This window comes from Harmonia axyridis, chromosome 4 (assembly GCF_914767665.1).
Source record: "Harmonia axyridis chromosome 4, icHarAxyr1.1, whole genome shotgun sequence".
Classification (NCBI taxonomy): domain Eukaryota; kingdom Metazoa; phylum Arthropoda; class Insecta; order Coleoptera; family Coccinellidae; genus Harmonia; species Harmonia axyridis.
In genome coordinates this window covers 41,784,758-42,043,172 of record NC_059504.1, presented here as the reverse complement: position 1 = coordinate 42,043,172, position 258,415 = coordinate 41,784,758, and the positions used below count along the sequence as shown (strand labels likewise).

Genomic DNA, 258,415 nt, shown 5'->3' with positions numbered 1-258,415 from the left:
ATATATTTCAACCGGAGGTCAAGAGAAATACTTTCTTCCTTCACTTTTTTTTCCAATTAAATTTTTTTTTCTCATTTAGTATAGCGGGCATTCTAGAGTTGACCGAACTTTGATGGAATTTTATGTTCGGAAAAGATTCACCACATCAATAGAAAACTATATTTCGAAAATCATTTCTTCCGATTCAATTCTTTTTGTGAGATAAAACTAAAAATTTCATTATTTTATGGATTTTCAACAGCCTGTATCTTTTCTACCGAGCCGAATCGGAAAAAATGGCACTTCAAGGAAAAATGTATTTTCTTTGACCTAAGAAATTTTCATTTGAAATATATGGGCAAGTCAAAGACTCACTCTGTATATTCATCCATGATCTCAACTCTGTCGGTTTTGTGGTCACGCAAATATTGGTTAATTTTTTTTTTCGATATTCATCTGGGATTTTCTTTGTTTTTGGTGAAGCGGTCAACATGAATTTTTTCTTCAAGCTTTTATTTGACATCGAACGAATATTTATATACCGATTGAATCTGTAGTTTTGAAATTACCATGAAAATAAAATTTTAAAGTCTGTCTGTTCGAGAGTTATTATGTTTACGGCCAATCCAGATCGGACGGATATATTTGAATTTGACCACGGATTCATAATCATCAAATCTAACCTTATGGTTTGAAACTGTGAAACTATCATTACAGATATCGTGACTAGATGAGTAGAAAAGTAGCAGGAATTGATTAATTGGCTATATTATTCATCCCCAATTATTTAATCACCTTCGATGTAGCTTGTGAAAATAATAACTTATACCAATAAAAAAAAATTATATTTTGTCTTGTCGACTGAAAACGGTAGTCTCGAGGTGGTGATTTGAGTTTAGAAGAAAAAAAATGACTCAGCTAGAGCCTCAGAGTAATAAACATAGACAGAGGGAGCACATGTCATTTTCAGTAAGCAAATTTTGTCCCCAACATGAACTATCAAATTTGACATGAAGCGCTCGTAAATGAAGACATATCAGTGATACGATGTTTCACTCAATTCGCGAGTTTCTCCACAAAGAACGCACTTTTTATTTCCCATAGTGAATCAACGTTTAATATCAATTCAAAATATATTGAGATAAATACCTAAATATATCAGAAATTCAAAAAACAAACGCCAAACGACGTGAAACAACCGATGACACTAGGAGAGCAAAATTTGCCAAACCTTGTATTTCAGCAGGTAAAAAAATAATAAATATTCTGCTTGTTATAAATTCCTCAATTGGGAAATATATCGACTTCCAAATGTTCAAATTTGCATATTTAATCGGGAATCACTCGAATAAATATATTTCATGCGTTATAATATGCATTCATAATGATATAGTAAAATTGTGTATTTGAGAATATATTACAATCCGACAACGTAATCTAACCATGTTGGGGACATGTAAAAATTGTGTATACTTTCTCTAGCTATGTTTATTACTCTATGGCTAGAGTCATTCAGTGAAACACAGTGAGATTTGTTGAGTTTTTCTCAGAAATATTGATGCAACATCCATTAGTTTTCGGCTAATGAAATTAAAGACTTTGGATTCAAGAGGATTTGAAATAATCAATTCCCACTACTTTCTCTCGACAGAAAACAGATTGCATTATCCCCACTCCTTGCTAATCCACAAACTTCAACCCCCAATTTAATCAGTACGAACGTAAGAACCATTGAAAAATAGTAAGCTCAGACCAATGACTACAAAATCGATTTTTCTACTACGATATAGAATGGACCCTCCTCCTCATTTTATATACTAGTATACGCACACATACAGAAGAAGTCTGAAAATAATGAAACTCAGGTCACGTGTCGGTCTTCAGAATAAGGGTGAATATGACGAGGTTCATTATCGACTGCAATGCTTTAGGGGTTGGTGTTGTGAGCGATATTAGTTCTTGGTAGCGTATCAAACTTGGTACACGTACATAGTTTGGGTGTGGAAATGACACATGTCACTTATGTGTATGGGGTGAGTTGTGAATTGTTCAGTAGTTTGGATCAGTCGTGCTTTCTTCTTTGGGACGATTAATTGTAGTTACTCTGTCAATTGCACTCCTTCGAATTTACGATGTGCAATATTTGACATACGAAAGTTTTTGTTCGATGAATCACAACCAGGCTACAATAATTTCGATTGAATATTGCAGATGTTTATGAAATAATTCAATAGTGAGTTGAATTGGTATTCAATAGAGGGGTAAGCATTTTTCAGTATTTTTTTCTCTAATGTTATTGAATCAAAATTTTTCCGGTTTATATTCCTCATAAGAAATGTTTGCAAAAATAATAATTTTCTACATATAAAAATCTTCGATGGGGAAAAAAAGTTCATTTTAAGATTTTTAAATATAAATTTTTTCATGAAATTATTTAATTCAACTTCTTCTAGTTACGATCTAAGTTCAACTTAATACCTTCCCATTTGTATTTTTTTCTTCGAATTACCAAAGGTTGAATTGCTTCAGGTCAAGCAAATTTCAATGTCAACACAAGTTTTCTCGAATTTACTGTGAGGATTCTATAGAATGTGAACCAATAAAAAAATCAGTACGTCAACTTATCGAAGCATTTTACTATTGGCCTACAAATTTCTTGCTTTATTATACTAACTCATAATCCATTTTATCAATTCCCAATGATTCAAATTCAAAAAAATTCTGGAAGATTATAGTGAGAGAATATATAGCCTTCAAATTTTTATATGATATTTGAGTTTCAACAGCGCAGATGAAAAGTTTTTCAATAAATAAAATCGATTCTTTATGGCATACGGATTGTTATTTTGATTTCCAGAGATATTTAATTGGTCGAATCAAAACTTAGAACCGATTTAGTTGTCACGATATGAATTTTCGGGTTGCAAGGTCCGTTGTTATAGTAACAAAGTCTACACAGAACAAAACTGGCTATTCCAACTCGAACAATCTACAAGCCTCAGGGAGGTCTCATAGAGGCCAAAATATCTCTTGTCAGTGACAGAATTTTTTATGTTTAGGTATCGGTCTTAAAAAAATTAAAAAAGAGGAAAAAACAAATCCTTTACATCAATGCTTCTATATTTGAAAAAATGCATTCCATCAAATGCTGATTTACCCTCTTCTCAAAATATCTAAATAATATATAGATTAATTGTTTTATCGACAATATGATATTTTCATGGGCCAATCACATTTATCATATTAATCATATAATTTGGGCTCTTGAGAAATTACTGCATTTGGTTTCTCCTTTTTTTTTGTTGGTTTGTAAAAAAAATGGAAACGATCAACAGAAATATTATACTAATAAAAAAAAACAGGTTCAATCTATAAAAACTGTTGAAAATCGTGAAATATCGAACACTAAACTTGCATCTGAGCTGATCTGCAGCTTTTTTGTAACCGTCAATAATATATTATACCGACCATTAAACCTGAAAAATTTAAGGTTGAGGGTATAAATATGGTAATTGTGCGAACTATAAATTATCTATGATTCTTCAATGCAACTCTAGTAGTCTCTTATCGGAAATCGATACAAAACGTAAAAATATAAAACTGTCCGCTGTGTAAACACAACATTCTATTCTAATCCAATTGAATGGATTTGGTATGCTACAGGGGGGATATATAAATCGATTTTACGAAAGCGAAATAATGATTCGGTTTTATGCCATGCCATCAACCTTTAAACGAGTGAATTTAATGCGATGGTACACTCAGATCCACGTAGATAGATACACACCGTATTTAGACACATGTCGTAATCCATCAAAAAGCCTTGGTTTCAGGGATTGATATCAATAATTTAGTGACTTTCGTTCAGATTTGATTGAAAGACATGACAGTTTCATTGAGAAATTTTTGGTTTATTTGTTTTTGGGCGTTTTGTTCAGATCGCACTATAATTCCATCACTATCTATGTAATTTTCAATTTTTAGCCAGTTATAGTCTCAAACTATAAGATTCCACTCACTGAATATGAATTCTTGGTTGAATTGAAGAATGACATCTATTATTGTCCTTATGAATTCAAACCTTCATATTCGATCGAAATGAGATATTACATTTAGATGTGAAATAATTTAACAAGCTCCAAGCAAAATTTTATGCCACCAGATGCAGAAGAAATTAGAGAGTACTAGTTTATTCATTCGCGAAGGTCATCCATGGATAATGCAATAGATTAGTTATGTGCTCTTCAAGGGTGCAATTTGCGCATGAGTATACGAGCTCTAAGAAGTGCCTTACTTCATGTCAGTGTTTTCCTCATTTCTTTTATCAGAGATCGAGTAGATGGCTGGTTCATCTGGCATTGGATTTTCAAGGTCACGTCATCTCCAGGGTGAGTTCAATCTTACAGCCTTCTCATTAACATTTTATTTCTATCGGTAATTTTAATATACTGCGTTTCTTAATTTATTTCAATTATCTTTGAATACCGACAGCAATGGTTCTTCAAATCATTTCTTTGGCAAAAGAAGAAATTTGATCCCAGTGGAAAGCATGCTGAGTGAGATATCGTTCAGTTCAGTTATGAAGGTCGTGGGTTCAAAGTGCTACTCAGGGGAACCAATTTGAATATGGATGCTATGGAATCAACGACAGAACTAGCATAAATGAAAGAACGTTGATCTCTTTTAGTTTATACTAAGTAGCTAAATACAGTTATGACTTTCCTCATTTGCCTTTCTGCGATTGATCTTTGCTGAATTTTCTGATCCAGTTATAGCTGTTCAAAATCTTGATTCAACCATGCTTACCTTTGCCTTGAAATTTTTCTGACCTAATTTCAGTCTGTGCTGTTGGTGATGTGACGATTTTCCTTTCCCCTGTACTCAATTGAATTGCTTGCTCATTCAGGTTACTTCGACCTTGACATAGTCATTGCTCAGCCTCTCTACCTCATAAAATGTCTATAAAGCAAATGCTGGTGGTTTCCTGTAATTGATGTTTGAAATCATCTCTTTTTGGTGTTGATCGACTATCGTTTTGCATTGAATATTATTCGATGAATTACCTTCTTCCTATCTATCCTTCTTCTTCCTATCTATCCTATTCTTCATTTTTCAATAGGACCAGGTCCTGTCAATCCTCTACATTTGACCCTCGTCTGAGATCTTCCTGAGATACTGAACTCCAGCTTTCGTACCACCTTTTTGGTGGCCATCTCTCAGATAGCTACTGACTTTAGATGCTTTTATCGCTTGTGTTCGTGCCTCTTCTGTTAGGTTTCTTTCACTCGATATATTCACTCCCAGGTAATTAAATCTTGATACCTGCTGTATTATTCCGCTATCGACTGCCCATTTGCAATCTTATAGGATTTTTAGAGATAACAATTGATTGAGTCTTGTTGATTGATAAATTATAAAATTTATAATTTATCATAAAGGTTCATTATTTTAGCAATCTTACGCCTCAAATACAGAGCTCTTCAAACTTGAGTTATCCACAAAGGTTCAATAGAACAAACTTTTGAACAAAACTAGCCAATAAGATGTACATTAACAATACTCCAGAGTTTTTTTTTGATACTATTAAAGCTGATTACCTATATGTAAATTTGCTACATTGATTTGTCGATCATTTGCAGCTTGTTGAAAACTTAGTATCAAGAGAACTTAAGAAGAGCCTTTTATTATTGATGGAAATACTCAATAGGATTTTTTCAATCTGTATATCTGACTTCTCATAGTTTTGCTCAAACTGTCGTTTTTTTCGATGAATTAATACGACCATAATTAAGCAGAATTAATAATGTTAACAAATTTTTCTTTACTGATACTCACTTATTTAGGATGCATCAATCAACATTGCGATGACTAGTGGTAAGATCTGCCAGTGATAATATGGGATGATTGCTGAAGAATCTTCAGTTAACAGTGGACAGGGATTTGTCTTTCTCCTAGTGTTCACTGTAGGCCTGTATGTTTAGTGTTATCCATAAGGCACGCGGTGAATGCCAAGAGCAGACTTACTTCATCTTTATTTCAATGGTTACTCTTTTTGGTGTTATTTAAAGTATATATTAATCATAAATGAATTTTAATTATTATTTTTTAGTAATAGTCCGTTTTGGAATTCAATTTCTAACATTTATGAGATCTGTTCTAAAACAGAAACAAAGCAATAATATTAAAAAGGAAATATTTTAATTTTTTTGAGAATAAGAAAGGAGTATTCAAGTTTTATTTGAGACAATATTGAATATTTTTAAAAATGAGAAATGAAATGCACTCAATGTGGAATACAAGGAAATATTAAAAATCGATCAACGAAAAAGATAGACAAGTAGAAACGAATATAACCTAAGCTGAAAAAATCTGTTAGAAATACTAAGTACTCATAGTGTGTTATAAAATTGCCTGAAATTAATCAATGAAACATAAACATCTCGCATCCAAATTTATTCAACACATTCAAAGTATAAGCCCACTATTACACTTACGACAATCCAAACTAATATTTTCAGTAAAATTCTCTTCTCTGGAAACGAGAGCATTGAAGTAGTAGGTTCGTGATGGAAACTACATATCATATAATTTTCGAGTATCTAGATTCTTATGTTTAAAATTAAATGTGTTTATTGTTTGATTCCATTCTTGGCACAAAATTCAATGAATACAAACATCATGACGAAATGATAATATAGGGCTCTGTACAGGGAACGAGCGCCAAAAAATGGAGAATTGCATAAGTGAAAAACTAATGCAATACTTCTTCGAGAACAGATATTTTTATTTCAATAACACTAATAATAATTATGGAATATTACTATGAAAATCTTTTTTATAGTATTAACCATTCAAAAATTAACTTTTGTGTGAAATTCACAACATCTTGACATAATATATGCTACAAAATCTTCAACAAATCTTCTTCTCTGGTGTGATCATCTTTCTACCCTTGCTTCATTTCCACTTAGCCTTTCGTGAGAACAATATGTAGAGTATGGATTGTGATTCTTAAAAAAATGCTGATATATTGAAAACTACTCAAGAAATTTTTGCAGAAGATTTTATTTCAGAAATTATCATTATGAGGAAAAAATACTAGAGAATGACGAATTGACAGAAACTATTATTTTTATCGATGAATCCTCATTTTCCAGATATTGCCAGATATTGATCTCGACAAAATAAACTTTGACCGTACCGATAAGAGCTTAATATCATGAAGAATTTACAAAATCAAGTAAGAACATCGCTAAATGAACTAATAAGAATATCACTATTGTTCCTTACAAATTACTCAGAAGTCAGATAATCTAGAGCGAATCACCTCTACGAGTGCTCCCCTTTCCTCAAAGATATGTTGGAAATTGTTGAAATGACCTCATCTATCTTTATTCAACTAATGGGATTTCCTCTCTGTTCCTGAGATTGGATTTCCACCTTATCAAGACGTATCCTTGCCAATACTGTATATTACAGACATTAACTTCCCTATCCACTAAAATACCTACGATGACTCTGCTACTCTGCTACTCTTTCTTGTTTCACAACAATATTAGGATTATTAAGATTTCTGGAAATTTCTGGATGATATCAATTGGAGTTTTTAATGTTAAAGTAGAAGTCCGATCAGTGAATGTATTGATAAAATAATTAAAATGGATGAAAATGAGAAAAGAAAAATATTCAATATTTTAAATCAGTCAGTAGGTATGGAATCCATAATATATTTAAAAACCCTATTTAATCTTCCTAAGAAGTTAGTTATATCTAGCATAACTGATAAAATTCTTCAACATATACACGACTATACTATATATAATCTAAAATATTACTTCCAGTCGATAAAATAAATTTCCGAGTTGGTAAATGGAAAAGTACATAGTCAAGTCGTTTTGGGTACCATAAAGTGTTAATGTATGCATACCTTCTGTTATAGTAAACTCACATAAAGACTTTTGAAATAATTTTTGTCGTTGACATTTCTGTACTCAATACTGCTCACCTTCAATTCAAGCATCGTTTCTTCTTGATTTTTAGTTTCGAGTGTGCCGAAGGAATAGAACATGTGATCACTTTTGGTGGAAAAAAATTGGTCTACGACTTTAATATTTCGTGGAATACATTTTGGACCATCTAGAAAAACTTTGGTTTCGCGTCGGTCTGCCATTCTCCACACCAATTTAACATCCTTAAGAGTGCACACTATTCAGCTCACTAGGTTGTAGGTTCTTCAGTGCAGATTTACTTTGATTCTGTGCAGAATTCGATTCTTGTAAGAAAACTTCGTATTGCAATCTAGAATAAGATCACTAATTTTTTTTTCACAAAAGAAATTATAATTTTTGTTCATATCACCCCAAAAATTTGAATCGTATCTCAATTATTTCAATGATGAATTTCAAATCTCTTTCATTATTATGGAATTACCAAAGTTTCTAAAACGCTCTTCCGATGAAATTGTCATTTATCGGTTTCTCATTTGATAATATTTTCATTAATTGATATTCTGAATTTTCAAATTCAAATACACGAGAATACATAATTTTTTTACAACTCTAATGAGATTGTATGTAATTTTCATCAGAATATAAAAATTCCAGAAATTTTGAAGTAGTTGAGATAGGATTGAAAAACCTTACAAATTAAAAATAAATAAAGAAACCATTATTTTCTGCGAGAAAAATTAGTCGGTTTATTCTAAACTGCCTAACCTAGATTTCTTCCAAAAATTGAAGGAATCGATGAAGCCACTTCTGCAAAAAATCAAAATGAATCTGTACTGAAGTAGTGTAGTGTAGAACTCAGAATAAAAAAAATATTTTCTTTCCTCTGAGGTGTAGACCCTCAACTCAATATAATTCTCATCCAATTCAGATAAAACTAGGTATGAGTGTTCAGTTTCGGCCGTAATGGCCCATCAAAATTCAACTTTTCCAGATGAGAGAGTGCTGTGGGCACACACTTGAAATTACCGGTATTTCTATATCTCGCTAGACCAATAGAAGCCTGGTCGATGTTGATAAAAATTAATGTGGATAATTAGATCGGGTGTAAAGCAATGCGCTTACATATCCTCAATTAGAGGGCCGAAAGAAACTCAATGAAATAGGCAAAAACAACAAAGTCTGTCTAGTCTCGATTCCTGGTCACTTGAAAATGACGAAGAGGCCAACGCACTTGCCGGAAAAGGTGCACAAACTCCTTTCATTAATCCAGAAACCTTTTTGTGGTAAAGTTAAATGTATCTCCAACAAAGAATTTCAGAGTTAGAGAAACACTCTGACGGAATCTTCCTGGGTTGGATCATTCCATTTAGTTTCTTTAGAACTTCGATACTGCAATATTTAAGAAGTATATGGATCTTAGCAACAATATGCTACACATCCTCATTGGATGCCTTAAAGGGCTTTGTCGCCTCAGGAAGAATTTCATGTGAATGAGTCTAAGACGACGAGTGACGGAATGCCTCGCCATCACTAGTCAACGCAAGAATGCATTGGACAAGAGACTTGTAGAAGTAAGGAAGTTATCTCCTTGAAAACATCACAGATACTGGAGTTCATCAGAATTCTGGAACTGGAAGGCGAGTTGTAGACTACGAAGTTCGCAGTGTCATGGAACTCCCTTAAATTCAAACCTAGATCAGTAGTTCTATGAAAATTTCAGCTCTTATAAATACTGAAACTATTTCTTCTTTTATTGGTCCGATAATGATAAAATTTGGTTTTAATATTTGGTTTGAGTTATAAATTATTACATAAATGCGCTTACGTGAAATAACAGACATCTCATCATTTCAATGAAAGTTGGATTTCGAATGTTAGATGTTCCATAAAATTTTCAGCTCTTTTGAATAAACGAAGTGCCCTGTAAATGCCTGAATAAGAATTACAAGATCCAAAAATAACGTAGATACTTTTGTGAGAGTGAAAGAAGAGCAAGGATGCATATAAAGCCACAATTATAGGAAGAGTTTTCTTATACGGGTTTATGCTACTCTCGTATGAAAAGGGTGTTTTTTTCAGAGTTATAGAACTTTAAATTGCAACAACGATGGATTATTCGATTGACATGAATTTTATTTATCCGCAAGATAATCTTGTGGCATTACATTTTAAATATGATTTTTGACATATGACCGCCACGGCTGGCTCGGATGTAGTCCAATCTGGACGTCCAATTTTCGATGACTTTTTCCAACATTTGTGGCCGTATATCGGCAATAACACGGCGAATGTTGTCTTCCAAATGGGCAAAGGGTTTTTGGCTTATCCGCATAGGCCAATGACTTTACATAGCCCCACAGAAAGTAGTCTAGCGGTGTTAAATCACAAGATGTTAGAGGCCAGTTCACAGGTCCAAAACGTGAATTTAGGCGGTCACCAAACATGTCTTTCAATAAATCGATTGTGGCACGAGCTGTGTGACATGTTGCGCCGTCTTGTTGGAACCACAGCTCCTGGACATCATGGTTGTTCAATTCAGGAATGAAAAGTTAATAATCATGGCTCTATACCACCATTGACTGTAACGTTCTGGCCATCATCGTGTTTGAAGAAGTACGGACCAATGATTCCACCAGCCCATAAAGCGCACCAAACAGTCAGTTTTTCTAGATGTAACGGTGTTTCGACATACACTTGAGGATTAGCTTCACTCCTAATGCGGCAGTTTTGTTTGTTGACGTAGCCATTCAACCAAAAGTGCGCTTCATTGCTAAACAAAATAAAATGGACGTAGTGCGCGATACGTATTCCGCACAGAGCCATTATTTTCGAAATAAAATTGCACTATTTGCAAGCGTTGTTCAAACGTGACTCTATTCATGATGAATTGCCAAACCAAACTGAGAATAAATGACTTGACAGCTGTTTAATCGGTCTCCATCTTGAACAGTAATGCCAACTTAAAGTTATATACCTCGAAAAACAACACCCGTTACAAAGCAAGAAATAACGAACAGGGAATTTACTTCGAATTTTCAATCTCGAATAAAAACCGTAAAAATTACATAATGCTCGGCAAAAAAAAAGGTAATTTTTGTAAACGAATAACGGCTGACGAATTCCTTACGTAGGTACCGTCTATTTTTGGAAAGAATTAATACGTTATGGCAAATGTTTTCCCCCAAGTTCACTAACCGTCTTTCCCAAATGCAGGTTTTTTTGGCTCATGTCATTGCAGAGTGACGTAAAACACATCTGTGTTTTTTTTCATTGGGAAATTTAATAATCGATATAAACCACGCAATCTTCACAGAATAACTTCAGATATATTGTTGTGTCATCATATGAAGGGTTATCCAATTAGATATTTCATTTTGATATTAAAAGAATCGGGTAGGTATATTTTAAGATAAATCATTATTGAGGGGAAGGCAGGCCATTAATCGCCATGGTAACGGTTGCAGCACCATATCCTTTTCATGACGCATATTTGCGGCTGTATGTCCTCGATTACTTCACGAATTCCATCTTTAAGGTCTTGAATCGATTGTGGAGCATTGGTATAGACCTTTTCTTTCACGTTGCCCCACCAAAAAAGTATAAAGGTGTTTTCTTTCCATATTAGAGATATAACGGCAAGTGCTATGGTTTTTATCCTGATAGAGGATACAGTTACGACTCTCTCTTGGATGAGATTTCATTTTCCATAGAAAGGTCCGGGAAATTAATGATTTAATCTTCCTTTATAAGCAAATTCATGGATGGAAGGATTCAACAATTCTTCTTTCGTCGATATATTCGAATGTTCCTTGTATTGCATCCAGATCACATTTGACTGTTCATAAATGTACCTAATACTCATCATCATTTTATTGTCCACTTACATTAATATGCAGGAGTTATAACAGTCTACAGAGTGTGGATATATTTTTCTTGTCATTGTACTAATTTAGGCACTCGTTGTTTAGTACACTTATTTATATTTTTTTATTAGGCTTATCATGATTCATTTCATTTCATTATGTACAACTGTTATTAAGCTTCATGGTTTGTTGGGGGTATTATTTTTATAATAAAATAAATAATCTCTTCAAGAAATAACACTTGAAATTTTCATTGCAAAATTATTTCGTTGCTCCTGTGGCAAGTAGCGCCGGTTATGAAAAATAAACGTCGTCCACATCGATATCTTCTTATTCTGTTTTTAAAAAATTTTTCTTAGCCCAAGATCAATGAAGAACTGACAAACCTGGGTGTTCGTCAATTCTACAGTGGCAATATTTTCAGTTGTTCTTGAGCGACACGTACGGTTTCGATTCTCCACATCACTAACTTGACTCAACAATTCAAATTCTTCCACTCATTTCACTATTGCAGGCCAAGAAGGTTCTTCACGACCACCTAAAAGTGCTTCAGTTTTGCGAACTATGACTGCATAATCTTCACCATTTTTGTATCGAATTTAAACAATTTCAATGCGTTATTGAAACGTGTATCTTACCTTTTCAGTAATGGCGTTATCTTCACTTGTCAAATGTCAAAATATGACAGCTTCAAAAGTGACAGCTGCCCAAATAGCTGGTTAATAAAAATGAAAGATCTTATTGAAAAACCCTGAAGGAATAAAGTTATTGAGCTCTCGCCTTTCATGCGCCAATTGCACCCTTGGAGACTACAGAACCGCATATAGGTATATCGAAGAGTAATTGGCGCATGAATTAATGATCACTCAAAAACTCATGATTTTCCTATTTTTTTGGTTTTTGTCATCGTATTATTACACTTGAAGTCGGTTTTTATAACAAAGAAGTGTTAGGAATAGAGATGAGTGATACCGTGATTCCTAGATCACGTTGTGAAACGTGAACGTTGCTTTATGATATCAGTGAAATTAAAGCGTGACGTGATCACTGTTTAGGTTACTTGTTATTAATATTTTTATGTATCACCCAATCCTTAGCTCGTTTATCTTTGCAACTCGAATTGGTCACTATTATCATTCAAAGCAAACCAAAATTAATGAAAAATTATTATGAAAATATTTATTTGTCTCACATTTTCAACTCTTTTCCTTGTTTCAGCTTTGGTTAGGAACGTAACAGAAGGATATCGATTTTTCAAATGTTTCCTCAAATTTGAAGTGGTGGTTTTGAAAGATAATTTCAACTTGCATAAATTACAAGTAGCATAATTTACATCAACTTCTGTGAAGAAAGCCCAAAGATTGCTGGTCTTTCGCCTATTATTATTATGTCTTTGACGTGTTTTCGTTTAGTTTTTATAATACAGTACTATTTATTGCTTCGATCGGCAACTTCAATATGGAAAGAATTTCTTTGCGGTTGTTTATCGAAGATAAGCATAAAATTAGAATTTTATTGCCACCACCAATTATGCAGTAATTCAGTAGTTATTATTTGTTTGTAGCAAGTATTTATTTTTTAACTCCTTAAGTCCTACCAAAATAATTCCTAAAGCAGGCGAAGTTGCCTACGGATGCTGGGATTGTCATAAAAATATGCAATTATGTTAGTCGAAAAAAGTTCTGAAGCAATAAAAACATCAGGCTGCCTTCATAATTTACGATTGCAACGGACGATGGTATGCCCTGAAAAGATCTGTGAAATGTTCAAACTGTGATCCCGTCACGCGTTGTATTCGTTTTACGGAACCGTGACTACCTGTGATATTCTGATATCAGTGATTAAATCACAGTTCGTGAAATATCGCTCATCTCTAGTTAGGAATTCATTCTTGTTAAAAGGTTTAAAATGCCATTCTCAAATAAATGAAAAAAAAAGGTTGAACTTCCAACTAGAACAGTCTCCTTATCATTTATCTTAAAACTACACCAACCCAGAATACCCTGAGTTTTAGACCTTACCCAATATTTTTGAACGTAGTTGGTCATAGTGCAACCTTCATTAAAAACAAGTACTATAAATCCAGTCTGAAATAATACAGCAAGCATCAAATATTCCGACAATCCCTTAAAGGGAAAAATGAATTTAATAAGCGTCCTCCTAGACCAAATCAAATTGCAAAAGTCCCGTTCCATTCATCGAGCTCTGTCTCTGTAGTAGTATCCCCCGTGAATTTAGCATTACGTTAGGCCCGAGGGGTTGCGTCAACGTTGGGGTTGCTACGAGGGGTGCATGTTTTATCCTACTGCCTGTCACCCTCAGCCAGAATCGTTCAGACCGGGGGTGTTTGATTACGTTTCTAATGCGGTACAGTAGTTGCGAATGTGCACCAAAAAAAAAAATAGATTCCACGGACTGCAGTCGGTCAGATGGTTGTTGTACTCGAATTTTAGGGGATCAGTTCGGGTTGTCTAGACGTCAAAGGGAAAATGTGGATGTTTTCGATAGAGGGAGGTCCGGTCAAAACCGAGTTTGTGGACAGGGTTGAGGTTCCTACTTTGTTTTAAAGTTCTTTGGGTTCCTGAGGGAGCAGAGAACACTTATTGCGAAAGTTTTCTTACGTGCGTTTGTATTCGTGGAAGGAGAGCTAGCGGTTTATTTCCTACAGTATTAGAATTAGTTCTTCACAATTTCTATTCGAATTTGATCACATGTTAGTACTCCATCACTTGATATGTAATAATAATACAGGAACACCTGGTTTCGTAATCATTTTGACTGAATTTGATTTCATCGGTTGTTATGGAATGAATATTACGAAATCATTTAGATAACATGGAGAATAAAATCAATCAGTGTGTGATACGAATTAATTTTCATATTGCATTTCTCATTTCATTTTTGAATTATATGATTCAATATTTAGCGTTGAGACAAACAAAAATGGATAGATCGAAGGAATCAGATATGGAATTTCAAAATATTCCTCCTGAAATTATTGAATCTGCTGATAAAATAACCGAAAGTTCACTACCTCACCAATTGAAGGATATACCGGGTGTTTCCGAATTGGAGGTACAAACGAAAATGACAGATTCCTCTTAAACTTAAATTTGGTATAGATATTCTAGTTTAAAGCGTTCTTCATGCAATTTTCTAATTTTGCAAATCTACAGGGTGATTTTTTTTCTGGAAGGGTGCCCGCTTCTTACCTCTAGAACTTATTCCTAGTGGACCATTGTTAAAAAAAACTTTGGTCCAGTACACTACACTTTTTGGTTTCTTGTGATTTTGTAGTATTTGCTACTTGGGATTCACGCCTTGGCATGATTTTCAAGCTACTTGGCTTGAGCTTGACTTGATTTTAAGTCGAGCTCAAGTCAATCTCAAGTATTTATTTATTAAGTACTTGAATCATATCAAGCTACTTGATTTGTAGCAGTTTTATTTTGTAGTGTCACATCAATGAAATAATGATGAAATGAGAAGGAACCTTGCAGAAAACCTTTTATTTATTAAACTTATTGTATAAAAGAACCGAAAATATCAACTTTTTCAAAATAGAAATATAAATTAAATCAATATAATCATAACAAAATAATAAAAAATAAAGTTCCTTAGTATTGAGAAACCTTCAGGCTTTGTTTGATTTCATAATTTTCTACCAAGATCTTAGACACATGAGGCATCTTATACAGGGTGTTTCCTAAACATGCGGCAAAAATTCAGGGGGTTGTTCCTTGGACTATTCTAAGAATATTTTGTCCTTTGATGATTTTTGAAAAACCTAGTTGTTTCGAAGATATAGGGGAAACAAAATTTCAGATAATAACATTTTATTATGAAAAATTACATGAAAATTCAACTCAACCTACAAAAACTGTTAAAAATGACCACCTCTAGCCAGCATACAAGCATCCAATAAAAAAAAAAAAAGTTAATTGCTAATACATCACAAAACGAATTTAAATGAAAACCGTGTTTAATCTGTATTCCTTTACCATCTGCACTTATCAATTTTTAGTCAAAAAACTGGCCGTTTTTAGTAATTGGAATGTTGTTAAACAAATTTAAAAATAAATTGTACCTACTTAGTAAACACAGTGCGGTACGCATTTTCATTTAAACTATTATTAATTTTAAAAATATGAAAAATGTTGTTCGCCCTGTATCTTCGAAACAAAGAGGTTTTTCAAAAATCATCCAAGGACAAAACATGCTTAAAATAGTCCAAGGAACAACCCCCTGAATTTTTGCCGCATGTTTAGGAAACACCCTGTATATTTGTCGCCTAACCTATTACGGTTTTCTCTAAGAGCAGCTCTGGAAAATTGTCTTTCAATAGGAGCTGAAGATGCTGGCGTTAATGAGAAAAATGGCCGAGTTTGAAAAGTTATTTCTCTAATACTGTGGTTATTCCATTCATTCTTCCACATCGTGTAGAACAAAATCGTGCGAGAATATATCAGAAACGCACAGTTTTCATGGTTATATTTTATTATTCTATGTTGGCACTCCGAACTTTCCGCTACGGCTTTATCTGTCAATTCATCAATTTGCCTTAAAGAAATCAGTTCTGCCAACCAACATTTTTCAATGCAAAAATCATTAAATTATATTTATGGAAATATTTCATTAATTTCAATAAAAATGCAATGAATTAGAGAAAATAATGTATAATACTCGTACAGAAGGCTCATTCTACAACTCGTTCATTCCAAAACTCGCCACTTCGTGGCTCGTTTTTGAATTTTGAACTCGTGGAAGAATATCAATGCCTTCTGCACTTGTATTATAAATAACTATTCTGAAACTACAAAAATCTACCAATAGATTTCAAAGAAAACCACTGATTAAGTCACACTGGCGAATGCTTCAGTCTTTCGGCGCTCGAGGAATCCCCTTAAGTCCTATAACATGAGTCCCCAAACACTTTGTTTCTGAGATACAGGTGTTAAATTTTAAGTTTTTTTTTTCATAGAACTCTCCCTTCGCAAGATAATTAATTTGAATTGGCCATAGATATTCCAATTTGAAGTTTTCATCATGTAATATGCTGAATATGAATGCAAATTCACAGGGTGCGTGATTCTTTTCCTCAGAACTATTTTTTTGTGAACCTCTGGTAATTTAAAAAAATGTAAAACGAAACTCTGGTCCAGTACTACCTACACTTTTTGGTTTGTTATAGTGTTATCGTATCTGCTATCGATTTCGAGAAAAAAAATATCAAACAGATCGTAATCCTCAGGAAAATCCAAACTATTATAAAGATCCAGCTAGTAAGCTGCAATGAATGAATCAATTATAAGTTTGGTACTTATTCGCCCACACTGTAGCGAAGATTAAAAAAGATTTGATAAACTGATATAAGCATCACTAAAAAGTAAAATAGACTAGAAAAACCCTGTACCTCGAAAACAAAGCGTTTGGGGGTTCATATTCATAGGACGTTTTATTCTTAAAATTATCTAAGGAATCTCTCATTTTCCTTCGTTACTTTAATTTAGGAACATCCAGTATAAAATAAGAATAACCTAATTGGTAATAAAAAAAATTATTTCGAGTAATTTGGTTCAAACTTAAATTTAAACGTTAAAAACTTTTTTTTTGTCACATTAAAGATGTGAGTAAACGTTGTCTTTAAAAATTCTACGCCCTTGCTACCTACCTATATTACGTTTTAACGTTTACAACTGTATACAAACTCTTCTGGCAGATTCTTGCAACCACTAGAATAGGCATACTATTTACATATACATACCTCATAGACTATTCCCTTGAAATTTGAGCTTTCTGCTGGATGGGTTATACCTTCAAGGTGTTTCAAAAGAGAGGTACAAACGACAATTAAAGATTATTTAGATAATTTTGAGGTCAAAAATCGTATTAACATGAACACGCAAATGTATTGTTTTCGAGATACAGGGTGTTTCTAGTAGTCATTCTTTTTTGTGATTATACGAGTTTATCTATCTACGAGTTTTTGAATCTTTGATTTATTATTCATTTGCTATATATGTTAGATCGGTGAAATAAGCACCAAAATTTTAATTCATTTATTCTTCGCACCTTATAGTAACTGGATTCTTTTCTTCGTATTATTATTTGGATTGCGAGAGAATTGTTTGAAATGTTTTCTCGAAATCGGTAGTGGGTACAACGAAACTATAAAAACCAAAAAGTTTTGCACAGGATCAAAGTTTCTTTTTAATTTTTCATACTACCCGTTATCCACCAGAAAACTGTCATGGGGTAAAAAAGCGCATACTGTTCCAGAAAAAATATGTATACTTACAATTGAAATTGGAATATCACGTGAACTATGAAGTGAACTGAAATAAAAGTAAACCAAATGCTGAATTTCAGTTGAATATCTAATGAAGTGCAGATGCTATGAGAAAAAACTCGAAAAAAAAAACAAACTTTAACACCCTGTATCTCGAGAGCAGAGTGTTTGGGAGCCCATGTTTATAGAACTTTCTGAATTTTTTCTTCATGTTTGGGATAATTTGTGTTGAAAGTGGAATCGATAATGAATAGTGCAATATTTGAAATGTTTTATTAATTTCAGCCATACACTAATTATCCTAATTCGACTTTGATCACAACTAACATATTTAATGTTGCTTTCTTGAAATCTTGGATTGATCTTGTTCTTGTAGCCCTACGGAAACAATAAAAAATCAAATGGTCTCGAATTATAAAAACTTTCTGTGAGCTATTTCATAACGTTTCGAATGCAGAACAGTAGTTGGGACGTTGCTTCATAGAATAGATTCACAGACTACAGTGAATCAGAGGGTTGTTATTCAAAATTCGGGGGATCAATTAATAGGGTTGTCCAGACATCAAAGGGAAAGTGAAAGTTCTCAATAGAGGGAAGTCTGGTCAAAACCGAGTTAATGGACAGGGTAGAGGTTTTGTTCTTATGTTCTTAGACTCCCCGAAGGGCTTCGCCAGAAGCCCCCAATTAACATAATATACAGGGTGTCCCGTAAAGACCACGTCAAACCGAGGGAGAATGTAGATCAAAGGATAACCCACAAGCTATGACAAAATTTCCATTATAAAAGTCTTACCGTTTTCGAGATATTTCTTTTTGTTGGAAAATAATGAATTTTTGCTCCTTTCAATAGTTTTGTCCTTACGGTTGGTACAATTTTACACCTTTTCGGTTAATTTTTTCAGTAAAATATTGCTGAAGAATGATTTCAACCTTTACATTAAAAACATCCTCCGAACATTTTAGAGCGGGGCTATGAGAAATGTTTTTATTGGAAATTTTGGTAGTGGATTATTTTTTCATGAAGTTTAGCCCATCGTAGTGGAACCAAAATGTACCGAGCTACTGCTGCACATTACACCAATAAATTGTCTATTTTATAGAAATTTCAAAAAGATATCACACAAGTCATTTGTTATTCAAAGAAAAAAGATATGGCTGTTTTTATCCAAATGGATACGACAAAATCAAGTTTGTCAATTCTGTTAAGAAATCTTCGATGTTGCATTACTTAGTGAATAATGGCAATTGTTTACGTGCGAAAATATTACTTGCATAATTATTCACCTCAACAAAATTCATATTTGCCGGCAAATTTTGCAAAAACATCATGCAGATCCAAATTTTTTTAATAAGCCCATTTGGAGCGAGTTTTTGAGAGCTCGTTGACTGGACAGATTGCTCTTCGATTCAGTGACAATGTATGTAACTATAGATATAGACTTTGAATTTTAAGGTTAGGTTCATACGCAAAATCTGATTAGGGGTACTGTAAATATGGCCCTTCAAAATTCTGTTCTCCTGGCAATTTCAAACAAATTCCTATCGAAATGAAATATAGTATTTTTATGGAAAATAACTATATTTATGTTGATCTCGTTATCAGAATTACTAATCAGAGTGTAGATTGAATTAGTCCAGGAAAGTTACTGTTAAAAAGGGGTCCAAGGTCCAACCGCTAAATATTTGTATCTCAAGAGCTGATAATCATTTCAACCCCTTTTGGGGGTCTTGAATAAGGGATTTCTGAGTTTGCGATGCTCTCTAGGTAGTCCTTCAAATGTGAGAGCCGAAAAACCGCAAAATTTTCGCACTTTTTTAAGTATTTTACTCATAACTCGAAGAGTACGCATCCTATTTAAAATTTTGTCATTTTTATCTTCAAAAAACATTAAATTGAGCATCTTATGGTGTCAAAAATAGATGATTTGCTTAAAAGTTGACAATTTTAAAATTCCAAAGCCTGTTGGTCGAAAAGGACTGAACCGATTGAAAAATACCATGAATACAAACGTGTATGAAATTTAATTGTGAATCATATGCTTCTTGGAATTAGAAATTGGTTTACTCCAGTGCTGAGATATGAATTTTAAATCGAAAGAGTTCCTAATGCCTTATACGTGCTAAGGCAATCCAAAGCAGGATACTTCATTTCCACTCAAAATGCTGCCTTTTCAAGTAGTGAAGTCTAAGGTAACAATAAATGAAAGTGTTCCTATTAGTTCAGATACCATGTTCCGCAGAATTCCTTCTGATATGAAATTACTACAGGCGCTCGAATCCTATTTCTCATTGGAATTAGCCCCCTATCCAGTTGCACTCTTCGATAAGGATGGAATGGTGCGGAAGACAAAAAATCAAATCTTTACAAACTTTTTCTTCCAACCAAAGTGGTATTCTCAAAAGATTCCATGTTGTCTGGAACACCGGGGAAAAGTTTTCGACCGTCATAAGGTACTTCAACTACATCCATAGTAGGGAAAGGTGTACAAGTTGATCCCTTCTGGTAAGATGATCCCTTTCGATTACGACCTCATGAGCAATGTCATCTAGTTGAATTCTATGCCATTGCGTAGCCCTTAACACCCCCCTGCCTAGGTCAATTTGTTACCTCGGTGCGAGCGAACAATCGACGTCCACAGTAAAAAATAAAAACTGTCACCGCTTGATCTAAAGTAAGGTTAATTCTAATATAATGATTCTTTTATTGTGAATGGTGGATAACAATGATTTATATGTTCCCTAATATGCTTAGTTTTGATTATTTATCGACTTGAAGAAAATGACGTTCATGTTAGTTATAATAGCGAATATTGAACGAAAAAGTGGAACTTGGGGCAAGATGATCCCCTAACTTGTGTACAAGATGATCCCTAGGTATCATCTTATACCTAAATTTTTTACATACTATTTAAACTACTAAGGGTTCTAATGATCGTCAAAAAAGTATATCTATATATATTTCTACAATTCTCCATATAAATATTGCCTACAGGATGAATTCCACAAAAATACAGGAAAATAAAATAAACAATTACGAAAAGATAAAAAAACAAGAAATCTACAAATAAAAACAACACAAAAGGAAGAGCAGTAGCCAAAAGGTCATTTGTGGAATCTGGGTCGTCTGATGAAAATGACAAAGAATGTTTATTCTGCATAGAAAAATGTTTATTCTGCATAGAATAATGCCAGCCTGTACTGGCATTGATAGTTATGATTCAAGTGAATTCATTCATTTACGACATTTGCATAACAACTCCTTTCAAAAAACAATGATATTATAGAAAAGTGAAAAAAAGTCTAATCAATTCTAGGAAAATATTTTGTTGATCATTAATAGTTTTTATTTTGTTTTTATGTTATTATTGAAACCCCAACTCAGAATAGTTTCAGTTTCTTTGTGATATTATATTGTATATGTTGATTTTTAGTTGTTTATTCAGTTGATAATCTATACTATGTTTTAGGATCATTTTACAACATCTACAGGTATTTGTTTCACTGACTTCATCATTGAAATTATTGAAGATAATTAAGAAAGGGGTAAAATGATACCTGATGGGATCATCTTACCGATACAACAACCTTTTGTAAGGTTTTGGGAAATCGAAAATATTTCGAAAAATCTTTTGTGCCTGAATGTTTTGAGTAGGGCAATAGAAAGATGAATACTTCTAAGAGCACGTTTACAGTTTTGCGCTACTCAGAGAAACTAAAGAATTACGTCAATTCTTGTTTAAGGGGACCATTTTGGTCACCTTTCCCTAATTTTGGATAATTGTTGTTTTGTCTTTGACGCGAACTCTGAGACTTCCAAAAAAAGCACCAAGTCAGCTGAATAAGTCTGTAAAGTTCAAACGCTGCTATCTACTTCTGCGATATTTAATAAATAGGTGATCGAAAGTTGATAATTTCGATATAATAGGTTTAATAAATAAAAGTGTTTTTTGCAAGATTCATCATTTTTTTATTGATGTGACAATACACAATAAAACTGCTTGACTTGAAATCAAGTCAAACTCAAGCCAAGTAGCTTGAAAATCAAGCCTAGCCTTGAATTCCTATCATTGACCCCCAATCAAATGGCCGCTCACCAACATTCCTTGCAGGTGCAGATGAGGAGGGACCGGGAGATGAATGCAGAGCAATAGGGATGGAAATCCTTCCCAGATGGTTTGGGGCCTGTCCGAAACACTCGGCCTCCTGCAGAAAAGTAAGAAGGCACTAAGACCTCCTTCGGTTTAGAATTCATATCTCAGCACTGGAGTAGGCGAATTTCGAATTTCAAGAAGTGAATTTCAAATATCAAGAAGCATCTGATTCATAATTGAATTTCATACGTATTTGTTTTAATGGACTTTTTTAATCGGAGCATTCATTCTCGACCAACAGGCGTTGGAAGTTGGGGGTTGTCATTGTCAACTTTTAAGAGGGATTACCACCACGTGGTTTTTCGCGTTTCAGTCAACTTTGGTACCCATTCATTTCTCTTCTGGCGCTCCTACGTTGACTAAACTTTGTACCGTGTACGAAGTTGTACATTCACTTCATCTTTTTTCTTTTTTCGAAGCAAATAAGTAGAGGGCAGCACAGTACGACGATTTTCACAAAATTATAATTTTATCTTTTTTGTAATGATTTTTGGTAGGTTGTTTTCCACGAATATTCTTGAAATATATTAGTGCTTTGTACAAAGTACATAGCATCAATTTTTTTTGCGGAAAATGAAAAGTAACCAAATTTGTTTCCTTTTTAATATTAGCAAATTAAAAATATTCACTTTCTTCCGTGTAGATTATAGTTGGAAATTATGTGAAAACCCCATAAAAATCGGAGATTTGTAAGATAGAAGAAATATCTCCTATTTCGTTTTGAACTGAGCAACCACATGGTGGTGTTCCCTCTTAAGCTGAGTTTGTGATAATCATCTATATATCTATCTATGAGTGTCAATTTTGGCTGGACGGCTCAACCGATTCCAATGTTTCGAAAGCCATTGGACGTAAAATTTAATGTTATTTGAAAAAGAAAGTAACACAATTTTATGTAGAATGCGTAATTTTCGAGTTATAAGTAAAATACTGAAAAAAGTGCCAAAATTTTGCGGTCGCAAACTCAGATACCTGTTATTCAGGACCCCCAAAAGGAGTTAAAATGATTTCCAGCTCATGAGCAATTTTAAGGGGCTAGAGCACTAATTTTTCTGGGCTTAATTGACAATTTATATCGAATAAATTCGGGAAACTTCTCTTTTTCCAATTGATGAATTTTTTTGGAAGTTATAACTTGTTTACTACTGTATATTTAGGTTTTGGAGGTTTTTAGGTAGAAGTACCTACTTTGAATGCTGTTTCAGCTTTGTTTGGCGTACTTTCTGATTATTTTTGAGATGGTGTGCTGTCGTATTCTTCGTTTTTGAAATTGGTTGAGGCTTTTGACTTTTTGCAGAACCGTATCTAGGTATTATTAGGTGGCGATATATTAGGCAGCACCTCCTATTTTCGAAGATTTTTTTTCATCCATCATATTTTCTAATAGTATTTGTTTATTCATAATTTAAGTAATATATTTTCGGTTTACTTATCTTGTGATTATTTCAAGCTTAGTACGCAAATTGTAAGGAATGCTAGCAATATTTTAAATGCTAGAATTAGAGATTTATGAATATGAAGGCGTTCTGTGTTGTGAATAAGTGTTCAACATTATATTATATTAATCTCCAATTTTTTTTGACCGTGTTATGTCTATGGGCAATAAGACATGTTGCTTTTAAATTTGTTGTATTGTGTCTGCAATTTATTCATTCTTAATGTATTTTGATTATACGTTAAATTGCTGTTTAGCTGTTTTTTTTATTATTTCATTTTACATTTCCTATAAGGTACTTATGTAATATTATTTATTTATTTATTTATTAGAAAGAAGAACACAAACAGGTATTCCAACCCAATACAGTATTCACAATTCAAAAAAACAAAAAACTTTATCATCATACAATCTCAGCATTATATAAACCTAACCCATTGTACATATACTTATTTTAATACTTAACCTAGAAACGCGAAAAGAAAACAAAACAGTTCCCCTGCACTCCAGAGAGAAAAAAAAATGCAGAGAAACACAATATAATAATAAACTAATAGGTACACATCATGAACTTATTCTTCAAACAATTTTTCAGTTGAACAAGAGAAATATTGAAAATATCGACATCAAGAGACAATGAATTGAAAGTTGACATAAATCTACATAGTGGCGAATTCTGTGTAACATTTAATCTACGAAAAGGTATAGCAAACAATTCTTTAGATCTTAACTTCTTCTCAGGAACCCGAAATGTTACCTGCTGAAGGAGGCTCGGGACAGAGAGGACACCATTCGATATTTTGTACAACAAACATAAATCATTTAATTTCCTACGATCCTCCAAGCTGATCAAATTAAACCTCTGTTGAGCTTCTGCATAATCATGGTTATCAATTTGAAAGTAATTACGGAAAGCAAGGTGTTTCAAAAATTTATGCTGCACGCTTTCTAATCTCTTTATATAATATTTGTAATGAGGGTTCCAGATTGGAGATGCGAAATTGAGCTTACTCACCACAAAGGCATGATATAAGGTTAAAACTGATCTATTTCTCCTAAATGATCTACCGTGTCGAAGGACAAATCCCAGCATTTTATTCGATGACGAGATGATGTTTTCTATGTGCTCAATAAAATTTAATTTGCTATCCAGCGTTACCCCCAAATCTCGGATACTACTAACTTGCTGCAGCTGATTTTGATCGATAGAATAAAAGAAATTTATGATGTTTCTATTCCGTGTGAAAGTTATTTTGAAACATTTATCTAAATTTAAAAAGAGAAAATTTTTCTTACAAAATTCACACAGTCTATCCAGATCCTCCTGAAACCGAATACAGTCCTCAACACTATTAATTCTCAGAAATATTTTCAAATCATCTGCATATACTAAAAATTGAGTGTAACGAAAACAGGATGACATATTGTTTAGATATATAATATTTTATTTATATTTTAGATGAAGAGGATTGTAGCATGAATAAAATTATAATTATTTGTTCATATATTTGATCCGCACTGGAAGGAAATTCATTATAGATAAAACAACATTTCCTCTATTATGTATTTCAACGTTTGCATCAATTGTGGTTATGGCTCACTGAATTTCAACCTAGTCAGATCAATTGTTACGAAATAGTGGAATTTTTTTTCTCGAATTTTTATGATTCTAGTGAAGCCTCCAACATAAATTTTCTACTAATCTTGAAATCGTTTTTGTATCTACAGACACATGCGACATTTCAAATCAGTAGAATATTTTTCTGATCGAGCAATCAACAAGAAATTATGTTCGATGCTCAAATCTGAAGATTCAATTTATGTTAAAATAAAAAATTAAATTTTAATGGTATGGTATGTTGTCTTAGTGGGTTTTTGCACATTAATAAGAACTTAACCATTGCATCCGAGATCCTATCTTATTATGAAAATTTCAAGTGCGTAAGTTGCAAACGAGTGCGAAGCACGAGTTATCTGAGTACATGAATATATTAATAATGCTTCAGCACATATATACAGTACAACGTTTTATCCTCGACTGCCTATAATGAACAAAAACAACACAAAGTTGTAATCAATTTTCGTGAAACTAAACTAGTTGATATCAATTGCTTTGAGATCATAGAAAAATGTTTATACATTGACAACCACTTGACGTGTAGGTATAAAATTGTTTTGTTAACAATGCTTTTCAAGTAGAATTTTTAGCAGGTATTCGATGTGGTTGCTGTTTGGTCGAAATAAGTGATTCGAAAAAGCTATATAGAATGAAAAGTGTCTGTTATTCGTTAGGTAAGTATGAATACTTTTAGTGTCTGAATTCCTGAATTCTTTTCCTAAAAAAATTCGTTACTTATTGAAATTTGAATTGTGTAATGAGTTTCATTATGTAACGCAATTGGACTAAATTCAATGGTCAAATGGCATCAGAATGAAGACTTGGATGAAGTATGTTTTTAAGCGTTAATTTGATTTTGAAAAATGCACCACAGCTTGTTTTACTAGATGTAACATCAGAAATATAATTTTCTCAATCCAGTGATAAGATATAAAATCATTTTAAATTTTCATTTAAATTCGGATTAGTAGAGGAACAAAAACATCAAGTGAAACGTTTGAATGAAATATTTACCTTTTATGAGATAAGATTGAGAGATATTATAGCATAGTGAATTCTTGAGATGACATAAATATCCGTGATAACATTTCTATTGCAAAGTATGAGTGCAAAAGTAAGCATTTGAATTAAAAACTGAATCATCCGCATAGTAAACACTCTATTTGAATTACTTCACTATTCTCAAGCAAGTTGTTCACTTTCGATTAAAGACTGTTACTTACATTAGTCATTTCATAAACCAAATAACACATGGAAAGAATAATAGTTAAAAGGCATGGAGTAACAACATTTCATTTGATACCCAACCTTAACAAGAAGAACTGATGCTTTCGGATGTATAGAATTGATGAGGCTCTAAACCAACTTAGGTTTCTCTGTCCATGATGGAAATAAAAGTATAAAAGATGCATTTACATCCGAGTCTTCTCCAATAAATTAGCATTTCAATTCTTAGCTTATCCTGAGGTATACGGAGAGAAGGTACTTCACAGTAGATCCAGGAAAACGAAAGAGGGGATCTGGTAATCGATTTCTATTTCGTAGCAACCCGTAGCAACCGTTTCAAAGAGAAATTGCTTTTGAGCATTCAAAAGCTATGTTTTGGATTTTTATTACTTATTCAGTGCGAGAAAGCGTATTGAAGTTTTCTTGTTGAGGTGGAAATTTCGCTGTTTTCCCCTCTCGAAAGTTCATATTCGATGCTGGCCTCCTAGACGGTAGTAAATTAAATAAAATGTATGGAGTTGAAAGAGGAATGCCTGTATACAGGAATTGAATAACTCAATTGTGAATATACCTACAATTCGCACAAAGCTACCGGTAGGACATCAACATTCATTAATGTTTCGATGAAAAACCTTTGGATCTTCCAGGAAAAACTTGAACTCCTAATAATTACCTAGGAAACGTTTTGGAATGCTTGGGAACAAAGGATTCTGCAGTTTTACGGAATCTTCTATATTACCTACGGCATATACAAAAGATGCTAAATAAATGCTGCTCAATGTTTCAGATATAATTTTTTTTCGTACTTCAAAAAGTCACAGAAAATATGAAAAAATTGGAAAGCAGTGAAATCAGGAGCCTTCAAGTGCGCCAACTGCGTTCTTAGAGACCACATAACTGCATAATAATAATAATAAATACTCTTTATTTCAGAATCGTCTCAAGTTCACAACATGAAATGAAATGAAATAGTGTAAAAAAAGTAGTATATTTTCGAGTTGTCTTCTAAATAATCTTATAAACAATAGGTTTCCATGTCCCTCAACTTCGAGAATATTCTCTTCATAAATATTTTGTAGTTTGTGATGTTCTTTGTTTCATTTGGTAAATGATAATAGTAGACATCTGTATTCTGCTTGTTGTTGCGTTGTTGTTAGTCTATATTTGGGATAGTTATAATTCTGTGTTCTTGTTTCATCTTTCTTCAAGATTCTTGTATTGTTCAAATAATTCATTATTCCTATGTTTAAATAGAATGCATTTTTGTATGTATAAGCCGTATAATGTTAATATCCTTTTCTGTCGGAAAATCCCCTGCATGGTTGGTTGTACATCAAGGTGCATATTATCCTCACAGCTTTTTTTTGGAGCCTGAAAAGAGATTGTATGTTTCTAGATCGGTAAAATATCAGTTCATATCTCAATTTTGACTATCATTTATCTATCTTCAGCATTCAGATATTTAGCTGTTACTCTGAATGCATACAATGATGATGTCATTTTGTCTTTTGAGTTTGCTATATGCGTTTTCCATTTCATATCACCATCAATGTGTATATATCTAGAAATTTTGTATGTTCTGATATCTTGAATTATTGTTTTTTTAAGTTGATTTTTCCAGGATTTTCTATATTGGAATGTATTGGATGGAATAATATCATCGTGGTTTTCGTTTTGTTGAGTATTAAGTTGTTATTCTCTAATCATTATTTTCTCAGTTAGACTTTTGAGATCAGGCCATAATGGTTGTACTGCTAGGAGAAGAAGAAGAAAGAAGAAAAAAGTTTATTTTTTACCTAATAAACTAATTACATCGCTGAGGTATATAATAAGCTTTGTATCATCTACGTAGTGAACATTTGTTATTTCTTTCCGGTTCTCGATTAGAGAAATATGACCAAAGTCCGTTAATATAAATTAGAAACATTACTGTCCCTGCTACGCTGCCTTGTGGTATCCCCATCTTGATTTGCTGTTCTTCAGATTTAATATCTGATCCATTTATCCGAATTTTTACCTGTTGCGTACGTCCATAGAAATAGGATTTAATCCATCTTAATGAGTTTCCCTGTATTCCATAGTGTTCTAGTTTTCAGTACAGGATTTCTGGGTCAAGACAATCATATGCTTTGGACAGGTCCAGAAATATTTCCAGTGCCAGTTCACAATCTTCGAAGGTTTCCATAATTCTTTTTATAAATTGAAATATTGCTTGTTTGATTGTCCCAGTCTTTACTTGTCGGAAATTCATATTGATGATTAAAAAGTAAAATAACTTATTTCCGCTTTATATATTTATTTTCAAAACAATTGTTTCGTCATGATAACATGACTTCGTCAGGTGAGCATGGTCACCTGACGACTGTGCGTTTCTGATATATTCTCGCACGATTTTGTTCAACAAGATGTGGAAGAATGAACGGAATAACCACAGAATTAGAGAAATAAATATATAACAACTTTTTAATCATTGAAATATTGCTGTTTGAGTTGATTTTCCTTTCAAGCATCCATGTTGGTTTGGACTAAGTAGTCTTTTTGATATGAAGAATTCCATTATTTGCTGACAGAATACATGTTCGAACAATTTTGCAAATGATGAGATTATGCTAATGGGCCTATAGTTTTCAAAATCTTCAGTTTTGTATTTCGGTCGTATTTCTGCTGTTTTAAGCTCTGATTGGAAAGATCCTTCTGTGAGTGAGTTATTAATAATATGTTATTACCTAAATTATTTCCTCTTTAGTATGTTTAATTGTTTTATTTGATATTTCATCTATTCCACTTGAGGTTTTATTTTTCAACCTTTTGATAAATAAAAGTTTATATGAATGAACAAGCACTCAAAAACTCTTTACTTGACGACAGTACCTTCCTTTTTTTCCCTATATTCTGTCTGAATTTTCTATAGTTCTGGTAAGACGATCAATATAAAATTTTGAAATACACACGCAAAATTTCCACTCACTTGGATGTGTCTTCACAGAAATATTAGGTTTTGTTTCGATATTCCGCGAAATTTGAACAGATCGATCAGATCTGTTATCATGGATTTATCAGGTGTTTTCTACAGTTTTACCGAAGCTATCAACTCGATATTTTGCTATATAACTCAGAATTTCAACTCGATCGTATCTATTGTCGCGGAAAAACTGGGTCTTTCTTTTCGATTATTCTTCTTGATTTTTCCTATTGTTCTCATATTTTATATGTACTCCACAATCTCATCTCCTTGGTTTTGTGGTCACGAAAATGAAGATGTGAAATATCAAGTTAGTACACATGGAATATTACATTTGCTGTTGCATTTGTGGCTCAGAGCAAAGATTCGAAGTTTTTCTTTGAAACCAAGCAGTGATTGTCAACTCATTCAAAAAATATCCATTGTGGTCACCTATAATGAGGGTAGACACTCGAAGAGATGTCTGTGGTCGGGACACCATATCATCTTATACAAATTTTTTCGATCATATTATAACTTGGTTTGATCGCCACATTCTTGCGTATTTATGTCAACAATCCCGCGATGAAAGAGCTATGGGAGGACTAAATTAGACGAAGGAACTCTGTCTATGGTATCCCTGCAGGATGGTACCAATATGATGCACATCCTGAGTTCTCAAAAGCTTCTTGAGGCTCTTTTCTTTCAGAGAGCTTTCTTTATGCAATACTCAATATTTTCAAAATTTTGTTTTGTTTTAAATTTCAGTATATTTTTCTGTTCCTGTTCTGAATTCAAAGAGTTAAAAATTTCTTGCATTGCTTTTTCAAGCGTCTCGTTCTCTTCGCACAAAGCTTAGAACTGTTTTTCTATCATTCCAACTTATTTCAAATCATTATTATAATAATAATAATAATAATAACGAGAACTATTCCAATTATCATCTCAACAACAGGAATAGTACCCAAAAATCTCAAGAGAAATATCAAGCAACTAGGACTTAGTGAGTATATATGTAATATAATGCAAAAAGCTGTTCTTTTAGGTACTGCAAGGACGGTGAGAAAATTCCTAGGAAGCGAAGGACAGGTCCAGGGATCGCGTGTAAGAGGACCAGAAGTTCGACGAGATCCAGGGGGACCACAAGGACCGGACACGACCGAGCTCTGCCCTTCTGATATTTTAAATATCTGGGATTGAGTGAATGTTCCTCTTAGCGAGGAGTGAGAAGCCGACGGCGAGGAGAAATCCTACGCGTATAGGCAAAAGTCGGGATAATAATAATTTTTATTCACATACAATGAAGATACATATTACCACTAAAATACAGATTGTGAATAAAATAATTCCACAGAAGCAGTTAGTGCTACTTGTGTGTGGATATAAAACATATAACGTTAATTGATAAAAGTTATATAGATGATCAATACGAAATACAACTATTAGTGAAATATTAAGTAATGTATCGTTGTGGTGAAAAAATTGTTATGTTATTGTTATGTTCTGCGGTGATCTCCACAAAACTCAAGGAATGAAACAATACCTTTAAACGTCATTTGGTTCAAACAGAACAACGCCAGTATCAATTTCTTGCCTTGCGTCTTTTGAAATATCTTCCTTTAAATCTGTGTCTGAAGATGCACTTTCTTCATCAAAGTCAACAACTCTTTCTTTTACTGCTAATACTTGCTCTGATAGTTCGGCATTTACTTTTTGGCACGCTTTTGACAGGATTTCTTCTTTCTTTTCCATGTTGTCAATATTTTTGAGGCTCTTGTGAGAACAAACCTGCATTTAGGATGGTATGTATAGTTTCTCTTTTCATTTGGGATACAATTATTCTTAGTAATGACCCAATATTTTTGTGATCACGAAACCGATGAAGTCGAGATCTCATTCATATGAAATAACAATTTTAAACTACGTGCAAATTTCCAAACTGATCACATTATCAGAACCATATGGGAGTGAAGAACACCTCATGAGAATGGGTCTAACAGAAAACGACGAGTGCAGACTCTGTGGGGACGAGGAAGAAACTCCGGATCACCTGGTGACGGAATGCCTCGCCACCGCTAGCCAACGCAAAACCTGCCTTGGACATGAAACTTATAGAAGTGAGGAACTAGCCTCCTTGAAGCCATCCCATGTGAAATTGGAGTTCATCCAAACTCTGGAACTGGAAGGCGAGCTGTAGATCGCGTTATAGAGAGAATAGCTCTGATGGGAGGCACAATAGACCATTAGGACACAGTGAAACGAAACCTCCTTAATTAAGTCTAAATCTAAGTGAAGAAGAAATAATTGGAGAAAATCATTTAATATTTCCGTGATCAGAGATCCATTTTTTCATTATTGTGCAATCAAAAACGACCCGAAAACACTGCAGAAATAAATAGTAATCAAAACACTGCAGAAATAAATAGCAATCAAAACACTGCAGAAATAAATAGCAATCAAAACAGTGGGTCAAAGTACATAAGTTTAATATAGAAATTGTTCGGTTTGAATACAAGGTTATTAAGGAAAATTCAAACTCGAATATGAATCTGTGAAGATTCGTGAAAAATTGTTCTTACAAAACGTATTGTACTTACTCAACCTTCGTATACTTGGAAACGTTGGTACACAGCAGAAAATATTGAAAAACTCAAGATCTCACTGAAACAACAAGATTGGACTTCACTGCACATTAAGAATGAAAATGTCAACAACATATTCAACAAATTTCATAGTTGGTATATCCAACATATGAATACAGCCTGCCCTCTCAGGAAGCTACCAAAAAAAAATCAACAATCAACATAAAGAATAACTCATCAGTGGTAGAAATGAAGAAGAATTTGGATTTATTGTTAGTTATGAGTCATCAACATCCTACCTACAGAAATGAATACAAAGAAACTAAAAGAAAGTATGACAAAGAACTCATTTCTCAGAAAGCCGACCTATATGAGAAAAAAATAGCAACATCTGATAACATAGTGAAAACAATGTGGTCTATGGTAAAGTCAATCAAAGACACTAATTCGAAGAGAGAGTTTCCTGTGGATGTCAATCCTAAATGCACATCAAATGATTACAACAATATTTTGATAAATGTTGCTCCAAATTTGACTGAACATCTAATGTTGAATGATTGTGATTCGGAGGAAGTAGAAGAGCTGGATAAGTCCATGTATCTGAGAAGCATAACAATTGATGAGCTAAGAAACATTGTTAAAATAATAAAAAATAATAATATGCTCTTTCGAAATGCTAAGAGAAATAAGGTATTTCAAGACATCACGACAAGTTCAAATTCAGTAGTCCAATTAATTAATAACATAATTAATAAATCAGAGCACTGAAGCTTCTTACGCAAATCCAGTGCTTTCAGTGAAGAAAGCAATATACTAAAAGGAATATACATTTACCTAATTTTCCAAAGGAAATGTATTCATCTTGTGTATACTTCATCCTATCTGCCGTTCTTCTTTCCATACCGAACCCCCAAATAATCATATCTCAAACATCCCCACTTGAATATTTAAACTCCGTCTCTGAAATTACTCGACATCTAAGAGACAAGGAAGGCATCCAAGCGGAAGCAATGCCGGCTTGTTAAGGTCTCCGTTAACCCTTAACGAGCCTTTATTGAAGGAGAGGAAAATTTACGGGCTCGGTACTGAAAATTTATCACCTCTCAGAAGTGAGGGCGGTAACTGTTTTTTGATATGTTTACAACGCAAATATTTACAGCCGGTTACGGTGGACTTCGATTTTCAGACAGTGATCGATGAGAAATTAAACCTTTCCAATTCCGGAGGTGCCTACAGATTGAGCGAAAATTGATTTCAACGATAAACTTTTTCACGACCCTGCTTCATCGGCAACTTTATGAAACTAGTTTGAAAAGTAAATATTTGTGATTTATTTTTCATTGGAGCATTGAAAATGAAGTGAGATTATTTGAATTACCCTTGACGTTGAGTTGAACTAATATGTACCTAATTTTATAAGTTAATTCGTTTCACTTTCAGATTGTGCTCATAATAAGGGTGTCAAGAGCGTATCGGTGCGATTTAGGATCTTTTATTCATATAAAGATCAAAATCAAGAGGCTAAGAGCGTTCACGATTATTGGAGAAAAGTATACAAATCTTTATAAGGGGTGTTTTTTTTTAGAGCAATAGAACTTTAAATTGCAATAAAACAACGATGGATTATTCGATTGACATGAATTTTATTTATCCGCAAGATAATCTTGTGGCATTACATTTTAAACATGATTTCTGCTCGGCTGGTTCGGATGTAGTTCAATCTGGACGTCCAATTTTCGATTACTTTTTCCAACATTTGTGGCCGTTGTCTTCCAAATGGTCAAGGGTTTGTGGCTTATCCGCATAGACCAATGACTTTACATAGCCCCACAGAAAGTAGTCTAGCGGTGTTGAATCACAAGATCCTGGAGGCCAATTCACAGGTCCAAAACGTGAAATCAGGTGGTCACCAAACGTGTCTTTCAATAAATCGATTGTGGCACGAGCTGTGTGACATGTTGCGCCGTCTTGTTGGAACCACAGCTCCTGGACATTATGGTTGTTCAGTTCAGGAATGAAAAAGTTAGTAATCATGGCTCTATACCGATCACCATTGACTGTAACGTTCTGGCCATCATCGTTTTTGAAGAAGTACGGACCAATGATTCCACCAGCTTTATTTCATTGTGAAAATAGATTATTCAGTTTTTACTTTGAATTACACACTTTTTTCAAAAGTGTAACAAACGAAAGAATTCATGTTTTATATAACGTTTTCGAATTATGGTCCTGTTTTCATTTCTTTCTTGAACATATTTGATGTTATCAGGTGAGATTTTGAATTTTATAGTATCCTGTTCAACTTTTCTTCATTCTAAAACACTTACTGGGTGTTGTAATACACTTTGAATTTTTTCGAAACTAGAAATTAAATTTAAAATAAAATGACAGATTAAATCGAATTTTAGGAGGTAGGTACCTACTCTTCATTAGTGAATCAAACCTTATCGAAGAACTAGCGCCCAAAAATGGCATGAAAACGAATTTGAACAAGCGTTCAAAAGCTTCTCAATTGAGGCTTACTTTTTCATGATCAGATCCAGTTCGCATAAAATGAAGTCATCAATTTTTACAATAGGCATGTTTGGATCTGAAATGGCCGCCGACGCTAATGATGTCCAATGGGAGGGGGAAATCTTCTATCTTACAATCACTATTGTCAATCTGAGTTATTTCTCCGAAAATGTTCAACAGACATAATACAACCTCTATCCTGAAAATTCCTCACAAAGATACGAGGAATCGAGGAAATGAGAAATGAAAAATGCATGGAATGCTAGCTCCAAGAGGAGATAGAAGGTTTCTGGGAAACAACACTGTAGCCTATTCTGGCGAACTAATCGAATAAATAGAGACGGTAGGTACACTTGAATACGTTTCAATTATTGAAATAAATCCATAAAAAAAAATTTGTTTTATTAAACTACCACCAATTCGTGGCATTCATTGAAATTGAATTTGGTAGCAAATAATTTCATTCCCGTAAAATGTATTTGAAACAACAATAGTTTCTTTAACTATATGATGACTCATCAGGTTTACATGGTTTAGGACCAGTCTGATCTGAGGTAATATTTTTTTTCGTTCGGGATAACATTTCGATGCTTCTACTCCACTTAACGAATTGCCTCACTAAACTCACATCATGAAAATGTGAAAATAATTTCTCTCTACTTCGGTGGCAAATCCGTTCATTTTGCCATACTTTGTTGGACAAAAGCGAACGGGAATAGGTATCTCAGTTCCACACAGATTTCATGGTCATAATTCATTATTATAAGTTGGTACTCAAAACTCTGTTGCCACGGATTTATCTATTATCTGTCAAATGTGTGATACAGAAGACAGTTTTATCAATTAACATTTTTAAATGTAAAAATATCCACTTAAACTATATTCATGGAAATATTCGATTAATTTCAATATTTAGTCAGTGAATTCTAATTAAAAATTATTTAAAATACAAGTAAAGAACGCAATGATATTCTTCCACGAGTTCAAAACACAAATAATGTACGAGTCTTTGAATGAGCTTTTTGTACGAGTATTATATTACTGATTATTTAAAAACAAGGCTTCAATTACCATAGTTAGAATGATCTGATTTAGTTAAAATTTACGCCGTTGTGTTCCATAACTTTTGCCAATTTGAAGATGATATCATTATGCCTCTCCCATAGAAGCTCTCGTCCCTATTGGCAAAATATTGAGATGGTCGATTTTTACAATCCTTCGTTGAAGCGAATTTTTTTACAATCAAAATTGTTCGCCATGGACAAGAAGAGATGGTAATCACTTGATGCCGGGTCCGGACTATAAGGTAGATGAGTAAGGTCCTCCCAACCAAGCTCCCGTAGCTTCTGGCTAGTTACTATCGATGTGTGTTGTCCTGATAGAACATAATAAAATAACTCTCCTATTGGCGAAAGCTGGCTGCTTCCTTCAGATGGTCCAATTGTTAACAGTTCAGTTCCGAGTTGAAAGCTGTGACGTAGGGAGCATCTCATAGTAGCTTGGCCTTCGCCGTCTCACCGCGTTCCACCACGATCGTTTTCGCTTGACGTTGTCGTAAGTGATCCACCTTTCATCACCAGTCACCAACCGCTCTAAAATCAATCGATTTGGTTGCTATTCGCAGATGAAAATTCGGTTCATGAGGTTTTTTTGCGTCAACCCTTGTGTTACCCATACATCGAGCTTCTTCTTGAGACCAGCAAATGGTTTCAAACGGTTTTTCGTGCAATCTGTAGGTCTTGGGAAATCGAAACAGTGCTTATATGACAGTCGGATTCGACAATATCCATGGTTTTATCAACATTTTCGAAAATTGGTCTTCCAGTGCGTGGTGCATCTTCTACATCGAAATTACCGAAACGGAATTGAAGAAACTAAAATTTCGCGTGATTGGCTGTTACAGTATCAGAACCATCAACACTGATTACATTTTCAGCCACCTGGGGTACATTTTCACCTCTATCGAATAAAAACTGTAAAATCTATTTATTTTCTCTTTGCTAGCGTCCATCTTTGACGCACGCTCACTATCCTGAGTCAACGGATCACAAAATTATCACGAAAATTTTTGTAGTACGAAGTTCATCTTTCTAATGTAATTTAGTGGAATCCGATCGGACTTATTGGGATACAGATAACTAAAGGCATCTATTGGAATAATAATGGATTTCTTTTTACTTCCTTATATGTTTCGGTTAATAATTATTCACGTTTAATTTATTATAACATTCATATATTTTTGTGTTTCGTCAGTTTAACACCCCTGTTAGCCAGTGCGTCATTATTTATGAATGAAATAGTAATTTTAATTCTGATTTATCCATGATGAATTTTAATACGTCAGAGTAAAAAAAAATTAAAATGATTGTCGATTATCGTAGACCATAGTGGAATTCTTGCCAGTAGGTTATGAGGCGTTTTGAGCAGCAAATATAACGAATACATTTGAATAGCCCGCTATCTAGGCGACAGATTCTTTTGAATCTGTCATCTTCGTGAAATTGTCAAAATTCACTACAAATGGTGAAAATTTTGCAGTCACAGTTCGAAAAACTGAAGCATTTGCGTTCCTCCTTTGGCAGTCTCTTCGAGGTTAACCCGTCAAGTTCAGTCTTCACACCCCTTTGTGGTCGCGTTGGAGACCTGCAGAACATCTCTTTTCAGAGACGAACAGCAAGGCTCTGGAACACATTGCCTAGGGAGGTGTTCCCCGAGGCATATAACCTTCATAAATTCAAAAAGAACACCAATTCCTACCTTCTTTCCCTTGGTTCTTAACATGTTCCTTGAACATTACAGGATATCTCCTTTCGTGGGAACCTGAACATAAAAAAAATATATATACTCGTTTTTATTGGTATCAAATTTTTTTTTACTCTCAAATATGTAAATAACAACATACATATTAAAATTGAAGCCTTATGCGAAACTGTTAAAAAATTTTATGGCATTTTGAAAAAAATTATGAGTTACGATGAGTCAATAGAGAGAGAGGAAGGTGTAAATTTCGAAAAAAAATATTTTTGACTGCAATTTAAATTTAAGCGAAAATCATATTTCTACCCAGAAAACAGTCCTGTTGAATTGATTTTTTTGTGACAGGAATTTATGGGTGGCTGTAAAGCTAATTTTGCCATCCAGTAAATTTGATCCATTAATCAGGAAAAATGAAGTTGAATAACAAACACCAATATTGAAACTAGAAAATTTTCTACAGTTTTAAAATGAATTACAATAAATTCAACTGTGTAAATGTGTCAGTCAAATCCCCTTTTCTGTTCAAACTCAGTTCATAACCACGTATGTTTCTAGCCACAACCGCTTGATTAGTTGATCCAAGATGTAGAACCTGCCATTAATCTTGCTTATATTGGTGTGATAAATATTGGATTTTTTAAGCTGCCTCTTCTTGGAGAATTACGTTACCCTCTACTAATACCAAAATTTATGCTCAACAATGAAAATTCGGTTGTAAATTCCCGCATTATACAAGTCTTCGAAGTTTTATTATTTCTAAGATCGAGTGGAGATTGCAAAACTCTCTTTCATAACCAATTATATAATTGCATCTCAGGTTGTTCGATACTCAGTCTACCTGAAGAGTTTCTGAATCGAAAGCTCATCAACCAGCTTCTACATCATCTTCGTTCGCATCAGGTCTTACATATCCCGTCTTCCGATTGCATTTCCTGCAGATTCTGTTGGTTGTAGTAATTAATTTCTGAACGACACATCTTTGAAAGCGAGTCAGAGAACAGACAAAGAAAAAGAATACAGTTTTTCATTTTCTACAGTTTCACAGAATAATCGGGCAACAGCCGCGTGGGCGTGGCCTAGGCCCAGGCGTAGGCGGCACTCTGTCTCGCAGCAGCTGGTTGCCATGGATACGTGAGGGGCCACCCGTGCAGATATTGATCTGTAGCAGAATCTTCTTTCTGTGCGAAATCAGCTCTTGCCGAAAAATTACATCAGCTACAATTTCGGCTTTTGCTTCCTCTAAACATATAATTTTGAAAGGTGGATATTATTCTTCCACTCGTTATGCCTTCCCTTTGAAGTTACCGCTCGTTTTTGCGCTCTCCCGGGTTCTTAATTATGAAACTCCACCGCCTCGATTTTTCTCCAATTCATCGTGGAGAAAATGGTCAAGCGGGGGAATACATCGATCATCATTTTTCATTACATTCATTTCCGTTGTCTGAGAACAGGCATAAAGAAAATGGTATTATGCTTTTCGAGCGGAGGATTGAACACAACCGGCGCTAGAGACACTAGGTGCTCATGTATAAATATACTAAGAATAAGGTGCGAATAATATATTTTCTCTATTTCAGTATAGTAATAAACTATTATTATCATTATTTATTGTATGGCGATGAACATAAATTAATGATTATACCTATCGATCATATAAAATAGTAATGAGTTCATTACAGTTCTAAAAACGTTGCTGTAATTACAGCATCATTTTCAGTTATATTTTACGTATTGTGGTTTTCAATACTGACTTCAAATCCTATCAAATTTCAACAAAGGTCAATAATTGTCAATTTAATACAATTTGGATATAGGTAGTTAAATGATTCCCAACATTATTCGCAATTCCTCTTGATTCTGATGGTTATAATCGATTTCGTCAGGAATAATTAACGAATTTAATGCATAAATATAAATTCTTTCAAAATTCGAAACGTACGATTCATACTTATTCAAATTCCGTAATCTGTCAATTTTCGTTACAGTCACACCAACTGCCAAGATACAATACAAAAGTCACTAGGATATACCATCTGAATTTTTCATTGAATTTCAACAATATTTCACAAAACTTGACCGAAATAGAGAAAATATCGTCTATACTCGTTGCAGAAGGCAATTCCAACATTTCGCATTCGTGTTGTAGGTAATAAGAGCCTATTCTGCAACTTGTTTTAGAATTTACTATCATGTAAGACCGCGCGATGAAGTGCACTTTATTCGTCCCCTAAAGTACATTTTACCGCCCAGATTTGAGGCGAGAATTTTATCGTTTTAACGCCCGTTAAAATAGTGCACTACATTTCTTGATAATTATACATTTCGTCCTTATTTTGATGGAACGAATAGTGAAATAGTAAATTTCAGTTTCGCAATAGGTAGGTAGTTTTTATTTTAAATTTAAAATAAGGGAAGCACTGACCTGAAACTTGGAGTTTTTAAGCGCTCGTCACATATGAGCTGGTTGCACTCTTTGATATACCCGCAGAGTAATAGATAGAGGGAGCATATGTCATTTTCAGTAAGCGAATTCAGTCGCAAACGTGAACTATCAAGTTTGACATGAAGCGCGGAAATGAAAACATAACAGTGATACGTTATTTCACACAATTCGCGAGTTTCTCCACAAAGAACGCACTTCTTATGTCCCATAGTGAATCAACGTTTCATATTAACTCAAAATATATTCAAATAAATACCTAAATATATCAAAAATTCAGAAAACAAACTACAAGCGCGCCAAACGACGTGAAACAACGAATGACACTAGGAGAGCCAAAGTTGCCAAACCTTGGATTTCAGCAGGTAGATACAGAAAACAATAAAAATTCTGCTCATTATAAATTCGACAATTAGAAAATATAGCGGATTCCAAATCTTCAAATTTGCAAATCTAATCGGGAATCACTCAAATGAAGATATTTCATTCAATATAATATACATTCATAACGATATAGTAGAATTGTGGATTTAAAAATATATCACAATCCGACAACGTAATCTGGGGACATGTCCTGCAGCTCTTTGTTAAAACAATTCCGCACAGGCGAAATGTTTTCCACCTAACGGCAGCCCTGTGAACATAAGATCTCCCTTGGTTTGGGTTGGTTTTATGGATACTAAGAAAGAATCAAGCATATTTTGAATGCCATCAACCGCAAATTTACACTTGACCAATATATAGTAAAATTTAAGTATATCAGCCCGTCCAGCTGTGAATACAATAACTCCAGAACGGAAAATCCTGTAGAAACTCAAAATTGAAGAATTGGATCATGAATATCCGGTTAGGTTCATCAATGGGCAAGATCCGACTAGCGTTACAATTATATGACGGTTGATTTCAATAACTTCAACCAAAGCGCTTCATTTTGATAATTCAAGGACATTTAACTGAGCTTGACTTTTATTTTTGGCGAACACACAAGAATGTTACTACGGAAATGATCCCAATATGGTAGGAGGTGGTTTGAACCCCCAACCCCCCTCCTGGCTACGCCCGTGGATTCGAAGCTTGATGCAAAATTTTTTATTGATCGCATAACCAAAACCAAAGAATATTCAAGCGAAATTTCTTGAAAAAATTACCTAATATTTCCGAACAAGAGATCCGACAAGATTAAAATTCACTTCGTATACATTGCTGAATTTCAGGAGAATCATATCAATAGAACTCCTCAGCCATGTAAAGTAACCGTCAATCTCATATACATAGGTGCCTATATACATATATGTGGTCTTCAAGGCTGAGGAATCTGAGAGAATAGTTTGAATGCAGTCCAAACCAATTGTCTCGAGAGTTAGGATAGCAATGCCGACCACCGCTGAGATGTCAGTTGACCAAGAAGGGAGCAATTCTCGAATTAATGAACGAGAGCTTAAAAGGTGCCGACTCTGAATCAAAGATTTTTTTTCAATATAAATTTTTCATTACGATTCCATGAATTTGCCAGTCCACGCATATTCAGCGCCTTTAAATAGGTATTTTACTGATCTCTGTTGTAATACGTCCAAGAAACATATACGGTTTGACAAAAGTTGAATTAGTAACTTTTATGGATGGTTGCTAAGAACAAAATAGCGCACCAAATATTTATGACTTGTGTTACCTAATTCAGAAATCTAACATCGATAAAACGTTCACTAAGATGCTAAGAAGAAAAGAAATTCTCCCTAATCTCAGCTCTCAAAAAGAATACCATTGAATGATAAACAGTTGGTTCTGAAACCATGACGGGGACTGATACCAAATTCTCTCTATATATCTATCAGAAATATGATATAGCCTAACTATCGTTTCTAAGATGGTATTGGAGTGCCGAAGGAAAAGAATAAAAAGGTTTGTTAAGTCTAGATTTCCGGTCACTCTGGAATAAAAGCGAATGAATAGGCCAACACACTTGCCAAAAAAGGAGCAAAAACCCCTTTCATTGCCGTAGTACCTTTCTGTGGTATAGGTAAACAAAATTTCAAGAGAAAGAAAAAACAGCAAAAACTCAAAAAAAAAAGAAAAAGAAATATTTTTTCTTGGTTGGATCATTCCAAATATACTGCAAAGATCTTAAAAGTATCTAGATCTTATAAATAATGTGCTTCACCTCCTCACTGGATTCCTCACAGGATTTTTCCCGCCACAGGAAGCACCTCATGAGAACCAGTTTAGCAGAAAAAGAATATGCAGATTCTGCGGGGAAGAGGAAGACTCTGGACATTGCTAGCCAACATCAAAAATGCTTTGGTCAAGAGACTTGTAGAAGTGAGGAAGTAACATCCTTGAACCCATCTCAGATACTGGAGTTCATTAGAATTCTGGAGTGGAGAGCGAGCTGCAGCCTACGACGACTAATTACTAGAACAGCTCTGATGGGAAGCACAATATGTAGATCATAAGGTCACGGTGCCTTAAATCTAGAATTTAGAATACATTTCTTTCACAAGTATCACAATCACAATTATAAAGATACTTGTGCCTAAGAAATATGAATATTTATATAGGTCAGTTGAAATTAAAATTCAAACATTGATTACTTTCTGATTTCTCTTAAGAAATCAATGTTTAAATTTTTAATCAATGTTTAGGCAAATGGTGCAACTGGCCATAGGAGTTTCAGGTGAAGGAAAATATTTTCTAAATTGTTTCAAAATCGGTATAGACCATTTAGAAATTATTTTTTCATATCATAATTTAGACCATTGTACGAATTTCCGTTTTGAAGTCAGTGTTTCGATAAAACTAAATATAGACACTTCTAATTTCCACAGATAAAATCTGTGGATTCATATTGTGTTTTGTGTTTATATTTATTTTTATCAAATAAATATGAATATATATTATATAAGGACTGAATATAAGTCAGTCTTCCTTTCAGCTGAGCTACCTATATAAATAAATTATTATATTTTTGAGGCAACAAAGGAATATAATACCAATGATTAAAAAATTGACATTAATAAATGTGATCTTCCTGATAGTGCCAATCCGTTATCGGATATTGGAGACCATTCTGGCTATTGTGACCTTATTCACTGCTAAATGTGATATATGAAGAAAATCAGAATTACTATATTCATCATTTATATTTCTATCTCAGATGAACATACTTTGGTTGGTCAATATATAAATTCAACAATGAAAATGAGTATTAATTCACCTTTTTCATATGAAAGAATTCATAAAGAAGCCAAATCAATAATTTTTTTTTGCTTAATGTTCATGCTATCCAAATTCGTTTTTTTCTACTCCTTATCATACAGGATGTTGAAATGTAAGCATTAAAATGTACCTACAACCTAGTCCGCCCCTAAAAGAGCTAATTCGAATTTAAGGGCAGTATTTCAAGAGGTCCTTATTACTGTTCATCATATCAAATATTCTTTAAATTTTATTAAGTAGTTTGAAATTTATTCCAGTAAAATGGATTTCCAGTGACGTCATTTAGGAGGACGTATCTCCGTAGGGGGGGCCGCTAGGAAAAAAAATGATGGGAACTTATCATCTTATTTTTTTATGTTTCATCCGAATCCGAGAGATTTCCAACATTTTCCTGGACACCCTGTATAATTTCATTTCCAAAATGCTTATCAAGGTGAAACACGTAGTACTAAAGCTTGCTCGAACATACAACACATTTTACCGATATAACATGAGATGTTGACCCTCAGTATAGGAATTTCGAAATTTGAACCAAACATCATAATTAGGTATATTTTCCATAATCTCCACCAAGTCTGTAAATTTTCTGACTCTAGTGAATTTCCAAATATATTTAGGATAAATTCGGTTTTTTGTGCTTTCAATACCTACTTGTGGAGTATTTTTGAATGCACTTTTTTTCTCCTTTTTCTTTGAGAGGAAAAAATCATGAGATTCTTTCATATGCTTAATGATATCTCTTCTGGTTTTTTCCATAAATTCTCTAACTGTATGACGAACTTCATTATGAAATATGGTACTCAGTTAAGTCAATTATTGTAGATCTACGATTCTCATATTCAGTCATCATGAATTCCTAGATTTTTCCATTCATTTCAAATTATAACAGCCTCCGCAATTAGGTCTAGTTGGATAGGTTTGCTGCTCATCCACCATACGAATTATCCTCTAAGGAATTCGTGAATGATATGAAAAGTAGTTTCCTTCTCTGAAATGCATAATCTGCCAACGAGTTCTTCCCTACAGATGCAGTTGTGTCCTCAGGGTGCAGTAAAGGTGAAGAGCTTTTTCACGTCTTCTCCAATCTCTGTGTTGTGTTAACAATACGGTAATAAAACAATATCATTCCTAGTTATTACAAGAGCAGATTTCTCGCAAACATCAGTTTCCGAGACTCACTGAGCTCAAATTAAATCAAATTCAGATTCAGTGGAGCATCATCATAAATACTGCATAACTGAACAAAATTGCTGTGGTTTTGAATCTTGTCTGAATATTTGTTCGATCTAAAAGCTTTGATATCAATCTAGATTCTAGAGGGACGTTTGTATAATCAATTTATATAAATAATAATGACATCTTAACTATCCAAAAATCCAAACTGAAAACAACATCATTCAACCATCGCCCTCAATAAAATACCTAGGAATACAAGTGGACAACTATGACAAATATTAAATTAAACTCTAATATCGCTAAAAAAAGAACAATAACAAAAGCTCAATTTACAAAACCATCCGTAGACCAATCCAAGAATACAGACTGCTGCGTTTTAACTTAAGACTTATGTTGAAAGGGCCAACATAAAAATCTAATTAATATTTGTAAAATCGCGAAATATTAAACATATAATGGGCATAAGATAGAGATAACACAAGCTGATATTATTTGAGCTTTTATAGAGTAGATAACTATTCAGAGAGCGAATTAACTATCTCGAAATCCAGTTACTAAAACGTTTAAAACAAGGTTTATTCCTAGGTAGGCTCAATCACAAACTAATTTGTCAGCTTTTACAGAGTAGCGAATTAGAAAGAACTATTTTCTAATCCAAATTCCAGAAAGTTAAAAAAACGTTGTAGATAAAATAGGATCGAACATTGATCAGATTATATACGACTTGAAATTTTTTTAAGCTCAACCTGTGTATTATGAAAATAACATTTTTTACTCTACATTTTCTCATACGAAAAAAATGATCAGAAGTATCACCTCATGAAACGAATACATCACGGTCGTTGAAATATTCCTATGACTTTTTTATGGAACGATTCGCTTCGGTGTCGGTGAGCACTTCTCTGTTAGAGCCATATTTCTTACTTGCGAGCAGTTTTCTAGCCTTGCGAACAGGTAATGCCTCCTAAGGGCCAAATCTGGAGAAAACCGTGAGAGTGTAAGCAATTCTAAACATTCAGAACCGCCATCTGTTTCTTCAATTTGTAAAAGTACATCGCCTTGTAACTTGTAAGCTTTTTTGTTCTTTATTATTTCTATTTCTTTTTTCGAATACATTGATTGAGCCACAAATCATCTGATTCAAAGAAACGGTGCCACTAATTCACTGTTGTAAATTAATAAACAGATTGCGGAAATACACAATAATAAAGCCTACACAGACATAACATAAGCTTCTTTGTTAATTTCTAAAATCCTAATAAACATAAGAAAATATGAAATTATGAGTGCACTGACGTTAAGTTCATTCATCCACTACTTGCTCTCTTGGACGCCACAGAACTATATACAGGATGTCTACTTTTAAAAAGGCGAAACTTCAAGGCGGGATCATACAAGTTATTTGCTATAAAAAATGTCATTTAACACATGATCGAAATGTTGATGGTTATTCTTTAATTTAACGTTTATTGATTTTCTATAAAATCAATTATATTTCCGTTATCCTTGTAGCCACATCGAATTTGACCACATATCTGAAAACGACAAATTTGCTACAACATAAGGAGTTCTGTCTGCCAAATAATCTTAATGCAGGCGTGGTAAGGAGATGAATTTCACGATTCGGAAGTGAACAATAACAGTCATATTTTCCCATTGCTTTTATTGACGAAAGCAGTTAATTATGGATATGTTTTCTTCTCAGCAAAAAATACCTACCTCATTTGGTGTGCTTTCGAACGACATATCAACTTGTGTGCTAACTGCTTGTCCTCTGCCATAATATCATGAATAACAAGATAACAACGAAAATTGAAATATTCCAAACCTAAATTTTCTCTACCTTGAAGCTCTCTATGATTGGATATTAGAGTAATTCTCTTAGAAATCATGAATTTATCTGTTGAATCAAAATAATTCAAACGAATAAACTAAATTTCAGTAACACATTTCAAGAAGAAATGTAAAGAAAACAAACTACTACCTACTATTTATCGCAATTGTTCGAAATACATTCTACATATCGTTTCCTACAATCCTGCGAAGTTAAAAAATATTTCTGACGAATTTTTGCAAAACATTTTTTCAATTAGATCCTCTTGTGACTGAAAGCGAATTTTATGGACTTTTTCTTTCAAGGTGTTCCAGAAATAGAAATCCAAAGACGTAAAGTCGGGGCTCCTTGGTGGCCATCTCATCTGACCGTACCCAAAATATTAATTCAATAATTCCCGTATATTCCAGCTATTATGAGCTGGACAGCCATTCATTTGGAACCAGATATTTTGTCTATTAGCCAGGGGCATTTCATCCAATATCTCTGTTGAGCTGCTTTGTATTAATGTAATGAAATCTTCAGCGGAGACGATTGGAAAGGCTTCCCGATCAAAAACGAAAACGATGTGGAAAACATATTGGACATTTCGAACAATTGTTGTAAGTTATAAGTAGTATGTTTTATCCACATTTTTCTATAAAATCTGTATTATTATTATTTAGTATAATCGTTTGAATTATTTTTATTCAACAGATAAATTCATTATTTCCAAAATAATTACTTTGATAATGAGCTTCAAGGCAGTGTAAATTTAGGTTTGGAATATTTGAACTTCTCGTTGTTACCTTGTTAGCCTTGATATTATGGCAGAAGACAAGCAACTAGGACAAAAGTTGATATGTCCTTCGAAGTGTTCATTTTGTTTTTATAGTCAGATAAACTTTATTATTATTATTATAAAGCATACTAAATAATGTATTTTTTCTGAAAAGAAAACATGTCCATAATAAATAAGTTTTCATCGATAAAACCATTGTAAAAAACTGACATTGTTCACTTCAGAATCATGATATTTATCTCTCCGCAATAAGAATTTCTTTGCACCCAGAATTTCTTATTTTGTAGCAAATTTAATACCGGTTTCATATAATATGTGTTCACATTCGATGTGGCTACAAGGATAAAGGAAATAGGTATAATTGATTTTATGAAAAAACTTGAAACATTTCGTGAAATCTATACCTACATATTAAATTGAAGAACAACCATCTACATTTCGACCATGTGTTGTGAGATATTTTTGTTGCAAATAACCTTTATGATCTCCCCTTGAAGTTGAGCCCTTTTAAAAGTACACCCTGTATAGGTGAAAAGCCCGCTATCAGGGCAGCTGTCACTTCTTAAACTTTCATCTATTGACATTTGATAAATATAAACTATCTCATTACTAAAAATGGAACGATACACACTTCAACGACGCATTTGAATCGTTAAAATTCAGTTAGAGTTTGCAAAACTAAAAAAAAAGTACTTTTGGGTCGTTGTCTTTCGACGGCAAGAGTGAAACGGGACAAAATTTGAGCTGTTGAGACAAGTTAGTGATATGCAGAATCGGAACTATCAAGAACAACTGAATAGGTTGTTGCTGTTACTGTCATAAGAGTAGTTATTAGGTTGGCCACATTGGGCATGACAAATTAATGTATGTTTATGTTCTATGGTTAACATGTAAATAGACACAGACACAAGACAGTTAAACAGTTTTAAAATATACAACCTGTAAAGTAGAACGTGTTCTTTTATTAAAGTTTTATTAGAACGCTCCAACTAATTAAAATAGATAGATAGATAGATAGATAATTTATTGATGCTCTTTTACAAAAATTCATTGTATTGCACACGTCACAGGATTCGATAAAAAGTACAACTTCGAAATGATATAAATCATTTCTCATCATTGTCAGAATATAAAAATAATAGAGATAACTTAATATAGTTATACAATTCTTAAATGATACAAAGTATCATTGTCAAAATATAAAGGCATTACTTAATAAAGTAATAACTTCGAAATTGTATAGAGCATTTCTCATCAATGTCAGAATATAAAAATAGTTGGAATAACTCAATAAAGTTATACAATTCTTAAATGATACAGAGTATCATTGTCAAAATATAAAATATAAATGCATTACTCAATAAAGTAATACGACTATGAATGATATAGAATACCATTCCTCATTACAAACATTACAACACAAAGAATAAATTAATTTAAAAGAGATTAAAATTGGAATAACTCAATAAAGTTATACAATTCTTAAATGATACATAGTATCATTGTCAAAATATAAAAGCATTACTCAATAAAGTAATACGACTATGAATGATATAAAATACCATTCCTCCTTACAAACATTACAACACAAAGAATAAATTAATTTAAAAGAGATTAAAATTCAAACTACTGGACAGGAACTCTTGGACACTCCAGAACGCATGCTGCCGCAAAAATTCACCAACAGTTTGCTTATACTTTTGGAGACTGAGCCTTTTCACCTCTTCAGGTATCTTATTAAAAAGTTTATGTGAAATGAAATTAGGTCCATTCTTGGATTTTTCTAATCGCATATACTTAGATTTAATGTTGTTTCTATATCGTGTGTAATAATCATGGGTATCACCAAACTTCGGAAGGTCCCTGTTATTATTATATGCATAAACAAGACATTCATAAATATAGATAGAGGGAAATGTCAGGATTTTAAGTTTTTTGAAGGCGTCTACGCAATCATCCCTGTAGTTTAATCCAGCAACTATTCTAACTGCTCTTCTTTGTAATCTGAAAATACCCTCCCTACTAGAACAGTTACCCCAGATCAGTACACAGTATCTCAGATGTGACTCGACCAGACTATGATAAGCAACCTTGATAACATCCTTTGACACAATGTTGGCCAAGTTACGAAGCAGGAAGGTATTTTTTATTATTTTGGATGCTATTTCATTGGCATGGGAGATCCAGGTGAGACTTGGATCTAGGTAAACTCCCAGAAACCTGACCGATTCACTGGTAGTATGATTTGAAATCCCTCTCAAATTGAACAACATAGTTTCTGTCTTTTCTGCATTGCAAACTAGCATATTTGATACGAACCATTCCTTGGCTCTCAGCTCTGCCACTCTCGCAAGCTGTTCAACCCCATGCAGTTCTCGATGCCCCACTGTAATTCCAGAGTCATCAGCCCACAGTAGGTGTTCATACATAGCCATGAAGTAGGAGAAATCATTCATAAAAATTATGAATAATAGGGGTCCTAATATGGAACCTTGTGGTACCCCAAGACTTAACAGACCCTCTGCAGACCATGTACCATTGCAAAAGACCTTCTGCTTCCTGTCTGTGAAATATGATATAATTAGTCTAAGACTAATCTCATCGAACCCATACTTTGCCAGCTTGTCTAGAAGAGCCTGCGGGGAAACACAGTCGAAAGCTCGACTCAGATCTAAAAATATTGATAGTGAAAGCAAGCCCTTCTCAAAACAGTCAAGCGTATATTCAACAAAACGTAATATAGCATCACATGTTCTCGATTTCTTTCTAAATCCGAATTGATTTTTGTATAAGAGATTTTCACTCTCAAAATGGTTCATTACCTGATTATGGATTATTTTCTCGAAGACTTTTGAGAAAATTGGGAGTAGCGAAATCGGTCGATAGTTTTTTTTGTCATTCTTATCACCTTTTTTGTGTATAGGGATTACTTTTGCCACCTTCAAACAATCTGGAAAAACTCCCTCCTCAATGCAACGGTTCACCATTCTAGTGAGTGGCCTCACTAAATGATTTATATTCCTTTTCAGGAGTGATATTGATAAACCGTAGTAGTGCCTCGATTTACTACCCTTTAGGGAACATATTGCATCTCTTACATTATTGAAAGACACTTCCTGAAATCGAAAACCATTTTTATATTGATAGTTTGTATCTGTAAAATTCTTAGGTTCAGTAATTCCCGTTTTTGGCAAATTATCTACAAGTTCATGGGGTAAGGAAATAAAATAAGAATTAAAATCCTGGGAGCTTATAGGGATAGATGGAATTGCCTCAGGATGTCTCTTCCTGTTTATTATTTTACACATGTTTTTGCCAGGATTATTTGATTTCAATATGAAATTATCATTTGCTGACATTCGAGCTATGCGCAAAGCTTTTCTGTACTCACTACGTACTTTATTCCGCACCATCTTTATGTCATCAGTTCTAAAGTGATTATACATGTCATTGTAAAGTCTCACTTTCTCCCTCATCGCTACCATGTTACCAGAGAACCATTTTACCCCGGAGTCGCTTGTTCTGGTTTTAATATCAACCTCTGGAAAAGATTCGAGGAAAATTTCTATGAACCGATTGTGAAAAGCGTCAAAACAATCATTGGGTGACAATGAATCATCATATATAAAAGACCAATCTTGTTCGCTCAATATATTGTGCATCATACAAAAGCCTACCTGAGTTAAGGGTCTGTATCTGTTTTTGGTAATATAGTTAGTCAGTGCTAAGGGTCTTGGGATATTAATGCACTGTGCCTTGTGATCAGAAAACTCTACTGTCAAAATTTTGGGAAAAAAACTGACCGATCCCGAATACCTTACAAAAATGTTATCAATGCAGTTATTGTTCCTCGTTGGCTCATATATTGTTTGCTTCAAACCGTACGATTGAAAGACCTCCAACAGTACTTCTGCGTTCCTGTCCAGTACATTATTGCTATTTATATTAAAACACACATTAAAATCACCTGCAATAGCAAGATCATCATTAATATTTACAAAAAATAGATAGATAGAGTCTTAGGACCTATTATTACAGTTATTCATTCGAAAATGAGGCTGGTGTTACATAGAATGGATTTCACAACTAAGCTGTGATTAATGATTTTTTTATGGCCGCAACTGGAAGATATTGATTCCACATCAATATCTCACGTTTATTTATTAGCAATAGCAATAGCAATTTTGCAAGAAAACATGAAAAATTTTCTGGCTGTGTTATTTCTCGGAGAGATTATCACAATTAACCACCGAGATTTTGTGATTTGACCCCAGCAATCTTGTTTCTTTGGAACCACGTAAAAAATCTATGCTGATGCTCCAAAATCGATTCAAGAGCTTAAAGATGAAATTCGTAAAATTATCGAGTAAGGGAAATGAAAAGGATATGGTACTGCAAACGGTTGCAGCCTTTTGGCTGATATCACTCACGTGAATAATAGAATGGACTGGAATATAGATCCATAATGAAGTTCGTTTTCGAGGACACACATAGCAGGACAACTAAGTGAACTGCTTGCGTCGGTTAAGAACATTTTAGAATATTGCTGCTGTAATCAGGAGTGTTGACGAAAACTCAAGTTGTGCGAATTGTTCACGAAAAAATTTCATGAAAAGATAAGATGCTGCAACCATATCTATTTGGTTGATATTTGGGCATCAATAATGGCTATCCTCTACTTTTTGAAATGAACATCCATCGATTTCTCTCAAAATATCCTCTTTTTTAATATCAAGATGTAACTCTTATTGTAAAACCTTTATGATGAGTAGAACTTCCGGGTTCAAACCCTGTAATTCAATATTTATTCTTAGATTTTTTAACGAGTGCAAATATCCCACGATAAAAGAGGAAATAACGAAGCGTTGCATTAAATTTGCAGTGTTTTCTTGTTCATTTTTTCCAGGAGGAAGATTTAAGTAAATCGCCTCGAATGTGGTAGTTAATAACCCCGTTACCTCCTCATAAAAGATTCCACGGTAGAATTAAACTCGAAAAGAACGATGGCTAAGGAGAAAGAGGCAGGATCCCCGCAGCTACGATCAAATGGAACTAATTAAGATATAGGAAATTTTCTCCGAATTCCATTTTCCTCTGACGTAACGGTAATTATAAAAGATTCACGGTGTACCGAAGAACGTATTCATGTGGAAATAAGCAATTGTGCCGAAATGACAAAAGGTGAAATTACATCGAATTGTATCATCAATCTCTCTCCCGCGAAGTTTGTTGCAAGTTCGGAATTTCAGCTGTGCTAAATTAGGACCAGCCCATCCCTTGCATGCGGGCTAAAACTCTGGAAAAGGCAAAGTTCCCCGGGAAATGATGCCGGGCCAGCCGCTCCAGCAGGAGCCTGCAAAGCCCGAGAGCGCTCCGGTATCGATCTTTAATAGTTGCCATGGCGACAGTCTCTCACACTCCCGGATTTCGACGAGAACACGGTCCAAGTTCCCACTGAAGGGAACAAGGGGGCAATAATTCGACTGGTGGATTGCCATGAGATCTTGCACCGTTTGATTTCCGCCGTTTTGGCCATTGAGGAAGCCTGAAGCGCGATTCAAATTTTATTGTTCGACTGGCTAGGTAGACTGGGCAGTGCAATGACTATAGAGATATTTTTAGAGACGGTTTACACTCTCTTTGATGTTTTATGATGAACAATCAAACAAAATTTCAAACGGAAGTTTATTAGTATATTTATTCTTTTGAGGCAGAACAATACAATAAATTGTCAACTTCAAACAATGAAGCATGTATCGATAAGTCTCAGTATTAGTAGAGGAAATGTGAACGGGCCATCATACATTTTAATGTATAGTCCATTCAGGAATTATTGACATCGAAGTAGGCCTTGAACGTACAGTCGCGGCTTTATTTCTGGTTACAAAAATATCACTAAAAATTGCTATGGTTCATCATAGAAATAACCAGTTTAAATTATTTTCATCATTTTTATATCCGAAAGATCCTGAATTTTCGAAATTACGATTATTACGAAGAAACGCATACAGTCATGATTTCATAAATTGAAATTCAGATTATATAACGTAAAAATATAGTGAAATGCTCATCTCATTTCAAGGAAATCCAATGAAGAGATATCTATTCATTGAAGAGTCGCAAATGAAAGATCCCATTGAAGATCATTAAAATATGCATATTCCTTTTCACCAAAGGCTCGTCAAAAATTGTTGCATTACTGATACACTCGATACCAACCTGCTTGCAAAATTCTTATCAAATAACTCTTATGGATAATTTTAACTGTGGTGTCTAAACTGGTGAAGAAAACAGAAAAAACAGGTTGATAAATTTAAATAATGTAGCTTAGTGAATGGAAGAGCCATATCATAATAAGACAGAAATAAAATTCAAAGAATCCATTTAGTATATGAAAAATTTTGACATCACAGTTGTACTGTAACTTTCAAAATTGGAACAAATTTATCAGCCGATGTGTAAATTACATTCTAAAGTCACTATTTATTGAAACTGTTCATGACATGAATAATTGATTGAACTTGTATGAAAAGATATAGATACTATTGTATACTCTAGTTTTCTATTTTTTATTGAAATGCTTTTATACTATTTACTATTAAATTGCATAAAGTATTTTGCCCATAACAGCTTTGATTCACTCACTAAAAGCATTTTTGCATTAAATTATTTTTAATTTGTGAATTTTAAAATTTATTGCATTCTGTTATTATCTTTAAGTGGTTAAGAGGTGGAGAAATTTTTAAATTTACTCCTCTGAATATATTTTTCGATTGAATACAAAGGACAGATATAGCAATAACTACTTAATTTCAAAATTGAATATAAATAAACTATAGATGCAATGCCAAGACTTTGTTTGTTTTACAGATCTTTATCATATAACTTGATATAATATAAGTAAGGTATTAATTCAGCAACCCAATAACAATGCTTCTCAATCAATTCAACAGCTTCATAATGAAATCTGTGATGTTATCGAGGACATACAGCCGCAAATGTGCGAATTGGTCACGAAAAAATTTCATGAAAAGGATAAAGTGCTGCAATCGTAGCCGTGGCGGCCATTTGGTTGAAATTTGACCAATATTGACAGCTATTCCGTACCTTTACAATGAGATAAAAACATCCATTGATTACTTTCAAAATATACTCGTTGTTTTTTGTATCCAAATGAAAGCTCTTATTGAAAATCCCTTTATATCGTCACCAAAAAGGACATACTGCCCATAAATTTGGCTGTTTTGATAAAAATGATGTTTCGATCAAATTTTCAGATTTCTCAAAGAAAAAGGCCACATGTTCTTGCCATGGGCTCCTTACTCCACGAAAATTCCTTCCTTCTTGTATAGTTCTTGGTATTTTGGTAGTTTTTGGTATTTTTGACCCTTCTTGCGAATTACCAAATGATATTCTATGCTTCAGAGTCTTATCAGATCAAGAAAATTTAGCTATATTTTCCATCGTTGAACTCAATATAAATGCAAAATTTCAGAAATGTGACGAATAAATACATTTATCAGTATATCTCCAGAAACTTCGAATGTATTTTGCCTATCAACGAATTCTAAGCCTACCCTGACTATTTCGAGTTTCTAGCGAGAAATATTATGATATATAAAGTAGTTGAGATTTCTATTGCATAAGTTGAGATATGTCATAAGTTGAAGAAATATCGGATTTTTTTGAATTCTTTAGTTCATAGGTTTAAATTCAAGCTTTCAACAATAGCTCAGACTCACCTAATGATTCATATTACTTAAGGCTTTTTTATAATACAGGGACGAATAAAACACATGGCGAACAACTTTGCGTGCAGTTTGGATTCCGTTCACCCTCTCTTAAAGAGATAGATCAAACTTTGAGTTTGATACAGATTAAGAACCCTTTGTCCCCCCAGGCAGTAGCGACCCTAAATTCCGTTTTCCCCCGCAATCCTGTTCTATCTACGATAGTTCACAGCCTCCAGACAAAGCAAGGGGTTGTTTTAGCCATTCGAGGCACGGTCAGACATCTATTACTATTTTAGGGTTCTCAAATATTGTTCAGAGTACACAACTTACGGTAGAGTAAATATTTTTATGCGAAAATGTGATCCAGTTTAGGTGTATTGACTGAAATCATCACTATCGCAAAACAATTCCACTTTCCACGTCTCTTGGATTTTTTGGGTGCTTGCTCTCCAAGTCAATCAATTTATCCTTTCGTTATGAACTGCAATTCTCTTATTTTAAGCTGCGAAAGTTCTCAAAATCGATTGGACTAGATGATTACGAATCCAAGTAGTATTTCTCAAAATACTAAATATTTCCGTTATTACAAAAATGATCGGCTTGTAAAGTATTTCCAATACCTAGGAGGTTTCATTTTGATATTGAAAAAAAAGAATATGTATATTCCCTTGAGAAAGAGCAAAACAAATTATTAATTCCAAACAATCAAGCATATGTGTCGATGAATCACAGTATTAGCAGAGGAAATTTAACGGAGCATCATACATTTCAACGTATGATACAAGAGAACAGATAAAAACCTCAGCAAAAACTCTGTCTCCCCGTATCGGTGTAGTGACTGGTTTGTGTAAACGTTTACAGAATAAGCTGACGTAATTTATATTGAAGGACTTCCTCTTCAACCAAAACAAAATTTTCTTCATCCTCTCTTTTCGGTTGACGACTCTATAATTTCCAATTGGATCCTAAAACAAACAAAAAGAAGCAGAAAGGAGTACTAAATATTAGTTTTCATTATATCGATTTGAAGTTAACGACCCATTTTGAAAAAGAATGGATAGCTTGGAAACCACCATGAAATTTATAAGTCGGGCAATTATTCACCAAGTGGTCAATGGTTTCTTCTACACCACACTCACATAGAATGCCATTTGAAGAGGGTACTATTACAACGACCATGACCAGTCCTAAGTCGATTTGAAATACACCAAATTTTCCTGAAGGATCAATCAGAAGACTTTTGTTGAAGACGTTACAAGAAGTCCATCCCGAACGCCAAATTTCCTTGTCGCTTTCATTGGATTGAAGGAAGGTATTAGTCCATAAAGGTTTGCGTGATTTCAATCTAGCAGTTCTAGAATCTGGGAAATTGGATACAATTGGAAGAGGAAGATATGCTATCAAAGATGAAAATAATCACAAGATCTCGATGTCCAACTGTGATAACCTCTTCGAGAAATAACACAACCAGAAAACTTTTCTTGCGAAAGTGACACAAATCAATGAAAACAATGGCAAAATGCATGAATTGGGCTTCGAATTGCTTCTGCATCCACCATATTCGCCAGATCTGGCCCCCAGCGACTCTTCCAGTTCTCAGAGCTCAAAAGAATGCTCGCTGGAAAGAAATTCATCGCCAATAAAGAAGTAATCGCCGAAATTGAGGCCTATTTTGAAGCGAAAGACAAATCGTACTACAAAAATGGTATTGAAAAGTAGGAAGATCGCTTTAGTCGCTGTTCGCCCTCGAAGGCAACTATGTTGAATATTAAAAACGAATTTTACCTTAAAAATGTGTTTCACCATTGTAGACCGGCGACTTTTCAATTGGCCTGTTATTGCCAGAAATATGCGATTTGATTATGAAAAATTAAAAGAAGGATATGGTGCTGCAACCCTATAGCCTTAGCAGTCATTTGACTCATATCGTTCTTCATCGTTAATAGCATGCCTTTCTCTTCACAATGAGAAAATTGATTTCTCTCAAAATATACTCGTTTTTTCCATTATCAGAATCAAACGTATTATTGGAAAACCTTTTATTATTAAGGCACCCACAAATTAACCATTGACATTTATACTGCCTTAAAAATATCTGTTAGATATTTCGAAGCATAATTTGATTAGGATCGATTCAGTGATTCTGATATTATCGGGAAACAAAAATTCAAATAGTTATAATTATAGAATCGGATTTTGTCCACACGTACCCTGACAACTTCTAGGCCTACTGCTCAAGAATTATCGTGTTCACGACCAGAAGAACTACAATGAGTAGAATTTCCTAATAAGAGACCACTCCTGGCTCAAAATTCGAAAATTTACAGACATCATGATGGCCCTCTGTACAGGGAACGAGCAATCAAAAACTGAAGCCCTACTTACACGCGTGCATTAAACTGCACCTTAACGCCCGGTCGAATGTAAACTTTCTAATGGCCTTCGATGTACTGTTGGATATTGTACGAGATTTCAATAGCAAGATTCAAAGGACCAGAGCTATAGCGGCATGATTGCACCCTATATCGAGGATCAATCATTGTTGATTTGTAATTATTCTGACGTGAAATATCATTTGGGGTATATTGTACCGGCGCATAATTAGTGGAATTATTTTCTACTGACTGTGTTTGCGAGGGTGGAATAATGGGAAGCCCCTAGCAACATCATAATTAGTAATTACCGATCTCTTTCACGTAGCAACCCGAATACGCTAGTCGTTAAACCAAAAAGATTCGATTTCATGGCATGGAGATGTAAAATATTAAAATCACCCCCAATATAAAGAGATATTATCGAGAGTTTTCATTTTGAAGTACGAAAAGAAGATTGGAAGAGGTATCACAACATTTATGTTCTATTATTTTGTTCATATGTCAAGACCATCAGGTAACTGACTGATTGACTGAGAATTCTACACCTTTTCCAAAGTAGTACAGTGAACCAAAATTCCATTTCAGAAGAGGCTACATGTATTTCAGAATAGGAAAGTAAAATTCAAAAAAGAAAAATTGGATTTCAGTTGATTCGATTCCAGAAAACGAAATTGAAATTCAGAGAAGGAAGTTGGAGTTCAGAAAAACAAAGTTGTAAGTCAGAATAGTGAATTGAAATTCAGAAACAGCAAATTATATTTCAGAAAGAGAAAATTGTTTGTCAGAAGTTATCAATTTAGTTTCAGAACAGTACCGAATGTACCAGGAGAATATGCAACACAGGTATTACATAGATATGACTACCGGGGCATTGTGTTATTGAAGGAAACGAAAAAGCCGATGAACCAGCGGAAAGAGAATCAAGGTTAACACTTGTTGGTCCTGAGCCTTTTTGTGGGCTTTGCATAAGACCAATACAGAGTCCAACAAAGGGAATGAGACATTAGAATAACCCTTTGGAGGAATACTCCTGGTCATGCTAAGGCAAAACAATTCATGGTACTTTCACCGACGTATACCAGGAATCTCTTGAATCTAGTATCTACCAAGGGCTAATCTTCGGGTAATGGTGGAACTGGTGACAACACACTGTCGGTACAAATACTTTTTGTACCGCATGGGTAAGACAGAAGATGAGATTTGCTGGCTTTGTGGAAAGAAGGTATCAACAGCAGAACTAATAGTGTGCAAATGTCCTAGGCTGACTGGCCTAAGAAGACAGTCCTGGATACTCACGAAGTAACAGGCAAGGCTCCTAAGGATGTCATCGGCTTCGTTAACAGTATCGTCGGCTTCCTTGGGTTTGTATGAATAGCTAGGGTTATGAACAAAAATTTTATTTAGTCGCAGTTCCCGGAAGGCTTATAGAGCTTCCACGAGCCCCATTTCAGTAATAATTATAGTAATAGTTAATAATTCAATAATTCTGAAATACATGTGACCATTTCTGGATTACAATTCCCTTTTTCTTAATTCCAAATTATCAAATCCCAATTCCAATATATATTTTCTGATATCAATTTTTCCTTCTCTGAATTACATAATTATTGCTATTCTCAAATACAGATTACCGTTTCTGAATATAAAGTTCTTTTTCTGAAATACATATTATCGTTTCTGAATAACAACTTCCTATTCTGAATTAAAAATTTCATCTTCTGAAATTAAATTTGCTTTTCTGAATCACATTTTACTCTTTCAGCATTACAATTGGAAAAGACGTAGTAGCTACAAAGTCAGTTATATCCGCCCATAAGGATGATGGTTTTGGAAATCTGCACTTTCAAACTAAAAAAAAAATTGAATGTTGATTTAATTACACTCTTCAAAATGATTTTTCAATTTAACAAAAATTGTTAACCTAATGTACATAAATTGTGTATTGGAATGGGTACAGCACGAATATTGCGTTAAAATATACACATTTTTGTGTATCCTTGATTGCGTTATAGGTTTTTAGGTTTTAACAATTATTGACTTTGAAAAGTAAACAATTTTGTGCAATTTTTATGTAAAATTGTAGAGGAAACTTTGTTTTTGAGTTAACATGAGCCATTTAATCTAATACTATTTCATACTTATTTCCGTCATCATAAATACTTTTTGAAACTTTTCCAAGTATTGAAAATTCCAAAACATAATTTCTGAATTGGCTAGGCTTTCTCAGCCAATTTTAAAGGTGCGCCCTCTCTCGGAGGATCGCGTGTGTCATCCCGAGTTCATTGATGAAATCATTATTTGCGCACTCGATGATCTCTACTTACTAACGCATTAACCAACCATCTTCATAGCGGTGCGTAGTGATTTTACCCTGGAACGGTTATCTTTATTCCAAGCGATTTTCCGAGAGATTCGCAGCTTACGGCGCCCCCTCTTGGACTAGTAAAGAGTTACTACACTCAAGGGCGGTTCTAGCCTTAAATTTTGGGGGGTCTCCAAAATATTTATATTTATACATTTATATAAGGTGTACAACTAGTGGAGATGGGAACTCGTTCAGATATAACTTCTTCAAAATAATTTGTTCATATTAATGCCGTTTCTAGTTTGTGTACCAATTGCGTATTTTTTGTACACTTCGACGGAAAAGATGTGAATTTTGTAATTCACAAGTATATTGTTATTAATTCCATTTCGTACCTTGTTTGCTTTGAAAGTGGTAGATGGCTCCATTTTGGGGGGGGGTGCAAGACCCCCGGACCTCCCCCCTCTTGGGACCGTGCTTGACTACTTTGCTTGAAAGAAAAAGGACAATTGACCATATTCACCGTCGCCATATTGTTATGCGACAATACCAACTACCCAGTGTTCCCAACGAAGAAATATTGAGTTTACTAGAAAAATTCCACAATATAAAGTTTCTAAGTGAAGTTTATGTGTACCTTTTCTGGCTGCTACGTCAGATAGGCTTGTTTGGGACAATATTTTGCAAAAATTTCACCTTTTGGAAATAAAAACATTAGTGAAAGGTGGTTTTCTGAACAAATTAATTGTGGCCGAGTGTATAAATGAAGGCTTCGCTTCATTTTTGGAAATAGTCAGTGGAAGAATAGTCTCTATGGCTGATAGTATTTTTGATATTAGCGGTATTTTTCTAGTAAACTCAAAATTTCTCCGTTGGGAACACTGGGTAGTTGGTATTGTCGCAAAACAATATGGCGACGGTGAATATGGTCAATTGGATTTCAATAAATATCTTCTTTCAAATTGAACGATTCTTTCACTTCTTGGTGATATAATTATTTGGAGAAAAATTGATGTTAAGATGAAGTATTTATTACGTTGGAATATTCCATACATATTTTGTGAAAAACTGAACAAATTTTTGGCACTCTTGGGAAAATAGTTGACAGAACCATTGCAAGAATACTAAACAATGATACAGAAGCACTGAATCTGATACCATCAAGTAGGTCGGATTCAGGATTAGTGCCATTAGATGTTGAGAAAGACGGGAGACAAGACCTTGCCTACAAAATGAAAATGGCAAGCTATATTAAAAAAACATGTAACAAATAGACATATCTACTTTAAAATAGATGACAAAGTATCTAGTATCAATAGATAAGTAGAAGCAGGGTTGCCTCAAGGCTTAGTATTAGGACCTCTACTGACTACATATATACATAGGACATCCCAAAAAACTCAAGAAATCTGTTAACTCTGATACATAACATACAGATGATATAGGAATAGCAGTCAGGCATCGACGAATAAGTATTCTTGTAATATATAGAAGACTGTAATGATTCATTGAATGAAACATTCGAATGAACGCCAAAAAAAAATACTAATCTCCTACAGAAAAGGAGAGAAATCAAATTAGATTTTAAGATAGATGGAGAATAGATAAAATTAAAAATTGAGTCAGGAAGTAGGTTAAGTACTCTATAGATAATAGTTTCATGGAAAACCATTTAAAATGCAACGTGGATAAAATTAACTCCGTAGTGATCATACTTCGCACGTCGTTTTTCATTTCCTTTGGAAAAAAATCATAATAAGTCCCCTAAATGCAATAAGGTATATGGAAGAAATTGAAAAAAACAATGAGAAGTCGAATAGACTCACCAAATCTCAAGCATTCCTGTGAATGAAAACTAGACAATTAACCAGTTAAATAAATGATACTCTCTTGATCGTCATATAGTACGTACTTATGGTACGTTTCAAGAAACTTGATGGTTTTTTATGGAGAATCCACTTCTTATTTATTCACTTGTTCTCCGATATGGTTTCCAATTGAACCATATATTAAAAGTATTCTTGTTATGACTATAAATTGAATTATTTCATTTTGAGTTATCAATAACTAATGAAATGAAAATAAATGCTTTAATAAAAATTTATTTGGAAATTGTAAAAGTGTTCTATTTATATATAAAAAATTAAATATCTGTAAAGATCAAACTGAATTAAAACCACATCTACTGAGACAAAGCACAAAGCATGGCAACACCTCTCATGATCCAATGTTTCGGCTCTTTATCGGTAGCAAGAGTCATGGCAATCACAAAATTTGTTGAATGACCAGTGGTAGATAAGACACCACGTCTTTCAGCAGTCTTGTATACGGGACAAATAAATGAGGGTGGAGGGGCAATATCCTCTCGTTTCATAGGTTTCAACCAAATCTGAAAAGAAATGAAAATCAATAAAATTAGAGAAAGAGTTGGATTGAAAAAATGCAGAACCACTGATTTTTGCCAGTTATAACTGATTGAATGATAAATAACAAAACATGTTGGGATCAGATCATTTTATTGTATATACAGGGTGATTCTAAAGTACTTTGACAAACTTCAGGATGTGATTCCTCACAAAATTCTAATATGATTTGTCCAAATGAAAATATGTCCGAAAACGTTTTCAAGTGTTTAAGTTTTATTTTTATTTAATGACCTCTTCAGACGAGAAAACAGTAATCGAATACGTCAAATTCCTTTCTTAAGCATTCTTGTGAAAAATGCAGAATAATGGCATTGTGTGTTTTGTGTATACAAAACGCATCGATTAATTATCAGACTTAAAATTAAGTCCAAATATCTAGAAAGCGATTGCTTATAGCGACTTGTGACAAAGGTTGCTTTTTTACGTAGATATGATAGAAAAACCGATTATGTTACGGAAAAATGTGCTTGAAGTATGCGCGTAATAGTAATTTACGCAACAAGTCCGGAAAGTAGGGTTTTTTTTGGACGAATAGACAAAATTCTGGAAGTCTGTGAGTCCAAAAAAAACATTTTCGGGCGTGTTGCGTACAATATTTTTTCGGCAACCGTGTAGAATAACACTATAGCTGCTGCTAGCCATATTTTATTGCGATTGCGATAAAAAAAACATGCAAATTGTTGACAACTAATTTCATATGAACTGTCAGCCGTTTTCTCGGTTGCTATGGTAATGATCAACTGCATTCATTAAAAATATACCTACCAAGATTTTCATATTCACAATGGTACAAACGACGTGATTCTTTTCCGGCCTAGTCCGGGAAGTACGTACTTTCCGGACTAGGCCGGGAAATGCTACTTTCTCAGAGAAAAAGCGTTCAGGAAGTGAGCACTTCCCGGACGGTTGCCAAAAAAAGTTATGAATCTCCATAAAAGGAAAAGAACTGTAGGTGACACCCACTACGAATGAGAGCAATAATAATACAGGTTCGAATTCAAAAAATCTTTCAGAACCAATTTTCCTTTGAGTAAGGCAAGTACATATTTCGAAAGTTTAAAAAAAAACCAAACAAAATAAAACTTTAACATTTCGAACGATAACGAAAACGAAGCGTTTCCGGATTATATTCATTTGAACAACTCATATTAGAAAATCGTGAGGAATCACCTCATGAAGATTGTCAATGATTTTTTGAATCACCGGTATTTTGATGAATATATGTATATATCGTTGAGGGAAATAATAGACCATTGTGTAAAATTTGAGGTATTATTCTACTTACAAATGGAACTGCACTATACAGAACTTTAGGAAGAGATTCGTCCAAAAGCATAATTTTTTTGTTCCATCTAGCACCATCCAGAAATAAACCATAAACGTAAACCCCGTCTTCTGGTGGTGAATCGAATTCTTTTTCTTTCATCACCTACAAAATGATCGATGAATATTATAGTAAAGACAACTTCATATTTTGGTATATGACCTCATAATCGAAACCTAGCAAATCTATAGGAATGGTGTATTTCCTGGCATAGTTTTGTTGAGCTCCCGTCAAGAATGCTTGAGTGAAATAGAATCCAGAAATCCAGAACGTTGGTGGAGCTCCTTCGTCGTACCATTTCTATAAAAAAAAATAACAAGGCGGTATAATTATTTATTAAATAATGGTAGACATATGATCATAGAGTGTCCCAAAAGAAATCTCAAAGGGAAGCGTATTTACATCTCTGCGGACAGCCAGACCACACTGAGATTCCTGGAATAATAAAGCCAAGGGTCTTTGCTGACATGGCAATGCCGTAATTTCATAAAGCAACTGGCCAGAGCCAATAATAGTATATTATTCAACGAGCAGTAATGTAGGTCATAACTCACGCAGATGAAGTTTGCAGCACGAGCCGCAGGCGAGTGCTGTAATTCATCAAGTGAGTTATGACCATTACCGCTAGTTGAATACTATACTTTATCTACGGCATATCAATAAATACTAAGAAGAAATACAGACTTAGAATATAGACAAAAGGAACGGGAAATAAACATATGTGCTCGATCCCGAGTACAAGAGAGATGGAAACTTAATGTCACCAATCACAATCGAACTAGCTTCGGCTAGCTCGAATCCAGTAAAGAGTACAGTCATAGAACTTTATTGAAAAATCTCTATGGTTGCCTATAATAATTCATTAAAATATACCAAAAAACATTCCCTGTAAACAATGACTTGATGATCTTACTGCTACACCAATCTAGAAAATTTTTTCAAACTTATTTATATTTTTTGCGGGCAAGTAATTCTGTATGGTAACATTAGCTGTTTGTCTTTTGGAAATGTATACCTATAAAATATTTCATCTTCACTATCTGAATTAATCGTTTTCAGCAAAACATTCACAATAATTAGATATCAACTCAATTTGAAAACATCAAAATTATTGAAGTAACATTCCCTCGGACATTCCTCCCCGCAATAACAATAATAGAATGTTCTCTTTCGGCCAATCAAATAGAAGCAGAGAAATATAGAAGCACATATCCATATTTTCCGATATATTATAGTGAGTTATAGTAGTGAGTTATTATAACTCACCATGTTTGTTAATAGATACTCCTAATTGCTCAAAAGCTGTTGAATAATGAATATACAGTGTGGAACAGCCAAATGGAATAAATTCGATAACGGATAAATGAGGGCGTGTTGGGAAAAACGCTTGGACACGTCGATTTGTATTTTCAACTGCTCATCTTTTTCAAAAAAAAAATTATATAGGGTGCGTCATGTGACAGTGGCCAATACCAACTTTCTTATTTTAAACGCAAGCCCCTGTATATTATTAATTTTTTGGATTCTTCAGAAAATTCTAGACATAATTCATGTACAATGTCCTATACCTATCTTCAACTGTTTCGGAAATATTAAGTATTTTCAGATTCTGTGTCCGTGTCTTATCTCCATAACCAATCATTTGTAGAATGGTTATTTTGTGCATTTCTGTTGAATGAACCATTTTTCTGATATTATTACGTACAGTTAACGAAATTCAAATGACAATAGCACTGACACTAATCATTACTGTCATGCAGGTAGACAACAAGTTGCTAAGGCTACAAGTTTTATACGAACATAAAGAAAACTGTTTTTGTATTTTTTTCATTTCATATCAGTAAAAAGAAACGCAGGAATGGTTTTTGTTTACTTTCTCATTATCAAGAGCTAAATGGGAAATAAGTATTGAATGTAATGTAGCGAATTTGTGAAATAAGATAATTTTCTATTGTTAATGTTAATTTTTGTAATAAATCTGAAAACACTTAATATTTCCGAAACAGTTGAAGATAGGTATAGGACATTGTACATGAATTATGTCTAGAATTTTCTGAAGAATCCAAAAAATTAATAATATATAGGGGCTTGCGTTTAAAATAAGAAAGTTGGTATTGGCCACTGTCACATGACGCACCCTATATAATTTTTTTTTTTTTGAAAAAGATGCGCAGTTGAAAATACAAATCGACGTGTCCAAGCGTTTTTCCCAACACGCCCTCATTTATCCGTTATCGAATTTATTCCATTTGGCTGTTCCACACTGTATAATTCAATAGGAGTAGAAAAAGTAACTTTACTATGGGTATCGGGGCATTGTGGTATTGAAGGGAACGAAAAAGGCTATGAACTTGCAAAAAGGGCATCAAGGATGGTCCTGAGCCTGTGGTTTGGAAAAGACCAATATAAGGCAGCGGTCCAACAATGGGGTGAGACAATGGAATAACCCTCTAGACTCTAGAGGAACACTTCTGGTTTTGCTAAGGCAAAGAAATTTATGTTGCTATCATGGACCTACACCAAGAAGCTCTTGAAGCTACCACGAGCTGAGCGTCGGGTAATGGTGGGACTACTGGCTGGACACTGTCGATCCAAATACCTTTGTTTGAAAATTGAAGGAAGATTTGAAAAAACGTTCATTGTCTCGATCAAATCATGTCTATAATCAATTTCACTTGATCTAAACAAAGTCATATCAATGAGGTGATCGGTCGATGGAGGCATATCAGAATCTTGAAATGAATTTTGCTCATTTTTCTTTGATTCCAAGAAGATTGGACACCACAAATGTGGCCAGTCGCATCTTGACTAGTGGCACATAGCTCACCAGTTTTTTTGGACTTCTCAATTGACAGTCAGCCCGGGCGCATATTGCGACGCAGCCTCGATTCCAGACATTGCTAAATACTGCTTTTGGGTAATAAATACCTCGCATTTGCGTGCGCATATTGGGATATCGGTGGAATCGGTTATCTACCTGTAAAAACGCCAATCTTGCCAAGAAATCGACAACATAACTTCCAAGTGGCTTCAGCGATGGATAAGATTTACCAGCCCACATGCCAGGTATTCTGCCTGTCAGAACACTTTTGACGACTTCTTCTAAAGGTCCAGACATGACAATTAATCCTGAAAACATATAGTTAAGTTTTACAGCAATCTCCTCTTTCAGCTGTATGTTGTACCTTTGATCGCTTTCTTTACACTGATTAGACTTCCTCGAATAACAGCTAATAAATTGTTGAATCTGTTCATTTCTTGTATTAGCACCGTATTCATACTTTGATTGTACAAAGTCGGATACTTCGCCATTGTTGCATCTCTGTCGAAAAGAGGTGGTAATTTTGCCAATATGTCAGATGCAACGTCCAAAACTATCTCGTCTGGTGTTTTTTCAGCTCCACCAGAAGAAAGAGCATCCTACAAGAATATCAGAGAATTACAATATGCTTTACAGAAAATGTTAAAAAAGCTATCAACTAACCCTTGCTTTTTTTAATTCCTTAACGTTAGCATGAGGAAGTGAAGGAATTATTTAAATTATTAGGTAATATCTGAGACCAAAGTTATGATTATTCATGTACAAACCTGAATATAGTGGTTTCCCAATAAGATATATTTGTCGTCTAAATCAAATACTTAATATAAACAAAGGACAGCAAAGAGAAAAATTTTATGATCCTTTCAAAACCCAACTAGTTGCCTTCACATAAACATATATTTATATTCTCATAAGATGACAGAAAAAAATAGATCCGATGAATTCCAACTAAGTTTATATGTTTTGCATAAAAAGAAAACAGAAAAAAAAAATATAATTCTACATAAGTGAAAAAAAAAAACTAGACAAAATAAGCTGAATACAAATAAACAACGAGAAGAAGGAAGCTGCAGGCACATCACTCTACACCTGTGATAGGTAAGTTAAATGAAAAAATAATAAAAACACTATACCACATATAGAGCAACATATTCCAAACTTTCAATTTGGTTTTAGAAATGTTAGATCCAACCACTCACAATCCTCATATCAAATGTAAAAAATGCAACGCTCAAATCATATAAAACTTCTGTTATAAGCTTAGATATTGAAAAGGCCTTTGATAGCATAAGTAATAAAATATTGTTGCATAAATTGTACAAGCTAGAAGTCCCCGACAGACTGATCCCGTTGTGTAAACAATTCTTAGAAAACAGATAATTAGATGTAAAAGTCGACACAAGCTCTTCTGACTAGTTTTGTCCTGAAGAAGGAACTCCACAAGGATCCCCATTGTCAACTCTACTCTTCAATATATTCACATCTTACAGTTCGCAAATGACACAATACTGATATCGCATGCAAAAACACTGACTGAGTGCTTGAAGAAACTACTGGAAAACATTTGGAATTGGTTTAAAAAATAGAGAATGAAAATAAATGTTGAAAAGTCACAATTTATTCTATTGGATCAAAGGATTGCAATAATATCACCTCTAGCTACTTTATAACTCGATGATAAAACTATCCATCCAGCTCCTTCAAAGAAAATACTTGGAAGTACACACAAAGAACATGAAAAAAAGGTTATTTCTAGGGCAAAACATTTCAGCAAATAAGGCTACCGGACGCAAGGTACCAACACTAACACCTCAGCAAAATTTTACACGACAATATGCCGCCCACTTCTAGAGTATGCACACCCAATATACAACAACTATAAAAGGCCAGCATTGAGAAATATAAAAATAATAGTAAAAACAACAGCACGTAGAACCATTACAAGAATGAGGCAATCGAATAATATACTCCACAATCCACCAAACATCTTACTCTATTCAAGCAGCAAGATTGAACCAATAAGATCCACACTAAATAAACTAGTAACCAGATTTGTTGAGGATGTATTAGTGCTCTACCAAGATGATATCATAACAACCACAGCTCCTCAAGAAAACCACCAATGCAGACCTCATTTAATATATTTAGAATGCAACATGAAAATTATTTTTGTTTTTTTTTTATTATTACCAGAAATGTGAAGAAAATATATGTGAAACCTGAAGGACCCAAGATTGATAGCCAATTGCTTCGAAATAAATGACAGTTATCGATCTAAGAAAAATAAGACACTACATAGGCATATATGTTATTTTGCGTTTACATAAAGTTGATATATATTTTACGCAGCTAAACGTTCCAAAAAAAGTGTGTCACCTTGGAATGTGCTCAAATTTTTCGACCTTTTTTAATTGCCTGAAGTATTGTGCGTAAGGTCCAAAAATTTTCGTTGCTCAAAATAATCTAGTAGGCAGCTTCTTCAGCCCCTCGGTTAGAAACTCATTGACTGATACCGTCCCATTATTTTCTTCGTCTTGACTTTCATTTTCGGATGAATCAGATTGTTCGTACCGGGCTGATTCTAAACTTGTGCAACAATATAGTCGTCACTGAATAGTTGATAACCTGGATCATTTTTGTTACACTGAGTCCACCTTTCAACTTCAGTTTTATCAATTTCTTTGAACACATCGGCACTGCGTACTAATTCAGTTAATTCAGTTATGGTGGCTTCTTCCCCCTCAGATTTCACGATGGTTTCATCTTCCTTTAGCGTCATTATTTTGTGAAAAGCTCTTTTGATATTTGCTTCTTTCACTCCATCCCATGCATTCGCCACTGTAAAAATTGTGTCTTCGATCGTAAACGATTTCCAAAACTTCATTGAATCAACTTCATCCAACAAGTTTATTGAACTTCTTTTCATTGGATCAATAACATCTTGATCTATTGGTTGGGTAATGGAAGTGGCATTGGGTGGAAAAAAGATCTTAGGACTGCCTCATTGGAATATTTGGAACGAGAACGATCATTATCTAGAAGAAGAAGCGCCTTTTGTGACAACTTTTCCTGCTTCAAATAAGACTTTACCTCAAGAATGAACTTTTCACGTTCCAAAAGGTTAAATTGAACAGAGTTAACTAACTACCAAATTGTCGAAAAAGTTTTTGTTGTACGAAATCTCAACTTTCTAATACCGTCTAGTGGAACCCGATCTATTGGAAAAATAAATTTCTTTTCATTACACCTAAAATATTTACCTTCCCATGAAAGTGAGTGAAGTGCATAGGACAACCACAACAACAAAGATTGCAAATTAGTACGAGAAAATGCCCTCTGTGGTGAGAAAGGGCACCCAGCCAGCTACAAAAAATGTAGCTAATGGAAAACCGTCATCAATAAGAAGAAAAAGACACCAAACCAGTACATAATATTGGAACAAAATAAGTCCAGAAAAAAAGAGATAAGACTCCTGTTGCAAGAGTCAATTTCAAGACCTCATCTAATATAAGAATCTGCAACGTGGTGCTATACATTCAAAACCATACCAAGACGGTACAATTGACAGAAACTGAACTGTTTATATCTTATATAAACTGTTAAGAGCTGCAATGAATATATGCATGCTAGGGTGCGTGAGGAACCAACAAACCCACAGGGACTCAGAATGGGAGACTGTCAAAGATTTTCTGGAAAAAAAGGCCAAGAAGATTTTTGAAAAAGCAAGTCAACATCAAATTGACTAACTTAATAAACTAGTTCTCTACAACTCCGTTGAAGATATGATTAGGACGACAACCTACCACAAAAGAATCAGATATCAGCTGCGAAAGAACAGCAATTGTGTAAAACGACAGATATAAGACAGAAAGTGTGAGAAATTTACCAACAAATTCACTAGGTTAATAGACAAATAGATGCCCGGAACCTTAAAGTCAGCAGATTAGGTGAGGTGATTCGTGTTTTTCAAAGAAAAAAATCTCACACTGTTCGACCCTTCCTAAGGGAAGTGCATCCATAAATATGCCCCTGCTTTACCAAGAAGAAGAAATTCATCATTATTTCTGTTACCGTAGTATGGGGTTTTTGGGTGTATAAGGAATGAACCACAGAATGGCCTTTCTAATGGTTCCATCCGTGCTTCCTGGTTACGCCAAATATATTTGCTATTCTCAATGGATACATATTTTGGTGCCTCTTGTTAAAGAATATATCTTGCAATATTTCAATCAATTTGAAGCGCAATAGGTTCAAATTGGTTGACACATCTGACAACAAGAAGCCTTCGACGCATACGAACATAGCATCCTCTTGGGAAATTCTATTTTGTTTTTATTCAAATAGAACAAGTAACACTTACCTTCAGTTTTTGCAAGTCCTTCAATGTAGAGCATAAAATAGGGAATCACAAATTAAGTCGAAAAAACTTTGAGTATTATCGAATCAATAGGAAATACTTACCGTTCTATCCTGAATTCAGCAGATAAAGAGTAAACAGAAATTCAAAATTCATCACAATTAGTTTCCCTTGGTTTCTTACCTGAGTGAGTAGGATGCTGTAAAAGAGGAGATTGGTCTCCTGTTGATCCTTCATTATATCAGCATTCTCATTCATTCCGAAAACTTCAGGATGCGTAATCAATGGCAGGGACTTAGTGTAAGATATGAATTCATCATATTCAGTTTTTTCTGGTACATAGTAGGAGCCTGAAATTTCATCGTAATTGATTCTGCTGAAAGGGAATGTGTGTTTTATCCTTCTTACCTGTAGGATCAAAACTATAAGTATCGGTCTCAACTAGTTCTTGACAGTAGAATTTTCTCAAGATAGTATTTAGAGTTCGACGATCCCAATCATCAGTTACCCTGCCACCATAATTACATTCTCCTGTTAAATATAGTAGGGCATCGTATTGAACATCCTGAAAGACAATTGAAATAAAAATTGCAACCTCCTCTATGAGAATTTCAGCTTTTTATCGAATCGATACCCATTAATAATCGAAATTCATCTTATTACGCGATTGTTGTAATGCTATCTAGCTTTTTATTTGATTGGGCAAATTTCAACTTTTAGTGTACTTATTTGAGTATTTTGACCTTGTTGTCTATCGTGACAACGTAATCCAGATCGGTAGCAGATGGTCACCGTCAACCAGAGTCAAGTAGTGCCTTGAGAAGGTACACCACCACATGATATTCGCGTCTGTCAATCTGTCAATATTTGCCCGGAGGAGGAGAGACAAAAGCAATGTGCGATTTTCCAGAACGATTGAATGATCAGTAAAAACTCGTCGAAAGGAAGTCTTCTTACAAATTTCCACAAAATTCTTTGCCTCTTTTGTAATGGTTTTTGTAGATTTTTTTTCCGAATATTTTCAATATCAAGGGCGGTCCTAGCCTTAAATTTTGGGGGGGTCACCCTCATGGGCTTCGAGTTTTTTTTATGGGACCAATTAAGTAAATCGGTATCAAGTCCTTACCTCTCAAAAATATTTATATTTATACATTTACATAAGGTGTACAACTTTGCTTCCTCCGTTTTGCTATAGATGGCTTTAGTGGTAAGTGGTAGTCGGAATAAATAAATTGTACATGTCATACAATAAGCTCCGGTATTTGTAAACATAACGCCATCGAAATATTAGTCGATTTGTGTATGCATCATAAAGCTGTTCTCGATTAATAATGTCAGCTTTCGAGCCAAATTCTCGTCATTTGCAGGGGGTTTTAATTTTCTGCTTTGATATGAAGAAATCTGCGGCTGAGGTTCATCGAATGCTCTCAAATACCTATGGTGAGGCCGCTATTACTGAAAGAACGTGCAGAGAGTGATTTCAACGCTTCAAGAACGGTGCTTTTGAGAGAGAAGGTTCTCAAAAATGCAGAATTGGAGGCATTACTTGATCAAGACTCGTGTCAAACGCAACAAGAATTGGCAGGATCATTGGGAGTAACGCAACAAGCCATTTCAGATGTTTAACGGCATTTGTTTGCTGCTTGTAAGGCAAAGACGGAAGGGAGTTAGTGATCGCATTGTGACTGGTGTTCCCTCTTAAGGCACAAATTTTCTCAGATGACGCAAAGCAGGCCAACGTTAGGCAGAATACTCTGGAGCACTTGTGTCCCTATAAGCAAACATACTAGCACAACTTAGCACACCCTATACCATAAATGAAAACTTTCAAGAGTTTTCGAGGAAAAACTTCAACTAAAGAAAAAACAGCAATTTCTTACTGAGTGGAAGTAGTCGGTGACTTCTGGAAAACATGGAAAGAAATAAAAATTCGGTGTTTCGATAACTAGAGTTGAACTAAATGTTTTATAATATTTAAATAACATTTTCATTTTATATAACATGGCTTCGAACCTACAGCGAACTCTCAATGTGCTGTGCAAGATTTAAAAATCATTAAAACTGTCCGGCTATTGAGGTATTTTTTTTCAGGCTCCAAGTAACATATATAAAATTTAGAATTCATATTACGAAAGTATAATTGTAATTATAGAAGGTTAGGGAAGCCTAGCAAGGGGTAGCAACTCTCATAAGTGTCCATTAATGGATGACGAGTTATCCTAAGTTATTCTAAAGAAAATTAAAAAAATTAAAGCTTTATACTTCAACGAATTCAAGATTCTATTTTATACACCTCTACCACCTTTAAAATGACGAACGTCTGGCCTTCTTGTGCTTTTGGGCTATTAGCATAATCATCATCTGCACACTTACATCATAGTCGTTCAGGAACATCTGCAGTTGTACGACACTGATCCTCAAATCGGTTTCGTTGAATTCATACGGGATATTCCATCCCAGGGGTCCAAACTTCCTCCTCTCCTGTATCGAGGCGTGGAAGAAGCATAGGGCGAAAAGCAATTTTTTGAAAGTCAGGCCTTGTTTGCAGTTGTCGAACCAATCGGGATCACTAATCGGGTCACCGGCGTAGGATCTTAAAATATTCGCCTTCAAACCTTTTGGTGGTTCGTTTGTCATCTTCACGCCATTCTGCAAAACTAGCACCGGAAAATGGTCTGCAGGATATGAAGTCAGCCATAGTCGAAAATCAGGATGGGTAGTGTCCGGTGTTAAATTCTCACAAACCTGTTGAATATATCGTAAAAATGATAAGAGGTATAACTCTTACTTCATCACTATCACTAGTATCAATGGAAACTAACAACTTCACACCACAAAAACAAATCTGATGAATTCAGCGTTAAAAGTTATTTCGAAAAGTGTCATAAAATATGCAGCTCCGTATTGAAAAAAATGAGGTTGAGGGTGGTCCAGAGAGTACGAAACGTTGGATACGAAATCTGATTACGTCAAATCGAGGATAATTTAATGTCGAATAAAAAATTCCTGTCACATTTTTTGATAATATTTCAAATAAAGTGGGAAAAAAAGAAAAATTAAAATGACAAAATTAACTTTTCTTATGATATCTCAATAACTGGCCCTGATAATCTCGATTTGTTTGGACTGCTTGACAATGCTGCTATGCATGCAACTTTTTCTCTATTTGACCGACCTTCTAACTCTTATGGTTTTAAAGTTACCAATACAATCCCATCAGAAAAGTGGCCACTCTGTATACTTGTGAAATTGTAAAAAAAAATTCTAGACAAAATGGAATTCTCTGTCTTTTAACAGATTTATCTACTCACCCTTTCCAGAGATGGCATGAAACTTTTTGCCAGATGACAGTTTTGTAGAACCACCCAAGTGCCGTTCCGCACACCCTCGTCAATCAGCCTAATTGCAATGGGCCCTTGTCCTTGACCCAAAGATAAGGCGAACAGTCTTGCAGCGCCGAAACCTTGATCGTCGGCAAATTTCAGCAACACAGCAGTCGGATCTGCTCCGGGCGTCAGGATGAATATGAGGGGTATGCAACAATGCGAATCGGCGAACGAGGAGGTTAGGTCGAACGGGGGAGGTTCGATGTATCGTTTTCCAAGATTTGCTGCAAATGAAAATGATACATTTATAAATTTATTTAATTTGCAGCGAAAAATATTTGATAAAATGTAAAGGTTAAATATGTGCCTAAATACAATGACAACTTTGCTTCTGCCGTTTTTCTCCAAAATTCGAAGCTTTATTGTAAAAACTGGTTATATATTCATGACTCAAAGTATTGTCCATCGCTGGCAACTACTTTCTCCCATCTTTGGGCAGCTTACGAATCCCTTGTTGAAAAAAACTGGTCATCTTTTGAAGAGTTCCACGAATCGATCCAATTTTTCATTTATTCATAACACCGGAAGTGCTGGTCAGTATAGCCGTGTGCCATTGATCGAAGGTAGGACTTTCCATTTCAATGTTTTCAAGTATGTCTTGACCACTTGCGGAACATGGGGTCGAGCTGTAAAATCCCTTTATCATGTCTCTCGTTTCAGTCGATTTTAACAACTCAATATACACAACGCCGATACTGAGCATGACCTTGGAACCGTGAATATTTGGTTTGGCTGTCGACGTGGAAGCATGGCCGGGATATCCTCGTGGTTTTATGCACTTGGGATTATCGTAATGAACCCATTTTTCGTCTCGAGTCACAATGCGATATGGAAATCCCTTCCGTCTTTGCCTTGCAAGCAGCTGTTCACAAGCAAACAAACGCCGTTCAACATCTTTCGGCTTCAAATCGTACGGCACCCAATTTCCTTGTTTCTGAATCATTCTCATGACTTTCAGGCATTTTGAAATAGCTTGTTGAGTCACTTCTAATGATGCTGCCAATTTTTGTTGTGTTTGACACGAGTCTTGATCAAGTAATGCCTCCAATTCTGCATCTTCGTTAACCTTCTCTCTTTCACCGCCATACTGGTCTTCGACGTCAAAATCACCGTTCTTGAAGCGTTGAAACCACTCTCGGCACGGTCTTCCACTAATATCGGCCTCACCATAGGTATTTGAAAGCATTCGATGAGCCTCAGCCGCAGATTTCTTCAAATTAAAGCAGAAAATTCAAATCTCAAGTGAATGACAAAAATTTGGCTCGTAAGCTGACATGTTTAATCGAAAATGACTTTATGATGCAGACACAAATTGACTTATATCTCGATGGCGTTATGTTTACAAATATCTAAGCTTATTTTATAACGTCTACGATCTATTTATTTCGACTACCACTTACCGCTACAGTCATCTATTGCAAAATGGCGGAAGCAAAGTTGTACTCCATAATTTTGATATTTATATTGAGTTGCCTTCATCGAGTAGAATCATTCAGTCTTTAAAATTTATAATTTGAAGATCATTCATTGATTAAAGTCAACATCAACCAATTAAAATTCAACTCTCTGAAATTATTATTGATATATTGAATGGTATATCTATTTCACAGAAGAGTAAAAGAGAAGACCTATGACTATCTGTTGAGATTGTTATCTCTGTAAATCAGTACAACAGAAAAAAATGTTTCTGTTAGCCTACAGTTCCTAGAACGCAAATCTAAATTTACAAGTTTAAAGTTTCTTGAACTATAAGACTCGAATGAGGAAAAATTGTATAACAAAAATACAAAAATTCCGAAACGTATAGTTGTCTTTATGTTGATTTAGTTATTCATTTCATTAACCGTTCACCCAATTTTTGGATAATTAATCTTTTTTTTTGGGTCTGATTTTGTCAATTACAAATTGTTTTTTATACAAACAAGTATATATCAAATTGTGGACATTTTGACACAATGATGTCTTGATTCTGATATTTTTAATGGTGGTCAAAAATCCAAAACTATCTCCATTGTAGTTTTTCATTCATTATTAATTGTGAATTTAAATAATAATGATGTGTATTCAACAACAAAAAAATAATAATATTATTCAATCCAGTGAAAGAGTCCATCTTCCACAAAGTGGAATCGATCATGAAAAAATTGATAATAACAACAAGATCCGAGTATGGTATGGTATGGAATTTTGACTGACAGCTTGTTTATCAATATTTTTTTTATAATGTTATTATCTACAATTCCTATAAATATTCTGCAAGATAGTGCACCCAATGCTCATTATTGTTGTCCCAGTGTATTTCTGGCAGAGGTACTTGCAATCTAAAGATGTATGTAAATTAACCTAGTAAAAAACTATCGGAAATGTGTTAAAGCGATACATTCTTATAATCAGGCTGCCGTCGGAGCACTGAGCTCACATACGAGTTTCAAGGATTATGAGATGGTATAAGTGTACCGATTTTCGATGGATTCGAAATCTCGATGCAATGTCAATAATTCTTGAAAAAAAACATCAACTTACCAGCAACGAACGATTGGACTGCAGGAGTTATCTTATCATATCTGATGCATCTTAATATAAGTAGCTTCTGAAATTGTGACAGTCTGGTGTCGAATGGAGCAGGTAAGGGATATTCTTGGGGTTCAGGTGAATCGAATATCTTCTTCCACGCATCCATATTATCGACGAAGTGTTGCCTCAAACCCCTGGTGATCAAATAATTTTACAAATTAATGTGCTAGCTCACAATAAAGTGATAATAGAGCTTATTAGATGTCAATTTGAGTAAGCCCAGAAGGCACCAAATCAGTCAGTCTCAAATGAAGATTTCCAGTTGTTTCTCCATCCCCAAAGCCAAAATGTTATGAAGTCAGCAACCCTTAATGATTAATTTCTGAGCAGAAATAAATGAACTTAATGGGCGGTTTTCCCTTTTGAAACTGTTATTTTTTTGAACATTTGACTTTTTTCTTTGGGACCACGTGAAAGATGAGATCTATGCCAACGCTGCACATTCAAGACCTTGAAGATGGAATTCTTGAAGTTATCGAGGACATACAGCAACAAATTCGCGAATTGGTCATAAAATTGGTATGGTGCTGTAACCGTAACCGTGGCGGCCATTTGGCTGATATTGTTATCTATCGTTAATGGCATACCTTCCTGTTCACAAAATATGAAATTAACCCCCATTGATTTCCCTATAATATTCTCGTTTTTTTACAATATCAAAATGAAGCCTCTTATTAGAGAACACTTTACTTAAGTTTCTTCACCGATCCCTACGATATGCTTAGATAGACGAAATCCAAAATCATGACTTGTAAATTCTATTGAATATTTTGGAGTTATCTAAGCTTGATTTTAACTGACGATGGATAAATTCGGTTTCACTACCAAGCAATATTCCATCGATACATGTTCTTACTTATATGCAGTGTAGTCAGCAAGCCTACACAGCTCATCCCAGGACTTATCAACCAGCCATTCCGATGTATTAGCGTGTGGATTCTCCAAACCAACTCCACCAGTCAACAAGAACATCCATTCGGCCATGTCCATCTCATCCTTACTCTTCAATATGTTCACCACCAGCAGAAGCGAGAATAGCAATTTATCTTTTTCGAACAAACTTCTGCAAATATTGACGTAAAGAGAATAGGTGAAAAATGTTTCCAGATCTTTCAACCGCTCCTTAACATCTTCCACTTTGTCGGTATTGTCTATGGCTGCAGAGAACAGATTCATGAACCAAACCAGGGAGTATTGGTACATGGGATCTATATTAGCCAGGTCAACTGGAAATTAAGATGATAAGGATCAATATAGTTTTTACAATGTGGAGCTGGATCAGAGGATCAATTGAAAATATATCTGCTATATATGCTATAACTGCATATACAGGGTCTTTCACGAGGAACCTCACCCATATTTATACGGGAAACTACTGAACGTATTTTCATGAAATTCAGCACTTATAAGTATTTCACGATGCTGATGAAATCTAAAATATTTTCAAGGCATGCGCACCTCCGGGTTTTCCGGAAATGACGTCAACTTCCGTTTTTCAAATTAGAACACCATTTTTTTATTGCAGAAATAGATTCCTTAGAAAATTTCAAGTTATTTTGATGTAACATTTTTCAGTTTTGGTTGGAAAATTCTCTCTGAGCGGGAAAATTCGAAAAAAAAATCGAAAATAGAGCTCCGCTGAAACAAGAAGAACTTCGAGGTTTTTGGATGGAAAATTTTCATTTGTGGGATTTTCCAAGATGTAAGATTGATGGATCCACTTTAAAAATCGAAATCGCGATTCATGATACAGGGGGTGAAAAAATCGCTTTCAAAGTTAGGGATGACAAAATCGTGAAAAATCAATTTTTTCAAATTAGAACCCCATTTTTTTATGGCAGATATTGAATCTACGTTAAAAAATAATGTGAGTGTATGCATCACACCCTCGCCCTAAAGTGGATATTTTCTGAGTTATTCACAAAAAACTGTTTTTCGTCTTGAATTTTCAGCTATTTCTTTTCCCTTCACGCCAAAAAGATGAAATTTTCAGGAACTGTTACTTAAACCATGTTTTAGATTTTACTACCCTAATATGCAAGAGAAAAAAGTTACAGGTTGTTCCTAAATAGATGGCGAATTTTTATTCGAATTTGTATCGGAAACCTCTTTATTTCAACTAATCGGCCGTCGGTTTTCTCTCCAGTGATAAATAAATAATTCCTTATGAAACATATGCAAAAACTTACCATCTTTTACATTCTTTTTTTTTCAATGATAGATATCATTAATTTCATCTGCCAAATTCCTCTTTATTCAGTAGCATTTTGTGTTTACTATTAATTTGGTGATAATTCATATTAAGTTATAAAATCGATCACTATGCCTAATTTTACCAATGAAGATCATTTAAATCTCATTCTACTTCATGGAGAATGTAATAAAGTTACATGTTGACTGTTCATTGAGAGGTTTCCTGACCGACCCAGACCAACGAGAGATACCATTAACAGAACCATGACAAACTTGAGAAATGTCGGATCTTTCGTTATTTAGGAACAACCTGTAACTTTTTTCTCTTGCATATTAGGGTAGTAAAATCTAAAACATGGTTCAAGTGACAGTTCCTGAAAATTTCATCTTTTTGGCGTGAAGGGAAAAGAAATAGCTGAAAATTCAAGACGAAAAACAGTTTTTTGTGAATAATTCAGAAAATATCCATTTTAGGGCAAGGGTGTGATGCATACACTCACATTATTTTTTAACGTAGATTCAATATTTGCCATAAAAAAATGGGGTTCTAATTTGAAAAAATTGATTTTTCACGATTTTGTCATCCCTAACTTTGGAAGCGATTTTTTTACCCCCTGTATCATGAATCGCGATTTTGATTTTTAAAGTGGATACATCAATCTTACATCTTGAAAAATCCCAAAAATGAAAATTTTCCATCCAAAAACCTCGAAGTTCTTCTTGTTTCAGCGGAGCTCTATTTTCGATTTTTTTTTCGAATTTTCCCGCTCAGAGAGAATTTTTCAACCAAAACTGAAAAATGTTACATCAAAATAACTTGAAATTTTCTAAGGAATCTATTTCTGCAATAAAAAAAATGGTGTTCTAATTCGAAAAACGGAAGTTGACGTCATTTCCGGAAAAACCGGAGGTGCGCATGCCTTGAAAATATTTTAGATTTCATCAGCATCGTGAAATACTTATAAGTGCTGAATTTCATGAAAATACGTTCAGTAGTTTCCCGTATAAATATGGGTGAGGTTCCTCGTGAAAGACCCTGTATAGCATGGAAGGTGGTTTCTACATAGGAAAATTATATGGAGAGCTTTTCGGGAAATATTGGATGCAAGAACAATATACAGGTTCTCTCTTGTTAATTCGTGGTTTAGAATACAATTTTATCTAACTTATAATCTGGCCATTTCATGTTTTAGATTGAAGTTGAATATCGTCTAATATCATTCAGCAACTCAATTAACTACAAAGTTTCATACCATTGAGTTTCGTATTTTGATGAACAAAAAAGTTAGAAATCTGTGGGTACGTTGTGATGGGACCTAAATACTACATATATACAGGGTGGATTTTTGGAAATTATCCTTGGCATAGATATAAGAAAAATCAAATGACAAGTATAGATGTATAGAAAGAAAGCAATAATGGCAACTTTAGGCACCCAACCCGACCAAACCTGTATGCTCTAGACACCCCAAAACAAGAAATTTTAATGGCAACCCCCTACTTCTAATATATCATTCAAAAGCCTGCAGTGATAAAAGACAAAACTGAGGGAAATGTTGTAAATTTTGGTTATTCGATTGGTTAATTTATCCCTCGATTTATCCAGTGCTTGCTGAGATCCCTGGAATCGTGTTGTCAGGGGTCTTTGCTGACTTGGGAGTGCCGTAATACCATAAAGCAACTGGCCAGAGGAAATAAGGTGACTCTAGTATGGGTTCCAGGGCACTGTGGGGTTAAAGGAAATGAAAGAGCGGATGAACTTGCAAAAAGTGCATCAAGGTTAAGACCTGCTGGACCAGAACCTTTCTGTGGGATAGGAAAAGACCAATATAAAGCTGCGGTCCAGCTATGGGAGTTGAACAGTAGGACAATCCACTGGACTAACACTCCTAGACTTGTTCAGGCAAAGCAATTCGTGAAGATTTCACCTACCTACGCCAAAAAGCTCCTGAAGCTGTCGCGAGCCGAGCTTCGGGTGATGGTGGGACTGCTGACGGGCACTGTCGGTACAAACATCATTTTTACCGTATGAAAAAGTCAGCAGACGAGATTTGCAGGCTCTGTGGATCGGAAGCAGAAACAGCCTAACACTTGATATGCAAGTGTCCGGAGCTGGCTGGCCTAAGAACCATTCACATGGGTAAGCCGATCCTGGATACCAGAGAGATAACAACGGCCAAGGCCCCTAAGGATGTTGTCAATTTTATTAACATCGTTGACCTCCCTGGGTTTCTATGAATGAGTAGGGTAGTGAACAAAAGATCTGCATGGTCGCAGTTTCCGGAAGGCTTACCGAACCAAAACGACCCCAGTTCAAATAATAATAATAATATCCAGTGCTTCAGTCATTGAAAGATTCGATTTGAAGTGCAAGCTTTGGACGCTTGTATCTGGTGGAAGATTTGCCATAGTCGAGGGATTCGGCAGATACCTGCTGCGAAATTACTGACATTTGAACATGTGAGAAAAGTGGTTATTAACAGACTGAATTATTGTCTAGATCAAAATTGTAAGTACTCATTTTGAGCAATTTTTAGAGAAGTTACTATTGTTATACATTCACATGAAATAAATAATTTATTGAAATAAGCTTGAATACTTCCATTTTTTCTAGCTTTGACAATTTTAATTGTGATGTAGGGGGTTGCCATTATAATTTTTTGTTTTGGAGTAGCTAGAGAGCGGATGAGTGCCTAAAGGAACCAATTCCCCCATGTTAATAGAAAGTTTTTAAAACCCACCCTGTTTATTTTCAATATTTGTTAACTTTAACATAAAGATATATGACACTAGGCAATTCACAGGAATGAATAGAAAAGGTAATGAAAACAGTGAAGTTTTCGATTCATGAAAATATTTACCTATGGTGAAGAAGAGTATGGCAGAATGAACAGCAATTGGCGTATACTCCATACGAGCAGTGTCTATTTGTTTTTCTGTTATCTCAGCGACTGCTTGTTTAGCAGTTATTTCATTCGACAGCACTTTTGAGGAACTCAGAATTTGGATCGCTGTTTCATCTTCTAGTATATTACCCTCTGACGAACTTAGAACTTGCAAAATTTTATCTTCAATTTCTTTCAGCTGTCTGAAATACAAGATGAATATATTATTAGTTTCATTCTGCAACGAAATACAATTTCTTCGAGTGAAACTTTATTATAAGTATTGGAATTCAAATTTCAATTGCAAACTAATTTTTGTTGTTGTACGGTATAGTAGCATTGAAAGATTGCATTGATTAAAAAAAGTTGAATTATGAAGTAGAATCCTAATTGCATATAAATCGAAAACTAACCGTTTATTTTCTGCTCCTTGAATAATCAGAGTATTCTTTTCTGCTTCTAGATCTGGCCTTTCTTTGGCTACAGTTATGCCCAACAGTTGATCTTCCAAGCCTACTTTGGTGATCATGAAATTAACCAATGTCACCTTGACAGCCACCTCTGGCATATAATGAGGATTCCTCAGTTTCGTAGTTATATATAGCCTGAAAGATATGAAAAATGAAATTTTCCATTTCGTCCAAAACTTCAGCTCATCACCTAAAATCTGCACTATATTCAACAACTGAATCTCCCAATTTCAAACACCAAGCTCCGCCTTGTTTGAAAATCTGTTGCGATAATACCGGCTCCAAAATAGGGTCCAATTCTTCGCCAATATTTTCTAATAGAACCTTGAATTTGGAAAATGTCAGTTATTGAGCATTCATAATAATAAAGTTATATTTGTGGAAAATCCTATTTATTAATCCCAGAAAATAATCACAATGAGGGAAATGATGAGTACTATTATCAACTCAAACTTCTGTTACAAAATGGTGGGTACTCACCGGCTGTCCAAACTGAATAGCATTTTCCAGAATCCTGACATAATCTGGTTGATTGAGGCGGATGATTGCTAAATTATTCGCCTTTTCCATATTTTTTATCCATTTGTTGGCTTGCCCTTGAGGGTCAATCATTAGTGCATAACGTCTAGCGTTTCTGAAATGAAATCGTTTTGCTTATTTTGTCGCTCTTTTAGCTACTAAAGAGATTGAAGACTACTTAAGAGACAACCCTAGACGAAAAATCCGGACATTTACATTCTGAAGGATTTTTTTTTTCGAGGTATATAACTTTAAGTTGGCATTACTGTTCAAGATGACGACCGATTTAACAGCTGTCAAGTGATTTATTCTCAATTTGGTTTGGCAATTCATCATGAATAGACTCACGCCTGAACAACGCTTGCTAAGAGTGCAATTTTATTTCGAAAATAATGGTTCTGTACGGAATACGTATCGCGCACTAAGACCATTTTATTTTGTTTAGCGATGAAGCGCACTTCTGGTTGAATGGCTACGTCAACAAACCAAACTGCCGCATTTGGAGTGAAGCTAATCCTCAAGTGTATGTCAAAACACCTTTACATCCAGAAAAACTGACTGTTTGGTGCGCTTTATGGGCTGGTGGAATCATTGGTCCGTACTCCTTCAAAAACGATGATGGCCAGAAAGTTACAGTCAATGGTGATCGGTATAGAGCCATGATTACTAACTTTTTCATTCCTGAATTGAACAACCATGATGTCCAGGAGCTGTGGTTCCAACAAGACGGCCCAACATGTCACACAGCTCGTGCCACAATCGATTTATTGAAAGACACGTTTGGTGACCGCCTAATTTCACGTTTTGGACCTGTGAATTGGCCTCCAAGACCTTGTGATTTAACACCACTAGACTACTTTCTGTGGGGCTTTGTGAAGTCATTGGTCTATGCGGATAAGCCACAAACCCTTGACCATTTGGAAGACAACATTCGCCGTGTTATTGCCATTATACGGCCACAAATGTTGGAAAAAGTCAGCCGTGGCGGTCTTATGCCAGAAATCATATTTAAAATGTAATGCCACAAGATTATTTTGCGGATAAATAAAATTCATGTCAATCGAATAATCGATCGTTGTTTTATTGCAATTTAAAGTTCGATAGCTCAAAAAAAACACCCTTCACTTATTTTTTTTATTTTGTAGGTGCTGAGTGCTTCAACTTGGGAGCAAGCAAACAATAACAATAAAACCATTTATTTATAACAATGAAAACTCTACAATAGGAGAACTAAGTAGGTAACAGAAAGTAGAGCAGCATTTTTCTAAAAAATAAATACAAAAGAAGAGACTTTTATTAACTCTCCCTTATCTGTTCCTTAACTTTCAAACCAATAATAATATAGTCCTCTTACAACTACGATGAGTTTCAAACGCCTAATCATGCCTTCAATAAGGTGCTGAATTAGTTTGAAAGTTCAGGGACCAATAGCACCAAACTAGTTGACAAGTTTTCATATTGCACTTTCCATTCTTCAAAAGAATTATGTTGTACTAAAATCAATTCTGAGCCTAAATTGGCTTTAAAAAAAAACCACAGACTTACTTTATTATGATACCATTGTCTATACTGAAGTTGTCACTGGGTAGTCCAAAAATGTTCCACTGTCTTATCAATACAGCTTCGCCCAAAACTGCTGTTAGTTGAAAATCTTTGCTGACCACAATACCTTGACTACTCAATTCTGTTACCCAACCCGTTATCTGTTCTGTTCTGAATTGCAACGTGAATGGTCCCAAATAAGCCACCACGCCAGCTGCCACCAAAATATCACCTAAAAAATTAATGTTGAAATAATGGGTATTATCTGAGGTTTGGTTTTCAAATTGGAAACACTACTTATTGTGACAATGAATTTGAAAGTTATACTATCTCACCAGGACTAGACTTACAGGAAGTCGTGTGGAGCAATTCGAAATTTGGTTTTACAAGATGGCGCAACATTAAATAACTCTCCTTCAATTACTTTATTTGTACGTGATCTAGCGGGATATGAAACTATTGGCAATGTGGATCTATCGGCAATGTGGATGCATAGGTAATGTGGATCTAAGATCTAAGGGCAATGTGGATTCATAGGAATTGTGGATCTAAGATCTAAGGGCAATGTGGATCTACCGGCAATGTGGATATACTGGCAATGTGGATCAATGGGCTCTATAATTCTACCTATAAGGTATTTATATGGGTGTACTAGTAGACACTAAGATATTGAGCTATATCTCAGATCAGACAATTACATAATATTTTCACCATGCTGGTATTTTCAGATATCTATATTTCCTACATTTTATTGGAAATTTGTTTTATACCCCCTTTAATCATTGGAATTACCTATATATGAATGATTTCAGACAAAAAACTAAATAAAGCTCCGATCTATCAAATTATATTACATTAAAATAGTTGAAGTTGAGTCATGTTTGAACCGAAGATCACCTGTCAACACGTAGTACTTTTCTCCCAAGGTTTTTGCTGTTAGAGACCATCTTGTTTTCTCTCCACCAAGTCCACCAATCAGTTCTTCTGCTCTCTGCAATTTCAACTGACACAAGTTGACATCGTCGGTCAACTTCTGTAACTTTTCACTTTCTAGTCTCAGAGATTCTTCTAACTTGGCAACGCGATCCCTCGCTTCGCGCAGCATCTGCCTCTTGATTTCTAAAGAAGCCATGGCTTCGTTGTATTGACCTTCGGCTTCAGCCAACGCTAGCTTCTTCGGCGCGACAACCTTTGCAACAACATCGTATTTGGACATTGCAATCACCCATTTACATAAACCTGTAATCAAATCACAACAAATTGAAAGCGAAAAAGATACAAATTGCAATTCTCATTTCCTACAAGTATAGGAACATCAGTATTATAGAGCAAACAATAATTTGTTATTTCAATCATTCATCCGTTATAACTTGTTCCGAATCAGTTCAAGCTTACTCTACAAAAATTTATCTTCCACTTTTATTTCCAAAAGTGAGCAAATGAAATCATATTTTTCATCAAGGTAATATAGGATGCTTTCTCGAGGTATATAACTTTAAGTTGGCATTACTGTTCAAGATGGCGACTGATTCAACAGCTGTCAAGTGAATTGTTCTCAGTTTGGTTTGGCACTTCATCATGAATAGACTCACGCCTGAACAACTCTTGCAAATAGTGCAATTTTATTTCGAAAATAATGGTTCTGTGCGGAATACGTATCGCGCACTACGTCCATTTTATTTTGTTTAGCGATTAAGCGCACTTCTCGTTTTATCGCTACGTCAACAAACAAAACTGCCGCATTTGGAGTGAAGCTAAAAGTCAAGTTTATGTCGAAACACCGTTACATCCAGCAAAACTGACTGTTTGGTGCGCTTTATGGGCTGGTGGAATAATTGGTCCGTACTTCTTCAAAAACGATGATGGCCAAAACGTTACAGTCAATGGTGATCGGTATAGAGCCATGATTACTAACTTTTTCATTCCTGAATTGAACAACCATGATGTCTAGGAGCTGTGGTTCCAACAAGACGGCGCAACATGTCACACAGCTCATGCCATAATCGATTTATTGAAAGACACGTTTGGTGACCGCCTAATTTCACGTATTAGACCTGTGAATTGGCCTCCAAGATCTTGTGGTTTAACACCGCTAGACTACTTTCTGTGGCGCTATGTAAAGTCATTGGTCTATGCGGATAAGCCACAAACCCTTGACCATTTGGAAGACAACATTCGCCTTGTTATTGCCGATATACGGCCACAAATGTTGGAAAAAGTCATCGAAAATTAGACGTCCAGATTGGACTACATCCGAGCCATCCGTGGCGGTCATATGCCAGAAATCATATTTGAAATGTAATGCCACAAGATTATCTTGCGGATAAATAAAATTCATGTCAATCGAATAATCCATTGTTGTTTTATTGCAATTTAAAGTTCTATAGCTCTGAAAAAAACACCCTTTATAAACAAACCTTCTGCTGCTGTGGATGCAGTTTTCACTTTATCGGGATCGAAATTTTCATCGTTGAGAATAGTTTTGTGTAACTTTTCCATAATCCTGGGAGGAATATTATCCTTGTCGAAATTCATCAGACTGTCGAGAAACTTGATATCACCAAGAATTCTTTTCGATGGTCCCCAGTAATCATCCATCATTCCTAATCCACTTGGAAGGGGAACTTTTTCCGGCTTGACGTCCTAAAAAATATTGTGCCTTCTTGATTTTATAAAACCAAGTTGCGAGCTTAAAATTTGTATTATCTGTTCACAACATCTATAACGGCTTTTACGTTTTCGAATAATAACCATATTCGAGTAAAAAAAAAACACACACTCTATGGCCAAATAGTATCTTAATGGAGCATAAAGAAATAAGAAGGGAAAAAATTGACAAATCCTCTTTTATACGGAACGGAAACTGATGTGAAGAGTTCCTGTTGATGTCTATATATAAAAATCAGGACTTCCTAACACTTCTAGCTTTTTGACTATTTTTTTGACTATTGATCAGTATTTCGAAGTAGAGAAGGGCACAACAGTTATATTTCATTTTTTTATTTATTATCGAACTTCCACTTGATAATATCAATACAAGAGCAATAGTAAACGTGGTCACAGTTAAATAACAATCTTAAATAATTTATTTACTATATTTTAAGACTGATAATAAGATATTTTAAAATGATTGCTTACTTTTATGATGCAAATAGCTTCCATCACTAATTTGATTCCTTTGGGCGGATTCTTCATAGTCTTCACCACACTTATGTCAGCAGGAGTTAAAGTGTTCAAGGCAGCTAAAGCAGAATTGAGTATAGGCATTGCCTCGGCCAAGTTTGCATCGCACTCATCCTTGATGGCTTGGGCTGCTTTAGCCTGTTCATTTGCGATAGCTTCTTCTGCCAGAACAACCTTTTCAACCTCGCCAGCCTCGGCCGTTTCTGCTTCTACTTTTTTAACAGTGACTTGTACTGCTGCCGCAGCAACAACTAACTCCGGCTGAAGTGCTTCTAACGCTAGTTGCATTACAGCTACTTCAGCCCCAGCTGCATCCAACTTCTCAAGACCTACCTCATATCTACTTTTGAGCATTAATATTTCTCTGAAAATTTCCGTCAATTTAATTGCTGCATAGAATTTCTTAGGAAATTGATAGATAGATAGATAAGTCCAAATTTCAGTACAATAACGTTGGCGTCGGATAATGGCAAAATTTGAAAAACAAATTTTTGTAGATTTTTAAGGATAGCGTTTGCTTTGTACTCAATTAAGTATCTTGAAAATGATACATTCTTTGAAAAAAATTCAAGGAACCTTTTTGTTCAGTCGTGAACTACGGTCGTATTTCTTCTCGAACGACCCCGGTAGAATCTGATTTCGTATCGGCTGTCAGCGGAGAATCAGAACAGATTTGAATATCGATCGTACATGCTAAATAGAAAAGTTTCAAAGGAGACAAAATTAATTAATCTTCTGTTAACTCATCGTAATTACTTTTAGTTTATTTTCATCTATCTTATTCATCGTCATCTACTAGTGTTAGTGAACTAAATAATATTGAACAACTATTCGTGAAGTGCCCTGAATTTATCATCAGCCAGGTGAAGCCATAGGTACTTAAGGGAGGTAAATTCCCCTGAATTCCCTTCCTTGGAACCTCCTTTTAGGAACCAGATTAGCGGTGATTCGCCTAGGTTTCTTCTGCAGCCCGTTGGGGTAAGTTGCATTTCACAATTTTTCGGTTGTTCAATATTAGTAGAAAAATTCATCTGAAATTGACCGCAAACCCCCTTTTTGCGGACAATTAGTAAAGCTCTGTTGATTTAGGAAATGAAACAATTGTGTCGAAAAAAAGACAGTGGTTTAGATTTCATTGTTTTTTTTTTCTGTCCATTACTAACTTTGAATACTCACTCTCTCTTACGACCTAAAAATGTTTTGAAGGTACTGATCATTTCCAAGTAGGATGTAGGAGTGACATAATTATGACGTCTCAATCTTTCATAGAACTCATCAGATAGGGTCTGGGTAGACGTATGGAAGAGCTGGCACATATCTATACAAACTTTTCTTTCTCTATCAGTCAACTCAATTTCACCCAAAAACTGAGTTGCTACTGCTAACAAAGCGTCTTCGGGCCAAGACTAAAAAAGTGTTGTTGATAAAAAATTACTTTTAATTATGATAAAAAACTCACTTGAAACCAATCGATCGTACAGCAATTAACCAGGGCTGGAAACTTCCGCAACCTCACCCTGAAGCTTTCTCCAATAGGGCTCATGGTAAGAACGGTATGTAACTGTTCTCTCACAATAGTGACGAAGAAGTTGAATAGGGCAACTGGGCTTCCGTCAGTTTGTACTGACTTATCCCTCTGCCTGTCCAATTGTCTCATCTTCTCGCATATTTCGATCTTTTCTTCAGGAGTGTATAAATTGGGCACCTCTCCAGTGTTCAACAAATTGCTTATGTCTTCTAGGAAATTCTCTTCCTTGATTTGGGTGTCATTGAAGAGGAAAACTCCGTGCAGATCGCTAGCGCTGACTTTTCTCAAAATACCTGATATAAAATGAGGGAATAATACTCTTCACTCTTTATAATGAATAAAAATCATGATCGGCATCAATAATTCAATGTTTTATGTATTGAGGCAAATGAACTGACAACTTCATTTACCTTTTAAATCCTCTCGCCATTCATTCGTTCCATATAATCTAGTAATTTCAACTTGAAATAGATCATATTCGGAAATATGTGCCGACAGTCTCGTTAACGATTGACGACCAGAACCGCCTACACCAACACACATACCATGACTTCTGGGTTGCTTCAAAATTCGGCATATTTTGGAAAGATGTTCTATAGCGAATCTGAAATTAAATGAAATTCAGTACCCATGCATTCTCAAAAAAAAAGATGTATTACCGGAAGAGTACCAAATTCATCGGCTTCTTCGACATGTTGTTGAATTCGTTCAAGAAACCAAGTACAATATCTGTGAGAGCTTCTAAATCCAGAACTTCTACATAAAACCTTTGATCTGCTTTTGGGTCCGAGAAATCGCAATATAGAAGATTCCTCAATTCTATTTCACCGATCTTTGAGAAAATATAATTATGTTAATATTATCAGAGATAAACAATGAAGTTCGTGCGGTTTTGGTAAAAAAAAATTCAAGACAAGAGAAAACTTTTTTGATTGTGATTCTTTGAAGTAAAGTACTAGTAGTATTATTATATTAGTAAGTTAACCTGCAGATCTTCCTAGGTTCGATAATACACGTATCTGGTTGCTCCACTGAGTCAGTAGATCAATTGAAATGATAGATACACAGAGATAAATAACCAGTTTCTCCGCAAGTTAACAACTAATCAAAATGAGATCCATTAAGATAATTCACTTTCTCTTCGAGTCATTTTCATTAAGCAATTGTCGCCAAATTTGAGGCATTCAATGAATTAGGAATCCATACAAAAATAATGGAAAAGTCATATGAAAAGTGATGATTTTGGTTAACAACAAATTGTTTCTGAGAATTTTCCAATCAACCAAAAGACCTTTTTTCATATTGCTTATCATTCATTTCCCCTTTTAATATGACCTACGTTTAAGAAGTCTAAAATATTGGTGTGTTCACTGATTAGATTTCGTTTAAGATAATTCTGGTGACTTGGCTCGGCATGGATCTCTTTTCTCTTTTCTTCCTTGAGGTGGCGCTATACGAAAAATTAACCAATCAACGGCATCATTACAAAATTTCCTTTTATTCTATTAAAAGTAGTTTTATTGTTGATTTAACCTCAAAACGACATATACAGAATTTCGACTTGAACGCCGCTATAAGAAGTAATGCGGAAATGAAGTGAAAAGGGACCAATACTATTATAATCCAAAAAGGCTGGTCCCTTCAAAAGTCGTCACTTTAATCTTAAGGTTTTTCAAGAGAAAGTGAGCACACCAGTGTTTTAGACATCCTACCTACGATATATAACTTACGCTAGTGGTTTGAGGCGTTTTCAATCTAATGAACATGGTATTCATAGTTTCCTCAAGATATTTTATGCAAATTTCATGCAAAGCAGTGAATATCCACGCTCTGTCATTATCATCGACTAATCTGTCATAATATACCCTCAGCACTTCATGCACCCACAACCTTTTCATTGCTACAAGATCTTCGATCGCTTCTGGGACAGATAATAGAACCCCCTGTGAACATTACCAATATACATGTTTTCATTCAAAATATAACTTGAGAATTCAATAAACTATAATATGTTTTATTTGATACTTTTGAATAACTATCTAATCGAACAATTACCTGAATTACTCTAGAAAAATCTCTCAAATTGAAGAGGTAATGAGATTTGGCAGGTGTTGGTAAGAGATTTTCTCTCGCCATTTTGTACATTTCAAGAGTAGCCATCACTATTTGTTCTATGCAAGGATCGAAATCTTTTGAAAAGCCTCTGTAAGAAAAATGATCACACAATATTCTAACTCAAAAGAAATAAGATCTTCACGGGGAAATGAAAGAATGTTTCACCTTGTGTCCAAATGCCACAGCATGATTTTACTAAATATATTTATAAGTATAGCATCTCCAAATTCATCGATACATAAGTGGTTGAAATGTCGAGTGAATCTGGGAGTAACAGTGTTACCACCACCACCTGGAGGTCCCATAGCACACATAAACTAAAACACGTCGAATTAATATCACAGAATTAATGGTTATCTTTCTGGAGGCATTTTCCATTATGGAGTTCAACTTGAGTTATTTTCCAAAAATAATGTTATGAATAGAGCTCACCTGTATATCTATGAGCTTCATTGGTATGATTTCTTTTCGATTGTACCACATATGATGATCAAACCACTGCCTCAATAACTCAATGGGTGGTTGTGCTCCATAAACTTCTTTGAGTGGCATGTTTACGTCATCGACAAATATGACACATTTCTTTTGTACCGGAGGGCCGAAAACACCTATTATTTATAGTTACTAGTTATTACAAGAAATATGCAAGCAAAATCAAATTTACCCTTTCGCCTCTTATCAAGTTTTGCCATGATAATATCTTGAGTCTGATTGGCCGTGGTCTGAGCGGAGAAATTCAAAAATAATGGTTGATAAACGAAAGTATCATTCTTCTTAAGTAAAAACTCGATTATATAGACCGATTTTCCGGTTCCTGTTGGTCCAACAACCATAACAGCTTTTTGATGCTGAACCAGTAGCCCCATTAGGGCAATGTAGCGTACCGTCTCTATAGTTGGAACTATAATTTGATTCACAGGAATATCTCTTGGAATAGGTGGCGCTGTAACCAATTCATCTGACCACAGTTTCCATTTGCCCTTACCCTAGAATTGTACACTCAGGATCAAGGTAGATCATAGTAAGAAGCTGAAGCGCATACGAAATTCATGATTATATCAAAAATAAAAAACTAACTGCACGATTGAAGATCCACAACATGTTCATACAGAGTTATGGTATATCCAAAGTCACTTGAACTAGTCCATGAAAACGCTTGGCCAGATGTCCCTTTGATGTGGATACTGCGATCTGCTAAATACTGTGGTTTATTTGAAAACCAAGGAATTCCTGGAAACTTGGACAACCCCTGTATAATTGAAATATTCTGGCTTCCACCAAGTGACTTTAGATATACTGTACCAGTTATACGTAATTGAGAACAAACAATGAAGAATGGGATCATCACTCCATTGTAGTGAAGTGCCTTCTTCATGATGAAAAACTTTTTATCAGTAACTTAGCTATAAAGGCAGACCAAAATAAGACTACAGTGGTGCTATATCTTCCCAGTGCTTTTGTATGGTGTAGAAATATGGACATTTAAATAAACGTCCTACTGGAAATTAGAGGTGTTTGAAATATGGTTGTACCGTCATATTCTGAAGATTTCATGGATAGACCACCTCACCAATGAAGAAGTTCTCAGACTATTCAACAAGAAGAAAGAGATCTTATACCAGATGTAAAATCAGAAACTTGAAAACCTTGGTCATATTATGAGAAATGCAAAGAGGTATCGTCTTCTCAAATCATACTCCAGGAAAAATTTCAGGAAGAAAGAAGCATTGAACGACGAAAAGTTTCATGGTTGAAGAATTTGCGAGTTTGGTTCGACTCAAAAACCACAGAGCTATTTCGGGCGCCAATTGATAAGGTTCGTGTCACCATCATTTTAGCCAACATCCAAATTAGATAGGCACCAAGAGAAGATGAAGAAGATAATCAATCAACACGGAATTTCATTGTCAGTTTCTAAAGATGGAAACAATGCCCTCGCATCCATACTCTCGAAGTCTTAGCTCATCTGCATCTCCAAAAGCCATAGTTTCAGAAAAGTTTTTGTACGAGCTAAGCAACTCTGCCATCAGAAACTACGTTTCTGGCGTTTTCACTAACGAAAAAAGAATCGCAGTTTCTGCCTGACCAGTGTTTTCATTTGTCCTTACCCTGGAATTGTAACATTAGGATCAAGCTCGTAATTAATTTCCTAAAGCATATATGCTATCAATACGAAATTTCATCATGAATTTCTAAAGTTAGCAGCATTGACCTTGGAAATCTTAGCTGATTCCGTTATTTGATTCCAGAGGTTTAGTCTCAGAAAAGGTTTTTGTAGGAGCTAAGCAACACTGTAATCAGCAACTACTTTAGGCTACCACTTCTGAAAAACAAAGAGAGAATTTTTCATCTCTAGTTTTAATGCCTAGGGAGACTTTCTTTATTATATTAGATTCTTATGAAGACAGATAAACATCTGTTTTTCAATAAAGATGGTAAAATTAACTTTGAATATAAACACAAACTCTGAAACATAGATCGAATAGAATAATTAGACAGTAAATCCATCCAAGAAAAAGGAAGAGATGCTTATACCAAGCAAGTAAATTAACACATAAACAAAACACTTCTATGTTAATCATTATTATTTATTATTTTTTTTTGCTGAGATGAATTTATCGTCTTTAGTTATTTTATTCGATATATATTTTATTGTTCGTGTTGATATTTAGGGTATATAGACCGCCCTCTTCTGACTTGAACATTTTCTTGAATGGGCTGGAAAATAAGGGGATTTCAGGTGATTCAACCATGTGTGACATATTTATTGGGGACGTTAATATAAATATTTTAGAGGAAACTGATATAAATGTTATCAAATATTTAAATATAATGACACAAAATGGATATATATCTTGCATAAATCAGGCAACTCGTGTAACGCACAATACGTCGACATGCTTGGATCACTTATTTCTAAGAATGAAACAGATTGACTTGTTCAGGGATGATATTTTGCCTATAGTATTCAAAACATACTTGACTGACCATTATCCAATAGGGTTGTCGTTGCAAAATGTAACGAGGCCCAATGTTGTATCTGATCAACAACAGCATAAAGTGGAAGTAAATTACACAGAGTTAGATAAGGAACTGTCGAGAGAATCTTGGAGGGATGTTTTGTCAGATATGAATGTCGAAAATTCATATAATTGTTTCAAGAATAAAATATTATCTCTATTGGCGAAACATACGAAGACCATTAAATTGAGTAGTAAACATAGAAAACGTAAGCCGTGGGTAACACAAGAAATTGTTGAATCTATAATTGAAAGGGATAATATGAAAAAAATTTTAATTAAAAGTCATAATATTGAAAATGAAACGAAATATAAAAAATTAAGAAATAATTTAAACAAACTTATAAAGTTGGCAAAAATTCATTATTATAAATTTAAATTAGAGGAATCTAGGAATGACTGTAAAAAAACATGGAAGTTAATAAATGAAATAACAAACACCCAAAAAAGAGCTCCACAAAAAAAGTTTATATTGGAGAATGATGGTACAGTGGTGATGGATGAGGTTGAGATAAGTAATGTTTTCAATTATTTCTTCATAAATGTTGGCTCAAATATTCAGAAAAATATAATAACAGAAGAATCATGCTATAATCAAGACACTAAATCTAACTCCAATACTCTATTTTTATTCCCAATTAAATATTATGAACTAATAATGCATATAAAATCTTTGAAAAATAATTCGACATCAGGGCAGGATAGAATATCGGTAAATTTAATTAAAAAAATCCATGTGCATATAATGAGGCCACTTGTTCACTTGATAAATTTGTCCTTTACATCTTTCAAGTTGCCCTCAGATTGGAAAATATCTGTTGTAACTCCTGTTTATAAATCTGCCAATCGCTATGAAACTACCAACTATAGACCCATATCTGTTATAAACAATTTCGCTAAAATATTCGAGAAATGCTTGAAATCTAGAATAATTAGTTTTTTGGACAAAAATAAGATCTTGTATGATGGGCAATACGGATTTCGGGAAAAAAGAAGTACTGAAGATGCAGTTTTCAATTTCATAAATGACGTCAATAATAATTTACAAGGTAAAAAAAAAAGTTTGGCAGTATTTTTAGACCTCTCGAAAGCCTTTGATACGGTGTCACACGAAATTTTATTCAGTAGACTGGAGAGAGTGGGCATTAGAGGCGGTCCCTTGGTTCTATTGAAGGATTATTTATCTGATAGAACCCAATATGTGAAAATAAATGAAAAAATTAGTAATCCTAAATTTATTAAATGCGGAGTGCCGCAGGGTACTGTTTTGGGGCCATTGCTCTTTTTAGTATATATCAACGATGTGGGGGGTATACTGAAGGACTGTAGTGTTGTCTCGTATGCTGATGACACTGTGTTGTTGTTTGCGGGTGACTCGTGGCCGCAAGTCTATGACAAGGCTGAACGGGGTCTCAAAGGGGTTTATTGTTGGCTGAGCAATAGCTTGTTGAGCCTCAATTATGAAAAAACTTTTTTCATGACTTTTAGTGCCACGTCAGCAGATCAGCCGATTATAAATGAAATCAGAGTCCATAATAAAAACTGTTCAGATAAAAATATATGTAGTTGCATCAGGATAAAAAAAGTTGACAAAATAAAGTATCTTGGGGTTATGTTGGATAATCACCTAAAATGGGAGGAACATGTTGCTTTCTTAAATAAAAAAATTAGAAATATATTCTATAAATTCTATCAACTCCGTGAAGTTTTAAACTATAAGTTGCTGAAGACATTGTACCATGCACTGATTGAGTCGAATTTGACATATTGCATTATAGTATGGGGATGTGCCTATAACAGCACCTTGAAAAAGCTATCAATAACCCAGAACGCATCTTTGAAAATATTGTTTAGAAGACCATATAGATTATCTTCAGATGTTTTGTATAGTGACCTCAATGTGCTGAATATCAGAAATCTCTATGTCCACTCAGCTATAACATATTTTAATAAAATTAGTTATCCGGTTGATACGGCATGTAGAAAATATAATACAAGATCAACAAGGGAAAAAACTTTCAGCGTTCCGTTCAAACCTACAAACGTCACCCAAAGATTCATATCATATTATGGTCCAATTCTCTTCAATAGGCTGCCTGCAGAGCTTAAAAACAGTTATCAAAATCCTAGAAGTTTAAAGATCAAAGTAAAACAATTTTTATTAGCGCACCAGAGCTTTTTTAATGAACTTTTCTAAAAAAAAAAAAAACATTTTATATGGTTTCATTCTGGACTTTTTCTCTGGTCCGTTCCTGCCGCCGGGCTGTTGCCTTCATCTCAAAGCCTATGAATTCATAATGTAAATTTTTTGGGAAGAGATAATTGGCACACAAGATACATTTCTTTATGTAGCTTAGGTCGATTTTTCTTCCGCAATATATGCTCATAAAATTTTGTTTTATTTTAAAATTTATTTTTGTAATTGTTTGTTACCTACTTCTGAATAAACTTTCTTATATTCACAGTTATTTTACAATCTTCATTCTATATTGATGCTGTTTATCATTTTTTATTTATTCATTTCTGATTCAAAGAATGAAGGAATTAATTGAAATGATTAGGCAGTTGTCTTCATTATATCCAGCTTTGTTGTTAGATAAACAAATTATGTTTTTGTTCCTTGATGATCATACTATATGTGCCTTATCATTCTATATTTGTGGTCTCAATTTCGTTTAAAGATATTTTTATTTCGATTCGAAAAAATATTTATTCGAGACACTAATTTTTTTCAACAAAAATTGACTGAATTACTCCTCTGAAAAATTTCTCATTTTTGGCGGAACTCACCTCTTTGATGTATCTGTAATCGAACACTGTCTCTCCAGCAGGTATCAAAAAGATATAGGGCTTGTCAGGTTTAGGAATATCGAAGGGAATGTTCAAGTCTTTCTTTATCGCTTCGGGAAATTCCCTTTCCAGCAACCCTCGGAAAAGAATACTCATCTTCAATCTTCCATTTGTATCAAGAGTTCCACCCATCGACCATATGCAAGAGAAGAAAAATGATCCTTCTATTTGAGCCCTTATATCCAAATCACTGACATTGTCTCGGAAACCGTCCACATAGAAATCGTCCATAAAACAGTCGAATAAATTCATGGTGGATTTCAGTAGATTAGCTTCAGAGGTTGTTGCAATTTCCTGAAAGATAACGTTGGTTCAAGGTTCAACTAGAACGTCAAAGAGGAGTTTTTCGTGATTACCTATCAGATTTTCTGTTTTTTTTTCATTTGGAGTTTCAAATATAAATCAGCAAAATTTTTAGAAATATAAAAATATAGATAAAACTGGAAATTATATGGGAAAATGGACACCCAGTAATAATGAAACTAAAGGGTGTTTTTTTAGAGCTATAGAACTTTAAATTGCAATAAAACAACGATGGATCATTCGATTGACATGAATTTTATTATCTTGTGGCATTACATTTTAATAGTTATTTATAATACAAGTGCAGAAGGCATTGATATTCTTCCACGAGTTCAAAATTCAAAAACGAGCCACGAACTGGCGAGTTTTGGAATGAACGAGTGGTAGAATGAGCCTTCTGTGCGAGTATTATACATTATTTTCTCTAATTCATTGCATTTTCATTGAAATTAATGAAATATTTCCATAAATATATTTTAGTGGTTTTTGCATTGAAAAATGTTGGTTGGCAGAATTGATTTCTTTTAGGCAAATTGATGAATTGACAGATAAAGCCGTGGCGGAAAGTTCGGAGTACCAACATAGAATAATAAAATATAACCATAAAAACTGTGCGTTTCTGATATATTCTCACACGATTTTGTTCTACAAGATGTGGAAGAATGAACGGAATAACCACAGAATTAGAGAAATATGATTTCTGGCATATGACCGCTACGGCTGGCTCAGATGTAGTCCAATCTGGACGCCCAATTTTCGATTACTGTTTCCAACATTTGTGGCCGTATATCGGCAATAACACGGCAAATGTTGTCTTCCAAATGGTCAAGGGTTTGTGGCTTTTCCGCATAGACCAATGACTTTACATAGCCCCACAGAAAGTAGTCTAGCGGTGTTAAATCACAAGATCTTGGAGGCCAATTCACAACAACGGCAATCTCATTTTGGGCCCATTCGACGACTCTATGCCTTACTTGATGATCGTTTGGCTTCAATTCTTGCACGAGTTGGATTTTGTGAGCACGCAAACCAAGATCCTTCCGCAAAATCTTCCATAAATTGAATGGACACAGATCCAATTCCTATGCTCGATATCGGATAGACTCATTCGGGTCTTCCTCAATGCTACGCTCTACAGCAGCAATAGCTTCTTCTGTACGCACCGTACGGCGTCTCTGGGAATGCGAGTTATCAATAAGAGTAAACGTGGTGCGAAAACGTTCCATGGTTAATCGAATTACCTGCTCTGATGGACGATTTTGTCGACGATAAAATGGACGTAGTGCGCGATACGTATTCCGCACAGAACCATTATTTTCGAAATAAAATTGCACTATTTGCAAGCGTTGTTCAGGCGTGAGTCTATTCATGATGAATTGCCAAACCAAACTGAGAATAAATCACTAGACATCTGTTAAATCGATCGCCATCTTGAACAGTTATGCCAACTTAAATATGCCTCGAAAAAAAAACACCCTTTACAAAAATGTTTGTATACCTGTCTCTTATGGTTGTGCTTGTAAAGAACCAAAAGTTGAGAAAAAACAAACTACATTTTGAAGACAATCTAGTCGATTTATTGCCTTGACCCCAAACCCCCCCCCCTCAAGATCTACCGATCTGTATTTCTTGAACGCATCTGGGACATAATGGAAGAAACCCACACAGACTCTAGCGGCACGAGATATAAACCAGGGTAAAAATATTAGTGCACAGTATGGGGGCCTTCATTTCCTTACATTTGGATTTTTTTGAAATTTTGATGAATTATACCTACCCCCCGCCCCTCAACTTACTCAATAAGTCCCGAGCCTAACCAGTAAAAACACATTTCCGTTAAAAATTTTAGCTTATTTGTCAACAAATTCACCTTCAACAAAGGTCTTTGCTCCTTTGCTTTTGAATTAGGCTTCAACCTTGTCAATAATTTTTATTTAGTTTAGTTTTATTAGAGCTAAATATCTTTCCCTAAAGCATTATTTTGAGGTCTGGTAAAAGCCAATAGTCACTAAAGGCCAGATCTGAAAAATAAGCAGATGGCTCAAGCAGTTGGAAGTGCAATCGATTTGTGACAAGGAGTATTGCCTTGGTGAAAGAGAATTTCTGCATTCAATCGATTGATTATGTATTATTCACTGTTGATGGTTTTACCTCTGTCAAGATAGTCAATGAACAATGAACATTCACGTATCAAACTACGGATGGCATGATCTTGACAGCTGATGTTTCAGATTTTGATTGCTTTTGCCGGCTTTCAGAGACTGCTCTCCACTCTGCTGACACTCTGTTTAACTCAGAGGTGTGATAATAAATTATTGCTCAGAATGACGCAAAAATATCCTTTTTTCCGCTTAAACAGATCCAAGCAGCAATCGATATCGAAGATGCTTTGTTGCTTTTGATCAGCGCCAGCGGTGAACAAACGCGGAAACCACTTCGAGCAAAGCTTCGTCATGGACAAATTCTCGAACAAAATAGTGAATACACTGCCTTCTGATGTCTCCAACTCCACGACAATCACACACAAATTCAATTTACGATTGAACAAATACGTTTCGTGGACTTTTTCGATGTGTTCTGGAAACACTGCCGAATTTGGGCGACAAGAATGTTAAGCATTGTCGATGATTCTTCGAACACGTTTAAAGGCAACATACAACAAGTTGTTGTCGATGGATCAAAGTCTGAATAACACTTATTGCTTTGCTTCGCTTCCAAACTATTTTTTCCATCAAAAACAGCGTGTTATCAATACTCGAAACTTGTATCGTTACTTAATCTTCTTTTCATGGTACTAAAAATAAAAAAGTAGGGCACTTGCCATCTGTGAACCAGGCCCAGGACTTATTGAGTAGATTGGTATATGAAACCTCTTGAAATTTCTTCCGATTTTATTGAACATACATAGGCGTACTAATTTGCTTTTGTTTTTTTTTCCAATATTCGAGGCTTTATTGTGAAAAACTGGTTATACATGTATTATTGAAATTATTGTCCATCGCTGGCCACTACTTTCTCCAATCTTTCGGGCAGCCTGCAAAAAACGGGTCATCTTTTGAAGCGATCCACGAATGGATCCAATTTTTACTTCTTCATAAGGCCGGAAGTGATGACCAGCCAGACCGTGTGCCATTGATCGAAACAAGGGAGCAACGACTGAAGAATACGGCGGATGGGGTAGGATTTGCCAACTTTCTCAATATAGAATCTAGAATTGTCATGCTGTAAAATCACTTTTTCATGTCTCTCGTAACATTGCGACTGTTTGTCCTTCAATGCACGGTTCAAACGCTTTTATTGCGTTCGATAACATCGCATGTGATTTCAGTCGGTTTTAACAACTCATGATACACTACGCCGATCTGGTCCCACCAATTACTGACCATGACCTTGGAATCATGAATATTCGGTTTGGCTTTCGACATGGAGGCATGGCTGGGATATCCCCATGATTTTCCGCGTATGGGATTATAGTAATGAACCTATATTTCGTCTCCAGTCATAATGCGATGAAGAAATCCCTTCCGTTTTTAAAGCAGCTTTTCTCAAGGAAACAAAAGACGTTCAGAATCTCCCGTCTTCAACTCGTACGGCACCTAATTTTTTTTTTCTGAATCATTCCCATAACTTTCAGGCGTTTTGAAATGGCTTGTTGCGTCACTCCCAATAATCCTGCCAATTCTTGTTGCGTTTATCGCGATTCTTGGTCAAGTAATGCCTCCAATTCTGCTTCTTCGAAAACCTTCTGTCTCCCACCACCATGCTAGTCTTCGACGTCAAAATCACCGTTCTTGATGCGTTGAAACTACTCTAGATACGTTCTTTCATTAATATCGGCCTCACCATAGGTATTTGAGAGCATTCGATGAGCCTCAACCGCATATTTCTGCATATTTAAGCAGGAAATTAAAACTTCACGTAAATAACGAGAATTTTGATCGTAAGCTGACATGTTTAATCGAGAACAATTTACCGCTACAGCCATCTATTGCAAAACGGTGTAATCAAAGTTTTACACCTAATATAAACCTAGTCCTTGAGAAAACTTACTTTGACGCCACTCTTATAAATAAACCACAACAACGGTCTACAAAATCTGGCGAACAAGTTGAAGATCATGGTTTTGTAGAAATCGGTCGAAATACAGGGTGGCAATGTATTCAGCCATGAAGTAAGTATAGGTTCCCATCCCATACACACTGGCTCGTAATAGATCATTCCACACCTGGAAACCTGTGAAGAATGTTATTTTTAACAGAGTTTTCATTTATTATAATATTTTATTATTATTTACAGTAGCAGGCGAAGCAACCTCCAGGTCCATTGGTTCGAATATCAAGTTCGTAGTGTTGGCCAACTGAATAATTTCACCAGACATCAAACACAGTTTTTTGTTGTCATCGAGAACAGTATTCATATTTTCAATCCATACTGCGTCCACTGGACCGTCAAAAATGAGCCACTTTCTGAAAAAGAAAAAATTGGAGAGAAGCACTGACGCCCGAATGAATGATCACAGCTTGGTACAGGTCAAAAATACTGAATTAATTAAATACTCGAAGTAATGACTGGAAGTAGCTAAAGAGTGTTTTTCTTAGAGCTATAAAACTTTTAATTGCAATAAAACAACGATGGATTATTCGATTGACATGAATTTTATTTATCCGCAAGATAATCTTGTGGCATTACATTTAAATATGATTTCTGGCATATGACCGCCACGGCTGGCTCGGATGTAGTCCAATCTGGACGTCCAATTTTCCATGACTTTTTCCAATATTTGTGGCCGTATATCGTTAATAACACGGCGAATGTTGTCTTCCAAATGGTCAAGGGTCTGTGGCTTATCCGCATAGACCAATAACTACTTTACATAGCCACACAGAAAGTAGTCAAGCGGTGTTAAACCACAAGATCTTGGAGGCCAATTCACAGGTCCAAAACGTGAAATAAGGCGGTCACCAAACGTGTCTTTCAATAATTTGATTGTGGCACGAGCTGTGTGACATGTTGCGCCGTCTTGTTGGAACCACAGCTCCTGGACATCATGGTTGTTCAATTCAGGAATGAAAAAGTTAGTTATCATGGCTCTATACCGATCACCATTGACTGTAACGTTCTGGCCATCATCGTTTTTGAAGAAGTACGGACCAATGATTCCCCCAGCTCATAAAGCACACCAAACAGTCAGTTTTTCTGGATGTAACGGTGTTTCGACATACTCTTGAGGATTAGCTTCACTCCAAATGCGGCAGTTTTGTTTGTTGACGTAGCCATTCAACCAGAAGTGCGCTTCATTCCGCACAGAACCATTATTTTCGAAATAAAAGCGTTGTTCAGGCGTGAGTCTATTCATGATGAATTGTCAAACCAAACTGAGAATAAATCACTTGACAGCTGTTGAATCGTTCGCCATCTTGAACAGTAATGCCAACGTAAATTTATATACCTCGAAAAAAACACCCTATATAAGGCGAAGGGTTAGGATAGTTCGATTCAAACATAATTTGTACCTATCGTCTGTTGTTGACATTGCAAATTCCCTGAAACTGACAGCAAGAACTCCATCAGACCACTCGTGAGATACTGGATCGAACTGTCCATATAGCTGTCCCATCGTAATGGATTTAGGATTCATTATCGTGTAAATGGCTTTATGCTCATCCATGCCTCCCTATAACATTGTTCATGATATAATGATTAAGCTACAACAATATTAAAAGTTTTCTTGCTTTGAAGCCGTGATAGGTGATATTAGAATTCTCGCTACAACTTCAAAGGAATTTTGATCTGAATTTATGGCTCACAGGATTATTGCTCCGAAATGACTATCATCGAACATCATCACACAGGATGTTCCTAAATTGAGGTACAAACAAAAATAAGAGATTTCATGAATAATTTTCAGAAAAAAATTCTATGAATATGCACCCGCAAAGGTTTTGTTTTCGAGATACAGGGTGTTTCTTGTATGTAATTATTCTTTTATGTGATGATATGAGTTTATCGAATCTTCATTACTCATTGCTACACATCGGACAAATGAGCACTTAATAGTTATTTATGCAACAAGTGCAAAAAGTGAATGTTTATTGTACTCGACGTGAAATTGTCCGACGAGGCCGTTAGGCCGAGTTGGACAACACTGATAAATATGTAGTGGGTTTGAACGTTTATGTTTGTCATGATGACAGCACGTTGAAGTAGAATGACAGATGAGTGCAATAAAGAACTTCTTTTTCCACTAAATATAGTTCAATAAAGTTTTGCTTTTTGCATGAATGTAGAAAAATAAATATAATTCATTCATCACAGATTTTTATTAAGATTCTCCGTTATTTGTATTTTCCTAAGGACTTGGAGTTGTTGGTTTAAAAATCCTGTTCGAAATTGGTAGCAGATACGTTAAAACGATGAAAAACTATAAAGTTCATTACTGAATCAAGTTTCTTTGTATCGGATGTCCCAAATTCGTTGTCTAGTGAGGGGATCTCAGAACCCCTTCGAACTTGAAACAAAAAGAATGGCACATTTTGGGCTAGATTTTTGGCAAAATTCATTTTCGTGAAAACCGCATATTCATTAGTTCAACAAGCTATAGAAAAAAATTCGAAAATGGCGTGAAATGAAAAGTACTCATTCTCAACTTCTTTATTATTATTGGTGCTATCATCATGGAACAAAAACATCCCACAGGCACTTTTTTAAATAGAATCCATTGGAGTAATCATCTTTTTTTCATTGCCTATTATTTATACATGACTTTGGAACCGTGAATATTTGGTTTGGTCATCAACGTGAATGCATGGCCGGGATATCCCCATGATTTTCTGCGCTTGGGATTATCGTAATGAACCCATTTATCGTCTCCAGTCACAATCAGATGCAGAAATCCCTTCCGTATTTGCCTTGCAAGCAGCTGTTCACAAGCAAAAAACCGCCGTTCAGCATATCTCGGCTTCAATTGGCACACAATTTCCTTGTTTTTGAATCATTCCCATAACTTTCAGGCGTTTTCAAATGGTTGTTTCGTCACACCCTATGATCCTGCCAATTCTTGTTGCGTTTGACACGAGTCTTGATCAAGTCATGCCTTCAATTCTGCATCTTCGGAAACTTTCTCTCTTCCACCATCATTTTGGTCTTCAACATCTAAATCACCGTTCTTGAAGCATTGAAACCGCTCTCGGCACGTTCTTCCACTAATAGCGGCCTCACCATAGGTATTTGAGAGCATTCGATGAGCCTCAGCCGTAGATTTCTTGATATCAAAGCAGAAAATTTAAAGCTCCCGAAAATGTCGAAAATGTGGCTCGTGAGCTGACATATTTAATCTAGAATAACTTTATGATGCAGCATATTCCTCAGCAACGTGTTGGTGATTTTTTTCAGGAGAGGTGACACTGATGGATTCTTCTGAAAGAAGGTTTTTCGTTTCATGTTTATAGCACCAGTAATGAAGAAGTTTGAGAACTTTTCATTTCACTTTCTCTTAAGGCTTGAATTTACATGCAGTTTTCACCAAATTAATTCTCTCGAAAATCGAGCTAGAAAATGTGCCATTTTTTTCTAGGACGAAGGGATTCTGAGAACCCTTCACTAGACAACCCATTTTGTTCTGTTTCAATACAATATACGATAGAGATATATCTAAAGATATTTTCGGGGTAGCTAGCTTCTAATGAATCGCAGCTCTCAAAATCTTCCATTTTCTTACCCTCTTTTCTATGAGAGCCAAAGCCTTCGCCAATATTCTGTACGATATGGTCTTACCACCGAAAGGCAAACCGACAATCATCAGACCATGCCTCACAATGATCATCTCGTACAATTGCTGCACCTTCTCCAAGAAGAAAGGTACGCACTGGATATTCTTTTCCTTGCAGGTCTCAGCGATGGCTTCGTTGAAGATTACGTAATCCGGTTCCGGTAGTATCACTCCAGGGAACAGATCGGAAGTGATGCCCTGGAAAGGAATGAATAAAAATGCCGTTCTTGAGGAAATTGATTTCGCAAACCTTGAATAACGGAACATCGAGAACCAGAAACTTCGCCAAGTTAACGTCTTTTATCGATCTCAGCACCAATATATCTTCCTTCTCATCGGGATACTTCAGCTTCAGGGTGCCCGCCGCCCTCAGCACTGATTTTACGGCCCTCATACCTGTAATGGGATACCGAATCGAGTTAAATTATTTCGAGTCATAAAAGGGTCTTATTTCATATGAATTTCACATCATTCGTGTGAAGTTTTCGTAATAATTGATTTTTTCTTCATTCATGCAAAAAGCGAAACTTTTTTGAACTATATTTAGTGGAAAAAAAGTTCTTTATTGCACTAGTGTAATAAAGTTTTTATTGCACTCATCTGTCATTCTACTTCAACGTGCTGTCATCATGACAAACAAATATTTCAGCCTGAAGGAAATAACGATGTACAGTTACCAAGTACTAGTACGTTTACAGCAGTAACAAATCAAGAAGTGGATTTAGAAAGTCCTTCACTACGAAATATTCATATTGAAAATTGCACCAATTGTTCATTCACTTCCAACATTGAGGGTAAAAATAAAGTTTGAGTTAAATTTTTCGTAACGTATTAGTTCCTGTTTCAATGCAAATCGATATTAATAATAAAGTATTCAAGTTGCTCTTTTCATTTTCCTACACCTAGTGCCGCACCTCAATAAATCATTTTTTGCTTTTTGCATGAACGTAGAAAAAATGTTGTATGCAACTCGTGCAAAAATTGTTTATTGCACTCGACGTGTTGTCCAACTCGGCCTTCACTTTTTGCACTTGTTGCATAAATAACTATTAGTTCGATTGTGGTTTAGAATTTATGTTGTTCACGTTTTGTTCGAATTTTGAAAATCGATCAAAAAAAATGTATATGGAACCTAACTATAGTTTATCGCAAACTACAGCCTATGACGGAAAGGGTGGATAGTTCTCACAGAATAATAAAATTACCAGACATTCTAAAAAATAGATCCATAGCGTACAACTTTGCTTCCGCCGTTTTTTTTTTCCAAAATTCGAGTATTTATTGTAAAATACTGGTTATACATTCATGATTCAAAGTATTGGCCATCGCAAGCTACTACTTTCTCCCATCCCTCGGGCAGCAAACGAGTCCTGCATTGAAAAAAACTGGTCATCTTTTGAAGTGATCCATGAATAAATAAAATAAATAAATAAAATGGCCGTGTGCCGTTAATCGAAACAAGTAATAGTCCGTGAAAACAACATGTGGGGAACGACTGCCCATTTCAACGTTTCCAAATATGTCTTGGCCACTTTCACAAAACGGGGTCGAGCATTGTTATGCTGTAAAATCAGTTCATCATGTCTCTCGTTGTATTACGACCGTTTGTCTTTCAATACTCGACTCATACTCTCGGCTGGAAAATCACTTTATTATATCTCCAGTTGTATTGCGTCCGTTTGTTTTTCAATGTTTGGCTCGAACGCATTGAGTGCGTTCGATAACGATCGCCAGTGATTGTTTCAATCGGTTTAAACAACTCATAATACACTACGCCGAGCTGGTCTCACCAAATACTGAGCATGACCTGGAACCGTGAATATTCGATTTGGCCATCGATGTGGAAGCATGGCCGGGATATCCCCATGATTTTCTGCGCTTGCGATTATCGTAATGAAACCATATTTCGTCTCCAGTCACAAAGCGATGCTGAAATCCATTTCATATTTGCTTTACAAACAGATGTTCACAAGCAAACAAACGTAAAAAAAAAAGTAAGGTCCGATAGATCAAATTTTTGGCTACAGCGACAAGACCAAACTTTTATTTGGTCCGATAGATCGAATTTCGGCTACAGCGATAAGTTCAAGCTGTTATAAAACTCTTGCAAAAATTATGTGGTCTCCAAAAAAAATTAACGAGTCATAACAGCAAAGCATGGAATAAACAAATTCATGATAATGATAAATCACAAGATCTTGGTGGCCAATCCACATCGCCGAAATGAGGATTCACGCGTCCTGGGAATTTTTTCTTTCGTGTTGTGTAGATTGTTGCACATACATCGTGCTGGAACTATATCTCTTCAAAGTCCATATCATTAATTTCAGGTAAAAAAAAGGTAATCTCTTGGCTATAACGAGGATTGTTCAAGCATCCATCGGCATATGTTCTATACATTCCATGGTCAGCTTTAGTTCTTATGTCAATTGAACTTTATAATGGTGGAAATGCAAATCCATATGCAAAATACTCCATGGCGTGCCGTAAGAGAGGCTCAAATGTTTTGCGCGACAAGGAATGGATAAATTTGAATCTTCTCAACAGTGGCGTACCCAGATATAAGCCTTGAGAGGGGATAAAGTCTTATAAACGGAAAAAATGTTTGGTTATTCGTTTCCAATATCCTTTGAATTACCAGACACTTCTTGAGATTGGTTTTCACCTGTCGAAGTGTCAACTGTTTCAAAGACGTTTTTCAACTTTGCTTACTCATAATTTTGATTAGTTTCGAGATCATGCAATACACATTAAGAGTTAAAAACCGAATATAATAGAAAAATTTCACGTCATCCACCACAAACTAATCAAAAGAATATACTAAACCTATAGTGACCTACCTTTGTGAGAGAAAATGTTAACACAGTAAGTAATGGAATCCAAAGTGCCGACAAAGAGATTTTTTGCGACAAACGGATAATTTGATATAATATGGTATTATTCATTTACTTAAGCGACCCTAAAAAATTAGAGAAATTGCTATCAAGGGTGCCGCCGATTCATTCATAGTAGTTCAGAGCTTTTACTTCAGGATCTCATTGACTTTTACGCAATTGTTTATGGCATTATAACCCGTATGTAAATAATTATTGTGCCGACGACAGATCGAGCCCTTTGATATAACCGCTGCTTGATCAATTCGTTTGTTCAATTTTTGCACGATTAAATGATTGAGCGTTGTAACTTATAATGGATATTCCTCCTGGGGTGGGATATATCCCTCTTATCCCCTCCTATGGTACGTCATTGCTTCTAAAACACTTCCATTTACAGCAGAAATATTTTATGTCGATGATGTATGGACCTCAAGACGTCAGATCCCGTATAAGTCTATAGTGGAGGGACGACGTAGTTTTAAAGGTGCATTTTATTATGTATTTGTATTTTCATAACTAGTTGTGAGTACCTAGTCGATTTCGATGAAATTGGCTTTAGGCAATTTTATTATTTTACTTCAAAGGGTAGTATTTTTACTGAGAAAACATGTTTGTGTCAAAAAGTACGTCTCGTTTCAATAACTAACTTTGCGCCTTTACAATTTCGTGCCCTGGCCAAATGTCCTGTATGCCGTTCCTGGCGGCGGCCCTGCATCTTCAGTATGTCCACTGTAAGCTCCCAAGTCAAACACAGAAGAGCAAATATCATACACCAAAGATTACAAGAAGCAGCAGATGAAATAACCAAATGGTGCATTAAATGGAAGATTGAAATAAATGGACAGAAAAGCCAAGCTATCCTACTACAAAAGAGAAGATTACAAATGGAGGAAAAATTATCAATTGACGGCAACGAAGTTGAATGGCAAAAAGAAGCAAAATACCTAGGTGTGATCATGGATACGGGACTAACGTGGAAACAACATGTTAAGTATGCGGTGGATAAAACCAACAAAGCGATGAACCGTCTATACCCAATCATAGGAAGAAGAAGCCGAATGGGCATAAACACCAAACTCAGGATAATTAAAGCCGTTGCCAGACCCCAACTCACATACGGCTCAGTGGCTTGGGGATACGCGGCAAAGAACCACATCAAGAGAATTCAATCAACGGAAGATAAATATCTAAGATGGGCAATAGATGCCCCTTGGTTTGTTAGAAACATTCAAATCCACAGAGACTTAAAATGGGACAGAATAACTGACTACATGAAGAAAAAAGCCGAAAGAATATTCGAAAAATTGATAGAACATCCCAACGAAGAATTGAGAAGATTAATTGACTACGACCCTGCCGAAGATGCAAGAACAATGAGAATTTACCGCAAAAGACCCAATGATCAATTGCGAAACGATGACCTAAATATATAGGAAACTCAATAAAACACATGAAATTGAAGAAACAATCCGAATAAAAAGGACTCCCGAATAACCCAGCACAATAGTGTGCAAGTAGAAATTTATCCGACCAAGAGATAAATGGTTTATAGGCTTTATGCTCGAAACCTAAGAAACAGCAGGTTAGGTTTAGTTCCTTTGGATAAGGTTCCTCTGTAAATGGATTCCCCCTGCTTTAACAAGAAAAAAAAAATTTAAGCTCCCAAAACATCAGTTTGCAGTTAACGTTCAAGTCCAGTTTAACATCAAAATTTGCGAACAACATAAATCTAGATCGCGTTCTTACGAAAGTTGATCTGAATATATCTTGGGATAAAAAACTCTCATCAATTACCATAATCATAGTGGCATTGCGAAGACAGCTGCTCCGAGCACAACCTATAGGTAGCGACGATTTTCACCGATAAAGGTTTGGCGGTCAAGAATCCATAGGAATACAGCTCAATTTCGGATATCAGAGCGTAGTCGGGAACCATCATCGCCACTGAACGGAACAAGGCCTTCAGATTATCCGGCAGTTCTGATCGGCCGGCGTAGCCGGGATTCATGGTGATGAATACTGCACAGGAAGGGTCCAGCTTGATTTCGGTTCCCTCGAACACCATCTTCTCCGCACCGGAGTTTATACCTCTTTGAATTGTTAAGATTTGCTGGGCTACAACGGACAACACTTCGAGATCGATGCGGTTGAATTCGTCGAAACAGGACCAAGCTCCGCAAGAAGCTAAACCCTGAAAAATTGGTACATTATTAGACTGAAAATGTACATAGTTTTTCAACAAGAACTTTGTATTGTAAGTCAATATAATTTGAAGTTAACTAACTTTTATTAGTCTGAAATTAGTTATAATTACGTAATATTGGATGGCTAACAGACAATTTTTCAATTCCGAAAAAAGTACTTCCTCGAGCGGGACTCGAACCCACATCCTCCGAATCACTAGTCCAGCGCTCTCGCCAACTTTCAACTTCCTCGGTGGCTCAGTTGGTGAGAGCGCTGAACTAGTGATTCGGAGGTTGCGGGTTCAAGTCCTGCTCGAGGAGGTACTTTTTCCGGAAAAGAAAAATTAGCCATCAAATATCACACTATTTTTCAGAAATTTCATAACATGCATGAATAAAATTAAAATTCTAAAGGCTTTTCAATAAGAGGTTTCATTTCAATAGACCGGTATATTTAAAAAAAATCAATGGATGCTTATTTCATTGTGAAGAGGAATGTATGCTATTAACGATGGAAAACGTTATCGGTCAAATGGCCGCCACGGATACAGTTGCAGCAATGCAGCATCATATCCTTCACATGAAATTCACCAATTCCAATTAGCACATTTGCGGGTCCTCGATAACTTCACGAATTCCATCTTTAAGGTCTTGAATCGGTTGTGAAGCATTGGTATAGTCCCTATCTTTTACGTGTCCCCAAAAAAATCTGTTAAAGATGTTAAATCACAATATCTTAGTGGCCAATTGTTTTCACAATAATAAAACGGTCAGGAAACTTTTCTCATAAAATTTGTTCGTTGCTTGTCTAGCACGATCCAAAATATGGTTTATTATCGTTTGTGGAATGATTAATTTCCAAGATCGACGAGAAATCGACAAACCTTGGTTTTCGTCAACATTATAGGCTGCAGCAGGAATATTCTCAGTTTTTCTCGAGGATGCACGTGGTTTCAATATTCCACATCACAAACTCGTCCCAACGGCGCAAGTTTTTACATCAGTTTCACTATTGTCCGCCGAGAAAGTGCTTCACGATGACCCAAAAGTTTTGCGAGTTGCGACTGCAAAATTTTTACCATCTTTGTGTGAATTTATAAAATTTCAGTACGTGGTTGAAGCGTGAACTACTCCATTTTCAGTAATGGCGTAGTTTTTAATTATGAAATGTCACAAGATGACAACTTCCAAAGTAACAGCTGCCCAGATACCGGCTATTCAAAATGAAACCTTTTATTGGAAACGCATCTTTATCATTTTTAAGCCAAAATAATGCAATTCAGATGATTTTTTTGTCACATCTAAATGAGATATTGAAGGAAATATAAGGCCAATATACGTGAAACTTTAGAATCTCAAAGGAAGTTCAGTTATGAGATCATGTCACAATATGGGGGCCTGTGAACAAATATAGATTCATGTCAAGCCTTTAACTATATGCAAGGAGTATGATGTTATGAATGATGACATAATTATTACGCTTCTCGAAAATATGATACAATAGCGAAAGGTGAGCTTTTTATCAATTCAAAAAGGTTTAAAACAAAAAAAAAAGCTGTAAAATATGTATGGCTTGAGTACCTTCACAATAGTGAATAACCGATAACAAAACATTCCAATTGATCAAATATCAAACTGGAAAGGAAGACATATTGTCCTACCTTGAAGAATTTCCCTAGAGCTATATAATCTAAGCCATCAGAGCAGTTGAAGACAACACATTGTTTAGCGACCGCTTTGGCCAAATCTTTTGTTGTCTCTGTTTTTCCAGTACCAGCAGGTCCTTCAGGAGCACCACCTGATGATGGATCAAAATTATGGTAATCAAAACATTGAACATAAAACGCCACACATTTAAACATTTTCACAAATATTAACTCAAATAACAACATATTCACCCAAATGCAGATGCAAGGCACCAAACAACGTTCTGTAACACCTATCAGTCAGAGGGGTGACAACCAGCCTAGTGGTGTTTCCTAAATACTCATAACCATAAGCCAGAGTGGAATTTATCATCGAAGTTATCAGTTGGTTTTCCTAAAAAGGCTAGACTAATATTTCCTTCTAATTTAACGACAACAATCTTACCGTCCAATAGTACCTGAGTTGACACAACCAATTGAAGTCTGTTATATTTTTCACCTTACCGATTAGATCTTGAAGTACATCCCTTGCGTGGACATCGAGTACAACCAGAGCTCCTGTGTAAATCGAATGAAAATTTCGATTAAAGATATATTATTCATTCAGAAAGATACAATCTACAACCTAAAAATCATGAGAGCCTTACTGTCAATTCACCCAGCCCTCTGGTTTTATACGCTCCCAAGATCTAGATAAAGGTTCATTTTCACGGTGATGGTAGTGTGATAATGAGAGTAACTATTGCAACAACTGTCACCATGTAAACTTCTCAATATCGAACTTATTTTATCTCAATCTGAATATTCAATAATTCCTAGTTTGTTGAGAATCGAAAGGTTGCATACACAACGTAGATCAGAATAATAAACCAATAGGTTTTATTTCAATAATAGAATATTCTCAATGTAATCTGGTAGAGGTTAGTGAAGTAACCATGAAGGAGAAAAGGTATTATCAATATTACTGATTGAATGAATTAAACATAAAATTCAAAACGATTGATTCGAATCTTTACAGAAAAATAAATAACTGGGGTCCTGCTTCTATGCGGAGAAGAAAAGAATGGAAAACATTCAACAGTAGCTGCTCAAAATCAATGATAATACTGTTTTCTTATCTACTGATGCAGATGACTTCTTATCTACTGATACTGATGACTCACCTAAAGTTATTCTATTCTGCATATTGAGTCTTCCTCTAACTAAATCCACGATCTTGGCAATTTGTGTGTTGCATTTTACGTAATATTTCTCCAGTGAATCACCTCCAATAACTATAGCCTCTGTAACTTCAGACGTCCAGTAGGCTTGTGATATTGATTGGATCTATAAAACACCATAAACTCTCAAAAGTGTGAAAATTATTCTTCATGGCGACTTACACATTGTCCCGGCCATTTCAACACCCATTCAACTCTTAGGCATTTCGTATAATCTTCAACAGATTCTTTCACCATGTTATGAACAGACTTCTTCATGTCCGTTTCCAGTTCAACTAACCATTTTTCAACCTGTCCACGGGCTAAGGCTGTTTGAATAACGTCAACTAATGGAACGACTTCACCTTCGCTGGATTTCATCTCCAACACCTCCATCTCTTCTGTGAAAGTCAATTTTGCTATGCCCTCGAAGCATTTCTTCAAATGAGGTTGCACCCTGCAAAAAATAACTTCATCTTAAGTATAGTATATTTAGCAAATCATGAAGATATCCATGACTTATCAACAACTATATCAATATATGTCAATACAACCAACACATACTATACATATATCAAAACAAGTTACAGTTGGAAATTCATATACATAAATTAATTCATGGTATAAAATGAGCTCTTGAGCAAGTAGTATCTCAAGATTTTTGGAAACCTGTTGGAAGTACATTGTACATCTTTATTCATTTGAATCATCAACAAAAATATAGAAAATTGAAAGTAACTTTCAATAATTCCATCTTGAATCATAATTATACTCCCAAATATCTTGATTCTTTTTCTTCGTACAGCAGCTCTGGTCTATTTTCTGCTGCTGAATACTGTTGTTCTGTTTGATTCAATAGTGCTCATGTTCATAAAATTGATGCACAACTTAATGTTGGGAATTATCAATGGAACTATTAAATCAACAGCCTCAAATTAGTTTTAAATTAGTTACCAGTGCTATCACATATACTTCCGCCTCATATTCGTAGATAGGTCTCATTCGAGGGAAATCTTTTATTTCTGCCAGAACTTATTTTCAATTGTATCTTACCTCCTAGATACTAGAATTGCCAGAGTAAAGTCACGCAAACCTTCTTGGATTAATACCTTCCTTCAATCTGATGAAAGTGACAAGAAAATTTGGTATTCGGAATGGAGTTCTTGTAATGTCTTCAACTAAAGTCTAATCGTTGCAAGGGCGTAGAAATGGGGGGGGATACTGTGGGTAATTACCGCCCCCCTCCCAAGAATTTCAAAATATAAAATTTCAGGAATCTCGCATAGACGAAGAACGAAAATTTCTCCATGAAATGAATCAATAATAATCATTTTACTTGACAGATTTCTTGGATCATTTCAAGAAAAAGGTCCTATAACATGAGTTCGCAAACGCTTTGTTTTTGAGATACAGGTGTTAAAGTTCAAGTTTTTCTCTGATAGCACTTTTCTTCCACAAGATATTCAACTTGAATTGGCATAGATATATTCCAATTTAAAGATTTCATCCTAATTTGGAATGCAAATATACAGGGTGAATTTTTTCTGGAAGGGTGTCCGCTTCTTTCCTCCAGAATTATTTTTTGTGAACCACTAGTAGTTTAGAAAAATTTGAAAAGAAACTCTGGTTCAATACTACACTTTTGGTTTGTTGAAGTTTTGTCGTATCTGCAATCGATTTAGAGAAAAAAAACAGTTGTCTATAGTAATTCTCAGGAAAATTCAAATTATTATAAAGATCCAGTTGGGTAGCTGTGGTAAATAAATAAATTTTTTGTTTTGGTACTTTTTTACCAACTCTGTAGCGAAGATAAAGGAAGATTCGATAAACTGGTGAAGCATCACAAAAAAGTAGGACTACAAGATATATCCTGTATCTCGAAAACAAAGTGTTTGCAGGCTCATTTTTATGGGCCATTTTATTTTTGAAATCATTCAAGAAATCTCTCATTTTCCTTCGTGACTCCAATTCAGGAACACCCAGTATAAGATGACAACAATCGAATTGGTAATAAAAAAAATTATTCCGAGTGCTTCAAATATCATTCTATTGAAAGCCCACAATGTGAGAATGTAGAAGAAACCATTGACCACTTGGTGAATACTTATCCAGTTTATAATTTTCAAGGTGATTTCGAAGCTATCCATTCAGTTTCAGATTCTTCTTTATAATGGGTTGCTAACTTCAAATCAATATAATGGAGACTAACATTTAACACTCCTTTCTGGTTCTTTTCTTTTTGTTTTCAGATTTAATTATACAGTTGCCAACCGTTGGTGAAGAGAAAGGATGGATAAGATTTGGTTTGGGTAAAGATAAAGCTCTTCAATATAAATATGTCAGTATATTCTGTAAACAAATACATAAACCAGTCACTGCACCTATACGGGATACAGAGAGGTTTTTATCTGTACTCTTGTATCGTATTGTGCCAGAGAAGGAGCACAAACTACTTTCATCGGCCCGGAACCTTTCTGTGGCGTAAGCAAATGCACCAGCAAGAAAGAGTTTCAGGAAAAGGGGGTAACCGAAAGAGAAAAACTGGCGGAATCTTCCTGGTCTGCATTACTCCAAAAAGTTTCTTCGAAACTTTGTCTCTACAAGATCCAAGAAGTATCTGGATCTTAGTAAGAATATGCTACACCTCCTCACTGGATTCCCCACAAGGAATTGCAACCTTAGGAAAAACCTCATGAGAATGGGTCTAACAGAAAATGTCGAGTGCAGATTCTGTGGGGAGAAGGAAGAAACTCCGGATCACCTGGTGACGGAATGCCTCGCCATCGCTAGCCAACGCAAAATCTGCCTTGGACACGAAACTTATAGAAGTGAGGAACTAGCCTCCTTGAAGCCATCCCAGATATTGGAGTTCATCAGAACTCTGGAACTGGAAGGCGAACTGTAGATCACGTTATGGAGAGAATGGCTCTGATGAGGGGCACAATAGACCATTAGGTCGCAGTGAAACGTAACCTCTTTAATTAAATCTAATCTAATCATACGTTGAAATGTATGTAATAGGAGAAAGTAACAAGAGCATACTCCTAAGATAAGACGAAGAACAATAACAAGACTTTCTTTCCAGCGGATGTGAAGAATGATAAAATTTCATTCGGAGTTCAATTACTTTCAATTTCAGTTTTGCATTTGTGTAATACATAGTGATATTTCATATTGCCTAATTTTTGTTGTCCGTTTCTCTTATGATTTTTGCATTTTCATTCCTTACGATGTAATTTCTAAGCTTCACATTTAATTATCTTTATTTATCAAAATCATCTGGGTCCCTTGTCAATAAAATTTTGAATGCACTGCATCAATCTGATTTGTTTCCATGTATGTTATTAGTTTGATCCTCGTAGGAAAACAATCCATGAGAGCTCCTATCAAAATGCTGTGAAACATCGGAAGGAGCCGAAGAAGGGGCTTCTTTTCCTTCTTCCACGATAATATTCTAGTCGGCATGTCATAAGCACTCAATGAATAGATGGGTACAATTTTCATTCATTGGAAGCAGGTGAATTAACAGCAGGAATCCTCAACAGCTGTGCCAGTTGATCGGACAGGTGCGAATTGATTGTCGATTTTCGATATGATTCATGATGAATATTGGTGTGGACGTTATCGATTTAGGTGGCAGATAAAGAAATAATAACTACCGATGTGAAATACACTGATCAACAATTGCTAGGGATCACTTATGAACTTCTCTTCATTTGTATTTTTTTCAAGTTATCTCGTGAATATCTGTACATTATATGTTCTCTAAGGAAAAAGTAAGATGTTTTGAGTTGATTATATCAAAGTCTTCCTCACTTCATCGGCTCTTGTTCACAAAATCGATTATTATCTGTAGGCTGTTACAGATGGAGTGAAAAGCAATGTGGTATTTGTTATTAAATCTTTTTTTTTCTCTCGTTCAAACTCATAAGGTGACAATAATTGAAGAAATGAGAACAATATCAGCTTATCAGTCATACCGAGAAGACGTTTGGCTCCTGTGCAACTGGACCAAATCATACGGTGGATACAGGAAGGTTTGTCCCAGCGAGAAGTGTCCCGGCGGTTGAATGTTTCGCAAACTGTCGTGAGTCGGGCTTGGAATAGGTTCATCCAAAACGACTCAGTAGCTTATTTTCATGGGGGAGGTCGGCAGCGCAGTACAACAGCTGCCCAAGATCGTCTTTTGATGCCCAATGCTAGGAGAAATCCCACTTACCCGGCTCAATAGATCACTGAGAGTTGGAACAGGAGTTCTAATTTCGAACCAGACTGTAAGACGACGACTACATGTTCGTGGTTTGAGAGCACATAGGAGGGTACAACATCCCCGTTTGAATAGGGAACACCGGGTTCATCGACGGCAATGGACTGAGGAGCACCGCAATTGGACACTTGAAGATTGGAGCCGATGTTTATTTACGGATGAATCTAGATTTCGTTTGGTCAACTCCGATGGACGTATTCTTGCTTGGAGGGAAAGAGGTCGAAGGTATGCAGAACAGTTTATGGTACCCACAACAGCTTTTGGCGGAGGTTCTATATGTGTATGGGGAGGCATTTGTTTGAACCAACGCACAGAGTTGGTTGTTCTGCAGAACACCACCATGACCAGCCAGAGATATCACGATATGATTATTGAACCCATAATTGTTCCGTTTGCGGCTGCCGTGGGCGAGAATTTCATTTTAATTGACGATAATGCCCGTCCACACCGTAGTCGTCTGGTTAATGAAGCGCTAGAAACTCATGCTATTGATAGGATGGACTGGCCAGCTCGCTCTCCAGACATGAATTGCATCGAACATGTCTGGTCTGAGATGTCTAGACAATTGTTAACCTTAGAACAACCGATCAATAACCTGGAGGACCTTTCTAACGATTTACGGGATATTTGGACGAATTTGCCCCAAAATTTTATAAATCGTTTGATCGAAAGTATGCCTCGTAGGGTAGAATGCTTGAGACGAGCTCGTGGGGGACCAACTAGGTACTAGCTTAACCGAAACTTCAGCCTTCTTGTGGTTTCATCATAAAATTTTTATGTTATTCAAACACAGAATTTTGAGTGTTCCTAATAAAGCCTTTTTTTCTCTCCAACTTTCCATTTTTTCATTCTTTTGTCAAGTGAACCATATTATCAACTGAAAATACTCTGATATCTGACTAAATTTATAATCTTGAAGCGAATATTTCAGAAATAAATTTAGAACAAGTAAGTGATCCCTATCAATTGTTGAGCAGTGTAATTAAAATCTCACCTTGTTGGATCTTTGGTCTCAGAGAGAATTTCGAGCAATTCGTCATTCGACAAGAAGAAGAATCTTGGGAAGTACAATCTCTTCTTTTCTAGGTAATCGTTCAATCCCTTCTGGATCAGTTCCAATAAAGCGTTGCACTTCTTTAGACGCTCCACCATCTTATCAATATCAACAACGACCATAACTTTTTGGTCACCGTAGCAAGTCTTCATCAAATCACGCCAAATCTAAAAAAATAAATTGTTAGTCTATAGGAATATTCGTGAATCTTCTCTGAACCTATCCACCTTATCCACAGCACTGAAGCGTCTTCCTTCCTCAGGCATCTGCTGTTGAATATCCGGAGACGAAAAAATAGGTTCTAAATACATCCAAGTTATCTGTACTTTCAGCCATTCGTCTAAGATCTCTTGTAGCAACTGAAGTTTCGCTTCCCACGATATTATTTCTTTCTCGAACGGTTTGATGTATGGTGAATTCTTCATAGTTTGCGTCTTGATCAGGTGATCGTCGAGAAGAACTTGTATATCATCTACCGCTGATAGAACGAACGTACCAGTATCTCTGAAAATAGTTGATGAAAAATTAGCTCCTAGAAGAGTTTAGAAATAGATTATCTTACTTGTAAGGTAGGATCACGAATTCCTGGTCCTTCCATTCGACCACCATCTTGCTCAGTGCTTTCTCCAAGTTGTTCTCCTTGGTGGCAGATTCTGATATTGTTTCGAACTTCTCTACATACTCGTCCAAACCATAATCTATTATTTTTTCCAAGCTCAAATCTTCGTCAACGATAATAGGGAAACCCACAATTTCTGATATGAGTTCCCAATGTCTTGCTTTCATTCCAGGATTGCCCAAGGTTTGTATGATTGGCATGTGTTCTTTGAATTCTTCGATTTGTTCTCTCACCTTGTCACAGATAATAAATCAAATATGAAAAACTACACCATGCTTTCGATCATTCGAAATTCCAAAAGTAATGATGGGTAATGGAAATATTGGTGTACAACTCTACTTCCGCCGTTTTGCAATCGATGGCTGTAGCGTTAAGTGGTAGTCGAAATAAATAGATCATAGATCTCATACAATGAGCTTAGGTATTTGTCAACATAACGCCATCGAAATATTTGTCGATTTATGTCTCCATCATAAAATTATTGTCGATTAAACATGTCAGCTTACGAGCCAAATTCTCATCATTTGCGGGAGGTTTTAATTTTCTGATTCAATATGAAGGAATCTGAGGCTAAGGCTCAACGAATGCTCTCAAATACCTATGATGAGGCCGCTATTAGTGAAAGAACGTACTGATAGTAGTTTCAACGCTTTAAGAACGGTGATTTTTTCGTCGAAGACGTGTATGGCGGTGGAAGAGATAATATTTTCGAAGATGCAGAATTGGAGGCATTACTTGATCAAGACTCGTGTCAAACGCAACAAGAGTTGGCACGATTATTAGAAGTGACGCAACAAGTCATTTCAAAACGCCTTAAAGTCTAGAGAATGATTCATAAACAAAAAAATTTGGTGCCGTACGAGTTGAAGCCGAGAAATGTTGAACGGCGTTTGTTTGCTTGTGAACAGCTGCTTGCAAGGCAAAGAAGGAAGAGATTAATGCATCGCATTGTGACTGGAGACGAAAATGGATTCATTACGATAATCCTAAGTGCAGAAAATCGTGGGTATATCCCGATCATGCTTCCACGTCGACCGCCAAACCGAATATTCACGGTTCCAAGGTCATGCTCAGTATTTGGTGGGATCAGCTCGGCTTAGTGTATTATGAGTTGTTGAAACCGACTGAAACAATCACAGGATATCGTTCTCGAAGGCAATTATTGCGTTCGAGTCGAGAATTGAAAGACAAACGGCCGCAATACAACGAGAGAACGAGATACATCATAAAGTGATTTTACAGTATGACAATGCTCGACCCCACGTTGCGAAAAGATGCCCAAAAGATAGGAGAAAGTAATGGCCGGCGATGGACAATACTTTGGAACAAAAATGTGTAACCAGTTTTCACAATAAAGCCTCGAATTTCGGAAAAAAAACGGCGGAACGAAAGTTGTACGCCAATTCATTCTCAAAAAAATGATAACTCACTGTTGTGGACAAGCCTCCTACTGCAGGTTTATCGGAGAACTGTTTCTCCAACTTGTAGATCACCCTGTATATGGTTCCTACATCCGTATCGATTTCCTCCGGATCATAACTGCCAACACGGGCATGCATCCAAGTATCGCGTTTCTGCAAAAAGTCTGTAGCATTGTCGTACAGCTTCTTGTAAGGTCCCAACTTGTCGTGAGTTTGTTTTCTTATCGGATACTGTGACAACTCGAATCCGAACGCCGCCTCCTCTTCGTTGAAGGCATCAATGCGTTCCATGGCATTGATGAGGCGATTATCCAGCTGGGTTGCTTTCTTGTGGTACTTCGGGAGATCATTTATGTCACCGTTTTGTTCCATCTCGTCCACCATTTTCGCGTACAACTTCAAGTCGTCTGAGAACTTCTGTATTCTGATCTTGAGATCTGCCTGGAACTCGTCCGATTTGGCCTCCACCAAGCTCTTGTGCTCCTCGATAACCCTTGGCATTCTCATATACCTATAAAAAGTGTTAATATGAATCTGAAAATCGCAATCACACTAGAATGTCGGTCCAAGAGACCCCAGGTAATCATAAAATCAGGAAATAAACACTAAGTTAAGAGCTGCAATCCAAAACTATTATACTCCTATGAAGATTTTTATGTCTAACTCTGCTAATATGTTATAGGAGTAAAAGAAATGAGAATTATGACATCAACACCTCTTTGTGCTAAAAAGAGCTATCACCTTTATGCTGATCAACGTACATTTAATTCATCATATATCACTCCAAACAAAAATTTAATATCAATAAAAATTCAGTTTTGAACATTATAAAAACCTCAGTACAATACAAAGCAATCTTTCAATGAAGAGATCAGCTCGTCATGCATATCAACCGAATCAATATACGTACATTCATACATATCAATAATAATGTTCAGAAAATTCTGATTTATTATACATTGTTTTAGCCTTTGATACATTACAAGAGTTAGCCAGTGTTCATTTTACTGGAGTTATGAGAACGTGCCCAACTAGGGCATCGGAGGTCATTACAGATCTCACACCTCTTCATCTAGTTATAAAGAGAGTAGCCTATGAGGCCGCTCTAAGAATATCTAGGGAAGGTAGCGGCAATGAGGGAATTAGGAATAAGAGAGCCTGGTCCTACCTGGCTAATTACATACCATCAGTGAAACTCCTCAGTGATGGGATAATGAAGAAAATTAGCATAAAAAAACCCTCATTACGATACTAAGTAGAAAAAAAGATTTGGAAAAGGAGTCCACAGTCCTCTTAAAAATAATACCATCAAATGGTACACAGATGTTTCGAAAACCATGACGGGGACTAGCGCTGGAGTATTCGAGACTTGTACCAAATGCTCATTATCGTTAGGCTGCTGTCTAAGTGTCTTTCAGGCAGAGGTACTGGCAATAGAAAGACGTGTAGAAATGAACCTAGCAAGAAACTATCAAAAATGTGATATAGCGATACATTCTGATAGTCAGGCTGCGATCAAAGCACTAAGCTCAAATATCATCTATTCTAAGGTGGTATTGGAGTGCCGAAGAAAACTCAACGAAATAGGCAAGAATAACAAGGTCTTTTTGATCTGGGTTCCCGGCCACTCGGGAATTACAGGAAATGAAGAGGCCAACACACTTGCCAGTAAAGGAACACAAACTCCTTTCATCGTCCCGGAACCTTTCTGTGGCGTAGACAAATGTACCTACAAAAGGGGTTTCAGGAGAAGAGGAAACCAAAAGAGAAACACTCTGGCGGAATCTTCCAAGAGGTTTCTTCGAAACTTTAACTCTGCGAGGTCCAAGAAGTATATGGATTTTAGTAAAATATGCTACACCTCCTCACTGGATTCCTCACAGGGCTTTGTCGCCTAAGGAAACACCTCATAAGAATGGGTCTAACAGAAAATGACGAGTGCAAGTTCTGTGGGGAGGAGGAAGAAACTCCAGATCACCTGGTGACGGAATGCCTCGCCATCGCTAGCCAACGCAAAACCTGTTTTGGGCACGAAACTTTTAGAAGTGAGGGATAAGCCTCCTTGAAGCCATCCCAGACATTGGAGTTCATAAGAACTCTGATACTGAAAGGCGAGTTGTAAATCACATTATGTAGAGAATAGCTCTGATGGGGACCACAAAAGATAATTAGATCGCAGTGAAATGGTTAATGGTTCAGCCACTTATGAATAATTCAAGGTGAAACCAATTCACAGTATATAAACCGTGCCTTTTTTTAGCTAAAAACAACACTACGTGAAAGAACCAATTTACTCACCAAAGAAAAGTGATATTATTCTGCTTCATTTCAACAGGTGTGAAGAACATATAATCCGTCAGACCTATTATATAATTCAAAACCACACGTAAGCGATCTTCCATTTCCAAGAGAACTACGGCCTCAACATTATGAACGTACTTCAGGAGTTCCATCAACTGGGCTGTATTTGAAGGTACTGATAATGCCTTATCGTGTATGGCTTGATATTCATCTCCCAGCCTAGGAAAATTTAATCAGATGCTGAAAGCTCAATTTTTCGACAGTTATATTTATTGTTGTCAACTTACTTCTTACACATATTCAGGTAATCTTCTGAACATTTTGATAATAGTAAATTCTTGAAACTTTCTGCCGCTTGAACCAAGGAATTTATAAGCTCTGTTCTGTTCATCATATACATACCCATAGTTATAATGTGTTCGTTGACTATAGGTAACTCATCTGCAATTGCCTTGAAGTGTTCAATTTGAACAAGAAACTCATCGAGGGTATGAGGGACTGATAAAAATGACTCAATTCTCGCTTTGTCCTATAATGAAATGGAAAATATCATAATCAGCAAAAATTGAAAGTAATGTACTATATATTAATATGTTTAGGTACTGCCAAGATTCATCGATAGTAAACGGTTATCCATTTTGTTGAATAAAACACACTTTCGTTTAGAATATCGTTAAAATTTTATTTCAATATAATGCTTAAACCTTGCCATCATTGAATTGTCCTCCGCGGGATCTCTGACAGGACCTGATCCTTGTGAGGTAATTTTCGATGACTCGCCGGCACCTTTTTGGTAATATCTCACCAATAACGCAATAAAGTCAAATCAGATCGTGTTGTGTGGCTTGTAGCACCTTCTTGGAACAATAACTCTTCCAATTCCATATCATTAATTTCAAGCCAAAAAAAAATGGTAATCACTAGACTAAAACGATGAGAATTGACCGTGCGCGTTTTCTTCGTTTTCAAATGAGTACAGGCCAATCACTCCACCAGACCTTAAGAAACACCTCATGCGAATGGGTCTAACAGAAAATGACGAGTGCAAATTCTGTGAGGAGGAGAAAGAAACTCCAGATCACCTGGTGACGGCATGCCTCGCCATCGCTAGCCAGTCACTCCACGAGCTTTGGACACGAAACTTGTAGAAGTGAGTCTCTCAGCAGTCACATGAGGATTTTCACTGCCCTGTTTGCGATAATTTTGATTGTTTGAAGTGAAAAATTGCCATCCAAACGTTGCTGTTCAAAGAAACAATCAGCATATATTCTACGCATTCCATGATCAGCTTTAGTTCTTGCATCAACTGAATCTTATCTTATGGAGGGATGGATAAGAAATTCGAATGTAAAATACGCCATAGCGTGCCGTGAGAGAGACCCAAATGTTGAGCGCGCCGAAGAATTGATAAATTTGACAATATTTTCGGTCGATCTTTAATTTCGATGATGTATGGACCTTAAGACATCAGTAACAGATAAACTTCCTTCGAATGTTTTCACTGTTTTACCAATTTTAAGCTCATATGGAAGATTATATCTACCATAATCTGTCTGCAATGCACGTACTTCCTACAGAAATATTATTTTCATAGTTTTCACAATTATCATGAGTTCAGCTGTATCTTTGAACGATCCATATTGTTAAATGACTTAACCTTCGGATAACGTTTTGTTTGATATATTTTATTGGAACAGGTATGTAAAATCCGGACTGCAACATGGATAACCCAGTACAAATCTAAATGATTTTCAGCTTGGGAGATTACTCACTAGCGCTAGTCTAGGCAAGCATGGAACGAAATCCAATAAAATTAATGACAAAACTATTTGACATGTATATAAGAACAAACTATTTACTGTGACATGTTCAATCTAGTGGGAACTGAGTAGTGCTACCGAGTGAAAAGACTAAAAACGAAGGTAGAATCTGCCATAGAAGAATCAGTCAACAGTATACCTATTTCAAAAAATAAACAAATTCATGGATAAACCTACTTCTGAAAACAATTATTGTCAACTCACCTCGCCGTTGATTAAAGGCATATATTTTTCGAAATCTTGGACTCTTGATTCTGGCCCAAGCCGTTGTTGATCCAAAAGAGCGTTTATTTTCACTTTATAATCCCAAATGATTTCTTCTGCTATTATAGGCTGAAACATATATGTCATTAGGTATAAGTTCAAGCCCTACTCAATTGAATTAATATAAAGGGTAAGTCTTTGACCTGTACATATATTTTATTAAAAGATTCCTGAGATCAAAGAAAACACTTTTTCTTCACCATTTATTCTGATTCGCCTCGGTTGAGAAGATACATGATATTGAAATTCATAAAAAAGGCAATTTTCAGTTGTATCTCGCAAATGGTTCTATCGAAGCAAATGGTTTTTGAACTATAGTTTTTCAGTGACATAATAAATCTTCTCCGTATACAAAATTCTATCCACATCTTCCAAATTCTTTATTATAACATGACATTCTATACATATTCCTTATTTGTTGACAGTATACAGTTCCGAGTCAACACTTGTGCCGTAGGGAAGCAGCCCATGGTAGATAATTCTCTGCCTCTCCCACAAAACACACAGCAAAACCTTGCTGGCCATCAATATCAGCTCACTGCGTTTTGACCACAACCGTTTTCGCTTGACGTTGTCGTAAGTTTTCACTTTTCATCACCAGTCACCAACCGCTTCAAAGGTGGGTCTATTTTATTGCGACTCGAGCTTCTTTTTGAGATGCTTCTGCAGATGATTCCAATCGATTTTTGTGCAATCTTTAGCTCTTGGGAAAACGAAACAGTGCTTACATAACGGTCGGACTAGACAATGTCCATGATTTTATCGACATTTTCGATAATTGGCTTTACAGTGCATGGTGCATCTTTGACACCCAAATAACCGAAAAAAATCGACGAAACCAAAATTGCGCGTAATAGGCTGTTACACTATTAGGACCCGACCAAAACACTATTTACATTTTCAGCCACCTGACTTACATTTTCGCGCTCAGACTAAACTGAGTCAACTAATCACAAAAGTTATTGTATTACGATATCTCATCTTTTTAACACTATCTACCCGATCAGACGTATACAAAGCGAAGTACAGATAACTAATGGCAACTATTGGAAAAATAATAGATTTCTTTTCTTTTTACTACACCTAATATGTATATGAAATGAAAAGTTAAATGGGTAGCTCTTGTAACAAATGAATTGAACTACGATTATAAATTATTGTAGATCAAAGCTTATATGGGTGGCTGCAAGCTGAATTCGTTATTACCCTCGAAAATGAAATAGAAATCAAGAAAAGAACATTCAATATTATCGCCAATGAAATTGCAATAATTTATTTTTTTTTAATATTACTTTGTTCACGAAATAGAATGGAAAAAGTAAGTTTATGTTGATTTTTCATTTTAAGCATAAGATATACCATTCTTAAGCTTGAAAAAATTTCTTTGTGCATGTTTCCAGAGATAGCATATCATACTATAAAAATTAAAAATGGCTTAATCTCTTCAACTGGTCCGAATCAGAAAAAATGGTAAAAAAAGTGTTCCTTTCGACCTCAAGAATCTACTGTTGAAATATATGTACAAGACTCGCCCTGTACAATTGGACAGTAATGTGATTATATGTGAATTATTCGATTTTCGATAACAACAATATAAATTCAACAATGCATGATCATTTCAGTACGTCTTTATACATAATGACATCGGACATGATCATTACAAATACCTACTGAGTAAATTAAAAATAAATTGGAATCAAAAATTGTCGGTTATCGAGTCAGAGCAAAAATCTCGATTTTTGCCAAGATTCCAAAATTAAATTTATGTGAAAAAAAGCTATTGATTGCAACATTTTATTCAACCTTACCCTGAGACAAGTTACATATTTCTGGCAATCCAGGTATAATTTAGTCTCCAACCTTTCAATTGTCATAATCGATTCAATCATTTGATCCAATATGCCAATTATCGCCTCCTTAAAATTTCTGAAGGGTGGTTCGAACGCCAAAACATTTATTTGTTGCATAAGATGAATCTCGAAACCTTTGTTGGAATACTAGAAATAATTCGAGAAGATGTATAATCGAAATCAAAAATTGTCAAAGTGGGCAATTTTTCAATTCACCTTGATATCCATTATGTATTCAACGAATTCAAACAAAGATTTCACACAACACATCTGAATATGGTATGACATTATAGTAGCCACAGAATTGAAAAAGGAATCCATTTTTTTCGTATGAGCTGGATTTGGTAATTTGTTCTTTTTATTTCCTTGTAAAAAAATGTCAGTTACTGCTCCGTAATAGTGGGTCATCAATTTTCTCTTCGATTTCATTATCTGAGAGGAAGTGAGTGCCTTGAATTCTTCCAAATCATAAGGTCCATTATGTTTTTTCAGTTCAGTAACATTTATCAATCGAAACCACCTACAAAAAAGTTGGAAGCTTTAGAGCGCTGAAAAAATAGATTTAGAGTACTTTTATCGATTAATTTTCTAAGGTGTTATTGACCCACTTGAAATGGTTTTCCTCTAAGTACACGCCAAATCTCAACCCGGTCGAATCTGTAAACATGGAAATACATAGGCGTACAGCTTTGCTTCGGCCGTTTTTTCAGAAATTCGAGGCTATATTGTAAAAAACTGGTAATATATTTATGATTCAGAGTATTGACCATCGCTGGCCACTACTTTCTCCCATCTTTCGGGCAGCGTACGAATCCCACTGGAAATCTTTTGAAGAGATCCACAAATCGATCCAATTTTTTAGTGTTTCATAAGACCAGAAGTGCTGATCAGCCAGGCCGTGTACCATTAAAACAGGTGATAGTCCGAGGGATCATATAATATATCTCGTTGTATTGCGGCCGTTTGTATTTCAATGCTCGGTTCAAACACATCAATTAAATTCGATAACGATCGCCTGTGATTGTTTCAGTGGGTTTTAACAACTTATAATACACTACGCCGATCTAGTCCCACCAAATACTGAGCATGATTTTCTGCGCTTGTAATTATCGTAGTGAACCCATTTTTCGTCTCCAATCACAATGCGATGTAGAAATCCCTTCCGTCTTCTCCTTGCAAGCAGCTGTTCACGAGCAAACAAACGCCGTTGAACATATATCTCGGCTTCAACTCATACAGCACCCAATTACCTTCTTTCTGAATCATTCCCATGCCTTTCAGGCGTTTTGAAATGGCTTGTTGCGTCAGTATTAATGATCCTGCCAATTCTTGTTGCGTTTGACACGAGTCTTAATCAAATTATGCCTCTAATTCTGCATCTTCAAAAATCTTCTCTCCTCCACGGCCATGCTGGTCTTCGACTTTAAAATCACCGTTCTTGAAGCATTGAAACAATTCTCTGCACGTTGTTTGACTAATAGTGGCCTCACCATAAGTATTTGAGAGCATTCGACGAACGTCAGCCAGAGATTTCTTCATAAAAAAGAAGAAAATTAAAATATCCCGCAAATGACGAGAATTTGGCTCGTAAGCTGACATTTAATAGAGAATAACATTATGATGCAGATACAAATCAACTAATGTTTATGGCATTATGTTTACAAATTCCTAAGCTTATTGTATGACATCTGCGATTTATTTATTTCCACTACCACTTATCGCTACAGCCATCAATTACAAAACAGCGGAAGCAAAGTTATACATCTAATATTAAACTTTTTTTCCACATTATTTTTGAATTGTCTAAAGTTCTGAGGATGTAGTCAGATTAAAATCTCAACTTCGTCGGTTATGTGGTTACGAAAATATTGGATAAATATTTTTCGATACCTATTCTTCTTGAATACTGTTCTGATTACGGTATCAACATACAAATAATTCGCACTAGTCAATGCGAGTTTGTTTATTTGGGAGTGAATGCTTGATTAATAATTCGAGCATTATTTTTGCAATCGCAAAATTGCAGATATCTGGAAGAAATGATAAAGTCTTATTCAAAATTTATCGAAGTTTATTACCTGAAATGGTGAAACCATAGATCAGTCAAAGCGGCTAAACATGGATTTACCACATGTAAGGTTGTTTCAAGTTTTTTCCTAGATTTATTGTAACTCAGTCTCCAATTGGTAGACATCTCCCTCAATTCTAATATATGCTCTGAAACTTCGGCTTGAGAGCTTGTAAAAGTAGCGTCTTGAAGTACAAAATCCACTACAGCCTTCTTAACAGTAAGCATGAAGCTTTCTTTCATCTCTTCGACACAAAGGTCCAATGTGGACTTCCACTGTGTCAATCTTTTAGGTACCAAACTCAAGACCTGTAAAAATATATGTTTGTTAGCAATTCATAATATTCTAATTTCTGTAAGCATCCAGTAGTTCATCCTTGTTCAAATTAACTTGGCATCCTAGACGATATTTTTTATTCTAATATGACGTATTTATTTACACCATTTGAAGGAGTTGATCGAATTGACAATTGCTTTAAGCTTATAAAGGTAGAGTCAAGAGAATTTACCGGAGGGGAAGACAATATAATGCTAATAGAAATTTTATGGCAGTATGTATTGCAACTTTACTGCTTGAATGCTTTTCGTCCCTTCCCAAGGCTCTTAAGCGACACCAATGCGTTTGCCAATACGGTTCAGAAGTTTGAAATGATAACGAGGTTTTATGTCTGGCAAATGTTTTTTTTTATTACTTAAGTTCTTTTAGAGCTTTTTGTAAGAAAAGGTACTTGCCCTCATAAATAGGCAGTGTATTCATCCTTGTAAGACGTTTATGAAAGTGCCACAGTTTTTCGACAAAATCAATAACATACAGATTCGATTTGGGTGAAAGACTTTTTTCTCTGCAGTGCCAATCCTGGGTGAACTGAGGCCTTGTGACCAAAAATAGTGGATCAGCTAATGCTCTAGTCACCAGACTCCTCCCTCTCATCTCAAGGGTCGGGAGTTTTTCACCTCAGTCTTAGAGGAGGGCCTCCCAATTAGAAGCCTCAATTAACTCAAATCACTCCTCGTGTTACATTCAAAGGCCATCTAATGAAAAACCCTATAAGTTCCAGACTAACATAAGTTGTTCGAGCCCCACGCTTAGCTAATATGTTTATATTTTACTATCTCGACTCTCCTAGGCCTCTTTCAGTCCTCTCTGCGTCTGCCTTAACATTACCTGGAATCTTCAAGTACGCCGAGCATCAATAATCTCAAAAATTCAGAGTTTTCCTTCATTTTTCTACTAGATAGAACTCAACCTTAACATCAGATGTATTTGTCGGCGTATCTTCCACGTATGTTCACCAGCATGCAGACAAGTATGATGTCCCACTACCTCGGCATCAGTATCTGCGAATGTCACAGAGCAAACGGTGGACCAAGTGGAACTTTCGGATACGAGAAGCGTACAATTTGTGCAGATCATCGATCCCTAACCTGAAAAATTACCTAGTAGAGTTTGTCAGAACAGAACCTAATGACCACATGGAGAAGGGTTTCATTAGCATGATTTTGAGAGTCCTCACATGTCTGTTGACAATGCAGTAACATTCCATCGCTTTCCCGTGGGTATATCTTAGAGCTCCTGAAATACAGGTTTTTCCTTGGCATTTAGTCTTTATCGTGCCGTTAAAAAACCTCTCTATGAAAGTTCATCACACCAAAGATGCATAGGGTAGGCCTCGCGACCATAGTCTACAGCCAGTGTGTGTTCTAAAGCCCCTTGGGCACTCTCCGATTAGACCAAGAGATCAAATTAGTCTTATCCATTTGGATTATTCCACAGTTACTTGCTGTGCAATATCACACAGAGGTAGATTTTGCAGGACATCTCTCCTCCTGGTGAAGAGAACAATCTCAGTTTTACCAGCATTGACTGAGAGTTCGTTTAAGGAGCAATACCGCCCGATCATATGCACATCATTCTACATCAGATCAACAATGACTCTGATTGCCTTACCTCTAACCAGCAGGACCTGGTCAACTGCATAGGTCATCAGTTGGAACCCAGTCCAACGAAAAGCCCATCTGGATCAGATTCCACAGTGAGGTGATAGGACTCTTCCGTTTGAGCCACCCTACTGAACAACAACTCCGCGAAGTCCAAGCTGAGTTAGAGTATACTCTTTATGATGTCTTCAAAACAGAAGAGTAGGATCTACTTATTATTGATAGCAGATATTCATGCTGTGATGGGTGCAAAGGACAAGCCACTCACTCAGTATTCCTAATGTATCTTTCTACCTACCTCTAAAACGTCTTAAATAAGTCGTTCGCCCGTATATGTGACGGCTTACCATCAGATTTGGGTGTGAAGAAAACCATTAGTGACATGTGGGAAAAAGGCTTTACCCAAGGTAATCTCTTCCGAAATTTACTTTAATATCTTTTTTCAAATCAACTCTTGTTGACAGCAAATTTAGTGAGATATTAATTATTAATGAAACATTGCATTGCACTGAAGTAATAATTGACAATAATAGAATTACTCACTCTTTGTAAAACACTATCATCTAATGGGGACACGTGAATTGTGTCAACTCCACATTGAACATAATAATAATATCTTAAAATATCTTTCTCTGCTGGACTCGGAATTTCATTTGGATCTATTACTTCGTCTGGACTCTTTCTTCCTACGATTATATCCACTAGCCTTTTACGAAATTCTTCCCTTTGTCTTCTCATCGAAGTAAAATACCTCAACTTTGTGTCCAGTTCAGCATCTGAATTCAAGATATAATTTGATTTACGAGCATTGGATGATCATGATCAAAATAGTAAAAAAAATTGATGAAATTGTAGTGACGCTATGTTCGCCCCAGAGATGGCCTCGTGAGTTGCACATCACTCTTTAAACCGGCACCGTTGGGTATGTACACCCATCGCACTACGGCAAAGTCACCATACACCACTACAGAGATGGAAGGGGTATTTGGCAGAGATCACTGAGTGCCAAACTGATGATTCTATCAGTGATCTCTCAATCCTCAGAGAAAGGGCGCACCTTCGAAATTGACTCGAAAACGCCTCGCCCAAGATCTATAGTTTAGACAGGTTGCCTCCTAAACTGTCGACTTGAATGGTGACTTCATGTGACGTCACGAATCCTTGAAGGTCACGAGGCAACCTGTCTTATATGGCCAATTTGGCAATTTAGATACCCGATAACGCGTTACCCCACTCTGTAACCTAAGTTACGAGACAACCTGTGTGGCCTCACCATAAAATTTTCTCGTATGAAAAATTAGAATGTCTATTGAAAAATTGTTCTGGTGATAACTCAATATTTTCAATGACTCGTAACTAAAGTCCATGTCCTATTATTCCTTCTGCTGGAGATTTCAATGACTTTGAAATCAAAATAGGAAAATGGACTTAGGGTCAGTTTCATAATCCATGCGAAAAGGCTCCTTTTGGTAAAGACCACTTTATTAGAAAGTCACCTTAAAGGGAACTCACAAGTGGCTCTGGTTCCATGAATTAATCCAACCATCTTCTAGAGAAAGCTTCCTTTTAATCGTAACTGTGAAATTTCCTAGAATTTCTAAGAACTAGTGATGCATTGCTTGCATTTGATAATATTTCAAAGAAATTGAAATTTTGTTTACAAAACGAAGAAAAACCGGTATAAGTATTATGTGAATAAAGTGAAAGTAAACCAAGGCACAGTATAGAAACTATTTCTATACTGTTACCAAGGTTCCTAATCTTAGAATATTCTATGTTCTAAGTTCCTTATTTCAAATTGACACAACAAAAAGAGGTTGTTTGGTAGTCATAGAGCATGCGTGGACGAAAAGGAGTCTTTTTCTTGTCATAAAGCGTGACTATCCGGGCTTTTTGTTGAAGGACATTTCAAAGCTTTCTTCAACCTCAAAATTGATTTATGGAACAATTTTCATTTGTAAAGGAAAAAGGAGACTTTACTTTCGATATCTGGCCCTGTATATATGAAAAATGGGTGCAAGACTTTCAACAATGTTTTCTCCAAGTCGGTGCTTTTCTCAATTTTTTTGACAAATCGTAGTTATATCAACGACAAAAAATTGCATCAGTTCTTCAGCTGGGGTATGGATGATCATTTATTATTATTATTATTTATATACCTTTTTTCTTCTGTGAACTCACTCCTTTCCTATACTTGGGATAAGCGGATGCCACAATAGGCTTCAATACTTCTGGTGGTAGAGAAAATACGGATCTATCATCTAAATTGTAGTCAGAAGGTAAAGTTAATCGGGGTATCTTCAGATTGATATCTCCCCTGGCTTCTAGACGAGCTCGCTTTTCTGCAATACGCTTCAGCAGCCTATCCCTTTCCAAATCTTTACACTTTCTAGACATTTCTGAAATCAAATTAACTCTTATTTTTTTTTACTGAAAATATTTCTTGCACAATAAGGATTATCGGTTCATTCAACTCAACGTTAAAAGATTCCCAAATACTTCAAATCAAACATTTTGTATTTTTTCCTATTGAAAAGTCCTGGATTTTTAGTCGTAGCCTAGTCGATTTTTCACCTGACAATATTTGTACCGTTGAGGATAAAAATCGAAAACCAATGCAAATATTTAGGTATTTTTTGAAGTTTTGGAAATATAAATCGAAATGAAATGCCTCGAATTCAAATGAATTTTAGAAACATCAGAAAGCACATCAGTTGCAATTAGGTACCTACCTTTCCGAATTATTGATTTATTCCCAGTATGTATAGGCAGTCTAGCATAATAACCCCCACACTATTGAAGCAAAACATTCTTTAATTTTGATAGCTACTCTGTAGATATCTACTGATTAGATGAATAACTTGAAAATTGATGTATTGATAAAAAATATGACGAAAAAGTATTCTCTCACTAGCTGAATCATAGTGTTATTTTTTTCACAAATCAACTAGCTTATTTGTACTCAAAAGCTCCGTGTTTTTTTATAATCCTCGTATAGGAAAAGTGGTGATGGGGGATTTCAAGAATAGGAAAGGGGGGCAAGAAGGGACCAGGATTTTTTGAGGGGAGCCAAGATTTTCAGATCCATCTAGTTAACGTAAAGTCTATATTGTATTTCTTTGGTCATGCAATATTTCAGGGAGAGCCTAGCAAAAGTTTAGGGGGGCCGGGCAACCCCTGGCCCCCCTCTAGCTCCGCCTCTGAGTAACAGGAAGGTGTAATATTTTTAATAAAATACAAACCTATATTGAAGAATGAAATATCTACAACTAAATTGTTATTCTTTCTTTTTCATTAGGTTAAATGTATGCAAAAAATATCTACTTATATTTCAAATTTTCAGCTAACAGGAAAATAAGAAAAAGGTGACAGATAAACTCTTCCAACCTAAAATTAGGACCAAAACTTGACACTCTTGACAGTAAATACCTTCAAGTAAATGATACTGTCAAGAATTTGAAATCTATTGAAGATTTAAAATTTTTCACAAATAACTGACTGAAAATGGTGAATAAGAGCAAATTTTTTTACTTACCTAATAATATCTATATACCACTATCTATTACACTCCAATGAAAACCTCATTTCCTTTTGCACATGATAAACCCATTATTATTCCCAAGTACTATTTTTTATTTTAGTCATGGAAACGATGCATATCAAAATTCAAAGTTTTGTCAATACAACCATTATGTTATTATGAAATTATTTTTTTCATTCTGGTATTTAACAGCATTAATTATAACCTACGTATTGCAGATTTTTACAAGGACTATCATGCGGTTTTTGCATACATCTAAGCAGGTATTCACTGCAGAAAAATCCTCTTTAGCTACACTAAGGAAAAAAACAGGATACACAATTTCCAATTGCAAAAAAGCATTACAGCTCCATAACTATGATCTAGTAACGGTATGTCCTATGAACGACAAAACTGTTTCTTCTCCCCTCCTTATTTAGATCGATTAGTACTACTAAAATTTTTAAGGCTGAAAAATGGCTTCATGAGCAGGCACAGACTCTTGGTTGGAAAAAAGCAACAAAATTGGAAGGACGGCAAACATCTCAAGGTTTAGTAGGTGTTATTATGAAGGACAAATGTGCAGCTATGATAGAATTGAACTGCGAAACAGATTTCGTTGCTAAAAATAATGAATTCAAAAGTATGGTAGAAGCGGCAGCTGAAAGTTGTCTCAATTATACAAGTAAACAATATAAGTCTAATTTACCAGTAACCAAGGTGAGTTACTCAACAGGTTTAATTGAGTGAAATGCAAATTCATGTTTTAACTTAATTTTATGTTGATCACTTTCTGAATCTTCAATGAAATATTTGTTTCTTTAGCTATTATAATATTAAAACCTTCCAGATATGCTTTAGTGGGGAACAACTAAGAGATTTGCCTGCTAAAGATGGTAAAAAATTATCAGACCAGTTAGCATTATTGATTGGCTGTATAGGAGAAAATGCCACTTTTAAAAGAGCATTTTGTTTCAAAGCTGGACATGGTGTGTCCTTAGCAGGATATGCTCATCCTTCTGGTGAAGAAATAAATGATGTTCAATTAGGAAAATTTGGAAGTATTGTAGCATTCACACAATTGACACCTAAAGAGGTTGATATGAATAGAGTTGGCAAAGAATTATGTCAACATATCGTTGGATTAAATCCTTCAAAAATTGGTTCAACAGAAGAAGTAACGTCAGAGCTGAAGGAAGAAGTAACGTCAGAGCTGAAGGAAGAAAAAACGTCAGAGCTGAAGGAAGAAGAAACGTCAAAGCTGAAAGAAGATGAAGATAGCCTTCTCAATCAGGAGTTTCTTCTTGATGAGGGTATAACTGTTAAAGAATATCTAGCGGAAAATGGTGTTGAAGTATTAGATTTCAAAAGGTTCCAGTGTGGGGAAGCTACAATGGAATCTGGCGATCAACCATTAGATCTTGTTGAAACTTGTCAATAATGATTTTTTCCCAAATATAGTTTCAGTGTATAGAGATTGTAAAGAATTCTGAAGAAAATAAGTTTTAGAATGTAACAATGACTGAATGGTGAAGAGGATACATATAATTTCCATTAATTCATGTAAATAAATTTACAAGTAAAACCTTTGAGATATGATTAATCTAATTTTATTATCCGTAATATAGTCATTCATCTGAAAGTCTTCAACCTATGAACCTATCTTGAAAGTACATATCAAAACTAAAATATATAACTTCTTTCTTTGTTGAACATGCAGATTTTCAAATATCGATAAATATTTGCCAAAGTATTGAAGTGGAAGTATCCCTTTTTTACAGGAACAACCTCTTTTTGTTGCGACAGGAAGCATTTATGTAAGGTAGTTTCAAAAATTTTTCATACTCCATTAGGGAAGATATTATGCCACCTAATGAACTAATATTTGGTACGACCTTGCATAAATGCTTCCCGCCTTAACAAAAAAAAGGTTGTTCCTGTAAAAAATGTATGGTGTCGTTTATGATACTTTATCAAATATGTATCGATATGTCTAAAGATTTTTCTTCTAGTATCACAAAATCCTTCTAATTGAATAATACCAACCTTTGGGTTTTGCTATTTTATTGGCTTATAAAACAAGCAAATACGTTCATGATCACTCACATTGTTATCTAATTTACAAGAAAATATATCTATTCACAGATTGCTACACTTATATTGATAAAATTTATTCTGTAAACAGGACGTGGATAAAAATAAATAAAAGTAATGAAAAAAATGAGCATTACGCCAGTGTTGTAATGTTGATACTTTGGTTATTGCGTAAATCTCCTATTTCTTGTTTCATGCTAGGTCTGTTTTTCCATAACCACATTCTGCAGTCTTTTTTCCACTTGTAGGATATATCCCCAAGAAGGTATGTTCTACCTTGATAACTCAAAATGTTCTCTTTAAAACTTATCACTTCATTGGTTATGAGGTCAACTGTTTCAATTACTTTGTCTTCAGAGGGTTCTTGTTCACCGCAGTAACCGGCATTGTTATTTGCATTATTATCGTCATTCATCTGAAATTAAAAAACTTTCAATCACCTCGCAAAACTTTTTTCGTGATTTAATATTCAAATCAGGGGAATAAATGGTAGTTCGCTCACTAAAAACAGTATATCATACACATATATGCGTTGTTAATTATTTTTTCCAATATTCATTTTCAGATATTGAAGACACATTTTTTAACACAACGATTAGTTGAGTTACTGAAAAGTACATTTTTCGTTCTTTTGATGCTTCATTTAATTTTTTCCTTTTTAATAGTTTGTCCATCTTCTGTATTTCTCTTTTATCATTATAAAATATTTAGTTCAGTCCTCTTCAAACTAAAATCCTCTCTGCGCTACAGAAATTTTATTTAATCTAAATAGGCAGAAATAATTGAGGAGTAATAGAACAATGCACATGGATCGCTTAATTTTCACTGGTAGGAATGTTAAGCTTATTGTTTATATCATGCTAATGGATCATCTAACCTATCGCTGCCTGCTGGGTAAACAAAGTATAGTGCTAAAGTAGCTGTGGGACATAGTAACAAAGGGCTACACAAAGACAATTGCAATTCCTAACTCGCACAAGCTCTGAGCTTCTGATAGAGGCTTTGAGAAAATCGGGGTGAAAAAACTCATTCAAAAACGAGTTGAGGTATTTTGATATAAAAATCTTGGAGTAACATTTTAGCCTTCAGATTGTTGGATTGAATTGCTAAAAGAAACAATTTAGGGAATACCGCTCTAGTCGCGACAGATGGGTTCTTTTATTTAATTTTGATTCAATATTATGTTTAAGTGAATATGCTTCTTCATTATTCATTCGTGAAAATAAAAGTTTCCCCCAATTGTATCGAATAAATAATACTTGTTTTCTCTTTTCAGTACTACTTGAAAAAAATATCAAAATTTGTAATAGTCTAACAAAAGTCATCTAATCAATGAAAACACCAATGTATTTCTTTGATGTTTAACCGCATATGTCGTGAACGAGATAAACTTCCAATTTCTTAAAGAATTACTTGAAATTTAGACAAACCTTGTATATCTAATATATTTCCGTGCTGGTCATTGACTGCAAATTTAGTTTAAAATATACTCACGTAACGGGCAAAACAATAATAAAAATATTCAAAACTGATAGTTCGAAATACTACACGGATATAACTAGAAAATATAACAAATATTCTTGATCCAAAAGTAAACACTCCGCACCGTCTTTGTGACATGTTATTCGCATGAAAAACTATCCGTCTGTATACCAGATTATCCCAAATCTAATATTTTTATAAATATGTTTCACCTGTGTTCCTTTTGTTTCTTGCGAGCTGATCCTTAATGCCATAATACCGGTGAACGATTTTGTTCCTCTCAGATTTGTGTTATGCTGAATTGAATTGCCAAATCCAATGGAAGAAACTGATCTTTTTAGGGAGAAATTCGATTTTTTCACATTTTCTTCAACACTCATTTTTTGAAAGCTGTTGAGTATGACACAAAAGCCATCTGAGTTTAAATCAGAAAAAATACATATTGATCCGCTTTCGTTAATTTTTTTCCAACTTTCGGTAGCGAAATTATAAAACACTTCTTCCGAGTCTACAGAAGGTAGTGGAAGCATTGTGATCAATAACTTTTTGGTTTGAAAAAAATGATTGTTCAAGGATTTCAAAATTTCTTCTCGAAAAATACTTTTCAGGTCATTTTGAACAATTTTAGCGTCTGTCTATCTCTAGGTCTGTGTGAGTCCACAGTCCACACATCCTTTATAAGAGCAACAACTTTTTACAATTCTTATCAGCTATTTGAATCAAATTTGTTGACGTTATTCCGTTTAACGTAGGATGATCCGCTACGGAGATGGATGTGTACAAGGCAGGGAACACTAAATACATCACTGATGATCCTATCCCTGATTCCCTGGATGATATACCAATCCTACGGAATTAGCTAAGAAGCTAAAGTGGTTGAATAACAGCCACAAAACGCAGCTGCAGGACGTATTATATCTTTTCAATTTCGTGAATTTCAAAACATTCAAATAGGTGCTCATTGTTAGATTGTTGTTATTGTTCCTTTATTTTTTCCTGTATCAATTATTTAACACTCATTGCTTCACATGTCCCCAAAATAGTAAGTGTATGTACACTATATTTCCTAATTGATTTTGAAATATGAAGAAATTTCAATTAAAAATGATATCCAATATCGAAAAATATTTAACGATATTGATTGAATTTTTTTGGTTGGTTTCCAGATCTGTGTAAGCTTTCATTGGATTTATTGATGAAACTTAGTACTTAACGTTTCTATCTGGAAAGATAGAACATGTTTTGTAGATGTCTGATGGATATTTCAGATATTCATATGAGTGATATTGGAAGTTCTAATGAAATTCAGAAGATATCCATTGGCTACCATATTGGACGTGCTGAAGATATACGTTACTGATATATTATTATCATAGACAAATAATTCTTTTTTCAAAATATTAATATAAACCAAATTTCAAATTATACTCCTTGGACAATCATTGTTTGCAGGCATATTTTGGCTTTAAGGAGATCATTGAGATAATTGGATTTATTCCAATACACTATGTCCTGTCCTAATTAAAAATATCTTGAAAATATGTGAAAACCCGTTATTAAATGAAAGAAAGGATTTGTGTTTCAAATTTTTACTCATACAAATGATATTCTTCCATAACTTTGGTGACTGCTTGAGAACATACATTCAAGTCATCCCCTGATTTCATCTCATTGAAATCATGATTATATTACGATAAAATTGGACCTGTTTACTCATTTCTGATAATGAACATTTGGAATCGTTCAAAGCATAATTTTCAGATAAATCGAGCCACAATAGCCTGTAAGGTCTCAGTAGAAGGGTGATCAGTCCTCAGTCGTTTAATTAAGGAAAGTAAAAGAAAAACATTCAATTAATAATTGTATTACATACATTTTTTAAGTATACATTTCAACAATTATAACATTTAAATATTCTTTATTCTCTATACATAAAAATATACATCAAATATATGTTATCAAACTTAATTTGATTCAGTAATATATACTGAAAATAATTTGAAATGAATTAAAAATAAACAAACATTGTGCTTTCACAGAAAACAAAATTTAATTCTTACAAGAAATTTCCAATTATTGATAACTGAAACAACAAACCAAATTAACAAAACATCTAAATGTATTGCACAAAAATATTGGCCCTCGACTTATAGTGAATTGAATAATTTCACACTGTGCTCTTGCATTTAATCTCTTAATGGACTATAATATATAAAAATAGACATTCGTTCAAAAAAATACTATACACTTCAACTTAAGTAGCATGTACGAAAAAATTTAATTTCATCTAAAAATAGGGTTCATTTTAGTTACAGGGCGATTTCAATTTGAGGGTAATCCAATAGATTCCTGAATTTGAAAATTTCAAGAATAATTGTCTCGACTTAAGTGTTCATGTCTAGGTTAAAATATTACATTCCAATCGATATTGTCAGAATACAATCTTTTTCAATGAGATACATATATATCGCCTGATATATATATTGTCGATATTATTCAATTAGTTTATGAAAGCTCAAATTCAATAAAATTCTTTGAGGTAATTCCTTGAATTACTTTGACTGATTCTACAATAATTCATAATCAATATATACAAGCAAACCAAAAGATGATCAAACTATTGTAGAATTGACATCAGAAGGAATTATGTTGCACTTAGAAGGCAAATGATTTTTTTTATTTGCTTATGTTAACACAAAGTATACCTTTTCACAGCGAATAGAATGAGAATGATGTGCCACCACCAAATGACTTTATACTGAAAAAGATAAAATTATAGTAATTTGATGACATTTCAACAATTTTTGTACAGGTGTGTAAGCATTAGTATTAAATCTATGAACAAGCAGAAATTGAGTTTGGCAATGTATTGTGCATATGCAAAGTAACCTTAATTTTCTAAAAATATTCATAATTAAAGAAGAAAAATATACAAAGCAAGTTTGTCTTATCGTTAATGAAGCATAAGGATATGAATAAACACTATAGTAATTTTTTACAATACAAATAAATTACTTTAAGAATATTGGTAAAGTAAATGCTGGTATAGAAAAATATGAAGTTTTTTAATTCACTAATTCATACTAAATATCATTGAAATATCTGAAACATTTTCAAAAATATTGGTGTATTTGAATTTAACACTTCTTAAAAATAATACACTTCCAAACCTAGAACGACTTGAGAAATTACATCCTTCATTACAACCGCATCTTTTTTAATCACCACTGAATTTTGTGAAAATTACTATTGATCAAGTTAGGAATTATCTTAGCTCATCTGGGAGCATATTTCTTTTTTCAGACTCAAATGCACAGGGTTTTGAAGGGTTCACAATGTCATCAAAGAAGTGTTCATTTAAACAACAACCACATTGTTGTAGCAAGAAATACCAGTATTAAACTAGAAAAAACAATGAAGAATTGAAATAAACACTATTCTGATATGTGGCAGAAGTATGCACATTCAAAAGTGTTCAGCCCTACGTAATATGGCATAAAATACATATTTGTGCAATTTTCATTGGTGAGTTATGCATGCGATTAAATACTAAATATAAATAAATGTTGTTATTATACAAATTTTGGCTGTTCATACTATTAGAAGTTTTCACCGTTCTGAATAATGTATTATGGTGAATTGATGAGCTCAAAGGACTTCTAACTGAAAATTTCAAATTTGAATTATTTCGATTAAGCATGGGGTTAGCCCATATTGTTTGATAGAAGCTTTCACTGTAATAAAATACAGGGATTTAATTGAAATTGGCCAAGTTTGGGTATCAAGTCAGAACACTATGTGATAGTGTTGAAATTCAAATTTAACGCGATTTGTTAAATGTTTAAATTTCTTCTTTAAACATAAAAGGAAATACGCTACCTGGAAATGAGAAATATACACGTAAATATAATTAATCATATATAATAACTGGCAATTCGATACCTGCTTATTGCATTTACTATAAACATATGTTCACTCGTCAGCTAAACAACACCAAATTACAAACAAAATGACAACCAATGCTTCCCAGTCCTTCAAAATTCTGCAGATCAATAGTTCCAATTTGCACAACACTTCACAAAGCAGTAGAAATTATCGTAGCTCCCCACTATTTTGACTGCATGTAAATATTCTTTCAATATCTTTGAAAATTCCAATTATTCATTATTCACATCTTTGACTAACTAATGAGAAATTAAAAAAAATTAAGCAAATAAATGTGAAACAGAGCAATTTTCGAAATTTCACAAGAAATCTCTTTATTTACTAATAAATAACAATTTGCAACAAAAGTTGACTAAATTTTGTTTTGCTACCTAAAGTACTAAACAACACACAATACATTAAAACTCAGTGTTCAATTGAAGGGTACAGGGGAAAAAACATCATTGATCATGTTTGTCGATTATGAGATAATGACTCCACATGGTAGCTTTTTAGGAATACTAATATGTACAATCATTACTGAGGAGAAAAACTAAACGAATCCACTTAAAACAAGGCCAAAGATGGAATAATAATGAGTTTCCATTATATCATTTCAAATCTATCTCAAATGGACATTGATGATTTTTCTCCTATACCTTTCAATATAATTTTTGATTGAATGAAAATTAATAGATAAAATATGGTATTAGGCTTTTCAAAACGAGTTTTATCTTTTTGATAGAAATTATGAAATATTCATTTGTTAGTAGGTATAAATATGGCATTAATTTGAATTAAAAAAAACAAAACATACAAATTGGTTGCACAATTCCTCCATGATCTTTAGTATTTAAGAAAATTCAGCATGCAATTTTTTATCAAGAGCTAACATTAGAGAACAAAGAAAAAATCATAAAAACAATTATCAATTCAACCTCGAATCAATAAAATGTTGCTGAATTTTTTAGTCTTTCAGTTCTGATTATTATTGGAAGAGTCATTCAGCTTCATGAAAATTTTGTCTTGATAAACAACAATAATAAATTCATTTTCATTGTAATTCCATTGAACTACAACTTATTATTTACATAAAATACTATCTATATCATAAAATATATAGAATTCACGAATATATCTCAAAGAATAAAACATACATTAATTCATAAATAACCAATATTAAAAAACAACTACAAAGTAAGGATGCAGAAACAAACAATATAATTAGTGCTAAAAATACAACTACAGCAAGCAAATATTATTCATTTTATAACATTCAACATACTACTGAACTATGCATAACTGTTACCTTGATCAAAACAACTAGGATTGATGAAGTTGATTAATTCATTTTCACTAAGAGTGGTGAATCCTTGGGGTATCATCCTGTCCTCAATTTTCTTTTCAACAGAACTGATGGGGGAGTGAGATGTAATTTGCATTTCTTTCACAGAAATAGGAATTGAAAAATCGTTTTTTTCAATATTTGATGCTGGAGTGTTGAAAGTTTCATTAGATGTTGTTTGGAGTTGAGCTGATATATTGCTTGAAACCGGAACATTTGATTCATTTTGACCTCCATTGGGGATTGTAAGGAAATTGTTCATATATAAACTACCGATTATTGGTTCCTTATTCTCATTATTTAGACAATCCATGTTAGAAATTTTTTCTTGTGTTTTGTACAAATCAACTGCTGCTTCCAAAATTACTTCTTTCTCTTGGGTGGTTAATGAGAGTTGAGTAGGCATAGTTGTAGGAATTGCAGTAATTTTAGATGGTGAAACATGTCCAGGAGATGTCTGCATCAATATCCTTTGTGAATTTATTGTACTCGACATTAAATTGCTTTCTATATTTGACAGACAGAGATTCGATGAGGAAAGTATTGAATCTTGGGGTAATGTATTGGGCGAAGCATGACACATCATAGAGGGGGAAACTTGGGAATTTAAGATGACTTCTGAAGGTATAGTGGACGCAATATGATTTGAATTGGTGTCCGAAGGGGATATCTGTGGTTTCAAAACTGAAGAAACCATGAGCGCAGTCGGTGAGTTCATTGAAATCGGTTGGTTTTTGGTTGGTACTAAAGGAATTTGAGTATTTTTCACAGATTCAGATCTATTTGAAGAAGCGTTATTCATAAGATGGTCAGCTGTAGAATTCAAAAAGGCATCCAACTGACAGGTTGTAGACAAGTTCGCTTGAAGCAATGAAGGTGTCTTATGTTCCTCTATATGTTCAGTCTTAGATATCATGGCCATTGGAGTGTTAGAATTATTTTCAACAACAAAAGATTGTTGAGATGACATGAACACCGGTTCTGCAATTCTTGATAAATGACTCTCAGAACTAGGCATGACATCATTGGAATTTTGTATTGGAATACACATATTTTGATTACTTAATAGCGTATTATTTACAATTTTACCTTTGAAACATTCACCTAATAATGTGCTGTTTGTTGGAGAATTTTTAACACGTATCTTTTCGAGATAATTCTCAACGCTTTGTCCACTTTGTGCTGGCAATGGAGCTGAAGATGCATCAGTAATGCCAAAATTCTGCAGAGTTGCCATTGAAGGAGGTGCATTGCAAACCAGATCAGCTACAGTTCCCATTGGAAATTTCATTGTTAAATCCATCACTTTGGAATCATTCCCTTCTTTTAAATGATGGGGAGAGCCTGCTATATTTTGTTGATGTAGAGAATTTGTATTTATGAACAACTGATTATTAGAACTGGCACACTGCATAACACTACTACAAGAGCTGTCTTCATTTATCATTGTCATGTTGGAGCTGTCTACATTAACATCCAAAGAGTTCTCATGTATAGAACTCATGGTTCTGCTAAGAGAATTTCTTCTGACAATCATTTCACTGTTTTCGGTTGGGCTCATATTAGAATTATCGTGATGAAGCATATCTGAACTGGTTGCATTACTGTGATGCATGACATCAACAGAATTTTCATTTATCATGGAAATATTTGAATCGCCGTGATGTACATCAAGAGAACTTTCGGAAATTTGTCTGTACCTTTCCTGGCAAATATCACTTGAATCCATAATAGAATTTTGGCTGTTTTCATCTATGTATTCCTGTTTCAAGGAGTGCAAGGGTGGAGATAATGTTTCCGACTGGGAAAGACTTGGCCTACGAGTAGCTAAAGGAACCATGCTGGTTTCCGGTGGTGGCATAATACTCAAGTCTTGTTCTCTTTTAGTCAGAGATGCAGTCCATAGCATCTTATTGAAAAACGGTGTTTGTTGAGGAACAGGCTCCGTGGGTACTGCAAAATATACAAACATATATTAGGAACATTTTAAAAGCAATTGGAATTATATAAATATAGCTGCTGTCATAGCCACTGTAAGAGAATGGGGGATGTCTTCTAATCAAGTCGAATAATTTTTTCTAATAAATGAAAGCAAAAAAATTAAAGACATCATACTGATGTTCAAAACTGATTTTTAGTTAATAAAATGAAAAGACTTGATAGAAATAATCCGCAATGTTGAAACTTCATTTTCACACAGAAACAAAAACATTCATCAATCATTCCAAGTGCTTTAGCAGCTCATACATTGCTTTCTACTGAAAAAAGGATCAAAGGAATATGACAAGAGAGAAATAAAATTGTTTATTTTGTTTTATCGTGAAGGTGGACTAATATTCTATAAGAAACCTCTCTACCTAAAAAAAAGATATTCAAGTGTTATCGAAAAAAAATTTCTATATGAGAAAAAAATAATGTTTATTCTGGTTTAGAATTATGTGTGAAGAGTAATTTTTTGTCATCCTAAAATTTTTTTCAAGTACAATTTATAATATATTTAGATATAATTTTCTTGGAAGTAATTGAAGAAGAAATTTTATGTTAAGGAAAGATGCTTCATAAATTACAGTGTGGCTCCAAAAAACATATAACCTAGTTTCTGAGGATGATACTTATAGAAAGAAATATATACTGATTGTTATTTTAAATAACATTCTTCAAGCATAGTCAGAATTGGATTAATGGTATTGGTAATACAAAAAAAAATCCTTTAACAATTCAGAATCGTCACTTGAATTCTAGGTTCTGTTTTTTTTCATACTTATCTCTATACTTTTTGAAAGGTTACCATATGATTCAATTCAATTTCGTCATTACTAAGTACACAACAAATATTAAAAAATTCTGATGAATTCTGAACTGAATCAGATTATGATAATTTTTTCAGTTATTTGGTTATATATCAATTCTATAAATAATAAACTACACGTACAACTGAAGGTTTGAAAATCAAACGGGTTAAATAAATAATAGGAATAATACTCTAACAAACTCAAGATTTTTTTTGTAGAGAGGAATCTTAGAAGGATATACTGGAAATGAAACATCCTAAAGGAATAATAACCTAAAACCTTCCCATACAATTTTTCAATTCATTCATACAATGTATCAACACTGCAGTTTAACAAGGTAAAATTTCCGGCTGGAACAGCTGAAATTAAAAAAAATACCCTCTATGCCACGGCGTACCTAGCAGCTATCAATCTACGTGTTTCTTTTGGATTCCTGTGAAAAAGTTTCTTGGTTGATTCAATTCTAATTACTTAATATTATTTTTAATGGTTACTTAATACCTAATGTTTTTAAATTATACTGTCTATATTGGGAAAAATGACATTGTGAATTTCAGATTCAAAAAATGTTTTTTTTATTATGAACACAATTTTGGATTCGTATCTGAATATTAAGATGAAAGGTGCAAATCTTTTTTGATATTTCAAATCCAAGTGACAGGAATTAAATTTCATATGATTTTAAAGCCAAAACTTTCAATTATGAGAGTACGTTAAGTATGTAAAAATGTCATTTTTCCTTATATTCAGATACTGGAACTTACCAGCACGAAATTGTCTCAAGTAAACATTTCTGAAACAGTCAAATTCAAGAAAGGGCAGAAATTTTTGAAATATTTATATAAAAAACCAAAACTACACTTAATGTTGTTTTGAAATTAACAAAAAAAATTACTTTTTCACCTATTTCATGGAGAATTCACAAAACAATTTTAAAATTTGGAACAATCTGATTTATATATTCATTATTGATCAAAATACATTTGAACGAATAGTTTTTATAGATTCGATTGCAAAAATTATGAAGTGCCTTTAACATGATTATTGGAGTAAAAAAATTTACATTATTTTCATGAAATGAATGCAAGCATTTGAAAAATTGAAAATTTATTGATTTCTCAATATTACTGTGGATTGATATGACAGTTTTATTCTTCAAAATTCATAAAATCAGTTTTTTTCTAATATCACATGCTGGTAAGTCTTGAACTTAGTATTAATGATCAATAAAATGTATGATATTGTGGAAATCTATAATGATTGAAGTTGAATTCTTGAAAATGAAGCTCTTTGAATAATTTTAGTTTCCTACTAAGTTTGTAGAAATTCATTTATAAAGTCATCAAAAATATTTTTTTATGATGAACATTTTTCAATTCATTAATGAGATGATTAAGTTACTTTTATCTCTGTAAATGTTTAAAAATTTGTGTGTATATATGCAAGTAAATTATAATTTAATATCATAAAACAAAAACAATTTGTGTTTTCTAAAAATTCTTTGATTGATAGCTTTGATGATTTCCATTGCTCCTATATGTGCATGAAACCTAAAATACTTTTTTTTTTGTGAAAAAAATTGTTCCTATGTAGAATTTGAAATAAAATTCTTGTGTTGAAATGAATGGTAAATATTCAATTTTATGTTACTTGCATAATAACTCGATGTGTGATAATAAATCATAACCTAGATTATAATAAAGTGAATTGTTACTGTTTAGTACCCGAGTTAAAACCAGTTTGGCGAAGCGAATATCTGGCTGAATTGTTTCAGGCCCCGCCCGCAGAGTTTCTATGATGGGTTGAAGCTCCTCTACGAATGCAGAGCCTGTATACTGTATCAAACAAAGTGAAAAAAATATTTGAATAAAAGTATAACTAATCTATATGAAGTTAGAAAACAATTATTGAAATACATTTTTATATTTATAACAATTCACAACATGCAAACCGCCTTGATAGTTTCCATATACATTTAAAAACTTAATTAATTTACATTTCAAAATATAATTCATGTATATAAATCAAATATTCTTTCTATAAAAAATTTGTGTCAAATCAGGTACAGTAATACATTTCAAAAATATTTTACATTCCATTATCACATATTATATTATAATAATACAATTCAAATTCTGAAACCTAAGTTGTTGTATATGATGAACTTTCTGCTTGAACAAATAACAGAAAAAATGAAAAATTTTCTTGTCCAAATTCACTGGTTAAAATGTTGTGCGGATTACATTATATATGTTTTTTAATTATTGTCAATAAATTGATCTAAAAAATCATTTCAGAAAATGATATCTGTAAAATTCCCGGAAATAATTCCTTGATGTAAAATTATGAATAGAAAAATAGTTCAGCTAAAACTCTTAGATTCATCGATATTCCTGGAGATTTTTTTATTCAAATCATAATAATGTAATCCAATCTGAAAGTTTTGAGAAAATATGTACTAAACAATCTCCCTTCCTCTAACATACCATCATCCACCTAACAATCAGAAATAAACAGTCATCGTCCAATCACATCTCATTTAATCATAGTCATTCATACCTTAGTACATATTTACCCCTCATAAAATATTTACTTTCAATTTGTTATGATCATCCATTCTTCAAAGATCAACTAGCAAAAAAAAATTAATAAATTGATGAAATAAAATAAATTCAAAAAACAAAAGTATTAGTATGTCATTAAAGAAGTTCAAAAAATCAGAATTACGATTCATAACAAATTTCCAGTTTCATTCATTGGTAAAGTACAACAAAAGGTTTGTAAGCATCTTTGACTTTATTTTATGAATCAATTATCATCTTGATCAGTAATTCTCTTCAAAATAATTTATTTGTTGTACTTTGGAGAAAACACACATTCAGCAAATTCGTGCAAATGGCATGCTTTGAGGGACCAACTTGAAGTGTGATTTGTTGTTTTGATATTCTTTTCTAGGGCAATTTTGAATGTGTAGCTTTTCTTCGCATTTTTGTGTAAAACACCTATGGTATCATACATATAAAATAAGTAACATTTATTTAAAGTTTTTTCTTTTTATAAATTAAATAACAATAAACCTAGATCGTTCTCAGAAAATATTCTTGTGTAATGCCAACTTTAAGAATCAGAACAACAAAATCAAGTTGAAATCTCAATAAGTATTTTAAAATGGCAATTAATGGTCACTTACCACTAAGGACAGCCCCATTAACAGGGGTATATAAAAACTGATGTGATTCGCTAGCTTTACCACTAGCTACCACAAATAATCTCACCGAGACTGGTTCTGTGATGTTTGGTCTTCTATATGGGGGTATCACACATACGAAATGAGTCTGAAAAGAATCATCCAAAAAAAAAATTAAAAATCCCTTAAAAAAAATATAGTGGACTCTCATTAACTCGAAACACTACGGGAACAAGATTTTTCGTCGAGTTACGTATAGTTCGACATAGTTCAAGTTATACAGGTTATTCTTGATTCAGAGGTAAACCAAATGAAAATTCAAGTTATAGAGGTGAAGAATAATGAAATATGTTCCCTATAGAAGGAGTCGATCGTATACATATTTAATGAATTTACTAAAAAATGAGTTGACAATAGAAAATTTCATAATGAAATAGACCAACGACTCTCTGTGTTGTCAAATGCTAATTGACAAATTATGAATATTTTAAGAGTTTCTCTGATGGTGAAGATTCAGATTACAAAACGACAAACAAGTTAATTTTCAAAGTGTTATTGTTCGTTTCTTTTTTGGCAACTTTTTTTTCAACCTTAAAACTCCTGACAAATTATTGCAATTATATTCGCAGAAGCATTTTTTCAAATTTTTCGAGCTTGTTTCAGCAATTGAGAGTGAAAACTCTAAATAAGTTTTTTGTGAAAATTCCTGTCTTCTGAGAGGTTTCTCAGAGGCGGGGTATGGAATTAACTATCGACTTCGAGTTAAAGAGGTAATTTTTGTGTCTTCGACTTATAGAGGTAAATATGGTAAAATATATCCGTAAAATAATTTCGAGTTATGCATGGAAATTCTTTCGGTTTAGAAAGGTTTTTCTAAGGGGAAGAAAATACTTCGAGTTATCGAGGATTTCGAGTTAACGAGGTTCGAGTTAACGAGAGTCCACTGTAGTATATTTTGTTTGAAATATTCTTGAGAAAATTGAAAATTTTCCACTTACTTGCTGCAAAAACTCTTTATCTGGAATACATGTTTGTTCCCAAATCACTGTACGGTCATCTTTAGTTTGTTGAAAATAAACTTTGGTATCCTTGGAAAAATTCTTTCCCAAAACAAACAATTCTAGGCCTCCAGTAGCAGGACATGAAGTTAAGGACTTTTTGCTTATTTCTGGAACCCCAGGTGGTTGTGCTGAAACAATTATTGAGCATTCTTTGAATTTGTTCTGAATGAATAGACATCTAAGTAGAGTTCAGTTGAAATCTGATGAAACTCTGTATTTGTTCAACTCGGATCATTATTCAATTGATTATGTATCACAAACAACATCATATAGTATAGAAACTATTTGGATTTTTCATTTCCGGTAATAAACTGTTGAATATGTTTGAGGAAATCAAATTTTTGAAATTTTCGGTTTATTTTTTGAAATGTATATACATCAATCAAAATTTTTAAGTCTATTATTCTGGCCTGGTTCTATCACACTGGCACATTTCATAAAAAATGGATGAAATTCAGATAAAAATCGAATATTTCAAATACGATCAAAACTTTTGGTTGTATAGATTTGAATCGTTTACTACAAACTAAAGTGAAATATGATCCTGTAATATATCAAATTTTTGTGATAAAAATTCATGTTTTCCTAATCATGTTTCAATAAAAAAACAATATTGTGAAATTTTTAAATAGTTACTTCTACTAGCGGATTCATAGAGGAGGATTTTGAACAAATATTCTTGTAATAGTCGGCTTCAGAGAAAGTTAAAGAACAATTATTGATTTATGAATTTCATTTGTAAGGAAGAATTATAATTCATTATAAGCTTCTGTAGAAATGAACTTTACTTACTACAAACAATAGGTTGAGAACCAACTTGCAATGTTTCTTGTCTGCCATCTTCGTGAGTCAAAGTGGTGCGGAATATCATTCTACATCGTGTAGATTTTTTCTTACTTCGATTTCCTAATTGGTCAGGAAACCTATGTTCCACATCCACGTTTCTCTCTTTCAATATGCCTACGCAATCACAAGTAGCACTCATATCTTTTGTGGGGTCTAGTTGCAGTTCAATCACGCAGGTTCCTTCGATCTTCTTCTCAATACACGGTGTGGAATTTTTTCCACTCACTTTGCATGCTTGATAGAACATATGGGGACTTACTTTACCTACATCAGTTCCAATGAAAACCTGTAAATGTAAATTTTATTAAATAACCAAGTTAATTTTTATACTCTTCGGATGAGAGTCATTGAATACTGCGGCAAAAAAGTTCCCGAAATTGGTCAATGATAATAACAACAACAAAATATTTATTTAATACATTATTTAATTCATTAATTCTACAAATCATCAATACATTGATGTTCCCATAGAATGAATATGTTTTATTTTTAAAAATTAGTACAATGCAAAAGTAAAAAACCCCCATTATGAATGTGTCATTTTATAATATTTAAGGGATCTAATAAATAATTTTAATGAATTTTTCTTCTTTACTTCTTCTGGTAAGTTGTTATATTCCATTACAGCCTGGTAGATCGGTGAATTTTTGCATAGGTAATAATTAATGTTTTCGTGTTTATATTTAGTTTTTAGAGCTCTATATTTAGATAGAGCAATGTTATTAGTTTTTTTTTTCGGTACTTTTTATTGATTTATTCTTTGTTTCTTGGGTTTTCAAATCGTTCAATTGTGACTCTTTGTTGATAGACAGAATTTTACTTGTCTCAGTTTTTCTGAGGTAGACCTTTTCTTCATTAGCCCAAACGAATTTATAATTGAATTGTTTCCTGAACTCTCTAGCTTCTTTAAAGAGGTATTGGTTTTCCCTGGTAAGTTCGTGATTGATATAGAGAACGTTATCATCTTGCAATCCTAATTTTTTTGTGCTCAATGTTGTTTTACGTTTTTCTGCCAACACAATTTTTTCATCTTCATAATTTCTGAAAGTTATCCTAATCTTGGCTTTTTCCTTGTAACCAACTTTACTACATTCGATATCGTCCCTGTTTATATCCTTTTTCACGAGTTGTACCGTTTTCAATGCAAGTGTTCTCATCTCTTCGTTCGTTTCAATTTCCTTCTCAAATCCAGATATAACTATATTGTTTTTCAACAATTTTTGTTTCTCATCACTTTTTTCCGCTTTTAAAGTTTCAAGTTGTTTTTTGAATTCTAAATTTTGTGTTTTCAACTCCTCAACTTCCTTTTTGATTTCTGTGACCTCCTGTGTTTGATTACTTATAGTACGCCATATTAAATCCAATTTTTCTGCAAGATCCTCCAATGTCGTATTTCTTTTCCTTTTTTTTTACACTGGCTTTATCGAGCAAGATTCTTCCTTCATTCTCATCGTCCGATTTTTCATCATCCCTCAGAGTCTGAGTCCGCTCCTGTCGATGATTCCTCTACTGTTTCACAGTCTTGACATCGGGTACAGTACCAATCCAAGTTAGCATCCTTTAATTGTCTCAGATCATCCTTTTCCAATTTAGTGCACAGTTCATGAAAATAATTTCCGCAATTTCCAGCACATGGAATCTTGAATTTTGATTTGGGAATTCCCTTGTTGCATTCGCCACATTGTAATTCCTTCTTTATCACTTTCTTCTTATGTTTGGTTTTTTTATTGGTGTTATTATCTCCCATGTTTACTTGTTTTACAGCGAATGTAATTAAAATAGGAAATTCACGTGAACTTCTCTCCTGGATTGAATTTGTGAATTATTTTCGAAGTATAAGATATTTGGGTATATTATTTCTCTAATTCTGTGGTTATTCCATTCATTCTTCCACATCTTGTAGAACAAAATCGTGCGAGAATATGTCAGAAACGCACAGTTTTCATGGTTATATTTGATTATTATATGTTGGTACTCCGAACTTTCCGCCACGGCTTTATCTGTCAATTCATCAATTTGCCTTAAAGAAATCAATTCTGCCAACCAACATTTTTCAATGCAAAAATCACTAAATGATATTTATGGAAATATTTCATTAATTTCTTTAAAAATGCAATGAATTAGAGAAAATAATGTATAATACTCGTACAGAAGGCTCATTCTACCACTCGTTCATTCCAAAACTCGCCAATTCGTGGCTCGTTTTTGAATTTTGAACTCGTGGAAGAATATCAATGCCTTCTGCACTTGTATTATAAATAACTATTCTTATTTAATATCACTTTCCGAAATTATGAACTTTTCATTTTACTGATTTTCAGCAGACACACTCAAAACACATGTGTTCACTCTCGCATACGAAATCGCAATGAATATGTATTATTTATCTGAATTTAATGAAACTCCTTTGAAGTAGGCCTCTTTCGAAACTCTTCACTTACACCTACCAATCATATAAAGGGTTTTCCAATAAGAAGTTTCATTTTGAATAGCCCGCTATCTGGGCAGCTATCACTTTTTGAAGCTGTTATATTTTGACATTTGATAAGAAAAAATTACACCATTACTAAAAATGGAACGATACACGCTCCAACGCTTCCAAACTGAGGCACTGGGTCGTCGAGAAGCACCTTCTCGGTCGGCAATAGTGAAACCGTTTGTAGCTTTGAATATTGCTGTTGTGCGAATTGGTCATGAAAATTTCATGAACAGGCTATGGTGCGTAGCCGTGGCAGCTATTTGGCTGATATTGTTTTCCATCGTTAATGGCATACCTTCGTCTTCACAATGAAATAAACATCCATTGATTTCTCTCGAAATAAACTAGCCTTTTCAATATTAAAATGAAACCTTTTATAGGAAAACCCCTTATATACAATTGAGTGTATATAAAATTACCTGTAATGTAGCAGGTTTATAGTAACCATTTAGTTGAACAATAGGAAAACCATTGCCTTCTCTATCTTTTACAGCACCTCTGCTACCTTCTGTTTGGTATCGAGCTCTATGCTGCTGTTCGGGTTGCTTTACAATACTTAAAGTGGCATCAGCTGGAAGGAGAATAAAATATATTTATATTTTGAAGTTTTCTAATTGAAATATGAATTTGAAGCGAAAATACAAAATTTATTATAAATGACAAAACTATTAAAAAACTTACAGAAACGTGATGTGGTAGTTAACTGGGTTGATAATGATATTGGCGAAGATGGCGCATGCCTCAAACTTAAAGGTACACACGAAGAGGCAGCCCTTCCAGAGGAATTGAGCTGATTACTTGGTAATCCCATAGATGGCATCGAGTTAGAGTTGGATGTTCGAATTAATCTGGAATGCATAAGGCGAAATGAGAATTAAATTTCTTAAAACTTGGACTAGCCATCAGATAATAAATTCACAGAATTCTTTTCGAAATACATATTCTTCGGTGAAGGACATGGCTCTATTGTCATATGCTAATTTATTGTAGGAAATCTTTTTGTGAAGCCTTGTGGCAAGAATAGTTATCTAGTTATATCAGAGGAATAGGGTGTATACGGTAATATTCAAAAGCCGAAGTGGATAATTCTGGCTGATGTTCACCAAACCCAAAATTCAAATAAAATGTCGTTCGCGAGTTAGTTCAGCAATAAATCCTGTTCATAGAACCTGCCAACCTGTTCTTGATTGAAAATAATTAAAGATTTTATGTAAAGAAAAATTTTTTTAGCTTTGTAGGGCTGTTGGAACCTAGTGAAACTCATCAACATTTTTTTAAGTCATCACAAAATGATGTATGATGTTTCTTGATCGAGAATAATGAAAGATTTCATCAACAGAAAAAAAAATCGAGAGTTGTTAGTGGAGGGTAAAACTCAGCGAATTTTTGTTAGGGATCCTGCCATCCACAAATTTTGAATATAGTTTTTGATGAAGAATAATCCATCCTAAGAAATTTTTTGGCGATAGAATCCTTTACAAAAGTTGCCAAGTTCCATCCTTCCCCAACGAAATTTATTTTCTGGAATCTTTCATTATTCTTCATCAAGATCGAAATGTCAGTATTTGTAGGTGGCAGATTACCAACATACCAAAAAATGTCGAATATATTATAAAATTGTATTATTAGAAACAACATTATCTCAATGAAATTCTAAACTGATGCTTCTGTTTCATTATAATATAGTTCTGAAGTCCATGAATGTAGATTTTGTTTAAAAATTCATTCGATTTTTTTTTGTAATCAAAACAGAAATATTTTGTTCTGTGAATGTTTCAAGTGTCTTTACACGCAAGGTTTGTTGACAATTTGTAAATGAAAGATTTTATGTTTTATATAATAAGAAACACTTTTGCAGTGTTTTAAATTAAATTGTGTTTGTGACGTTGCTAAGAATGTGTAATTTATTCTACAAATATATTATTCTACAAATTTATTCTAATAAAAAGTTCCACCCTAATTCAATAGCCCTCCAACACTTGGAAAAAGTTTTCTGATGATGAAATCTTTCATTATTCTTCATCAAGGACAGTCTTATACTGAATATGTCGATGGCAGGATTTTTAAAGAATAAAGTTGGATTTATTGCTGAAGTAACTCGGGTAAAATTCGTGCTGAATGGAAATCAAACAATTATCTCGATGTTTTAGGAAATCAAAACAAAATTGAAAAAAAAAATAATTATGATCAATAAAGTATAAGTAAATTAGGAATAAGTAGTCAAAGAATTTTTAAAAATCTATAGATAGCTGGGTTACCAAATGTCCTTTAAAATTTATCAACTACCCTCCCTATCATAATTTTTCATTATAATTTACGGAGTATTACTGGCAGAGAAGTTGAACAATACATTTTGAAATCTTCATTAATGGAAGACGTGTTGAAGTAAAAACTTACGATGAATTTTCTTTCGTGGCTCGTATTGTCTCAGGAAAGCAGTATCCATCATTATCCTCATCATGCTCAACTTTAACATCTAACCTAGGTTTCTTTCCAACTGAACTCGGCCAACCTAGACGGTCGGCTATGCCTATGTTGCTTCTACTATCCGTGTGATGATCAAAACTGAAACAAAAAAAAATCATTTGAATTCAATGTGAAACTATGTGAGTAATTACAATTCATAATTCAGAGCCTATCGAAATTTGATGATTACAAATCATCTCATCATTTTTAATAGAATATGATTTATGAATTAAATCAGTGACATTAAAATTATTCTCTTTAGTAACTGAAATGAAAGAAAAAAATTCTCACGAGATCTCGTGAATTATTCTCAGCAGGTTCTTTTAGAAACTTATTTTTCAGGAAGGTACCAGCAATTTGTTTATATAGCTGAATTTTCCGTGATTACTAATCCGATTGAATTGAGATTTTGCTTGTACACAGGGTGTTTCCAAATTAGACGTGAAACTTGGAGGACGTGTAATTATGACTCATTTTTCGTCAATTTTTTCTACGTTAACCTAATTTGATTATAATTTTGGATTATTTGCGTGGCCAGCGAGAAGTCCAGATCTAACACCGTTAGAAAAGACGAAGCAGCGAGAAGATTGAAAGTAAATTTCAGGAGGAAAGTAACGATTGAAGAAATAAGAAAGAGGGCACTTGCTTGTATAAGGAATGGTGGAGGTCATTTCAAACATAATTCATGAATATATTTTCAACTGGAATTTTGAGTTTAATAGCAATAAAAAAAATTCAATTATTCACTTTCCTTTCTTCGCTTATTTCCCCTTTCAAATCAAAATCTGCCGAAGTGCTTGTATTCTAAAGAAAACTTTTCCAGGAAATAACGAAGGAATTTAGCAAATTTTTAGAATAATTTTGTCATACATAACTATTCAAAAATTGCAGGAAAATATATATTAGAAATTTGATATTTTGTTCTTCATATTCCAACTTTCAAATCATACTTATTCTTTTTCAACATCTAATAGACCATAGTTTTGCTTTTTTTATACATATATCAGTTTCTGATGGAGATATTCTAAAATGTGAATCGAACTTGGTCAACGTAGAAAAATTGACGGAAAATGAAGGAGAGAAATATTTTTTTGAAAAAACAAGAGCTCAAATATCGGAAACTGTTGATTTTAGGTTATCAATAAATATGGCTCAATCGACAGTCCTGTATACGGAATTACCATTTGAAGAATCGCGAAAAATTTATTTGAGATTGCGTTAGCAGGACTATAAAAAATTCAAGCAAAATATCGTTAAATGAAATGAATGTTTCAGCGACAACTGTTCAGAGTTGAAATTTTGTGTTGATGGTTCTGTGGTCTCCAAGGGCGCATGAATTAACGAGCGCTCAAAAGCTCCTAACTTCACGTAAATGCTTTCCTAATTTTTCTCATGTCGTTTACTATACGAAATAATAAAAATGCTATTCAATTTGCTTTACTCCTCTAATAAATATCGTTTGTACTGTCACCATTTGTAACAATAAGATTTTCAATTCAACTCGACAACAGTATATTTTCCCAACAATTTGATATTTCAATTTACTTATTGATCATGTGTGAGATAAAACGTCACCGGGCAAATAAGTAATACTTACAATAGACATTCTGTGTAAACAAATTCCGGCCAGATAAATTGAATCTGTACATTATTTACATCGTCATTAATAACATTTCATCTTTTATTCATTGCCTCTATCGCAGGCATAAACCGTTCAGCATGGACTCGCAGACATCATTTCGATAAATTTATCTGATTCAGAAATAATTCATAAAGCGAATGGTCGATTCGAAAACTGAAAGACAAATACAGGCATTTCGAATAATATGTTTGATTGGAAATATTGAGAAACTCTTGAAATTCAAAAGTTTTTTTATCATTTACATAATTTACCTAATTTTAAATACTTGTTAATTGAATTTTTTACTAATGGTGAATTATATTTTAGTTAGTCAAAGTAGAAACTTTGTGGTAGGATAAATTTGTGTGTATAAAGGATATCACACACTTACTTAGGGCAAGTGTGTCTCAAATTGGCAGAATTTCTGATATATTATAAGGCAAAATTTTTTCTTTAGGCTAGTTTTGACGCTAGAGGTCCCTGAAAACCATTATTTGTTCTCCATTTCTTAACAATACAAAACGTTATCCTGGATAATTTTCACTATTCTGAATAATAAATATGTGAACAGTCATTAATATGGGATACTATTAGAAATATTGTTCATTAGTGTCATTACAGGTGATCAATTATACAGTGTGTACAATTTTTTTTAATTGTTCGAAAATTGTTACAAATCGCCTTAGCGATCTACAATCAAAATATGTACATGAATCCTATTCTTAGACCACAGACAAAAAAATGAGACAATATCTACTAAGAGACAGGTGAAAGCAGGAGTGTCCCAAGAGTCAGTTCTAGGACTGCTACTTTATAACATATATACATACATATGACATCCCAAAAAAATCTGTTGGCCCCATATGCGAATAATATTGGAGTAGCAGTTATATATAAAAGACTGCAATTATCACTATAAGATGTAGATAAATGGTTAATTAGATAGAAAATTCAAATAAACGACAAAAAGGGCCAGATTATCCTCATACAGAAAAAAGACTAGTATCAACTCAAATCTAAGAATAGACCAATGGGTAAAACAAAGTCAGCAATAAGCAGACTATACTCACATATAGACAGAAAGAGCTAAATGAACCAAAATAAGAAACTGAGAATGATCAAGTCAATTGCAAGACCTCAACTAACATATGGATTGGCCATATGGAGCTATAGAGCCAAAAGTCATATCAAGAAGATACAAGCGATAGAAAATGAACTGCTCAGAGCTGCAATGAATATACTCTCAGTCATAGGACTCTCTGAGACCTCTCTGGAACTTGTAAGAGTGTGGAGAACCGGCATAGGCTTTGTTACTGTGTCCCAACACCTCTTCAGTCACAGGGTGACTTTATCGCATGGCAGTTTATTGAAATGATCTATCAATTTTAAAGGCTGAAAACCAAGTCTACTTCTGGATGATTAATTATTTATTATTATTGCATGAAGTTGAGAATTTGAAATACCTAGAAAAGAATCTACCAGTATTCCCAATAATAAACCTTTACTAAAAATTAAGGAAACAAATTGAAAAAATATTTATCGATAACCTGAAGAGAAATATATCATTTATTATGGCTATGGTGGAAATAAGTAATTTTACAGAGATAGTATATTGTTTTTCGAACAAGAAGAGTGATATAAGAGGAAATATTGAATTTTTGTGCAGAGTTTTCTCTTCCCTCGATATATAAATATTTTAGATGGATAATTACTGATATTTTGTCTGGTTGATATAGCAGTCGTATCTTTCAAAATATAACATCAGTTTTTACAGAACAGCTATCCAGACTAGAAAGACAAAAGCTTTCAATTTTTTTGTATCCTGATAAGGATTCAGACAACTCTTCACTGTATCCTTATCAGCGCAGCTTCTCTGGTCGTAAATATTTACAGATCTATCATATTTATCGCGGATAACATTTTCAGTGACCCTTAATACCTTTCAAGTTATTCGCTCTAGCATTCATTACATATGTCTCATCACTTGTCAATGTTACACATCAGGTTAATTGATTCAGTATTTTCAATAAAAACCTATTAGAGTAACAAGTCCGCGAACGCCAGATTTACGTCATAGTATAAAAGCTATAAAAAATAAAGTGAGTGAAAATGGCCATTACAAAATTTAGATAATCGTGATTTCGGCAAGTAGCGTGTTATTAAGGTGTATAAAATTGGGAATTAATTATTTCATAAGTATAAAAGCTGAAATTGACATGTTAATTGGACACATACAAAGAATATAAGTACTCTTCGAAAACTTCATGAGAAATGATTAGAAATTGAAGACATGTATAGGTAGCAGAAGTATGTTTCACGTTATCCAAAGATAATGACATTGACAATAGTATATTCTAAAACAAGTTTCAGAATGGGCACCTATTCCAACACGAATACGAAATTCGAAAACGAGCGACGAAGGGACGAGTTTTGGAACGCATGAGTGTTGGAATTGCCTTCTGCAACGAGTATTAGACGATATTTTCTCTATTTCAGTCAAGTTTTGTGAAATATTTATTTGTCAAGTTTTGTGAAATATTGTCGAAATTCAATGAAAAATTCAGATCATATTATATCCTAGTGACTTTTGTATTGTATCTTGGCAGTTGGTGTGAGTGTTACGAAAATTGACAGATTATGGAATTTGAACATGAATCGTACATTTCGAATTTTGAAATAATTTACAATTACGCATTAAATTCGTGAATTATGTCTTACGACATCGATCTAACACCACCAGAATTAAGAGAAATTGCGAATAATGTTGCAAATCATTTCCCTATATCCAAATTATATTATATTGACAATTATTGACGTTTGTTGAAATTTGATTGGATTGGAAGTCACTACAGACAACCACAACGCGAAAAATATAACTGATAACGATGCTGTAATGAGTTCATTACAGCACTGTTTTTAGAACTGTAATGAACTCATTACGATACTGAAATAAAAAAAATTCATTTTCTCTAGCCTATCTCATCGAAAACTAGATCAATATTCAGTGTTGAAATAAATATAAACAGGAAACAGGAATGATGAATTGAACACAATTTTTTTTACCCCACAGGTCCTAGCCATAATTAATAGTTAAAAATTCGAAAAAACTCTAAGAGAATCTTATTTCAATACAACCAACCCTCCTCGGTAACTTCCCGACTTCACCATCTCAAAAAAAAAGTCTGAAGGTATTAAATCACAAGATCTCGGTGGCCAACTATAATAATATTTTTGTCTTTGGGAAATAACTAGACCAGGAATCTGCAAGCGTTTCGTTGATTGTGTGGCACGTAGCGCCATCTTGTTGAAAATAAACGTTGATCAAAGCGTCCACATCAATATTTTACAATTCCGGCTGTAAAAAATCATAAATCATAGCTCGGTAGAGCAATTCATTTACCGTAGTTGCATCATTCTCATTTTCGAATGAGTATGGTATAATCACTTCACCAGGCCAAAACAGAACTAAACAGTTGAGGATGGAGGGGCTATTCAACAATCATTCGTGGCACTATCACGGAAGATGTTTTTCAATGAATATCCGAATAATTTCGATGAATTTCAATTTCTAAGTCATTTTTAGTCATTGCGGTTTTACTTGCCAAATATAAAAATATGACAGCGTCATAAGTAATGGTGGATTTATGCACCAGTCCTAAGAACTAAGACTAAACTTAAGAACTTAGAACTAAGAATTGAACGCTAAGAAATCAATGAGGGCATTTATACACGTTTCCTAAGAACTAACACTAGCAGGCCAACTGTTGACTAAGAACTAAGGGCTCAGGTAAAATATAGAAGTGCGCGTGCGCCACAAAGAATTTCAATATTAACGAATACCAATTTCTATCATTTTATGTTCTTTATTCGTGTTTATCGATGAAAAGTATTAGGTGTATTTGAAAAAATTGAATTTAATTTTTTCACAATCAATATCAATGTCAAACATCAAAGTATAGAACAAATAGAAAGTAATTCGAGCACGTGTGCATGTGTGCGTCGACAAACAAAACTGCCGCATTTGGAGTGAAGCTAATCTTCAAGTGTATGTCGAAACACCGTTACATCCAGAAAAACTGACTGTTTGGTGCGCTTTATGGGCTGGTGGAATCATTGGTCCGTACTTCTTCAAAAACGATGATGGCCAAAACGTTACAGTCAATGGTGATCGGTATAGAGACATGATTACTAACTTTTTCATTCCTGAATTGAACAACCATGATGTCCAGGAGCTGTGGTTCCAACAAAACGGCGCAACATGTCATACAGCTCGTGCCACAATAGATTTATTGATAGACACGTTTGGTGACCGCCTAATTTCACGTTTTGGACCTGTGAATTGGCCTCCAAGATCTTGTGATTTAACACCGCTAGACTACTTTCTGTGGAGCTATGTAAAGTCATTGGTCTATGCGGATAAGCCACAAACCCTTGACCATTTGGAAGACAACATTCGCCGTGTTATTGCCGATATACGGTCACAAATGTTCGAAAAAGTCATCGAAAATTGGACGTCCAGATTGGACTACATCCGAGCCAGCCGTGGCGGTAATATGCCAGAAATCATATTTGAAATGTAATGCCACAAGATTATCTTGCGGATAAATAAAATTCATGTCAATCGAATAATCCATCGTTGTTTTATTGCAATTTAAAGTTCTATAGCTCTAAAAAACACCCTTTATTAAACGCATAGTGTTTGGTAGAGTCAGTATTTGTATAGATACCGCTTTGTGTTAGCTAAATGACAAATGTATTGCTGAGAAACAACCGATAGAAGCTCCTTCAGTCCATGATATAGTGCTGTTCTAGATCTTCTTTATCTCTTGGTAATACTGTTCGTCATCGGGCTATCCCTTTTCGTAGTGATCAATTAATTCTAATCCTGTGTTTATCAATTTTTTCTGACCAGAGTTTGATAACCTTCGTAATCGATTTTGGATATCCAACAAAAATAGTATTTGACTAGGGGTTCCATTTTCCACCATATCAGACTGTTATAGATGAATTGAAATTTGTGTTTAATGTGTCTCAATCAACTCTTACTAACCCGTTACGGAATTCCACTTATCAGTAATTCCAAAAAATCTGAATGTATCAAGGTTGTCTGGAAAGTACTCAACAATTTTTATATCAGAAAAATTAATATCCGGATGTCTTGTACGACTGGTTTGTGGATCACGTTGTATCCACGTGACTTTGTTTCCATTTCCAATAAAGTCCGAATGAGGGGGATCGACTGGGATATTCCCCAGAAAAATTATATTGAAATAGTTATTTATAATACAAGTGCAGAAGGCATTGATATTCTTTGTGTGGCGAGTTTTGGAATGAACGAGTGGTAGAATGAGCCTTCTGTACGAGTATTATACATTATTTTCTCTAATTCATTGCATTTCCATTGAAATTAATGAAATATTTCCATAAATATATTTTAGTGATTTTTGCATTGAAAAATGTTGGTTGGCAGAACTGATTTCTGTAAGGCAAATTGATGAATTGACAGATAAAGGCGGAAAGTTCGGAGTACCAACATAGAATAATAAAATATAACCATGAAAACTGTACGTTTCTGATATATTCTCGCACGGTTTTGTTCTACAAGATGTGGAAGAATGAACGGAATAACCACAGAATTAGAGAAAAGACTTTTCTCTATTTCAGTATCGTAATGATTCATTACAGTGCTAAAAAAACAGTGCCGTAATGAAACCATTACAGCATTGTTTTCAGTTATATTTTTCGTTTTGTGGTTGTCTATACTGACTTCCGATCCTATCAAATTTCAACACACGTCAATTGTCAATATAATATAATTTGGATATTTGGTGAAATTATTTGCAACATTATTCGCATTTCTCTTAATTCTGGTTGTGTTAAATCGATTTCGTCCGACATAATTCACGAATTTAATGCGTAATTATAAATTATTTCTGAACTCGAAAAGTGCGATTCAAATTTAAATTCCGTAACGTGTCAATTTTGTTAACAGTCACACCAACTGCCAAGATACAAAACAAAAGTCACTAGGATATATAATATGAATTTTTCTTTGAATGTCGACTATATTTCACAAAACCCGACTGAAATAGAGAAAATATCGTCTAATACTCGTTGCAGAAGGCAATTTCAACACTCATGCGTTCGAAAACTCGCTCTTTCGTCGCTCGTTTTCGCTTTCGTGTTGGAATAGAAGCCCATTCTGCAACTTGTTTTAGAATATGCTATTCCTGATATAAAAATATCACAAGCGATGATATCCTTACAATTTTTTTGTTGACATAATATCAATGTGTTTTATATAAAATTTCAAGAGTAGTTTATATTTTTTCACGATTTTGATGCTTTCTACTAGATTTAATACAGGTTATTCCAATTTCGATATAAAAATCATCAGAATTGACTTCAACAAATTTCATTTCTCGAAAATCAGAAATTTGACGAATTGTTTCGATGATATAATGATATGATTTTTTTCCAAAAGCTCACATGGCATGATCGCAGGTATTTCCATTCATTCATTTTCACTTCCTGTTCCTAATTTTCACTAATAACGTTCACTTATCTGCCAACTCCGTGCTGGTGTGAATTATACAGATTCTGGCTGCTGTCCTCACTTCATCAGTGAATGAAAACTAGAAACAGGATATGAAAATAATAGACCTAAAAGTTTTTATCCTCAGATGAAGCTAAAATTATATTTTGTCAACCAACATTTCGTTGTCAATCTTTTCCTTGAGATCTGTTGTCGAATAATATGCAGGGTGATTCACTAAAATGGCCTATTAGACGTTTATGGAAAACATCAAAATTTTGAGCTGAAAATTTGCATATTGAGGTTTGAGACAATGATCTTTCTCCCTGAAATATTTTCAGATCTCTACAACTTCCGGTTATACCGGAAACATAATACTACTTCGTTATCTCAAATGGCACACCCAGTATATTATTGCACCGTTAGATAGCTTTTTAAAAAAAAAAAACGACCCCAGTTCAAACAATAATAATACCTTGGGTAAAAACTCAACGGTTCATGAGTTAATAGGATTCTCATGAAGAAAAAAAAATTGGCGATGAGGACTCACATTTTTTTCAATATTTCAGCAGAAAAAGTTTCTTTCGAAAATGTTTGGGGTTTGGATCAAAAATGTACAGAGTGTTCATAAGAAGATCATGAACTCGGACAATTCAAATTCATCAAAACTCAAGTTTTTCAAATTAGATCCTATATTTTTCATTATTTCAGTCGATTCTACATACAAAAGTAGTGGGGGTTACTTAAGCAAATCCTATACCTAAAATGAGTACTTCAAAAGTTATCGAGGAAAAACATTTCAAGAATTAGAATTAATTTTTCGTAATCGAAAATTGTATTGGTTTATGGATTTCTCAACAATCCCAACGAAAAATTAATTCCAAAATTTAGATAGCCAAACATAGAATTTTAGTTTCTTTCTGTTTTTCCTCATTTAAGGTTCAAGTATTCATTTTAGGTATAGAGTTTGTTTAGGTAACCCCCACTATTTTTGTACGTAGAATCGACTGAAATAACAAAAATATAGGTTCTAATTTGAAAATATTGAGTTTTGATGAATTTGAGTTGTCCAAGTTCATGGTCTTCTTATGAACACCCTGTACAATTTTGGTCCAAACCGCAAACAGTCGTATAAGAAAATGTGAGTCGTCATCGTCACCATTCTTTTCATAAAAATCCATTAACTCATGAACCAATTTTCAATCATAGACTGGGTGTGCCATTTGTAATAAGGAAGTAGTAGTCTGTTTGGTATAACCGGAAGTTGTAGAGATCTGAAAATATATTAGGGAGAAAGATCTTTGTCCTGAACCCCAAATATACAAATTTTCAGCTCAAAATTATGATTAGTTTTCCATAAACGTCTAATAGGCCATCCCAGTGAATCACCCTGTATACGTTCAATTTTTCCCTCGATGAATGAGACAGAATTGAATTTTCTCAGCATGCAATTTCCATTCCTGTCTAATTTTTTGTTTATTCGGGAGAATTGAATTTCGAAAAGTAGCATTTTTGAGGTGGGTTATTCGACATATTTTCTAAATATTAAGAGATCAGCATTTTTGATCAGCTTAAGGGAAAAAACCATGTAGGTAGCTGTTATGAAAAGCAAAAGCCCCATACGTAGGTGGACTGGATTCGTGGAATCCAGATAGATGAAACAGAGATTTGTCTTTCAGAAGAGATACTGCAATAATAACATTAGGTTGAGTATCGGAGTTGTCGCACGAGAGTTATAATTGGAACGTTGAGAATCCCTATCGTTCTTGCTTATTCGATTCGAGAGAGGTTATCTCATACAAATTATTCTTGCACGAGACTTTTTGTTTATGTTATGATAAGGCTCCAATTGTGAGTTCATAAGGTTAAAAATCAAAAGAACTATAATGTTATCGATGAAAACGAACTTTTAAATAACAACTCGAAGAAACTATAAGCCTTTTGATTTACATTATTTTATTATGTTGTTTACATCTAAGCCAAAACAATTGATATAAATTCGATACTCGGCATATAAACTTACAGAATAGTTAATTGGTTATCCTAGAGATCCCTGGGATGATATATTTTCTCAAATTGAATTCCGTGAATGAAAGCAAAAAACCTTGATTTGTTTGAATTTAAATATAATATTGTTATTTTAAGAGAAATCAAAATAGATACTCCAGTAAAAGTTACCATATTTCAACTATTTTTGTTACAGATATCGTTCAGATTCTGTGCCATTTATATACGCAAACACTTTTTGTTATTTTAACTTCCGACAAGATAATGTCCGACCACATTTAAGAGAATAACCTCGAAATAATTTGAAAAAAAAAACCGTGGACGTGGCCATCTAGATTTACGTATCTTTCCCTCATTGAGCATTTCTGGGACATTATGGGTGAAGTATTATTTCGTTTAGCTTAAGCTATTCCTCCACATGCATTTTTGTTGATTTTCTGGTTCAGGAGAGGCCGTTCATCCAAAAAACCAGAAAATTTCTTCTCTCGATTCTTTGGAATTTCAAGCAATTAATTTTTGTACCCAATTTAATGCAAAAAGCTCTTATAAAGGGTGTTTTTTTAGAGCTATAGAACTTTAAATTGCAATCAAACAACGATGGATTATTCGATTGACATGAATTTTATTTATCCGCAAGATAATCTTGTGGCATTACATTTTGAATATGATTTCTGGCATATGAGCGGCACGGCTGTCTCGGATGTAGTCCAATCTGGACGTCCAATTTTCGATGACTTTTTCCAACATTTGTAGCCGTATATCGGCAATAATACGGCGAATGTTGTCTTCCAAATGGTCAAGGGTTTGTGGCTTATCCGCATAGACCAATGACTTTACATAGCCCCACAGAAAGTAGTTTAGCGGTGTTAAATCACAAGATCTTGGAGGCCAATTCACAGATCCAAAACGTGAAATTAGGCGGTCACCAAACGTGTCTTTCAATAAATCGATTGTGGCACGAGCTGTGTGACATGTTGCGCCGTCTTGTTGGAACCACAGCTCCTGGACATCATGGTTGTTCAATTCAGGAATGAAAAAGTTGGTAATCATGGCTCTATACCGATCACCATTGACTGTAACGTTCTGGCCATCATCTATTTTGAAGAAGTACGGACCAATAATTCCACCAGCCCATAAAGCGCACCAAACAGTCAGTTTTTTTGGATGTAACGGTGTTTCGACGTACACTTGAGGATTAGCTTCACTCCAAATGCGGCAGTTTTGTTTGTTGACGTAGCCATTCAACCAGAAGTGCGCTTCATCGCTAATGGACGTAGTGCGCGATACGTATTCCGCACAGTACCATTATTTTCGAAATAAAATTGCACTATTTGCAAGCGTTGTTCAGGCGTGAGTCTATTCATGATGAATTGCCAAACCAAACTGAGAATAAATCACTTGACAGCTGTTAAATCTGTCGCCATCTTGAACAGTAATGCCAACTTAAAGTAATATACCTCGAAAAAAAACACCCTATAGTTCCCGGGAAAAGGTCTGCACGGCATATGGCAGACAGTCTTATGGTAAAAAGTTTGCGTAACAAGCAACGAAACAATTGCAATTCTGCAAGAAAAGTTTCCTAGCCGTCTTATTTCTCGAAGAGGTGATCACAATAGGCCACCTAGTGATTTATCACCTTCAGACTTTATCCTTTGGGATTAGTGAACGATAAAGTCGATGCCATAGCTCCACAAGTGATTCAAGTTGGAATTCGTGAAGTTTCGAGGAAAAGGCCTCAAAAAATGTGCGAATTGGTCATTGGAAATTTCTCGTAAAGAACTTTTGCTGCAACCGTAGCTGTGGCGGCCATTTGGCTGATATCATTTTCCATCTTTAATAACAAACCTTCCTCTTCACAATGAGATAAGCATCCATTGATTTCGCGTTGTTTTTCAATATCAAAATGAAACTTTCTATTGGAAATCGCTTTATATTGTTCAAAATATCCCTTCATTCTCTATCGAAATATTGTACTATTCACAAGTTTGTTGAAAAAATTAAACATGAAATAAATTCTTCCCATTTGAAAACTAGTGACTTTTAACTATCATTCCAAGAGGGTTGAAGGTAGGGATCACATTTTCTGCTGAAGAATTTCAATATACAGGGTGTTTCATTGGAAAACGGAAATACTTCACAGATGGCACCAAAGCGGTTCTGGAGATACCCCATTTATTGGGTCTTACTGTCTTCGTAGCCGAGATACAGGGTGTTTTATGAATTTTGCCCGTTTTGTTCTGAGGCCATATCAAACGAACCACTCTATATATTTTCTTCATATTTGGCAAATATGTTCCTAATTGAGAGCCCAAACGTATCATGCAATAACCGCCTTGAAAATCCAGGTCCGGGTCAACAAAAAATTATGAATCGTTTGAATCCTCGTAACAATACCCTGTACAGGGTGGGCAAATTTCGATGTTTTAGCACTACAACTTTTAAACCAGAGGAGATAGACAAAATCTGATACCCCATTCTCGGTCTCTTTTTCAGAGAAACTAAAAACGGTGGTATTCATTTTTGGCCACCTTCTTTTGTTTTCGAGTTATAAGCGAAAATTGGAAAAATGGCGATAAAAACTAAACTGAGACATGTACTTCAAATTCCGACAGTTTTACTGCACACATTTTCAACGTAAAAGTGAAGTTTTTAAGAACTTGGATACCTGAAAGTGGTTTGAAGTGACTTTTAACAATGAATTATCAAAAATATTGAATTCATAATTATTTCAAGATTACTTTGATCATTTTTACATTGGTTTTCATTTTTATAGCTAAACACCATAAATACCCAATAAATCGGTTATCTCCAGAACCGCCTTGGAGCCACCTATGCACCTGTGAAGTATTTCCGTTTCCCAATGAAACACCCTGTATAATTTAAATTTGATATGTTTCGAGATTTTCTCCTCGATTTTCTCTAAATTTGCATAGTAACGGAAATAATGATTTACTTGAATTTGAATTTTTCGAACTATTTATTTAGTTATTATTCATTTACTAGCTATAACCGTGAACTTGGTTGTCTAAATTTGCATTTCTGCACGAGCTGCTGAAAAAGTGTTGTCTCTGCAGCTTATAAAAAATCTTCATCGAAACTATTATACTTATGAGATTTTCTATTGTCTACAAATTCCAGAGCTTATCCTTAAATTCTTATCAGCGAACAAACTGATAAAATGACTCGAAATCAACATTTTTCCCGGAACAATAGAAAAACACTTCACTACTATTGAAGGAGCTTCAACTCACCCTAAACCGCTATCATTTGAATTATCACAGGGGTCTAAGCTTCTTCTGATTGCTGATTTCAATTTTCCTGGTATTTCCTTGACAGCGAAACGTTTTCCACCCGGTGGACGACCAGCTTTCTTTTCTCGGTGCTGCCTGAAGGGAATACTACTAAGAGTCATTTTAAGGTTTCCTGAAAAGAAAAGGGAAATTATCTTCGGAAATCGGAAAATCAATTCAATTGACAATCGTATGAAGGCAATGCAAAACAAGTCAAGATATTGTTGAACTTATCCCAGTTTTATATATACACATAAAAAATATCAATGCAGTACATTATATTGATATTCTATTATAATATCCACCCTCGTATCCACCTAAATCGGGCAGTATGTAAAGGGTGTTTTTTTAGAGCTATATATTTTTTTTTTTTTTTTTTTTTTTTTTTTTTTTATACGCATCTCTCTATAACTTTAAATTGCAATAAAACAACGATGGATTATTCGATTGACATGAATTTTATTTATCCGCAAGATAATCTTGTGGCATTACATTTTAAATATGATTTCTGACCTATGACCGCCACGGCTGGCTCGGATGTAGTCCAATCTGGACGTCCAATTTCCGATGACTTTTTCCAACATTTGTGGCCGTATATCGGCAATAACACGGCGAATGTTGTCTTCCAAATGGTCAAGGGTTTGTGGCTTATCCGCATAGACATAGACCAATGACTTTACATAGCCCCACAGAAAGTAGTTTAGCGGTGTTAAATCACAAGATCTTGGAGGCCAATTCACAGGTCCAAAACGATAAATTAGGCGGTCACCAAACGTGTCTTTCAATAAATCGTTGTGGCACGAGCTGTGCGACATGTTGCGCCTTCTTGTTGGAACCACAGCTCCTGGACATCATGGTTGTTCAATTCAGGAATGAAAAAGTTAGTAATCATGGCTCTATACCGATCACCATTGACTGTAACGTTCTGGCCATCATCGTTTTTGAAGAAGTACGGACCAATGGTTCCAGCAGCCCATAAAGCGCACCAAACAGTCAGTTTTTCTAGATGTAACGGTGTTTCGACATACACTTGATGATTAGCTTCACTCCAAATGCGGTAGTTTTGTTTGTTGACGTAGCCATTTAACCAGAAGTGCGCTTCATCGCTAAACAAAATAAAATGGACGTAGTGCGCGATACGTATTCCGCACATAACCATTATTCTCTAAATAAAATTGCACTATTTGCAAGCGTTGTTCAGTCGTGAGTCTATTCATGATGAATTGCCAAACCAAACTGAGAATAAGTCACTTGACAGCTGTTAAATCAGTCGCCATCTTGAACAGTAATGCCAACTTAAAGTTATATACCTCGAAAAAAAAAAACACCTGTTACATGCTTATGAAAATAAAAGCCTACTGTAGTGCAAAATGTTTTTTCAGTAACAAAATATTTGATCTCACTGTTAACTCTTCTGCTGTCCAATTTTAAATGATATAAAGCAATTAATGTCATAGCATAAATTAGAAATGTATAGGTATATTTATACTCGAGGAAATAATTATTGTCCGAAATGATTCACTGATTATACTTCCTCTGAAATATGAACGTAACGTTATACACTTAAAATTAGCATAAACAATAAAAACATATATATATATGGACAGTATATTCGATAGCCTTTGCCTCCACCGTAAGAAATGCAGCAGTTTCATAACTGATATTGTATAAGATGCATTACGTAGGAGAACCAAGTGCGCACTACTATCGTTAGGCCGCTGTCCAAGTGTCTAGAAGAGACTATCAGAAAGGTGATATAGCAATACATTCTTTCAGTCAGACTGAGCATTGAGCTCACATATAATCGATTTTAAGATGGTATTGGAGTACCGAAGAAATTTCAATAAAATAGGCAAGACTAACAAGGTCAGTTAAGTCTGGGTTCCCAGTTACCCGGCGGGATTCAGAGAAAATGAATAGGACAACACACTTGCCAGAAAAGGAGCGCAAACTCTCTTTATAGGCCCAGACCTTTTTGTGTTATAGGCAAATATATCTACAACAAAAAGTTTCAGGAGAAGGAAAGAACCGAAAGAGAAAAACTCTGGCAGAATCTTCCTGGGTTGGATCGTTTCAAAAAGTTTCTTTGAAACTTTGATACTGCGAGATCTGAGAAATATCTGGATCTTGTCAAGAATATGCTACACCTCACCACTGGATTCCTTACAGAGCAATGCCATATCTGGAAGTACTTAATGAGAATAAGACTAGCAGAAAACCATTTCAGATTCTGGAGGGAGGAGAAATAAACTTAAGTACACCAGCAACGCAAAAATGCTTTGGATGAGAATCTTGTATAAGTGAGTTAGTAGCCTCCTTGAAGCCATCCAAGATACTGGAGTTCATTGGAAATGGAGGGTGAGGTGTAGACTACAGCGACTAATGGTGAGAACAGTTCAAATGGGAAAACAATAGACCACAAGGTTGAGGTACAATTGAATCTCCTTTAAATCTACAATCCACGTAGAAGAAATCAAAGATTTATTGTATTCCAGTAAAACGCTTTCGAATATACGAGTGTATCTGCATTTAAAAAATATCCCATATTTACACCACATTTTCAAAACTCGTCAAAGGTTCATATCATATCAATAGTACCGACAGCCTTGTGAGATACCGGTAGGAGTTTTCTTCAACAAATTGGGTGTTTTTAGATTAATTTAAGGCTCCCACAAACCAACGCGGCAAATGCGATTATTTGTATGGCATCTAGAATCTGAATTCCACTAATTTATTATCGATTGATAGTTTGATAATCGGTAATACCTCAGAATAATAAACATAGATAGAGGAAGCATCTTTCATTTTCAGTAAGCAAATTTTGTCCCCAACATGAACTATCAAATTTGACATGAAGCGCGCGGAAATGATAACATGTCAGTGATACGATATTTCACTCAATTCGTGAGTTTCTCTACAAAGAACGCTCTTCTTATGTCCTATAGTGAATCAACGTTTCATATCGACTCAAAATATATCGAGATGAATCCCTAAATATATCAGAAATTCAGAAAACAAACTTTAAGCGCGCCAAACGACGTGAAACAACTGATGACACTAAGAGAAAAATAGTTGCCAAACCTTGGATTTCAGCAGGTAGATACAGAAAATAATGAATATTCTGCGTACTATAATTTCGACAATTAGGAAAAATATCGGGTTCCAAATATTCAAATTTGCATATTCAATTGAAAATCACTTAAATAAATATATTTCTTTCAATATTATATACATTCATAATGATATAGTAAAAATGTGGATTTAAAAATATATCACATTCCTACAACGTAATCTAATCATTTTGGGGAAATGTAAAAATTGCGTATTACTCTATGAATAGTACCGATATTGTTATTCACCCCAAAAAAATGAAAATCGTAAAACATTCTTGAGATGAACTGACAAAATGAGGAAAGAACTGAAGCGAAGTCAGAAGCTTTTGAGCGTTCGTTGATTCATGCGCCAATTACACCCTCGGAGACACAGAAATTCATTATATATATATGAGATGTGCTTTATTATGATGTCATTGTTGTCGGTTAGTCAATCTTCATTGAGAGTTTTTATGATAAGATTCCCCCTAATCCTGAATGAGCATTTAAGTGCTTATCTTACAAATTCAAATTAAATTTTAACCTAGTCAGAATTCTCGAAAAAATTGAGTACTATGCTAGAATTTTCTTTGGTTCTGTTTACTTGATCAACAGATGATTTCGCATCGAGTTTGGAACTGCTAATATATCTACACGCAGAATTTCCACTAAGTGGGATCTGTTGCCACCGGAATATTAGATTTTTTTTCTTCTTGAATTTTCTATGGTCATGATTACGTGTCAGCTTGGACACAGTTTGGGAGGAATTTTATATGCATTGGCATATGCGAATAATTTTATATGCATTTGCATGTGCGAATTCATATCTGCATATTGTTAAAAAAAAGTAAGAACGTTCTTCTTGATCATCATAACAGGGCGCATATTCAGAATTTTATATTAGTAACCAAAATGGGCCGAATGTTACTTTTCTTCTTATTTAAGCCAGAGTTCCCATTTTGAGGCAATTAAAAAATGTCAGTTCGTCAGTCCAAGGCTGCTTTCAACGATACAAATAAAAAAACGTAGCTCTGATAAGCATTCCTTTCTCTCACATACCAACAAGTATTTTGTGAACTGGAAACTTATGGTTTTCCATTAGCTGATTCTATTCATTCCATGAATATAATCTGCCAATTGAATTCTGCACTGCCAAAGGTGTTTTTCAAAGAAAAGTTTGAACGCATTTTGAAGAATAACCTTGACTTTGGACTTTTATGTGCAATGAAAAGTTTGTTAATTACTGATATTGTGCTGAAATGATAGAGGTCATAAAAAACACTGTAAACAAGAGATATATAGATTCCGCTATAACTAGGTGTTCTATCATAAACTCAACTAACACACATAAGTGTAGAAGACAGTTGTAGTATTATATTAATGTACTCAGCGGCAAAAAGTTATTTCGACAATCCAGTTTTTTTCAATGAAAACCTTCCTGTACTTTCTTGACAAGATGTATTGTTCCCTCATACAATAAATACTATTACCATAAAATGTTGAAGCAATGAAATTTATCGATTACTATGCTCGAGTAATTTCAGATTACAATCTAGAGTGATGATTCTACAAACTATATTGGCAGATAACATGCAATCGAAAAATAACTTGATTGATCCTTGAATATATTATTTGCATCACAGATTCATTTGCGTCAATATTTTCTTTATTCACTAACTTCTGTAATGTTTCAATATATTTTCTTTTATTTTCTACATAAGATGTACAAAATGATTCACTTGCGTCTATCTTTCCTTCATTCACTAACTTCTGATGTTGAATTTTTCTGTAATCCATCGTCTTTGATTTTCTACATAAGATGTACAAAATGATAAAAACGAAAACCAAAAATCTACATCTCACATAGAAAAAAAGGAAGCGCAAAACGCACACAAGAAAATAATCTACATAAGTAATTTTCGAAAAAACGAAATGATAATAACTGCAATGGCACGTACACCATTCATAGTTCACTTGATTTGCATTCTATATAATACCTGCAGGTATTATGAATACTAATAGTGCAGATCGGCAATAACTACATCTACATGTATAAGTAAAGTGATTCGAGCATTCCAAAAACATTATTAATAAACTTGAAACGCGATCGACAACATTAAAAATAATGATAAGTAACTTGGTACATTAAAAGCAAAAGATTATATACATAGATTCGTTTTTATTTCCGTTAAGTGACGTTGGATAACATCAAGAAGTCAATTTCTTTCCGATAAGTGTCATTGTTAAACGGAAATCAATACCTTATTAATCCGTAAAGGATGGAGAATAGAAAAGAATGGATTGCATCGTTAGAAAAGAGTGTATAATTCTACGAAATGGGAAATTCGATAGTAGGTAACGTGAATGCATTTAAATTAATTATTGTTAGGTACTTAATCGAAAATTCGGACTTCAGAAATATAAACTAAACCAAAATTTGGAAACTATATGAATGTATACACTGAGTCCGTAAAGTATGGAACAAATTCATTTTTAGCTAAACAGACCATTTTAGGAAATAATCCTGAAACACGTCGATTTTTGATTTTGATTCGTCGTATTTTAAAATAATAATCTAATATACAGGGTGAATTACTTTCAAGTAATGACGTCACCGTCATTTTTTTTATAAACACCTCCATTCTTTTTCAATTTCCGGATTACTCTAGCTGAGCTGATTCCAAAAATGTATCACATGTTGATTCCCATTGGTACAGGGTGGACAAAAATACAATAGTTTTGTGTGTGCTCATAAAGTAACGCGTAACATTCTTTATTAGTTAAATTAACAATATTATCAAAAATACTTATTGTCTAGCGGCAATTGGTTTGAATGTATCACCTTGTAGTTTGTTACATTTTTAGATTAATAAAAAAGAGCTGTTTCCAAACATGTTTGGTACTTGTGGTCTAGCAGTCAGAATATGAAAGAAATTATTTCTTATCAATTTAAAAAAAAACATAGTCGTCTAGTTTTTTGTGAAATGTCATTATTTGTTTAGTAATTTATTGGTGTTCAATGACAGTTTAGTGCTACAATATTTTTGGTATTCGTGAATTGCTTAGATTTAATTTATTATTTTTGTCCCCCCTGTAACAATTGGAATCATCATGTGATACATTTTTGGAATCAGCTCAGCTAGAGTAATCGGAAAATTGAGACAAAATGGGGAAAGTAATTCACCCTGTATATTAGATTATTATTTTAAAATAGGGTGAATTAAAATAAAAAATCGACGTGTTTCAGGATTATTTCTTAAAATGGTCAGTTTAGCTAAAAATGAATTTGTCCCATAATTTACGGACACACTGTATAGTTCTGCAGTCTCTAAGAACTGTAATTGGAGCAAGACTGACGAGCACTCTGACTTCACATCTGTGCTATCTCCATTTTAGTTATTTTACCACATCTTCAATGATCGTAGTTCATATACTTAGATTAAGAGCATATTTTCGACTTCAACATAAAATTCGTCAAATTACGTATAATGTTTTCTAGAGAAATTAGCAACTTCTGGCTGCAAATAGACTGGCCGATTCAACTTCACACGACGCGACGTTTTAAAATGTTTGAAATTTCGAATTTGTGTAAATCATAAATGATATTGAAACAATGAAGTCCATCAACCTGTTTCGACAGTAGACAAATTATTTGGTCATAACTCATAAATATTCGAATATTGTGCTGATGAATATGAATCATTTTATATACCGAGGTCAATGAAAGATGTTCTATAATCTATACAAACAGGTAATGGTTCCAATAGATTCATTAGCGCATGAATTTTCGTTTGTCCTGTATAGTGGCTTTAATTTTTTCAGTTTTCACTGTTCTCATCATTTTTGCCCGAACTTATGGAAAATATGATCGTTCGAATGACCTGAATTCATATTTTCCTTCGAAAACTCCAATCACTCTTATTTCGATCGAAAATTCATATAATTTTTTACAGGAAAGTCATAATACCATAGAATTCCAAACTTTGCTTAGATGACTTTTTCAGGGAATTGTTGGGATTCATAACCAAGAAAACTAACACAAACATACGGACGAAGTATCATATATCATTATCAAAAAAAATAAAATAACAAAGAAAGTTTTCCATCAATTCAGAATACAATCTTGCTGTATATTACTCGACATATGAATTCAAATTTATTTAACTGTCAAAATATATTTTTCGAAGATAGTTTCGTATACAATAATTTTGAAAAAAAAGGTTTTCGTTAAATTATGATATATAAATATATAAATGATGATATATAAATATAACGTATGGAAAAACCTCTTTTTCTCTGAAATGGTATTATTCGGTTCAAATCGATATCACTTCCTAGATGAATTTTGTTATTTATAAATAATTCACACAAAAAGAATGAAGCAAATCGTGAATTATGAGCTTTCAACAGGATAGTTTCGCTTTTGTGAAACCCAAAATAATATTTATTTTCACAATATATACCTCTCCTTTCAATCTGTCAAGTCAAAACTTCATTCGTTTTACGTTAGACTATAATATACCTAACGATAATATTTTTCAAAACTTAATTAATTTATTAAAATCGTTGGATCTCGAAAATATACGTATATGTTCATAACCTCGAAAGTAATAATAAAAGAGAGAATGGAGTCATGGAAATACCAAACAGAATTGAAGACCGGAAGTGAATATGTAAGTAGATTCCAACAAAATTGTTCGGTATCAGAAGTTAATTATATAGATTACTTTTTTTAACCGTTCTACTATTTTATTAGTTTTTTCATCTCTTTTTCTTCGCATTAATAAGAACTTAGTTGTATAATATTTAGAATACAGAAAACTTTTACATCTAACATTATTGTGTATTATAAATAAAAATTAATTTTTGAGTTTGTATTATTCTTCTGTTCATTTCAATGAAATCAATGACACGATGAATTAATTGATGAATAAATTGAGAATTATTACAGGGAATAAAAAATTAATTTCATTAACCTCACAACACTCACAACTAAAATCATCAAAATAGATAAAATCAAGTTAGTCATGCCGTTATAGATATCAATATCTCCCTTAAAATTGGCTGGTAGTTGTCTACCATTTGGCATTTCGTTGTAATGAGTATTCAATTCATTGAAATAATAAATGAACAGGAATGACAGGAATATTTTCATTCAGCTTTGAACTTCTTATTTCAGTATTTCTAACATAGGAACATACAGAATTGAGTTTAACACTAAGAAATAAACTAATAAATTTGGGATAAATGAAAATCTAAAATATTAAATATTGCAACTTGAACAATTATTGATGTTATGAAGACCAGCGAATGAAAACCAACAAAACCAATACGGCGCTTTTCACGTTTTTCTTAATGATTTGAATTTTTATGAGAAACGATGAAATAATAAAGTATAGGGTAGAATTTGGAGTGTTATTGATCACTTTCTCTTCGAACTGATCGCCCCATCATTTCGTCATAATGTCTGCAATTTTGTAATTTTGAGCCGGGATGGTCTTGAACGATAAGGGTCGACTCACTTGTGACTAATCCATCCTCAAATTCGATTTTGTCCGTCCGTTTAATTGTATATAAGATAACATTCGAGCAAAGGAACTCAGATACTTGAAATTTGAAGGTGTTCGAAATTAAGTTTTTTTTTGTTAATTTCCAAACAGCAGATTCGATCAAGATGAAATTTTTCATTTGAATATGGAATGACAATTTTAAAACTCGTGCAAAATTTCATGACGATCACATTAACATACAAAATTTTGTGTTGTTAGTTTCATCAGAACCATGAACAATTCGAGTAGAATATTTACAAAAAACCTTAATATTTCAGTGACAATAGATCCAACCTACTTGAATTTTTGCGTGAATATAAAGAATAAGATGTCTGAAACCAACTTCTTGGATTTCATTTCAATTCCTTTTCAATTGATTTCCGCATAGTTTTTTATTGAGGTAACGTCGTTTTTCTGTCAGTCGTTTTGAGGTTAAATCAAAAGTCTTTCAACTTTTGACAGAACGAATGAAGATTTCCACATGATGCCGTTGATTGGTCAATTCTTTGTATAGCGCCACCATAAGGAAAAAAAGGGGAAACGGACCCATGCCGAGCCGCGTCGTCAGAATCATCTTAAACAGAATCTAATCAGTGAACACACTAGTATCTTAGACATCGTTGTGTCTCTTGCACTATTGGAGGCCACAAATACCTATATGCAGTTATGAGGTCTCCAATAATGCAATTGCCGCATCGAGATGAATAATTTTGGATTGAAGAAATCTATTTTATCGTCCAAAACTTCGATCTTGAGAAAGATAAGATAATGAACTGAACATCTGGTGAAGATATTAAAAGTCCATAATGAACTTCGATAAGTCCAATTGATTCTGCATAATGAAACACTCAGTGAAAGAGGTTGTTTTGTAATTGCATATCAATGCAAGTTGCATATCAATGTATATGAATTGATTTTATTTTTTGCATCAAGAACCAAGTAAATTTTTATAAGTGTTTGACAATAACAAAAACATAGGATTGTTTCTGTAGTAACTTATGGATGATAAGGATTGAAAATATAGCAACAAAATATTTGCGAAAGATTAATTTCTACAAAATACTCTATTTTTGGACTTACGATGATTTTGATTTACTCTTAAATGGAATGATTTGTTTGAATGATACGTTACACTATGATTTATGATTTCCTTCTATAGAATCTTCTAAATGATTGAAAAAAGTGACTCAAAGAATAGAAATTTTGATTTGTTCTTACTGCGGAATCAAAGCAATTGCTTTAAACTCCAGTACTTTACCAGATGCACTTCTTGTCTTGTCTTGTAAAATTCAGATGAGTTTTTTCTCGAGAGGAACTGGTAGAATGAATCACTGCATATAGTAAAATTTAAATATGACACTCAAACTCTTTGAGAATATTGAATATTCGAACATTTTTTGGAAGAGAGTATTCCTGCGTTGTTCAAACTGAATATGTGTATAAATATTTCTGTCTAACTGATTTTATTGATGCAGTTATTTCGATTGTTACTGTCAAATAAAATCATTTCGTATTATATTTTATCCACGGATTCCTGTATAGGAATATTTATGTATATGAAACCATTAAAATTGCAAATTGGTGATTATATTCCTTTCCATAGTGGTTTTTAGTCTTCATAATTACAGGTAACTGAGTGAAATCATAATCAAATTAATCAAGACGTGTTCAACATGTATTTTATTCACCACCTTATGTTTGAATACAGCGGATATAGTAATATTCGATCTCAAATTATCGTACCGAAACGAATTGTTTTGTTTTTAGGGTTACCTAAGCCTATGGGTAGTAAACAACTGCGTTTGTAAACAATGGATATCATCGGCAGACGAAATTCCATTTACTAGATGTTTTTAACCACTGTGAAAACCGCAAAAAGGAATTGAGATGAATGACAAAATGAAGTAATGTAAAAAAAACTTCAGGGGTCACTTGAACTCTGCGTAGGCGGGTTTTTCGAAAGATCAATAGAAGGTAATTTCTTGAAACAATTTATAATTCGAAAGACCTCATTTTCTGTGACTAATTCCAAATCAGAATTCAAGTTAAGTCAAAGTTGAAATTAGCAATGATACACTAGATGGGAACTGTGGCAGTTTTTTGAATTATTTTACGTTGACTTGATGAAGAATGTTGTAATTCACAAATATGAAGTCCTAACTGACAGAGAAGTATTAGTAGGACATTTATATTATGCAGCATTATTGGAACTTATTATAGTATTCAATTTTTCACTAAAAGTGAGTCTTCAACACAGTATCTCAAACATTAAATTAAGTAATTAGTAAATATATTAGAAGTCCTAAATACCGAACTATAGTATCAATAGGACATTAAAATTATGCATCATTGAAACTTGTAGTATTTGAAAGTAAGTATTCAACAAGTTGTATCCAAAAATTTTCAACTCGCTTGAAGGTTCAGGAAAAAAATTTCATCTCTTAAAGTATGTTACTGAAACAAGTTTTGAACTGAATAAACAAATCCAGTTCACTGCGTAAAATATCAAGGATATCTTAAAACGTCATTTGGTAAATTCGATTTACGTCAATACTCTGAAAATCACATGAAATTAAGTCCTCATTTGACAAATTAATTGATTCAATGCAACAATACAATCATTCATCCTTTTTGAAAGCTGCCTCTTAACGTTGTCACGTTACAATTACTGCATGTGTTAATACATTATATTGGAGAAAAAACAATTGTCATATCTTTCGAACATAAATTACATCGATGTGAAAATACTAAATGGGCTTCAGAGTGAAATTTGCCACATAATTGATATGCTATGAAATTTGATACACGTTTTCACTGAATCAAAATGCATTTTCTGATCGTACATCAGCAATTTTATTATTTTTACAAGTGGCGTGTGAATGGGTTCTGCATTGAATATTTTTGAAGAACAAAATGGTACGACACTGTTTTTTTTCAAATTAAAATTATTTCTAAGATTCTCATTCATTTCTGTACAAATTTGATGTCTTGATTTTGCATTGTCCAGTACATGGTTTTCGCTTAAAAAAATTAAAATTGTTTTACTTCAGGAACAAATTGTTAAAAGTGTTATTGACAATTGTTTATTCTCATCTGTTGCTGTTAAAATTAGTTGGTTCTTGATTTTGTTCAATATGTGCTTAATCCTCCAAGGAATATGTGCCCTATTTCTAAAATATATATATATTTTTTTCATTCGTCGGCAAACTTCAAAAGTTGAGTAATAAAGTTGGATTTTTACTTTCAATCAGTTTGTCTTTGAGCATGTAGTTCGGCACGTTATGTTGCAGGTGAAAATGCGCATATTGGGTTGTTCCTCCAGCTGCTAATGCTATGACACTTTTCTGAAGGTGGTGAAAAAATACTGAAGAAATTATTAGGGATTTTTGGAACGATTGGCTTCGTCTGAATAACAATAATAATATTTTATTACACACAAGTTGTATGAAGGTGTGAACGTTATAAATAGTCTCGTAAACAGTGGTGTGAGGTAGTAAAATAAAAAAATCGATTACTTACTGATTTCAGAATAATGGATAGCAGGGAGTGAGTTTCTATTTTTTTTTGTTTGGATTTTGTACAATATCTCAACAACCATTAGTTTCTAAGACATATTGCTTACTTTTTGAAGAAACGACCAGACACTTGAATGTATGAGAAAAGGTTACCGGTTAATTTCAAATGTTACTATTGTTTTTTGTACATCTTTATACCCTCAAAAAGACAATATGAACAGAAGATCCCCTCAAAGCTAGTTTTTTAGTTATAAAGTGTTCAAAGTAGACATAGCGTTAAAAGCATCAAATTTTATATGAATAGTTTTTTCGCTGTACTTCTCAGCTAAAAACTCTTCTTCATTTATCGTTAAGATTTTTTTGAAATTTTCAGGAGTATTTGTTGTCTTTACTTCTGACTAGACGGAAAATGTATCTGGTTAGCTGTTGTGCTCATACAATGTTTTACTTTTATCATTCTTTTATTATTTCGCTATTATCATTGGAATATTGAAGTCAATATAATATAATAATAGCATTCTTGAATGGGACTGCACTTTCCAGCAAGCCTTTCTGCTCTGAAGTGACATTCAGTCAGTATCGTCGGCTAAAAAGTTGATATCGGTAACTTTGTTTCTTTTTGATCATTATTATTTTATTAAGGTGTTATAAGTAATGTGTTTCGTGAGGCGTTATCTTGAACTTTTTCCAGAAAAGCCTATAGTCATGTAACTTAGCGGTCAATGAACAATAACTTTTTTAGCTGCAAAGTAGCAACAAGCTTATCAAATCTGTTCACTGGTTCAAAAGTTATGATAATATTACATTTTTAGCTTTTATCGCTATTTCTACTTTGAACACCCTATAACTTTGGAACCAGCGTTGACCAGAATCTTCTGATCAGTATTTCTTATCGAGGGCATTTGAAATTAACCTCCAACCATTGTTTATGCATTCAGGTGATTGGTCCTTTGCTACAATTTGGAACCAGGTGCAATAGTTATCTAGAAGTTTCGAAAAATTGACAATTCTGCGGATATAGTCATAGGAAAAGATACAAATTTAATCAATTGAAATACAGAAAAATGGGTAAACTTCAGTACCAAGGGTACCGTATATCTTCTGGGCCAAAGCCCAGAATGACTTCAAAGCAACCCTGGTTGATTCAACAGTTAATAACCCTTCAACATCATTTCGGCAGTTGCTAGGGAGAAAATTCGAAGGTAATAGGTGCAATTCGAAGGACAATTACAATTCAAACTAGTTTGATTGGGATAATCGTTCAAGTTCTCGGTAGAATCAATCAAAGTGGTCCGACCCGACCTCACTTGGACACCAACTTATTCAGTATTTAGTTTAATTACGCGTTTTCGTCGAGAATCTGCCATCTCCGTCCAACATTCCGATCGAATACTTAAACGATGTTTATGCCCTTGTCACATGACCAACATTGATGATATTACGAGAATATTCAAAACCCGATAACCTCTACAGGTCCTTGCCCAATTCACACGTATTGCGACGAACGAATTGAGCACGCACAATTTACGCACAAATTATCTAGGCCCAGTCTCCTGCAAGGTGAAAATCTCAATGTTGAGTTATCAGAACGATGTGAAGGCGCTAAATTTAACCAGAAAGTTGGCCGACAGCGCAACAAACAACACATCAAAATAAAGCACAGATCCCACTGGCATGTCCGATCGGACTTTGATAGCTCATCTCGAAACGGCCTCCGTAGGTACTTCTCATGGTTACTTACTTTGACGGAATCAAAAGGCCAATTTTCATAACTGTTTACACTATCGTATGCACCGCGACACTCGAAAAACGCTACAGCGCACGCATAAACAAAATAAAGTAGGAACGAACTGCGTCGAAGTCGTCTTAGAACTGAAGAATGCACATAAACACAAGATCCGTGATGTCGAAATCAAGTGCGTCATGATAAGCATGCGTACTAACGTACCGTGAATTCGGTATCAAGTGGATTTTCATAATTATTTCGGTTATATTCGAATATTTTTGTTTACCGCACGTTTTCGGTAGGTATAAAATTCGAGTTACACGCGTATAAGGCGAGAAATAACGCCGAGAGGCATTAGCTTAGTGACCTCCGCTTATCGGTGACAGAACCGGACTAGTATCGTTACGATTTTGGATAATCGGTTGATGGGAATCGAGGCGATTTGTTTTTGTTTTGATACTTAGAATATTTGGTGACTCAGGTGACTGTCCTCGATTTCTCAGTAACCGATTGATTGTCTTCTGCGCGGGTTTTGTTACTGTGTCCCTTCGCCACCTGTTTGATAGCACACAAAGTTTTATTTTGTTAGTTACCTTATAATCTACAAGGTGTAGTTGAAATAAATCCATTATTTTCGCATGAAAAACAAGACTTTGATCACCATAGTCAGAATGATCCGATTTAGGTCGAATATGCGCCGTTTTGTTCGATAACTTGTTGCTATTTTGATTGTAAAATAATTTTGCCTCTTTCATAGAAGCCCCCGTCTCTATCAGCAAAAAATTGAGACAGTAAATTTTCACCAGTATGGACAGGAATAGATGGTAATCAGTTGGTGGTAGGTGCGGACTATAAGGTGGAAGCATAAGAACCACTCAACCGAGCTCCTGAAGCTTCTGGCGAGTCACTATCGATGTGTGTGTCCAGGCGTTGTCTTGATGGAACACAATTCCTTTCCCATTTCTCAAAGCTAACCGCTTCTGAGCACTTGCTTCCTTCTGACAGTCCAATAGTTGACATTAGAGTTCCAATAAATCCGCCGATTTATCGCGTTTCGATCACAACCGTTTTCGCTTGATGTTGTCGTAAGTGATCCACTTTTCATCACCAGTCACCAACCGCTTCAAAAATGGGTAGAAATTCGGTCCATGAGGTTTTTTGCGTTAATTCTTGGGGTACCCATTCACTGAGCTTCTTCTTGAGACCAGCCTCATGCAAATGGTTCCAAACGGTTTTTTGTGCAATCTTTGAAATCTTGGGCAATCGAAACAGTGCTTACATAACGGTTGCACTCGACAATGTCTATGATTTTAACGCCTTCCAGTGAGTGATGTATCGAAATTACCGGAATCGACGAAACCAAAATTGAGTGTGATTTTATGTTACACTATCAAGACAATCTTCACATTTTTAGCCGCATTTTCGACGTTGTTGAAGAAAAATAGTAACATAACGCGTATATTCTCTTTGCTAGTGTCCAACTATGACGAGCGCTCAAACTACATAAATAGAGTCAACTAATCACAAAACTGTCAGAAAAGTTTTTGTAGTACGAAATCTCATCTCATCTCATCCCATCTGTTGGAACCCGATCAGACTTATACAACCGCGAGATGCATATAACTGAAGCCATATATTGGGAAAATAATGGATTTCTTTCACTCCACGTAATATTCAGCACAATCCTATCACGTTTTCAATTACATGATTCTTATTTTGTGGATGTCCCATAGTTGTCGTGGCTCAGAATGCAAAAATATGTTCACCATATTTTGAAAGACAATTAATAAACATTCGACATTATTCTGAATATTGCCTCCATTGTTGAAATCACAGAATATACAGGGTGATTCACCGGGATGGCCTATTAGACGTTAATGGAAAACTAATCATAATTTTGAGCTGACAATTGGCATATTGGGGTTTGAGGCAATGATTCTTCTCCCTAAAATATTTTTATATCTCTTCAACTTCCGGTTATACCGAAAACAGACTACTACTTCCTTATTTCAAATGGCAAACCTAGTATCTTATTGCATCAATAGATAGCTTTGTGATGGCAATCTCAGCAATATGCCATACCTTGGGTAAAAACTCATTCTTATGAAAAAAATGGTGGCGATGAGGACCCACATTTTTTTTAATTTTACGGCAGAAAAAGCTTATTTCGAGAAAAAATTTTTTTTCCATGTACAGGGTGTGCATAAGAAGATCATGAACTTGGACAACTCAAATTCATCAAAACTCAACATTTTCAAATTAGAACCTATATTTTATCAGTCAATTCCACGTACAAAAATAGTGGGGGTTACTTAAGCAAACCCTATACTATATTGAATACTTATCGAGAGTTATCGAGGAAAAACCTTAAATTACTAATACCTACATAATAGGTAATCAGTGAAAATGAAAAAGGTGAATTTTATAGATTCTTATACGTCGATGTTGAAGTTTAACGAATTTAATGTCAACAAAAAAAAACGAAGCATACCATTTGATAGTTTTTACGAATTTTTTCTCGAGTAAAACTAGAGTCTATGCGGTTCAAAAACGATCAAAAACGACATCAATATTTGAAAAACATCAATTGATTCTTGGTCAGCTAGCAGAGTTCTTAGACCATCATTAACACTAACGCATTCCAAAACAAAAAATTGCAAAGTGATAAATTTGGTGTAAGGTTACAATTATCGCCCAAAAATATACAGTGTGTCAGTTTGAAAAAAGAGGTAAATTTTGGTTCGTAGGGGGATATTTGATTCAAATCAATTTGAATCAACCTTGTAAGCATGATGACAGCCACCCCTAAAATCTTAAATGAGATGGGAGGATGTGACACCTTGTTTAGAAAATAATAGGATCGCCTTTTCAAAAATGCCGTACAATTTATATTTCTTGTTAGTACTTTTGAAAAATAAAAAAAAGAAAGTTGAATAGTTACAATAGCGAAAGTTACAATAAGAGTTGCTACTAGAGACATTGAATTTAAAAAAAAACAGGAAATATAAATTGGAATAAAATGAATAATAATAAAAATAAAACTTCTAGTTCCAATAATCTGAGTAATGTAAAGTTGATGATAGTATCTGCTTATTCATACCATCGTAAATATATTATCAACGAATCGACAAAGAAGTCCGATACTGTACAGGTATCATCTAGCATATAAACTTAAATGTTCATGAAACGTAATTCGCTGCGACTGAAATCAACAGATAAACGATAATTATCGTTCCTTGATACAGTTGAGTATAAATAAAAAATTTCGAGGAGACTAGATATATAAAACACGAGAACAATGGTTTCATTGTCTGAAAAATGATTTAATTGAATGCTCATCATGAGCTGTAAAAAATTTAAGTTTATTCGCGCGTTAAGGTATGAATTCTGTTTTCTATCATTTGATTTCGTTACTCTATGTTCAAAAAATCAGGCCTTTGCTCCGTATTAGGAATAACTTTTTGAAAATTTTTTTTAATATTATTCACCAGATACGAACATTTGGTAGAGGATCTACTATCCTCTTCTTTATAATTGATCTCTCATTGTTTGTGGAACGCTTTCCATTTGACATCTTTCTCTAGGAGTATATTTCCAAAAAATTAATTTTGCATGAAGCTTAAATATTTTGTTGGTACGGAATTATATATTTTTTTTTCATATTCCTCTTAATTATCTATAGTTCTGATATGGCTAACACGAAATTTTGCACAAAGCTTGAAATAGTTTTTTTATAATGAGCAAGTTTCAAGTATGGAACGCCTCAACAATGTGAATACCACCATAATATCGGCCATATTGCGGGATCTTTGCACACAAAATCTATAAAAATCTTGCAATGCATTTCCGAGATGAATTAGTCGTTCCATACTCAAAACTTACTCGTATATACTGGGAAAATATACAAGGTGGTCCAGATTTTAGTTCAATAACTTTGGCGTCGGATAGAACAACTTTTTTAATGAAAAAATGTCATATAAAGTTCCGAATTTAACATCATTAGATTTTTTCATTTGATCGCATTTAAAGATCGACATTTATCAATTTGAAAATGGTGAAATTTAATGGTGTTAAATCCGGAGACCTTGGTGGCCCACCGAATATTTTAGTTTTCATTATTTTATTTGTTATAGAAATTGTTATGGTTTACTTTAAAAAAACACAAGTTTATTTTACAACTTCTAAACTAATGGCAATAAAAAATGAATTATTACACTAGATTCTACTAAAAAAAGCATCTGAATGATGTTTTTGTGTTTTGTAAATAGTGCCAATAATAAAGAAATTATGAGAACTCTTCATTTCTTGACATTTTACAATTTCCTCATATAGCTTGAAAACAGTTGAACTTATGATGTTGTGGTTTTCACCAAAATAATTCTCTAAAAGATCGATCCCGAAAATTCCATTCATTTTTTTCTAGCTCAAAGGGGTTCCACTCACTAGACAACGAATTTGGGACACCCGATAAATACAATGTTTCAAATTATTTTTTATATTAATTCATTTCTTTTGTTCAGTTATTCATTTATTCTTTTAAATACTTTTATTCGGGTTGTTTTATTTTAATACCATTTTCTGGAGTTTTATCTGTGCATTTTGTAGTTTTATCTATAACCCTATATTTTTATCTATATTTTTGTTATTTTATTTGTATTTTGGCTAATGGCCTTAGCAGTCGATGCGGAAAATTCATTGAGAAAAACACTTCACAGCAACAGATGGTTTATTAATACTGTGCAATGAATTCACAGATTTTTCAAGTCAAGCTACAGTTATGTGGAATTAGTTATTTATCGTTCAGGAGCTCTAAAGGATGCTAATAAATATCATTCTACCATATAATTTCAATAATTTCGGTAATTAGGTTGTGAATACATTGAAAAATAGGATGCGCACTTAGGAATCTGACTTCAATTTTTTTAATGGCCGTGAAGAATTTTCCTAAGTAGAAGCTCAGGACATAATGTATTGACTTATTTCTTCATTATCGTTTTATAAACAAAAAATGCCATGACAACGAACTGTTTGCCACCGCCTAGACATAATCAATATATTATGGCAGTATTTTCATTGGCTTTACCGTATAATAAATCTTTTTTTTTTTAAACGTACAATAACAACGTCCTATTCCGACTGACAGCATCATCGAAAAGTTCTTCTTTTCATCCCCCGGAAAGAAAAATGTTGCTTTGTCAAAGATGAATTACTTTGCCGTTCGCCATAGAGGGAAAAGATTTAGTTCAAAATTGATTCCTACAACGTAATGACCTTGCTCGAGAATATAATTCCCGAATCTTAAGGGTTACAAATCAGGAATTAACATAGGCGTACAACTTTGCTTCGGCCATTTTTTTCCGAAATTCGAGGCTTTATTGTAAAAAACTAGTTATACATTTATGATTCAAAGTAATGTCCATCGCTGGCCACTACTTTCTCCCATCTTTCGAGCAGCGTACGAATCTCGCGTTGAAAAAGCTGGTTATCTTTTGAAGCGATCCACGAATTGATCCTATTTTTTACTCCTTGATAAGACCGTTAGTGCTGGTCAACCAGGCCGTGTGCCATTGATCGGAACAAGTGATAATCCGAGGGAGCAACGTCTGAAGAATATGGAGGGTAGGGTAGGACCCATTTTAACGTTTCCAAGTATGTCTTGACCACTTGACCGCAACATGGAGTCGAGCATTGTCATGGTATAAAATCACTTTATCATGTCTCTTGTTGTATTGCGGCCGTTTATCTTTCAATGCTCGGCTCAAACGCATTAATTGTGTTAGATTACGATCGTCTGTGATTGTTTCAGTCGGTTTTAACAATTCATAATACACTACGCCGAGTTGGTCCCACCAAATACTGAACCATGAATATTTGGTTTGGCCGCCGACGTTGAAGTATGGCTGGGATATCCACATGATTTTCTGCTTTTCGATGAGACTCAGCCGCAGATTTCTTCATATTAAAGGAGAAAATTAAAACCTCCCGTAAATGAGGAGAAAGAAACCTCAGCTAACTTTACACAGAAACAAATCTTTCACAACTGAAGCCGTAGAGAAATCATTTTTGTGGTTTTCAAAATTCAATTCATAAAGCCCAGACTCAAATCCTGCTGCTAAATGTTCATTCTACAATTTTTTTTGTGAGTGTCACATTTTGCTATGGTCTAAAATTTGCAATGTTTTCGAGAGCTCGTTCTAACTGATGATGAAAAAGTGCACAAATTATGTCCGTCCGGTAGTCAGTCTTCCGAAATAAAAAACCTAAAACATTGAGATTCACAGGGTGGTTCGAATCTTGAATATCGCAGTCAAGTTCGTTAATGGACAAAATTGGAGTAGAGGTCTACAAGGGCACAATTGGCTCATTAATGAAACAGCGCGATTTTACAATTCTGCTTTCCAATTTCTTTTTACCTATATCTATATAGCATGAATTCTCTTTTGAAATTCAATCGTTTTGAACAAAATAAATGTATAATGGGTAAGCCTCCAAATATTTCAAAATTTTGATAATAACTACAAATGATGATTTGCTACTGTAAAATTTATTGAACGAGCTCGAAATCACCAGTAACAATTGGTAATTACAACGTCAACAGTTTATTGTTGTAATCAGATTCAATCAAATAGTTAAAATTTAATTTACAAGCTCTAGCAATCTTCAGTGAAAAAAACAATATGAGAGATTCGCGGATTGAATTGTTTTATTTCTCTTAAATTATCTCAATGAATCCATGGTTAAATGCATGGTTATCATGGTAGATATCAAAACACAGTAGTATTGGTTATAGATAGAAAAATCATGACCCCGGAAAAACCAACAAACATCAATGCTTAGGTTCAATGGAACTCGTTTTCTTCTTTGATTTTTGAATGACTATTTTCTGTAGATGAAAATATTTTTATTATTATATTATTTTTTATTATTCTGACAGTGAGTATCTCGTTTTATTCTCGTTTTTTCGTTTTGATTGTTCTGTTTTCCATACCGATTTTAGATAACTTAGTTTTTTCATTTTTTCGTTTTACATTTTCACTTTGTTAGTATTGAATTCATGTGTTGTCATTTACCCATACGTTTGATGTTTTTTAATAATTTATGTAATCATTTTAAGGCACATAAAATCCGGTTTCTCCATGATAGTAATTTATCATTTTAGCCTGAAGAAGGCCTAATAAAGGCCCAGACGTTGTGGAAGAATGGAGTGAAACTCATTCATTTGTTTGCTCCTGAGGCCGATATATCCCCAACTTTACTTTATGATATTATTTTTATATTTTATATTTTTACTTTATGATATTATTTTTATAGTTCCAATTCCATTTGATTTTACATTGGTTTATGACATCTATTTCGTAAAACCAAATTAACATAGAAGCTAGTAGAAATGAATATATCATACCACATCAATAGGAGTAGATAAAAGTTAGTGAATGGGGTGGGATGTTCAGTCATGTTTTTCAAAAGGAAAATTCTCATAAAAAAAAGTTGTAACAAAAAATACCTTAGGGGTAGACTATTTCAACTTCTTCTAAGAATAATTCAGGGTTGAAAAAAATTCCAAAATATGTAGTTTCATTAACAAATAATATTCACCAAGTTTCGTGTTTTCAGCTCAATATACAGGGAAAATAAAAATGAGGTTTATTCATCACTGTTACAATAAGGTAAAATATGGAAGAAAAAATAACATGATTATGAAAGTCCTAAGCAAAGCTTTTATGTAATCACAATAAAGAATGAAACATTTTCTTTTGGTTAATCTTCAGAGGGGTGTAACTTTTACGGGCAGTTTCTCAAAAAATGTTATACCAAATACCCACCTTAATTTTTATCACAGAATCATCTCTTACATTTTTTCGGTGTTATTCAGTATATGTATACCAAAAGCCAACATTTTTTCAAAAACTGCAAATTTAACACCGAGGGTTATTGTTATTATTATTATTTTTATTTTTTTTTAAAGAAATCAACCAAATGAATATATGAGGAATGCACTGACGTGAAGTCAGGAACTTATGAGCGCTCGTCATACACCTCAGCATTGACATTTGTGCATGTACAAACCAAACCTCAACCAGATCGGATGTGTTGCCAAATATAGAGTATTTATTTATATGTATATTCATTTAGTCTCTTCTTCAATAGTTCTGATGATGTGATCGCCATGAATTTTTCATGAAGCTTCAAAGTGTAAGTCTTTTTTAAATGAACGTTCCAGCAAGTGGATGATATTATTTAAATGCAAAATTTTATTTCCGACGAATTTGTCGTAGTATTCACGGATTACAATAAGAATAATTCTCATTATTTATATACATATGTTTTTGTCCATTTACTAGCTTTAACAAACCTACCGTGAAATTTTCAAGTCACGGTGAACTTTAATCCAGTTTACTCGCGTCAAAGACCTAACCTATTCTGTCTTAACCTAACCTAACCTTTCTATAATTGTTCGTAAATGTGTCATTATGATGATCTTTTCGCAACTATATTATACAAAAATTTGTAACTCAGAAACTGTAAGCGCTAGGATTTTGTAGATAGAAATTTTCAAGTCACAGTGAACTCGAATCCAGTTCACTCGCGTCAAAGACTAATCTATTCTGTCTTAACCTAACCTAACCTTTCTATAATTGTTCGTAAATGCGTCATGATGATGATCTTTTCGCAACTATTTATATTATTCAAAAATTCATAACTCAGAAACTGTAAGCGCTAGGACTTTGTAGATAGAAATTTTCAAGTCACAGTGAACTCGAATCTAGTTCACTCGCGTCAAAGACCTAACCTATTCTATCCTAACCTTACCTAACCTTTCTATAATTGTTCGTAAATGCGTCATTATGATGATCTTTTCGCAACTATATTATACAAAAATTTGTAACTCAGAAACTGTAAGCGCTAGGATTTTGTAGATAGAAATTTTCAAGTCACAGTGAACTCGAATCCAGTTCACTCGCGTCAAAGACTAATCTATTCTGTCTTAACCTAACCTAACCTTTCTATAATTGTTCGTAAATGCGTCATTATGATGATCTTTTCGCAACTATTTATATTATTCAAAAATTCATAACTCAGAAACTGTAAGCGCTAGGACTTTGTAGATAGAAATTTTCAAGTCACAGTGAACTCGAATCTAGTTCACTCGCGTCAAAGACCTAACCTATTCTATCCTAACCTTACCTAACCTTTCTATAATTGTTCGTAAATGCGTCATTATGATGATCTTTTCGCAACTATATTATACAAAAATTTGTAACTCAGAAACTGTAAGCGCTAGGATTTTGTAGATAGAAATTTTCAAGTCACAGTGAACTCGAATCCAGTTCACTCGCGTCAAAGACTAATCTATTCTGTCTTAACCTAACCTAACCTTTCTATAATTGTTCGTAAATGCGTCATGATGATGATCTTTTCGCAACTATTTATATTATTCAAAAATTCATAACTCAGAAACTGTAAGCGCTAGGACTTTGTAGATGAAATTTTCAAGTCACAGTGAACTCGAATCCAGTTCACTCGCGTCAAAGACTAATCTATTCTGTCTTAACCTAACCTAACCTTTCTATAATTGTTCGTAAATGCGTCATTATGATGATCTTTTCGCAACTATTTATATTATTCAAAAATTCATAACTCAGAAACTGTAAGCGCTAGGACTTTGTAGATAGAAATTTTCAAGTCACAGTGAACTCGAATCTAGTTCACTCGCGTCAAAGACCTAACCTATTCTATCCTAACCTAACCTAACCTTTCTATAATTGTTCGTAAATGCGTCATGATGATGATCTTTTCGCAACTATTTATATTATTCAAAAATTCATAACTCAGAAACTGTAAGCGCTAGGACTTTGTAGATGAAATTTTCAAGTCACAGTGAACTCGAATCTAGTTCACTCGCGTCAAAGACCTAACCTATTCTATCCTAACCTAACCTAACCTTTCTATAATTGTTCGTAAATTCGTCATTATGATGATCTTTTCGCAACTATTTATATTATTCAAAAATTCGTAACTCAGAAACTGTAAGCGCTAGGACTTTGTAGATAGAAATTTTCAAGTCACAGTGAACTCGAATCCAGTTCACTCGCGTCAAAGACCTAACCTATTCTAACCTAACCTAACCTAACCTTCCAATAATTGTTCGTAAATGCGTCATTATGATAATCTTTTCGCAACTATATTATCCAAAAATTCGTTACTCAGAAACTGTGAGCTCTAGGACTTTGTAGATACTGTATCCAGTATCATCGCAAGTTTTCAATTTTATGTTTATATGTGGTAAAGTTTTCAAGAAATTGTTCCAATTTTGTTTGTTTGATTTTTTACTTTTTAAAATTCATGGATTGTATTATTGAGCTAGGAGGACGAATGCCAAATAACAATTTATTTTTTTACACAATTTCATGCAAAAAGCACTTATTGTTCATCCTGAACGGACTTATTTCTTTCTATTTCCGATTTTTGTATTCTAAACATTCCAAAACGTAAACTGTTAACAAAAATTTTTCCTCGATCAATTCCAAAGATTTATTATAGAAAATTATAAACCAAAATCATCTTCTACTGAAGATGCAATCCCCTAATTTAAGTATTTGGGTGGAATGAGATATACAGCACGTTCTTTGAGACCTATAACTGTGAAAAAGTTCATCTTTTCGAATTCATAGATTGATTTGATTTTATTGAAATAGTTTTTATTGTTGCTAAAGAATCTTCTGGATGTTATACTCTTTATGATTGGAAATACAAATAATGTTAAAAAAATAAATACAATAACGAACCAAAATTCAGATATCGAATTTGAACTGAATTCTAATCGAACAATCCAATCAAACCTTGCTGTTGCTGATGAGTTGAATCCATTTATTCGATTATAAAATTGGGATTAATTATGTTCGACCATATATAATGAAAAAATAAATAATCAAATAAAACATTAAATTTTTTTAACATACTCACGAAAACACTTCAAATACGATAACTCATAATTAAAATTCCGATGGTAATAAGAATCCATCAAAAAATCAAAACGTTTTTTAAGGATACAATCTGAGCCATGTGGAGTGGAAAGTAGTCAGTAGTGATGAAAATGTAACTGATCGATTTAACGGGTAAACAGTATTATTATACATAATGAGCAATTAAATATACTTTAGGTATGATTTGCGTTGAGGCAGTCTGAAAATAAAATAATTCATAATTCTGCATGTAGAAAAACTTCCATATTCATTAAGTTATTGTGTGTAGTACACGGGAACTACGTCAATTGCACGTTTGAAAATTAATCACTTATTGATCAGACTCTTTGGATTCTCCGTCGAATTGTAAACATGTAAACATATTGTTGGATATTTTGAATAATTTCATATGACTATTATACTGAATCGGAGCACGTAGACCTTAAATCGTTCCAGGTCTTAAGACTTCTTTGAGGCTTGTTTCACAATACTCTGCCAAGATGTGTGGCCTTATTCTTCCTCGTCAGTCGCTTCTAAAATCTAAAATCCAATCCCGCAAATGCGGGATCCCTCTGAAATTATGCGGGATTTTACATGCGGGATCTGCGGGATTCAATATTAAAATTGCATATTAGACAAGCACAAGCGACTTTTGAAACGTCCGAGAAAAGCAATAGATCAACCACTCATAATTTACGGACGAAGGTGCAACACTAGTTATTGCTGAAACTAAACTACGATTCATGATCAGCAAATTGGAAAGTGGGCAAATAAGCGAGGTAAGAGGCTATATCTCAGGATCCACTCATCGTATAGACTTGTGGTAAAAATTTTTACCACTAAAGTGTACAAGAAAACACACTGGAAATTGTTTTGAAGTTCATACCTCTACCGCTAAGGGGCGTAATAGTTATCGTCGAGTAGATGAATTAATTTTACTCGAAAATGTTTCGTATGAAGTGGACCCAAAAATATCATCATTGTAATCCTTGGAAAATTCTCTATTTTTTTGAATTGTCCCTTTCAATTTTACGACATCAAATAAGGGTAGGGGAAAGGAAGAAAACTGATTGATTGAAATGCCTGTAACTTTAGTTTGGCTCAACATTTTTGAGCAAATTAGATCTCGTCTGAAAGATAATATCTTGTTGATTGGGTACAAAATATACTCATGATAAATTGGTTTTTGTTGCTTTCGATAGGGGGTGCTAAGTCATAAGTTCATTGTTTTTTCCATTAACTCCGAAATTCCAAATGTAATGATAGGATTTTCTTAACAGAATAAGAAATTCCATCAAATTTGCATGAAAAAACCTGCAGGTCGCAAAGCGATAGTTTAAGGCGTTCTGAAGTTTTGGCCGAAAGAAGATATTCTTCAACTGATGCACTGCGAAAAACCAAATTGTGTCTTCAAGTTCTGACCGAAACAGAAATTCCATCAAATTCGTATGAAAAAACCAATAGGTCGCAAAACATTAGCTTCAGGCGTTCTTGAGTTATGGCCGAAAAAAGATTTTCTACAACTGATGCACTGAAAAACTAAATTGTGTCTTCTTTCGGCCATAACTCCAGAACACCTGAAGCTAACGCTTTGCGACCTATTGGTTTTTTCATACAAATTTGATGGGATTTCTGTTTCTGTCAGAACTTAAAGACACAATTCGGTTTTTTGCAGTGCATCAGTTGAAAAATTTCTTCTTTCGGCCATAACTTCAGAACGTCTGAAACTATCGCTTCACGAACTTCAGGTTTTTTCATGCAAATTTGATGGAATTTCTGTTTCTGTTGAGAGAATCCTATCATTACATTTGAAATTTCGGAGTAAAATGAACAAAACAATGAACTTCTGACTTAGCGCCCCCTATCGAAACCAGCAAAAACAAGTTTATCAGTAGTGGTGACGATGAAATCCCGATTATGATAGTCAAACTAGCATTGCCAGCAGTTAGCAAAATAATATCATATATAATAAACAACTCATTCAAATATGGTATTTTTCCTGAGAGTCTAAAGATGGCATTAATAAAACCCATCTTCAAAGAAGGTCATCCAGAAATTTTAAGCAACTACCGGCCCATTAGTCTACTACCAGCTTTCTCTAGAGTTTTTGAAATGCTGGTGTCTGCAAGAATAATAAATTTTTTCAATGAAGAAGACCTATTCAATCACACTCAACACGGATATCTACATGGACGATCGACACAAACAGCCATCTTTCAGTTTGTACAGTACATCTTGGAATTACTCGAAGACAAAAAAATGGCATTGGGAATATTCTTGGACATTTCCAAGGCCTATGATTCATTAAATATGGAATATTTGCTTAAAAAATTGGAATTTTATGGTGTACGAGGAAATGCAAATGATTGGCTGAAATCCTACATGTCTTACAGAAAACAAAGAGTAACCGTCACAAAAGACAATATTACCAGCAAATCAAAAATACTAACAAGAACGATAGGAATAGATCAAGGAAGCGTCATTGGAACATTACTTTTCATAATTTACCTGAATGACTTGGGAAACATAATTCAAAATAGTGAAGGAAATATTGTCAATTTCGTCGACGACACAAATTTACTTACTGGTGCAGAAGATTTTGAAGAGCTGACAAGAAGAGCAAGTCACATTTTTGTAAAGTCAAAAGCATGGTTCGATCAAAATAATCTAATATTAAATGAAAATAAATCAAAAGTCCTGCTATTTGATACAAATAGATCAAAAAAAGAAAAGTCAGATAATATTGCTTTGTCACAATTTAATTTCAAAATATCTGAGTCAGTAAAGTTCCTTGGCATATATATTGATCGATTCTTGAACTGGCGCCAGCATACAGAAATTATTTGTAAAAGATTAAGTAAAATTTGTTTTGCACTTAGATCAATTACAGAGTATATGAGTGAGAATACCTTGAGAATTATATATTTTGGAAATTTTGAAAGCACTCTCAAGTATGGTATTATTTTTTGGGGAAATAATGAAAATTTAGAAAAGATATTTTTAATTCAGAAAAGAGCGATACGTATTATTTGTAAAATGGGTTATAGAGATTCATGTAGGGGAAAATTTAAAATGAAGAATATTTTTACGGTATGTGGTTTATACTTGTTTGAATGTTTGATGTTTTTATATAGGAATAAGCATGAATTCTCAGTTGAAAATCCCAGTAGTTATAATACCAGAAACCTAGATATAAATTTTCCAACTCATAGACTTACATTAACTGAAAAATGTCCTTCTTATATGGCTATCAAAACTTTTAATAAATTGCCAAATGAAATAAAATGTATAACACATTATAAAACATTCCGAAATAGAGTGAAACATCTGCTTATTAGTTTAGAACCATATAGTTTAAGGGAATATTTTGATCGAGCTGGATAAAGCTCAGAATTTTGACGTCATTTCATTTAAATTGTCAGTTTTAGTTTCATACTGTAACTTTGAATTTACTTGAAATAAAGAAATATTATTATTATTATTATTATTATCATGAGTATATTTTGTCCTCAATCAACAAGATATTATCTCTCAGACGAGATCTAATTTGCTCAAAAATGTTGAGCCAAACTGTTACAGGCATTTCAATCAATCAGATTTCTTCTTTTCCCGTACCCTTATTTGATGTCGTAAAATCGAAAGTGACAATTCAAAAAGATAGAGAATTTTTCAAGGATTACAGTGATGATTTTTTTTCGTCCACTTCATATAAAACATTTTCGAGTAAAATTCATTTTTCTACTTGACGGTAGCTATTACGCCCCCTAGCGGTAGAGGTATGAACTTCAAAACAATTTCCAGTGTGTTTTCTTGTACACTTTAGTGTTTAAATTTTTACCGCAAGTCTCTATGATGAGTGGATCCTGAGATATAGCCGCTTACCTCGCTTATTTGCCCACCCTGTACTTCACAGCAAATCATGCAAATTGGGAAATTGTCTTTAGAAGACAAAACAAACGTAAACCATCGCCTTTGAATTTAGAAGAGGAATCGAATCATAGTATGCCTACTGTGTGGGGTACCAGAATCAAAGGCTTCTTCTGTGTCTGTACGAGCACGGGTACGAACAACATTTGACCAGTTATTAAAACATGAAAACCCCTTCAAAATCTTATAATGAGTGAGAAAATTCTTTTGGGAAAATTCTTAGAAAGAAGTCAAAGAAAGAAAATTTATGCAGTCGAAGTTTTTCGCATTTGATAAAACAACTGACACTTCGACTGGTGAAAAACAAAGGAATAGATATTAATAGGGAGTTGCCTATTTTCGAAGATGAAATTATTGATAAACTTGTGAAAAGATTTAGACGGCTTGATTTTGTTATATGAAAGTATATCCTCTTTTATCAGAACACCCCCCTCCAAGGCCTATGTCTGGGTACGCCACTGTTTCTGATCATCCATAGTCTAAGGATTATCGGCATAAACACAATCCTTCACATCACGCCACAATAAAAAAAACCAAAGGCGATAAATCACAAGATCTTGATGGCCAATTGACATCGCCGAAACGAGAAATTGCACGTTCTGGGAATTTTTCTTACAATAAAGCCAATAGCTAAAATAAGCATTGAAAATAAGAGAGTTCAAGCCCTCCAAAGCTATTGAAAATTCCGTTTCTCACGAATAATTAAATAAATTCTGAAAATTTTGAAATAAATCAAGTGATAAAAAGAAAAAAATAAATTTCTCTCTGTCGAATGGAACACCCTGTATATGCGGAAATATTTTGAGAAATGTGCTAGAAAACATTCTAAGCAAGAAAAAAATACAAATATCTGCTCATGTCAACAAATGGCAAATATAAATACGACCATTCTGTTTAATATGAATTCAATTGATTGTCACACAAAATTGAATTCTTTATCATCGTGTTCTCTAAAAATACGTAGGTACAAATTGTTAGTAGCAAATAGCAATAATTAACTCAAGTGAACAAGCACAATCTCAGTTGATTACTCAATGGTTTCTATTCGAAAAGTAAAATATCTAATTAAATTTAGACGTGTAACATTCAATTCAATTCATGAATAAACATATGGATTCATATGAATTAATAACAAAAACAAACTTCAAATATTTATTCAAAGTAGAGCGACACACACGAGGTTGAACATTCAGATAAGAAGGACAAGTGCCAACTAAAAGATTTACTCGGTAAGGCTATCGTAAAACTATAAAATATATCTTTGCCGGGGTTTTCACGGTATACAGTGAAAAACGAAATTATTGGAGAAGAGATCTAACGTACAATCATACTGATGTAATTATCCCGATGCGATAAGATGGATGTGTTCGAAAAAATAACGCAAAATATATTGGCTGTTTTTTTTTCGAGGTATATAACTTTAAGTTGGCATTACTGTTCAAGATGGCTACCGATTTAACAGCTGTCAAGTGATTTATTCTCAGTTTTATTTGACAATTCATCATGAATAGACTCACGCCTGAACAACGCTTGCAAATAGTGCAATTTTATTCCGAAAATAATTGTTCTGTGCGGAATACGTATCGCGCACTACGTCCATTTTATTTTGATTAGCGATGAAGCGCACTTCTGGTTGAATGACTACGTCAACAAACAAAACTGCCGCATTTGGAGTGAAGCTAATCCTCAAGTGTATGTCGAAACACCGTTACATCCAGAAAAACTGACTGTTTGGTGCGCTTTATGGGCTGGTGGAATCATTGGTCCGTACTTCTTCAAAAACGATGATGGCCAGAACGTTACAGCCAATGGTGATCGGTATAGAGCCATGATTACTAACTTTTTCATTCCTGAATTGAACAACCATGATGTCCAGGAGCTGTGGTTCCAACAAGACGGCGCAACATGTCACACAGCTCGTGCCACAATAGATTTATTGAAAGACACGTTTGGTGACCGCCTAATTTCACGTTTTGGACTTGTGAATTGGCCTCAAAGATCTTGTGATTTAACACCGCTAGACTACTTTCTGTGGAGCTATGTAAAGTCATTGGTCTATGCGGATAAGCCACAAACCCTTGACCATTTGGAAGACAACATTCGGCGTGTTATTGCCGATATACGGCCAAAAATGTTGGAAAAAGTCATCGAAAATTGGATGTCCAGATTGGACTACATCCGAGCCAGCCGTTGCGGTCATATGCCAGAAATCATATTTAAAATGTAATGCCACAAGATTATCTTGCGGATAAATAAAATTCATGTCAATCGAATAATTCATCGTTGTTTTATTGCAATTTAAAGTTCTATAGCTCTAAAAAAAACACCCTTTAGTAGGCTCTATAGTTTTGAACAAAAGCGCAAAAAGTACTTTTGAATCTATTCTCATTCAAACATTTCATTTCACTTTCGAAGCAGTCATTTTTTTATATTTCACAAGTAAAAACTAGGCCATTACTAAAAATTGAACGATACACGCTTCAACGAAGCATTGAAATTGTTACAATCCACAAAAAAAAATTGGTGAAAATTTTGCACCTACAATACTGTATACTGTAGCCCGTAGTGTTGACGAAAACCCAGGTTTATCGATTCCTCGTAATTAGAAGATGTTGGTGTGGACGACGTTCATTTTCAACAAGACAGCGCTACGTGCCACACACGAAACAAATCAATCATGGCCGTGATATTTCGAAACAATCGCAATTTTGCGAAAAAGATTGCTGATTGGGCTATTTTCTCGAAAAGGTGATTAGCCACCGAGATCTTGTGATTTAACACCTTTAGACTTTTTTCATTGGGCCACGCAAAGGAAGAGGTCTATGCCAATGCTTCGTATTCATTCATGTGACAATAGGAGTGTGGCCATTTGGTTGATATTTGGGCATCATTCATGGCACACCTTCCTCTTTACAATGAAAAAAACCTCCATTTATTTTTCTTAAAATATACTCGTTTGATTCAATATCAAAATGAAACCTCTTATTGGAACACCCTCTACTACAATATTCATGTGAAAATGTAATGTAAATTGAACTAATTAAAAGTTAAGACATAACGAATAATCCAAGCACACTTTCTTCTCCAAGAACACAAAATTCAAATTAAGAGATAAAATTATGTAATAGGTCGTATATGGATTATGAATATGTGTTTCACTCGAATTTATCTAATGAGTAGTAGCTATAAGAGGTTATAAGAAATGCTTGGATTCAAATCAATTTCCTCAAAGGTCAAAAGTTGTCAAGGGTAAAATTTCCTCTCTCCGATTAAGCATATCCTTCTCTCTATGTTCGGAATTATGAACTCCATCCAATGACATTTCCAAAAGAGTTTTAGGATTTTTTTTCGGGGAGTAGTTATGTAGAAACATTATAAAAAATGTATTCTGATAAATTAACATGTTCATAGAAGAGAAACTTGTATAATTATACCAAGTACATAGATAAGAATAATTTGGTTATACATACACTTATTTCTCTTGCGTTGGTATCCGTGAATAACTACTATTACTGTTAATTTAATTGATTGGAAGTGTATTTCATTTTATGAACTAATGTTTTCTAGTTTTTGCATTTTTTCAGTCATTATACATATACAAATTGATAGTCTTGATTATTATCAATAAAAATCAGCAAGTAATGTTGTAAAATGGTTGAAGTACGATAAAACATACCAAACAATTGAAAATGATACTAATATCCAATAATGCCTACACAATAATATTGAATGAGCCATAAATTCGCCAATCATGCCCTATAGTACAGGAAGTATTTCACAAATTACAAGATAATGGGTTCTTCGTATGCCAATCAAAGATATTGAATTTGGCTTCTCAATCCAAGTTTCTCCAATTAAGAAAGAAACCAAAAAAAAGTTATCACTTAAACGGGCTTCTCGTTTAATTCAGATGTGGTTTGTAACACATTTCGAAAGACAATAAAATAGACATGACATTTTCAGAATGACCTTAATGCTACGATTGATTCAATACATTTAAGAAATATAAATTCATATAGGTATTCATATTCCCAATTATCTCACCAATAACTTGACGGATGTTAGTTTCCAGATCGTCAATAATCTGAAAATTATCGGCATAAGCACAATGCTTCGCATAACACCACAAAAAAAATCCAAAGAAGATAAATCAGAAAATCTTGGTGGCCAATTCACATCGCCGAAAGGAGAATTTACGCGTCCTGGGTTTTTTCTTGCATGAAAGCCAAAACAGGTCGTGTTGTGTGGCTTGTTGCACCATCTTGCTGAAACCACATATTTATAACGGGTGTTTTCTTTCGAGGTATATAACTTTAAGTTGGCATTACTGTTCGAGATGGCAACCGATTTAACAGCTGTCAAGTGATTTATTCTCAGTTTGGTTTGGCAATTCATCATGAATAGTCTCACGCCTGAACAACGCTTGCAAATAGTGCAATTTTATTTCGAAAATAATGGTTCTGTGCGGAATACGTATCGCGCACTACGTCCATTTTATTTTATTTAGCGATGAAGCGCACTTCTGGTTGAATAGCTACATCAACAAACAAAACTGCCGCATTTGGAGTGAAGCTAATCCTCGAGTGTATGTCTGAACACCGTTACATCCAGAAGAACTGACTGTTTGGTGCGCTTTATGGGCTGGTGGTATCATTGGTCCGTACTTCTTCAAAAACGATGATGGCCAGAACGTTACAGTCAATGGTGATCGGTATAGAGCCACGATTACTAATTTTTTCATTCCTGAATTGAACAACCATGATGTCTAGGAGCTGTGGTTCCAACAAGACGGCGCAACATGTCACACAGCTCGTGCCACAATCGATTTATTGAAAGACACGTTTGGTGACCGCCTAATTTCACGTTTTGGACTTGTGAATTGGCCTCCAAGATCTTGTGATTTAACACAGCTAGACTACTTTCTGTGGGGCTATGTAAAGTCATTGGTCTATGCGGATAAGCTACAAACCCTTGACCATTTGGAAGACAACATTCGCCGTGTTATTGCCGGTATACGGCCACAAATGTTGGAAAAAGTCATCGAAAATTGGACGTCCAGATTGGACTACATCCGAGCCAGCCAGAAATCATATTTAAAATGTAATGCCACAAGATTATCTTGCGGATAAATAAAATTCATGTCAATCGAATAATCCATCGTTGTTTTATTGCAATTTAAAGTTCCATAGCTCTAAAAAAAAACACCCTTTATGTGGTGTCTACCACGCGACGTTATACGTCCAATAGTTTCGGAGTTATGAAATGGTACCGTTGATGTAAACATATGAACCTCTTGTGACAAATCTGCAGAATTTTTTTCACAAATCGCTTTATCAGTGCAAGGCATAAAAGTCCATATCAAATAGAGTAATGGCACATTGTTTGGTTTTGGCTACGGATAACAAATGAAGGAATTAATCACAAATGAGATAGGTTCAACAGACGCTTCCTAACCTTTGGAATCTATTTTTCAAACACGGCTGTTCCCGATAAGAATCATAGACGACAAACAAGACAAATTGAACGCTTTAAGAATCGACCATACATGAATACACATGTGTATTCAATTCAGATTTGATTAAATATTTGTGCAAGCAAGTTGCGTGCACAGCAAGTGTTGCGATCCATATGAAAAAAAAAAGAAATATTGGAGGCAATCAATTACAATGCAGACGATATAGATCGGTATTGATTCCCGCAATTATACCAACTTGTAAACACAGCGCGATAAACAACAATTCATTTATCATATCTTCGACAGAGTAATATGAATTCTTTAGTTATTATCGACGATAATCCAGTGATTTCCTTATTGGTTGAAGATTTGGCTATCAATTATCCAGCTTTTGCTTTCTCCTCATCACAACGAGGGTTTCTAATAAATCTCTTTCATTCACTCGACGATTTGCCAATACGATATTCTGTATTTTCTACGTGTTGTTGCTGTTTTTGAACGTCTTTAACGAGGATCATCTTCAAAGCTTGTAAAGGGTGTTTTTTTTAGAGCTATAGAACTTTAAATTGCAATAAAACAACGATGGATTATTCGATTGATAAGAATTTTATTTAATTTTATTTATCCGCAAGATAATCTTGTGGCATTACATTTTAAATATTATTTCTGGCATATGACCGCCACGGCTGGCTCGAATGTAGTCCAATCTGGACGTCCAATTTTCGATGACTTTTTCGAACATTTGTGGCCGTATATCGGCAATAACACGGCGAATGTTGTCTTCCAAATGGTCAAGGGTTTGTGGCTTATCCGCATAGACCAATGACTTTACATAGCCCCACAGAAAGTAGTCTAGCGGTGTTAAATCACAAGATTTTGGAGGCCAATTCACAGGTCCAAAACGTGAAATTAGGCGGTCACCAAACGTGTCTTTCAATAAATCGATTGTGGCACGAGCTGTGTGACATGTTGCGCCGTCTTGTTGTAACCACAGCTCCTGGACATCATGGTTGTTCAATTCAGGAATGAAAAAGTTAGTAATCATGGTTCTATACCGATCACCATTGACTGTAACGTTCTGGTCATCGTCGTTTTTGAAGACGTACGGACCAATGATTCCACCAGCCCATAAAGCGCACCAAACAGTCAGTTTTTTTGGATCTAACGGTGTTTCGACATACACTTGAGGATTAGCTTCATTCCAAATGCGGCAGTTTTGTTTGTTGACGTAGCCATTCAACCAGAAGTGCGCTTCATCGCTAATGGACGTAGTGCGCGATACGTGTTCCACACAGAACCATTATTTTCGAAATTAAATTGCACTATTTGCAAGCGTTGTTTAGTCGTGAGTCTATTCATGATGAATTGCCAAACCAAACTGAGAATAAATCACTTGACAGCTGTTAAATCGGTCACCATCTTGAATAGTAATGCCAACTTGAAGTTATATACCTCGAAAAAACACCTGTTATAAGGTTTTCCAAAAAGTTTCGTTTTATATTAAAAAAATGAGTACATTTTAAGAGAAATCAATGGATGATGCATTTTTAAAGTTTCGTAATTTCCATTACAAATATGCTATAATATATCAGCACCAAATCGTGCTCTCAAATACCAGTTCTATTCCAGATAAAATCAGATTCAGAGATAGCTTCATTTCGTCTTCGATAGACTCGAAAGCAAAAAAAAGCAATGACGAAGTCCTATAAGAGAATGGAGAAAACGAAAAGTGAGACATAAAAACAAATTCTAAGGAGTCAAGTTGAACTCATCGGGTATCTTATACACACACACAAACTTTCATTAAGAATATTATTGGGAGCGGAAAGTAGAACCGACCACCTAGGAACTGTTATTCGAGGACGTCAGGAACCTGATGAATTGTTGAAGCTACTCAGAAATGCAATCACTAGCAAGAGATGCAGAAACTTGTCTGACGCCTACAAGCATTATAAGAATCACTTCCTGAAATTTTGATATGAGGTTTTTCAATAGGAGGTTCAATTTTGATATTAAAAAAACGAGTATATTTGAACAAGAATCAATGGATGTTTATTTCATTGTGAAGAGGAAGATTTACCTATGCCATTAACGATGTAAAACGATACCAGCCAAATAGCTTCGGCAGCAGCACCATATCCTTTCCATGACGAATCAAGGCTGTTTGTCCCCGATAACTTCACTAATTCTATCATTAAGGTCTTGAGTCGATTGTGGATTATTGACATAGGCTTTATCCCTCACTTGACCCCGAAGAAAAATGTCTGAAGGTGTTGAATCATAAGATCTCGATGGCCAATTGTGATCACACGGCTGTATGGTCTTGTTGAAAATGAACGGCGTCCACCTCAATATCTTCTAATTCCAACCATAAAAATTTTTCAATCCTAGCTCGGTAGTACAATTCACTCACCCTTATAACGGGTGTTTTTTTCGAGGTACATAATTTTAAGTTGGCATTACTGTTCAAGATGGCGACCGATTCAACAGCTTTATTCTCAGTTTGGTTTGGCAATTCATCATGAATAGACTCACGCCTGAACAACGCTTGCAAATAGTGCAATTTTATTTCGAAAATAATGGTTCTGTGCGGAATACGTATCGCGCACTACGTCCATTTTATTTTGTTTGGCGATGAAGCGCACTTCTAGTTGAATGGCTACGTCAACAAACAAAACTGCCGCATTTGGAGTGAATCTAATCCTCAAGTGTATGTCGAAACACCATTACATCCATAAGAACTTACTGTTTGGTGCGCTTTATGGGCTGGTGGAATCATTGGTCCATACTTCTTCAAAAACAATGATGGCGAGAACGTTACAGTCAATGGTGATCGGTATAGAGCCATGATTACTAACTTTTTCATTCCTGAATTGAACAACCATAATGTCCAGGAGCTGTGGTTCCAACAAGACGGCGCAACATGTCACACAGCTCGTTCCACAATCGATTTGGTGACGTTTGGTGACCACCTAATTTCACGTTTTGGACCTGTGAATTTGCCTCCAAGATCTTTTGATTTAACACCGCTAGACTACTTTCTGTGGGGCTATGTAAAGTCATTGGTCTATGCGGATAAGCCAGAAATCCTTGACCATTTGGAAGACAACATTCGCCGTGTTATTGCCGATATACGGCCACAAATGTTGGAAAAAGTCATCGAAAATTAGACGTCCAGATTGGACTACATCCGAGCCAGCCGTGGCGGTCATATGCCAGAAATCATATTTAAAATGTAATGCCACAAGATTATCTTGCGGATAAATAAAATTCATGTCAATCGAATAATCCATCGTTGTTTTATTGCAATTCAAAGTTCTATAGCTCTGAAAAAAAAACCCTTTACAATCATATCCTGATTCGTTCTCGAATTACAGGGCGTTTCTGAAAAAGATTTGTCAAAAACATCACGTAAACGGTTCTTCAAAAATGTCATCCGTAACAAAGATATATAAATATTTTTCATTTATTTCAAGATTTATTTCATTTTGTGTTCGTTGTTTTATTGTAGTCAGGTCATATATACGGTGTCCCATTTAATTCGAAATTAATTATCGTTTTAGAAATATAGAGAAGAGTTGATGTTTTTGAATGGGACACCAAATAAATGACTGGATTATAATTATAATTGGATAATAATCTGGAAAATAAATGAAAAATATTTATATTTAAGATGTCCCATCAAAAAATGAAGTCGAAAAACTCAATATCTTTGAAACAGATGCCTGTTTTGAAAAACCGATAAAGGGATGGTTTTCGACTAATCTGCAGGGTGTCCAATTTAAGAAACAATTTTTCCTCTATATCTCTAACACAGTAATTAATTTTTATTGATTTTTTAAGAGAATCATATGAACCATGAAAATTACTGAAAAACACAATTTAGAAACTTTTGAATATCTCGAATAGAAACAAAGATATAGCAAAATACTTCTAGAATTCATTTTTGAGAAACGAATCAGGATATCTATGATTTGCTTTCTGATATCTTATTATTTCGAAAAAAGAGATCAGGGTCCTTGAAGATTTTTTCTATAGGTCTTATAGTTCTCGAGATGCTTTCAGTGGGCATCGAATTTGGGACAATCTGTACTTATGATGCTGTCCAACGTAGATAATACCAGATAATTTCTCCTGTAATTCATTATCACTTCATTTTTCGCTCGAGAAAATCTAATCGATAAATTCATTCATTTACTCCATTCGACAAATCAACTATGATCAGCGTCGATTATATCTATTGATGCGAAAACTTAGTTAAATGCTTGCATAATGAACTCGAGCATGAACTGAGTTAGCGCGACATAATTTTCAACATCAGTGCATAACAGCATACTTATGATTGATGAGCTCAATCTATCAATGTTGGAAATTAGATTTTTTTTTGTAGCCCCACGAGAGAAGGAAAGCAACAACTACGAGATTGGTTTACTTTATCGAAATAAGAGAAGCCATTTTTTTGCGGCCTTTAATTAGGTCGAATGAACTTCTGGGAACGATTAACATAGAATGAATGCGGAATGAATAAGTTTTTGCTGATTACATTTTTATTTTGTTGATCTTAGAAATGCTAAAATTCAAGGATTTGAATGAAACAATAATTTTTCAGATAATGTTAAGGTAAGAGTGATGTGTTTTTTAATTGTATGCAAAAATTATATAAAGATTTTTGTAGTTTATTCTTTGAGAATATTTTTGAAAATGAATCTTCTCAAAATTTAAGTCATAAAAATATCTCGAAAATGTTTCATTTTGGTGTTTTCGGGGTCTCTTCCTGAGACTGTTCTCATGTCCACGGTTTCAAATTTTAACTGATATAATTAAGCATTCTCCGATAAATATATGAGGCATCACCTCGACATGTAACATTTCAAGAAGTATATCGAAAAAAATTAACTTTAGCCGTTTTGCAATGGTAGCTGCAGCGGTAAGTGGTAGAATAAATAGATCGTAGATGTCATACAATAAGGTTAGATATTTATAAACATGACGCTATTGAAATATTAATCGATTTGTATCTGACACATAAAGTTATTCTCGATTAAGGTTTTAATTTTCTGCTTTAGTATGAAGAAATCTGCGACTGAGGCTCATCAAATGCTTTCAAATACCTATGGTGAGGTCGCTATTAGCGAAAGAACGTGCCGAAAGTGGTTTCAGCGCGGTGATTTTGACGTCGAAGACCAGCATGGCGATGAAAGAGAAAAGGTTTTCGAAGATGCAGAATTGGCAGGAACATTGGGAGAGACGCAACAAGCCATTTCAAAACGCCTGAAAGATATGGGAATGTTTCAGAAGCAAGGAACTTGGGTGCCGTACGAGTTGAAGCCGAGAGATGTTGAACAGCGTTTGTTTGTTTGTGAACAAATGCTTGCAAGGAAAAGACGGAAAGGATTTCTGAATCGCATTGTGAAGCGCAGAAAATCATGGAGATATCCCGGCCATGCTTCCACGTCGACGGCCAAACCAAATATTCACGGTTCCAAGTTCATGATCAGTATTTGGTGGGACCAGCTCGGCGCAGTGTATTATGAGTTGTTGAAACCGACTTAAACAATCACAGGCGATAGTTATCTAAATCAATTAATGCGTTTGAGCCGAGCATTGAAAGACAAACGGCGCCAATACAACGAGAGTCATGATAAAGTGATTTTACAGCATGACATGGCTCGACCCCATATTGCGAAAGTGGTCAAGACATACTTGGAAAAGTTGAAATGGGAAGTCCTACCTCACCTGCCGTTTTCTCCAGACGTTGCTCTCTCGGACTATCACCTATCTCGGTCTGGCTGAACAACGCTTGGATATTTTCTGAGTTATTCACAAAAAACTGTTTTTCGTCTTGAATTTTCAGCTATTTCTTTTCCCTTCACGCCAAAAAGATGAAATTTTCAGGAACTGTTACTTAAACCATGTTTTAGATTTTACTACCCTAATATGCAAGAGAAAAAAGTTACAGGTTGTTCCTAAATAGATGGCGAATTTTGATTCGAATTTGTATCGGAAACCTCTTTATTTCAACTAATCGGCCATCGGTTTGCTCTCCAGTGATAAATAAATAATTCCTTATGAACCATATGCAAAAACTTACCATGTTTTACATTCTTTTTTTTTAATGATAGATATCATTAATTACATCTGCCAAATTCCTCTTTATTCAGTAGCATTTTGTGTTTACTATTAATTTGGTGATAATTCGTATTATGTTATAAAATCGATCACTATGCCTAATTTTACCAATGAAGATTATTTAAATCTCATTCTACTTCATGGAGAATGTAATAAAGTTGTAGATAGAACGATTCCTGAAAATTTCATCTTTTTGGCGTGAAGGGAAAAGAAATAGCTGAAAATTCAAGACGAAAAACAGTTTTTTGTGAATAACTCAGAAAATATCCATTTTAGGGCAAGGGTGTGATGCATACACTCACATTATTTTTTAACGTAGATTCAATATCTGCCATAAAAAAATGGGGTTCTAATTTGAAAAAATTGATTTTTCACGATTTTGTCATCCCTAACTTTGAAAGCGATTTTTTCACCCCCTGTATCATGAATCGCGATTTCGATTTTTAAAGTGGATACATCAATCTTACATCTTGAAAAATCCCAAAAATGAAAATTTTCCATCCAAAACCTCGAAGTTATTCTTGTTTCAGCGGAGCTCTATTTTCGATTTTTTTTTTCGAATTTTCCCGCTCAGAGAGAATTTTCCAACCAAAACTGAAAAATGTTACATCAAAATAACTTGAAATTTTCTAAGGAATCTATTTCTGCAATAAAAAAATGGTGTTCTAATTTGAAAAACGGAAGTTGACGTCATTTCCGGAAAAACCGGAGGTGCTCATGCCTTGAAAATATTTTAGATTTCATCAGCATCGTGAAATACTTATAAGTGCTGAATTTCATGAAAATACGTTCAGTAGTTTCCCGTATAAATATGGGTGAGGTTCCTCGTGAAAGACCCTGTATAGATAAATGATTTCAAACGCCATACAAAAATACTTGTTGATTTGATAGCGTCGTCAGAATTATGGCAGGCTTCCGAATAGAGAGGTCGGGGACATCACGAACACAGCGACTAACTTGCTCCACGTTCTCTTCCGTTCTCAAAAAACTTGGGTGCCCGGGCTTTGGTTTGTTTAGTATTGAACCGAACTTTGTTACGTATTTCCAAATGAAAGGTATGCTTGGCGAATCATTTCAGTGACAAAAATCTCGAATATTGGATACATTTCTTCACGCTATAGTCGCAGAATTACCATTTTTCTAAAATTCTCATACGCACAACACGCGATCCGCTCCCGAGAAACGCTCCATAGTGACTAAATTGCCAAGAGCCAGGCTTGACATCCACCGCGCGTCAAATCGCTAAACAAATATAAACTTTTTTCGAGACACCTTGTATATTATGTCGAAAATTGAACTTTTTAGGAGAGACATTTTCAATAATACAAAATGTGATCTTCGTAAAAATGGATATAGAATAATTAGAACGTGACAAGGCAAAAATCTATTCGCTACCTTGATAATTTAAACAAACTGGTATTTCATTATTTTCACTCAATCCGGAATCGAAGGGAATTCACATGATAAATCTAATAAAAACATCGAAAAATAACCAATTATGGAGTACTTTAATGAACATTATAAAAAAAATTTAATGAAACCAAACTATCGCCTTCCTGTCTATTGACATCGTATGGTAAAATGAAAAAAAGGTATGATATGACTGTATGACTCAATATTACTCGTTTTCGACACAAATACTAAAGGTGATTATATTTTTTGTGTTGAAATAGATGCTCTGCATCTTTTAGTGATATTAAATGGTATTTCAGCTGGCTTTGACCATAATTACATTAGACCTATTTTGTTAATTTTTTTGTTTGTACTACCTTGATTTGATTCTAATAAATCCTATCGTTATTTTCGTCCCGATTCCAATCTATCGCATTTCTCCGTTGTTGGTTTTTTAAATCAATTTTATCTTCCTGATCAATTTCTATAATTTTATTTGTTTCGTTCAGGTGTTCGTACAATAGTATACCATTGATCGGGGGTATACAGGGTGACTGAAAATTGGGTATCAGTATTTCAGGGGCGTATTTTTCAGGTCAAAATTTTTTTTTCTTGATAAACATATGTCGTTACCGAAGCGTTAAATATTCGAAATTTGTTTAGTTTTTGCTTAATATTTCGTTCAGTTTTTGAGATATTAGGATCACATTTGAAATTCAGACTGATTCACTGGAATGGTCTAGTACTGGTTTATTGAAAACTTTTCATAATTTTGTGCTGAAAATTTGCATGTTGGGCTTTGGGACAAGGATCTTTCTCCCTGAAATATTTTCAGATCTCTACAACTTCCGGTTATACTGGACTACTACTTCCTTATTTCAAATGGCACACCCAGTATATTATTGCATCATTAGATAGCTTTTTTGATGACAATTTCGACAATATGCCATACCTTGGGTAAAAACTCCTCGGTTCATGAGTTAATAGGATTGTTATGAAAAAAATGGTAGCGATGAGGACACACATTTTTCTTAGTTTTTCGACAGAAAAGGCTTTTTTCCAACAAATTTTTTTTCTTTTTCGATTCTGCAAATACGTTGTATTATAAGCCGGTTCGCGGTTTGGACAGGGTGTTTCAAAGAAGATCATGAACTTGGACAACTCAAATTCATCGAGATTTTCAAATAAGAACCTATATTTTTTATTATTTCAGCCGATTCTACGTACAAGATAATGGGGGTTATTTAAGCAAACCATAACCAATATATCTAAAATGAATACTTCAAGAGTTATCGAGGAAGAACTTTAAATGAGGAAAAACCTCAATTTATAACTGTGTGGAGTAGTCTGTGACTTCCAGAAAACACAGAAAGAAACTAAAATTCGATGTTGTCATAACTAAATTTGACATTTCATGAATTCTAATTAATTTGCTCTATTTAAGTATCGTAATGAGTTCATTACAGTTCTAAAAACAGTGCTGTAATGAACTAATTACAGCAACGTTTTCAGATATATTTTTCGTTTTGTGGTTGTCTATGTATACTGAGTTCCAATCCTATCAAATTTCAACAAACGTCAATAATTGTCAATGTAACATAATTTGGTTATAGTGGAATGATTTGCAACATTATTCATAAATTCTCTTAATTCTGTTGGTGTTAGATCGATTTCGTCAGACATAATTCATGAATTTGATGCGTAATTGTAAATTATTTAAAAATTCGAAACGTACGACTCATATTCAAATTCCGTGATCTGTCAATTTTCGTAACAGTCACACCAACTGCCAAGATGCAATACAAAAGTCACTAGGATATATAATCTGAATTTTTCATTGAATTTCGACAATATTTCACAAAACTTGACTGAAATAGAGAAAATATCGTCTAATACTCGTTGCAGAAGGCAATTCCAACACTCTTGTTGTTTCCTGTTGGAATAGGAGCCCATCTTGTTTTAGAATATACTATTTCATTGGGATCGTTGAAACATCCATAAACCAATACAATTTTCAATTACGAATAATTCATTACAATTCTTGAAATGTCAAATTTAGTTATGAAAACATCGAATTTTAGTTTCTTTCTGTGTTTTCCGGAAGTCACACAGTTATAAATTACGGTTTTTCCTCATTTGAAGTTCTTCCTCGATGACTCTTAAAGTATTCATTTTAGGTATAGGGTTTGCTCAAGTACCCCTACTATTTTTGCCCGTAAAATCGACTGAAAAAATAAAAAATATAGGTTCTCATTTGAAAATCTTCAGTTTTGATGCATTCGAGTTGTCCAAGTTCATGATCTTCTTATAAACACTCTCTATATTTTTGTTCCAAAGCGCAAACAGTCGTTTGCAGAATAGAAAAAGAAGAACATTTTTTCGAAAAAAGCTTTTTCTGCCGAAACATTCAAAAAAATCCTCACCGTCACCATTTTTTTAGTGCGAATCCCATCAACTCATGAACCGTAAAGTTTTCACCCAAGGTATGGATATTACCGAAATTGTCATCAAAAAGGCTATTCAATGATGCAATAAAATACTGGGTGTGCCATTTGAAATAAGGAAGTAGTAGTATGTTTCCGGTATAACCGGAAGTTGTAGAGATCTGAAATTATTTTAGGACGAAAGCTCATTGCCTCAAACCCCAACATAAAAATTTTCAGCACAAAATTATGATTAGTTTTCCATAAACGTCTAATAGGCCATCCCGGTGAATCACCCTGTATAGTTTCGTTAGGTACCTTATTTTTTTTTAAGCAAACTTATAATTTAAATCAGAAAACAAGTACATAAAGTTTTTATTTCAATGTGATAATATACTACCTAAAAAAAAAATAGAAAACTACTGATGTTAGCTTTTGGGGGATTTTCATTAATACACCAATTGCAGCCTTGGGGTCCAAATATACCCTTCCGCGGTCTCCAAGGTCGCAATTTGCTCATAAATAAACGAAGCTCTTGATTTCACATCAGTACTTTCATTATTTCATTCTTCAATCGATTCAAAATTCAGAAATTACCTGGATAGGTGAATTCTTCAAACGAAGCGCAGTAGATGTCTGCCTACCGTCAATGTTGAGACTCGATTAAATTGGCATCACTTATCTTATGAATATTTTATTCAACAAAACAACTTTAATTGTGACAATGAGACAACGAGGTCAATGTGATAAGACGGTGTTATGCCAGAAGATGGCGATATGATTGTTTTAATAAGCTGTACCGCGTCTCTACAGTATAATCCCTTCAATAGTCAGGTTGTTCTAAACTTTATACATGCTTATATTGCTTATGCGAAAAATACTGAAAATTTTACCAAAGAGCATTGCAATAAAACAACGATGGATTATTCGATTGACATGAATTTAATTTATCCGCAAGATAGTCTTGTGGCATTACATTTCAAATATTATTTCTGGCATATGACCGCCACGACTAGTTCGAATGTAGTCCAATCTGAACGTCCAATTTTCGATGACTTTTTCCAACATTTGTGGTCGTATATCGGCAATAACACGGCGAATGATGTCTTCCAAATGGTCAAGGGTTTGTGGCTTATCCGCATAGACCAATGAGATTACATAGCCCCACAGAAAGTAGTCTAGCGGTGTTAAATCACAAGATCTTGGAGGCCAATTCACAGGTCCAAAACATGAAATTAGGCGGTCACCAAACGTGTCTTTCAATAAATCGATTGTGGCACGAGCTGTGTGACATGTTGCGCCGTCTTGTTGGAACCACAGCTCCTGGACATCAGGGTTGTTCAATTCAGGAATGAAAAAGTTAGAAATCATGGCTCTAGACCGATCACCATTGACTGTAACGTTCTGGCCATCATCGTTTTTGAAGAAGTACGGACCAATGATTCCACCAGCCCATAAAGCGCACCAAACAGTCAGTACTTCTGGATGTAACGGTGTTTCGACACTTGAGGATTAGCTTCACTCCAAATGCGGCAGTTTTGTTTGTTGGCGTAGCCATTCAACCAGAAGTGCGCTTCATCGCTAAACAAAATAAAATGGACGTAGTGCGCGATACGTATTCCGCACAGAACCATTATTTTCGAAATAAAATTGCACTGTTTGCAAACGTTGTTCAGGCGTGAGTCTATTCATGATGAATTGCCAAACCAAACTGAGAATAAATCACTTAACAACTGTCAAATAGGTCGCCATCTTGAACAGTAATGCCAACTTAAAGTTATATACCTCGAAAAAAACACCCGTTAGTAACTACACTCTATTTCATTGAATCTTTGCAAGAGTTTAACGAACGTTTCTACAAGTATGTTGTCATCTCCAAAAACTAAAAGTAATTTTCATAAAAAAATATATAATGTGTATTGATATAATCGTAGCAAAACATATTTTCAGTTTTTAGTCGTATGTCGTCAAGCTCCTTGAAAGTCTAGATTAATATTTAATCAATACTCTTCATCAAGACTCTCTGCGAGACTTCTCAGATGATCAGAGATTATGCAAATTAGGACAATGTGTGCCTTCCCATGATGGGAACTCTCCTACATCAACATTCTTCACATAAGGGAAACGTTCTTCTCCGCTAGGTTAAATCGTTACATAACTTTGAAGTTGCACAGAGTATTTCTTAATAACACACTAATATTTAAGATGGTTTTCCAGTGAAATATGGATTAAATCTTTTGTCTTACGAATTCCAGAAGCCACTTTTTGTTCAATGCCCATCTATTTACAGGCACGTTTAGATGGAAATGATTTGTCCGAAAAAATTCTATATCACAACAACAACAAACAAGCGGTTATTCAGCCAATAGAAAATAATAACAGCAATATAACAGCAGATAATAAATAGGCAAGAATAGCAAGGTCTGTTTAGTCTGGGTTCTCGGTAACTCAGGAATTAAAAGAAATGAAGAGGCCAACTAACTTGGCAGAAAAGGAGCACAAACTCCTTTCATTGACCTAGAATAAATTTCAGAAGAAGGTAGAAACTGAAAGAAAAACACTCTGGCGGAATCTTCCTGGGTTGGTTAAATCCAAAAAATTTCATAGAAACTTTGATACGACGAGATCTAAGAAGTATTTAGACCTTAACAGGAATATGCTACACCTAATCACTGGATTTCTCACAAGGCATTGTCGCCTCATAAAGCAACTTATGAGGATGAGTCTAGAAGCCAACGCCGAGTGCAGTTTTGTGAGAAGGAGGAAGAAACTCCGGATCATTTGGTGATGGAATGTTTCGACATCGCTAGCCAACGCAAAAGATGCTTTGAACAAGAGACTTGTAGAAGTGAGGATGTAACCTCCTTGAAGCCATACCATATATCGGAGTTCAATAGAACACTGGAACTGGAGGGAGAGCTGTAGACTACGACGACTAATGACGAGAACAGCTCTGATGGGGGGCACAATAGACAATAAGGTCGCAGTGCAATGAAACCCCCCTTAAAGCTGAATCTAATCTAAATCTACTGCAGATCTATTCCACTCGTTATATGAGAGCAATAGAGAGGATTAACCTACGTAGGAATTTTGAAGAATAAAAAGAAGATTCCAGATTTTTTAACGATTAAAAATTGAACAGCTGGATTATATTTGGATGGATTTTCATCTGATTTGACAATATGTCAAGAGTGCCAAGAAACAATTGATTCGTTATAACTGCCTTATAACATGGCACACTTTCGAAGCTGTAAATCTTTCCGAAATCAACTCTTTCTATAACAAGACAAAGGCAAGAGTAGAGGCACTGGCTAAAAAACTTTTGAAACATATATCAAGCACGAGAACACAAAGATGGCCTTTGGCCATATATATATATATATATTGGATATTATCCAATCTTTTCATGAATAATAATTGTAAGATAGATAATATTAATTTTATAGGTAAACCGGCTGGGAAGTTACTAAGATCCCACATAAAAAGGGGGCTTGACAATATAAGAATTCCTATAGTGATCTCTATTTTTTTGATGATTCGTGAAAAATTGATAGATGAAGACGAATCGACAACAAAACTTGAAAAATGCAAGGCATGCTCAACCTGTCCAACAAGGCTGAAGAAAATAATTTTTCACGCGTGCTGTATGTGTTGTAAGCCTATTTGCAACCAATAAATTGGATCTACCCACTACAAATTGATGTATTGAAGTCTTTATGAAAAGGTTGATTTATTGTTTATTCAACAAAATAAACTCCATTATTATTATTCGACTTTTGCCTATACGCGTAGGATTTCTCCTCGCCGTCGGCTTCTCACTCCTCGCTAAGAGGAACATTCACTCAATCCCAGATATTTAAAATATCAGAAGGGCAGAGCTCGGTCGTGTCCGGTCGTTGTGGTCCCCCTGGTTCTCGTCGAACTTCTGGTCCTCTCACACGTGATCCTTGGACCTGTCCTTCGCTTCCTAGGAATTTTCTCACCGTCCTTGCAGTACCTAAAAGAACAGCTTTTTGCATTATATTACATATATACTCACTAAGAACTAGTTCCTTGATATTTCTCTTGAGATTTTTGGGTACTATTCCTGTTGTTGAGATGATAATTGGAATAGTTCTCGTTGATATCATTCCCCACTGGCGCTTTATCTGAAATTCGAGGTCCCTATATTTTGAAATTTTTTCGACCTCTTTTTGACGCATGTTGTTGTTATTGGGTATTGCTACGTCGATGAGTATTGCTGCCTTTTGATGTTTATCAACTAGCAATATATCTGGCCTGTTGTGAGGGACTGTTTTATCAGTCAAAACTGTACGATCCCAGTACAGTTTATAGCGTTCGTTTTCCAGGATGGTTTCCGGTCGGTATTTGTAGTATGGCACTTTTTCAGAATGAATTAGTGTTAATTTAGTTGCCATTTCTTGGTGTAGAATCTTTCCTACTGCATCGTGTCTCTCTTTATATTCATTTCCTGCAAACATTTGACATCCTCCCGTGATATGTTGGATTGTCTCATTCGTTGGACACCCATAACGGCATCGATCGTCAGTAATAGTTCGATCCTTTATGATATGCTTGCAGTAATTTCTTGTTGAGATCACTTGATCTTGGATGGCTAAAAGAAATCCTTCCGTTTCTGGATACATCGCACCTGATGTGAGCCAATAGTTCGACGCTTCAATGTCGACATGATCCTAGTTCACCTCGTTGAAATGTCGTCCATGTAGGGGCTTTTCTCTCCATCTTTGCATTTTTTCTTGGATTGTCTGGTGGTTGTATGACAATTGCTCCTTGTGCAGTTGCAAAGGTGTTGATTCGTCTGCTTCACACAGTACTTTGTAGATCTCTGACGTGCCTGATTTGTCTTTGAAGTATGTTCGTAGGCATTCAATTTGACCATTGGCAAGTTCCATGATGTCTAGCAGACCTCTGCCTCCTTTATTCCTCGGCAGTGTCGTCCTCTCAATGCTACTTTTCGGATGGTGCTTGTGTGCTTTCGTCATCAAGGTTCTCATTTTGCGTTGCAGGTTTTCCATATCTGTTTTGCTCCATGGAATGATACCGAAAGAGTATGTGAGAATTGAACATGCATATGTGTTGATGGCTCTCGTCATGTTCTTGCTGTTGAGGTTTGTTTTTAAAATTTTGTTGATTCTCCTAATGAACTCAGTCGTTAAGTCTTCCTTCATTCTTTGATGGTTTATTCGTCGGTTTTGTTTCATTCCTAAGTATTTATAAAGATCGTCCGATTTCATTGCTTCTATCTCCTGTCCATTGGAGAGAGCTATCGGTTCATCTTGGATTTTTCCACGCACTACGCTAATCGTACGACACTTGTCCAATCCGAATTTCATCCCCACGTCTTTCGAAAAATTTTCCACTAGTTTGACCATAATTTGCAAGTGGTTTTTGTTGCCTGTTATAAGTTTTAGGTCATCCATGTATAGCAAATGATTGAGTGCAATGGTATTTCTATTTCCTTTGACATTGAAACCTTTTTCAGTAGCATTCAGTTGTTTAGAAAGGGGGTTCAGCGCCAAGCAGAACCATAAGGGACTCAATGAATCTCCTTGGAAAATTCCCCTCTTTATTGGAATCTCTTTAGTAGTTATGTTCGCCGTAGAGAGTTCGATATTCGTTCTCCAGTTGCACATTGCATACTTCAGAAAGTTTATTGTAATTGGATCGATCTTGTATATTTCCAAAATTTTTGTCAGCCACCCATGTGGAATAGAGTCGAAGGCCTTCTTATAGTCAAAATATGTCATAAAAAGATTTCTGTGTTTTTTGAAGGCTTGGTTACATATGATGGAATCTATGATCAGCAGTTCCTTCGATCCTAGTGCATTCTTGGAACATCCTTTCTGCTGTGCTGTCATTATGTTATTTGTCTCGCAATGCTTGTAGATACGAGATGCTATACATGATGTGATGATTTTATATATTGTTGGTAGACATGTAATGGGTCTGTATTTCGATGGATCCGCTGTGTGTTGCAGATCCTTCGGTAGGAGATAAGTGGTCCCTGTTGTTAGAAATTTGGGCATTTCCGTTGGATTCCTCATAACCTCATTTATGGTTTCAACTAGCCTGCCGTGTATACACCAAAATTTCTTCAACCAAAAGTTGTGGATTCCATCTGGGCCGGGTGATTTCCAATTGTGTGCGTTTTTCAATATTTCATGGAATTCTTCTATAGAAACTGCGTTATGCGGCATGTGTTCTATTGTCTCACAGGATTTCTCTTCACTTCTTATCCAATCAGCCTGGGAGTTGTAGGGGGTTGGTGAAGCCAGTTGATCTGTCCAAAAATTCTCAATATCCTCGACGATTGGATAACTTCCTGGTGTTGCTGACATATTGTTGTTTAACATTCTATAGAATTTTCTTTCGGAGTTTTCAAAAATCATATTATCCTGTTTTCTTCTATTGCTCTCATTGTATCTTCTGAGTCTTTCGGAGTACACACTAAGTTTTTGTTTCAGTGTGTCTAAAATTTGTTGAGCATTTTCATTGTTTGGATCATATGTTGTATGTTGCCGGTGACGATCCATCATTATATTCACCATTTTTTGTAATTTTCTAGACGGCGAACCTTTTGCAAATTGGGTGAGCCTCCCAATATCTTGGCGGATGCTGTGCACTTTATTTTCTAGCCTTTTTTGCCAATGTGGTTTATTTTGTTGTTTTTCTCTGGCTGGTTGCTGACTTTTAGGTTTTGGCTTCATACCTAGCACTGTTGCTATTGAAAATGCTGCACAGTATATGATGAGGTGTAATGATTCGAGATCATGGTAGTCAGAAAGATACTTTGGTATAATCTCCTTGTTGGTCATGACCAGAAGATGAGATAGTTTCTTGGATGTCCTCAATCTTGGTAGAATCGGTCGTCTCAATGGATCTGTGCCCTCAAAATCTATAACGCATCTATTCATTGTGGCATATAATCGCTCCAGTAGTTGTCTTTGGTCTTCTTCTGGATTTTCGACGGGTGCAGCATATATTTTCCGTCGTTGAGCATCACTTATTGCTATCACATCTGCGTTGTTTTGTTCCTCAGTGTTCATTTGTGCATTGATGTTCTGTTGGTTTTCAGCACATTCGTAGTTTTCTTCAATTGTCCTTTCGTTGTTAGTGAGGTCTCTATTCTGTAGCCTCAGTTGGACTTCATTTTTTATGGTGTTAAGTCTCTCATCGGGTACAAGTTTATTTCTCAATATGACCCGGTATTGGTCGGCTACTCTTTGCTCAGAAACTTGGAGTTCGGGATAGTTTCTTTCGAATTCTGCAAATAATTTTTGCCGGTAGCCTATTTTATCCTCTTCCATATTAGTCACTTCATAGTATATGCGCATGATCGTTTCATTTATCGAACTTGTCCATTTCATGCGTCTTCTTGGTAGACCTGCTTGGGTGAGTGCTGGTTGGGGATCCTGCGCAGCACCTTCAGCGGTCGGAGAAACTCGTGTTATTCTTCTCCTAGAATGTTGAGATTGTGGAGGCGTAGCATTTTGTTCGACAGACGCCCGTCTCCTAAGCACTCTGTCACCGACGTCCCGCATACTGTCATGTCCAGCGCCGGCTCCAGACACGCCCTGACGAACCTCAGGCAGCGGCTCTATATTCCTATTCCTCAAATTCACCATCATTCATGGGTTCCCCCGTGTCGTGGGGGAGACGGCCTTTGATCGCTTTTTACGATCCGCAGAGCTACGGTGGGAGAATTCTTGAGCTGCTTTCCACACGGCTTCGTCCGTTACCCTGGACAGGGACCCTTCGACAGGTTTCAGCTTCCCGGGTCAGGGAGCTCCTGGAATCTGCGGTGGGCAGGAGTCGATTCAACTCTCCTGATAGGTGAATCGCTAGGAATTCACCTACCGCTACCCGCATTATTATTATTATTATTATTATTGCAATTTTTTATGTTATCATAATATTCACTTCCTATTCCAATAAAAAAGGTTTTCTCTCTCGTTTTAATTTTTTTATAACTTCATGCTTTACTCATTCGGAATGCTCCGAAAATACATATGATTGTATCTTATTCCATAAAAATTTTTGTCTCTGGTAATGTCGTTATAATTGCAAGTCTCCGCTTAAGGGTTAAAAACTAATTTCAGTCTTACCTTTTATTGATGAAGAAGTTTCTTCTGTTTTAACCTGCTTTTTCGAGCCATCTGAAAACAAAATAAAATACAATGTTGGCGATATCGTAAGAAAATATTTCATTTGGTTTATTATTTCTAATTGGGGATTCACGGTTTGAATTGATTTTCAAGCTACTTGGCTTGGCTTGACTTGATTTCAAGTCAAGCTCAAGTCAAGTAGTAGTTTTTCAATCTCAAGTCAAATCAAGTATTTATTTATCAAGTACTTGAATCATATCAAGCTACTTGATTTTTCGCAGTTTTATTGTGTAGTGTCTTATCAATAAAAAAAATGATGAAATGAGATGGAACCTTGCAAAAAAGCACTTTTATTTATTAAACTTATTGTATAAAAAACCGAAAATATCAACTTTTTTGAAATATACATGAATTAAATCACTATAAATTATAAAAAATAAAGTTTCTTATCATTGATAAACCTCCAAGCTTTGCTTGTTTTCATAATTTTGTATCCAGGATCTAAGACACATGAGGCATCTTATAGATTTGTCACCTGACCTATTGCGGGTTTTTGTAACTGTAAGAGCAGCTCTGGAAAATTGTCTTTCAACAGGAGCTGAAGACACTGGCGTCGACAGAAAATCCTTGGCCATTTTGGCCAAGTTTGGAAAGATATCTCTGAAATCACCGAAATCTACCAATATATTTCATAGAAGTGTGGGCTCAAGTAATATCAAGTACCTTGATATGGAGACAAGAAATAAAAATCTAAAATCAAGTCAAGTCAAGCTCAAGTATGTAATTTTTCACGAGCTTGATTCTCAAGACAAGTAGTTGGTTAAAATGTCAAGCTACTTGGCTTGATGAATCCCTATTTCTAATTATAAACCTGTGATATCATAAAAGTAAATCAAATTTCAACACCTCTCCTAAAATATTCAAAGTTCAATTATTGAAATGTACAATCCAAAAATCGATTAAAAAATAAATATTTATTCATTGGAGATTTCGAAGTATATTTCTTTTTAATATAATTCATGATTCGAATTTTATCATTATATAAAATATTGTGAAAATTTGTTGAGCGTAATCAATATTGATATTATTATCATTAATAATTTGATACTTGATCAAATTTCATTTGATTTGGTTTTATCCAAATGGTCATAATCAGTTATAATAAAAATAAATACGCTCATTATTTTTATGCAATGTTTATTTTTGCATCAGTGAACCATCAGTTTTTATTCGAGATTCAATCAATTTATACGACGTCAAAAAAAAATAAACATTTTTCAAAGAATTTAGAATCTACTTATTAGATCTTAGTTTTCATACAATGCAACCGTAGAAGTAAAATAATTGATTTTCAAGACAATCAATCCCTTTTTTGTCCATTGAGTGAAATTACATCATTAGTAATTTCCTTTTCGAATTAATCTCATCAATAATAGAAAACATCAATAAGAACTAGACTAACCAATGGAAATAAATTCATAGAAAAAAATATCGTCCCATCAGATAGAAGGGAAAGAAATTAAGGGAAGTAAAATTAATCTTTTCCGATACAAACACTCCAACTAATCCCGGCATTATTTGTACAGCAATGTTTAATTCCCCAAACGTCTTCGACCTTTATTGCTTCAGTATTTCACCATTTGCCTCAATTTCGTAATCGTCACAAAGGGCAGATAAATAACTTCCGATAATCGCTCTGTTTGGATTTGCAATTCATCTTAATTGAAATTAAGCACAAATCTCTTCCCATTGAAGAGAAACCCCAGCATTCATTTGGACAAAATCCGAGCAACAAATGAATGGCTGAATCATGGAGGGAATACCTGACTCAGATTCTCCAAAAAAAAAGGACCAATGAACACCAGCCACTAAGCGCAAAATGATATTAGTGATTTTTCTATACTAGATAGACGAAAACTGATGTCGGGGTCTGAGGGCCAAATTACATGAGAAAATTATTGGCGAAAACCGCAACCCCATCATAACTATCACCGTTACCTATTCACAGGGTGTTTTTTAATTTTCAAAATAATGTTGTAACTTTTTTCTATCAAGAATTTTTCATTTCTGTAAAACATTATTTTCTAACTTTCTACTTAATGACATTAATTTAATTCTTCTTTCAAATGGGACACCCCCTATATTCCTACATATTGCAACACAGCTTTAAATTTTTCCCATTCGAAAAATATAACATAATTGATATTTTTCTGAAATCATGATCGAGATATTGAATCTTCAAATTTTATCTCTTTGATAAGTAAGCTTTGAAGTATACTCATACTCGTAGTATAAAAGATTGGCCCTCAGATAGTCCAGTCAATATGTTTTTCACAGGAATAATTTGAAGTAGTTTTGATTTCTTCGATTCATATGTTTTTTGGGGTGCTGAATCCGAGTCTGAGGTTTGGTACCAAAGTGACGGAACATCGAATAAAATGAAGAAAAGGGTGAAATTTTGCTTTTTTTGGGCCGTTTTTTGCATATAACTCGGAAAATATAATTTTTTTTGAATGGCCTTCCTGAACAAAAACAAAGTATAAAAAATTTCCTGAAAATATCTTTCATTGAGTTATTTGTCTGATAACCTTTTCTGGCTCAAACTTTAGTTGATTTATCATCTGTATTTTATATGCCTGTAGAAACCCACTTTTTGGGGTAGTTTTGATTTCTTCGGTTCTATATACTCTGCAACACTTTCTCACCGCCAAATTTTCTACGATCAACATTTAAAATCTAATTTTTCCATTAACGTTTTACTGATTTTTTTCGGATTGAATTATCTTAAAACATGCGAAAATTATTGAGGAAATAACTATGACTTTTTTGATTGTCAAAGACCACAGATAAAAAACCACAAAAAATATTCACTTCTACATCTTACAAAGCACAGAAAAAGATAAGTTAAAGATATTATGAAATTGGCTGTTTAGAAAATGTCGCATAGTATATTTTTTAATCATGATGATTATAGATTGATAAAAACAAAAAAAAAACTCACATTGAATATAGGTAAAGTTTCGTTTCATATCTTGAAGCTTTTTGAATTTTAGCCAGTGAAGAAATCTCAAAAATAGAGCGTAAAAGAATCGATGAAGAATATATTAAATTATAGGCCTTTTGTGTAAACTTACAAAAGATGATCACGAAACCGTGTGTGTTGATATAAATTGATTTATAAAATTTCAAGCTTTATTCAAAATTTCAAGCGGATGGTCAGAACCATAAAAAATTCAGCATGGAAAAATAATTTTAAGCTGATTACCCCCAAATTGCATTATTTATGATTTTATTGATTTAGACGCCATAATACCTACCTACTCGATTTAACTCAATTCAGAGTTTGATAGTTTCAATAAGACCTTAAGACCATTAATCATGATTTGGGACTACATATAGTGATTTGATTTGAGTTTATCGATTTTATCATCAGACTGACAAAATCGGGAAAAAATATACAGGGTGATTCAAAGCGATAGGCCATTGGACGTTCATGGAAAACTACTCATAATTTTGTGCTGAGTGGTTTCATCTTGGGGTTTGAGACAATGAGCTTTCTTCCTAAAATATTTTCATACCTCTACAACTTCCGATTATGTCGGAAACTGACTAAGACTTTCCTATTTCAAATGGCTCCCCCAATATATTTTTGCATTATCCAATAGCTTATTTGATGACAATTTCATCGAAATGCCATAATTTGGGTAGAAAATCAACGGTGCATGAGTTAATGAAATGCTTATGAAATAAATGGTGGCGACAAGGACTCGGATTTTTTGAATTCAGAAAGAGTTTTCTTCAAGAAAAACCTTTTCATTTACGATTCTGCCAATACGTAGTATTATAAGACTGTTTGATTTTTGGACCAAAATGTACAGGGTGTATATGAGGAGATCATGAATTTGGTCAACTCAAATTCATCAAAACTCAAGATTTTCATATTACAAAAATTGAAATAGGGAAAACCGCAATTTCTAACTGTATGAATTACCTAGTCTGTTACTTCCAGAACACACAGAAAGAAACTAAAATTCGATGTTTCAATAACATTTCATGAATTGTAAAAAATATTTTCATTTATGCAGTTTTCATTGATAATTGAAACTATTCAAGAATTTTTCGAACACTGCTACTCTCTCAAGAAGTTATCAGGTGTGTGAATAAGTCTTTCCCGTTTTTTGTAAGAGATGGCGCCACCAATACTGAGCGAGTATTTAATGGTTACATATGTCATAATCAAAGCTTATTCATCTGTCAACAATTCCACACTAACACATTAGTTGAAATTTTTTCGCATCATAAATTTTTGAAATCGTGAAAATGTCGAAATTTGAGCCGAGTCGACGTCATTTGCGGGAAGTTTCACTTTATTGGTTCAATTTGAAGAAATCTGCTGCCGAGGCGCATCGGTTGCTTCAGGAAGCTTATGGAGAAGGTTGTGTCGATGATTCAAGTGTTCGCGGATGGTTTCGACGCTTCAAAAGTGGCGATTTCGACGTGGAAGACAAGGAGCGTTCCGGGCGGCCGCAAATCTTTGAAGATCAAGAATTGGCGACTTTGCTTGATGAAGATTCGTGTCAAACGCAAGAAGAACTTGCTGAAGCATTGGGAGTTGACCGAACAACCATTTCCAAGCGTTTGAAAGCCATGGGAATGATCCAAAAGCAAGGAAATTGGGTGCCGTACGAACTGAAGCTGAGAGACGTCGAACGGCGTTTTTTCACTTGCGAACAGCTGCTTCAGCGACATAAAAGAAAGGGTTTTCTGCATCGTATCGTGACTGGCGATGAAAAGTGGATCCGTTACGATAATCAGAAGCAAAGAAAATCATGGGGACTACCCGGCCATGCATCATCATCGACGGCCAAGCCAAATATTCATGGCGCCAAGCTCATGCTCTGTATATGGTGGGACCAGCTAGGTGTGGTTTACTATGAGCTTCTGAAACCGAATGAAAGGATCACAGGCGAGGTCTATCGACGACAATTGATGCGTTTGAGCCGCGCACTGCGAGAAAAACGGCCACAATACTCCGACAGGCACGACAAAGTTATTTTGCAACATGACAATGCTCGCCCACATGTTGCACAACCGGTGAAAACATACTTAGAAACGCTCAAATGGGAAGTCCTACCCCACCCGCCGATAGTCCAGACATTGCTCCGTCTGATTACCATCTCTTCAGATCGATGACGCATGGCCTGGCTGACCAGCACTTCCATTCCTACGAGGAAGCCAAAAAATGGGTGGATGACTGGATAGAGGCCAAACCGGTCGAATTTTTTCGCAACGGGATTCGTATGTTGCCAGAAAGATGGGGAAAAGTTGTAGCTAGCGATGGCCAATACGTTCAATAATTCATTTGTAACCATTTTTTCACAATAAAGGCTCAAAATTTGAAAAAAACGGGAAAGACTTATTCACACACCTTATACAGGGTGTTTCCTAAACATGCGGCAAAAATTCAGGGGGTTGTTCCTTGGACTATTTTAAGCATGTTTTGTCCTTGGATGATTTTTGAAAAACCTCTTTGTTTCGAAGATACAGGGCGAACAACATTTTTCATATTTTTAAAATTAATAATAGTTTAAATAAAAATGCGTACCGCACTGTGTTTACTAAGTAGGTACAATTTATTTTTAAATTTGTTTAACAACATTCCAATTACTAAAAACGGCCAGTTTTTTGACTAAAAATTGATCATTAGTTTATACCACTCCAGTAGAAAATGTGGAAGACTTGCGAAATCGGATCATTGCTGGGTGTAACTTAATAAGAAATGATCCTGGTGTTTTTGAAAGGGTTCGGCAGTCAATGAGGAGAAGATTGGATGCTTTTATGCTGGCTAGAGGTGGTCATTTTCAACAGTTTTTGTAGGTTGAGTTGAATTTTCATGTAATTTTTCATAATAAAATGTTATTATCTGAAATTTTGTTTCCCCTATATCTTCGAAACAAATAGGTTTTTCAAAAATCATCAAAGGACAAAATATTCTTAGAATAGTCCAAGGAACAACCCCCTGAATTTTTGCCGCATGTTTAGGAAACACCCTGTATATTGATTGGATTTATTTTTTTTTTGTATGACGTATTTTCCTTTTATTGTACTCAATAATTGTGATCAAATGAATAAACTATTACTATTACTATTCATTGTTTATTGGATTCTCAACGAATATTTAATTACAAATTATGAAATTTAAAATTTAGTTATATCGAAACACCGAATTTTAGTTTCTTTCTGTGTTTTCTGGAAGTCACAGACTACTCCCCACAGTTGGAAATTGCGGTTTTTTCTTAGTTCAAGTACTTCCTCGATAACGCTAGAAGTTTTCATTTAAGGTATAGGGTTCACTTGTAACTTGTAACTCCCCCTCTTTTTATATGTAGAATTGACTGAAAGAATAAAAATTTTTGTGTAATTGAGTTTTGATGAATTTGAGTTGTCCAAGTTCATGATCTTTTTATAAACACCGTGTACAGTTTTGGTCCAAACCTCAAACAGCCTTATACGTATTGGCAGAATATAGAAAATGAAAATGGTTTTTTGAAGAAAAATCATTTTTACAGAAATATTAAAAAAAATGTGAGTCCTCGTCACATAATTTTTTTTATAAGAATCCCATTAACTCATGAACCGTTGGTTTTCTACCCAAGTTATGTCATAGGTATTGCTAAAATCATAATGTTATTATTATTAAACAAAGATTAAAGTTTAGGCAATGCCTATAAACTCACAGAAAAATATTTTTTTTTAAAGAAGAGAACAAGGTAAAAGTGCTTGAAGAGCGAAATATGATACAGATGATCTGGAGAGAAAAAAAAATTACACAAAAAGGTTCCTTCCACTTGAATGCCAACTGTCATAATTGTTTTTGAACGAGTTCACTGACACTGACTCCACCACAGCAGGAGGTAACGCGTTCCAAACACCGAATATCCGGTTTGTCAAAAAGTTTTGCCTTTGCACAGTTTTAAAGTTTTCTTTTCGTAGCTTGAAAGCATGGCCTCTCAGACGGCTATCCCTGTTCAACGTGAATAGGTTGCTCAAACTGACACCAAACAGTAATGAATCTAATGATGCAATAATATACTGGATGTGCCATCTGAAATAAGAAAATAGTAGACTGCTTCCGGTAAAACCGGAAGTTGTACCTATTGGTTTGAAAATATTTTAGGAAGAATTAAGCTCGTTGCCTCAAACCCCAACATAAAAATTGTCAGCACAAAATTATGCCTAGTTTTTCATAAACGTCTATTAGGCCATCCCGGTGAATCACCCTGTATTTGTAAATCTAAAATGTCAAGAAAATAAAGAATAACCGCAGATGCGAAAACAGTGAGATGGAGTGGCCATATTTAAACCGGACGAAAACAAAATGGCGATAATTCCATCGGTGCGTTGACTCGTTATTTGTTTTTATTGGAACAGTTTGACGTCATCTACTAGAGCAGACGATTGATCGTTCCATCATTAGATTGCCGACTCACTTCCAGTCGACCTTGAGTAATTTACAGATTTGGGGAATCCAAAACATAAGCGCCGGCTAAACCAAACTGGTTCAGCAGTCTCTTACGTTTTTCTGAATGAAAAATTGGTGGAAAATCCATATCCGTTTAGACAAAATTCCTTAGCATTGACTAAGCATGAAACTTAAATTTTTATTGGACCTTTACTTTGATTGGCCTTTGTAACGTAGAATATATCTCGCTGTAAATGGACTTTTCCTATTCTTCAATACCCCAATTACTAAATCCACTTAATTGTCATTAACTAATTATTTCCACACATGGGTAAACCCCCTATCGAAGAAGTAGGTAGTTTCCACAAAGAAGTAAATTAAAAAAGGGCATATTTAATTGGCCTAACTAAATGAGTCACTGGATGAATAAAAATTCGATAATTAAGAGCTTTTGAGCGTTCGTTAATTTTTTGAAAGACAAAAATGGTACGCCACTGGAATATTTCAAAATGAAAATCATTTTTTTAATTCCTCGTTCAATTCGTGACACAAAACCTATTATGCCTTCTTTCGTATGAGGCGAAGTTCCCATACAAAAAAATAAAACATCTAAACGCGCGTAATTTCTTCAATAAATTATTCGATAGTTATTGATGAAGTTGAGGTTTTTTATTTTTTGCATAAAAATTCGAATAAATATATAATACGAATACGAAAAAATACATCAGAATTTTTTTTGTCACAAATTGAATGAGCAATTCAAAAATAATTTTTATTTTGAAATATTCCAGTGACGTCTAATTTTCTTCATTAAAAAAATTAAGTGCAATAAATAAACTTCAACACCCCTTATCTCGGAATAAGAAGCATTCGCGAACTTAAGTTACAAATTGTCATTATTTTTCATGTATAGGGTGTTTTTTTTCGAGGTATATAACTTTAAGTTGGCATTACTGTTCAAGATGGCGACCGATTTAACAGCTATCAAGTGATTTATTCTCAGTTTGGTTTGGCAATTCATCATGAATAGACTCACACGTGAACAACGCTTGCAAATAGTGCAATTTCATTTCGAAAATAATGGTTCTGTACGGAATACGTATCGCGCACTAAGTCCATTTCATTTTGTTTAGAGATGAAGCGCACTTTTGGTTGAATGGCTACGTCAACAAACAAAACTGCTGCATTTGGAGTGAAGCTAATCCTCAAGTGTATGTCGAAACACCGTAACTTCCAGAAAAACTGATTGTTTGGTGCGCTTTACGGGCTGGTGGAATCATTGGTCCGTACTTCTTCAAAAACGATGATGGCCAGAAAGTTACAGTCAATGGTGATCGGTATAGAGCCATGATTACTAACTTTTTCATTCCTGAATGGAACAACCATGATGTCCAGGAGCTGTGGTTCCAACAAGACGGCGCAACATGTCACACAGCTCGTGCCACAATCGATTTATTGAAAGACACGTTTGGTGACCGCCTAATTTCACGTTTTGGACCTGTGAATTAGCCTCCAAGATCTTGTGATTTAACACCGCTAGACTACTTTCTGTGGGGCTATGTAAAGTAATAATAATAATAATAATAATAATTTATTCCTCCTTTAAGACATCATACAATGTATAGGAATAGTCAACAAGAAAAAAAGAAAATAACAACATATTGAAAAAAGTCATTGGTCTATGCGGATAAGCCAAAAGCCCTTGACCATTTGGAAGACAACATTCGCCGTGTTATTGCCGATATACGGCCACAAATGTTGGAAAAATGTCATCGAAAATTGGACGTCCAGATTGGACTACATCCGAGCCAGCCGTGACGGTCATATGCCAGAAATCATATTTAAAATGTAATGCCACAAGATTATCTTGCGGATAAATAAAATTCATGTCAATCGAATAATCCATCGTTGTTTTATTGCAATTTAAAGTTCTATATCTCTAAAAAAAACACTCTTTAGAATCACCCCCTGAAGTTTTTCGCACATATTCACCAACACCCAGTATAGACACCCAAAATCTCAACCTGATCGAATTTGTAATCAAGGCACTTTTGGGAATCTCCTTTCAAAAAATATTATTGAATTTTTTATAATTGTAATGACGTGATCAACATGAAATTTTTGTAAAAAGCATGATGCAAATAATTCAAACATTTAAGCTTAAAAATGTCATTTCATTTTTACTCGCTTAATCTCAACTCTATCGGTTTCATCGTCATGAAAATATCAGGTAATTTTTTTCAATAATATGCATGGTCCTAATGATACTATCAAAAAGAAATGTTGCACAAAGCTTGAAATGATTTTTTTATAGATACACACCTTATTGAACCAAGGGGGTGCCCGGGGGGGACAATATACTAATATATTAGTGGGAATTACTTTGTTTTATTTTATCTATAATGAATTTCCTTCAAGTAAGGACTGAATCCATTAAATACAATATTTCAAATTTCAGTTCGCAAGCCAGCGTTTGGAATACATATAAGCATTTCAGGAGAGATTAAGCCCTTTCAATGATATTTCACATAAATTAAAATCTTGGCTATCGTCAATTATATAAAGAATTCTGGATAAATTCATTTGGAACTTTGGAAATAATGATATATCTTAGACATTATATCTCAACCCAGCTATCTGTAAGGTTCAATTGCTTATAGTGCATTAGTAGCATTAATTCATTTGACCTGCACCATATTCTAGAAATGCACAATTTTTATTGTTTCATTTAGTAAATATTTCATGTTTTCCATAAAGTCAGAGAATTGATACATAATATACTTTCAACTATTTTTTATATGAAATACACAATAGAATTTTTAATTCCTGTAATACTACTAAAATCGTTCCTCGATTTCTAATAATTCAGTTGAGGAGAAATGCTGACATGACTCTAGCATAACTTGATATTAGGTACTGTCAGAAGCATATAGTATAAGTAGCATATTATGTTATGTAATTAGTTGATAGCACATTTTCTTATTATCAAATTATCCGCTTTTTGAAAACTGAACTCCTTAATTAATCTAGTGAGAATCTTGAAATTGAAAATGTTTTAATTTGGACTATTGATTTACAGGGTGACTCAACTCTAAAAGTAGAGAATTCAGAAATAATATCTACTTGTTAGATACTAATCTACCAGATCACCCTGATACCATTAGTGTCTCAAAATACTCCTGTTGATTACTACGATTGAACACTTATAAGCCTGGTTAGATTAGCAGAGATTCATTGTGCAATTATAATTTTTAATTATTTTAAAATTTATGGTGTATACATTCTTTGTATACTGCGAAAATGAAGCAAATAATGAGAAAATAAACAATTTCCCAATCAAATATAATAACGATATTGACCTATAAGACATATTTGAACAAAATAGAATATCCTCTACAACTGGCAAAATATATTGGTAGTATGTATTTTCTTTATTTCATTATTCATCAAAATTTCCAGATATCCTGTAAAAATATCATCATTCAACTGTAATGTTTTTATTGATTTTTTTTCTTCTTATTCTTTAGTCTACATAAGAATTGCATTTATCGACCAAACATTCAAATTGAGTTCATTATTTATAGCAATCGACATTTGTACAGAGTAATCACTCTAAGAACAAACATTTTCTGAATGTACAAAAACAATATGAAAGTGAATATTAGCTTCTTTAATGAGTATGAATTTGTACTGATACAAATTTCAATGGAATAAATTAAATTAATATCTATGAAGAAACTGAATCTTCTTAGGTTATTCCTCAATTTGAATTCCTTTACACTTCCAGAAAACGCTATCGAATTGCTACTACTGTGGATATATAGATTATGATATATTCTCCATATAATTGAAGAAAATGCATTACTTACCTTTTGGTTGCTCATCATTTGTGTCTTTTTGCTTCCTTCCATTCTTTTGGGATGTTCTTTTGGGCATTATCTCAATATCAGTTAGGCAATAGTGATAAACTGAACTGCACTGCACTAATTTTAGTGATAGATAGCAACGAAAGCCTTAACAACTTGATAACATCGTAGTTAAATCAATTTATTATGGTAATGATCCCTTGATTTATTAAATAACCATAAGTTATATCCAAAAAATGGTGCTAGTTCCTATATTTCAATTGAATCGAATGAACCACATAAATGATATCCCAAAAATTCTTGTTATTTATTTAGGTAACTTCTCATTTCCTAATCATTATTAGGGACGTCAAAATCAAATCAAAACAATAACCTCCAATAATTGCGTTTGACATCTCGAATACTTACTCTTACTTTTACTATAAGATTCGATGGTCTTATCATTATTTTGAGACTCTTGAATTTCAATCCTTTATGAAATTGATTTTCTTCAGTTTTAAGTGTATTTCTATTTCACATCAGGGAAACACTTGAATTTATCGGACTGATATCCCTCCTCAAATTAAATGATTTGATATGCGTGAAATTTGAGAAATCCATATTGAGTACAAATTTTGTCATTATTTTAGATCAAAATTTTGATGAATTATGTTAGGATTGTTAGCTACTTACCAAATGCCAATACAACTTGATTGAATAATCGAACTGTATAATATGTAAACCTATCTGAAACGGCTCCTGAATAAAACTATGATGTTCGTTACTTATAATACACGAATACGCCTTTAGTTCTTTTATAAATGTCTTAATGTTTAAATTTAACAACCAGAATATATACTAGAATCGAAAAATGTAGCTCGATATTTTTGTCCATGTTTTAAGGAATTTCAAAAATGTTATCAAGATATATAGGTACACTCACTAAAACATTTACTTGGAGTGTCATGTATTTTTATCCAACTTTATATCCCTTTTCATGAAAAGCCCGTGAAAAGCCAAATTTCCTTATTTTTAGGTTTCCTGATGAAAACATGTACTAAAATTTATATGTACCTACATATCCAAATTATTTTTTCTTCAGGGAGATAATGAACAGATTTTAATAAATATTTCACAATTACATGACTGTCTTATCGTCAAGTGAATTCTTTTCATTCAGACAAAAATAAGTAATTTTTTTGAATCCCATCAACACTCAAATCGTAATAACTAACTGTGTGATAAAAAAATTGGGCATAAAAATTTTTCTATTTCTACCTTTGATATCAAAAATCACAAATATTGTGACGAAATGGGGCAAACGCTTAAAGACAAGCGCTCAAAAAAAATGAGAAATAGGTAAAATTGTCATTCGAAAGTATTCATTTTCAGTAGGTACTTTTTTATATTCTATATTATTTCTTAAATATGTGGAGTACCTATATGTATTTACTTATCGGTATTGTTCACTGAATAAATTGAATAAAATTAGTGGCAAATATGCAACTTCGTCAGATGGGCTGCCATGATTGTCTTTCAAATGTTAATATTTCGCCATTGTATTGTTTAATCTACTTAAGAATTAAGTTTGAATTTTGGAACAATTCAAATTATATTTTATTAAACATTTAAATGATACTATTTATGGCTGAATTGATCTTACCTTGAATAATATCAATAGGTTAACGAATGACATTGAATTTTCTCTTTAATAAGTCGTGTATTTCATAACATTTTCTGGTCCTTATCCTTCGAGTTGTTGCCATCCCTTACATCCAATGGAATCATATTCATCTTTCAGAATGCACTGCAATATAAACATGAAATAGAAAAAAATATTCAAATAAATAAATATTTCTTTCTTTCGCTCTCAAAACCGCAAAACATCAAGAGATCACTCAAATCCCTTAACTGAAATCCGTCAATATTAGAAATCTTAGCTAATCATTAATCCGTAATAATTCAAAAGTAATTTTCAATTCATTTTCCATTTTCAGTTAAAACTTGGGCAAAATGTATAGTTTTTATTTTATCCATATAGAGGGTTTTTCTTTAAGAGGTTTCATTTTGAATAGCCCGCTATGTGGACCAGCTATAATTTTTGAAACTGTCATCTTTTGACATTTGACAAGTAGATAAAATTTATGCCATTACTGAAATTGGATCGACACATGCTTTAACAACGCGTTGAAATTGTTAAAATTCACTACAAAATAATGACAATGTTACAGCAAAAATAAAGCACTTTCGGGTAGTCGTGCACCTTATGGGCTATAAGACAGAATTCTTGTACTTATCGAGGACATTCAGCCAGAAATGTGCGAATTGGTCATGGAAAATGTTATGGGGCTGCATATGACCGTCATTTGGCAAATATCGTTTTCCATCCTAACCTATTACCAATAGTTCTGGAGATATAAATTTTGTAATTTTCATTCGGATATTTTTATTTTTTATTTTGTCCCCCCAGATCTGTCAACACTGCACCATCTACAGCTCACTCCAGTTCCAGACTACGTATGAACTCCATTATCTGCTGAAATGGCTTCTGAGGGGTTTTTCATCCAATAGAAAACCAAAATAATTTTGATGTGTTTTAACGATCTATAGATTGAAAAAGGATGGATAACATCAATAACAATATTGAAGGTCTGCTTCGAAAAAAGAAAAATAAGAAAAAGGGAAGAATTGTTCTTTCTATTCGACATCTTCTTAGGGGCTCTACAATAATAATTAATAAGCGTTTAAGAAAGTTTCGATGATTAGGTCACTTATTAGGATGAGTGAATTATTCCAGATGGTGAGGAATTTCGACGAATATTACGTTTTTTGTGTTTCATCGACTATGTACCAGTACCTTATTCTTTGGCATAGTAGTAGAAGCATTTTTTATGGGCTATAATCATAGCCCTTTTTCACAATTTTCATATTTTTTTTTATTTGGGGCAATTTATTACAATTTTCTATTGTGGGTTATACCTTGATACGATAAACTTGGTGGTTCAGTTTAATGCTGTACAGAAGTAGGTATATGGCTAAATTTGATATAGTATAGGTGGGTACTTAGTTCAGTTTAATGTTGTAGTAAGGTTACACGCAGTGGCAGATCCTCGCGCTTTTGTTATCCGAAGAATATGAATATTAAATTATTACGTGAGAAATATAATTATTTCAACAATGACAAAATTATTAATTAAAAGGAAAAAGAAAACTTCCTTTTAATATTTTTGTTTAAATAGTATAGGCTGGTGCCAGAATGGTCAAATAGGTTGTAACTTCGTTCAATTGTTATGTGAAAGTGAAACCATCCCTTTGTAAAAACCTTAATCCTGTTTGATATAAGTAACGTCCATTTGAAAAAATATTGACTATATCGCGTCTCTGAAACAATGGAAAACAGAAAATTTCTGATGACTCCATTAGAATCTCTATATTGGATAATGGCTACAAACCGAATTTCATGAAGTTATCTCCAAAAACAAATGAGTTATACAGTTATACAGTTTTTTCGATATATCTCGGGAACCATTGGAGATATTATGGATTTGTTTACATTTATCCCTAAATAACGCAACTTTCTTGTAATTCAAGCCACCCTGTATCTCTAACGGTTTTCGATATCCTTGTAGTGCCCCTCTAAATCGTTCTAACCCTGTATATTGTTGCTCATTAAAAATATGGAGCAATTTGGGTACATAAATACAATGGTAGCTTTGTATGTTATATTATTTCAGGTGAACTTTGTAAGCAAAGCCATGCAGTCTGAAACCAAGGGCTTACCAAACGAATCGGAAAAACAGAAAAAATGAGAAAAATAAACGAAAAAATATTAGTTTTTCCGATATATTTACACACAGGACAAGTCTTCGACTTGTGAATATATTTCAACCTAAAATTCCTTTTTTTCCTCAACTATGTTTTCCGATTCGACTTTTTTCTCACTCCGTATAGCACGCAATCTGAAGTAGGCAGGACTGATGGGATTTTATATTCGAAAAATCTTCATCACAAAATGAAAAGAATTATATTCCGAAAATAATTTCCTTCGATACCATTCCATTTGCGAGATATAACTGAAGATTACATTTTTATGGATTTTCAACAGCCTGTATCTTTTCAAGCGAGCCGAATTGGAAAAAATGGTAATGAAAGGAAGTCTTTCCTTCTACCTCAAGAATTATCGGTTAAAATATATGTACAAGTCCAAAGACTCACCCTTCATAACAAAATCTAGGTCTTTTTGCAAATTCATCAATATTTCATCTTCGGAAATAGGCAACTCTCTATGAAGGCTATACGTATTCAAACGCGAAAGAGTTGGAGATTGGCCTGCATCAATTTTCCTTCTTTTGAAGAAGTTCACTTACTCATAATAATAGAATAGAATAGAATAGAATAGAGTTTATTCAAATATTACATTGATTGTTTAAACTCTAGGAAAAACTAATAATAAATAATAAGATTTCAATTAGTTTTGAGATCATGCAACACACATCGAAAATTAAACAGGGAATATAGATAATAGAAAAATTTCACGTCATCCACTTCAAACTAATCAGCATAATATAGTAAACATATACTGACCTACCTTTATGAGTAAAATGTTAATGCAGTAAGTAATGGAATCCAAAGTTCCGACAAGGAGATTCATACTTTTAGTTGATGTTTATGGAAACTTATACCTATATTTAGATCACAAACCGAATACGTAGAGTTTTTGTTTTCATTGTGATAATATGTTCCTACCTTTAGTTAAAAATTTTCAATTAAATGTAACGAATTACAAATTATTTAACTATTTTCTCGATAACGATCGCAGATGCGTAATAAAAATTACAGGAGGCAAATAAATGCATGAATGAAATATAGAATTCAATTCATATGATGGAATCCACCAGCGGCGTTCTATAAAAAAGTTTATGGGGCAAAAAAGCTCTCGACCCCTAAAAAATATGATATAAACCCTAAAAAACTATATTCCATATTTGATCTTAATTTCTCAAAAACTGAAAGAGCTATGAAGAAAAAAATCTAAAAAAATCTTTAAACTTGAATGCGCTGAAATTCAGTTAGGACAAACGTTTATGGAAAAAAGTTTCATTTTGTGTTTTTCAATATTTCCCAATTTTTTTTTAATGAGGGTCGCCAAAATTGGGTTTCCCCCTCCAGAAAAGCTCTTAGCTACGACCCTGTGTATATCCTCATTAATCAATAGGTATATAAGTAATTCCTCCATGAAAACTTTTGAAGAAATAAGTAGATATTGTAAAACATTGGTACTCACAGATAGCATATGCACAAATAGAGGTATGACTATTGAAACTTTGAAAATACTTAATAAAATACGTTGTTGCTTTATCTCCATGTATTAGAGTGCTAGTAGATTCCGAAGAAAAATAAATAATAATTTCCAATATTTCAAATTAAATATTGTTCACCACTTTAGAATGTGACAACGCCATTAATAATAAGTAGGTATGGCTTTAATTCAGCCAATTTTGAGTCTCGCTTTTATCTATCTACATCGCAAACCTCTCTATTTAATAATGCATGGACTATCTTTCTTTTTTATCTTATGTATGATAAAGGGTGCAGGGAAGTTACTAGATTAGACATTCTCGATTCAAATCCTAGCAAAAATATAAGAATTATTTTATTCCATACTGACTACTGTTAAATTCTCGAAATTGAGTGGTGAAACCAGTTTTCGAACGATTAAAAATGGCGCTATGCTAGAAAAAGTTGCACATCTTTCTTCTGATTGGTGATTTTTTAACTTCAGCCAATCCTAATCATAGGTTTTCGATTTTTAATAAGAAATCATAATTCGTCTGAATTGCAAATGAATATACTAATTGGAATTCAATACAAATTAAGAGTCTTTAAAAAAAGCCTTTTTTTTAATAGTATAGTGTGGTAATTTTTAAATTCTAAACCTAAACAGGAAACACTTTGAATATAATGTCATTTACAAAACGAAAGCCTGCGTCATTGACTAGATTTTTACCTGTAAGTTGCCATATAAATCATAAATCAATTCTGACTGAATATTCAGCAAGATAATCTTGCCAGATACTTATATGTAGTCAAGCTTAAGTTCAGGGTTGAATAAAATTATTACCTATTTGCTTTTTTATTTTAAAGAAAAGATATAGGTAACTTTAGTATATTACATCATATTCTATTATAAAAACGTATTTTCAAGCGCTTCTAAATCTAATCAAAATTTGGAATTTTGCGCGAAGTTATAAGGAATACTGCTTTTTTAAAACAGCCTTTATTGATATCTCTTTCACAAAAATAATAACAAAATCTTAAAATCGATCCAGTTCAATAACAGCGAATTTCTGTGAAGAATTACATTCTATTGACAGTTTCACCATGAAAAGATTACGATAGATAGATACGTACGGTATCTTGGTATCTACCTACCTATTTTGAATACATAGGCGAAAACTTCAAAATATGAATAGGTAAGGATCTAATTATTTGACAGTTACACTCAAAATCTTACTTTTATCTAACGGGTGTTTTTTTTCGAGGTATATAACTTTAAGTTGGCATTACTGTTCAAGATGTCAAGTGATTTATTCTGGTTATAATGGTTCTGTGCGGAATACGTATCGCGCACTACGTCCATTTTATTTTGTTTATGCGATGAAGCGCACTTCTGGTTGAATGGCTACGTCAACAAACAAAACTGCCGCAATTGGAGTGAAGCTAATCCTCAAGTGTATGTCGAAACACCTTTACATCCAGAAAAACTGACTGTTTGGTGCGCTTTATGTGCTGGTGGAATCATTGGTCCGTATTTCTTCAAAAACAATTATGGCCAGAACGTTACAGTCAATGGTGATCGGTATAGAGCCATGATTACTAACCTTTTCATTCCTGAATTGAACAACCATGATGTCCGGGACTTGTGGTTCCAACAAGACGGCGAAACATGTCACACAGCTCGTGCCACAATCGATTTATTGAAAGACACGTTTGGTGACCGCCTAATTTCACGTTTTGGACCTGTGAATTGGCCTCCAAGATCTTCTGATTTAACACCGCTAGACTACTTTCTGTGGGGCTATGTAAAGTCATTAGGTCTATGCGGATAAGCCACAAACCCTTGACCATTTGGAAGACAACATTCGCCGTGTTATTGCCGATATACGGCCACAAATGTTGGAAAAAGTAATCGAAAATTGGACGTCCAGATAGGATTACATCCGAACCAGCCGTGGCGGTCATATGCCAGAAATCATATTTAAAATGTAATGCCACAAGATTATCTTGCGGATAAATAAAATTCTTGTCAATCGAATAATCCATCGTTGTTTTATTGCAATTTAAAGTTCTATAGCTCTAAAAAACACCCATCTTTTCAGGAAAATAGTGATGAAAAAAATAAAGAAACCTCTGACGTGAAATCAGAAACTTTTGAATGTTCGTTAATTAATACGCCAATTGAACCCTTGTAGTCAACAGAATTTTTTGTACTCGCATGGTTTCCAAGGGTGTAATTGACTCATGAATGAACGAGCGTTCAAAAGCTCCTGACCTCGATATTCCACTGTAATTATTTATGGTTCTGAAGACGTTATCAACAAAAAATTCGCATCAATCGTAAAAATCTGAACCCGGACTATTATTTCAATTGTCACGGAAATATTGGGTATTTCCGATAATCTTTTAATTTCGGCTGAGTCTTAAAATTCTTCTTCTATACCTAAATAGAAAATTTCCATTCGATCGTATCAGGAGATCAAAAATTCGAACGGCCATATTTACGGAACCCCTAGGTGCAGGATTTTGCCTATTAACAAATTTGACCGCGGCATTCGCGATGTCCAAACTTACCTACTCTGAAAATTTCAAGTCCCTTCAAGAGTTATCATGCTTACGGACAGCTGGGCATAATCCAATTTGAGGACATACAGGGTATTCCTGAATCGGAGGTAGGTACAAAGGAAAATGAGAAATTCCTTCCGAAAACAAAGTCCCATAAACATGGGCCCGCAAACACTTTGTTTTCGAGATACAGGGTGTTTCTTATAGTCCTACTTTTTTGTGATGATTATATTAGTTTATTGAATCTTTTTTAAAACCCGCTACTTATTAACGAAATGAGTACCAACACTTATAATTAATTTATTCACCACATCAGCTTTCTAACTGGATCTTTATAATAATTTGGATTTTCCTGAGGTTTACTAGAGAATTGTTTGAAAAATTTTGTTTGTTTCAAAAATTAGCATAGGTATCACATGATGAAAACTTTGAATTGGAATAACTATTCCTTATTTAAGTTAAATATCTTGGGAAGGGAATGTGCTATGAAAGAAACTTGAAAAAATCAAAGCTTAGGATTCTGTATTTCGGAAACAAAGAGTTTATTTCTTAAAATGACACGAGGAATCAGTAATTTTCTTTTGTACCTCCAATTCACAAATACATCATCCAGTAGTGGAACTTTATATCGTTTGAGACCATTTTCAACTCAAAATTCGGAAATGTTACAAAATGATAGAGCGATCTATTCAGGGACGAGCGCTCAAACAAGATTACAGCCAACTTACACGTGTTGTGTGAAAAATGACATAAGGGATAGTTCTACTTTATCCAGTTAATCTATGAGTTGTAACATCTTTTTGTTATTTTGCGTTTTTCATTCTGAGATTGAGAAAATCTATAAACAATATAAACATTCATAACAAAAGGAAGTCTATATAGGTATCTATTGTGTTTATGATGAAACACTCAAAAGTTATCGGCAGTCTAGGTAGAAGGCATAAAAAACCCCATTAAGATTAAATCTTTCTTTTTGTCACTTAATTTTTGTTTAGTGAGGGGAAAGATTTGTTAAGCTTCATGTTTATAATCGTATTTTCTGAATCATAGAATTAATTTATAGGGCTTAGAAAGTGCATTTACTTTATGTTATTAATTTTATACTATCAGAAACGATTTGAATATAGGAAGAACGCTTTTATAATTGATGTTTCGATTTAGATTCGAAACAAGCCAAACCAGTCTTGTCAGTTTATCTATGCCGAGGTCCAAAGCTCAAACAAACAAATGGAAATAACGTACGCTCACAAATAACTTTGCTATCTTTGAAAATGAAAATAGGTCAAGATTTACTGAAAAAATTGAAATGTGGCAAAAATATTGTATATCCACATCTCCATCATTCACATCTTTCATTAGGTATTAAGTCATAATTTATTTGGAAACGAAGCTTGAAGAGCTTAGAAATAAAGTCAAAAATTCGAATGAATTCGAATTGGTACTAAATTTGAATAAGTCTTTCTGAATTTATTTGATGGAATCACCAAAAATTGGACTTACCGATTTTCCACCGAAAAAAACAAAAAAAGAATACGTAAAAACTCAAAAAATATACTACGTAAGTATTACATGTGTGCAAAAAATAACGATTTTTTATTTCAACATCATTCCCAGATGAAAGACATATACAAAACTATTTTGAAGTTTCATTGAAGAAATCAAAACTTGCAATTTTGAAATTTTAAAAACTCGCGTAACCTTTTTCGTCGGGCTTACTCTTCTTACTGTAACAAAATGGGAAAATCAGTCTAGGAGTTCGCTCAAGGTACGGAATTACGGACTTACGAACTCCGATGTTATCAATGAGAATAAGATCTTTCATAAAGAAAAATTTTTCGAAAAAAAAATTATACAAAATTTAACATTGGATATCCGTACTATCTAATGTGCAAAATTGCATTGCAAAATGATGAAAAGTACGTGATACTCCGCGAATTCAAATAAAGATATATCTGCAAGATGTAGATGGCGCTAGTGAGGAGTCCGTAAAATTATCTGACAGTCCGTAAAATTATCTGACAGTCCGTAGTCCGTAACTAACCTTAAAAATTAAAATTTCAATATTTATATTTTCCGTTTCAAATATTGAAAATTTTTTTTATATGGATATTGTTAATAGAATAGAATAATTTAAAGAGGATATTCAGAATATATATGAATTCTTATTTGCTACTCATTTACCATTTGGCAAACTGATAATCAACTTGAATGTATTCCTCCTGTACTATGGTGAATTATTATTTATTGGAATTGACTTGAAAGAAAATATGGTTAATACAAAATAAAGTCCATTAAATGGACCGAATACAGAATTAGTACTGAAATTTATATACCAGATGAAAATACCTCATGCATGCTTTTTTATCTAGGAAAATTTGTATACGTTTGTTAGAGAATAGAATAAATTCAATTTTCAAATATACATACTGGCAAAACCAGGGGAAAGGACAAAAATTCAATGAAGTTTGTATTTCTTTTTATCTTGAAACTTTAGGTTGATTTTAGCAATTATATTTTTGCATTTTAGCTTGATTCCTCGAGAACATAACTGTTCAGATGTCGCCCTTAATCACTTTGTGTTTTGTTTTATATAGGAATGAACGAAAAAAAATTAAAAGTAAGCTTTTATTCAGAACACCTGTGGTTTGAATAAAATTGACAGACGAGAATGTTTATACTTAGATGTTGCCTCATCTCTTCTGAAGATTTCTTTCCTTAGTAATTGTGATATCTTAATTTTGAGATAAATTACAGCACTTCAAATGATTATATTGAAGAATAGTTGGAAAATGATAAATGAATTCAACAATATAATAAACTTTTTCATAGAATTCATGTACACTTTTGGTTCAATATATCAACTGACATTAACTGTGAGAGCTTTGCGATGATTAACTTTAATTTCTCGCCCAACTAGAATACTATATGAAGTGGTACAATTTCTTCTAAAATTAAGATAACACAAATACTAAAAAGAGGAAATGTTCAAAATTCTGAGGGTTTGCGAACATTCTCGTCTGTCAACTATTCATTCACTCCGCATGCGTTCTAATAATTGCTAAGATTGGCAAGAAAAAAATAAACTTCGTTGAGATTAGGTCCGTTCCTCTAATTTTGCCAAAGTGTATGTAATATGATAGGATGCCGTTATTATTTATTTATGGAAAAACTTTCTTCAGAGCAGATTAACCATTTAAATTAATCCAGAAAGACTCTTATGTTGAAAAGAACTGCACAAAAAATAAGTTTGAGAAATATATTTGTAGAATAAATTACACATTCTTAGCAACATCACAAACACAATTTAATTTAAAACACTGCAAAAGTGTTTCTTATTATATAAAACATAAAATCTTTCATTTACAAATTGTCAACAAACCTTGCATGTAAAGACACTTGAAACATTCACAGAACAAAATATTTCTGTTTTGATTACAAAAAAAAATCGAATGAATTTTTAAACAAAATCTACATTCATGGACTTCAAAACTATATTATAATGAAACAGAAGCATCAGTTTAGAATTTCATTGAGATAATATTGTTTCTAATATTACAATTTTATAATATATTCGACATTTTTTGGTATGTTGGAGTGAAGTTCGATGCATTGTTTGGGTTCGACATGGAAAATATAATGGAACGAATCAATCCATCTCTTGCGTTTTCACCAGAAAACCCTTGGGAAAATGAAAACAGAACTCCGTTAGAAACTGATGTGGAGGGATATGTACCAATTGGGTACACTCCAGTTTTGTTGAGAACAACACCAACTTTATAAATCTGAAAATATAATATTTTTTTATTATAAAATAAGGAAATATGACCACAGATTAAGTATATTTTATGAAAGGAATGACTATACAAAATCTATTTCCTTATCAGGTCTGTTTGAGCCAGTGGTCCAGACCAGTTTGGAATCAGACGATACAGTTGAATATTGTCATCAAGCAGATCGCTCTTTGCACAAACTATTTTATTTGATAAAAGTTGGTATGAGAATTTTCCTACCTTATTTTTTTGGATATAAATAGGTCTGTTGAAGAATATTTCAATAATTGAGCCGTATTCTACTCTACTTGTAAAGTGAGTATATGTTAGTCTGCTGCCATCGGCATCTAAAAGGTGGGCATAAAGCAACTCTGCATAGGTGTTTTGCTGCATTCTTTCATCATCTTTCCTTCCCATTTGTGCAGGAACCTTGAAGAAATACGAATAAATAACTAAAATCTAAACTAAAAAAATTGAGGTTATCTCATACTTTTTTTTCAATCTTGAGCAAACAAGCATTCAAAAAGAAGGAAACTCAGAGTTTCAAGGAAAAATTATTATAAATTAACATTTGTACAATTTTAATTTACTTTTTTGGAAAATGGATTATAGTAAATTCAAAGAGAGATAATGAAAACATTTGAAATATGCTTGGAGCAGAAAGAAAAAACCAATGAAGAAGATAATGAAAAAAATAAAAAATGAGAATAGATCGATAGCACATTCTTTTCATTCTTCACATTCAGATATAATTTTTAATGATGAGGTGTAAGAAGGAATTGTATATATAAACAAATGAGAATAGATGATCTTGTCATCAATTATAGGAACAAATATTATACATATTTGAATTTGTAGTCAATGACCTTACTTTTAGGAGGAACAAATACAGATATTCCTTAATTCAATTCATGTTGCATAGAAAAAGAGACCATAGTATATTCTTTCTCAATTTTATTTAGTTTCAAAGATGAGATCATTTTGAAATTTAGTAGGGAGATTGAAACCTCAACTCGTTCGGGAATTGATTGAATCTGCAGGTTTAAAAAAAAAAACTTTTGAAGTGGTATATTTACGGAACCCCTATTCGGATTCTCGCCATTTAAGAACCGAGGCATGGAAAATCGACCTACCCTTTAGAATTTCTATGTCTTTCCGTTCGAAAGTTATTGTATGTACAATCAGACCGATAAACAGAATCAAATTAGTGAACGGATTGATTATCAGTGAGTCAATACTCATTGTTTGAGACCATTCTAGGCTCAAAATTAAAAAATTACAGACATTGTGGCAAAGCGACTGATCAATTCAGAGACAAGCGCTCAAAAAAGGCTATCTCAAAGAGGACATCTGTGTAAGTTGGAAATGATAATTAAAGTTATTTCATGACTCTCGTGTTCTGTTCAAAAGGTGTTTTCGAAAATTCGGAGGAGTTTTAATGGATATAGAAGCATGTTTTCTGTTATTTCGATATTTGTATTATAATATCTTTCAACAATAATACAGTATGTAATATTTTATTGCTTTATGAAAAAATGAAATTGCTGAATAAGGAGCTGGAATTCTGGAAATATTTTTTCAAATTAAACACCCTAATATCACTTTTCGAAAATTAGAACCGCCCATAATTCCTCAAAATGTTGAAAGTATCCTGTACCTCAAAAATGAGAGTATATCACTTTATATACAGGGTGGCCATTTGAAAACGAAACAGACGAGATTACAGACGAAATAAAGTTTTTCGATAGAAATGCTCGGACAGGTCGATTTCTGTTTCGAGGGGGACAACTTAAGATGTAGGTTACGGACGCATAGCGCTTCAACCCTTGCTGCTACAACCCCCACCCCCAATTTTTGAATAGGGAAGATGGGGTGAGTGATACCTCAATTTAAAGGTATTTTTATACTGATTTCAGCACAGTAATTGTTTTTTCATTTTATGCTTTAGTTCTCGAAATATTCATGCGTTAGTTAGTTAGGAAGGAAGCCACAGTCATGGTTGTTTTGAAGCTCAAAATGTCGAACACTACAAGTGCCATGAAAACACCACGTCATTTTCAAATACTTAGTTGAGAATATTTCGAGAACTAATGCATAAAATGAAAAAACAATTGCTGTGCTGAAATCAGTATAAAAATACCTTTCAAATGAGGTATCACTCACCCCATCTTCCCTATTCAAAATTTGGGGGTGAGGGTTGTAGTAGCAAGGGTTGAAGCGCTATGCGTCCGTAACCTACATCTTAAGTTGTCCCCCTCGAAACAGAAATCGACCTGTCCGAGCATTTCTATCGAAAAACTTTATTTCGTCTGTTTCGTTTTCAAATGGCCACCCTGTATAATTTCCCAACTCACACACATGTCCTCTATCTTCATGTGAGCTTTGTCCCACTGGTCACCAGACACCCTGTATAGTATAAATATAATCCTAAATCAATTATTTGAAATTATATTTGGATGAATAAGCTTACTTCTATTCCATAAATACCAATGTTTTTGTCGCAACGAAACGTGAGTGCACAATCAAGAACAGTATTATTCATGCACTCAGTGATACTCAGCAGAGGCCGGGAACAGTAAAATCTTTTTGAAGATTCATTTCCACTTTCAATGTTTGAGGAAGGAAATGTGATCATTGAAGTTCTTGACGTATCCATCTCCATATTCGATGGTCCAGCCTTAAAAAAGGTTTCATTAATTTTTTTTTATCATATTCTATCTTATGAAGGAAAAACTTCGTATTTTGCCTACCATAAACAGAGTATGTCTTAAATTTAATGGTTTTCTCTTTCTAGGATAGGTTGAGGTTGAAAATCCTTCAGGCATTGGATTTGCAGCACTTGGAGAACAAATATTCATCAGTATTGAGAATTTTTCTGCTTGGGTCAATAGGTGTGAAATTGCCGGACCTTCTGCAAACTGTTGAGGTGTTAATGTCAAAAATCGAATTTTCATTAAAGCGTCCCGATAAGTCTGATGATTGCTTGAAGTTTCTGTAATATGTATATTAGAATATTAGAGTCATACATGAAAGCAAAGACTACAATATTCATTGTCATTTTAAAAAATCAACCAAGTTCAAAATTATTCTGCTTCTACTCTGCTCAGTTTTTCATTGCCGAAAAAACAACCGGATAATTGCTCAAAAGATCAGAATTTCATCATAACATTTTTCAGAATGTTTCAAAATTTTTTCTTCCTTTTACCAATTTCAATCCTTATTATTATCACACATAATTCTAGTTAATATTGTATAAACCAGCCTTAACAGTTGCCATAAATGAGTCCCCACTAAATCTATTTTTGTTTACCTGCGGTTAAATTATGTCTTGCAACATATCTCTGTAAAGCAGAAAATAATTCTAATTCAGATTTAATATTTAGCTCTTCTTGCTCAAATATGGTGATAATTGTATTCAGTTCAGCCTCTTCAAAACTACTTTCTGATAATACTTCTTGAGTTTGGTTGCAAATAATCTGCAATAATCCATAAATTAAATTCAACAGCTGCTATTTTACAAGTGTACACTCACATTCAAACATTTTTCCATGAGAATTGGTTCCTCAAAAAGTTTTGCGAATTCGTGAGCTCTACAAGCATTTTTGGGGTATAAATCAGACCATAAATATTTTGTGCATTCTTCAACTAAGTGAGGCAACATATATTTCTTCGCCCCATAACAAAGCTCACATGCTTGGTCAAAGGATGTGAGGTTGATAGTGTCTGTGTATATGTACCTAAATAACAGAAAACACGTTATTAAAAATTGATTAATGTCGTATACTTTATTTCTCTATAAAGTGAACTAGTTTGATATGGAAAACATTAATAAAAGCATATACCAATATAATAGCATAATTTTCTCAATAAATGGGCAGGGTAATAAACTATTTCTGAATGTCCATATACTTGGAAAATAATTTTTGGGAGAGTATTTTGAAGTATTATCATAAAGGAGAGGGAAAATAATTTCTGTTGTTTGAACACATGAAATTATATTGCTTACTCCAAGAGTGCTCGAAACGCATCTGGTTGCACATCAAGAATTGCAATAGGATCTTTCTCCGCCATGCCACCATAAAACATAGCTTCAAAAACTGGACTTGACATAGCTAAGAATAATTTATGCCCCTCTAAAACTTGCTGGTTGGGCTCCGTGCCTACAATAAACCTACAATCACTCCACATTCCTGTATCCAGAAGATGTTGGCCCCTTTCTTTGATTTGTCTTTTAGTAGTTTGCCAGTCACAGGCAGGAGGAGGAGGAACACTCATCTTGATATTTTTTAAATTGTAATTAATGCTTCTTGTGTAAACTTCAACGATTACGAAAAACTAACTAACGACTTCCCTGTACTATTATATCGACATAATTGATTCAGCTCAACTCTGGTACATTAGTTGACAGAAATATATAGTCTTTAAATTCTTAAAAGAAAAGTTTATTTTTATAATACACAAAACCTCCAATATTTATTATTCAACCATAAAAACAATACATTGTCAAAATAGTCAAAGTACATAGAATAATATCCAAGGTCAAATAATTTCTTCTTCTTTTGTTGGTTATTCGTTCCGGATTCTGGCTAACATCATTTACCGTGTGAAACTGGAACTTTTCATTTCACGCCATTTTCCAATTTTCTCTTATAGATTGAAAACAGTTGAATTCAAAAGATTGCGGTTTTTTACCAAATTAATTCCCTCAAAAATCGAGCCCGAAAATGTGCTATTCATTCTTTTCAGCTTCAGGGGTTTCTGAGATCCCCAGATTCCCTCAATAGACAACGAATTTGGGACACCCGATACATAACAAATAGTTGAAGAGTCTGGTCAGTGATTATTTAGCTTCAATGGGAAGTAGCTTCAACAAAGTTGTGAGCCCAATTTCGGCTCAAAATTCACAGACATTTCATTTGAGCAAAGAATGTTTTCATAAGCTGAATGATTTTCCTCTATTATCCTGGAACAAGTGCGCAATAAAAAGAATATAATATTATTAGGTATATATTTAATTGCAGTATTTCTTGATACATGTTTTAGATAATTCTTATAAATATTTGGATTATTTTAAATACGGAAATCTAATTAAAGATATTGAAAAAAAAATCCTTCTCAGGCCATCTGCTCATATTTGTGTTTATTCAATAAACGAGCAAGGCAGTATGACAAAATCAATCCCATTAGTGGAAACAAAGCTACAATCGTGGCTATTATAGCTATAGATCTGATGTTGGCGTTCAAGAATATTTCAACCCTTTCATAACATCCCTGAAACAATATAAACTTTTAATGTTTAATTCAAAAAATTTAATAATATTTGGATTCTACAAAATAATTTGAAATTTTATTTATATACATAAATAACAATTGTTTGGTTACACAGAATCATAATCAATTCTTCAAGTCTTATTCTCATGTTTTACGATCATTCTCAAAAAGGCTCTCCTCTCTCCTCTTATCCTACCTACATAGTATCATACATCATTTTGAAGGAAAAAAATAACGAATTCAACGAAGTAATGATATACAGGGTGTTCCATTAAAAAAAGAGGTTTGTGTTGAATCTTCAAATCCATACCCCAAAAAAAAAGTTGAGTACGCCACTGGATTCTACGCAGAATTCTGATTCAGACGTAGTTTTTAGCTCAGCATTATTTCTAATAACTTCGGAGATACCTAAAGGAGGGGTCCGAAAAGTAACAATTTCCAAAATCGCCCTGTTCTCTTGAACTGAAACAGTTATGCAAAATCTGATTAGACCAACTTGAGTTTCACAAAAAAAGTAGGAGAGAAACGTGAAAACCGCAAGGCTCTATCTTAAATAACAAGCGAGAAACCTGACTGTCTCACCTAAAATGGGATGCACTGTATATTGAAGACCACGAGAACATAAACGAAGAGTAGGAAGACCACCAAAACGCTGGTTAGATGACATTAAATCAAAGGTCGGGCGATGTTGGCACCAGTAGGCTCAAGATAAAGGAAATTGGAGAATTTAAGGGGAGGCCTATGTCCAGGAGTGGATGCAGACAGGCTGTTTTGAAGAAGAGAAGAAGAAGAAGAAGAAGGATATCAGTTTATTAGTCGCTATTACGAGGCTTTCAGCTCTTCTGTATCCCATTTCTTCCTTTTGCCATGATAATTATTTATTATTATTTATGTAGGATCCAGTTATTGTTCCCTGTAAATAATTGCGATGGTCAACCGGATGCTTGGAGACCTATTAGTTTCTTCTAGTGTCGAGGGCATGACAGTTTCAATGAATTTACAGGGAACGAATTGTTATTGTACATATAATGTAAAAAGGATGTGTTATTCTTCTAGGTGTCGAAGATATGTCATGGAGTTGTAAACCTTGAAGAGATTTACTGTGGGGTTGGGAAAGTTCGAAGACAACACGGTTGTACCAGATGTGTAACATCTGTGTATCAGGTTCTAGTCCTTCGAGAATATTCAATTTCCAGGAATCCACGAAGATCTTTGTGGGTGGTACGGCAAAATTCTTATTGGACTAGGGGATGTTACTTTCCCTAAGGGTGTGGTCAAGCCGAAAGAAGGGAGGTCGATATTCGAGACAGGGTAAGTTCCAATCGGCAGAGAGCCGAAGACGGGTAAAGTTCAAGTTAAGTCGAAGACGAGTCAAGTTCGGTCGGTCAACTTAAGACGTAAGACGAAAAGACGGTTCGCGGACTAGATTAAGACGAGTCGCGAACGAGTTAGAAACGAGACGACCGAAAACTTGAAGTACGACGAAGACGTGATAAACGAAGACGTTTCGAGTAATCAACAAACGAGTTGAAGACGAAATTCAGTACCGTAGTGAGAAACTTGTAATTAAGACGTAATTAGGATCTTCTCAATACTGAGTTTATACTGTATAAGTGTGGCTTTGTAAATAGATGTAAATAATTCAAAATAGTTTAATTATTACAAATTCAACAAAGTCACGGAGAAAAAGACGAAAGGCCAGGTAATCAAATCATACCTCTAGACGATCGATTAACCAAGCCTACATTTATATATATTTTTTTTATTATTTTATTTTCGTCGTCTTCTTATAAATGAGTTAATAATGTTGGCTAATGACTATGAGGATGTTTTCCTCGCCAATCAATCAAATAGAAGAAAAAATCAAACGGAAATACCTAGTGATTGAAAGTAACAAAACTTCCTTTTCGAAAATATTAATTTGATAAGAAATTAAGTCAACCGGTACGGTACCTACTGAGTTGACGAAACAATACTGTTAAATAAACATTCTTGGAAATAAAGTGTTTTACTTTTAACCATAATTAGATTAATTTGCATCAAGAAATGACCGAAACAATAACAAATTCGGAAATCTACCATATACGATCTACCGTATTTCAGTAAGTACTATTTCTAAAACATTCCCAACTTATTAATATACCTACTAGACTCAGATGAAACATTACCTTTTCAAAAATTTGAGTTTCATCATCAGTATTACAATTTTCTTCGATACAACATGACTCTGGAATTATCGGAGGATTCACGTTTAACCAATCACTTGCATTATGATTTCCACAACAGTGCAACTGAAAAAAAAGGTTAAATTACTTTCAAGTTTCAAGATAGGAAAATTTATTTCAACTTTTATAGTTGGGGTAATTTTAAAAAAGTGATCAAGTGTATATTTATTGGAAGCTTACCGTATGCTGTATATAGTCAAAGTCCGAAGCGATATGTGAATTTTTGTTGTGATAATTGTTCATTACATTAGTTATCCCTTCATCGAAACCTTCCATGAGCTTCATGCGGTAAATATAAATTGAAACACAACAGCCCAATTCGAGAATGAAAACAATGGTTAGGATCCCACTATACTAAAAGGGAAATAAAGAATTATTAAGATATATCTACCATCAATTAGTACCTACAGATCTCTACAAAACGATTCAAAACTAGTTTGAAATTAAACTTATCATATTTGTTCATCAGTTTATTTATACTTATGTTATGTTTCATTCGTGAAGGACCTACTTTCATCCGAATGTGAATTGATTTTTTTTTGCGAATACGATTTTGTTTTAAAAATTTAAATTGAAATTTATTTCTTCCTACTTATTTTCTCCTTTGCTATTTGTTTTTCGCTTAATTCATCACCGGCAAAAAACTCGGGTACCTAAAAGTTCATTGTCCAAGAACTTTTGTAATTTTTATCGATATCAATTGCGTCTACGCCAAATTGAAGATAAATTTTTTGGTATTAAAACAAACTCCAGAAAATTTTTCCCAAAATGTTGATAGTTTATTTATATAGGGTGTTTCAAATTAAGTCGGCACCATTGCTAACTCCGTTATTATTGATGCTACGATGTCGGTTAAATGGGCAAACTAGTAGCATTTTTAGTGGTCTTCTCGATGCCGAAAACAAAAAAAAAATTGACAGTCGCGTTGTCAAAATCTTTCATAAAATGATATTTTTTTCAATGGAACACCCTATATTTTTTCATGCATTTCGATTCGTTATAACATTCTCAACAACAAAGCTCATATCACATTTCTTCCCGAAGTGGAAAATGAGCGACTTATTTTGAAATATTTATTTCTTTCACTAGTACAAAAAATGTATTTGTTTTGGCGAATAAACCTCATGATTCTCCAAACAACCATTTTTTGTACTTATGCGAATGACAATAGTTTGTTAATAATAAGACAGTAAAAAGAAAAAAGTGCGCTGGGTTGTGAACTTGTGAAACCCGTGATCATCATGTAGCACCACTCAATTGATATTAATAGATATTAATAGACAAAACGATAATTTCAATCTTAAAGCCATTCCGCTAGCCGCATTCATTTTGTGAATGAATAGTGTTAATATGATTATAGAAGGGCCCAAATATGTGTTCAACAAGAAGGCAGTGTTTTTGACGATTTACTCGATATTTTATAGTGCTTTATCGAATCAGTTTGTTATAAATGTTTCCTATTGATACGACTATCTTATTTTCACCTTTACGAAAAAAAGTCAAATGAGCTTTGTTGTTGAGAATGTTATTACGGATCAAAATGCATGAAAAATATAGGGTGTTCCATTGAAAAAATATCATTTTATGAAATATTATGACAACGCGACTGTCAATTTTTTTTTTGTTTTCGGCATCGAGAAGACCACTAAAAATGCTACTAGTTTGCCCATTTAACCGACATCAATAATAACGGAGTTAGCAATGGTGCCGACTTAATTTGAAACACCCTTTATAGGGTGAAAAAAAAATCTATTTGTATTACAATTTCTTAACACCCTGTGGAACAGTTCGGGAAATTTGACTATCCTTTTCGCCATCTTTCAGTTTTTATATAGCCTTCTTTCAGTTTCTTCAGTTTTCGCCTTGATATCTTGATTTCTTTTGTAGAGACACGTATTCAAATAAAAGCCTGGAATTTCATTATGACGCCAAGCTTTATTAAGGAACAGGTCGGTATATCAAGAGCAGCACGTACCGAATTATTATTTATTGAAAATGGAGCTCTAAATGCTCAACGTTACATACAAGACGTTTTTAGGAAGCTGTAGTTCCCTATGCTTCATTTGTTGGAGATGACTTCATTTTAATGCATTACAATGCAAGACAGCATTTAGCCAATATTCTTAACTAGTTGATATTCAACAATTAGAATGGCCTGCATATAGCCCGGATCTGAATCCGATTGAACATCTCTGGGATGAAATTCAAAGTAACATTCGACCTCGTCCTATATCTACTACCCGAAACACTTGACGACCTGCGTTTTGCGTTGGAATCTGAATATGACGCAATTCCTCAAGATCGCATATTATTCGTCTTATCAATTCGATGTCTCGGCGATTGCGTGCAGTTATTTCCACTAGAGGTGGGCATACGAAATATTGAAAATGCCAATTATGTTTTCCTTTTTATATCCAATTTCTGTTAAAACATTACCAATTAATTTTTTTCCCTAAAACAATTCCAATCTTTTATTTGAATACTTATATCTTAAAAAAAATATAGATATCAAGATGAAATAAACCTGAAAGACGGTGAAAAGGATAGTCTTTGTAATAAACTGAGCGTAAACTATACAAATTTGAATTGTTCCACAGGACGTTAAGAAATTGGACTAGAAATAAATGTTTTTTTCACCCTGTATAAATAAGCTATCAACATTTCTGGACAGCTTTTTCTGGAGTTTGTTTTGATATCAAAGAATTCATCTTCAATTTGGCGTAGAAACAATTGAAATCGATGAAAAATTACTAAAGTTCTTGGACAACGAACTTCAAACAAATTTTAGGTGGCCGAGTTTTTTTACCGGTGAGTGTATTTATTTCAGATAATGAGCTGTTTTGATTAATATTCTTAATTTTCATCATATATCTATTGGATTTTACCCAATGAAAAAGTTTTATCTTAATACTTGGCTTTCACAAATTTTTCAATCTAACTAAAAATCTAATTATTTTCTAATAATAAACTGAAAATTGAATTTGCAACGCTTTTACAACAACTTTGGAACTGGACTTATTATTTGTTCATCGGCGTTTTTGGATCTTCTGATTAATGTTTCATTTATTTATCCACTAATAATAAATTTCATGCAAACATTTTTTGTTTACTTCGAAATAATTTTTTTTAACTTTTAAAAACTTTTTTGTTGCTATTTCTTCTCTATCATTTGATGTTCTTTTATTGTTGCTTTTGTTTTATAGGTCAAGCATTGCCGAGCAGTAGAAAAACAAAATTTGGTAAACAATATAATCATAGTAGGTACTTCTAGTTTCTTCGGATATCATTGATTTTCTAACATGACGTATATAAATAAAGAAATTGGAGGGAAACTTACAATATACAGGAGAACTGGATGTCCCTTTAAAGTACAACAGCAGGCAAACGAACCAATAAGGAAAATAGTGCCACCAATTGCAATCAAAACATAAGGAATAACATTAGAGTATTGAGTACTTAATTCTGTATATTTGTGAAGATCAACTTCCATCCATATACCAACTATCAGAATGATGATCCCAGATAGCTGAAAATTAGTACAATATTGAATGTAAATCGTTAAATCATAGCATTCCTAGAATACGGAATTTCTCTCAAGTGAATGAATTTAGAGCTAGAGCAATCCACACAATATGTGATCTGCTTTGAGTCATGCCTATTTACTAAAGAGTAAGAATTTTATATGTACTTTGTAGGTATTTTTAATTCGTCAAAGAAAAGTTACGGTTTTGTATAATAATCATCAAGAAACAATTTTTCACTACAATTTCTCTTACCCAAAACACAAAGTTGAACACCATAAGGAAGCTCTTCATGCAAGCCAAAGCTGCAATGGTCTCGTAACGAAGTATCATAGTGAGCTTAGAATAATGCCTTCAAAAATCCAGAAAAATTAAAATTGAAAAAAGTTGATTTTACCATATGTTGGAAATATAACTTACCAACTATGATAGAAATTTATATATGAAGAGTTGAGTTTTTATTTTGGCGGTATCACTATGTTTCTTAATGTTTCGATCACTTGATTATCCATATAACACTAGATTTTAAGGATTCCCATATTTGCACAACCAACTGTTGATATTTGAAATGCTGGACTGTTTTGCACATAGGTAATATTCGATTGAAGCAGTGGCGTCTCTTCGTTGGATTAACTCTTGGATCAATTGATTTGATTCGTTTTTTCTCCACAGTTTCTTGTCAAATCGATTATGTATTTTAATAAGTGTGATTCTCAATATCCAAATATGACAAACAATCAATATAAAAATATGTCCGAAATCATTTGGCGAAATCATCATTATACTATTTCGACTTTTTTTATGAATCGACTATATTATAGTCTAAGTAGGTATATGAATTGTAAAAACCTTAATATTGATTTATACTCTACTCTCTGTATATACTTGGTGTTGTAATAGTCTGAGAACAACTTGTGAATTATTATAATATTATTACAGATTACAACACAAGGTGAGTCCCAAACCCCAGGTGTATATTATACACGTAAAAATAATTTTAAAAACCCATATGTTCTTATATTGTTCGCTCCTAGATTGTTCTGTCGGATTCCGCAGTTTATAAAAGATGTAAGGAACTATTCTTCGTTCAAGAAAAAGCTGAGGGCTTGGCTTCTTGATGTAAATAGAGCTGAAATCATGCAACTTATGAATACGCTAAATTGAATCCCTACGTCGTTGTTTGATTGGTCCATTTCCATTTATTCATTGGTAAAGATAATTTTTTTTTCTTTTTTACAGAACTTAATGTTTGCGATCTTTCTTTTCTGGAATGGTTGATGGAATCGATAGATACTCCCATAACAAGTCTTACTTCATGGGTATCATCGGTTTATTCCTATTACATGAGAGTAAACTGAATTACTTTTGATTTGTATTCATTTTACTGGGAATAATCATTTATTATTGTTATAATTAATGATTCTCACTTCTTTTCAAAATATTGCGTAAACAAAAACCATATTTGCATATTCTCATAGCGTATTCGACTGATTGCACCAGTTCGAATTAATTCGAGCTAAATATGTCATTTAGCTCTACAAAAATTCGAATCTATTCGCACTGGTGCTGCCAGTCGAATACGCTATAAAATTGAATAGATGTGTGGCATTTTATAAGACTTCAATTGAACAAACTCTAAAATGAACGCGTCAAACACACTGACAATAACACATATCAGACAACAAAACGGAACAAACAATGGGTACCTACAGCATTTGTGATAAGAAGCGGTAAACTTTTTAAAACATTTTAATTACGCTATAATTTGAAAACAAATGAAATATCTTCATTTATTAAAGTTTATTTGCTTGTCAGTCTCTAAGCTTAGAGCTTAGGTACCTTTACTTTACAGTTTCTAAATTGCTCATAATGTTGAGACAATAAAAGTCGTTTGAAGGGATTGCCAAAAATATTTTGGTCCAACTGTTCTCTATATTCATGCAGAGTTTGAGCGTAATTTCTCATTCAGACTGATATTGCCTTTCGTACTTTTGCGTATTTTTCTTCTTTCGGAACCTCTAGTTGAAGGCGCCACTGATGAAGTAATTGTATCTGCGCGCTGAATTGGATGTATGTAACAATTCTATTGATCGTGGTTATCTACAACATAATACGCTATGTACAAAGCTATTTTTGTAACGAAACGAAAATTAATTTTCTCACGACAACATTACATATTCGGTTACATTTCATTTGTAATATCCTTTTCTTTGTGCCTTGCAGTGCTGTTTGTCGTATTCGCTCCATAATTAATGAGAGCTTTCAGAGAAGGAATTCAAGATATTTTTTGGTCCTCATAATTTTTTTTTTTTAATATGTGGGATACCAGCTGAAGCACGAACATGGACCTTATTCTCGGCAAGTTGTCCTTTGGGATTCATAGCTTGGCTTGGTTTTCAAGCTACTTGGCTTGAGCTTGACTTCATTTCAAGTCAAGCTTAAGTCAAGTAGTAGTTTTTCAATCTTAAGTCCAGTCAAGTATTTATTTATCAAGTACTTGAATCATACAAAGGTACTTGATTTTTAGCATTTTGATTGTATAGTGTCACATCAATAAAAAAATGATGAAATGAGAAAGAACCTTGCAAAAAACACTCTCATTTATTGAACTTATTGAACTTTTTGTATGAAAGAACCGAAAATATCAACTTTTTTGAAATAGAAACATAAATTAAATCACTATAAATCATAACAAAATGAAAAATAATGAAAAAATGAAGTTTCTTAATATTGAGAAACCTTCAGGCTTTGTTTGAATTCCATCCAGGATCTAAGACACTTGAGGCATCTTATATATTTGTCACCTAAACTACTGCGGGTTTTTGTAACTGTAACAGCAGCTCTGGAAAATTGTCTTTCAAGAGGAGCTTAAGATCTGGCGTTGGTGAAAAATCCTTGGCCATTTCGTCCAAATTTTGAAAGATATTTCGGAAACCACTTAAATCTACCAATAGATTTCATAGAAATGTGAGAAAACTACTAATAAAGTCTCTCTGCCGAATGTTTCAGTCTCTCGGCGCTCGAAAATCCCCTTATTTAGTCTAAGAGCGCACGAGATTGCAGAAATATATGCCGTGCGACGCGTGCATATCAAGCTCAAGTAATATCAAGTAGCTTGATATCAAGTCAAGCAATATCTAAAACAAGTCAAGCTCAAGTATGTAATTATTAACGAGCTTGATTTTCAAGTCAAGTTGTTGGTTGAAATGTCAAGCTACTTGGCTTGATGAATCCCTAATTGTATCAAGTTTACCAAAAGTACCTTTTTGGTGTAAAATTATGTTTGAGTTCATTCGAAATTTTGATCATTAAATCTAACCAAAAGTTATGTTCAATACTACTTGGTATGAACCATAGCGCCTTCTAAAAGAGTCAGATATGAAAACAAATCCATGGGATGTATGATCTTCCAAAACATATTCGTATAAAATTTTATTACAATGTAATTTTTTTTTTCTTCAACGCCCTTCATCTTGAATACGAATGGCGTTACGAACATTTTTTACTAAGCAAACCCCAATTATTTTCTCCTATCCTAGAGACGGGGTCACTTTTTTTCCCGAAACACCCTGTATACATATCCTTTGATTTCTAAGAAAT

General features: G+C 34.2%; 6 protein-coding genes and 1 non-coding gene across 13 annotated transcripts; 2 read left to right on the top strand and 5 right to left on the bottom strand.

Moving 5' to 3' along the window:
- Window positions 1-61,248: 61,248 nt before the first annotated feature.
- On the bottom strand, window positions 61,249-133,577 carry LOC123677548 (dynein axonemal heavy chain 7). Its single transcript, XM_045614126.1, has 53 exons — window positions 133,468-133,577; window positions 132,092-132,331; window positions 130,476-130,708; window positions 128,005-128,303; window positions 126,143-126,446; window positions 125,885-126,073; window positions 124,017-124,145; window positions 122,280-122,521; window positions 121,990-122,211; window positions 119,701-120,202; window positions 118,214-118,503; window positions 117,879-118,155; window positions 117,592-117,818; window positions 112,514-112,787; window positions 112,295-112,457; window positions 111,577-111,689; window positions 111,384-111,525; window positions 111,147-111,283; window positions 109,097-109,493; window positions 104,677-104,822; window positions 104,376-104,624; window positions 102,172-102,332; window positions 100,953-101,124; window positions 100,709-100,891; window positions 96,296-96,649; window positions 91,150-91,471; window positions 90,918-91,093; window positions 90,651-90,802; window positions 90,426-90,573; window positions 90,101-90,313; window positions 89,030-89,202; window positions 88,781-88,974; window positions 88,302-88,663; window positions 88,019-88,248; window positions 86,798-87,206; window positions 86,077-86,302; window positions 84,557-84,898; window positions 83,663-83,891; window positions 82,079-82,232; window positions 81,789-81,922; window positions 81,542-81,733; window positions 81,105-81,331; window positions 76,907-77,276; window positions 76,000-76,184; window positions 73,402-73,700; window positions 72,464-72,835; window positions 70,499-70,655; window positions 70,274-70,440; window positions 66,098-66,332; window positions 65,890-66,041; window positions 63,075-63,212; window positions 62,874-63,017; window positions 61,249-61,551 (listed from the first exon to the last, which is right to left on the bottom strand). The coding sequence occupies exons 2-53, from the start codon at window positions 132,327-132,329 to the stop codon at window positions 61,345-61,347; spliced, it is 11,952 nt and encodes a 3,983-aa protein (XP_045470082.1). The 5' UTR covers window positions 132,330-132,331; window positions 133,468-133,577; the 3' UTR covers window positions 61,249-61,344.
- On the top strand, window positions 109,733-109,806 carry Trnat-agu. The gene has a single exon. It is a non-coding gene; the product is annotated as a tRNA-Thr (tRNA).
- LOC123677549 (elongation factor Ts, mitochondrial) lies at window positions 133,280-135,051 on the top strand. Of its 2 annotated transcripts, XM_045614128.1 has the most exons (4): window positions 133,280-133,439; window positions 133,692-133,844; window positions 133,921-134,172; window positions 134,303-135,051. In XM_045614128.1, exons 1-4 carry the CDS (start codon window positions 133,437-133,439, stop codon window positions 134,891-134,893), a joined length of 999 nt encoding a protein of 332 aa, XP_045470084.1. In that variant the 5' UTR covers window positions 133,280-133,436; the 3' UTR covers window positions 134,894-135,051. The 2 variants fall into 2 exon arrangements, with proteins under 2 accessions (XP_045470084.1, XP_045470083.1); XM_045614127.1 differs by lacking the exon at window positions 133,280-133,439 and having other exon boundaries at window positions 133,583-133,844.
- A 448-nt stretch (window positions 135,052-135,499) lies between these two features.
- On the bottom strand, window positions 135,500-137,672 carry LOC123677550. Of its 2 annotated transcripts, none has more exons than XM_045614131.1 (2): window positions 137,241-137,672; window positions 135,500-135,961 (listed from the first exon to the last, which is right to left on the bottom strand). In XM_045614131.1, exons 1-2 carry the CDS (start codon window positions 137,556-137,558, stop codon window positions 135,680-135,682), a joined length of 600 nt encoding a protein of 199 aa, XP_045470087.1. In that variant the 5' UTR covers window positions 137,559-137,672; the 3' UTR covers window positions 135,500-135,679. The 2 variants fall into 2 exon arrangements, with proteins under 2 accessions (XP_045470087.1, XP_045470085.1); XM_045614129.1 differs by lacking the exon at window positions 137,241-137,672 and adding an exon at window positions 137,041-137,195.
- A 1,204-nt stretch (window positions 137,673-138,876) lies between these two features.
- Window positions 138,877-241,752, bottom strand: LOC123677546. 5 transcript variants are annotated; one of them, XM_045614125.1, is made up of 11 exons: window positions 241,529-241,752; window positions 233,850-233,993; window positions 220,880-220,930; window positions 168,543-168,714; window positions 155,060-155,227; window positions 153,344-153,510; window positions 153,082-153,233; window positions 150,130-150,469; window positions 149,275-149,465; window positions 148,280-148,424; window positions 138,877-144,250 (listed from the first exon to the last, which is right to left on the bottom strand). In XM_045614125.1, the coding sequence occupies exons 4-11, from the start codon at window positions 168,701-168,703 to the stop codon at window positions 142,245-142,247; spliced, it is 3,330 nt and encodes a 1,109-aa protein (XP_045470081.1). In that variant the 5' UTR covers window positions 168,704-168,714; window positions 220,880-220,930; window positions 233,850-233,993; window positions 241,529-241,752; the 3' UTR covers window positions 138,877-142,244. The 5 variants fall into 5 exon arrangements, with proteins under 5 accessions (XP_045470081.1, XP_045470078.1, XP_045470077.1 ...); XM_045614122.1 differs by lacking the exons at window positions 233,850-233,993; window positions 241,529-241,752 and adding an exon at window positions 232,211-232,579 and having other exon boundaries at window positions 138,877-139,786; window positions 142,262-144,250; XM_045614121.1 differs by lacking the exons at window positions 233,850-233,993; window positions 241,529-241,752 and adding an exon at window positions 232,211-232,579.
- Window positions 241,753-243,270: 1,518 nt separating this feature from the next.
- LOC123678116 (BTB/POZ domain-containing protein 6-B-like) lies at window positions 243,271-248,290 on the bottom strand. Its single transcript, XM_045614927.1, has 7 exons — window positions 247,805-248,290; window positions 247,331-247,535; window positions 247,109-247,274; window positions 246,549-246,790; window positions 246,269-246,475; window positions 244,039-244,227; window positions 243,271-243,810 (listed from the first exon to the last, which is right to left on the bottom strand). The coding sequence occupies exons 1-7, from the start codon at window positions 248,071-248,073 to the stop codon at window positions 243,589-243,591; spliced, it is 1,500 nt and encodes a 499-aa protein (XP_045470883.1). The 5' UTR covers window positions 248,074-248,290; the 3' UTR covers window positions 243,271-243,588.
- Window positions 248,291-248,798: 508 nt separating this feature from the next.
- Window positions 248,799-255,407, bottom strand: LOC123678117 (tetraspanin-6-like). Its single transcript, XM_045614928.1, has 5 exons — window positions 255,071-255,407; window positions 254,632-254,820; window positions 251,475-251,648; window positions 251,238-251,360; window positions 248,799-249,069 (listed from the first exon to the last, which is right to left on the bottom strand). Exons 1-5 carry the CDS (start codon window positions 255,146-255,148, stop codon window positions 248,914-248,916), a joined length of 720 nt encoding a protein of 239 aa, XP_045470884.1. The 5' UTR covers window positions 255,149-255,407; the 3' UTR covers window positions 248,799-248,913.
- Window positions 255,408-258,415: the final 3,008 nt, after the last annotated feature.

Bases quoted from the DNA above. Each gene is read 5' to 3' on its own strand.
- LOC123677550 (XM_045614131.1), bottom strand. From the start codon at position 137,558: ATGCTTCCACTACCTTCTGTAGACTCGGAAGAAGTGTTTTATAATTTC. The intron at 135,962-137,240 runs GTGAAACATATT...TTTTAATTTCAG, and splicing joins AAGAAACAAAAGGAACACAG to ATGAATGACGATAATAATGC.
- LOC123677549 (XM_045614127.1), top strand. From the start codon at position 133,632: ATGAAATTATTTTTTTCATTCTGGTATTTAACAGCATTAATTATAACC. The intron at 133,845-133,920 runs GTATGTCCTATG...AAAATTTTTAAG, and splicing joins ATAACTATGATCTAGTAACG to GCTGAAAAATGGCTTCATGA. The intron at 134,173-134,302 runs GTGAGTTACTCA...AAAACCTTCCAG, and splicing joins CTAATTTACCAGTAACCAAG to ATATGCTTTAGTGGGGAACA.
- LOC123677546 (XM_045614121.1), bottom strand. From the start codon at position 232,277: ATGCCCAAAAGAACATCCCAAAAGAATGGAAGGAAGCAAAAAGACACA. The intron at 155,228-168,542 runs GTGAGTTGAAGC...TTTTTGTTTCAG, and splicing joins TCAAATGATAGCGGTTTAGG to TTTTGATCATCACACGGATA. The intron at 150,470-153,081 runs GTAATTTTATAT...TTACATTTACAG, and splicing joins ATAAACCTGCTACATTACAG to GTTTTCATTGGAACTGATGT.
- LOC123678116 (XM_045614927.1), bottom strand. From the start codon at position 248,073: ATGAGTGTTCCTCCTCCTCCTGCCTGTGACTGGCAAACTACTAAAAGA. The intron at 246,791-247,108 runs GTAAACAAAAAT...TACATATTACAG, and splicing joins AAGACATAATTTAACCGCAG to AAACTTCAAGCAATCATCAG. The intron at 246,476-246,548 runs GTAGGCAAAATA...ACCTTTTTTAAG, and splicing joins TAAGACATACTCTGTTTATG to GCTGGACCATCGAATATGGA.
- LOC123678117 (XM_045614928.1), bottom strand. From the start codon at position 255,148: ATGATACTTCGTTACGAGACCATTGCAGCTTTGGCTTGCATGAAGAGC. The intron at 254,821-255,070 runs GTAAGAGAAATT...ACTAATTTTCAG, and splicing joins TGTTCAACTTTGTGTTTTGG to CTATCTGGGATCATCATTCT. The intron at 249,070-251,237 runs GTAATGTTTCAT...ATATTGTTTCAG, and splicing joins AAACTCAAATTTTTGAAAAG to GGATGTTATGAAAGGGTTGA.
- LOC123677548 (XM_045614126.1), bottom strand. From the start codon at position 132,329: ATGTCTAGAAAGTGTAAAGATTTGGAAAGGGATAGGCTGCTGAAGCGT. The intron at 89,203-90,100 runs GTAAGTTATATA...ATTTTCTCAAAG, and splicing joins AAACGCCTCAAACCACTAGC to ATCGGTGAAATAGAATTGAG. The intron at 70,656-72,463 runs GTAAGTGTGCAG...ATTGTCTTTCAG, and splicing joins TGTTCCTGAACGACTATGAT to GATGTTCAATACGATGCCCT.